The 285,786-nt window shown below is 41.2% G+C and overlaps 16 protein-coding genes across 30 annotated transcripts; 11 read left to right on the top strand and 5 right to left on the bottom strand.

Moving 5' to 3' along the window:
* Window positions 1-1,181: 1,181 nt before the first annotated feature.
* Window positions 1,182-5,096, top strand: hsd3b1 (hydroxy-delta-5-steroid dehydrogenase, 3 beta- and steroid delta-isomerase 1). Its single transcript, XM_026144632.2, has 3 exons — window positions 1,182-1,549; window positions 1,848-2,012; window positions 3,518-5,096. Exons 1-3 carry the CDS (start codon window positions 1,399-1,401, stop codon window positions 4,324-4,326), a joined length of 1,125 nt encoding a protein of 374 aa, XP_026000417.2. The 5' UTR covers window positions 1,182-1,398; the 3' UTR covers window positions 4,327-5,096.
* A 591-nt stretch (window positions 5,097-5,687) lies between these two features.
* Window positions 5,688-23,002, top strand: pla1a (phospholipase A1 member A). Of its 4 annotated transcripts, none has more exons than XM_080290446.1 (12): window positions 5,688-6,156; window positions 7,342-7,558; window positions 9,629-9,806; window positions 9,960-10,068; window positions 11,138-11,239; window positions 15,245-15,379; window positions 17,405-17,497; window positions 17,758-17,922; window positions 18,450-18,539; window positions 18,851-18,956; window positions 19,985-20,140; window positions 22,550-23,002. In XM_080290446.1, the coding sequence occupies exons 1-12, from the start codon at window positions 6,090-6,092 to the stop codon at window positions 22,635-22,637; spliced, it is 1,506 nt and encodes a 501-aa protein (XP_080146572.1). In that variant the 5' UTR covers window positions 5,688-6,089; the 3' UTR covers window positions 22,638-23,002. The 4 variants fall into 4 exon arrangements, with proteins under 4 accessions (XP_080146572.1, XP_080146571.1, XP_026000401.1 ...); XM_080290445.1 differs by having other exon boundaries at window positions 17,740-17,922; XM_026144616.2 differs by lacking the exon at window positions 15,245-15,379.
* Window positions 23,003-23,676: 674 nt separating this feature from the next.
* popdc2 (popeye domain cAMP effector 2) lies at window positions 23,677-37,730 on the bottom strand. 2 transcript variants are annotated; one of them, XM_026144627.2, is made up of 4 exons: window positions 36,794-37,730; window positions 33,373-33,481; window positions 30,775-31,360; window positions 23,677-25,267 (listed from the first exon to the last, which is right to left on the bottom strand). In XM_026144627.2, exons 1-3 carry the CDS (start codon window positions 37,285-37,287, stop codon window positions 30,824-30,826), a joined length of 1,140 nt encoding a protein of 379 aa, XP_026000412.1. In that variant the 5' UTR covers window positions 37,288-37,730; the 3' UTR covers window positions 23,677-25,267; window positions 30,775-30,823. The 2 variants fall into 2 exon arrangements, with proteins under 2 accessions (XP_026000412.1, XP_026000416.1); XM_026144631.2 differs by having other exon boundaries at window positions 25,060-25,267; window positions 30,916-31,360; window positions 36,794-37,717.
* Window positions 37,731-45,105: 7,375 nt separating this feature from the next.
* hcn5 (hyperpolarization activated cyclic nucleotide-gated potassium channel 5) lies at window positions 45,106-51,653 on the top strand. The gene is made up of 10 exons (XM_026144606.2): window positions 45,106-45,455; window positions 46,384-46,570; window positions 47,143-47,247; window positions 47,419-47,556; window positions 48,994-49,155; window positions 49,346-49,439; window positions 49,552-49,679; window positions 50,126-50,272; window positions 50,552-50,789; window positions 51,259-51,653. The coding sequence occupies exons 1-10, from the start codon at window positions 45,271-45,273 to the stop codon at window positions 51,429-51,431; spliced, it is 1,557 nt and encodes a 518-aa protein (XP_026000391.1). The 5' UTR covers window positions 45,106-45,270; the 3' UTR covers window positions 51,432-51,653.
* Window positions 51,654-53,110: 1,457 nt separating this feature from the next.
* Window positions 53,111-59,177, bottom strand: LOC113007735 (uncharacterized). 2 transcript variants are annotated; one of them, XM_026144618.2, is made up of 7 exons: window positions 59,032-59,177; window positions 58,396-58,449; window positions 58,168-58,270; window positions 57,982-58,063; window positions 57,659-57,848; window positions 56,222-56,425; window positions 53,111-53,971 (listed from the first exon to the last, which is right to left on the bottom strand). In XM_026144618.2, the coding sequence occupies exons 4-7, from the start codon at window positions 58,032-58,034 to the stop codon at window positions 53,237-53,239; spliced, it is 1,182 nt and encodes a 393-aa protein (XP_026000403.1). In that variant the 5' UTR covers window positions 58,035-58,063; window positions 58,168-58,270; window positions 58,396-58,449; window positions 59,032-59,177; the 3' UTR covers window positions 53,111-53,236. The 2 variants fall into 2 exon arrangements, with proteins under 2 accessions (XP_026000403.1, XP_080146569.1); XM_080290443.1 differs by lacking the exon at window positions 59,032-59,177 and having other exon boundaries at window positions 58,396-59,003.
* Window positions 59,110-69,204, top strand: ska3 (spindle and kinetochore associated complex subunit 3). Of its 2 annotated transcripts, XM_026144602.2 has the most exons (11): window positions 59,110-59,361; window positions 59,450-59,511; window positions 60,271-60,442; window positions 60,566-60,995; window positions 61,129-61,190; window positions 62,641-62,840; window positions 62,916-63,122; window positions 65,161-65,349; window positions 65,498-65,577; window positions 65,922-66,049; window positions 68,178-69,204. In XM_026144602.2, exons 1-11 carry the CDS (start codon window positions 59,244-59,246, stop codon window positions 68,333-68,335), a joined length of 1,806 nt encoding a protein of 601 aa, XP_026000387.2. In that variant the 5' UTR covers window positions 59,110-59,243; the 3' UTR covers window positions 68,336-69,204. The 2 variants fall into 2 exon arrangements, with proteins under 2 accessions (XP_026000387.2, XP_080146568.1); XM_080290442.1 differs by lacking the exon at window positions 62,916-63,122.
* Window positions 69,205-69,247: 43 nt separating this feature from the next.
* Window positions 69,248-74,316, top strand: LOC113007729 (uncharacterized). The gene is made up of 2 exons (XM_026144604.2): window positions 69,248-69,607; window positions 70,311-74,316. Exons 1-2 carry the CDS (start codon window positions 69,322-69,324, stop codon window positions 71,654-71,656), a joined length of 1,632 nt encoding a protein of 543 aa, XP_026000389.2. The 5' UTR covers window positions 69,248-69,321; the 3' UTR covers window positions 71,657-74,316.
* A 656-nt stretch (window positions 74,317-74,972) lies between these two features.
* lats2 (large tumor suppressor kinase 2) lies at window positions 74,973-102,759 on the top strand. The gene is made up of 9 exons (XM_026144588.2): window positions 74,973-75,114; window positions 81,199-81,950; window positions 93,627-93,759; window positions 93,867-95,464; window positions 96,188-96,415; window positions 96,622-96,976; window positions 97,367-97,549; window positions 97,675-97,781; window positions 98,565-102,759. Exons 2-9 carry the CDS (start codon window positions 81,591-81,593, stop codon window positions 99,120-99,122), a joined length of 3,522 nt encoding a protein of 1,173 aa, XP_026000373.1. The 5' UTR covers window positions 74,973-75,114; window positions 81,199-81,590; the 3' UTR covers window positions 99,123-102,759.
* A 250-nt stretch (window positions 102,760-103,009) lies between these two features.
* xpo4 (exportin 4) lies at window positions 103,010-161,664 on the top strand. Its single transcript, XM_026144589.2, has 24 exons — window positions 103,010-103,310; window positions 107,218-107,323; window positions 108,804-108,945; window positions 109,101-109,239; window positions 114,548-114,664; window positions 114,769-114,922; window positions 129,028-129,140; window positions 139,864-140,021; window positions 146,665-146,839; window positions 146,963-147,139; window positions 147,225-147,367; window positions 147,516-147,661; window positions 148,979-149,156; window positions 152,700-152,859; window positions 153,017-153,186; window positions 153,502-153,676; window positions 155,026-155,232; window positions 156,527-156,613; window positions 157,020-157,200; window positions 157,296-157,417; window positions 157,515-157,645; window positions 158,070-158,187; window positions 158,314-158,406; window positions 160,080-161,664. Exons 1-24 carry the CDS (start codon window positions 103,218-103,220, stop codon window positions 160,275-160,277), a joined length of 3,483 nt encoding a protein of 1,160 aa, XP_026000374.2. The 5' UTR covers window positions 103,010-103,217; the 3' UTR covers window positions 160,278-161,664.
* A 1,065-nt stretch (window positions 161,665-162,729) lies between these two features.
* eef1akmt1 (EEF1A lysine methyltransferase 1) lies at window positions 162,730-168,214 on the top strand. Of its 2 annotated transcripts, none has more exons than XM_026144641.2 (5): window positions 162,730-162,845; window positions 165,892-166,040; window positions 166,274-166,356; window positions 166,524-166,813; window positions 167,060-168,214. In XM_026144641.2, exons 2-5 carry the CDS (start codon window positions 165,894-165,896, stop codon window positions 167,191-167,193), a joined length of 654 nt encoding a protein of 217 aa, XP_026000426.1. In that variant the 5' UTR covers window positions 162,730-162,845; window positions 165,892-165,893; the 3' UTR covers window positions 167,194-168,214. The 2 variants fall into 2 exon arrangements, with proteins under 2 accessions (XP_026000426.1, XP_080146567.1); XM_080290441.1 differs by lacking the exon at window positions 162,730-162,845 and adding an exon at window positions 163,055-163,079.
* il17d (interleukin 17d) lies at window positions 167,750-171,218 on the bottom strand. The gene is made up of 2 exons (XM_026144642.2): window positions 170,428-171,218; window positions 167,750-168,835 (listed from the first exon to the last, which is right to left on the bottom strand). The coding sequence occupies exons 1-2, from the start codon at window positions 170,724-170,726 to the stop codon at window positions 168,520-168,522; spliced, it is 615 nt and encodes a 204-aa protein (XP_026000427.2). The 5' UTR covers window positions 170,727-171,218; the 3' UTR covers window positions 167,750-168,519.
* A 764-nt stretch (window positions 171,219-171,982) lies between these two features.
* On the bottom strand, window positions 171,983-192,448 carry ift88 (intraflagellar transport 88 homolog). 5 transcript variants are annotated; one of them, XM_026144596.2, is made up of 27 exons: window positions 192,243-192,448; window positions 191,958-192,020; window positions 191,726-191,785; window positions 191,408-191,461; window positions 191,222-191,285; window positions 190,903-190,972; window positions 190,052-190,142; window positions 189,405-189,509; window positions 188,801-188,903; window positions 187,659-188,005; window positions 187,518-187,588; window positions 187,313-187,399; window positions 186,589-186,688; window positions 185,122-185,208; window positions 184,763-184,949; window positions 183,384-183,492; window positions 182,645-182,795; window positions 182,141-182,256; window positions 181,733-181,785; window positions 181,550-181,615; window positions 181,331-181,437; window positions 178,923-178,995; window positions 176,956-177,006; window positions 176,340-176,354; window positions 176,094-176,144; window positions 173,724-173,831; window positions 171,983-172,647 (listed from the first exon to the last, which is right to left on the bottom strand). In XM_026144596.2, exons 1-27 carry the CDS (start codon window positions 192,321-192,323, stop codon window positions 172,526-172,528), a joined length of 2,592 nt encoding a protein of 863 aa, XP_026000381.1. In that variant the 5' UTR covers window positions 192,324-192,448; the 3' UTR covers window positions 171,983-172,525. The 5 variants fall into 5 exon arrangements, with proteins under 5 accessions (XP_026000381.1, XP_080146564.1, XP_080146565.1 ...); XM_080290438.1 differs by having other exon boundaries at window positions 176,956-177,003; XM_080290439.1 differs by lacking the exons at window positions 176,094-176,144; window positions 176,340-176,354.
* Window positions 192,449-192,718: 270 nt separating this feature from the next.
* Window positions 192,719-220,629, top strand: cryl1 (crystallin, lambda 1). Of its 2 annotated transcripts, none has more exons than XM_026144636.2 (9): window positions 192,719-192,865; window positions 193,626-193,733; window positions 195,152-195,278; window positions 199,298-199,459; window positions 202,999-203,094; window positions 203,576-203,674; window positions 214,041-214,149; window positions 218,281-218,387; window positions 220,121-220,629. In XM_026144636.2, the coding sequence occupies exons 1-9, from the start codon at window positions 192,840-192,842 to the stop codon at window positions 220,220-220,222; spliced, it is 936 nt and encodes a 311-aa protein (XP_026000421.2). In that variant the 5' UTR covers window positions 192,719-192,839; the 3' UTR covers window positions 220,223-220,629. The 2 variants fall into 2 exon arrangements, with proteins under 2 accessions (XP_026000421.2, XP_026000422.2); XM_026144637.2 differs by having other exon boundaries at window positions 192,727-192,793.
* Window positions 220,630-221,150: 521 nt separating this feature from the next.
* On the top strand, window positions 221,151-224,392 carry gjb8 (gap junction protein beta 8). The gene is made up of 2 exons (XM_026144639.2): window positions 221,151-221,279; window positions 221,950-224,392. Exon 2 carries the CDS (start codon window positions 221,983-221,985, stop codon window positions 222,769-222,771), a length of 789 nt encoding a protein of 262 aa, XP_026000424.1. The 5' UTR covers window positions 221,151-221,279; window positions 221,950-221,982; the 3' UTR covers window positions 222,772-224,392.
* A 592-nt stretch (window positions 224,393-224,984) lies between these two features.
* On the top strand, window positions 224,985-228,468 carry gja3 (gap junction protein, alpha 3). Of its 2 annotated transcripts, none has more exons than XM_026144612.2 (3): window positions 224,985-225,174; window positions 225,728-225,790; window positions 226,862-228,468. In XM_026144612.2, exon 3 carries the CDS (start codon window positions 226,895-226,897, stop codon window positions 228,314-228,316), a length of 1,422 nt encoding a protein of 473 aa, XP_026000397.1. In that variant the 5' UTR covers window positions 224,985-225,174; window positions 225,728-225,790; window positions 226,862-226,894; the 3' UTR covers window positions 228,317-228,468. The 2 variants fall into 2 exon arrangements, with proteins under 2 accessions (XP_026000397.1, XP_026000398.1); XM_026144613.2 differs by having other exon boundaries at window positions 225,102-225,254.
* A 21,651-nt stretch (window positions 228,469-250,119) lies between these two features.
* zmym2 (zinc finger, MYM-type 2) lies at window positions 250,120-281,873 on the bottom strand. Of its 2 annotated transcripts, none has more exons than XM_026144586.2 (25): window positions 281,756-281,873; window positions 270,523-271,212; window positions 269,919-270,087; window positions 268,426-268,580; window positions 267,949-268,097; window positions 267,544-267,706; window positions 266,290-266,502; window positions 260,481-260,631; window positions 259,918-260,033; window positions 259,194-259,319; window positions 258,618-258,768; window positions 258,247-258,419; window positions 257,987-258,152; window positions 257,754-257,782; window positions 257,153-257,294; window positions 256,022-256,143; window positions 255,707-255,857; window positions 255,398-255,529; window positions 254,349-254,527; window positions 254,075-254,267; window positions 253,764-253,906; window positions 252,731-252,845; window positions 251,676-251,918; window positions 251,141-251,282; window positions 250,120-250,791 (listed from the first exon to the last, which is right to left on the bottom strand). In XM_026144586.2, the coding sequence occupies exons 2-25, from the start codon at window positions 271,195-271,197 to the stop codon at window positions 250,557-250,559; spliced, it is 4,233 nt and encodes a 1,410-aa protein (XP_026000371.2). In that variant the 5' UTR covers window positions 271,198-271,212; window positions 281,756-281,873; the 3' UTR covers window positions 250,120-250,556. The 2 variants fall into 2 exon arrangements, with proteins under 2 accessions (XP_026000371.2, XP_026000372.2); XM_026144587.2 differs by lacking the exon at window positions 281,756-281,873 and adding an exon at window positions 280,746-280,878.
* Between the last annotated feature and the right edge of the window lie 3,913 nt (window positions 281,874-285,786).

The following is a 285,786-nucleotide window of genomic DNA, read 5'->3' as shown; positions in this document are numbered from 1 at the left end:
AGCACAATCATCACGCCACCACCGCCGTGCTTGACAGTTGGTATGAGGTGTTTGTGCTTGTCAGGGACCAAGCAGTAAGGCATAGAGGACACAAGTGTTTAATAAAAAAAAGGGGGTTTTATTGACGCAAAAATATGAAAGATAATTAACAGAACCAAAAACTTGGCCAATAAAAAGGTCAACTCAATAAACTAAACTCAAAATAGCAACTAGCACAAGACAATAAAACTCCAAACACCTCCCCAGGCAATGAAGCGTGTGGTTTAGTCCAATAAGGCTGTCAGCAGTACTTCAGACCCCCAGCCCTTTGCCACACCTTTTGCCAACCAGGAAGGAGAATCCAAACCCCCAGTTAAACTCCAACAAAGAAAGATATGTTAATATAACATAAAACAGAGGTTTAAACATTGTCATCACAGTGCTATTAAAGACTGAACAATACCAGTTCAGTGTTTTTCTGTAATTGCACTGCCATGAATTTAATATTTACCATGCTATCGGATGCCTTTGTGTGTATGTTCCTCCGTAGTACAGTGTAATGTGTAATTAAAAGGTGTATGAGTATTGTAGGCACGCCCTTAAATACAATAAAAGACACACAAAATGCATTACCAAAGAGCTGAGAAGCCAAAGTGGAATATAACAAAGTCAAAGATATTGAAGTGCTATGCGGCAGGTAAATCGGTTATTTGACAGAGGAAGTCTCACTTCATGATCTTTTATTTAACTAGTACATTTCAGTGGGAAGAACCTGCTCATGTTTTATATATGTAGGTTTATTGTTACATATTAGACTACTCAGCAGTAGTTCTTCTGTACTTTAATGGGATTTTAAACACTTTACTTGTAATAGATTTTTTATTCTGATTCAGTGTTTGTTGAGTGCTTCTTAGGCCGGGGTACGTGCCTCTCCGTGTAGAATTGTTCATTTTGTGAAAGCAGAAAGCAGCAAAGAACCCTCAGCTCCTGCTTTGTCACATGCTGAGTCTCCCTGCCTCTTCTAATGAAATACTCCTTCTAATTAAGCAAAAGATTACATTTTCCAAAAGCAAATGTCCTTGGCATACGGTGTAAGCCCTTCCAGCTGCTTTTTTGTCCAGCCCTAGAAAGCATCACATTCCATGCTGGAGTAGCTGAGCCCATCCCCTTTTTCAATACTGCCTTAGAGAAAAGAAGTTTGTTTTTGGAAACTTTCTGGGCTTACAAAAAGGGCTGAGGTGGAGAGAACAGAAGGTGTTGTCCGTCCCTCACAGACAGATCACGAAACATCCAACACCAATTCTGTATTTGGGTTTTTCTTCATTTTTAGCCGCTGTTTTTGAGAAGGCTCTGCATCAGAGAGAAAACAACTGCTTTTTGACTGTTAACGGGCCTTTATTTTATACAAAGAGACCTGCAATGTCTCTGCGAGGTGATGTGTGCGTGGTGACGGGGGCCTGTGGATTCTTGGGAAAGAGGCTGGTGAGGCTGCTGCTGGAAGAAGAGAAAATGGCTGAGATTCGACTTCTGGACAAACAGATACAGCTGCAGTATTTGCAGAGTTTGGAGGGTAAACCGTTCTTTTCTACAAAACATCCCCTTTTCCAGATTAAAATTCATGAATTGATATGAAATGGGCAGGAGTAGATTTGTCTTATATATATTCTTTTACTGACATAATCGAAGAATATACCAATATAAAGATTTGAGAATTCAGCTTTTCTGACTTCCTCAATTAAAAGCTGTAATGTAAATGTGTTTTTAATGTCTCCAATACAGTAGATTGAAAACCAAATATTTGCTTTAGATTAAACTAAATAACTTGCGTCTTGCTGCTTTGTCTCGGTGACTGGTTTGTTTTGTGTCAGACTGCAAAGGTGAGACAAAGCTGCGAGCTTTCGAAGGGGACATGAGGGACGGTGATTTCCTGATCAAATGCTGCCGTGGGGCATCGATCGTTTTCCACATCGCATCCATCATTGACATCAAAGACTCAGTGGAGTACAGTGAGATTTTCGGAGTGAATGTCAAAGGTAAGGCTGTCACAAATCCACCGAAGGCTTACCTAATTCATGTGACTTCAGATACATTTATCAAATCACATACATAAAACAAAGAAGCAGAATTATTTACAGTTGAAAGTTTTTGTTTTTTGTACCACTGACATTTAAAACTGCTTTCATTACTTGTGTTAACTGGCCGTTGATCTGCTTTCACTATTACAGCCCAGTGCTTACTTCTACTTCCTCCAGTTCACACTTACTTTACACTCCTTAAAGCACTTGCATGTCATATGAATATTCCTGCTGCTTTGTTTTAGTTAAACCTACAACTGTCCAATGCATTTTAAAAACTGTTCACCAGCAAATCAAATGACAGTTTTCCTTCCTAGTACTGGGCAACAGTGTTGAGCCCTTCCTCATTTCTTTACAGCATATGAGGCAAAAACAGCCTGTGCAATTCTAACAAGCTTGAAAGTCATTGTTTTGTATGACCACCTTTATTCTTCAACACAGCCCGAACTCTTTTATTCAAGCGTCCTTGTTTTTCTTAAGTAGCCTTCAAGATAAGTGTTCCCGGCCTCTTGAAGGACATTCAAAGCTCTTTCATACCATTTCAATAATGTTGAGGTCCAACTCTGGGAATACCACAACTGATAATATCAAATTGTGTGTTTGTCTATATAGGTGTACTTTTACAGCATCAGCAGTGTGTTTCAGATCACTGTCGTTTTTGGTCGTTTATTTCTAGTAATAATTTGGCAAAGCTAACCTTCTCTCCCTGTTGCCTTGCCTTAAAAAAAAAAAAATATATATATATATATATACACATATATGTACATATATATGTATACAAACTTGTGTACCCAGTTCTTGTTTGTTTAAGTCTTTAAAGATTTTGCTGTACAATCATTCCTCTGTGGAAAAAAGAAGAGTTTGAATAAATAACTAAAACCTCAAAATTACCATAATATTCACGTCCGTGATGAGTGGATGTAAACTCCTAACCATAACTGTAGGTGCCTTTTTTATAATTGAGTGATTCACAGGGTGTGAATAGTTGCAAACATGTTTTTATCTGTGCGTTAGCCTTGCGACAGACCTGTTTGGGGTGTACCATACCCACCCACCTGATTTGAATAAGTGGAAGAAGATCACTAGGGGGAACACATTTTCCACTGAATATTTTATTCATCAAGATCCAGTGTGTGATTCAAGTGTTCTCTTATTTTTTAACATTTTGGTTTTTACCATGTTCAGCACCACAGCACAAGCGCCAGGTTTCATTATATATAATGTATCTTAAAGCAGATACATAGCAAAACTGGCAACCTGACACGAGAATAACCTGAACAGACAAACAGCAGTTAAATAATGAAGGGAAAATGCATAATCAGAGATGACATAATATAATTGCAGATATTTGAAAAGTCACTTTATTCTCTTGTTGCTCTGATAACATAAAAGTTTTGTGCTGCTCTGAGATATGCAGTGTTTATTGTTAGTTATATTAACTCAGCAGCATCTTTGCCTCGTAGGAACCCAGCTGCTTTTGGAGGCATGTATTCGGGAGAACGTGCCGTCCTTCATATACACCAGCACCATTGAAGTGATGGGGCCAAACTCCAAGGGAGAACCCATAATCAATGGCAGTGAGGACACCGTCTATGACATCAGTTTGGACATCAACTACAGCAAGACCAAGAGTGAGGCTGAGGAGAAAACCCTGAAGGCCAACGGTGAGGTGCTCCAGAACGGAGGCCAGCTAGCCACCTGTGCACTCAGACCTGCGTATATCTATGGAGAGGGCTGCCGCTTCCTCCTAGGCCACATGGTCGATGGGATAAAAAACCGAAATGTTCTGCTTCGTATGTCGCTCCCCGAGGCCCTTGTGAAGCCTGTCTATGTGGGCAACGTGGCCGCCGCTCATCTCCAAGCATCCCGCAGCCTCAAAGATCCGCAGAAAAGAAATGCTGTTGGAGGGAAGTTTTACTTCGTTTCTGATGACACACCACCTGTGAGTTATTCAGACTTCAACCACGCCGTGATGTCTCCTCTGGGTTTCAGTATTCAAGAGAAACCCATGTTGCCACTCACCCTCTTCTACTTACTAACTTTCCTTATGGAGACAGTAGCCTGGATCCTACGGCCTTTCATACGCATCGTCCCGCCACTGAACCGTCAGCTCCTCATCATGTTGAACACGCCATTCAGTTTTTCCTATGAGAAAGCCAAGAGGGATCTAGGATATGTCCCCAAATATAGCTGGGAGGAAGCACGCAAACGCACCACTGAATGGCTCGCCTCCCAGTTGCCAGCAGAGAGAGAAAGAATCTTGTCTAAATAGATGAAAAATGACCAAAAGTCATTAGCACCCAAAATTAATACTTTTTTTTGTGAAACTGTTAAACATATAGACATAATTTGAAATTAACCATGGAATTGTGAAGTCCTGTTTTTAAGGCTTAACCTTCTAAGATAAGATAATAAACGTCATTAACCCACATGGGAAGTTTGATAAAGAGTGCTACACATACCTGCATTCACAGAAAACAGGGTTAAGTGCTAACCTTTGAACTAAGTCTAGCAAGCATATTATGGAGAGTCTAGGGGGACTGACATACATGTAGAGCCAGCCTCAAGTGAGCATTAATGAAACTACAGCTTTAATCATTTCCACATTGGCTTCAAGCTTGAATACCTACAACATGCACACCAAACACCACTAGCTACAGTAACAATGTTTCTGTTGTGTTTTGTTTCCATTCTTGCCAATTGTGATTTTTTTTACATGAATAACACAGATTTATAGTTTTCCTGTGACAGTAAGCAGAAGTGTATAGCATGTGAAAACAGAGCATGAGTGTTGACATTTCTTTCAAATGGCATGTTTGTGAAAGTTTTTCAAAGTACACCTTGATAACTTTGTCATATGTTTTTGTTCGACTGACAACACAGCCACTAAAGTCATACTGTCTTAGAGCAGGAGCTGTGAATCTGTACTGCTAGCCATTTATCCCAAAATGACACAGAGGATATGTGCTCAATTAAAAAACTACTGCATGACCTGCTGTTTCTGTCTTACGAATACTAATAAAGTGTCTGTGAGAAAAAAAATTCCCATTCTCATTGTATTTTTACTGATGTTTTTTAGTAAAGCTCATCTCAAACTTCAGTGACATTGCAAACTATACCATTTGATAAAAAATAAACTCGCCGTACTTAAGTGGAGAGTCCACGTTGCACATACGGCTTTAAATCACATTAACACAAAGAAAATGCAAAGGATTACATTTGTGCGTGCATGAATGCATGTGTGTATCAGTGTTATTAGTGTGACATACAGTCAGACTGTGGAAACCTGCCTCTCTTTTTAACAACAAAAAGCAACTCCTCACGGTGTAAGTCATGCAGTTTGTGATGAACACTTGGATTAAGTATAGGTTAGGTTTCCAGAAAATGAATGTTGTCATAGAGACTGAATAGTGTGTGATGGACTCACATGAATTGCTTGATTATGTAAAAAAAAGAATTAAGACTCAAAAATCAGTTGATTACTGATTTCCAGATTTCTCCGGTCACTGTCTTATGCCTCTCTCTCAAACGCACACAAACGCACACACAAACTAGTGGGCAGCCAGGCCAGAGTCCAGCCTTTTAAACAAACAGCCATTGAATACAAATGAGGTCATGGATTCACCACCAGGCAAAGACTTTCAACCACTTTTTCAGAGCAAACCCAGACTGGGAAAGGAATAAAAAAGAAAACTCGCCCCCTAATTGAATTCGGTGAACAAAAAGAAAATGACACCGAGAGGTTTGATGTGGATACGTTCAGTTTAAAAGTGGAATGTTACAGTGAACCCGGGTCTTTATATTCTGGACTAATTTGGCCTGTTTTATATGGATTCCAGCATTGCTTCACCCCTGATGTTTGCCAGATAAACTCTGAGTTTCTCTTTCAGTGTTACAGCACTGCACAGAGCTGGGATTTAGTCAAGCCTAAAGCTGATCACCAATCTGGGAGCTAAAGAGAGCAGCTGAGCACCATTAAGAACTAACAAACTCCTGGCAGCTACTTTCAACCTTCACTTCACTGACACCACAGAAATGCTTTGGGAGTGCAAAACCTTCCTCTTCTGTGTTTTGTCGGTCTACATCACATCACTGGTGGTGGGTAAGTATTGTGCCAATGAAGGAGATTTGCTCTGCTGCATCATTTTTCCATACAGTTATTCTAAATATGTATGCAAAGAGGGTTGAAAGACGGAACAGGGACTGTGTTATGTGAGTTTTTGTCGCAAGTCAGTGATTACGTAACACATAGCACCATATACAAACGAGGAACTTGTCCTCTACAGTAAAGTGGGATTCTTTTTCTGCTATCTGCCTTCCAAGTGTCTTTGTAAGAATCAAAGAAGAAAATGCTAATTTCACATTTTACTGGTAATACTTAATGTATTACCAGTAAAATGTCCTAAAGATGGCTGTCAAAAGTGAAGCTATTGTCCTAGCAGAAAAATGCCTGAAGTGACTAATATAGTACTATGGCTGACATTATTAGATTGTTAATCATCTGATCATTAAATATGCATAGACCTATAAAACTTGTCAAGAAGTCCCGATTAGGCACTGCTTCATAGTTGACTGAGAAATGTTGGTTAAATGTGTGTTGTAAATTACTGATGACGTTAGGGGTCAGATAAACGTAGTAGAGACAAATTTTAAATAATTACTTCCAAATATAGTAAAGCCAAAGTCTTAAAGCTGCACAGGACTGCCACACTAATTGTTATGTGATGTTTGAAGTAAAGGGGAAGACAATTGGTTATCCAGTTTTGAAAAGGTTAGGATGCTGTGCAGCATGTAAATAAAAACACAATCCAGTGATTTGTGAATCATATGAACCCACATTTCACAATAACATCAATGGTTTAAACTGAGATAAATCTACTAATCAAAAATTGAAATTCCTTTTGAAAAACATGGACTCTTCCTTCCATAAAGAGGAAAGGGACCATCCAACTTGTCATCAGTGTTTAGTTCGAAAACCTGCAAGTCTGATGGTATAGGGGTGCATTAATGTCTGTTGAACTGGCAGCTTACACGTCTGGAAAAGCGCCATTAATCCTTAAATGTGTCTATAGGTTTTAGAGCAGCACATACACTCATCCACGCTGTGCATATTTTAGCAAGCCAATGGTAAAACACATACTGCATCTATTACAACAGCATGGCTTTGTAGTAGAAGAGTAGTAATCACAATGCTGTCAAATACAAAACCCGCAAGTTTTATTTCGTGATACAGTGAGGCTAAAACAACAACTACATAGTATGTATTACGCCCTTCTACTTCTACTAGCTTCAGATGAAAGGCAGCAAGATAATCACTGTGCTGATCTCAACAACATCACATGGCGGGAATACCAGCAGCAAAGAGTCAGACTGAACGTCCAGTATCTGCTGCTGACCAGGAAAAACATGGACTGTCCACAAGCATTCAATGAGACGTCCCTCACCATGGAGAACTCCTACTTCAACCCCTCGCGTCCTACAAAGGTTATCATCCACGGGTACAGGTGAGATCCTTATTTCGTTTCAGAGTACGAGCCTCTGAATCTTTAAATGAAACAAATGTAATAGTTTTGGACCGATCAGTGCTATTGCTATTCTGTGCACCAGTTATGTTAGAGTAACAGCCACAGTCAGTGTTGGGGAGTGACGGAATACATGTACCGCCGTTACGTATTTAAAATACAAAAAAAGAGTAACTGTATTCCGTTACAGTTACCGTTTAAAAAGGTGGTATTTAGAATACAGTTACTTTGTTGAAATAAATGGATTACACGGCGGTACTTCCCTGTTTCATATTGTGGCGGGTCAGGACTGTTTGGGTTTTGTTTGACAGCTACGTTCTGTTGTTCCAGGTGGCACGGTTACGGTTGCCATGGTTACAGGGTGACGCTCTCTTTCTGTCTGTGTTTCCTGGGTGAGAGAGCGCTTTTTTGTTGTTGTTGTTGTGCTAAACTAATCCGTTGTTCAGTGATGACACGACGAATCCTACTTCCGGGCCTAAAGTAGTCTGCGTTTAATATGGCTTTTGTGTTGTTAACATGTTTAATGTTATGTATTTTCTTCTATTTGATCTCAAAAAGCTCCTAAAACAGTCAGTGATCACTGTTGACCTCCCTCGGCTTTTATTACCGCTAATCATTTATTTAAGCTCAGCTTTTAAAACCATAGGATGTAACTACAGCCCAGCCCATGCAGCAGTATATGAATGACTAACCTCGTATTGTGGATGGATTATCTCAGTTGTTCTCCTGGCTGAAGTTTGGTCCTTTTACAGCATCCTGCCATGCGATTACATTTGTTCCTGACCACCGAGAACACTCACGTTAACTTTTATCGAGTGGAAAAAAAAGTTAGCTTGTTTATGTTATGCTAACATAGCTGTGTCGCTAGCGGTCACGTAGCACGTCATTATATACCAGCTAGCCAAACTTCAGTAACCCTACAAACGTCACTGCTGTTTAGTTTTCTGTCTTCATTTATGTTGGAAGTGATAACAGAGCTGTACGTTTTCATTTGTTTCCAAAACCCTGCAGTCAGGGCATGCTATATTGTATTTAGATAGAAGCTAGCGAGCTAACTCCCTGCTAACTTCTAACTCCGTTAAATGTCATAAATTCCGTTTTTATGGATGCCTGGATGTTAAACTCAATTGTTACACCTGGTAGAGCAGAACACTGATCATTTTATTAAAGACGAAAGATTTTAGACAGTTTTTCAACTCTCAGTAATGCCATAGTGATCGTTTGATATATGGACCTGCAGCGGAGTTTAGGCCCAGACACGGCTAGTGACGTCAGACTGAACAATCGGGCAGAATGCTCTAAAGAATGAAAAAATAAATTAAAAAAAGCTCTAAAGAATGAAAAAAAAAAAAAGCTCTAAAGAATGTAGCCTCATGGGCAGTGTAGTCCGTGTTGCAGGGAGAATGGACTGCCATACATGTTATGGGTCTGTAAGCGCGAGAAGGGAGAAAAAGGCGAGTGGAAAAGTAGGAGTTGTCATCGAGCAAAAACGGGAGCTGGAAGCATGTAAATATAATAATAACCACTGCAGCCAAGAAGAGTGCCTGACGAGCCCAGTTGTAAGTAAGCTATTAAGACTCAATGCGCTGTGTTCGTGTTTTCCTCCGAAAACAATAAGTTCTGTTGGAGCAGCCTTTCAACGCCTCTCTCAAGCAAAGTTGACCCAGACAACAAAGTAAAGCTATTTTTCGGCTACGAGCCTGACACGGAACCAACGTATTAGCCAGAGGTCCCTTTACTATGGTTCGGAGCCGTGGACCTTCAGTAACAGTAATAAATCACAGCAATAATACATTCACGTAGTTGTAAAAAGCATGATAATATATTAAGTAATCCAAAGTATTCAGAATACGTTACTCTCATTGAGTAACGTATATAACGGAATACGTTACAGAATACATTTTGGGGCATGTATTCTGTAATCTGCAATGGAATACATTTTAAAAGCTCATCAGCTTAGTGTAGTTTATAAAGAGAATTTAGTAGTTATTAACTAGACTTTTAATATTAATATACTATTAATTGCCTTCTGACCTCAACCCATCCTTGCAGGGCCCGGGGGAGTAAGCCCTCCTGGGTGAAGAGGTTAGGCCAGGCGCTTTTAAGATCTCAAGATGTGAATGTGGTGGTGGTGGACTGGGTCCGCAGTGCGTCCTTTGCCTACAACCTGGTGGTAGAGATCTACAGAGAGGTGGCCATACAGATTTCTGTCCTCATCAATCAGCTGCAGGTGCGAAGCTGTTCAAATGCTCGTTAGCCACAATACGACCCTGAGCAATGTAAAGGCACAATTCATTTTACTCTTTACAGAAGTATTTTCTAGATATTATGTAGTCTATGAAAAAAATACAGAGTCTATTCTTGCGATTGTCTTCTCCAACAGAATCATGGCTGCAGACTCCAATCCTTCCACTTTATCGGGGTCAGTCTCGGGGCACATGTCGCTGGTTTTGTGGGAACTTTGTTCGAAGGGAAAATAGGAAGAATCACAGGTGAGATCAGACACCTTACATACATATTATCTCTTGCAATGTAAAACTGAATTGGAAACACAGCTGCACACTTAAAAAGTCATTGCACATGTGCTCCACCTCAGAATAATACTCCTTGTGGTGGAAATAAAGTTTAGGTTGCTGGTAGCTGGTATTGGGTTTACAGAAATAAGGAGACAACAGGATTGAAGACAGTGAAGGTTTTCACAGCACAGGCTCTCACAGATCTCAGTGAGACCCTGAAAAATTAGCAGGGCTCTTCAAAGAACAACAGTACATTGAAAAGAGACACTGTGAAGTGTTTTGACAAGGCTCAGTCCCTTTCAGCAGAGCACCACCAGCACAATACACCACTGTTCAGTTGATAATATCAGGTCTTTTTGTCTGATGACACAGACTTGTGTGGGGTTAAATCAGAGGCTTCACTGATCCCAACAAGAATAAAATTTGAAAATGACACCAAGCTGATGAATAAAGAAATTCAAAAGCTTTCACTAAATGTCCCCTTAGCTTATTGTTGATTGAATGGGTGGTCCACAGGATGGGTGGGTTGGTTAGTTGGTTGGTTGGCAGGCACAATGGTTGTTTGACTTGCTTGTTGGTTTGATGGTCAGTTAATCAGGACGGTTTTTTGGATTTTGTTATTGTTTTTTGTGACTGGTAGAGTTCATAAACTTTAAAGCTAAACTCACTGTTTACTGAACATTTAATTGAATATTTACTTTCTCTCGCTTCCTCTCTCCTACTGTTCCCATTTTTTTTTTACTCTTCAGTCCTGCCAAACCTCTGCCTTACAAACGGTCACTGAATATGTAGAGAATAAACTACAACCATAAAATCCAAACTAAAAACCTCATATAAAAAGACTAGTTATGTTCCCAGGACATGGGGACACTGTTTGACATTTTAAACACAAAGCAGGACAATGCACTAATGTGTACTACACTGACCATAGTTGAAGTTCTTTCATTATGAGACTACTGGAGAAAAATGACTCTTTTTGTTGTTTCTAGTAATATAAAATTTCATGGCATGTGCTTAATCTAAAAGATATTAAACTTTCAAACAGGCCTGGACCCTGCTGGACCCATGTTTAAAGGAGCGGACACCTATAGCCGGTTGGACCCTTCTGACGCTCAGTTTGTGGATGCCATCCACACAGACTCTGACTGTGAGAAAACGTTAACTTAACCTGCAAGTTTATTTCCATCACTAACATGGCTTAGACCACTTACTGTTGTTGTAACTACATGAAACCCCTTAGAAAGCATCATTGACAGATCAGCCAGGCTGATGACTTCTGTTTTTTTTCTCATTACTGGAAGTTATGAACAAAGAGCAACTGTGGAACTGTAACATTACGCTTTACTAAGGCACACAAAGATATGAATGTGCTTTTGTTTGAGTTTGAGGTGTGATAAAACACATTGGTTGTGCATATTATTCAAAATGCCTGATGACATCAAAGCTTTGAAAGACTCTAATGTTCTCAAGAACAATCAAATCTTCTCTTTCAAATAACACTAGCGTCCCAGTGCCACTGGCAGTCATTCAATTCAATTCAATTCAATTCTTTATTTATTTGTCACATGTAGTTATAGCTGGTACAACATACAGTGAAATGTTTTTTCTGGCTAAAAAAGTACTCCCCCCGACTGTGCAAACATGCTAAAAAGGATTTTACATAAGCTAAGAAAAAAAGGAAAAGAAACAAAAGTTAAAAGTAAAAAAATATATAAAAAAAACAATGTAAAAGTCCATATGTTTGTGCTTATAAATATATATCCATGACGTGCAAGATATTGCACTGTAATGAGTTGAATGAGAAGACTATAAAAATATACATATTTACATAGTACAGATGTATATAATAAGGTACGGATAAGGTTCAGAGAAGAAAGATAAAGTGCAAATTATGTACTGTGTGTGAGATTGTCCATCATGTTGTCCGGTTTGTGTTTTGGTTGAGGAGTCTCACAGTTTGTGGGTAAAAACTCCTCCTGAACCTTTCTGTTCTTGTTTTCAGGCTACAGAGGCGCTTCCCTGACCTCAGTGGCCTGAACAGTTTGTGGGCGGGATGGCTAGAATCCCTAATGATCCTGATGGCCCTGGATCTGCACCTTTCAGCATAGATGTCCTGCAGTGCTGGTAGAGATGTTCCCATAGTGCGTTCAGCTGTGCGCACAACCCTCTGCAGGGCTTTCTGTTGCTGTACTGTGCAGTTCCCGTACCACACCATGATGTTGTTGCACAGGATGCTCTCAATGACACCAGTGTAGAATCTCCTCTGTATATTCTTGGAGATCTTAAACCTCTTTAGACGCCTCAGGTGATAGAGGCGCTGTCTGCCTTTACTAATGAGGAAGTCCGTGTGTGTACTCCAAGTGAGGTCCTCGTTGATGTGGACACCGAGGTATTTGAAGTTGGAGACTCTCTCCACAGGGGTTCCATAGATCTGAATTGGGGTGTGAGTTTTCTCACCTCTCTGTTTTCTGAAGTCAATCACCATCTCCTTTGTTTTACTGATGTTCATGGAGAGGTGATTTGCCTCACACCACTTTGCTAGTCCATCCACCTCACTCTGGTAGGCCGTCTCGTCGTTCCCAGAGATGAGTCCCACCACCACTGTGTCGTCAGCAAACTTCACAATGGAATTAGTGGGGTGTCTGGCCGTGCAGTCCGCGGTGTAGAGGGAGTAGAGAAGGGGGCTCAGTACACATCCCTGGGGGGCCCCTATGTTCAATGAGAGTGTATGGGAGTACACATCCCCTATTCTCACTGACTGTGGTCTCGTGGTCAGGAAGCTATAAATCCACCTGCACAAAGATGTACTGAATCCCAGATCTTGGAGCTTACCCGAGAGGGTGTGGGGAACTATGGTGTTGAATGCTGAGCTGTAATCTATAAACAGCATTCTCACATAGTTCCCACATCCCTCATCTAGATGGCTCAGTGTGGTATGCAGGACCTATGCTACAGCATCTCCGGTAGATCTGTTTGTCCGGTATGCAAACTGCAGTGAGTCGAAGTCGGGAGGAAGGAGGGAACTGATGAAGGGTTTCATGAGCCTCTCAAAACACTTCATCACTACAGATGTTAGGGCTACTGGGCGATAATCATTTAGGCTGGCTGGGCGGGTGTTCTTCGGGATCGGAACAATCACTGATGTTTTAAAGCAGGTGGGGACTACCTGCTGAGCCAGAGAGGCATTGAAGAGGCTAGTGAAAACTGTGGTCAGCTGATCTGCACATACTCTTAGCACACGTCCCGGTATGCTATCTGGTCCCGCTGCCTTCCTGCAGTTTGTTGCCCTCAGAGCTCTCCTCACATCATGCTCAGAGAGTATCAATGGTGCTGGTTCAGCAGCGGGGGCAGGTGCGGAGCTCTGAATTGCTGCCACAGCAGGCACCTCGAAACGCGCAAAAAAGGCATTGAGGTCGTCAGCTAATTCTGGTTTCATACATCTCACAGTGCTGGGTTTATAATCTGTGATTTTTCGTAGCCCGTCCCATATACGTCGGGAGTTACCGTGTTGGAAATGCGACTCCACATTGTCCTTATAGCGCCTCTTAGCCGCTTTCACAGTCTTCCTTAAACCATAAGAAGCTGCTTTGTAGCTGGTCATATCACCCGATGTGAGCCCATTTTTATAGGCAGTGGTCCGTGCTTTGAGAGCTCTCCTGACAGTAGAGTCAACCCAAGGTTTTTGGTTGGGAAAAATCCGGATTGTAGCCGAGGGGATGATGGTATCCACTAGCATTCCAATTAAGCTAATCGCTGTGTCCGCGAACTCGTCAATGTTTACGGAAGTATCCTGGAATACATCCCAGTCTACGTCACCGAGTGCGTCCTGCAGCGTCGCCTCTGATTGGACAGTCCAGCGTCTGACCTTTCGTGTCACCGGGGCTTCCTGATGAAGCCTTTGTTTATATTCCGGTGCGAGTAAGATGGCGGCGTGGTCTGATTTCCCAAAAGCCGGTAGAGAGATGGCTTTGTAGCCGCCTTTAAAAGAACTGTAACAGTGGTCCAGCGTGTTGTTGCCTCTGGTGGGACAGGTGACATGCTGGTGAAAGTTAGGCATGACCTGTTTTAATTTAGCCCTATTAAAATCCCCCGCCACAATGAGGGCGGCGTCTGGATGTTTAGCCTGATGGCCGCTCAACACATCATGGAGGTCCGATAGCGCCTTGTTGTTGTCCGCTTGTGGCGGGATGTAAATCGCAGAGATGATCACAGCAGTGAACTCCCTGGGGAGATAGAATGGCCGACAGAGAATGGTGAGAAGCTCCAGGTGGGGTGAGCATGACCGGGACAGGACCGTGATATTCCAAGGGTTACACCATCTGTTATTGACCATAAAGCAAACCCCTCCACCCCGCAATTTACCGGACTCCGCGGTTCTATCCGTGCGGAAAACAGAGAATGATTCCGCCGGGGTTATCGCGTGGTCCGGCACAGAGCTGGTCAGCCAGGTTTCAGTCAGGCAGAAGATGTTGCAGTCCCTGATGTCTCGCTGGTACCTGGTTCTCGCCCTAATATCGTCCAGCTTGTTCTCAAGTGACTGGACGTTGGCTAGCAATATGCTAGGCAATGGAGGACGGTGTGCTCTGGTACGCAGCCTGTTCCGGACCCCTGCTCTTCGTCCCCTGTGTTGCCGTCTCCTTGGACTCCGGCGACCTCTGGGGTCATTGTTCTCATCACGGAGGATCTCTTTCGGCCACGACGTTGTATCAAGCACCGTAGCAGAGGTAAGTGGGAAGTATTGTCCTATGTCCAGTAGTGTGCCAAGGTCATATTGAGTCAGACCTTGTGCAGCACGAGCAAAAAGACCAATGAAAAACATAGATAGAGCAAAATAAAAGCACAGTCGTCGCGGAGCTACCAGGACGGCAGCCGAACTCAACGGCGCCATCATCACACTGCCGCCGCCGCATTTTACAGATGATGTGGGTTTTTTGGATCACGAGCTGTTCCGCGCCTTCTCCACACTTTTTTCTTGACATCATTGTAATAGAAGTTGAACTTGGTTTCATCTTTCCAAAGAATATTTTTCCAGAAATGTGCTGGCTTTTTTAAGATTTTGTTTTTTAGCAAAGTCCAATCTAGCACTTTTGTTCTTGAGGCTTATGTGTGGCCTGCACCTTGCAGTGAATCCTCTGTATTTACTTTCGTGCAGTCTTCTCTTTGGATATCGATATTTCAACCTGCTGGAGAGTGTTGTTCACTTGGTTGGCTGTTGTTGAGGGGTTTCTCTTCACCATGGAAATGATTCTGCGATCATCTACCACTGTTGTCTTCTGTGGACGTCCAGGTCTTTGTGCATTGCTGAGGTCACCAGTGCTTTCTTTGTGTTGCTGTTCACACCAAAATCTTCCAAATGCAAGCACCACACATCAAATCAACTCCAGGCCTTTTATCATTTTATCTGCTTAACTGATAATGACATAACGAAGGAACTGCCTAAACCTGCCCATGAAATAGCCTTTGACTCCATCCATCCATCCATTCGCTTCCGCTTCTTCTTTTCAGGGTCGCGGGGGGCGCTGGAGCCTATCCCAGCTGTCATAGGGCAAGAGGCGGGGTACACTCTGGACAGGTGGCCAGTCTGTCGCAGGGCCAACACACAGGGACAGACAACCATTCGCGCTCACATTCACTCGCACATTCACACCTAATGGCATTTATGTTTTTTCAAACCAAGCTTGATTTTTTTATTTATCTTTTTTTTAGCTCTAAAAAAATCAATCAGACCAATCAGAACACTGCATTTGCCAACTAGTGTGTTGTAACTCAAAGTGCACACTGGTACTGAATATCCAAATAGTAAAATAATACTATTTTACTTAAGACACGAGACACTGCTCCAGGTCTGCCAGCTCTGAGATTATTTCTCTGCCTCCTCAGATGTGGTCCCAGTTCTGCCAGCAGGAGTTCAAACTGGCCAACATGAAACATATACAAGAACTATCCAACCCTGCTGCTGCTTTGGGAACTGGATTCTGGATGAACCCAGAATGTCTCATCATGGCTTGATATTGACTTTTTTGTCACAATAGATTTTTTTAGGGTGGATTTTCTGCAAAAACAAACCCCATTCAGTGTGTGTGTGTGTGTGTGTGTGTGTGTGTGTGTGTGTGTGTGTGTGTGTGTGTGTGTGTGTGTGTGTGTGTGCATTACGCAACAAAATCTGAATTTCACATTGTTTTTTCACAATAGATTGTTGTGTAATGGTCTTAACACACAGATGCATGCATAAACATGCTTATTTATCCCCAGCATTGTTCCAACTACTTACTGCCAGACCCTCCTGTCTCTGGACAGCTAGACAAAAAGTGATTTCTGGTATTTGCCAAAAAATGATTGTAGGTTTTTAATTAGTTGTAAATTACTTGTTGGCCTATTTTCTGTGAAACATATGTCAAACATATCTCTTATGAGTGATCTCAGTTAACAGCCATTTTAAGCCAGAAAGAACATTTTGTCACCAGGTAGAAGCTACAGTCAGTTTTTGGTAAACCAACTTTAACACTCATAAATAAAATTATGTAAAATTCTCATTGATATTAAAAATGTGATTTTCAAGAGAGATCGGGCCAAGAGGGCAGCAGAAACTGCAACAAATATAACAGTTATAAAGATATTTTAAGTTGCCAAAAAAAGACTGGACTGATTATAAGGTAGAACACAGTATGTACAATAACGCAGTCATAAAGATAATTGTAAAACAGATCATTTCTTTACTTTATATATAACCCCTTTTGTAAATTCTGTTGACTGCAGACTATTTATGAATATAAGCAAAGATATTCGGTGTTAAACACGTGTGTATACATACACACACACACACACACACACACAGAGTTACTACAAATCACTTTTTGGCACAACACCAGCTAACAGCCGAGTTTAGCTAAGTATACTAGCTAAGCTCGGTTTGAGTTTCCTAAAAATCACACTTTACCTCTGATAAACAGTTTGATTACATTCTCGCATCCTGAGACTTTGTTCGCTCATGTGTCCATGTCCAAAAGTGTTACATTCACTTCAAAGAAAGTTTCACTAGTAACAGCTAACAGAGACTAACAGTAGCTAACAGTAACTAACAGCAGCAAAACCAGCAACGCTTCCACATATCTTTACCAACTCACCTCACTCACCACTCTATTTTTTCTGTCTAATAAAATGTCCTAAAAGACTGTATTATTAGTTCATTGGAAGTCTTTTGTATTTATTAACACTTGTATTACAGCTGATAAAATCACATTGTGTTTATACCTGAAATTTTGTTTGCAGTGCAATGTAGCAACAAATTGCTGACAGTTTTCTTCTGTATCAGATTTTGGCATCTCCATCCCTGTTGGCCATGTGGACTTCTTTCTGAATGGAGGGAAGGACCAGATTGGATGTGCACGCTCCAGGTTTGACTCAAGTAAGTTCAAGACCCACTAAAACAAAAACAAAAAGAGAGGGGGGAACTAGAAGGAAAGGATCTCTTTTTTTGTTGTTTTCACATTGGTGTCTTTCGCCCTTGTTTTTTTGTTATAAATGAAATTCCAGTTACAGATGAGTAGATTTTGAGCAGAACCAGTTTTTCGTCTGGACATTTTTTCCCATTACTTTAATGAGAGTCTCTGGACATCTGTCTCCCTTAGAAGTTCAATATTTTGTCAGTTTTCTTGTATTTTTTAGTGTACAGTTATGTGATATGTGACCACATGAGGGCGCTGGACGTCTACATGAGCGCGCTGAATGGCTCGTGCCCGTTAATGGGGATCCCGTGCTCCAACTATGAGGACTTCCTGAAGGGACGCTGTATGGACTGCGACATCTTCAGAGGGAAATGTCCAGTAATAGGTAATAACACGTGGGTGACCACCTGCAGCACACGGACTGCTGCTGCTCCCTTTTATCTGCTGTTAGTTTCTAACTATCCTGTGTCTTACTGTGAAAAGCTGTGAGTGCATATTTTGGGAGTGTCATTTGTCTCTACAATAAAAACGTTTCTCAGCTCGAGATTAATATGACACTGAGTTATAAGTTATATTAATAGTCCTGCAGCCTATAGTGCTGCCTCATTATTTTTACAAGACTTGCTGCTGTCAGTGGTTCTTCCATTCTATTGCAAAACACTTGTTCCAACAATACAGTCTATTAACTATAAAGTAAATCTTAAGTATTTATAAAGTTGTTATGACATTTCACTTAAAGTAAACTGGATAGGTTCTTTTTTGCTTCCACCTCCAGTGGAGCCGACACTGTCACGTCGGCTTTTGACAGCTTCTTATTGTTTCAGCTTAATATACTTCTACATACTCATACAGACATAGTTAATGCACGTGAAATTACTTTTGACTCATTCCTTTTAATTATGTGTGTTCCAGGTTTATCAGAAAACAGTGGGATATCTATATCTCCCATTCCCAAAGAGCAGACGCTATTCCTCCTCACGACTTCTTCACAGCCATATTGTGGTGAGTGTTGCAGTGTATTTGTGAGACGGCGGAATTTTTCATTTTTTCTTAAAAAGAAATGTTATCTTCTTGAATCTCCTGTTAAGAAAAATTTAAAACTCTTGAGTAGTTTGAATGACGTTCATTAGACTTAACCTCTCGTCACTACACATAGAAGGCAGCTAAATTATTTTAATCATTTATGCACTCTGACTCTTCCCTACCAACCCACCAATAGCAAGATTTCCTCTTTCTACTAAACTAGCACGGTTTAACAATTCCTGTTTTACCGTACTTTAAAATGACATTTTTCCCACTGTTTCCCTGTTCAGCTCACCACATCCTGGTGGAGTTGGAAGTTTCGAAACTGGATAAGAGCGCTGAGATTGAAGTGACCCTGACAGCTGACATCCTGGAAACAAAGCAGATCCTCAGGCTGTAAGTATCACAAATACCATACACATGTCATATTGCAAAGATCCTACTCTTTAAAGTTAATGAATAGTACAATATGTACAGTTGGATGTACTGTATTCAGTTCCATACCTAAAAAGAACAAATTAAAAAATTAGGAATGACCAAAACTCATCGCTAGCAGAAAAATCTGACTTTAAAAATGTCTGCATTCAGGATCTGAATCCCTGAACGTGCACTTTATTTGGTAAAGTATATCAACAGTTTCGGCGTTCCCAAAAAAGCATCTGTTCTTGATGTTGCGGATCCCACATGAGGTGACTGCATCATGTAGGTTTTGTACCTGTGCATCCTTGATCTCCACTTCTGTTACATCCCAAAGTGTCCTTCTGAATTCAGAGCAGGTTATGGTCTCATGAGCACGTCACTTTCATGAGACCCGTTTGAGAAAGCAGCTTTTTGCTTTGTGATGTTTAGCATTATCCTGCTGGAAGCTGCCATTAGAAGATGATAAGTTGGGGCTATATAATGATGCACATGTAGGCTGATGCTTATTTGGTATCAAGAGGCTCAAAGTGCCTAAATAGTTGATTGAAGACATACAGTAAAGTAAGGTGAGCTGAGATTTCAGTAACTGTTGAATAAGACCACATGATAAAGATAGTTGTCCCTGTGTTTACAGAGACTAAAAGACAGTGATGAATATTGGTAGTATTTTCATACCAGTTTGCAGGTAAATTAAATTCAATAGGAATGTATAACAAGTCATTCTTTGTAAGCAATTTTTGTGTGTTGTTTTTTTTTGTGTTCACTTTTTATTTTATCAGATGTATTGTATGGGTAGAATAGTTCAGATGGGAAAAGTTTTGGGAAAACGTGTTTTCAGAGCACAAGTTTAGTGAGTTTAGTCATTTTTTTATTAAATCTGAAGAATGGCACCACCTTTGTTTTAGCTGTGACTTCCCAGTATGATAAATGTTGATTGTGTGAAAGCGCCTGTCTCATCTTGTGTGGTTTATTATTTTCACATGCACTATATGTGTGTATTACAGTCAGACAGATACAACAGTGTACAGGACGGTGATGGCTCACTCTACCCCCCAGTGTGAAATCAACTCCATCAGGCTGACAAACACAGGAGCTCGCTTCTACAGACAGGCAGAGATCCACGTCAAGTCTGTCTGTGTGACTGAGTTTCCCTCTCTCAGGTAGGACGCAGACACAACATGCACATAAATACAGTTCAGTTCAGCCGCCGGTCCTATTCTCATTGAAACAAATACTGGACTGCTTTTTTTAATATGTTCTGTAGCACATAAAAAGTCAAACACAACATTTACCAATGAATTTTAACAAGGCACGATTTACAGGCAAACACCTGTATGCTCAGCATATGCTACAATTGCTTATTCCATCCATCCTTTCCATTTTCTTAACTGCTTATTAGGGTCATCGGGGGGCTGGAGTTTATCCCTGCTGTCTTTGGATGATAAATTTGCCAAAATATGTAAACACACAGCTTCAGTTTGTTGTTATTGCAGTTTCCTGTTACAGTACTTTGGACAAACAGAAGCAAACGTTGCTGCAATGAGTCAATGAAGGTATAGTTTTCAGCAATACATGTTGTTGTTTTGTCACCCAAAGCCTTACAGCAAATTGCTCTACAGAAATGCCAGCGATGGTGTTCTCTCTTTAGGTAATTAAGAAACAGGGTAAACGGACATACTAGAGAATAGTGTCAGGTCTGTCAGCTGTTTAATGTGCCAGTCCTGCAGTCTGCTGAAAGGTTATGTCATGATATGAGAGAGAGTTGAAACCAGACCGTGCCAGTAACACACAGTGTTGTCCAAAATGTAAAATCCATTCATTCTGTCCTTTTTGTCCCACCCTTAGGTTGGCATAAACCTGAAATGACCCTGAAATGAGTAGTTTACAGAGCATTACTGTTCCTCAGAGATCACCAGTGGGCGGCCTTCTCTTTGTGATCAGAAGCTGGAAGTTGAGTTACTTGAGCTTCAGATCAAATCTAACCTTTTGCAGAAAGTGTGAATTTGGCCAGTATCAAAAATGTGCTTAAAGTTGCTTAAATAGTTCTTTATTTCACTTTGGGGAGTGTAGAGAGCTGACCACATGATTCATGATTGCGCCATCTCGTCTCTCACCCCAGTGTTTCCTGTTTATCTCGCCTCTCTTTCTATGAACAAAAAAGGCTAACAGGCCAACATTAATCGTCCTAAAAATCAGTATTTGGACACTGACACCATGTTTGTAATTTTGCCTCTGTACACCACCACAAGGGACTTTAAATCAATCAAGAAATGATTGTAGTGCAGACTTACAGCCATTTTCAGAAGCTGAAAAGTAATTGGACAAACTAATATAATTTTAAATATAAGGACTGTTTTTAATACTCTATGAAAATCCTTTGTGGTCAATGACTGCCTAAAGTGTAGGACTCATGGACATTACCAAAGCCTACAGCTGCCTTCAGATGCTGCTTCTTTGTGAGTGTCTTTGCATTTAGTTTTATCTTCAGTAACTCAAAAGCATGATCTGGTCATGCTACAGAGTCTACAGAACTGTGCAGACTCTTTCAGATGTTTTTCTAATCGGTCTAATCTGGCCTTACTGTTCTTGAGAATAATCAGTGGTTTGCACCTTTTTTGTATTTCCATTCATGAAGGTCGACTTTGACAGTTATTTGCAGGGGTGCACATAAGTGGTCCGCAGGTGTGCATGCGCTGTCAAAATAAAAGCCGCGCACCAGATAAAAAATTGCAACGCGCGTTTGTGTGCATGTAAAAGGCACTGTTTTTGTCCGCTACCGTGGGATTTTCACGGCATATTCTGCACCACATCTCTATGCGTTCATCATTTGTTTGAAACCAGCTCACCTCCTGCAACCACTTTTCTGAGAATACGCGCTTCTTTTGCGGTTCGGACTCCTTCTGACATTTCTTTGGAGGTGGAGGAACACCAAAGTAACTGCTTAAAGGAGTTAATGGGGTTTAAGAGAGGAGGAAATGTCTTATGTACGCAATCGCGCATTGCAACTTCTTATCTGGTGCGCGTCTTTTATTTTGACATCGCATGCACACCTGTGGACCACTTATGTGCACCCCTGGTTATGTGTCTACCTCCCTGAGAGTGTTCTTGACTCAGATGTTTTTCTTTACCTTGATAATAATTTTCCAGTCATCTACTTCTTCTGTCTTCCATGGTCTTTTGCTGGTACTGCTGATTGGGCAGTAAAGTCCTCCTTTATTTGTTTAAGATCATTTCTAAAAAATTTTCTTTCTTCTTCAAATTTTCAAATGCTAGACTGGTGAGCTGTCCAGGGTGCACCTCGCTTCTCTCCCTGTGATAGCTGGGATTCTGGCATAGTCTCCAGGATCTGCTTAATTTGTCATGGAATTATAGGAAACGGGGCTCATTTGGCCATAAAAACTGTTTATCAATTGTCCAGTTACTTTTGAGCCTCAGAAAATGGGCACTGCATATAAAAATGTCAGTGATTCCTAAACAGTTACTGGATTCTTACAATGAATATGCTACATATATTCACTTGGACTAAAGTCTGTTTTGCACAAGTGTGTGTTTTTGTTTTATTCTTTCAGGCGCAAAGATCCTGTGTGTGTGAACAACATCAACATCAAACGGGGAGCTCGGTGGTCCCACGACCTTGTGCAGTTGTGTGACTTCTAAAGAGAATGATCTCCTCGACAACAATTGAAAAGTGCATAGTGTGCAGCAATCTGACCTATGAAGATACTAACACAGAGATGGTTTCACATTTTTATACCTTGTTTAATTTTGAGAAAATATCATTGGAGTTCAACCTCAGGGGGCTGAGCCTTATATTTTCTAACATCATGACTAAAACTGGGGGGAAAAAGGTTATTTACATTATCAGTATTTCTGGTACAATATTATTAATATTATAATTATCTTTCTTTTTTGCCTATACTCACTAAAGCGTTGAAGTGTTAATGAAACCAAACAGTCTAGTTTCACATCCTAAACCCTTGTTTTTTGTTCTTTTAGCATTAAATGCAGCAACAAACTCTTAACCATGTCTTTCTTTTCTCCTGATTTCAGGGCTAAAAGGATTTGTCCTTTTGCACTGAGGTGAATCTGTGTGTACTTTGACTTTTTGGGGGTGGAACATAAATCATTTTGAGCATCATCACAGTGCTACATAGTGCGGTTGGGACAGATATGACAGGAAGCTAACAGTCAGAAAATAAACAACTTAAATCATCTGGAGAAATCTTGGCCCCATGAAAGAATGTTTTCTAAATACTTAGACTTCATTTTAGTCTCATCACTCGTCTTTTGAATTCAATAACACACAAATACCGTGATTCACATTATGCCTGTGTATTAAACACACCAATGTTTAAAAACATTTTTAAAAAATCAGGCTTCTAATATATATCCACCAGAGAGCATGTAAAAGGATGAATTTGGTAATCTGATCACTAATCTAAACATGACACATCAAAACATTGCAGTGAAATGGTAGAAGACAACAGAACCAGTTGGCAGGTAAAATGTTCCAGACAGGTCTGAAAAGATCAAGGATACAAAGCCAAATGCTTTCCAGAGCTTGAAGGAAGATTTGATTGTAATGTACATCTGCCAATGTTAAGCTGTTTCATAACTTAAATCATGTATTGTCAAAGCTATTTAAAATCAGACCCAGAAAATGTGCAGCAACCCTCCTACATTACATCAACATTCATTAAAATAATTATTATTTATTTGTGAAGCAAATTTCCAAAGTGAAATGTAACATTAAATCACGTGAAAATCAAATCTGAATAAAAAACAGTTCCAATCTGAAATGTAAGCAAATTTAGTCACATAATATGAAATGACATTTAGTGTAAATATGATTTTATTTGGGGCCTAATTCATAGATGAGGACATGTTGATAAAATATCAGCAAGATAGCATGTCTGCTGGAGAGATCTTTCTCTGAGTCTTTTAATTTGTTAAACATGTGATTTTATAGTCTATTGTATTTAAAATGTTAAAGGCAGATTTCAGACTCGTGGTAGAGAGGCCATGAAAGATCAGATACACTGCAACTGAAGAAAACACCAGCAAATGGAAAAATGTAGCAAAAGCACAAAAGAACACAATGGAAGCGCTAATTAGCATTAGCAAAACAGAAAAAAATAAAGTGGAAAAACACTGCAAAAGCTTACCAAAACAACAACAAAAAATACCCTCACAAAATACTGTTTTTTGGAAGACATTAAAGTGACAGAATAGCTGCAAAAGTGCCAAGCTAACAGTCAACGGCTAATAGCAAACATGTCGCTACAGTATTACATGAATCATGCAATTAAAACACACATTACCTGGATCATTTTCTCCCTCACAACAGAAATAAGTTTTTGTTTGCTGAAGAGATTTACCACTGAAACATTTTTCAATGGGGTCAGTAACATCGCAAGCAAAATAATACGAGAAGGCCCAAATTGAGATTCACTAGCTTAGCTATAATTGCATTACATGCTAATTAGCATAACAATATTAATTGTGAAGCATAATTTTGGCTGTTTCACACACACAATTGACCATGTGCACCGTGTACTGTGGCCGTAGGATCACTGCAAAATTCTACAACAAAATAACCGGCGCACACTGAACCTGACTTCTGCTACTATGGCTAGTAGCAAACATGTATCTACAGTACTGTATGAAGCATGCGATTAAAACACATTACCTTCCAACTTTTCTCCCTCACAACACAAATAAATTTTCCGCTTCTTTTAAACGAGTCTCAGTGCAATCCTTCATGTTTAGGTTTCTGTCACTTTCACAAATTATTGTCTCCCAAAAAACACTTATGTTGTGAGATTTTGTTTTTTTCTACTTTAATATCTGTTGAGTTTTATTCACTTCCTTCATGTTTTATTCAACTTCTGTGTTTTGTTTTGGCTTTTTGCAGCATTTTTGTGCTTGCCAGTGTTGTCTTAGGTTGTAGGTCATTTACGCTCTCAGGGTCACTGTATTTTGGGATAGCATGGCCTAAAGGCCTAAAGACTAAATGGTAACAAGGAAAATGTTAATACTCCTAAATAATATGTCAAACTGTTAAAAGATGTCAGTAAGGTTTGTTGTATGACTTAAATTTTAATTCAAATAGTTAAATGTTAAGAATTTATATTCTTCATACTCTGGACTGAAGAACAGGAACAGAGAAAGAGGAGGAGATGGTATAGTAGTGTTTCCAGGAGAGACGTCTCACAGTTTAGGGGTTTCAGTGGGAGCCAGCGGCGCTCTGACCCTCTGGAATCGAGGTGGTAGATTCCCATCACCTCCTGCAAAGCCAACATCAAAGCTTAAATTTAGTTCCATTAAGTTAAGATGGATGCGATCTTGCAGCAAACTCGTGTCCACACCAATTTCCTAATTGCATTACAGATGACGAAAACATGTTGCGCTCCTATAAAGTGAAACAGTAATAAGTAGCAAACTAGAGATACTCTTGTAACAGGATCACACGTGGCATGATGTTCTTGGATACCAACTGGCTGCTGAGAGAAGTTTAAGGGATGTCTGCCAAAAAAGCCTTACTAGTAGACAGAGTGCATTTGGTTGTAGTGGATCCCTTGACAAGCACTAGATTTTTGCAGCAGTGTTGTTTCCTTGGTGAAACTAAATGTTGGTCTTATTTCTATTTTAGACGTGGTTGGCTTTTTTTTTTCTCAGTTAATTTGTGGTTAGATTTAGGCACCAAAACCACTAGGGCCTTTTCATGATGTTAACCAGCTGTTAGGAAGCTTTTCTGTCATAAAACTCTAAAGGCAATAACACCCACCAATTGTCACCTTTGGCCTTCGTTTTGATGTAAGCCACACAGATGTAACAGTTCTTGCACAGATGAGATGAAATCTGTCTCAGTGTGTGCCAAAATACTCAAAGCTACCTTTGTAGTTCCTTGTATAGTGTCCTCAGGAAACACTCATTTAAACTGGAGTTTTACTGATAGTCAGCAGTTTGTTACTTGTAGGATATGAGAACATATTTCTAAGTTTAACTTCGTCCAGACAAGGTGGGCACCTCTGTGCTGGGTCCTGGCCATGATTTATTTATTTTGTTAAATGCAGCCGGTGCAGTTTTTCAAGGATTATCAAGGATGACACATTCATTGAAGTAACCCCCCCCCCCCCCTTCTTTTTATAGGTTCAACAGCTTCCTTGTCACTGACTCTTACCCGCCTCCAATTTATATTTTAAATTTTCTCATTAATTGCAAGAAAAATTGTCAATATTTGATTGCCCCAAGTATTTCTTTTCTGTGATACCCAAGGATGTCCAATCTAGCGCTACAGTTTTGCAGTACAAAGAGACACTGTGGCACTAAGTCAGGGGCGGGGAACTCCAGGCCTCAAGGGCCGGTGTCCTGCAGGTTTTAGATGTGTCCTTGATCCAACACAGCTGATCTAAATGGCTAAATTACTTCGAGAAGCCTGGTAATGAACTAATCATGTGACCCAGGGTGAGATCTGAAACCTGCAGGGACATCGGCCCTTGAGGCCTGGAGTTCCCCAAAACTGCTGCAAGGAGTCACGGGTGAAAATAATACCAGAAGAACCAAACTGAGATTCCCTAGGTTGGTCATAATTTCATTAAATGCTAATTAACTTAACTATATAGAATTGACTATGTGCACCCTATGGTCACTGCACTAGCTGCCTTGATGCCCTTATCATGTAGGTTATAAAACAAAATAATGGGCATGCATTAAACCTTTCCATTTGTCTAGGTTCAAAAGCAGGGCTGGGCAACTCCAGGCCTCGAGGGCCAGTGTCCTGCAGGTTTTAGATCTCACCCTGGGTCAACAGACCTGAATCAAATGATTAGTTCATTACCAGGCCTCTGAAGAACTTCAAGACATGTTGAGGAGATAATTTAGCCTTTTGAATCAGCTGTGTTGGATCAAGGGCACATCTAAAACCTGCAGGACACCGGCCCTCGAGGTCTGGAGTTCGAGACCCCTGTTCAAAAGGTTGTTGACCCTTTTCCCTCTTGAATACTTGAGTGGATTTTAGCATTTACACTCTCAAGAAACTACTGTGCTTGCCTGTAAATAGCCAGACACTACACGGCAAATATCTGCAGTATACTTGTTCTGTGTTCATATTATTAATGTCATGAATGTGAATGTTGAATGCTGGTCACTGCCTGCTGTGATTCAGAGGAGCAAACGGCTTATGTTTTTCTTCAGTTCCATTTCAGTTTACGGTTGCTCATCCACTCACACACAGACCCACAGATGCGATGACTATGATACATTTGTGTGCAAGAAGAGGATTTCTTTCCTTGTAGTGTCCTGATTTTTGAAATTTTGTGAGCATATGATTGCTTGTCCAACCCGCTTTGAAGTCATTGACTCCAATCTGAACTGAGAGGTATGCTGCAGCTATGACAGATTTGACCTGCTGCTTCACAGCTGCTTTGCAACCCAAGCCTGACACTGACTCCACTGTCCAGCTGTGAAACGTGATCCTCCACCTGTGATTGGGCAGGGCAGCCAGAGATGGAGGGGAGGGGTGAACAGATAAGCAGACAGAAAGCCAAAGGGTGGGGACACTGGATTAATAGCATGGCACGGAATTTTCTGAACATCCCCTAAATTTACAAGCTCTAATCCTCGTCAGATAAGGACACAGCTGGTGCCTGCCCAACCTCAACAAAGCCTCATCATCATGTAATGAGACAGATGAGAACGTAAAGAAACAATTCCCCACAGACACACACACACACGGAAAATACACCCACACACAAGGCCCGATCGACTGTCTACAACCACAGTGGGCCCACTCTATGTTCATTTGTTAAAGTGTTTTCACTATTTACAGAGAACAAGTTTAACTCTGCTAACTGTGCCAGACATAACTAAGCATGTGAGCTGTGTGGCCAAAGCACACTAATGCATAGCAGCTGGCAGGGAGGGAGTTCTGATTTTAAAGCATGGGAGGAGGCCAGCAGAAAAGAATTCCAGCCACCATTTAATGGCAATCTACCATGAGCATGAACTAGTTAGAAAGTTTTTAACAAAAAAAATACAAGTGCAATGATTAGTCAGATTTATTGTATATGTTGAATACTTTTAAATGCAAAAGAATTCCTCTCAAGATAAATGAAATAAGGGGAAAAGAGTCAACTTTAGAGCAAAATGACCTTTTAAATCACCTGTTTCGCTAGTGCTGGATGATGTGATGGTGCATTGAACAAATGTTGGCTAAATTAAGCGATCCAAACTATTAACTGTGTGCTAGCTGTAATTTAATTTTTTTTTCTAATTGATAAGCCTTCAATTTGACCTAATCTTAGCACATTTGCTAATAATGCACATGTATCTATTTAATAATAGAAAAACGTGTCCAGTTGTCAAGGAATTACAGACCTTTGATTTGATTTTTTATGTTTAAGTAGAAACACCTTCACTTGAATTTCCAAGCTCCTGTTTCTGAGGTCAAAAAATGAACTTTGAACCTCATAAATGTGATTTTCTTTTTAGGATATTCTTAGGTCATATATACACACATACTTTTCACATATGTACTTTAACACAAAAGAATACATATGTAATACAAAGTCATATATGTATAACTTTACATGTAAAACTTTTATGCACTTTCAAAGTAAAAGTATTTATTATTCCCTTCCCTTCAGTGTGTTAATAATATAATTATAAATAATTAATATATAATATATAATTATTAACAATAATATTATAATTTATTGTTATTAATCCATGAACATCTAGGCAGAATATTGGATGGCTGAGACTTGTCAGATTTTATATAATTAACCTTTGAATGTGTTTTTGGGTCATTTGAGCTGTTGATCTGTCGTAATGTAAATAAGGTAAAATTAAAACCACACTAATTCTTGTTAAATGCAGTGAAAATGGAAATACTTAAAATGAATGTACAACCAAAACAAACACTCAAATGGACTCATATTTTTATTCTGAGACTCTACTAGAGTAGATTTTCCTTGTTTACACATCAAAATAATTCATATTTATAGTTGTGGTCAGAAGTTTACATACACTCAACATGGGCTTGATGTCGAGGCAGATGTGAACTGTTATTTTTCCAGGGTAGAATAGCTCTTTAATGTCTTTACAAAACAAGAATTGGATGGATTGTTTTTTGTTTTTTCTCTAATCAACACATGGTTAAAAGTATACATGCACCGTTTACTAATGTTTGGTTAAATGTTAAAAGTTTAATCTCAACCAGATGCTTTTGGTAGCCATCAATAAGCTTCTCACATATAACTATGTGGATATGTGACCACTCTTCTTGTCAGACTTGGTAGAGTTCATTGAAATTGGTTGGTGTCTTGGCACAGACCCAGTTTTTAAGTGTATTCAACAAATTTCAAAAGTTGAGGTCAAGGCTTTGGGAAAGCCATTCCAGAAACTTAATGGAGCAATTTCTAAACAACTGCAGATTCCAGGATCATCAGTTCAAAGAACAGTACCAAAGTACAAGCTGTTCCCCTTTTTCAAGTTACAGAGCACTTTGAGTGCTCAAGTGAAAGTGGAAGCAATATATAAGAACCAGACCATTTATTCAATGTGTCATCATGTTGCCAAGCTCTGGAAGTAAACTGCAAACTGTTAACCAACTTCCTCTCATCTCAGGGTCAGGGTCATGACCAAAAAGAAGCCTTGCTCCAAAATGAGCTTGACTGAAATTTGCAGCTTCTCACATAAACAAGCCAAAGTTTTTCGTTCAGACGAGACAAAGATTAAACTATTTTTCCACAATGACGAGGTATGTTTACAGGAGTCGCAAGGTTTTCAGACCTAAAGACACTTTACCAACTGTCAACCAAGATGGTTGGACCATCATGTGAAATAATAAACAAGGAAGAGTATCTCCAGATTCTTCAACTTCAACTTGGAAGGGATAAATCAGGCTAACATTAAGATTCTGGAATGGATTTCAACCTCAACCTCATGCTTAATGGTCAGATCCATGCCAGGATATTAAGCAATTTAAAATCAGCCAGAAAGGTGGTCAAATACCCAACCAGAACTGTGCCAGAAGCTTGTCAATGGGTTGTATGTATCCAAAATTCAAAGTTGTGCACCCAATTCTTGTTTTTGATTGTCATTAAAGACGTGTGCTGTATAATCATTCCACTCTGGAAAAAAAAAATCAAGCCCAAAATTACCATGCCCATGATGCCTGGATATAAACTTTAGAATTGAGTTCAGTTTTATTTTTATATGGAACCAAATCACAACAGCAGTCATCTCAAGGTGCTTTATCTTGAAAGGTAAAGACCCTACAAAAATCCAAACACATCTGTATCCTTGTATCTTTCACTGGGCCTTTGTGCAGCCCCTCAGTTCATCCACGCTCTGAAACAAGTTGTTTTAGTGCCTGACTGGCTACTCCTCACAAACAGAAGGTTTAAACAGCACATGGGTGGGACTACGATAACCATATTATGAATATGTTCTCTCTTTGACATCATAAAGATCCACGATGGGTAAAACTTCTTGCCCTCAACTTTTGACTCACAAGGATTACTTGATGACTTTCTCATTTGAGACTTGTTTAATAAGAGCATCCGCCATCTACCAACATATATATGACAAAAGTGAGGAGTAAGAGTAATAGGTCCACTAATGTTGAATAAAATAATGATTATATTAATTATCATATCAGTCATTATCATTATAATGATTAATATGATTATATTGCAACACAAAGCCGGGTTAGTAACAAATGTGTACCACAAGCCTTCCATGCACACACACCACCCCATGCAACCCTTCGCCCAGGTGCGGTACTTACATGTAGCTTAAGTGGTGCCCCCGTGTGTTAGCTCCAGCACCCTCCCTCTCTACCTCAAATATTCCCTCTCACTGCCATAATCCGTTAAGGAGCCCGCCACATCAGCAAAGTCCTCCAGGACTAGGCTGGTGGAGTCCTCACCAATGGGCAGCTCCGGGTCAGACGCCCAGGAAGGGTGATAAGGGTCATGCAAGGGTTCTTCCACGGCTGTCTTCATTGGTCCCTGAGGTTTGGGCTGGAGAGGCTGAGGTTTAGATCTGTCAGGCATCTGGTAGGTGAGCTCTGGGTCTTGGCACTGCTGTTCAGTTTGTTGCTCCCTGGCAGGGCCTCCATCACTACCGCTGCCACCCTCACTGCCCTGCGAGGCAGGAGCCAGCACGTGGTAGAGGCTTGGCAGGCGGATGTCCAACAACACGCCACTTTTGATGTAGAGCTTGTTGTTGAGGTTGTAGAGCTTTTCAGCAATGTCGTGTCCCAGCATTACAGAGAAGAGACGGGCGATGTAGCGATCCTTTGATATCACCATGTAGAGGCGGCGGCGACGCCATGAGATGTAACGGGAATCTTCCTCTGCTGTCAGGGTCACCTGGGCAGAATGAATGACACACCATACTATCAGTGTATAAAAGAGGCACTTTAGAACATTTGACCACTATTAGCAGCATGGAACAACGTCATTAGAAGCTGGCTCTGGTTTTGCTTGCAAGCACTGGAGCAATAGCCTCACCGACATATTCTCATTCCCAAAGCACCGCATACTGACAAAGCTTCCAGGTAAAATAAATGTAAAGAAAGAAAGAAAGAAAGAAAGAAAGAAAGAAAGAAAGAAAGAAAGAAAGAAAGAAAGAAAGAAAGAAAGAAAGAAAGAAAGAAAGAAAAAGTGTAAGTGCCTGAAACCTCGATTCTTTTTAGTGACCATCAGGGGGCGACACCTAGTTGCAAAGAGAGTCCAGTTGCATAGATGTCTGTAAGAAAATGGACGTGTTTCAGATTTGTTTGGTGGCCTGAGAGGTCAAACACACTGCAACCTAAGAAAACACCAGCAAACAGAAAAACGCTACCAAAGCATACAAAACACAAGAGAAGTAATACTGTGGAAACATCTTTGCTATCAGTCGTTTAGTGTTAGCCTGTTCTGTCACTTATGCTGTGATTAATTCATCTTTTTTTATTCAGCTTCCTTTGCATTTGGAGTGTTTTCTATTTGACAACGTTTTCTTCGGTTGCAGTGCGTTTGATCTTTCAGAGTCACCGTAGCTTTGTGACTTCATTTTTTTAGGAGTTAATCGTCTCAGTCAGTTGTTTATTGCAGAACATTTTCTACATTTTAATGTCACATTTAAAGTAGAATAATTAATAGGTACACTTCATTTGTGGCTAACTCATTATTGATAAGTTGGATGTGAGTATTCCTGAGTTCCTCGGTCAGCGCCACCCCGATCTTATGACTTGTGCTTTAAAAGACTAAACAAAATAACAAGCCAATATTTATCAAAGTCTAATGCATAAATCAGAAGTCACACTGACTATCTTATAATAACTACTGCCTGCACAGCAGGTCACTTTGTGAATTATATTGAGTTTATGGACTACTCTGAGCCTGCTAAATGGGTAATTGTGTTAAAATGTCACACTGAGAGTTCCTCACCAAGCTCCTGTATCCGAAGAGCTGCGAATAAGATCTCCCTTGCCACTCTACTTCATTCATTGACAGTTGGGTTTGTAATGTAGCCTTGAAGGTTAAAAAAAAGCTACTAGATGTAATTCGTAAAATATAACTATTTATTACAAGTGCAATTATAATTGTTTTAAAATGATCAGTGTATTTGCTGATACTTTTAAATATAATGATAAATTAAATATCTTTTGGTTTTAAACTGTTGATCTAATTAAATAATGTCCTCAGGGTGACATTTATTATATTTTACCGTTTTGTAACATTTTAAACACAATAAATAAATCAAAAAACTGCTAATTAAATGATAATGAAAGCAGCCCATACACCTCTGCTTGTATTAGTCCACCTCATCAGATGGCACACCCTCCCTGTCTGAAAGCCCCTTAAAACTAAAGCACCACCCAAACGTCCAACAAGATTTCGAGGCCTTGTTTCTACTTTAACTGAACCAATCAAATGCAACAGGATATGTTTCCCTGCTTTTCCCTGTTCAGCTTATCAGTGAGATGCTGAGTGTGATGGACGGCAAAAAACACAACTTGATATCCACTTCTGGTTCCTCATTCAAGCTCATTCAGTGACAGCTTTTCAAGTTGATTTTACTTCCACGCCTGAGATTTACAGAATTAAGCAGAAACTGCATCAGTGTCCTGTATTTGGTTGTTGATCAATGGTCATGACAATTTGGGCAATTAGCATCAAGAAACTGACCTCACAGCCCATTGTTGGTCAGTGATGCTAGTGTTGGTCATTATGCAAATGTACAGCTGGGGAAACCTGCAGTCAGATGAGACTGAAGAAGTCACTTGGATGAATGACGAAACGTTTCACCCGCTAAAAAATGCCAAGTCCAGGTGAACAGAATCAGATTTTTGGGATTTCCTTACCTGGATGATTGAGCATGCATAAAGACACTGTACCTGGAACTTTCCCTCCTCGTTTGGTCTAAGAGACTCCCACTCGGGAGAGTCGAGGAACTGGTGTCGGTGGATGTAATGCAGAAACTGGCCCTCCAAAGACACGTTGATCCTGAGACAGAGAGCAACAGATACAAGGTTAAAAAGGGAAACGGGATTAAGAAGTGATAATGACAGCAGAGAGAGTTGGAGGTCACAGCAGGTCTAAGACGCTGGAGGTGGATATGGGCAGAAATACCTGCCGCAGACAAGCTACCGGACTTTAGTGGACAGAGGTTAAGTATGTTATTACTAATCAAATGAAGTAAGTTTTCAAATAGGTTGAGAAACGGGACCTATTACTTAGAATTAGCAGCTCTAATAAACAATCGTGTGCAGGGATTTTTTGTCCTGAGGTTTCTTGCAAAAGATTTTAATTCAAGTCATTCCCACATGTGCTGCGGCACCACTACTACTTTGTTTGTTTGTTTGTTTTAAATTAACACATGATTCTTTCATTTCAAGGACCAATTATTTCTCTATGCACGACAACTTTATTGTGTTTTGTTCTTCATTCACTGTAGGCTGAACGTGTTCATATCAATGATGGGACTATCGTGTATATTCGGTCATCTGACTAAATCTAAAGTCAAATCTGAAGTCACTACAACCTGATGAGGGCAAGCTAAGGCAAGCCCAGATTACAAAGACATTTGTATTGGAAAAAGCTGTATCACTGTTATTATGTTAATGGATTTCTCTCTAGAGCCTATTACTGTGTGCTAAAACTGCTAGAAGCATTTATTTAGACACTTCAAAACAATAGGTGTTAATTGCAAGCTATTTTCCAGAGTGTTGTTGCATTAATTACCCTCAAGGCACAACCAAAGGTATTTCAATTGGGGAATCCCATTTTAAAAGTGTCAGTGCACTGCTGGCACTTTGGCATATGTACTATATGGTCCAGATTTTGTGGACACAGGCTTACTCCAGAGTTCTGTTTCCCCGATTTGATTAACTGTTGTTCCTGAAGGGGAGCAAATACATAAAACCAGGTTCCTACAACTTGCTAAACCTTTCCAAATCTTCCCAAAAGATGCAGATTTATGTCCACTGTTTTTAAATGAGAGGTCACATATGTATTTGGCTGTGGAATACAACCATATCAAGCATCTGGCTTTGAAAATTACTCATGAATTGCACAGAAAAGAAAGGCTTTCCAACACAACAGTAATAATACGTGTTTCTGGCAAATCAGAAGATGCAGATGAATAGAAAAATAAAACGGAAATCTTTGCCAAGAATTCACAGCGTAAGAAAGGAAACGTTTAGCTCATTTGCTCGTAGTTCCAAATTTGGCTTGTAAACTCAGAGCTGTCAGCAGCGTGGCCAACATTTAATTTAAGGTAAGAGGAGCAGTCAGTGTCACTCTCCTGTCGGGAGCACAAAGATATGATTTAACCAGCTGGCAGTGAGCAGGGGGACGACACACCAGTGAGTCACAGACAAAAATACTCTGTTTACAACATTTCTCTTGTGTAGCTTCCAGGACTGTGAGATCTAATGCAGCTCTGCTTTGAGGATGTTTGGAGGAAGAGGACAGATATGTACTGCCAACAGTCTCAGAGTCATTAATTAAGTTTACTTTTAAATATTTATGTGATGTTATGGAGGGGGGGGGGGGGGGGGGGGTTCCCAGTATTGGAAAAATGTAAGCCTGCGGTATAAATTGACATTCTTTAAGCACCTTCTGCTTCATTTATTCGGTCTGTTACAGCACTCTTATTAACTTTGCCTACTAAAGTGACTTTATTATCTCAACACTCTGTGGCAGTATGTGGACAGAATGTCTGCACAACAATGCAAAGCACTCATGCAGATTGTGTCTGCATGCATTTGAGTTTCTACATCGAAAATAAAGAATACTACAGCATCTTTGCAACTGTTAGCCTGCATGTGCATATAGGCCCAATAATAAAGGTGCAAAGTTTTTGTTTTTAACATCACTGTTGGTTAGGGTGCTCTGTGTTTTTAATTAACAGACAAAACTACTGTATTGTTTTATTATCATTGCCCTCATTTTCATCATTTTTTACTAACCAGCGAGGACATTTAAGCAGATAAATTCCAAATTAAAAAAACAGAGAAAAAGGAGAAGAAATCAGAGCTTGAAAAATAGTGAAAATTGAATTCTAATGAATGTTATTGTTGTTCCATGCCAAGTGGCTCTGTAACTGGGCAAAGGCTCGGTCACACTGGATTAAAAATAGAACAGCAACCTCAATGCAACTGGAAATTGGTAGCTGCCCTTTGATTACACTAAAGAGACTGATTGCAAGTAGTTGCACAGACCAATTGGTCAACCACTTTTGATTGCAAGGTGAATGGACAGGTCACCTGGTGGAAGGCAACCTGTCTCAACACAGCTACAGTCCAGCTCTGACTGACTGCAGTCACTCAGATTCATTAGAGAAGGTTTGCAAATCGTTGCCTTCTAATTTATAAATGCAGACAAACTGCCAACAGTTTGCAATTAGTCTGAGTCAGCTTGCACCAGTAATGTTTTAAATACTGTAGAAAGGCTGAATCAACTGGTTGCCAACTGGTTATATTGCAATTATGTTCCAATATATTGCAAAAAGACCACTGAGACCCTGTATCATTTTGGGATTTTTGCTGATTCTTCATATTTAATCGCCATATTATCACAGAACGACTGCCCAATTGCCATTTTATTGGTATATTGCTTGATTTGCAACTGGTTTCAGCTAAATGCAGGTGGCCACCATCTTTAGAGAAACCGTTTCAAAGACAATGAGACTGCAAGTTCATTGCACACAGCTATGGCAGTTTTGGTAAGACTCACAGTCTCCAACATGTTCCCTGCATCACCCTCAAAGGTGATACAGATTTGGTGTTTGCAGCTTATTTCTACTTTTAAAAAGAGCTTTACCTACAAGTATTTTTCTTTTATCATGCAGGTGTTTGGGGATTCACAGAACCCTCGATGCGATACAGTAAGATACAATCCGTGATAACAATCACTCTACAACACTACTACAGCTAGCAAAATCGAAGATATGAATACCACCAAAAAAAAGTAAAAGCAGTAGCTATGTGTGTATTCACAACATTTTGAGATAGGTTGTGTTTGTATTTTTATGTATGAATATTACTGTGTCAGTTCTTTTTATTAGCTCTCGGATTAGCTTTTTCCTGCTGATTGCCACTTCATTAGCCTGATTTTTCTGTAAAACGCCTCCACCAGGAGTCATAAAGCAGGGATCTTGGCAACTTAAAGTGGTGCATCACAAGACGATATAATAAAATGTAGTGCTACATGTGTTTTACGGCCACACTTTAGGTGCGTGCCATCTTGGAGATGTGTGTCAAAGTGTAATCGTCTGTGCACACAGACACACAAACACATTGCCCACTCACTCACCTTCCAGAAAGCAGAAAGGAGAGCCGGTCAATGGGGGTCTTTCCCTCCACAGCATAAGTCTCTCCTGCTTTCAGCTCCAGCACCTTGTTCTCAAAAGCCTTTGCAATCTCCTTGAACACCTGGACAGGCACGCCCAGGGGCAGGTAGACCGCCTGGTAGAGGGAGGCCAGCTCCTCACCTCGTATGCCCTCCTGGTGCAGCCGGTAAAGGAGGTGACAGAGCTGAAGCAAGCAGACCAGCAGTAGAAGCAGGTTCCAGGTGAAGACATCCAGGCCGCACACTGTAAGCAATCCCCACAGAAGAAGACACAGGAAACCGGGACAAAGGAAGCCGAAGATGAAGAGGCACCCGTAGGCCCCGCTTCCTCCCATGTAGCCCAGAAACAGGATGGTGTTACCCAACTGGTAGATGGCTCCCTCTGTGTTGTTGCTCCAGCCATCGCAGAGAGGGGGAAAGAGCAGGCTGTCCAGCAGGCTAGAGTTGTCTGCACTCATGTTTAAATCTTTTCGAATAAGTTCTGGAAAGGTTCTTGGTGCACAAAGCAAAGTTTGTTTGTTTTGTGGTTGTTTTTTTTTAAGAAGGGACCAATAAGACTTGTTTTCCACTCAAACTAAGTGCTGTTTCTGTCCTATTACTAGATCATCTGTTTGGATTACAGCTTGATTAAAAATAAACAGCCTGATACTGACCAAAAATGTCAGAGGTAATTGCTTGTTCCCTTGGCGTGCAGCGGCAGAAAATTCTTCACCATGAAGATATTATCACGACTCTATTTGTTGCAGAAACACAGCTGGAATGGGTTTCCTCTGTTTCTTCTCCTCTCATCATGCGTCCCTTCCTCTCTCCTCTGGCTTCTCCCGTCTTTCCCTTCCAAGTTTTCCCGTAGTCTTTCTTGCTGTGCTTTTCTGTCTCTTTTTCTCACCCTCTGGCCTGCACCGTAGAGCCACCAGCTGGAAGAGAAAGGGATAAGGGAGGCGAGGGGGGGAGTCGATAGGGCCCTAGAAGGATAACCATGTTTGGAATTGAAACCCAAGGAGGACAGAGTGGCAGACAGAAAGCAGGCCTGCTACTTAACATAACAGAAAGAGAGACAGAGAGGGGAGAGGGAGGCAGGAAACAGGAGGGAGAAGAGGGACTATAACAAGTAGTATCTCAGAGAGACTCACAAAGTGTCACCCACTTTTTTTTATCTGACAAAGAAGTTCCTCCAGGGGGGTTCAGAGTTTCACACAGGCTTCACTGAGTCCAGTTTGCTCGCAGGAAGTGTGGCTCTGCTGGTGCATATTTAGAGACACTGTAATAAGTAGGATGGCAGCTCAGGTCAGATTTCAGGTATAAACACACACCAACATCGCCTCACATATCCGGCTCTCAGTGTGTGGACAGCTCACAGGGACTAAATATCAGTCTATATGAATATTGCTCAGTGAAAATAAGAATGAATACTATTTTAAAATTAAAACTTTGCAATGGAAATTAATATTAAGAAGTGTTGGTTTTCAAGGTACAAGAATACAAAACTCCATATATTCAGCAACAGTGCTTCCAGTTTTTGACTGATTTTTCTTTCTCTCCGTTTGGCTGTTTGTGTCGCTGTTGCCCTGCCAGTTGTCTCTGGTTAACAGGAGGACAGCAATCTGAATCCTAGTGAATAAAAGCAGATGAAAGCTAGTTGGGCTTCTTATGTCTATGATTTCCTTTAGGGTACGGTGAGTGATGAACCAATATATCAGCCAAACATCAATATTGGCAATAAGGAGACACACTGTTTGCAGTACTAAATGATCAGAGATAATGTAATCAAAAAAAGGACTTTAAATTCAGTGCAATAAAAGTTACAGCCAGACGTGCTTTTTCCTCCCGTCAGGGTGGAGAGTGTGTTTTCAGTGCAATTTGTCGGAGAGGTGGATCACGTGCAAAAGAAGAAAGCAATAAATGTAGGCGAATTTCTCAATTGCTTCATTTTTAATTTGAGAAAAAGAGCTTTGGTTTTAGCATTCTCTATGAGCACCCTTCTGTGTAAGATTTCTCTAATTTGTTGCAGACATAAAATTATGAATGTTAGCTAAGTGAACAGATAATCTCTCATTTTAAGTTAGTATAAGCATGCACTGAATTAAGAATCTGACATGATTTGAGGTGACTTTTAAACTGCTGACTGGCAACATATATATATATATAACATAATAGTTTCAAACTGCAAAATTATAAAACACATTAAATTAGAAAATGTAAATTGTAACATAACTTATGTTAACTGGAAAGATTGTTTATACAGCCTGTGTACAGTATTGAATCTTTTATATTAATAATTTTACTTTACACTTGTCAGCCTACAGAGATGTGAGAAACACTTCCTACATGACTACTGAGGGACATTTACTATGTTTAAAGTGGTCCTATATATGTAATGGTATACATATAATATGTATGTATATATTCCCTTCAGTGTGGGCATAATATGAAGTGAATTAGGAGTGTTTTCCAATACACTATCGCATTCCTTTCAAGTGTTTTTTCAAAGTGTGAAAATGATGTCCACAGCCAAGCACACTTCAGTGACAGTGACACACTGTGGAAAAAGAATGCAGATATGCAAAGTATTGACTTTGCAGGGGCAAGAGTTATTTTTAACTGTAAGTGCATACCAGGAACAGCAACTGTGGCAAGCAACCGTTTCCCTTGGCAGAACTGATCTTCAATGCAAACCTTAAGATGAGTGCACGACTAATAAAAAAAACCTTCACAACAAGTTTATTGCATAGGATTTTTATTCAATGTCACATCAGAATTTCTCAGATTTTGCAGACTTGAAAAAATAGTTTTCGCACAGTTAATCCAACAAAAGGTATAAATAAGAAGTGCAGGGGGGGAGTGAAGAAACAAATACCCAGGGTCACCTTCCACACACAGCAGCACACTGCAAGAGACCAAAATGCACACAATCAGCAATTCACATGACTACTACATCACACCTGACGCTGTATGCAAGTGAAAATCTGGAAGATATTTTATTTAAATTGAGCTGCCCTAAAAAGTGCTGCCCTGGCAAAAGGGGAAAGCCGTTAAACCCAGTATAAACAAGTAACGCTGATACCACAGTAAGGTCCGGCTTTTTCATGGTTCACAGAAAGGTCAGGTGCCCACTTTCACGCCACACTGACTCTATTCAAACATATATTGAGGCTGTCAAAGCACATTCAACTAGTGGCATGGAAACTCAGTGTGCACCCATCACATGCAAGATTCATTTCAACAGTATGAATAATAATATTGATAAATGTGTGTCACTCAAAGTTCTTGCAATTCTATATTTATATTAAAGCTCACAGCAACATGTTCTAGTGTGGTATTTAATCGCTACAAATGACTCTAGTTCTCTAGAAAAATTAAAACACTGGGACTGTTTGATGTGGTTTTATTCAATACTTACCACACAAGCACGCACAGAAGAACTAGTTAGACCTTGAATCCAAGTGCCCTCATGCAGTCTTTGTGTGCCTCAATAAGGTCCCTGCAGTTTTCCTCTCCCTTTTCAATGATGCTGGTGGAAACAAACATGATGGATGAATAAACATTCTCACTTAAAACGAGAAGACCATTTCAATTTCTCTGGCCAGCTCCTCACCAAGCATCCCTGACTTTTTTTGTTTCTGGACATGCGCAGCATGGCTTCAGTGGCTTCTTCTGCTCTGTGCTCTCAGTCACAGCTGCAGTCCCGACGCTGGCTGCAGACAGGGCTGACATCTTCTGACTGAAACAAGGAAATGAGCTGATGAGGACTGGCAAACTTTAACCACTGAGTAACATGCATGTATTTTCACTCAGGCTTCATTTAGATTTACATACGTCTTTATCAGCTGACAAACACTTTTCACAGGGATGCTGGAATATGCAACAGGAATTTTTCTTCACGTGTCAAATAAAGAGGTGTGAACCGACTGTGATCCCATGAATTGCTTTAGCTTTGTTTTAATATTCAACGAAGGACAAATTGATATTTGACGACTAGAACACGGGATGAGGAAAGCAATGCCACTAAAATACTCTAAACACTCACGGTCCAACCAAAAAGCTCATAATGATACAAAATACAGTTAAATAAAAGAAAAGTGTGAGGATTCGCCAAAGTAAGCCACTATTTTATATTTTTTGGTGTCGCTTCATTATGACGTTTCATAAAACTGCTAATCAACTAATGAAACGTCCTACCATTACATTTATGCTGCTGCTGAAGGGCGCTGAACTGATGCAATGACAAGGTAGTTATGTACTTATGATTAGGTCAACCGGCAAAGTCACCACATGCAACACACAACACATGACTCTGAAGCATCCGAGCCTTCAGAGTTGCTCATAATAATTTAAAATAAATAAACAACAACAACAAAAACAAAACAAAACCCCACAAACCCTCTGTTTGCCTCAGTGTTGTGGTTTACTAGCTTTATCTAACCCTTGTTGCGTAATGTTACTGTCAGCTAACAAAGTTAGCTCACGGTGGCTAACAGTGATGACATAACTAATAACATACAAGCGTTTCGCCCAAACCTACTCAAGCCGTAACGTAGCAGTTAAGCCTCCTGCTCGTTATTAACGTAGCTAAGCTATATTGTGTAACGCTCTCTTACTTGTATGGGGAGGCCGACACTGCCGCCAGTACACCGACGATTCACCTTCAATATGGAACTAACATGCGGGAAACACGTGGTCGCCTGTCAAAGTCACGTGACAATGTCATGTGCCGTGTTAGAGACTTTTGGGAAATGTAGTACTGTATTACCACCAGGCAGACAGGTATGTGAATGTATGGTAAACTTGTTAGACGCATGCTGAAATTATTCTCAGTGCTGAATATTCAAGCATTAACTTATGTGTTGCTTATTTATTGATTGGTTTACCTTTATTAGCTAATTTGATTTTTTTTTTTTTACATTAACTTACATTTAAAATTGAAACCCTTAGCTAAAATTGCTTAAGACGATGCTAAGTTTAAGACTTCTTTTTTAGTTAGTTTGTTAGTTAGCTAGCCAGCTAGTTATCTGTCATATTCCCACACTGGGTCAGGCTATTTCAAATATTCTGTTTGAACTGAAAAGAGGGATCACAAATAGTTATGTCCAACTAATGTCCCCTTTTGATTGTTAAAGGTTTTTCATAGTTAAGGTTTAATTTGGCCAAACAACCAAAACAATTGTATTTCTTGTAATAGGTAGGGCATCTATATAGTCCTACACAATGTAGGACAATATATTTGAATAAAAGACCCAAATATCACATTACAGATGTAACACCAAGAGAAATGTTGCTAAATAAATTATGAACTATATAACTATAACTGCCTATATTTCCACTAAAAAAATACACATACACATCAAGTAAAGAAAGCGATAATATGAAAAATACATTATATATTTACATTTACTTAGACAGTATAAAGAAAACCTGCTTGGTATAGAGTACAGAATACATCTGAAAATGTTTCAAACTGTACCTAATCATTTCTTATTATTTTTATTAGTCCTTTATTTATCCAGGTAAAAAAAATCTCATTGAGATTAAAAATCTCATTTCCAAGAGAGACCTGGCATCATGGCAACAAAAGTCACATACCACATAGGTATATAACATTTAATTTCTACAGGTGCTAATGCTAAAATGTTCTCAAATTCCCATTATATTATGTTCTTCTGTTTTCTGTTTTGTAGACAGACAGAATTAGTACATTAGAAAAAATGTACAAAGGGCAGCTGACATTTATGATTCAGGATATCAGGTTCATCCACATGGTCGACATCACCAAGCATGAAGTTCTATTGCACCGTGCTATTAATGATATGTCAGTGCTGGATGATTGCAGATTATTGAGTCCAAACTCAAACATTTAACTTTCAAATGTTCACATTTGAGTAGCTGCAACCAGATTTTTAAAAAATATTTTTATCGTAAAAGTTAGAAATAATTTGTTGCAGCATCACGCTTCCTATAAAACCTACGCTTTAGTAATGATCAAGAACGTGTACACTCAGAAAATTAACATCAGCACTGCACAGATTTTATTTTTCTACACAACTCTGTAAGATATTCTGTTGTGTAAGACGCAGTTGCTGCTGGTGGGCGCAATATACACAATGTTGCCTCGGGAGTTTTGGAATATGAAAAATGTTCATTTTCGGACCTGCAGTACCGAAAGGTATGTGTGTGCTTCAACATGTCTACTGGGTCTATTGTGCGTCACCACAACAAAGCAATGCGTAAGCAGCGGCACAGAGTCACTTACTCTAGTTTGAGGGCCAGCTGTGTGCTAGATAAATAAGCAAGTAAGCATATTGTTCTGTGCTGTGATACATGCACTTCCATTTTCTGCAGTCTTTGCTATGCTTTCCACTGTATTACTGTGTATATGACACATATATAAATGCATATGTTGTCTGCAATTTATGCTCAATTTGATCCAAATACTGTTTTGGTGTTCACAAATGGAAGACAGGTGGAGAGCCACAGTTTGAGTCCTGATCGCCCGATGCCTTGTTGTCCAGTTGGCAGAAAACTTTCAGCAGCTTCTGACAAATGTAGGCCTCCTATTTTACTATTGTTTGATTAGTATTTGAAACAGAGAACTTGTGACATACACTGAAAACAAAGAAGGGCAGTTGCAACTAAACTGCAGGTTGGGTTACTCACTGAGCTGCTTTTGTCATGGCTTTCTAACAACCATGCAGTCATCCAAAGCATGCATCGGGGACAATCTGAGGTTCAGTATCTTGAAAAAGAATGAACCGAGTTTCTGATTAGCAAACAACCAAAAGTACCTCCTGAACTACAGATGTCCTGAATGTGTTGTGTATGTTTTAATGCCAGAACTGGAAGTTGAGGTAAATGGCTTACAGAGTGTGTAATGTGTTAAATCCATTGTTTGTATCCTATATTAATATTGTTTTACTTAACTTTACTAGATTAACCATAGCCAAATACACCAAGAAAAAAATATAATACATTCTTAGTCATAGAAAATCACTGGAAAAGCAATTTATGTTGTTTTTGGAATGTCGTAAAAACTAAATTCCTTCCTCGCCTTCATTAATTTATTCGTTTTTGGTTTCAGTAATCATTTCCTCTGAAGCAAACCTACACATCACCGTCACTCAACCAGATCTCTGCCAGACATTGCATTATTATTTGAAGACATGTAGCCTGAATTCAGCGCTTAACACTTACATGTCAGTGAAAGTGAAAACTACATCAGTATGACATCCAGTAATCTCGTAAAAGTCTTTTTTTACATTTGAGGTCACAAAGGACTGAAGCCTATTTTAGGACACACACTGAGGGAAAGAGACTGTGCACCTGGACAGGTTGGCACAGGTCTAACACACACACACACACACACACACACACACACACACACACACACACACACACACACACACACACACACACACACACACACACACACACACACATCAATCACGTCAACAGCATTTCCCTTGCAAATCTGCAAAGTCTGGACTCTAACAGAGAGAATTTTCTTATACACGACCATTTTTATTGTTTCCTGTACCCTTCTCCACAGGGACAGTTGTACAAAGTTATTAAAAAAGATTTCATCTCATAAAATGTAGCTCACATTATTAGACACATCCCATGGCCTAAGCTGCCAGTAATTCACCTTACCCACTGACACGGTCTCTAAGTTAATCCCACTGTGCTGGCACAACCTCTAATATCAGTTTTATTTTTCGTTTGCTAAACTAACAAGTTTGCAATGAATCCCACCCACCCAACAGAGTTCAAAAAAGATCCAGGTAAATCATCTCCAAATTTTCCATTTTGTCATCCAGGGAAATAAATATTTCAGCCTTTGTTTTGTTTACTGTTACTGATGTGATATGTGCAAACAAACAACATGGGAGCTGGCTCAAAGCTGCATGCATATGTACAGTATCAGGTAACACAGTACAGGGTTTAATTACATCCCCAGTTAGAGGTGGCCCAGGTTGAACTTGTCCCTGTACATGCTGCCAGATGTATATTTCACATGACAATAATTGCGATCCCTTCCCATCCCCTGTACAGGCACACACCCATCATTGTCTTTGGTATTAATGTGAGCTGGACCTTGCCCTCTTGACACGGCTTGATTTATGTGGGGATGAGACACAGATACTGAATAGTTGATGAGCTGGGTGAAAAAGAAAAGAAGTGTAGGGGGGGAGTGGGGCAGAAATAGAGAGAGGCAGACGGAGAGGGTGCGGAGGGAGGGAGGGATCGAGCAGAAAGGCGGGTATCCACTCGCCTCGCTCCGCGCAGCTTCAATAAGCCCTGAGGTTGGGAGGCTTGTTAGAATATTACCTTGTGACCAATAGGAGAGGTCAGAGCTGGTAGAGTCAGGCTCTACTCATCCTCAGAAGAGGCAGAAGCAGCAGTAGCAGAGGGGAGGATGGCATTCGGCTGATCACAGGGAACTAAAGTTGGCCATGGAGAAATTGAAAGGTCCCAACGTAGCATGCACCAAAGCCAACTGTGGATGGAGAGCCCTGCTTCTCCCGCAACTGAACAGACAGTCCCTGTACGTGTACGGCAGCGAGGTGGCCGTGGAGAAGGAGTGTATCCGACAGCTGGAGAGTGGAGTCTTTGTCATTCACCCTTTCAGCCTCATGAGGTATTTAATATATCTGATAGATTGAGGTCAGTCATGCATATCACTTCCACTGTTTCTTTGGTCTGTCTCTGCAAGTTTTTATAGTTAACCGATTACTTAATTTCTCCCTTACATTTAATGAATAATTATACATGTTATAGTTCAGTTTTTGGAGTATTTACCGGAAATACAAAGGTGCAATGCATTAACTTGTTCCTTTGAATATCATTAGAATAAGTGCATTAATGAAAACAAATATAGATACTGCGTATAGATTTACTGAGTACCATAAGTTTACCATATTACATAAATCACACCGTTGTTGGATGAGACAGAAGAGGAATTCCTCTTGAGTCCTCTAGGTTAAACTTTTAAAGTGTTAAATGCTAAACAGTATTTATTCATCCAGTCATTAATTGGCAATGAGAATGATTTTCTTCTGATATCACAATAGAGAAAGCCTTAGAAATAAAGCCGACAATAAGATGCATTATTTTTAGGATAAAAGGAAACAAGTAGATTTTAAAGTGACGCAAGAAACCTAAAAGAACGATCCAAGGTTTATAAGAAATAACCGAGTTAGAAGAAAAATACGGACCTATCAAATGACTTCTTTAAGGAACGCGTTTTCACAGAGAGCTGGTTTTGTATTATATATGCAGGATTGCTAATATTAGTCTGTAAGATGATCAGATGGAGGGAAATTAGAGAGGGAATGAAACAATTGAGATCAGAGAGCAGAGTTATTTGAGCCTGGCAATCGTACCCTGGCTGAGGAGATGTACACTTACATTATCAGAGTATTTAGTGTGCATGAATCGGCTTGCCTTACCGGCTATCTAATGAGTTCTTTTAGCAAATGATGTGAGACTTTCCACTACACTGTGACATGGAAAATAAGAGTTACTGGAAAGTCACACATATGTTTTTGTGGTCATTCCTCCCCTAGGAGTTACTACATCTTGATCATGATGGTCATCACATTTCTGAACCTGATTGGGATTCCCATGGAGATAGCCTTTCTGGACGGAAACAGCGGGCTGGCATGGGAAGGCTTTAACGTGTTTTCAGACACTTTGTTCCTAATAGATGTGGCACTGAATTTCCGGACGGGGATCATAACCGAGGACGCAGAGGTGAGAGTGGCTATATTCTATTTTCAGACACAATCTGGAAGTCTATAATCCGGGTGCAGACGAGCGCATACATTCCATCTCTGCACCATCTGTAATCTACTCGATACACGAAAGGCTAGATTAATGGCATCCCCCTTAGCTCCTGGACACGGGCGAAAACGGCTACTGCTGTTTGATTTTGTAACGGGGATTATGATGTTGTGGATGAATGAGAAGTATAACATTTCAAATTAAGTATTATGCGCAATATGTCCTGTTTGTTTTCGCTGGCTCGTGTTTCGTGACTTCTGTCTTCCTAATGGCCCATCTGTGATGTTTTTCCTGTGTTTATTCTCGACCGCACATCTGGTTTTGCCAGATTTACTCTTGGTCTGCTTGAAATATTGATGCATGTGCCTCTGTAACATTTTCAGAACCCTGCCAAGCTCGTCTGACATCACACTCACTTACTTTTGGATGAACTCGCCAAATATTGTTTTAGTTCGAGTGTTAAATTATACATGCGATTGTAGCACATGGTGAACGGCGCCTTCATCTATCTGCTCACTCTGCTGCTCTGTTCTGTTTTACAGGAAGCAATTCTGGATATCAAGCGGATCCGAGTCAGCTACCTGAGGACATGGTTCATTCCAGACGTTATAGCAGCTTTCCCAATTGGCTACATACTGCTGTTTGCGGTAATAATAAAGAGGAAGAGGCAGGAAAAGCCAACACTGTACTTCTTCTGTACTGTATATGTTAGCACTTAGAAAAGCAAGAAAGCGTTGCTGACACTTAAGCAAAGTTATAAATGAGCAAATGAGGTGGATTAAGATTCTAATTGCAGCATTTTTAATGTACAATGTCAGGGACTACATTACCACAACGATGACAACCCCTCCAAGACCAACAAGATGATGAGGATACTGATGTTTGTGCGGATCCTCAGTTTAATCAGGCTGGCTCGAGTCTCCAGGCTGGTCCGGTTCTTCAACGAAGTGGAGAAAGTAAGTTTAAATGCCAGAGAGTCGTCAAAGCTCACCTCTGAAATTCAATCAGCCTTTCTCCTCCCTGCTGCCGATACTTTACGACACCGGGCTCTAGTGACAAATCTGACACTTAGCAATGTCATGCTCGTGCACTGATGGGCGATATGCTTATTTTCTAAGTGAATTTGCCTGTCGGTGTTTAGTAAACAGTAAATACAGAAACACTGGGCTCAATCAACATGGGTTTATGTAACAAATGGTCAATATAATGACAGTTTCATATAGAACAACACTGTTATCTCTCTGGCAAGGTGTTTTTATTGCATTATCTATCTAGTTGCAATAATAAATGGTTTGTAGTGTGTGTTTTGTTGGGGGTTCCCATAAATCCTGGAAACTTTATGCTGTGCTTTAGCTGTCTTTCTCTTTTGATGAAAGCTGCCTGTCTCATCTCTAACAGATCGTGCAGCCAAAAGTCTGGGCTCTGTTCAGGAATCAGATCATGGTAGAGTGGCAGGCTGAGGGTTAATGTAGTGTTTTATCAACACGTCGCTCGCGTTTTGGAGGTGTTCTTGTTGCACTAAGCTTCTTGTCCGTTGTGGCAGTTTGTGGCATCTGTGGGTAGTGTGCTTTTAACTGACTGGTAAATTAGGTTTGGATCAAGAAATCTGTCCTTAGAGCATATTTTGAGTTTATTAAAAAACATTATCTTTTTTTCTGAAGTCACATTAAGCTAGAAATACAAGCAGCTGAATGATCAAACATGTACATTGGCACAAGAAAATGATTAAACCATTAGCCCACATGTTCCTCATAGTTCACACATCAACGTCCCACTCCAACTTTGAGCTTGTCTTCTTACAGCAGTCGTGTTCTCTCAGCCTTCCTTTGCAATTACCATTATTTTACTTGCAAATAAAGTCCATTACATATATTTTACTCTCCACTTGTGTAGGGTTGGAGCCAGCTGTGATAGGGTGAGAGGCAAGGTACACCTTAGTTAGGTCATCAGACCCATCACAGGGCTAACAAATGAGGTGGTTAAGATAATCTGACTAAACTGCCGGCTCACTTACAGCCTAGCTCCTCATGTTTCTCGTACCATCTGACCTCGCTGTATTGAAGTGATCGTGCAATGTTGTATATTTCAACAATGAACAAAACTATTAAAGTAAGACCTGGGTTCTAATAAACCAGAACGATAAAAAGGTCAAATTGATCCTTCAAGCTTGCCCAATAAATAACTAAATCATGGCTGTTCCACACCCCAAAACAACAACATTCATATGAGTGAATATGAATCCTTAATACAGTAGAAAGAGCTGGCTGACCCTAAAACAAGTGTACACCCTGTTTGCTGCTGCAAAGATGTCCACTCGGTCAAACACTCTATCAGTACAGTGTAATGCTGTGTATTACCCGCTGACCAAGTGTCGTGTACCCTTTTCCTGACAGGTGTCAAATGCAAACCTGGAGGTGGTTCGCCTGTTCATCCGCATCATGTCTCTCTTCACAATGATTTTCCTGCTGTGCCACTGGAACGGATGCATCCAGTATTTTGTGCCTATGCTGGAGGAGTTTCCCAACGACTGCTGGGTCCGCAAAGAAAACCTGATGGTGAAGCTCATTTTACACATCAGTGCTTACTGAGATGTTTTGTAGCTCTCGCTTTGTCTTCAATGTAGACAATTAAGGACTGTAAAAATGCAATAATGAGAAAAAGAGAAAAAAAATTAACAATGTTAACCTAGAAGCCTGTCTTACGATGATAAATAATAGACAATAATGATTGAACCTTTCCTTTCAGAATGCCACGGTCATCGTTAAGTACTCATGGGGTGTTTTCCGAGCTCTCTCCCAGATGATTGCTCTCTCTTATGGCTCTATGGACGCTCCAACAAGTTAGGAGTTTAAGTTTTCTTTCTCTGCCACTTTAAAAAGCAAATATGATCTATATTCTCCCTCAGATGTGAACACTCAACTGCACTGGCATGTCTTTGTTTTGTTCTCTAGATTATGTTGAAATGTGGATCGTCATGGTCAGCATGGTGTCCGGATGTCTGATGTACACCGTCCTCGTGGCCAATGCGACAGCCATGATCGCCAACCTTGACCCAGCGGCCAAGGAGTACAAGAGCAAGGTCTTCATGGGTGACACTTATACTCCTTAAACAGCAAGTACAGTGTAGAAATAAACAGGTTAAACCGACTAAAAACGGGGGGGAAGCACTGCACAGTATATACGTTCTGCTTGGCTAAGATGCCCTAAGCAACTAAAGCCATGATTTAGTTCCTGGCTCACCAAACCTTTGTCATTCCTCTACTTTCTGTCAATTCTACCTGAATTCTATCGGAAATAATAGAAATTAGCAGTAGTGAAAATATATTGAGTTCCTTTCAACATATGTAATTTCTAAATGAATTTTTTCCTGATTAATTTAGACTTTTTGTAGTTAGATTGAACTTTTATTGACAAGTAATCACTTATCGTTATTCTGAATTCAATTGTTCAAGTAATATATTTAAAACTTATGATATAATCTATACATGGTAATCTAATGTAATATATTCTATCCATCTTCAACAGATGAGCCGTTTGGAGCACTACATGGCCTTCATGAAGCTCCCTCCAGAGTTGCAGCTTCGCATCAACAACTACTACCAGGCTCGCTATGGAGGGAAGTGGTTTGATGAGAAGGACGTCATGGACACCGTGTCCTCAGCACTCAAAGAGGTATAGATGGGGTTATTGCTAATCTCCAAACTGGCTGAGATTGATTTGTTTTGGTTGATCTCATATTGATATCTATATGAGATGTCATCCTCATACATACAGATTCACAGTTATGCTTTTGTGTATCTTGGTCACATTCACTCAGTGTACATAAATATCTGTTTTTCATTCATTCTTTAATCTTGCCTGAACTGAGTGTGATTTGTTGTTTCTTAGCTCACGTCTATCTTCATTTGTCATACCAAGCTTTGTGTTTGTTCATTTGTGTGTATTTTTCAGCAAATTGTGACAGTGATGTGCAGCCGGCTGCTGAGAAACGTGCCGATGTTTCAGAACAGAGATCAAAGCTTTATCAACACCGTCCTCCTCAAACTGCAGTACGAGGTTTTCCAGGAAGGAGACATCATCGTCCGACAGAATGTCCCGGGCGACCGCATGTTCTTCATCGATCATGGCCAGGTCCTTGTGGAGACCGATTCCTATGAAAGGGAACTGTGTGATGGAGACTTCTTTGGAGGTGAGTTGGATTTACTCAAATATAGTTGCTGCCGGTGTCTAATAATAATTCATGAGCTCTAAGACAGGCCTTGCAAAACAATAAAAAAAATAACTGGTGATGGTTAGGGGTTCAATTTTAGGCATGTGTCATGTGTTTAATTTGAAAAGTTTCCAAATTATTTCCTCTGCAGAATATTTATTATTTGTTTGTTTTTTTGTTGCCATTTGTGTTTTAGAAGAACAGTGTTGAACCAAAGTGATTAAATCTTCTCCTTTTTTGCCAATTTGGCTGACTTCTTTAATTCTCCATCATTACATGCGCACACTTCCAAATCTTTTTGGCAGCAGATCTCTGCGACGTTTAAAGCTTAGCAGGCCTCCCTCGGACAACTCAGCTTTAATTTAGGATTAATTGTCAGATCTCATCCCCGTCATGAGATTTTATTTGCTCATTAACCACAGTCTTACGGACCCTTCTGTGTGTACAGAGACATGTGTGCTGAACAAGGGCAAACATCTGGCCACAGTGAAAGCACTGACCGACTGCCAGTGTTTCTCTCTGTCCTGGGACGACTTTCAGGATGCGCTGGAGGGCTTCCCAGATGTCAGGAAGGACTTGGAAAAAATGGCTCTGCTCAACTCTGATGGTGGACTCGTGTAAGAACAAAAACAACACTTGGAATTACAGTATTACCTAAAAGGACGACGCGTTTCTTGGGCATTTTAGGTAGTTGCGTCATGGACCATGAGACTCACCCACATGGACGCCAGTTGGACTCTTATTCAAGGACATTATGGAAAGTTTTAAAGTCTTTCAATCTAGGAATTATTATGTCTGCTGATCCAACAGTTATCAGTAATAAACAACAGTAAACATGGTGAAGGATTTGATCTCAGCCACCTTCTTCTCCGTATCCCAGTAATGAAGCTTATCCTGGTTTAGTGTTTACATGGAACACAGAGAAATCTGGTCATTCACATCCTTATGGTCATAGGAAATACTTATCATTAATTCATCTTTGCTGTAGGCTGTATGCACATGTGCCTGCTAGCCTTTCACCCTTCCACTATCTTTTTCATTTTGAAAGACAACACTTACGCTATATAAACTAGCCATTTTTGTTGCTAGGCAAATCGTTTCTGTTACGTCAGCTGTATAGGTAAGCAGCAACAAGAAACTGGGCACTCCGGCTATTCTAGGATTTCTCTAGACTGGGGTAAGTTCTTAGACAGGTTATGGAAATAAACAGGATTTTACATTCATACTAAAATACTCAGTCAGTGCATATTATTTGTGGCAAAAGAATAAAAATTTGGTCAAATGTAAGCAATAAGGAGAGCAGTAGTTTTACACTAATTTGGCTGTTGGAGGAACTTATTTATGCAAAAGGCATACAGTAAAATTATTGCCAATTGTTTCAAATAGTTATCACAGTTAGGGACTGTTGTGGAGGGCTACACCAATAATAACAAATAATTAGTGCGGCCATCTGGAACAGTCCGTATCTCATGTGGTCCCTTGGAAAAATGAAATGCCCACCACTGGTTTAGACCAGCTGTTTTATCTTTGATCTACCTGTGAGTGCTCCTGTTCATGATGGATGTTTTGCCTCAAAACAGTCGTAGTGTGGCTAATCGTGAATATGCACTTTTGACTGTCTGATTTCTTGGGTTCTTAACCTCTTTGAACTTTTTATTCCCAGATCTCAGCAATTACATTTACTGCCATGTTAACAGCTCTGCACTGTGCACAGTAAAGACACTAACTTTTGGTTGATGAAACGTTGAGTTTCTCAGGTATTTGGCTTTAAACTATTAGACAAAGAGAAATTTTGGTCTTGTGCTCCTCAGGTGACCATAGTAATAAAAATCTTCATGCAGTCCAGCTCAGATTTTCTTTAAATATTTTAAAATGATGAGCTAAAAAATTATGATCACCTCTCTAATATGCTCCGCCCTGTGGTTATCTGGCACTTTGTGGCAGATCCTCAAAGTCCTGTGAGTTGCAAGGCGGCGCCAACGTGAATCCAAAAACGTTCCCTCAAACCTATTGTCACCAGGTGACAATAGGTTTGAGGGAAGTTGTTACTAAAGTGTTCCGACCCAGTTGTCTGGCCATCGTGATAAAAATCTGGTCCTAGTCACAGACTCTCAGGTCTACACATGCAACTTTTCTCCCACATTCAACAAAATGACTGTGAGATCACTTATTGTCTAATATAGCTCAGAGAATCATTTCATCTGTGATTGGTTGTAATGTTTTAGCTCATCTGTGTGGATAAGACCCAAGTTTTAATAAACTGGACTTTAGCCATAAAGCAAGGCAAATACTCGTGCATGTTGTTTTTCTCTAAAATAATATTTATTTAGAGGCAATAGTACACAAGATATCCACCAACAAATCTAAAGCTGATAGTGTAGCAGAATTATGAAACATGTGCATGAGACCAGCAGACGATCTCTCTTTCATCCAAACACACACACGGTGCCTGAGGCCAGCCGGTGTTTGTACTCATAGAGGTAGTAGGAGGCTTGAGGGAAGTTGCATTTCATCTCCATCCTGCCCGGAACAACATGGACGGCCACACCAGATCCCAACCCCTCCTGCAGCTTCTTCAGCATGCGGGAAGCCAGGTAGCGCCTAGCCCTGCCTGGGTCTTCTTCTATGGAAGCGTACACCTCAGGTGGTGGGTTGGGGATCTTCCATTCCAAATCCACGATGAGCTGGTGGATGCGGCTTTTATCCAGTGTAGTGGGTGTGTCCCGGTAGCACGCCACCACATGGGGGATAGGAGCTTCAGATGCCACGGAGAGCAAATTGCCAGGCTGTCGTTCTGTCGCTTCACCTTCATTTTCTCCTCCTTCCTCCTCCTCCTCCTCCTCCTCCTTGGGTCCCACAGCGGGGTGGAGCATCACCGCCCAGCGCAGCCAATCGTAATTCTTCTCCAGGGTTTTCAGGATGCTCCCTGCCGCCTCGTCTGGGGGCAATCGGTTGTGGACGGCCTCCTGCAGCTGCTGCCGTATATCCTCTTCCGCCTGCTCCAGGAAGTAGCCTAAGCAGCGACCTCCCGTGTTCTTCATTTTCCTGTACAGGGCGCCCATACGGTCAGACCAGCTCTTGATAAGCAGAGCCTGGTCTCTTCCTGTTAGGGAAGCTTGAGTGAAGAGGCAGAGCAGACCAGTGCCCAGGACAAAATTTATCTGTCAGAAGAAAGAGGAGAAAAAGAACGTGAACATGTGAAAGTGTCCATGACCCATAAATCCTTTAGCCAGCATTTTAGTCTGAGAAAGTGGAACCACAGGAACAAAACAGCTCTTTAATAAACATGCTTTTTGCCTTTAAATGGTGTAAATACACCTCACCCTAACACTGTATGTTGAAAAAAATGACAATGCACATGACAAACTGACTGTTCTCCTGTGACCCAGTCACCTTTCTGAGTAACAGCTGTAATTCATAATAAAATCACTGCTCGCAAGGCTTTAACAAACCTGACCTTTATGAGTCAAAAAAGCACTATCTGGATATCCAGTGTTAGTCAGGCTCCTTTAGTGACAACACAGAGGGTTCTTATAATAATAATATTAATAATAATCAAAGCATTATTATTTCAGGTTTGGGTAATTATCTTATGTAGATGTAAGATTTTGTCTGGTTTAAGACAAAATGACATCGCCTTGGTTCTTGTTTCAGCACCAGAAGCATAATCACAGCAGATTACGTTATCACCTAAAATATGTTTATCTATGATAAGTTCTTCAAGGTTAAAGAAACTTGGCTGTAGTTTCTTTGATTAGCAAGGTCGGGCTCTTCAGGCTTGACCACATGATTTGCAGCCATGACTTTGATTACTATAGTTGGTTCAAAATGTCCTTCTCTCAAAGTAAACCCTGCAGCTATATACACTGTGTGCAAAATAAGCTCCGTTTTCTCATTTTTATTTAAACCACACCATGAAGGCACATTTTGCAACTATCATTTCACATCAGTTAGCTCGCCGTGTTTTTATATAAGTGCACTTGTGCAAATCAGTCCTTGAAAAGAGAAACGTGCAAACAAATTTACTCATTCAGAAGCAGAAGCTGCTTCAGCATTAAGGCTAATCCACACTTAAGCCCTTTAATAAGTGGACTCTGGACTGATTTGACTTTCTTGGATGGAAACTCTTCTCTTCACTGCGGTGATGACTGAAGAAAACAACTGTTCTAAACGGACAAGCAGCGCAAAGTGTGCACACTTCCTTTAACACCGTCTTACATTTTGTTTATAACAAGGAGGTCAGTGCTGACCCCACACAGCCAATTATGGTTTAAAGATAATCATCTAACTGCTTTTATATAACAAACAAGCCTGTGACTTCTGGGAGATTCATTTCCTGTAAAATTGGACAGTCGTTATGTAGCAGACTGGCTCTGTGTGTCTTGCCAAGGGGAATGACAGATGGACTAAAGGACCCACAGTGACCATCAGGTCACTTTTAAATGTAAGAAATAGAAAAAAAGAAGTCTGTTTGATTCTGTGCATAAAGGAGGAAAATGCTTTTATGGTAATAAAACCAGTAACCTTTCAGTTTCTTTACAAGAAACTAATGATTTTTAAATTTTAGCTTTAAAGCCTGAGCTCTTCATCTATCGAAGCAAGCGACAGAACACATTTGTTCCCAGCACAGGCAAAGGTGGAATTTGCCGACTCAGCTCACGAGAAAGACAAGAGAAGGTCACAGCGCCGCAGATTAAATATTCAGTTTATTTTCATAGCAAGAAGACAGATGCAGCATGCTTCATTCCCCACGGGACCTCAGTGCCTTTCTGTCACATTTATCTTTTTTGCTATGAAAACTAATAGTTAATCTGGTACAGCTGTGCTTCTCACTGCATTTTCCTCTCCTGCATTTTTTCCATAACTCGTTCTCAGTGGGATTGGATATATTTGTGCTGTTATATATGTGACTGCATCTAACATAGAGTCTTCATTTTTGGATCTTATATAATGAAGTTCCAGGATTGTTTTTTAATTATATATTTTTTTCCTTTCTCTTGGTTTGTACTTGATTGGAGATTTGTATTTACGGGATACCAAACTGCTTTAGACCTTGAAACTGAGGGCGTGTTGAAAAAGTGACCAGTTCTTTTTTTTTTTTCCAGACTGTCCTTCAATGGGCTGTTTGAAGTATTTTGGGGGTGAGGTTCGAAGCTAATTTATGTTTGATCGGGGGACCAAATAATGCATTTTGCCAGTGAAGGTTCTCACAAAGATAAATGTGCCAAAAAAAAGTGTGTGTGCATTTGTGCATAAGATTGCACAAACCTCACCTCAGGCTTGCGTGCCTGTGCATAATGAAAGTCAAATAAGAAAAAAATGAAACTTTAATGACCCCGACTCCCTGCAGCCAAATGAGTTAATCACAAATACCCCTCCACACCAAGCACCACCCTTCCACATCCACTAACCTTGACGCAGAACTCGCTCAGCTCCCAGCGTTTGGGCTTGTGGCTCAGTATGACCTCCTCCAGCAGTGGGGGCTGGTCTGTCAGCGCCGACACTCCCATTAGACGATTGTAGAGTGCTGTTAGCTGCCTCTCCAGCCGGTAATCCTGCACGTACTGCAGGAAAACCTCAGTCTCCTTCTTGGTGAAGTCTGACTGGGCCCTCACCTAAAACCAGAGGAGATGGAGTGCATCTAAAACCCAGTGGTTCGGGGCAATAATAAACTCTATACTTCAGTTTACTACAGGTCAAATTAAAAACATGGCATTTTCCTTTAATATGAAGGAATGTTAGTAAATAATCTGGACAAGGACACATAAAGCTTTTCCGGTTCTCACACTCAGCACCTTTTCTATCAATTTAGGTGTTTGCACTCACATTTGGCAGCTTTTAGCTGATGAAGAGTCTCATTATCTCTCATCCGTTCACTCCAAAAATAACCAGCCACCCAGAAAATGACAGTGGGTAAACGTTTCCATGAATTCATTTGCTGCCTGTGTTTTTGTTACCACCCCACCTTGCCACCCTATCCACCACCAGCACCAAATTCAAATACCTGTAAACTTATGACATAACCAAATGCCACACTTAGCCGCGGAAATAATTAAAGAGAAAAATAGAAGGCGTAAGCCTGTTAATACGAGTCAGTAGAAATGAGCAGATGCTTTAATCATACATCTGGTCCCATATTTTTACATAATACACTCACAGTGATGAATTCAAATGCAGTCCCAGTGTAAGCTTAGGGGTCTTTGTGCTTTACTTTTAAATATTTGTACTCTTCAGGCTTTATATATGCCAATTTATTGCCATAATACTGTTTTACATCCACCAGTGCTTCCAAGTCCTTCACCCTGTTTTCAGACAATTTGATAAAAAAGACACTTCCCAGGATTAATTTCACCTTAGAGAACTGACGGTGAAGCTAGCAATTGAAAATTTGGCCCAGGTTTTGATAAATAAACCTGCTTCCAGTCAGAATAGGGTCCAGAGGTTGGAAACTTCACATATATTAGACTATAGGCGTATGTAAGAAGTGTTTTGAGTAGAAAAGGAGAGCACAGGCAGGATTTCTTTTTAGCATTTTTTTTTATTTTCTTTGATTTTAATTGTGGATTATTCAGTCTGTGTATGGTTTTATGTTAATGTATTTATTTATTTGTCTGTCATGGGATCAGTGAATAAAGATAAAATGTTCACGTCCCAGAACTTGAGGCATGATGTTCCAGTTGCTCATTTTATCTGCATACCCATTAAATAATTATATAATAAAATTATCACCATTGCTAATGAAATACTTGCTTTTATAGTCTCTTTTCTAGACTTTGCATCATTTATTCAGCTATATTACACAACCTTGCACATAAAATTGTGTTTATGAGGTCGTAGAGTTTTCTCACCGCAGTGCCCAGCTGGTAGTACACCACAGCCAGGTCGTTCTCCAGCTGATGGACCTCCTGGTCCTTCAGCAGGCCGTAGCTCGTTGCTCCCAGCTCCTGGTCGATGTGGTCCAAGTTCTTCTTGGCCAGCTCAGTCTCCTCTTGTGTAGCACTGCCACCAAGATAGGAACAGATGCCCTGGACCAAGACCCTGTGCACAGCAAGTAAGTAAAGACACTCCTGGTTTAGCCCCCCCCCCAAAAAAAGACAAAAAAACCGTTTGTATATAACAATAAGTTTGCATAGCTACAATGTGAATTATCATGTCAAAGAGGAACACCCACCTCACAGTCTGCATGTAGCCCACTGGCTCCAAAACCTTTCCAAACATCGCCATGGCTCCTGAGCTGTCCTCTGGAAGGTTATCTAAGGAGAAAATGAACAGTTGAGATTTAGAAATGATGGAAGTTGGTGTAAATCACTGTGACATTTACCAGATCAAAAATCCTCTGGTTCTTTTTACACCTCACCTCGCTTGTTTGGTGTGCAGGTTTGTGCTGACCTTCACAGTGCGCTATTTATATACAATCAGTGTATCTGATAAGCGCCTTCCACCTACAATACCTTTTTGAACTTGAGAGGAAGAAAAAAGTGATGCGTACAGATTAATGTAAAGCTAGATTAACATTTGTGAAATGCTGAGAGGTGCATGTTCACCTGTGCACATGTATTGCAGGTGTTATATTTTCACATAATACCTGTAGAAATAGTACATGTCATTTTCCAATCGTTTAGTCCAGTGCAGATCCAGGCTGTGGAGACAAACACAAGATCCTCTATTCATCAGAGGTTTCCTGGGTTCAGTTTCTCTGGGTCTATACAGCTCCATCTCCTGGCTGCATGGTCTCAGTATTTAACCTTTTATCCGGGTTATTTCTGGGGCATGTGGAGCCAAACAATATTGACATCTCTTTAAAATGGAGGCAACTGAATGTGTTAATATAGACCTGGAGCATTATCTCACATTAAAGGAGGGGTCATCTTCTATTTATCCTGAAATATAGCATTGCAGACTATTCAAAATAACATATACTGTACAAAAAAGCGCATCTAATCTTTATACTTGCTACACATGATATCCTTCTCTGTTCCATTCTGTTTATTTGCACAGCATTTTGAATTGAATTCTCCAGAAACATCTTCTGATGTAGGTTGCATAAAAGGTCATGGAGTATTAAGACAAAAGCAACGTTGAAATGGAGTCAAGTCGATTAAACAATATAATAAATATTTCAGTGTCACAATGCCGAGCACGATATGAAGAAGTAACCATATACTCATGCCACTAAAATGCGCTGTCAAATAGAAAAATATCAAACGTTCGTCAGTTTTACCTTGTCTGTTAACACAGGGGGCGCGAATAAAACCCTTTGCACGTTAAACACTAAAACCCAAGAAGAAGAAGAAGAAGTCTCTTCCGCTTAATACCGGAAGAGGCGCCAAAATTGAAATTTAGTTCTTTCTGCCGACATAGAAACGATAAACAAACGGCCTTTGAAGGTCTGACGTCGGTTTCAGTTTGCTCGTGTCGGACTTTTGCCTGAAAATGGACTCGACTACACAATTCTTCAGGAAGCTGAAAAAGCTGGCAGTGACTCTGGAATCTGAGACTGCCAAGCTCCAGCTCGCATTTGAAAACCGCAACAGCGACGACGACGAGAGCGGTGAGAAACACGCTGACACACAGGCTGCTTAAATCGCTTACAGTGAACTCATCGCACATATCTCAATATGAATTCTTTTCTATTTCAGAAAAGACAGCCAGAGCGATGCGAGCCTATCATGAACTGAACTGTGACGTAGGGAACCTGAAGGTAAAAGTTAGCACGTCTTTTTTTTTTTTTTTAATTGCATCTAAAGGTGGCGACATATACACAGGTTAGCGCGACAATGCAATATTTTATCAGCAGCTGCAACAAAGATCGTTAAATGCCTTATGTAAAATTAACCAAATGCATTCAAAAGTCCTGCACTCAAAATCTTACTTTAGGCAAACTTTGTATTTAACATATTAAAGGTAGAACTGTGGTGATGCACGATTATCTATTACACTTTTACATCCTTTGTACTGTGGCTCCCAACTCAGAGACAGACCCTTTCAAAAGGCCAAGATAAATGTGGTTATTCTCTAATTATTGCCTTTCTTTTAAATACAGTTTGGCCTGCATCGTTATAAAAGCAAGTCTTGTCATTTGAAATGCCTGAGTGCACTTGTTCAGAAGGCATAAAAATTAAATTGCATTTCTGTGCTGTGTAACTGCGTACAAAACGCTATTGATTTTACCTACAAAATTACTACCCGTTATGTATTACTGCAGGTAAAACCATTTTGCTATTGTTGAACTCTCCACTGAAGTGAGAATAATATAAAGTCTTTAGCTGCCAAAGGTTTTCCACGTCTTTGACTTCTGTTAACTTGACGCTTATTTCAAGCATCATAAGGAATATCTGTGTGTCATTTATAAACCGATTATTCATAGCAATATCTTTATTGAAGACTAATATTGTAAATTGGTCGGGCGGTTCATTTTTGAATGGTGAGTGCTCATCACTTCTAGTCTCTTCTCGGGTAGGGACAGATCCAGGATGCCTTGGCTCAGCAGAAAGCAAAGAATAATGAGGCGAGCAGCTTCATTAAGGCGTGTAGAGTAATGGACCAGAAAGTCTTCAAGGACATTGAGAGGCTGAAGAGACACTGCGAGAACTATGGTTACCAAGCTCCCTGTGACACCCAGAGATCAACCAGTAAGTATTAACAATGGCAAAACGACTACATAACACTGGTAATCACGTGTAATGATTTCTTTTCACTTAAAAGAAAAGCGACATGCATTTATGGTTTTCTTATTGTGACTTTTTCTTGTATAGAGCCTAAAGATCAGGCGGAGGAGGCTAAAGATGAAGAAGCAGATGACGACTCAGTAGAAGAGGAAAATCAGGAGGAGGATGGAGGGAATCCTTCCTCAATGGCTCCAAAACCAGAGCTGCCCAACACTGATGTGCTGCGAACTCCACAGCTCTCTGATTTTGGTTTGTCTGAACTGCACCTAAGGAGAGTTCTGGCTGGGACTGAGTGGTGTTCAGAAGTTCCCCCAATGCCTGAGATGAACCTTCCTCAACCCTCACTCAAAGCATCTCTACCATCGCCCATGCCCATTACCCCCAAATGTAACCTGCGAATGGATGACTACGAACTCCAAACACCCCAGATGCACGACTTTGGCATCACAGAGCACACAATGTGTCTGAACAATGACTTCACCATGAATCTGTTCAAGAAGACTGAGAACCAACCAAGGTAGAGTGGTATGAACTATAATGACCCCTGTCGGCCACACTCAGGGTTTGTAGTGTTACTACTGCAGGTCCTTTAAGACTTTACTGTGTAAAACTGCTTTTTCCTGCTTTATGAGTCTCTTCTTGTTCAACAGACCATTACAGGACACAACTGAACCACCAGTGAACGGTTTAATAGACAGTTTGCAGACTAAAGGTATGAAACTGTCAACCTCATAGCTCTTCTTCACCCCACAATAGGTGACTGTCATCTACACTCATGGAAAAGAGAAAGTTTTCACAAAACTCTACGCTGTCCTGTTTAAAAACTAAGTACGCCCAATGATTCAGTACTTTGTAGACACGTCTAGACCCATAACTTGAAGTAATAACTTGAAGTAAATATACAGACAATAACTTGAAGTAATTGTCTGTATAACTTTATCAGTCTGTCAGTTTGTCCTGGAGAAATTTTGGCCCACTCTTCTTTACAACATCAAGTCTGTGGCCATTTATGCACCGCTCTCTTAAGGTCTGCACTTTGATTGTACCATTGTTACACATTGATTCTTTTCTTTGTCAGCCATTCTGTTGTTGATTTGCTGATATTCTTGGGATCGTTGTCCTCTTGCATGACCCAGTATCAGCCAAGCTTTGTCTGTCGGACAGATGGTCTCACATTTGATTCTAGAATCCTTTGGCATACAGAGAAATTCATGGTCGATGAATGACTTCAAGGTGTCCAGGACCTGTGTCTGCAAAACGATCCCAAATAACCACCCTGCCTGAATGCTATTTGATTAGCTGCTATTTAAGATCTTAGTTTCTGTGGAACGGTGTACTCACCTTTTCACAGGACTGAACAGAGTTCAGTGAAAACGTTTTTTTCACACAAATGTATAAAGTATACATCTTTAGTAAAGAAATCGGATGTCTTTACTATTCAGGAAACAAGATGTTTCTCTTCTTCAGTTGTCTTTTTCTTGCATGACTTTATCCAGCACTTAGTTTATGATCAGATGTTTCCCTTTGCATTTATTTTCATCTTACATTTTCTAAACAGTGTTTTTTCGAGTGTTATAAACTATTTAAAATATCTTACTATTTATTTATTAGTAAGTTGTAAGTAATCTTATGTCATGACATATTCTGATGCCTGTTAATTAAAAAGTGCATGTTTGAATATGGTTATGTTTTCATTGTCTTAAGTTTAATAATGATACAAAATCCCCAGCGTTTAGCCAGTGGAGACTACAAGTTTCCACATCACACTTGTGCAGATTTTTTCACTACTTGGATCTGAAAAAAAAGTGTACTGAACATTTTGTTCAGCGAAATCTGACGTCCAAAAGAGAAATAAAAAAAACACTGACCAAAACGAGCTTTTCATAGAAAATGATCAGCTTTAAGTACTCGGGAACTACATTTGTTTTTATTAAACAGCTCAAGGCTTTGTCAGTGCACCATTTTTCTATCTGAAATGTTGCTTGTTTTTCAAAGATGCCACCTGAAGGTATTAAAAATTCTATACTATGTATTTAAAATACCTAGTATTTTGAAAAATAAAAGTAGCACATGTAGAGAAACGGCACCAGGCTGTTAAGAGAAAGCACTGCAGTGAAATGGTTCTAAATATCTTCCTGTGACATTGTTTTGATTACCTTCAGCTGAAAAGCTGGAATCACCAGAGCCGCCTATGTTTTGTACCCCGGGATTCAAGATCAAAAAGACAAACGGTCACTCGTCTCCAACTGCACAAGGCACTGGTGTCCCAGAATTCCCCTGTCACCCTGGCAACCTACCTGCCACACCCGAAGTCCCAGCATTTCAAACGCCGTACGTGAACAGACTAGTCAGTACCAAAAAGGTAAGAAATAAAATGTAACTGTGTGTGTTTTTGTTTCTGACATTTTAATTTCACATCACCTTTTTAATTTTTTAGAGCACACAGCAGCCTGAGCCATCCGTTATGCAAACGGATAATGACACCCAGACCTTGGATCTTCCATCCCCACCTTGTAACAGGGCAGCTGGTTTCAAACGCACCTGGGAATATGATGTGCCCGATATATCCACCACGGGTTTAGAGGACAAGCAGTTGCCAGTGATGCCCAACCTAGAGTCTGCTTTGGGAAATTCTTTACAAAGCGTAAGACGAACAGGAAAGCATTTACTTTTAACCAGAGATCCTCACGGCTTTATGGCAAACAAAATGACAAGTCAGATGTAATACAGTGGGGCAAAAAAGTATTTAGTCAGCCACCGATTGTGCAAGTTCCCCCACTTAAAATGATGACAGAGGTCAGTAATTTGCACCAGAGGTACACTTCAACTGTGAGAGACAGAATGTGAAAAAAAAAAAAAAAAAAATCCATGAATCCACATGGTAGGATTTGTAGAGAATTTATTTGTAAATCAGGGTGGAAAATAAGTATTTGGTCAATAACAAAAATACAACTCAATACTTTGTAACATAACCTTTGTTGGCAATAACAGAGGTCAAACGTTTACTATAAGTCTTTACCAGGTTTGCACACACAGTAGCTGGTATTTTGGCCCATTCCTCCATGCAGATCTTCTCGAGAGCAGTGATGTTTTGGGGCTGTCGCCGAGCAACACGGACTTTCAACTCCCGCCACAGATTTTCTATGGGGTTGAGGTCTGGAGACTGGCTAGGCCACTCCAGGACTTTCAAATGCTTCTTACGGAGCCACTCCTTTGTTGCCCGGGCGGTGTGTTTTGGATCATTGTCGTGTTGGAAGACCCAGCCTCGTTTCATCTTCAAAGTTCTCACTGATGGAAGGAGGTTTTGGCTCAAAATCTCACGATACATGGCCCCATTCATTCTGTCCTTAACACGGATCAGTCGTCCTGTCCCCTTGGCAGAAAAACAGCCCCATAGCATGATGTTTCCACCCCCATGCTTCACAGTAGGTATGGTGTTCTTGGGATGCAACTCAGTATTCTTCTTCCTCCAAACACGACGAGTTGAGTTTATACCAAAAAGTTCTACTTTGGTTTCATCTGACCACATGACATTCTCCCAATCCTCTGCTGTATCATCCATGTGCTCTCTGGCAAACTTCAGACGGGCCTGGACATGCACTGGCTTCAGCAGCGGAACACGTCTGGCACTGCGGGATTTGATTCCCTGCCGTTGTAGTGTGTTACTGATGGTGACCTTTGTTACTTTGGTCCCAGCTCTCTGCAGGTCATTCACCAGGTCCCCCCGCGTGGTTCTGGGATCTTTGCTCACCGTTCTCATGATCATTTTGACCCCACGGGATGAGATCTTGCGTGGAGCCCTAGATCGAGGGAGATTATCAGTGGTCTTGTATGTCTTCCATTTTCTGATGATTGCTCCCACAGTTGATTTTTTTCACACCAAGCTGCTTGCCTATTGTAGATTCACTCTTCCCAGTCTGGTGCAGGTCTACAATACTTTTCCTGGTGTCCTTCGAAAGCTCTTTGGTCTTGGCCATGGCGGAGTTTGGCGTCTGACTGTTTGAGGCTGTGGACAGGTGTCTTTTATACAGATGATGAGTTCAAACAGGTGCCATTCATACAGGTAACGAGTGGGGGACAGAAAAGCTTCTTACAGAAGACGTTACAGGTCTGTGAGAGCCAGAGATTTTCCTTGTTTGAGGTGATCAAATACTTATTTTCCACCCTGATTTACCAATAAATTCTTTACAAATCCTACCATGTGGATTCATGGATTTTTTTTTCACATTCTGTCTCTCACAGTTGAAGTGTACCTCTGGTGCAAATTACTGACCTCTGTCATCATTTTAAGTGGGGGAACTTGCACAATCGGTGGCTGACTACATACTTTTTTGCCCCACTGTATGGCTAGATTTTATGAAAGGTTGGTTAAATAAAATGAACTGTAATCTCCAGAAGGGAAACTTCCTTCTTATAGTAACAGACTAATATAGCTTCTAAAAAAATGTTTTCAGTCCATCATAATATATCAAAATATTTTTTCACCACAAGAAATTTTTAAGAAAAAAGGTGTAATAAAAAAAATTAAAAGCATCTTACTAGCAAACAAATTCTGTTGTTTTACATGAAGTCAAAAATGAGCTAAAATTGCTCATTTGATTTTCATTCCTGTGCACAGATGAGATTTATCAAAATGTGAATGAAACATGTTTAAAGGTCAAAGTTTTTCCTGTCATTTACAGAGCAATGGGAAAATCCTGAAGTTCAGCGAGAATGAAAAGGTGGCTAAGGAGCCCAATGTCAACAGCCTGGAGTTGGATGGACTCACCCAGGAGTTCAGCTTGGGGACACCTCGTATAAGAGCACACTACCAAGAGCCAACCACCCCGGAGATGCCAGACCTGAGCTCTGTCACACAGGACATCTGTAAAGTTAGTCTTGTTTAGTCCCATAAAAGCACTTTTGAAATCCATAGGTTTGCTGTTTGCAGATAAATTCATGTTCCTTGTTGACGTAAATGTTACATAACATTTATAATTTGTGAACTTTCCTCTCGTGCTCTTTCCTCCTATTTTGTAGCTTGTGTCCCAGGCTCAGTTGAAGAAGACAACAATGACAAATGAACACCCACCTGTCAAGCCTGACAAAAAGAAACACAGGTAGCCCGTTATAAAATAAGAAATATAGATATAGGTGGCAATATTTAATTCATGAACTCTAAATTAGTAGCTTTTATTGTGTGTCCATTCCAAAGTTGCAGATCAGGCTGGTGCTCGGTAGCAGAGAAGAATATTAATGTAAAATATTAGATATGAGATATCATTTGTATATATTTTTAATAAATGTTGAACTTTTGTGTTGCTTATTTCAGTCTCTCCTGATGAAATATGTGTTAATTTCTTTATTTCACTCAGTTTTATCCATTCTTACATGATGCGTGCCTGCAGTCTTTCTTTCAAAACTTTGATTGTGACGTGTCACCTTCCATCCATTCCTCTCCCAGATCTGCAAGTCTGCCTGAAGTGTCAGAGAACGAGTTCCAGAGTTTACCGAGCTACCTGAGGCAGATGAGCCTGAACAGCCTCAACCAAACGGTTCACAACATCAACAATTTCATGGCAGAGTATCAAGGTCAGTGTTATATTTGTGCACAGGGTCATGGATGAATGCAGCTCTTGTTTAAACAGCTCCGGTTATGGAGGATGGCTGCGCCCTCCATGACTCTGGTTCTACCGGAGGTTTCTTCCAGTTAAAAGGGAGTTTTTCCTTCCCACTGTTGCCAAGTGCTTCCTTATAGGGGGTCCTCTGATTGTTGGGGTTTTCTCTGTAATATTGCAGACCTTTACCTTCCAATATAAAATACCTAGAGGCAGCTATTGTGATTTGGTGCTATATTAATAAAACTGAATTGAATTGAATAGCTTTGTAACTGTAGTGGAGAAGAATGTAATCATACATTAATGTACTACAGGACACACCACAGTCAAGGTGCGTGAGAAACGGAGACTCTGACGCAGCAGTTTAAACTTCTCACTGAGGCAGTGGTGTTGATGTCGTGGTCAGTAGTTTAGAAAACACCTGTGATCTCACACACAGTGGTTTTCAGATTGGCTGCAAACTTGGAAAACAAATTATCTTGCTGGTTTGACTTTTGTTCAGTTGGATTTGATTACTGCAGTTACACTGGACTTCCACAGATTTCCTTTATTAAATCAGAGGAGCGCTTCCTGTTTTAAAAATAGCGTCCAGTAGTTTTCACGGTTATGCTGAAATCCTTCCCTGAATAAAGCTGTCATCCTCTGTTAGTTTGGACTGTTAATTAGCAGCAGAGGGTGCTATTTGCATAAGTAAACAACCAAATGGGAATGAACAGGTCTGTGCTGGCGATGTTTCCCTTGGTTACTCAATGGGAGATCATCTATAATCCACCCCGTTGTAGTTACAAACATGAGAGGTTAAAAAATGGTTTAATTGTTTAAAAAAACTGAGCTTCTAAAGTAACAAGAAATCTGGATTCACAGAAGCTGCTTTCGGCTGCTTCCTTGTCACAAGCGGGTGCCACAGCAGGTAGCGCTGCCTGTTTGATTTGGCAGTTTTACACCAGATGCCCTTCCTGACACAACCCCAATGAGAAATTAGGATTCATAAACCTGTCAAATTGTTCCTGATAGCAGCAAGAACTAGCTGTACTGTGTTAAACTTTTAGATTGCTTCAGACTGATTACACAATACCATCAGGGAAGCACCTGATCAGACTGAAATCTGAGGATTTGTCCCATTTTTAAAATCAAAGCGTGGCGACATCACATATAATATCTGTATACGACCAAGCCTGTCATCATATTTCATATTTTCCTGTCATATACATACTCTTACAATAGTAGATGCTCATTTTAAACACGACCAGAGTTTCAAATGATGTCGGTGATCCTTGTAAGCCCAAACGCTCAGGTTTCAAACTGCTGTCTTTTCACTTGTGTTTTTCTCATAAGAAAATATCCATTATATGCTCTTGTAAGGCGCACAGCTCTGTTTGTGAGGAGCATCCCATGAGAAGAAAGTTGGCTTAAAAGGAAGTGGCCTTGGGAAGGATGGTGGTGAAGGAGGGAAGCTAAAACTGCTCCTTTCACTGGATGAACTGTGGGGGCTGCACAAAGGGCCACATTCAGATAAACAGTTATTTAAAGCTGTGAATCATGCAAAGTTAACTTGATGTAGTCCAAAAATAAACATGTCAAGCTGGAAATGAGCATATTAGGTCCCAGCTGAATAGATCTACATCGTTTTCTCAAAGTACACACGGTCATATAATGGCTGTATCCACTGTTGTGCTTTCAGATAATTGTTTATACTCAGTGCTCAAGATAACAGTATGATATTTGGAAAGTAAACAAGAGATGTTTGTTATTTCTCTGATTGCAGATCTCTTGATTAAAATGTCTCAGGACATTTGCTACCAGCACCAGGCTGTTCATCTTTATTGTTAGCAGAACAGTCAGTTTGTTTCTTTGCCTGGTTTCATCAGTTTTACATTGATCTGGCTTCAGTGAGGTTTCAGCTACAAAATTACCATCATCAGTTACATAATTGGAATTGTATACCAAATAGATTTCCTCCAGTTTAAGCCCCCGAAACGTTTCAAAAAGCCAGATTTTTACAGACATGGTGTGTTTGTTATTTTAGCGGTATCCCAGCAAATCATCATGTGAACAAGCTCTCATTTCTCTAATCTGTCCCTTTTCTGTGGCGCCCTCTGCAGGAGAAACAACAGAGTTTCAGATGGAGAAGCTGAAGAAGATCATCAGTGTCGGAACCAAGGCCCCCGTATACATCCTCTGTCTCACAGAGCTCAAGAGACTGAAGCATGTGAGAGGAGACCGGAACACCTCTGTGTACAGACTGATCACACACATCTAAAGCTTGTCCATCCGTTGGCGAAAATCTATGTGATGTTAAGCACTTAAGCTGCAGGCAAAGATTATCTATCAAGTCAAACAGCAAAGAAAAACATACATTATGAGAAGAGTCCCAACAAATGAACTCAATCAGAGAAAGCAGCTATCCTTTATATTGTATATGGTTTGTGTTTTGATTGTAAATAGTACATGGACCTGTGAGTCAATAATTTGCATTTCCATGGTTGTATGCAATAAAATGGAAACTGGTTGTTTAGACAAGTAGTACAGATTCGTATAATACATAAAGATATATATTGAGACATTGTTGGATTAAAAAGGCTAAACTTTTATCAATAGCAAGCTCAGTCTTCTGCAGCGGGAGTATAACACATGACTTGCAGTAACCAATGGGTGTTAATAATTCAGCCACATGAATATGCATTGTCAAACTATAGATGGTTTATCCATCTACCACAGCTCACTTTTAATTGTCCTTACCCATTTGTATAAAGTTAAATAAAATAGCAAATGAGACTGTTAATCAGAAAATCCTGAACTTTTATTGCTCATTGCTGTGATGTGTTGCATGTGACTACTACTATCTTGATCTTTAACAAATTGGTAATTGGCTTTTCAAATATAACTAGTGAGTTTTATCTTTGTGCAGTCTAAACACACTTGTATTGAAATAAGCTACTGTATCACAGTTGTGTGCTGTGGATGAAAGCCAAGTACTGTACTCCAGTTTCAGAGCTGATTAACAGAGGGATCTAATAAGCTACAGGTATATTGCATCTGTTTTATACTGTCTGTGGTTGTTTCCAGTTGCTGTGGTTTGTTTTTTCCTTCGTCATGTTCATTTTCGAAAATTAAAAAAGAGCAAATTAACCATTTGTGTGATTTCGGGACATTAGCGTTTCTGCTTCTCGGCGTGAGTGAAGATCGCATTTCAATGACGTCGTCCCGAGATGGTCCAATCAGAGTGACGAAAGCTAACGGCCGTTGATGACGGAACTACAGTTTTTTTGTCGCCCTCTGGTAGACCACCATTTTGGGAGTCAAAACACCCAGCAAACTGCAGCGCACACTTCCACGCTTCTCCGTGGCCTTACTATGGTTCATACCTGTGTGGTGGCAGGCTGCAGGAACAGAAGGACACCAGGCACCACCTTATCTTTCTACCGTTTCCCACGGGACCCCGAGAGGAAGCAGCGCTGGATAGCTGCTGTGAACCGAGAGGGCTGGGTGCCGAACGACGGCAGTCGGCTCTGTAGTACTCACTTCATTTCAGGTATGAAGGCAAAACCACTCTGAACCCTAAAAGTGTCCCCCTGTGTGGGTTTTTGTTTTGTTTTGTTTGTTTTTAAAGTAAACCAGTTCATACTGATGTTGCTAGGCTTCCACATAAACACTCGTGTCTAGAAAACCAAGGAGTTTGGGGTTTTTTTGCTGTCAGTGCAGTGTTGTGTTCAAAGGTTGCATGAAGTCAGGAGGGACAGTGGCATAGTCGGTGTAACTGCAGCGGGTAATAAACATGTTTAGGTTCACTATCACATAGTAAAAACCCTCACTGATTAAAATGACTGGAAAAAGGCGGTGTTTGTAGCTGTAAGCCTTTGAATATCTAAAAAATAGCTCTACGAAACTAAGTTCAGATGGAAATAAAATGTAGCATTACTGCAATTAATTCAGCTGGGATGGGTTATAAATTTTGTTTACTAAATATATGAAAGTAGATGCCGCTAATGGTACGTGGTATTTTAATGCTAGGTTTGTTTTGTTTTTATTGTCTGGTGTGTGCAATCTTTTTGTGTGCAAAGATTTTCATGCTTAAATTTTGTTTGTAGAGGAAAAATTAATTAGGGATGTACTGACTGAACAACAGCAACTGTTTGTTATTTTATGTATTGCACGCTACAAAATGAGAGAGCACTCTAAATCACAAGTATCATAAACAGATGAATTTGAATTAGATTCTTTTTTTTCACATGCAGGTAAACAGGTGAAGAATCCGCGCTCTCCGGATTATGTTCCTTCTGTGTTCACGGCGGCTCCCTTATGCCCAGAGATGAAGGAGCCGGGTGCCTTAGAGATCGTGGACAAACAGGAAGCACGGGTGGAGGCAGCCAATGCCTTGCTGTTCCTCCAGGGCCAGGGCATGTCTGCGGTGGATGAACAGGGCCAGGAAAAGCATCCTGAGGTGAAGGAACAGGAGACCACTGCAGAGGAGAGTGCCTCCTCCTCCCTCAGCACTGAAGATGATGATGATGATGATGACGATGACGACGAAGATGATGATGATGATAATGATGATCAGTCTGTGAGTGACAGCAAGAAAGGAAAGTTTGCCCAGACATCTGATGTCCCGGTGAACTTTGATGACATCTTGAAAGCCCTGAAGAGGGAGAATCAGGCCCTCAAGGAGTCTGTGGAGAAAATGTCTCTCTCAGAGAACTCCTTAAGGAATGATGCTGAGAAAGTGAAGTTTTACACTGGTTTACCCAACTACTTTGTCTTAGAGACAGTCATGTGGCTGCTGGCACCTCACATGGATGGAATGAAAAACGTCAAGCTCTCCAAGTTCCAGCAGCTGCTGCTGACACTAATGCGTCTCCGCCTGGACCTCCGCAATCAGGACTTGGCTTATCGCTTTGGCGTGAAAGTCGGCACAGTTACCAGAACAGTTCACCGGATGGTCAGCATCATGTCCTCTACTCTGGTGCCAACGGCTGTCTTTTGGCCCTCCAGAGCTGAGCTCCGTAAAAACCTGCCAGCTGCGCTGCGAGCCTCTCACCCTGACTGCGCCGTCATCATAGACTGTTTCACCGTGCCTTTCGAGGACCCGGTCTCTCAGGGGGCGGGGTCAAGTTATAACGTGTTTAAGTATCTGATTGGCGTGGCTCCACAAGGCGTGGTCACTTTTGTCTCTAGGGGTGTGCTGGGAAACGTCAGTGACAAGAGCCTGGCTGAGGGCTGTGGATTCTTGTGTAAGCTTCTCCCGGGCGATGTCGTACTGGCAAGCCGTGACCTGGACATCGGAGACTCCGTGGCAGCACGTGGAGCCTTGTTTAAAATTGCTGACAGCTACCAGGGAGAAGCATATGGGAGAACAGAGGGCTCATTGCTGGCTGATCCTTCCTCTGAGACAGTGAGCGTGCAGAGGCATGTGGAGAGGGTGATCTCTATGGTAAAGCAGCGGTACGCCATGCTCACGGGCCCTGTCGAGAGCGCCTTCACCGCAGCCTCTGAGCGCACGTCGAACCTCTCAACCTTTGATAAGATTGTGCAAGTTGCCTGTGCCTTAAACAACCTGTGCATCTCTGCTGCTCCACTCGAGTGATGTGTAGACAAACGCCTCGTGCTCCTTTAATGCTGATCAGGCTCTTCAGTTCCCTTTACTGCTTTGGACTGCACTTCTTGCTGTCCCTCTGTGTCTATGTGTCGACACTACATCATGACTACAGCAAATAGATCTATACTTTTCCACTATACTAACTTTCAATCTATGTCACTCCTTGTGATCTGGGTCAGTTTATACTTAGCAATAGGACCATTTCTCCAAATACAGAAACCACATTTCTGAGATGTGATGTCATTAAGTTATGCACCTCCCCTCACAAAGAATGGCTGACTTGCAAGAATTTATTTTGTTTAGGCTTTGGGTGAAAACTGAGTAAAACCCTTATGAAATATGTCTTTATTAGCTACTTGTAAATGCTGAAGTATACACACTGCAGTTTGGGTAATGCATTTCCACTGATCCCACATCTCTGACTGTTAAGTGTGTCTTCCCCATCCCTGACTGTAGTTACCAGATTACATCCATCTGCTGCAGAGAAGTGGCATGTTGCTTAAACCTTTTTTAATTTTTATTTATTTTTTTGTTGCTTCCCTGCATCTAAATCAGGAACTGTGCACATAGGAATATGCATAGAAAGAGGTTAAAATAACAGAAATGCCAGACAAAGTAGTACACCGTAGTACTCCTCGGCCACAGTGTCTCCTCTCTGTTCACAGTGCAGGGACAGAAATGTCCTGTGGTTTGTGAAGGAGTACTGGTTGTAAACTCATCGTTTTTGGCATAGTCACATTTTTGTAAGCCAGGTACTTTTTATAGCAAGAGTACAGTCAGCTGTGATGATTAGCTACAAGTTGGCAATTCGAGCACATCTTGGAATGGCAGATGTCTTCAATGTCTTCATCAGCAGTGATTTGCTGGTTTTGCAGGTTTAAAAAATAATAGTAATGATGATGTTGATGAACAGAAAATTAGACTTTAGCTTGAGCTGTATACAGTGATTAACAATGATGTCCTTTTTTACTGAGCCACGTGTTTAGGTAATTATTAATTTTCCCAAAGTAGTTAAAGCTCCTTATTTAATACAAAAATCTCAAAAGAATCATCTTTTGTGTTGGTGCAGAAGTAAACAGTATTGCTGACATGCTGTTGAGCCTGAAGAAACACATTGTTAGATGAGTACATCAGCTACATTTAACATGTGGATTCATTCTCACTGGTTTGTCCTCTCCTGTGGGAGACTGTGACAGGCTTTGGTCCATGAGCACGAGCCACAGCAGTAGTTATGATACAAGGCTGCGGGTTATTTCCAGAAAGGTTACCCAGCAACTGAAATTTTGATCTTTTTAAAGGGTTTGACCTTTCAGTAATGTAGACACACCAACTGAAAAGTTTCTACTGATATACAGTATATCTGCATTTTTTTTAATTTGAAGATAACCCCTCTGATTATTGAATTACATATTTTAGTAGTGCTGCTTTGCTGGTGCCTTAGTTTGTAAAGCTGTTCCAGATCAGCCCATATTTTCTACAGATATTTATTTTGACATCATGCACTATTCTTTGGACTTTTTCCTGGTTTGGTCCCTAAGCCAGATGTGCATGATGAGTCAGCATCTGTAGTCAACAAGGTCTAAATGTGTGTTCCCATTGTTTTGTTGTTTGTTTGTTTTTAAGGTACATCATTCTTGTGTGCTCAACCTTCTGCCAAAACTAATCTAAAGTCACTACACTTATACTTATGTTTTCTCCTAAGGTTTGAGGGGCTACAATACAATTGGCTCAGGGCCCAAAAATGAATTGGGAATGCTCCAATAACAAAGACTACACTTAAGTTCAGGTGCTGGGCTTTAACAGGTGATGCTTCATAATCGGTGTTAGGTTCAGAATGTGCCTTCTGTTCTCAGACCCCTGGATATCCCAGACAACAGATGCTTGTCTGTCTTTTCTGACTGGTCATGTTTTGGTTGACACTGTATTGCTCTGGGGCTTCCATAAGGACATCTAGCCACAGTATTTAGTCCACTTGCCTGCTTTTCTCCCCTTCAATTAGCCATGGTGTTTGGCACTGCTGATGCTCTAAACAAACTATAAAAATCAAGTTAATTAGCAGTACTATGGGTTGATATATTTCTTCAGCAGTGCATGTACTTTGGATGAACACATGCTTCATTTTTTTTTTTTTTTTTTTTTTTAAATTAAGTCTTTGACTGAGTAGACTGTATCTGCAGACCTTGCTTGCTCTTTTATGGAGGGAGTGAAAAGCCCCCTTTTTTGACTGATTAAAATAGTCTTACAGGCTGGTTTAAATGGTGTTTGCCCGTTCCTAAGGTAGTGAGTGGCGCTGGAGGACTGTTATCAAGCAAGGCCAAATACCAGTATTAATAGTAGTTAAAAGGCTTTGTGAAATGACTGTTGGTTTATTCTGTCTGTATTTAGTTCTTACATGCATAAGAACAAAGTCAATACTTCCTATTTGATGTTTTTTCTGCTCTAAAATAAAAGAGCTTCTAGGTTGACATGTATGAAAGAAGTTTATAAACTCATGTTCTCACACTACATTGCTGTTTGACATTATTGTTACGGACGCATGTGCTTCCATGATGTGTAAACTCCTGAAGGTTTCCTGTTTAGTTTCTCTTTTAATATAGCTCCTGTGACTGAAAAAATAAAGTTGTGGAATTGCATCAGCTTACCCAGTACCCAAGAGTCGCCGTTATGTTATTCTGTGTGTACGTGTAAAATATTGAAGCTCTGTGCTGTACGTGTTGTCCTGTGATAACTGACATTATTATAACGTTTTATTTGCTTTCACACTGAGTCATTGGTAAAAACTATTTCCAAGGCCGGAGAGGGGTGACTGAGTAATGTAATGTGCAGATATACTTTATTTATCAAAGGGAAAAATGCTTGGAGGAAGCTCCGCCTGTGAATATTTCAGAGGAAGGAAATCAAGACGTCTCACTCCGTTGCTTTTTGCAGTCACTGCAGCGGTGAAAACCACAGCTCGTTACTACTCGCTATTGCACTGACAGCGTAAACTAGAACCCCGCAGTTCTGTTTCTATACTTAACTCGTTATTAAAATCAAAAGTAAAACTTACTGATGCACTTCAACAAAAAAAGATTTGTACGACGCCGAATACACAAACATTTTTAATTTTAATTTGTTCGCAAACGGTAATAGCACCTAGCTAACAACGTGAACGGAGTGAACGGCAGTTGCCTAATAGACGATCTTCAGGTCCGCTGACGTGCGTTGGTCCGTCACGTGACCTGAGGAATGTTAACAATGCAGCGAGTGTCCAACTTTGTGCTGAAGTTCTGATCCTGCCTGGAGTTTGGGGAGAAAATGGAGGCTCATTTCATCATATTTACCCACTGAGCTAGGTGTACGCGTTCGACAACCGAGAACCGGACTCTTTAACGAAAAAAAAAAGTTGCCGTTTAACGGAATTTATTCTCTTCATATTGAGTTATTCTCGCCACTTCTATCACATGGTAAGTTGAGAGTTGCTTTTTTTGGGAGGGGAGTGGTGGTGGTGTGACTTATTTCCACGACTTGTTGCTGAGCAAAACGTTCCGTTATGGGTGTGTTATATAGCGAGGCTTATGGAAAACGAAATTGAAGTTTCTGTATGTTTGAGCCTCTTTGGAGCTTACAGGACTGCCTCCATTTTTTCTCTCTCCCTGCATTGGAATGTGTTGCTGCTCTCAGCCCCCAACTCAAGCCTGGGATATTGCTGAGAAGGCCCCAGCGCTTTAAAACAGGGCTCTCCGGACCTTTATGCCTATACAAATATCACTGTACGCTAGTTTTAAAGCTTTGGTGCAAATGTGGGAATTCAATTTAAGGGTTTAGTCTATGTTTAAATGTTTGTTTATTTGTGTACATTTAAAGTAACTGCATCTTATTTGGGCATCCTAACTTGTGCCTCTTCTGAGGATCACTAACAGTAACAGAAGCTATGCTTTGTAGATGCTGTTAGTCAGAAGATCCTGCATTCATTTCACTGTTTAAAGTGAGCGAACAGATTCATAGTTAATAAGAACTGAGCTTAATAAAATAATTCATAACAGGTCAGAATATTTTTTTATATTGTATCTGAAAATGAAAATGGAGTCATCTGATTTGATTCTGTCATTTTCACTTCTCTCAGGGCCTGCATAGTTTGGCCCTGATGCAACAGTGCGTTTCATTCAGGTGTACTGGTACCACACTACTATCCACAAAACACACTCACACACACTCTTTCTTTCTGCTTGACACACTTCTGTCTGTCCAGACAGTCCAGCGCTTTGATTAGTTCAGCAGTGACAGCAGACCTGGGTGATGCAAACCAAAGTCACATGTTTTAAATGGACGCTTGATGTTCATGCCTGTCTGTGTCCTGTAACAGGGGGGTCACATTTTCAAACAGTCGGACCAGTTTCACTCAGACTAGGGTGGCGCAGCAGTGTGGTGTCATGCACGTCAGAGGTATCTGTCAAAAAGGAACCACTGGGATACAAACAGATGCTTTGGTGGTGATGTTGTCAACACAGTGGATTGTAAGAAGTATGCAGGGATTATTACATGTTATTACTACTACCATATTTGTTTTAAAGGGACAAATGTACAAAAGTGGGCTACATGCACACAAAAACAATATAGATGGGTAGATGACTCGAAAGGCTACAGGGAAAACATATCGGTTTGATTTTGGGGTTGAGCTGCAGTACATCAGATACACACAGAAAGAGCCAAATTGTTTCCCTCTTATATACACACACTTGCACTCTCACAGCTGCAGCCAGTTTCCATCAACTGTTGTCCCTGCCTGCACATTTGTGATGTGTCCTGCAATGTTAACTGAGTTGGTCCCACCCACCTCTACCCCCTGTCTTACTCCACCCAAAGCTTAGTTGTTGGCCAGCTTTGCCCATTAGGAAGTTGTGTTCTTTCCTCCACCTCCGCCTCCTCTTGCTTCGTAATTTCCTAAACACAGCAGAGATATGACCGTCCACATTCTCTCAGATCCATCAGGCAGGTTAGAGGCAATCTTATTAATATTAACCTGCCAGCTGCTCGCGTTGCTCAGTATTCTGTGGGGTCCAAGATTGCAGAATGCATGCTTTCCCAATTTAGCATCACAGTGGGTAGCTTTGTTTTTGGTGAGACCAAAAAGAAAGCTGTGGTATAGTGTGCTAAAGTTTGTTATGAACAACACATGTCCACGAAGACATAACCTGAAACATGCGTTTAAAGTGTCACATGTGCCATTAAAAGGCAAAAAGTCCAAAAGCATGAAGTTTAAGTCATCTTAGGTTTAGGGTTAGGTCAAAGGAGGAGTAAGGTTCAGTGATGGGGGTGGTTATGTGTAGAGCATTGTTTTGGGCAGAGTCATGTCTTTTTTTTTTTCTTACAGATTTGTAGTTATAGACAGATACTGTCCGTGTAGTTTGTGTTTTGGGTTATTTTGGTCAGCGTACTGCCCCGTGATTGAGCTGCGGTATTTTACTTGTACTTACTTGTGGAAAGGAATGCTCATTGCTTGGACACGACGCCTGAAGCATCGCAGGAATGGAGGCAAGAGATCTCGGAGATGGGGCAACATTTATGGAGCTTGGCCCCATGTTACCCCACCACCCAGCAGTGTAAAAAGAAAAAGCATGTTTTTGTCTATGCAAAGTTTGATCTGTACAAACAGTGAAGGCTGTGTCCTCCTTAAATGGCCCAAAGGGATGGAGACTGCTAGAGAGGAGGAGCAGGAGGAGGAGGAGATTGGGGATGCAGTTCAAGAGCTTTTAATGTTTGGAAGCTTTTTCCTCTGCAGCTGCTTGGTAGTAATGCTGAGGGATGTAAGATTAAGATAATATTGTTAAGAATGTATTTTTAATTATCTAAATATAGAATATCACAGCACTGGGTGGATTGTGTTTGGCATTGCCTAAGACCAAAACTTGACTTGTAAATTTTAGTTTTGGTGTGTTTTCTTTTGAAGGTATTCTTTTGTACCTCCACACAGACACACGGGAGTCTCTGGGATAGTGTAAGAATTCAGTATGATGCATCACCATCACTTCAAAGTTTTCAGACTATATTACTTTATCAGTGAATCAAAGCTGTGGCACGTTTGAAACTGATGGAAACATCTGGATGTTTAATTTGGTATCTGCAAACACTTTCTTTAAATTGAAGTCATTTGCTGCTTTAAAAGATCTCTGTTGGCAGCTATAGTAAGTACAAAAAGAAGTTGTGGTCATGATATCTCAGAGACAAATGTTAATGGTGTTTGAGGAGGAAAAAATTAGAATCCACCCGATGCTCAACTGGCTACTTTAAGACATTCAATAAAACATTTTAGGTTGTTAAAAAAGATGTATGCCATCGAAATACTCCCTCAAGTTTTATACATAAATGTTAGTTATATAAAAATTGGAACATTTGGGGGTGGGGGGTGGGAATGAAATGCTCTGGGAATACTACCGCGATCCTGAGATAACATCAGCCGGGGAAACTTGTAGTAAATCAGCTCAACCAGAAAACTCCAAAAATCCAATACTGCACATACTTCGCTATCTGCTCTGTGCTAATTGAGAACAAACACGCGACTCAGTCATGAGTAAAAATAGGACGTAACCTTCTTGAATCTACAAAATAAAAAAAATAGGTGGCTGCCTGGTAATTGTGGATTGTTTCACATTCTGTGGCTGGTTTTAAATAAACACATGTATATAATAATAATAGTAATAACTCATTTTGATAACTTTTCATCTTACTAGATATTGACATGGAACCATATTGAAAAACTCTTGAAATGTATCATTGTTTAATATTGAGGGCAGCTGTGGCTACAACTGTAGCTGCCTCCACCAGTGTGTGAATGTGTGTGTGAATGGGTGGATGACTGGGTGTGTAAAGCGCTTTGGGGTCCCTAGGGGGGACTAGTAAAAGAGCTATACAAATACAGGCCATTTACCATTTGACATCATTTAATCTGAGCTTAAATTTGAGGGTAGAATTGTGACGTCTCTGATTTGTCCGTTAGAATAAAAAGCAATTTTGTCGCCCTTTTTTTTTTTTGTTAAATTTGAATTTGAAGTAGTTGTGCGGCTAGCATAATGATTCACATTTAGAAAGCACACAAACAGCAGCTCTTCTCGTGATGTAATGTTGTTACGAGCTCATAATAACTCACCAACAGTGACACGTTCGGCTCTGTGTCCGTGTCTGTTGACTGTAATAGTACGATGACCTGCTGATCTCCTTGGTCTGTGGCAGGAGAAATAATCACTGGTCTTGGTCAGACTGCTGCAGAAAGTCGCTTTTTCCCCCTCTCAATCCATCATGCTGTACGTTATTTAATGAAAGCCCTTAGGTCCAAGTCCAAGTCCAAGTTCAACTTTATTGTCACTTCAACCATATACAGTTTAAAAATACACAGTGAGGCGAAACAACGTTCCTCCAGGAACCAAGGTGCTACAAAACAAGTTAGTGCAAAAAAAATAATAATATATAATATATCTAGTAATAATATTGTGCAAAAGAGCATTTACAGGTTGGTGTGTGCGTGCTAGGTATTTGTTAATACGTAAGCATGTGGTGAACATAACTCATTCGTTGTTTATGCACATAGACAGGAAGGTTGTTTGCAGCTTCTCTTCAGGTCTGTGTAGATCAAGTACAGAAAATGTTCTCATTGACAAAATAACTATTTTATTTAGGCAAAGAGGAAAATTGCCCATAAGTAATTTTTCCTTTTCAGGATAATTGTCAGGTGTAATTCAATACCTGCCGAGAAGACTTTTTGAAATAGAACCCAATCAATTGAAAGATGTTTGCTTCACAAAATGGTTGGAATTGCAGACATGAGTTGAAAACCACAGCCATGTCGAAACCTGCCAGAAGAGGATTGTATCTAGCAGTTTTTCAGTGCTGGTGAGATTGGTATCTGGAGACCTGGCATTGCTTCTCTAAAACTATTTGAAGCCTGTGAGCTTCTCAGTTAGACAGGAAACCCGGCTGCCTGTCAGCTTCAGGGTCTCTCCTCTGCAGAGGTAATGCTATGCCAAGTAAGGCGAGATTTACTCACGTGGAACCAACAGAAAAGAAAGACCGAGGCAAACACATTCAAGTTCGTTAACTTTTAACGGTTTGATTTGATATATAAGCTCTTAACTCAACTGATATGGTTCATAAATTGACTAATGTGAGACATAAGTATCATATTAATCAAATCTAGTATTGCCAAATGGTCTTGACCTTTTTAATATGATTCAAGTCAGGTCTGCTGTGCTATTGTACAGTATTTGTGATTAGATGAGAATAGGGCTGTTCGATATAATGATATATATCGGATGACGATATAAAACGTCTATCATTTCATTTTACGCTATCGTTTGTTTCGTGGTGTCGCAAAATAAACTGTTTACAGCAATATTTTTTCATCATTTTGATGGTCACTGTAGTGGCTATATTAATTTCTTAAAGTTCTCTCTTTCTCTTATATTTAATATAACCACACTACGGACGGACAAGTGCCTGTTTTTATGCTTTGTCGTTAGCAACAACGACGGTAAAACCATCGCGTGTCTGCTTGTTTATGTTCCACATAAACCTTTCACAATAAAGCTCAAGATCCTGTTGAGACTTTTCAAAATAAACTGAATCACGTGAAAGAGTATGCAGAGTATTTACGGATGAGAAGTAAAAAAGCCGCCAGGTGCTAAAAAATAGACCTTAGACTCAAACGTTGGAACAGGCTTTTCCCCGCAGCACGCCGTGTGATAAATACTCACAAAGAAATCGGCGGCCGTTACAACGTATGTTTAAAAATGTATAGTTTCATGCATCGGTTAAAACACTCGACTCCAGCTACATGACGCGCAGCTGGAAACACTTCACGCAAGTCGAGCTGCCCGAGATTCACAGAATTTACAGAAAATGTTACATTTTTGTGATTTATATCGTTATCGGACGATAAAATTCTTATATCAGGATATGAGATTTTGGTCATATCGCACAGCCCTAGATGAGAAGCTTGTAAAGTTGAGGCTCTGGACAGAAAGCCCATCTGCACTGGCGGAGTAACCTTCTTGCGGAGCATGGTCTTCTAGATAAGATTGTCAGACAGTGTCATATGTAAGATCACAGAGGAGCATAAAAGGCAGAGGCGCTGATGCAGGGAGGGTCGGACATTTGTGTTGACCCCATGTTCTCAGATGGGTGTTTACCGATGACCAAGTATCAGCGTTGACAGGAGCTGAATTGTTCAATCATAGCTATGCATTGATGGGGTGGGGGGCAGGTGGTGTTTTTTAACCTCTAGCATTCCTGGATTATGCATAAAAGTATGTGAGAGTACATATGCAGTGCTGATAGTCAATTTGACCTCCAAAAGGTCTAACTGGCTCCACAAGGATTACTTCACTTTATATTGGTGCAGAACAGCTTACTTTTGTGTGGTATCTTGTGATCTCACATTTCTAAAGTTGTTAACAGTTTTTTACTGTATGTGCTTTGATTTTTAGAAAATCTAGATAAAATTGAATGGGATATGGAAGCCCAGTCTTCATGCTCTAACTTCATTTCTTCACCCACAGGCGCAGATTGGCATCATCATCGTTTGGCTCCACGATGCCCTTGTGACCAGCTGCATTTCCTGGAATAAGCTGGAACCTGAGCCTTGAAAATCACACCATGTAATGCTTATAGTATTCCTGCCTCACCTTCATCCACCGCAGCGGGAGCAGGAATCAAAAGCAGAAAGCGAGATAGAAAAAAATTAGGGACATAGAGTAGGGATCATAAAACCTGTGCCTCCAATCTGTGCTCTTGGAGGCTTTTTATCTATTTAGGTCAGCAAGCTTAAAGGGAATCTTTCGTAGGGTTGTAGGGCAGTGAGTGCCAGTTTGTGTGTGAGTGTGTTCTTGTGTGTGGTTCTGTGTGCGTGTTTCCCTTTTTAGAGTAGGTGCCTGCCCTGGGCACTGTGGCCATGAGGCCCAAGACTTTCCCCGCAGCCCCGTATGTGGGAAACACACGGCAAAGGCTTCAAGAGATCAAGGAGGGCCTGAAGCAGCCGGCCAAGCTGGTGAGCCAGGCTTTACATGGCAGTAGCTCCAGGAATGAGGGAGGCAAAGGGGCAGACTCCAAGAGCGGGAAAGACACAACCAGCCGACAGCAGCAGCTCAGACCCCCGCAGAAGTTCAACAACTACCAGAATGCGCTGCGGGAAATCCGCAAGTCCCTCAAGCCCTTTGAATCCGGCTCAACCTCCGGATCAGGACACCCAGCAGGCGCCGGGGAGGTGAACCGGCAGATGCTGCAGGAGTTGGTGAACGCTGGTTGTGACAAGGTGAGTTTTAGAGATAGGGAGTGTTTCCAGCGGCAGTATATGATCTTGTTATGGGAGCAGATGGGTGATTCTGTCGTGCAATTGTCTTACCTTAACAAACTGTTTAGTATCAGTAGTATTTTAATGCATTGCACGCAGCGTTGTAAATCAGTCTGCTTTAAGGTGACATTAAGTTACTAGAATTCAGCTGGATTTCTTTTTTAACCACCACCCCCCCAAAAAACAAACAAACAAAAAAAAAAACAAACCTCAGTCTTAGCGAAATAACTTCAGTTTTACCTGAATCTATGATCTTCTCAAGACCAGACGTATTGGTTGAATAAATGTGCTAAATTTGTGAAACAATCACGAGACTCCCTTAAACAGTTTTGAATATGTTAGTCATTGGTGTCATCAGTGTCGGTTCCCACCATTCCCACTTGACTTAGATGTTCAAACCCACTTTTTTCTGTCAGTCAGGAATTTCTAGAGGAAGCTTTCAGGGATGCTTTGTGCTCTTAGATAAAATACAATGCACAGTCTGCTTAGCTAAGTGTATAGTGCCTCGGTTATGTAACACTGGGCTGATTGTTAAAACACCAGGTGGATTTCCTAAACGGGCTCTGTCCCACTTAAGAAATGCAAGTACTCCATCAGAAGTCTGGTCAGGGTGAGGAGAGAGTGTTTCCACGGGAAGTGAGGAGTCCAGTTCAAGCTTTTTCACCCAAGTCACTCAGTAAAGCTGCTTATTTTTTAGACATATTTTTATTTTACATTTTAAAGATTTCTTTGGAAAGAGAGAGATGAGCTTTGGGGGGGATTAAGCCAGATGATTACATCACAGAACATCTTCACAAAATACAGTGAGTCCAGATTTGCTACATGTGTGGTTAAAGAGTTTGAGGATGAGCCCTGTGATTGAGCACGGTATGTGAAGAATGCGCCACTCAAGCCCATACACAACATGTGAAGGGAAAAGAGTCGGGAGAATGCCCCATGCAGCCAAATCGATTTCAGCTTATCACAGCCAAACATCCCCTGTATGTCAGGTATTCGCTAATAGCGGGACCTTTGCTCTGTATTTTGTTTCGATGTGTGATACATTAGAGTTAAACTGGGCACAGCAATTCATTTGTCTGTTCGTCTCTTACCTGTTTCACTGGTCCGCTAATGTCAGTTTTGTAACTATACTGTGATAATTGTTATGGTGTAAGGCTGCACATTTGGCTAATCCTTCTTACCTAACTTATTAGCCGCTACACTTTTTGTTGCCTGTTTTGTTTCTAGTTTTGAGAAACCAAATCCATCAAGTTTGTTTAATTGTCTTGAAATATTCATGTGACATCTTAGTTTTTAGTAACACATCAGATTCCATGTTTTGGCTGAGGACAGAAGACAGACACCTGGACTCCAGCTGAAAACTATTGAGCTTGATCATACAATATGGACCTCAAAGGTCTGAAAAAATGTTATTATAAGAGTTTCCTTTATTATTTTCGTTCCTTGACAAAAAAAAATACTTAAGATTATAAAATGTGTATATCTTGGGTCCTGACTAGAACATATCCTAAAGGTGTCCACCTCCTAATGCACTGAGTTCTGAACTGCAGGCCTCTCAGCACATTTAAACTGATGCACCTTATCTTTTGGGTTGTTTGAGGTTGCTGCTAATTCCTTACATAATTCACATGGCAGTTGTTGATGTCATGAAAGTGTGACATTGGGTGTGTGTTTGTATCTTAAACCTAAATTTAGTAGTTCCTTCTCAGGAACTACTAAAATAACTAATACCCCACAAGGCTACAGTGGTCTGTAGAGAAAATCTCACTCCACAACTGAGACCATGATGTTTACAGAAACTTCAGGTTTTAGGTTCCTTGGTTGGATGCCCAACAGGATGGCAGGAATGCCTCACATATTTTCATTGGCGAGTATGTTCTAAACTACAAGCCTGGGGGAAATGTTCATTAAGGTGATATGGCACTCGTACTGAGAACATTTATTCAAGCAGAACTTTGAGTTGAGATGCTGTTATAGTCTCCTCAACTAGATTTTAGAAGAAAAGTATGATATATTCAAGTAGTCTCCCATTAAAGATTACCCGAGTCATTCAAACCACTACTATCACTCTCTTTTGTTGGAACTACTGTCGTGGTTTGATAGGAGTTCCAACAAAACAGATATTAACCCCCTTTAATTTTCACTAAGTTATTAAAAATTATCCAAGATTCCATCAGCTCAGATTTATTTGCTTTAACTACATCTTGCGAACAGTACTTTGAAATTATTAGCTACCTATTAAAGCAGGTAATAGTTAGCCTAAACTGCTGCCTTTCTTGGATGCTTAGAAGTGTGTTGGCTGGCATGTGGCAATGGCTAATTCAAAAGGACCAAAGGGATTACCACAACATCAGGAGCACGTAAATAGGGGTAAAGCACAAATATTTAGGCATTAAGGAATGAATCCCTTTCAGACTAGATTATTTGGTTGCTGATGTTTTGAGGTACATTTTAGATTTTCTCAAGCAGACTCTGCAAGTCAAGTTGAACTCAAAACCTTTACCTGGATGTTGTTACATAAGTTCACTTTTAATTACACAGCACCAAATCACATTAACAGTCTCTTCAAGGTGATTTGAGGTGACACATTTTAAATTAAATTGTTGATTTAACAGGGAGGCAGTGAAGTGATGTTAATATGGGAGAAATCTAAACTCCCTTTCTAGTCCCTGTCAGGACTCCAGCTGCAGTATTTTGGATCAACTGAAGGCTTTTCAGAGACTTCTTATGACAGTCAGATAATCATGTATTATAATAATTAAGCCTGGAAGTAATAAATGCATAAACTAGTTTTTCAGCATCACACAGAGACAGGATCTTTTTAATTGTGAGATATTGTGCAAATGCAAGAAAGATTTTTTCATCTTTGTTTAATATACACGATTAAGTACATATCTGGGTCAAAAAACGACTCCAAAATCCCTCACAGTGTTCCTGGAGGCCAAAATAGCACCATCAGGTTACAATAACATCAGTTTTCCCTGAATCTAGAAGCAGGTCTTTATATCTTTAAGAAATTCCTGCGGTTTAACTGATTGGTGTGTGTCATCTAGCTCCATGGATAGATAAAGCTGGGTATCATCTGCATAGCAACAAAAATGGATGCTGTGGGTTTGAATAATAGTGCCTAAAGTGAGCATGTATTATATAAATAGAATTGGTCTTAGCGTGGAAGCCTGTGGAACTATAATTAACCTTAGTACTTCAGAATACTCAAAATCTGAAAGTCTTTTAGAGTCACTTATCTTTTGCTTACATTGAAAACACTGAAGTATACAGGATTCCTTGTTCTGCTAAAACAAACAATTTCAATGGGCTTAAAATATGAGCTAGCTATTAGCTGGGTATCTAAACCATCAATGTCACATGCTGTCACCAACAAAAAAAGCCTAAATTGTCTTTGGGGGTTTTTTGTGGTAGTGGTGGTGGTGGGTCTGAACATGCACATATATAGAAAAGTTATTTTGGACGCTATCACAAAAAACACTGACGGGCTACTGCAGTCCTGCCTAGATGACCATTGCTACCACCATTTTGCACTGTGGGCCCAGTCAATACAAACAGGAAGTGAACATTCAATGGCAGCAGGGTGGAACAGTTCCTTCTGCTGCAGCCAAGTCACCACCCAACGTGTCGCCTCTCCTCTCCTACTCTTCCTCTGTCTCTGGTCTGTCTGTCAGACACTGTGAATACAAAGAACAGAGAGACTCGCAGAAATGTACAGAAACAAGTCAAAGTAAAATCAAGTTGAAGTAAAATCAGTAATGATATACCTTTAAAGACAGGTAATTTGAGCTTGGAGCATAGTTTCGGCTGTCACACTGAGAACACGTGCTACTAAAAAAAAACCCACAGTGTGAGGACACGTGCATGACATTCAATATGGATAAGAGAATTTGAATGTCATATCTAAAAACAATCTGTTTAAAGGATCGTCTGGTGAATATTAAATATTATTAAATATTGTACCACCAGTTGTTAAAATTCACCATATTCCATCCTTACAAAGGGATTGTAAAGTATCTTTGAATGAATTTGCACACTTGGAAGACTGTTGCTTCTTCACATTTGGTTTGTGTCCCCTGACACTCATAACCACCCTCGAATATTAAGCAGCGACAGATTCCGATTGAGCAGCTGTTTTGCACCACCTAATCCTGAGTTGAGGCAGACATTAGCAGAGTTGTTGCCTGACTGACTGCCCACATTCACATGTTGTGTGGGTGAATGTTTGCAGCACTTTTTCACATCAGAAATTTTAGTACATTGTGTTAGGAAAAGTAGAAGCCATTAATGATGCCTCAGTAACATTAAGTGTCTTTACATGTATGCTTTTTCTGCTGTGAAAAACCTTTAACCACATATTAAGTATAAACTGCAGTGTCTCATTGCTTGTGCACACATACTACTGCTTTGTTTGTTTGCATCATTAATAAGCCATAAGTACTGCTCTATTTTGAATTGAGCTGCTAAGCTCCTCCCCTCTACTCCTATTTTCTTTTTCCATATTTTTTTCAGGTCAGCTCTTATCAACTAGTCTTGTCTTTCTTCTCCTTCTGTTCATCTCTCATGTCTTTTCCAGCGACAAATTACATAGCTATGTGGCTCGTTACATAATAATATTTTTTTTAATAGGCGGAAATGTTTTGGAGGGGGATCGAGGGTGGGGGAGGAATGCAAGGCATTGAGATGAAATGGAATGAAAGGAAATAAGGGGGCGGGGCAGGGGGGGCTACATTCTTCGATTTTTGTTTTTCTCCTCTAAACTTCTAGGCCATCCTCACAGGCCCTTTCCTGTGTCTGTGAACTGGCTAAGCATATTAACGTCTGAGAAAACATACATGATAGTGTTTATGTTGTGATGAGGCCAGCAATAGAATAGAATAGAATAGAATAGAATAATCCTTTAATTGTCCCACAAGGGGAAATTTGGTTGTAACAGCAGCCAGAAAGACACATATACAACAAACAGGACACAGAACAGAAAATACACAATTTTTCTTACATATTTACATATGGTTACTATAAACAGAGTACTGTACAGTTATTAAATTAAATAAAAATAACTACAGATAAGAGGCAAACCAGGTTGTAGTGCGAATCGGTTGATTAAATTATTGCAGTTACAGCGCAGGTGTAAACATCTGTGATTGTTGGGAGCAGTTTTGATTGTACAGTCTGACAGCTGCAGGGAGGAAGGACCTGCGGAAACGCAAGACGTGACTTGGATGCAGTGTGGCTTGTGTTTGTGATGTTAGGGTAGACAAAAAAGGCTCTCCTCAGCTAGCACTGTAATAATGACTGTAAGAAAGGCGTCTCTCGGCTTAAATGTTGTGGTGCATTTGTTGTGTCTGCTAAGCAGTTTTTTGCATGATGGAACAGGACAGAATTATTTTCTTTTACAGCCCTCAATGCAAAAATGAGGCATGGACGCCTCTCTCCCCATGTCCCATCTGCACTGCACTCCAAAATATCTCCCATGTGGCTTAGATTTGAAGGGTCTTGCACTGCAGTGTGTCTCAGAAATGGGTGAAAATGATAATTAAAATTCCCAAATCACCATAGTGCAGGGAAAAACAGTGTTTGTTTGTGCTTGTTCTGTCAATGTGTCACAGCAGGTTGTGTGTCTCCGTCTAGTTTGTAGGCTGGTGATTATGCGTTTGGATAACTCGGCGGCCTGCGGCCTGCAACCATTATGACAGGGGTGCAAATGTGGCCTGGATATTTTCAACTGAGAGAGAAAAGGAGCGAGATGGGAGAGAGCCCATCCAGATTGCAAATAGCTTGAATTCTTGCTTCCTGAGCTGAGGAATGTGAGCAACGAACATCTGTCGCCATGACAGCCAGGGTCACCAGGCCCGCCTCTGCTTAACGCACACACTCACACATACACAAACATAGAGCATTGTTAAACAGAGGAATATCCAAAAAAGCAGAGTACTGCTGTATTGAGGGTTCAGCATATCCCACTTTCTCTGTCTCACAGCTGTTTAAGTTTCAATTATTGTTGTATTCAATATTTTTGGCTTATTAAAAAAACAGTTTTACATGATTTAGAAGCTACATTTTTTGAAGAAATGGAGATGACTGTGGATAAGGAAACACCTTTAATGGGTTTCACCACTTATCATTCTGAATGTTATTCTTTTCCTTCATCTGTTCATCCATCCGGTTGTCCTTATCAGGGTTGTGGCAGGGCTGGAGGTGAGAGGCGGAGTACAACCTGGACGGGTCTCAAATCTTATACAGGACAAACATAGAGACACAGACGACCATTCACACCTAAGAGCAATTTAGAGTCACCCATTAACCTCACCCCACTTAGTGCATCTCTTTGTGGGAGGATGCCGTACCTGTAGAGAACCCACGCAAACATGGAGAGAACTTGCAAACTCCACTCAGAAAGGCCCCGCCCAGATGGTGGAGTCGAACTCTTTCTTGCTGTGAGGAAACAGCGCTAACCGCACAATAAATATTATCAAGCTTTTTAAACTTTTCATGGCCAAGATTTACAAAAAAAATTTTTTTTATTCAATTTGACCCCAAATGAGTGAGTAAAAACTCAGCAGGAAGATATTTACAGAAGTCAAACACTTCTATATAGGCTGGAAATGTTTTTACAACCGCAGCTATCACCATCTGGTGGCCTTCATATTAAATAGCTCTCTTCCCCAGCATGTCTTTTGTCCTGTCTCCCTCCCCTCACCCCCAACTGGTCGCGACAGATAGCTGACCCTCCCTGAGCCTGGCTCTGCTGGAGGTTTCTTCCTGTTAAAAGGGAGTTTTTCCTTCTTACTGTCGCTAAGTGCTTGTTCATAGGAGGTGCTCTGATTGTAGGGGTGTTGTCTGTATTACTGTTGGATCTTTATCCTACAATATAAAGCACCCAGGATACTGTTGTTGTGATTTGGCACTTTATAAAAAAAAAAAGAAAGAAATTGAAAGCAGGTTTAAGGCACTTACGCTTTAGCCTTACTTTTCCAATCCAGAAGCTTCATCCATGTTTTATCATGTGCACGGTCCTGTGTAGAAATAAGCTGAATGCATTGGAGACCTTTGAAGAGCAGCTGCCATCTCCATGTCATCTGACTGTTCACCGTATTTAAGTGCAGCTGTTTAAAACGCCTAAAAGGCATTGGGTCATTTCTTCTAGGTTGATTTGAGAATATCCCAAACTTTACTACCACTGAACTTGTCTGAGGTTTTCTAAAATGTTGGAAACCCCACACCTTCCCTGGTTGTAAGAAAGGGAACATGTTCTGCATGTTCTGTAACTGATGATAATGCATTCGCACCCACTCAAGGAAAGAGGCAAACACTCAACATTTTGATTTCTATATCTCTTTTCCACTTGTCACTCCATAATTGTGTCCATTTCTGTGCCTATAACTAAGAGAAATACTAACTTTATCTCCTTCCTGGAGAGAAAAAGAGAATGTTTAAAGAAAAAGTCCTACATGAGAAAAGTGCGCAAGGTAGAAAGACTGAAGGGAGAAGGGTAAAAAGTGACATTACTGGGCGGCTCTGGCAGCCAACACTCTCTGCTGGCTATGCAGGAATGTAACACACACACATACACAGGAAACAAAGTATAAACATTGGTGTGTGTGTGTGGTCAGTTTTAAGCTAAGGCACATAAAGTTATGTGCATGCAAAGGGAGGAGACACAGAAAAGGAGGTTTGTGCACGTTGCATCCAGTAGTGTTATTTATACACACATATACAGAGATGAATGCCGTACACAAACACACAATACCGTGGGCACAGAAAGTGTGTCGCCTTGGCATTTCCTGGCTTTCAAAGACATCCGTGCCCACAGTTGCTGCATGGTCCCATTTTTAAGCCATTTAGCATGTTTGATTTGGGTTACTCCTGACAAATAAAGGCAGCCAGTCTTTCTGAGAAACCGCAGAAAGTAGGGTCACAAAATGGCTCCTCGGGGATAAAACTTTTCTCATCTGCTCATTTCCTTCCTTCCATTCAGACAAAGCCGTATTTTGTTGCTTCTGATGTTCGATTACACGCTTTTCCTTTTGTTTTATGTTCTGAGAAAACGCCTCCAGTGTTCCCTTAATGTGTTTAGTGTCAGTGACAACCATGGCAAGTCTGAGTCTGAGTGTTACATATATATATATATAATATATATCATGTTTCAAACAAGGACAGCATTCAAAGGACTTTAGATGAGATGTACATTTTGAACAATATTTAAAACAAATTATTAATAACAAAGAAATTGAGGGTGGTCGGATTAAGCATATGTTAAAATGACAGAGTTATTTAAATATGACGATGACTCGTGATTGGCTAAAGGCTTAAATGACAAATTGTCACAACATCATATATTCAAAAACCAACTTTACATCCATGGCGCAGTCTTTTAGTTGAGTCGTTCAGCATTGTGTCATTTCAACCAAAGGAAGTATTTCATTAGCCTTTATCATCAGGTGTAAAGGGGAGAAGACGCACTTGCTGTTCCTTCATGTTGTCAGTAGGGGGCGCCTGCTCTGCTCTGAGACGTCTGACTTCACATGTCTTTGCACTGAGATCATATGTCATTTGAGGGGACTTTAGTCATCTAGGTGTGGATTGCTCTCTCGGAGAAGGAAGGAGAAATTTTTGTTTTCTCAGATTTTCTCAGATTTTTGTCCCACTTGTTTGCATATTTACGGTTATGAAGGCCATGTTAAGTTCACGACGATAAATCATCATCATCTTTTACGTTGAAAGCTGTCATCAGGAGGGATTTTAAAAAACCCTGATGTTACCCTGCAATCAACAAGTAAATAACTGAGACGTTATAAATGTAGGGATTTGCTTGTTGAAATGCTGCTACTGATGATGATCTTGTGGTATCATTGGTTTCTTTAAAATTACATATTGAGGTGCAGAGGATTTGCGTTTCCAAACCGGGCGTAGTGTGAGCGACATTGGGATGATACTATTCAAGCCCTGCTGGGGGTTAACTGAAGCCGATTAAACAAACAAGATAATAACTGTATAATGGGCAACCTCTGACTGAAAAAGCAGTGTATCAGTATCAGTGTATCAGTGTCAGTGTTTAACAAGTGGGTTGGGTGCTTGTGTGTGTGCATATTTAATCACTCTAGATTGTATCAGCTTTTCGAGTACCGTAATTGCTTTACTGGAATTTTAGGTCATTTTTTCTGCATGACAAATGAAATCATGACTGTTCAGAAATGCAAGACTTACATTAGAAACCTAAGCAAAGAAAGGCACTAATTTTTTCCCCACTACTTTCACATCTTTTCTTTATCTCCATCCTCCTTGGCATAGATAATTATGGAGAAACATTCTACCACTTCTTGAGATAATTGGTTTTTTTGTCTTTGCTGGAGAGTTATCTTGCTTCACCTATCTGTTTTTAATACTCCAGAGCTATTATAATCATTGAACATTGGGTTTAGGTCAGTTCAGTTAATCTTTTTTCCATCTTGCGAGGTGCTGCGAGTGTCCTTAGGCTCATTGTCATGTTGGATCTTTTGCCAGGCTACTGGTCAGTGTTCTTGTACATCCTCAGGTATTCACAGTGCCATTTACAGATGTAAAAAAGTGTCAGGGCCACTCCCAGTTTTCATCATTATTTTTTTCTCGTGTTCTTTAGGCAGTTTTTTCTCTCTCTTAAACGCCATCCTTAAAAGTTAATATCATGCAGCGTCAATGTCACAGAAACTCTGATATTCAATGATAAGCCCAGTGCCAAGTCTGAAACACGTGCCCATGTCTTGTAAAGACTTAGGTGTGCAAACCATGTCTGTGACATCACTTTAAAATAGAATAGAAAAGAATAGGATAGAATTCAACTTTATTGTCATTGCACATGTCACAAGTACAAGGTAACGAAATGCAGTTGGCATATTGACCAAGGCAGACGCCCTTAGTGAATCTCTGGCTTGTTCTGTACTCCAGCTACTGCTGCAACTGATTTTTAGATTGTCTGGCCAAGGGACCAGTGAGCACTCACAAAAATTGCCACTCCTCCTACAGGATTGGTCAGAATTCAATCACACCTACACACAATGATCATGGGTCTGAAATGAAACTTTGCTCAAGGTCAAGCTCGTATGTGTTGTTTTATGGGCAGTAACCTGTGAAATGTGAAGTGGATGAGCTGCGATATCACTGATATTCTGGTTAGTTGGTCCTCGTGTTTCCCTTTTCATCTTTAAAGTCTCGCACTGGGATTTTTTTCCAGTATCATAGGATCCCCATAGGTCATAAATTGAGAAAGTTCAGGTCATTCTCTAACTGCCTTTATGCATTAAAGCAAATTGTCAGCCATTCATGTGTATAGTTTTCTTTCATTTATTAAATAGTTTGTGCACAGGGTCAGTGACCACAGGTCTGTTTGATTTTACTGCATTACGTTTCTACACTGGGGCCTGGATTCTGAGTAATGTTATTTAAGGAAACACTCTGTTCCAGCTTAGACGTGATGCAGATATTGAGAGGTGATGCAGTTTGGAATCTTTAATTCAATCATTGTGGGTTTCTACCCTCTAAATCAAAGTCTGAGCAGAGAACCATTTAAGAAGTCCCGCTTGAATGTGATAGAAGAACCAAGAGAATGATTGGCATTGTTACCATAGACTGGAGCAGAATTCTCTGCTTGTTCCCTCCTCCGCATTTTTCCTGCAGTGTCTCAATTGTAAATTACACGGCAACTGATGAATAGAAAATGCCAAAGTGGTTAACCAGCATTTTTCACATTGGTGACCTACATACCGTTGGCTTTTATAGTGACCCACCTGTCTGAGCACACGTCTCCAGGCCTGGGATTAACTCTGCGCACCCCACCTGTGAGGAAGGGAGAAAAGCCAGGAAAAAAAGGTTTTAAATGAAAAAGGTGACATATGTCATAACAGCCAGTCTTATTCAAATGTAATTTTTAAACCAACAGAAATAAACCAAACCTGGGTAGGAAGACCAAACGAACTCTAAGATGTAAAATATGACGTTGTGGTATAAAATAGCGGTAAGAGATGTAAGGGTTATTCAGCTGGTTTGAAATGAAACTGAGGCATACATAAACTGTATTAGAAGACATTCTTACTGGTCATTCCCAGGGAAGCTGCTCTGTTAGTGCCTCTGAACACAGGACCACACCCTGCTGCACTGCGACTATGAATCATACACATAAAAAAATTTCCCCAAATACAAATGATCATGCAGCAGAAGGATAAATGTCCAAGTTGAAAGAGTTTTCTTTGAATATGGCAAAGTGTATATTCACTAACAGTCTTTTTATTTCTAAAATTTCAGTTTGTGTGTGTGTCTGTGTGTGTGTGAGAAACTGTGTTTGCTTTAAATCTGTCTCACTGCAAAATACAAAAACCAGTAACTAATTTGTGAGTGACTTTCAGCCCCCTACTGTTTTTGCATGTTGTCTGGCAGAGGAAATCACTGGTATGTGACCCTAAGTGGAAAGGATGCAGGTGCTTGAGCACCTACTAGGACTGTTGTGTTTTGTGTGTGTGTGTGTGTGTGTGTGTGTGTGTGTGTGTGTGTGTGTGTGTGTGTGTGTGTGTGTGTGTGTGTGTGTGTGTGTGTGTGTGTGTGTGTGTGTGTGTGTGTGTGTGCGCGTTTTTAATGTTTGCGTGTCTGCTTTCTTCACAGGAGATGGCGATACGGGCGCTGAAGCAGACGGGCAGCAGGAACATTGAAGCAGCTTTAGAGTACATCAGCAAGATGAGTTACCTCGACCCTCGGAATGAGCTCATCGTTCGTGTCATCAAGCAAACTTCCCCAGGTATGAATACAGCCTCATGTGAGCAAATTGACTTGGCTAGTAGATTTTAGTTTCTCTTCACTACATGTATTTAAACGATAACAAAAAGTTCCTCCTGCACCTTCTAGGAAAAGCTGGCATGCCAAATTCAATGGACCACCGGCCTGCATTGGAGGCTTCAGGTGAAGCAGGTGCCATGCCTCCGTATCATCAACTGGGGAATTCTATGTATGACGGAGCAAAAGGTTATGGCCCTGAGGGTGAGATGCCCAGACCATATATGAATGCTCCACCTGTAATGAACTACATGATGCCCCCATCTGGTGCAGCACAGGTCACTGGAATGGGAAACCCATTGGGTCGGCCTCCCAGTATGGGTACCTATCCATCTGTTATGGCCACCCAGAGCAACCCAGGCAACACTATGTACCCCCCAGGGGCACAGCAGAAGGGCTACCCTGGCAGTATGGAGCAACATGGGCCTATGATGAGCTACAATGTCCCTGGCCAGCCTTTACAGCTCCAGCCACAACCACCAGGTGGCCCTGTCCCAGGCCCACACTATGACTACAGCCATGCCAGGACACACATGATGGAGTCTGCAGGCTATGGAGTCAAGAGGACCCCTTCCTTCCAAAACAAGATGCCACCGCCCCCCATGTCACCCACAGATAATTATGTCAATATGCAAGGGAAAGGAGGCATGGGTCAGAATGGGCCAGCGGGAGGAGGTGGAGGATATCCTGCTAACCTGTACCTCGCCCCTCACTCTCACCCTCGACAGGCCAGCCCCACCTCACACCAAGTCCACATGATGTCCCGTTCCCCAGGTGCTGTGGCCATGGTCCCTGACTTCTCAGATCTGCCCCAGGGCTTGATGACACCTTCTAGGGCCAGCCTCAACTTGGACCTCTATGAGCACCCCTGGGCAGGGCCGCCAGGTCCTGAAGGGGCCCCTCAGTCCAGACAGCCACAGCCCCAGGGCCCATTCAGAGGTGAAGTGCGTGTCCCCAGCAGAACTAACTCCTTTAACAGTCGCTCTGCAGGCCCAAATGCTGTCCGGCCTGGGATGGCTGCACCACCTGCTAATGGGAAACAGGAGCCTTCTTTGGGCCCCCCTAATACCATCACAGCTGTAACATCCCCACCCATCCAACAGCCTGTCAAGAGTATCCGTGTAATGAGGCCAGAACCTAAGACAGCTGTGGGACCATGTCACCCTGGCTGGATGACTGCTCAGGCCCAGGATGCATCAGAGCCTCTGCCCTACATGCCAGAAGAAACATACCCGCTCGAGCCTGCTCAGGAGCCACGCTGTCCACCACCACCCTACCCCAAAAACCTCCTAATGTCTGGGACGGCGGGTGAGACAGGGGCCCTGGAAGGAGCTGCAGGTGTGTGTGGAGCTCAGGACCTCAACAACCCTGCTGCAAGAAGTACTCACAGTGGCAGCGGAGGGAGTGGAAAGGCTGAGGAGAGCCAGCCAGTGAAAGAGAAGACAAAGATGGGGAAGGGAGAAAAAACAGTGAAAGACAAGAAGCAGATCCAGACATCCCCTGTTCCCGTGAGGAAAAATGGACAAGATGAGGAAAAGAGGGAGTCACGTATCAAAAGCTACTCACCTTTTGCCTTCAAGTTCTACATGGAGCAGCACATAGAGAATGTGATGAAGACCTACCACCAGAAACTCAACCGCAGGCTTCAGCTGGAACAGGAGATGTCCAAGGTAAGACAAGATGAACATTTTTCATCCTGCACTGCATTAGATAAGTAAAATGCAGAATGTATATAATAGAAGCAAATGATTTACTGTGAAGATTAGGCTGTCTTGAACAATCTCTGAGTATTTACAAATTCATTTCAAAGTATATTTAAAGAAACCTAAGCTGATGATAAAAAAAATCATAAAAAATCCCATCAGTGTGGTTTGGGAAATGCTCAGGATTCAAGATTGAAGAACATTTTTAATGCCTAAAAAATGACCTGTAAAGCCTTCAGGTTTTTAGGTGAGAACTATGATGGGCACAGAGAAGTGACGTACAAGAGCTTGTCATGCCAACAATTCTCCCTCAAGACTTTGCTGTAGACAGTAAGATCTTTGTCTCGAAATGACTTCACATTTGTGTTTGATGTGTTTGTCCTGAATCAGAACTTTGGCCTCTGCATTTAAAATGTATTTATTTTTTTTGCTGTGACCTAAAGACATGCTTAGAATAGAAAAAAACACCACAGTCAGACCCAGACAGTTAAGTCATGTAATGAGTTAAACAAGCAGTAAAGGTCAAGTCACTGAATTCAGCTCAAGCCTCATTCCTTGGTCATTATTAGTCAGTGTTGAAAAATGATCTCATCCTTAAACTATTTCTAAGGCTGCTTTTGAAGAGGTTGCATAGCCGTTATGTCCTCCCTTTACTGATCCTCTTCAACCTCTCTTCTTCTTCCTGTCCAGGCCGGCCTTTCCGAAGCAGAGCAAGAACAAATGAGGAAGATGCTGTACCAGAAAGAGTCCAACTATAACAGGCTACGCCGTGCCAAAATGGACAAGTCCATGTTTGTCAAAATCAAGACGCTGGGCATAGGTGCTTTTGGCGAAGTATGTCTTACACGTAAAGTCGACACTGGTGCACTTTATGCCATGAAAACACTGCGCAAGAAAGATGTCCTTAATCGTAACCAGGTGAGTTTATGCATTTTTATTGCTTTACTACACTCCTTTTGCCTTTTGAGTTCTGGCCTGTGCATTTTCACCAGGTGTATAAAAGTATTCACACATTTTTTTCTATGTTTGTAGAACAGCGCTTCAACACATTTGTGTCTTTGTGGACACTACTGATTGTGATAAGATGTTATGCAACAGGCTAAATCAGGATTATCGTTACGCAGGTGGCTCACGTGAAGGCAGAGCGCGATATCCTGGCGGAAGCGGACAACGAGTGGGTGGTGCGTCTCTACTACTCCTTCCAAGACCGTGACAGCCTCTACTTCGTCATGGACTACATCCCCGGCGGAGACATGATGAGCTTGCTCATCCGAATGGGGGTCTTCCCCGAACTTCTGGCACGCTTCTATGTGGCAGAGCTGACACTAGCCATCGAGAGCGTACACAAGATGGGCTTTATTCACCGCGACATCAAGCCAGACAACATCCTCATTGACCTGGATGGACATATCAAGCTGACAGATTTTGGTTTGTGCACAGGCTTCCGCTGGACACACAACTCCAAGTACTACCAGAAGGGTGAGACACTTTTATCTGAATATACAGACATACAAATACATGCTCCCTCAACTATGAAGACACCGTGTGTGGATTTAGTGTGTTGATGTTTGTGACATGCGCAAATACAGACATGCACACAATTTCCGTTGGACTCTTGTACAACTCATGCTTGGTGATTTCTAATAGAGAGAGTTCAGGTTTTGATTGTGTTTTCTCAAACATTGTGTTCAGGGGAAAATTAAATGAACATGTAGGTGCATTCAGACTTTACAGGTAGCAAATTTGAGCAGTTGCCAAGAGTACTGTCAGTTGTCCAGGTTGTTAAATTTGAATTTCACCAGGCAATGTGGTATTATATCCTTCTCTTTGTGGGGTTTTAAAACATCTGCTCTCACCTTCTGTCTTCAGGAAGCCACATTAGACAAGACAGCATGGAGCCCAGTGATTTCTGGGACGATGTATCCAACTGCCGGTGTGGCGACCGGCTGATGACCCTGGAGCAACGCGCCAACCGACAGCACCAACGCTGCTTGGCACACTCCCTGGTGGGGACGCCCAACTACATCGCCCCCGAGGTGCTCCTGCGCAAAGGTGTGTGAGAATAAAAAGCATAATTACTGCACAGTATCTGATGACTGACACACCTTTGATTGTACTGGATGTTGTGTTCTAAGAAAGCATTTAGACAGTTGACCTGATGTGCGTGTTGTGTGCAGGTTACACACAGCTGTGTGACTGGTGGAGTGTGGGAGTGATCCTGTTTGAGATGCTGGTGGGACAGCCGCCTTTCCTTGCCCCCACGCCCACTGAGACTCAGATTAAGGTCAGTGAAGAGGGAGGATGTCCCTGCTTTTATTTTGAATTTTAATTGGTGACCTAATGAGTCAGTGACTGGATCAGATCAGCTGCAGCAGACCAGGACAGTTAAACAGTGGCAGATTGCATTTGCTGTCCGTTAGACGTCAAATTAGGAGCTCTTCATTTCCTCCTTCTGTTCACTTTGCTTGACTCGGTAAGAGCAATTAAATTCAATGGCACAAAAAAATGACACAAAGACAAGTGAATGAAAATGCAGCCTAAACCATGAGTAGGAAATTCTGTGAACAATAGAGAAGAAGAATGAGATAGCATGGAATTACAGTCAACTTAGGTGACAGCAGCTGGAATCCAATTAAAAGTACATCCAGTAAATGAGCAGTCATTGAGTCTATTGCAGTACGGCCCACTGTATATTTACAGCTGCACAGATGTTTTTGGAAACACAATAATCTGGCTGTAAACAATTTCACTATGAGGTTTATGCTATAGCTTTTCGTGAGGTTCATCTGTTTTTCCACAATCTTATATACCTTTGATTGTATTGTGGAAAAACACAATACAACGCGTTGTGTTTTTCTCAGCTACTGTTCTCAGCTCCAGAACAGTAGCTGAGTGGACCTTGTAGAGACGTTGTCTTACTCAGATCCTGTTGTCAGTGTAGATATTGACTTTAAAGCTGAAGTCAAAACTGTTGCATTGAATTTCTCCAATTATTAAGTATGTATACAAGAGCTGGGTCATATTTTACTGTTGATTTAACTTCATGCATTGTCTCGCGGCTCTGCAGGTCATTAACTGGGAGAGCACTCTGCAGGTGCCCGCCCAGGTCAAACTGAGCCCAGAGGCTGTCGATATCATCGGTCGCCTGTGTTGCTCTGCAGAGGATCGCCTGGGTGCCAATGGCGCTGGTGAGATCAAGGCTCACCCCTTCTTCTCCCAGGTGGATTTCTCTAGCAATCTGCGGCAGCAGCCGGCCCCTTACCGGCCCAAGATCGCCCACCCAATGGACACATCCAACTTTGACCCAGTGGAGGAGGAGGGTGGTCCCGGTGCATGGAGTGACAGCGGGGACAGCACCCGGGCTTTGGATGCTCTCTGCTCCCCTCATGGGAAGCACCCAGAGCACGCCTTCTATGAGTTTACCTTCCGCAGGTTCTTTGACGATAACGGCTGCCCCTTCCGCTACCCTAAACCGCTCGAGACAAGCGAGGTGTCGCTAAGCATACCTGGAGCCATCGGAATGGGCCCAGACGAGGAGGAGGAACAAGAAGAGGAGGACGAGGATGAGGAAGATGAAGAGGAAGAAGGAGAGCAGGAGGAGGGGTGTGAGCCCGTGTATGTGTAGAGCTGCATGCTGACAGTCTTCCTGAGTGGCTCGTGTCTCTTACCTGCCCTTGTCATTCAGCTCATGACCCTCCCACCTATCACTTCTCTTCTCATGTATATGTAGAGGTGTGCATGTGTCTCTGTGATTGTTGAACTGCAAGAACAGGGTAGATGAACACTGCCCCCTTGTGGAATGCATATATACAAAACATCCCCCTCATCTGGGACCAAGAAACGGCAGGTGTGAGCACCCACATCGAGGGTGAAGCGTAGGTGGTCAGGAGAGCAGGACTCAGACACTGTACTGGTCGAAAGGAGATTCTGGTTCTTCCAGGAGCCTCTTGTCCCATTCCTTCCACCTTTGGTCTTACGGACAATTAAAACACCTCCACAGTGACCTTCAGACACAGGATCTACTTCCTGTTCTAACTGAGCTGCTTTACACTCAAATATTTGACACAGCAATGTGAAGAGTGGAACCAGTTTACTTGTTGATTGCGCCTGTTTTCACAGCTGCTGCAAAATAAGCTACAAAGACACGCACACACAGCTCAGTAGTGTAGGGATGTTGGATTTCAGGTTGATTTCAGTGTCTATATTGAGGTTTCAAGAGGTTGGCTCACACTAGGTGGACAAAGAAATTCTTCCAGAGTCCTTTGACACACACTCAGCCACAAAAAAAAGAGTTTCATTCTTGTGGTGTGAGAGAAAAATGTGTCCTTTTTTTTTTTTTGCAGCAGCAGTTTTCAGAATCTTATATATCCACACCTGCCTCATTTTGTGCCAACTTCAGCTCAGTGTAATGTTTTGGAGCCTGATGCTTTTTAACTCAGTTTTCTGTTAGAAATATTCTTGTGTTGTTAAAATGCTTCCAATCACAGAGTTTCTGTCCTAACTTGGCTCTAAATTGGGCTCTAAAAGTCAAGCCAGGTTTAGTTTGCAGATGAAAGAAGCTCTTGTATTGAAATTATACTATCTGTTTACTGTGGGGCAGGTTGCTAGCACTTCATATATTTTCTCAGTCTTCAAGAGAATTAAGAGAACCCCCCAATCTATACAGGATCCGTTGGGTCAGATTAGGCTTAGTTAGTTGGGTTGGACTGAGAATCAAAGCGCCAAATACACACACATATTCACCAAGATGCACACTTGTACAGCTATTTAGCAAAGATCAGTCTGACAGTTGTAACTTTGTAAATTGTAACTTAACCAATCTCCTGTGATCTGGAGGATATCATGAAAGAAAAACAACAAAACAAAGCAACATGTCCTTACAACAGCCAAACATGTGATAGTATGACTATGTGCAATACAAAAAAACATTATATATAGTTTTCTAAACACTTACTATCCTTTTAAAAATTTAGTTCTGAAATGTACAAATATATTGGTTTATATAAATATATATATATATATATATATATTCTCTTTTCAGTTACATCATGCTGCTTATTATTGTGTTTAATATTATTTACATTATTATTATAATTGTTATTACATGGTTTTTTTTTTTGTGGTTGTGGTGAAAGAAGTGTCGACTTAAGTGTGTCTGGGGTTTGAAAGTAACGAGCTGAGTGCCTTTCTAACTGAATATCAGAGTGCGTGACGCCACTCGACGACGAGCGTGGGGGTGTGGATGATTCGAAGGTAGGCTCTTCTCCTGCTGCAGCCAGGCTGGCCCTGAGTGTAGAGGAGAGGAGTCAGAAGTGTTTCTGTTTCAGAGAGAGAGATGGAATCGAGTTAGGAGATGAAGAGCAGGGAGGAAAGTTGGCTTCGGGAAATTCAGAGGAAAAAAAGAATATGAATATGAATAGCTTTCTCTATTTACAACTTCAACAAAGAGTTAGTGTTTTGGTACACGTTCTTTTATTTATCCAAAATGACCACAAGTTCAAGTGTTTGTGTGTATAACTCTGTACTTTTTACTACAGACCAGTGCCATGTTGTGTGTTGGACTGCTGCTCATCAGATGACGCTAACATCCAGTACATTCTTGCTTACAGACAATCAGCCAGCAATTCTGCCGAATTGAACTGTTTGGTAAATTAATCCCAAACTTTCCAGGAGTATTCTAAATTTCTCTCGATGACTGGGGACGCTGAAGAGGTCACAGCTTTCGAGCGATTCTGTGTGGATAAGATTTGTTACAGTTGATTTTTGTTGTTTTGCATTTTTTCCCTGTAAACGTGCCTTAACTAACACGAGCAACACAATGTTAAACGACTGCCTTCTTACTTTGGTCATAATTTTCAGAGACTTCTTATACCTGTTGTTATTCTTGATTGGGGGAAGGCAACAGAGCGTGCTCTATTTCACATTAGCGCTTGCTGTGCTTACACACGACAGTCACTCTTTAATTTAGAATGAGCAGATCAGATTTTCAACTAAAAGTCAACAATCAACAGTGCAATATTACTGCAATATTATTAAAAAAAATTTAAAAATAGCAGTAATGCTGTTTTGCTAATCTAGAGCTTTGTTTATTGTAGATTTTATTTATTAATTTTTTTTAATGAATCAAATTTTAAATTGGAGTGCACGGATGGGTCAAGACCGTCTTTAACCATGATTTAAAAAAAACATACAAAGATGACAATTACAAAGTTATTTACAACATGATCATACGCACAGTTTTGACATGTTAAGAATATTACAGTAATGGTCAATACACAGCATTCAGATAGCTTTTTTTCAGTTATTATTTTTTTGCAACTTTTTTAGTTGCTATGCATTGTTTTAGGAAAGGGAAACAGGGTTTTCACCACTGTACAGTGTTACATCTCAGGTGTTGTTTAAACTTCGGAAGCTGCTCCTTGGTTGTTGTTTTTTTTTGTTTTTCTTTCTCCAGACCGAAGTGGATAGTTCAAAGTTCAAATTTCACATCAGATTTCAAAACATAGTTTAGCTATTTGTTATGACTGTGTCCAGTGGTGGTTTAAGGTAGAGTAGCAGCATTGTGTGTGTAAACACAGCCAAAGTTTTGTCTGCGAGCTGATAAAATGGGATCCATCACAGATGATGTGGTGATGCATCGCCTCACTGCTCTGTTGCTGTTTCCCCATTCATTTTGTTCTCTCTCAGCTGGTCCAGACATCTAACACTTCTCTAAATATCATTGACTGGATTGCCAATCCACACTGACCAGGATGAACTGCTCCTTTAACAAAAAAGATAAAACAAAACAAAAAAAGCTTTATAATTACAGCCATGGCTCTCTGCTGAGTGTGTGAGTGCCACAAAGTGTGTGAGGTGTTTCTTGGATATGTTTTGTTTTTAAGGTTTGAGAGTAGTGACTGACAATCTTTGACTGACTTTATGTCCTCTGTTCTGATTTCTTCTCAAGACTTACTCATGTATCCTTTACATTTTGTGTTTTTACTCTACAAAGTCTTTGCTTGTCTTTAATGTGTGATAAAATTCTGTTACTCTTGAATTTATATTTATACAGATATACATATTTTTTTGTATCTTTTCTCCTTTTTTCCCCTCCCCCGAGTTCCCCTGTGCTAATGTTAAAACATGTCTACACAGTATTATAGATGATGTAATTTGGACAGCTCTCTTTTTTTACATTTATGTATGAACTGAGAATTTGTAAATTCTTTCACTGTCCTTGTGTGTAAAATATATGTATAAATTAAATTAACCAGCTTGGATTCTCGTGAATTACTTTATAAAAGGAACATGACACAGAAGTTCCATACTGAATACAGTTTGTTGTTACAAAGAACAGGAGTATTTAGCTTCATGGCCACATATGGGCGAATTTGATCTCAAGAAATATGACAGAAATGCAACCGTTATTGCAATAGTAAAGAACAAAAAACTTATTAGTAACTTATAAGTATACGTGTGTACGTTTAAACAAATGTTGATTTAAATTAAAAAAAAAAAAATCCAAGAATAACATTCATTTTCAGGTCGATTGTGGATGTATCTACTTCTAATCCATTCCCAACAACACCAATAATAATGATGATGATGATAATAATAACTGAATATGTTGCTGGCTGCACGAGCCGTCACACTGGCAACCACAAACTTGTTGTGGTTACACAACCCGCCGTGTGCACGCGACGGGTAACCAGCGCAGTAATCCCACAATGCAGAGCGCATGGCGCGTCATTGGAGAGGGACGACGATGATGGCGGCGGTCGGTGCACCAGAAGTGATCACACAGCTGGAAAGCGCTGCCAAAGTTTTAATGGTGAGACATTCACTGCCGGTCTGCGGCCCTGGGAAGGACGGTGAACGTATCTTAACTCAGTCTTGGGTGGAGTTAGGCGGTTGGGGGCTCCGGCGGGGGTCATTTTGGTCCCGGTTGTTGTTTATTAATGTGTTCAGTTTTTACCGGAGAATGTGAGCGATGCGTGGCGCAGCGCCTGGGTTGTCTCCATCCGGCAGAGAAAAAAAAATAATCCGCTCTTTCTCCAAACATTTCTCCCGCTGTTCCCTGTCGTTCCTATCACACGGCACCATCACCTTAAAATATTTCTCCGTGTTTGGACGCTTTCCAATGTGGCTCAGTTTTCCACAAACTTCAGCGGTTCGTGTCGGTGCTCTTTCAGCCGTTACATCAAGTTTTTTTTGTACTCTGAGCATCTCGGTGCGGTGTACTCGATATCACTGTTGCTAGCTTATCCCGTGCTTCTTCCAACACTCGCTCGCATCAAGTGTTTGACCCTCTGCCCTCCTCTCGTAACAGCTCCCGTTGCTACAAATTAGGCTGAATACTTCAGCTAAGAGCAAGTGGCTAACCATGTGCATGTCATGAGTCTGAGTGCTAGCTGCAGTCTGCTCGTACTTTCTGCCATCTTGTTAGGGTTTAAAACTAAAATCACCCTTTCTGATGTCATGCACAGTTAGGAGAACAATATGTTCTAGCAAACGCACAAGTCCTAAATGTTCATATTTCAGTCAGCAGCAGGTGTCTTCGTGATGTCTGCTTATCAAGCTCCTCTTGTTTTATGGATTCATGTACACACACACAAAAACACACACACACACACGGGTCACTTGGCTAAGTACACGTTGCTAGTACCGAGTTGGACTCTCGTTATGCCTTAAGAACTTTTAATTATTCATGGAAAACATTCAGCAAGGTGCTGGAATAATTTCCTTTGGTAAATGTTGATACAAGGAACAGATCCATGCTTTCAAATTCTGACCGTACCATCCGAATGTCACAGCAGACTTTTGTTTTCCAATTCTGCTGCTGCTGCTGCTGTAGTCCATCTCCTTCAGGGTTTGGTGTGATGTGCATTCAGAGACCTCATTATGAGTTATTGTGACTCTGCTCGACTTCCCTACTCTGACCTCTGACAACAACAAGGCATTTTCATCCAGAGAACTGGGGCTCACTGGATGTTTTGTCTTTTCCGGATCATTCTCTGTGAAACCTAGAGATGGCTGTGTGGGGAAAATGGCAGTAAATCAGCAGTTTCTGAAATACTCAGACCGGCCTGTCTGGTGCCAACAACCATATAACATTCAAAGTAATTTAAATCACCTTTTTTCCCGTCTGATGCATTGTTTCAACTTTAGCAGGTCCTGTTGACCATGGCCTAAGTGCAGTGAGTTGCTGCCAAGTTGTTGGCTGATTAGATATTCAGTTTTCCCTAATAAAGTGACTGTCTATATCAACACAGTGTGTGACCGTATGTTAACATTATGCTTATAGGTAAATTTTTTTGGGACTAGTGCACTCTAGAATAGGAGTGTTATACATGCAGCCAGGGGAACCAGCCCACCGAGTGATCCATGTAGGTCCAAGGATGGCTTTTCTAAATGTGTGCAATGATGCAGCAGTATCTTTGGTTTTTCATTTAAATACAATACTACACCTTGTGAGGTGATGGTAACATTACTACGCAGTGAAACTCAAAAGTAAAATGTTTTGACCCAAAGAATAAAATTCTATTAAGATCCTAGAAAATAATTTTTTTTGTTTTTAGTTACAAAAGCTGAATATGAAGGTTTTGCCCTTTATAAAAGACATAGCATTTTTTTAAATGAATGGCAATTCTAACACTCTTATCCTAGAAAGCAGAGCCCAGCTGATACTGGGTTTTGTTTTTTTTGTCTAAATGTCAGGAGTGCGACCACACCTCATACTTTTCCGGTTCTATGACTAAATGCCTACATAATGTTTCTTGTCATTTTTGTGCCTCTCATTGATTCAGGCCTAAAATCAAAGCTTATTTCTCTTCTCTTATAAAGATGTGTTGTTAGACTAATTGTGGATGTTGTCCCTGCACAAATTTGTTAGCAACTTCCGAGTTGGTTTGAATCCCCCAGTTGGCCGGGGTTTTCTGTGTGGAGACTGGGTATTCCGGCTTCATCACACAGGTCAAAGACATTCATGCGTGCATGATAGCATAACTGGTGATTCTAAATTGTCTATAGGTGGAAATGTGGGCGTGAATGATCGCCTGTCTCTCTGCGGTAGACTGGCGACCTGTTTAGGGTGTACCGTGCCTTTCACCCTATAGCAGTTGAGATATGCTTAACATGAAGACACAGCTTGACCCCACAACAGTGGTTGTCTGTGATACTACTCTGCTACATATGCTGCTGAGAATATAAACAGTACATTTCTAACATAGTATGATCTTGATTCTTATTGCTCTGCGTTTTATTTACTGCGTGTCATTGTGGCAGCTTTATCTGTTTTACATTTATGTTTTACTATCAAGGGAGATGATAGATTGTATTATATTTTAGTGCATTGTCTGCCATCTGACCATGGTAGTTTATGTGGCTTAAAAAATGAAGTCTGTGTATGTGTACGCGTGTCTGCGCTCTCAGATAAAAAGGCCTTTCTTTCCTCTGCTGCCTTTCGCTGCAGAGCTGCTTTTACTGCAATTAGGTCTGGAATGTGACTTTCCTGCTGAGCTGTATCATGGCGAGCGTGCTCAATAGAAATTTCTGTGTTGCACTATCTCACTTTTATTTCTGTGTATTTGGAGTTAGTTAGATTTTTCATTCTTATGAAGCTTTCTGTCGTTATTTTGTGTGCTTCTGTAAGGTACAAAAACAGTATTTGCTGCCAAGTTTTATGATAGTATTGATTTTTATAACGAGACATTTCCTCTGTACACTGTACATACTGTACTGTGTACTGTCTCCAATCTTAGTGATGCTTTCTGTCCTCGGGGCATTGCCATTGAGCTGAGTGAGTGGCTGCCAGTCAGGGCTCATCTTTCAGTTCTAATAGCACAGAAGCTGTTAGATGGTGGAATGGATTGACTGATTGATTACATTTAATAACAAAGAGAGAAACAAAAAAACACGACTCAATCCATTTGTGTAGTGTCCTGTCAAATATCTCAAATGTTTGCTATTAGCCATGTAAGTTCATACAGACTAGGATTTATTGATTTTAATATGAAAGTAAAATGAAAATTGGATAAAACAACACTTCACAAATACAAACAATAACATCAGGTAGAATACAGATAATCATTCTACCATATTCCCTTTAAAATGTTTATTTCTATTGCATATCTTAGTAGTTTAAAACAATTTGTTTGCCTTTTATTTTCCTGGGCAACAAAACTGTACTTAAGACTTACTTATGCAAGTCTGTCTCTGAAATATTACTACTACTACACCCTATTCTGTTGTTTTCTAAGTGATGCAGCTGTCGCCTGTTTACAGCAGGTACTAAACAGCAACCAGGCAACTCACGGGGAACTCGTAAAACAATCCCAGACAAATTACACTGGCTCCCCATTCATTACATAATAAGATTTTATTGATTGCTTTTAAATAACTACATGGGGCGTCTCTCATTTGTATCGCAGAGCTCTTAACCCTTTAATCCTCAGTTTAAAAAAGGTTTTAGAAACCTCCCATACAGACCAGCTTTATTAGAACTAGTGTTGCAAATTTGCAAACCTGGTTTGAAAGCTGATGTAGAAGTAAATATACTTTTTATCAGCACTGTGCTAACAAGTTAAGCCATTCGAAAATTGCCATCTTCTGTTAAAGCTTTGAAAGTGGTATTTAATTCAAAGTCATTCAGTGGAGAAGAGTTGATGTCCTGTTTAAAAGCTGTGTGTAAGTGGTTCGACCTCACTTGCAGAAAACTGACTTTGTTTTGTGTTTTACAGGCACCGCCGTCTATGGTCAGCACAGAGCAGAGACAGCATGCTGAACATGTATTCCTCTCCTTCAGGAAGTCCAAGTCCCCCTTTGCCATTTGCAAGCACATCTTGGGTAAGCATTGTATTTAATATTTTAACTTGCATATTGTTTTATAAATATGAGTTTATCTTATAAAGGCTACTCAGTGTCTTCTCCCCTTCATGTTTTTTTCCTGTCATAAACCTTCACCTGTGGTGTTTGTGGGTATGATCTAGACATTTTAGTGATGTGGTCTGTATGTGGAGTCTCATGTGTACAGAATATTATTATTGTTTGATCCGTGACTTATGTACTGTATGAAAACATGTGAGCTGTGCAGCTTTGAAAACAAAATATGAGTATTCATTGGCTTTTTGTTGCAAACCCCATCAACAGAGATATGTGGACATTGTGTTAACTGTACAGTTTTACTGATTTGAACCTTATGTTTGATTGCTAATGGTACAGAGTCCACTGTAAATTTCGTGGCAATAACAGGTTGAAAAAATTGTCTGTGTTGTCTCATGTTAAAAGAAATCCATACGTGTAACTGACTACCAGGTAGGGTTAAATGGTTACATAATTGCCTATAGAAAGTGTCTCTCACAAATATGAATGGAGAAAGTTCCCCATTGTGTGAGCAGCTGCATAGTTCGACAATTAAAATGTACACGTTAAAAAAAATCTCGTCCTGAATAGACGCTGGGATGGCATTGCGTTGAAAGCAAACCTGATTTTGTGGTTAAAGATGACTGTGTGGGCTCAGGATGATGTCGGACAGCACTGTTCACCGATGCATCAGTAGCGCAAGTTACATTTTTCATGATATTGGTGGACCTTTATCTATTAACATCCTCCTGAGCTCAGTACAAGGGAGACTGGGCTAAAGATAAATTAAAAACTGAAATTTGAAACTTTCTGAAAATATTTGAGGCTAAAGAGGAGAAACTTGCATCTTAGTCACAGTCAGTCACATGGAAGCAACTTAGGCTACGTTCACACTGCAGGTCTTAATGCTCAATTCTGATTTTTTTTAATCAAATCTGATTTTTTTTGGCTGCTTGTTCACACTACAAATAAAATGTGACAGCAAACGCGCTCTAGTGTGAGCGCTCAAAGCGGCCGCAAAGAAGACGTCACACACAACGCGCTCTGTTCAGACCCAGACCAAACAGTATTGTTTGACTGATGGCCTTAATATAAAGACTTGTTTCGGACTTTATGTTTCTCAGTTTTGCTTTAAGTTATAAAGTTATTTTGTTATTTACATATGACCTAATAATTATCCTTATGGCTGTTTTAGAGGAGCGGTGCTTCAAAGGATAGTTGCAGATTTCTGTCAGAATCTGCAGATTATAGAGTACAAAGAAAATGTTCACGTTTCTCCATCGTTGTCTTCCGAACAGTTTCACTGACATCTACACTGGATGGCCAGGAAGCATTCACAATGTCTTCAATGTCATTATGTTAAATATTATTATTTAACCCATTATTTTCAACCTTTTTTTTTTCCCCCACTATCTTTTTCACTTCTAATATTTCTCTTTTGTCCCGTTATTTTTTCCCTCTCCAGAGACCAGTAAGGTGGACTATGTGCTTTTCCAGGCAGCCACAGCCATCATGGAGGCTGTCGTGCGGGAGTGGATCCTGCTGGAAAAGACCAGCATTGAGTCACTCCGGGCATTCCTTCTCACCTACGTTTTGCAGAGACCCAAGTAAGAAACAATAATAAATGCATTACAAAACCTTTGTGGTTTACTATATTATTAAATATGTAGAGCTTTTACAGACCTCACTACAAAAATGCCAGTAGAACTTAATGTTTTGGATGCGGGAAAAATAAATCAGAATGCCTTCCTGTTCCTTCTAGTCTGCAGAAATATGTGCGTGAGCAGATCCTGCTAGCTGTGGCGGTCATCGTGAAGAGAGGCTCGCTGGACAAAAGCATCAACTGCAAAAGCATCTTACTCGAGGTCGGACAGCTCATCAGCAGCGGGAACCCTGCAGTGGTGAGAGAGACGCAGCTGAATAATACATGAGTAGCTCTCAGTGGCCTAAAGAGTACGTGTTGTTAGTTACAATGTACACAAAATCAATCATCAAATTCAAATCAAATTCAAATTTTATTTGTCACGTACACAGTCATACACAGTACGATATGTAGTGAAATGCTTGGACAACTGCTCGTGACCTAAAGAGAACAAAAAAGGAAAAGGCTATGAATAAGATAGGAAATAAATATGAAAAATTAAAAAGGGTAAATTTAACTAGGAAGGAATAAAATATAAATTAAGGTTAAAAATGAAATAACTGTACAACACAAATTAGAATGAAGGGTAAATTTAACTGGGAAGAATAAGATAAAATATATAAATTAAAGTTGAAAATAAAATAACTGTACAACAAAATACACAGTATAGAACTATATAAGAATGTATGAAGAAATCTAAATATAAATAAATATATACACAATAACAGCAGCTGTACAAGTATTAACTGGAAATGAAGAATATAGTGACCAGTGTTGTGCAAAAACAAAGTCCAGAAAGTCCAGTGTGTGTGTAAGAACCATATGTGTGGGTCAGTACTGTGTGGTGGTGTGATTGAGAGACCGTATCGCCTGCGGGAAGAAGCTCCTCCTCAGTCTCTCTGTGTTGGTATTCAGGGAGCGGAATCGCTTTCCTGACCTCAACAGAGAGAACAGTCTGTTGTTGGGATGGCTGAGGTCCTTCACGATCTTCCTGGCCTTGGTCCGGCACCGCCTGCTGTAGATTGAGTGCAGGTCAGGGAGCTCGGAGCGGATGGTGCGCTCAGCTGACCGCACAACCCTCTGTAGAGCTCGTCTGTCCTGCATGGTGCTGTTCCCGAACCAGGTTAAGATGTTTCCCGCCAGGATGCTCTCTATGGTGCACGAGTAAAAGTTCCTGAGCACCTTGGAGGGCAGTTGGAAGTCTCTCAAGCGTCTGAGGTGGTAGAGACGCTGTCGGGCCTTTTTCACCACGGTGTTGATGTGACAGGACCATGACAGGTCCTGCGTGATGTGAACTCCGAGGTATTTGAAGCTGTCCACTCTCTCCACTGGGCACTCGTTGATGACGGGGGTCTGGTAGTTCCTCTCCTGCTTAGTGCTGAAGTCCACTATCAGCTCCTTTGTCTTACTGACGTTTAGAAGGAGGTTGTTCCTCTGGCACCAGTTCTCCAGATTCCTAATCTCCTTCAGGTAGGCCGTCTCGTTGTTATCAGAGATCAGGCCCACCACGACGGTGTCGTCAGCAAACTTGATGATGGTGGTGGAGCTGGTAGTGGCCACACAGTCATATGTGTACAAAGAGTACAGCAGGGGGCTCAGAACACACCCCTGGGGGGCTCCAGTGCTGAGAGTGGTGGAGGCTGAGACATGTCCGCCCATCCTTACTGCCTGTGGTCTGCCAGTTAGGAAGTTGGAGATCCACTGACACATAGATGAGCTGAGTCCCAGATGCTCCAGCTTGGTGGTGAGTGCGGAGGGAATTATGGTATTAAATGCAGAGCTGTAGTCTATGAAGAGCATTTTAACATAATTCCCCCTTCTAGTGTCCAAGTGAGTGAGTGATGTGTGGAGGAGATGAGAGATGGCATCGTCTGTGGAACGATTTGGACGGTAAGCGAACTGTAGTGGGTCCAGTGTGTCTGGTAGTGAAGAAATGATGAAGTCTCTGACCAGGCGTTCAAAGCACTTCATCACTACTGAGGTGAGGGCTACAGGGCGATAGTCATTGAGAGAAGCAGGGTGGGGTTTCTTCGGGACAGGAACAATGATGGACTCTTTGAAACATGTGGGGACCGACTGAGATAAAGAGATGTTGAATATCTCAGTGAACACAGGAGCTAGCTGGTATGCGCAGTCTCTTAGGATACGACCTGGGATGCCGTCTGGTCCTGCTGCTTTCCTGGTGTTCACTCTCTGGAAGGCTCTCCTTACTTCATGCTCGGAGATGACGAGCACGTTTCCGGTGCTGGCAGTATCTTCCTGTCTGCAGCCGTTAGCGCCGCTAACACTAGCATTGTTGGAGACCTTAGCTGCAGCCTCGAAGCGAGCATAGAAAGTGTTCAGCTCGTCTGCCAGAGTCACGGCCGCGTTCGTCATACCGGTTGTTGGTGCTTTATAGTCCGTTATTGTCCTTAGTCCCCGCCACAGGCTCCTAGAGTCACTCTGTTGGAGTTGTGACTCTAGTTTCCTCCCGTAGCGCTGCTTCGCCTCTTTCACCGCCCTCCGCACGTTATATGACGCGGCTTTGTACGGGTCCATGTCCCCCGTTGTGAGTCCCGTGTTGTAGGCAGCGGTGCGGGATCTCAGAGCGTTGCGGATGGTTTTATCCACCCACGGCTTCTGGTTGGGAAACGTTGTGATAGTCTTTGTCTCCACGGTATCATCCGCTAGTTTCCCGATGAATCCCACAACCGCTTCCGTAAACACGTTGACGTCATCGTCGGAGCTGTTTCTGAACATGCCCCAGTCTGCGTCATCGAGTGCGTCCTGTAACGCGGCCACCGATTGATCCGTCCAGCGCGCGACCTTCCTCTGAACCGGAACTTCCTGTTTCAGCCTTTGTTTGTATTTTGGCATGAGGAAGATGGCGGCGTGATCAGATTTGCCAAACGGGGGGCGGGATTGATCATCATCAGGTTAAGCAAGAGAGGGGAAAAAGGTTTTTGTCTTTGTTCGTTTATTTTTAAATATGAGGATTTTTAGGTTTCATTCATCATACATTTGCACAGATAAATTGAAAAGAAACAACAGTTGAGACATTATGGCTCCAAGACTTCACATTTATACACTGTCAGAATAACTGAGTAATTGCCCAAAAAGATGGAAGAAGTTATCCAGACTTTGCAAATGTGCACAATTAATGGAAAGTATTGAGTAACTTCTTGTTAGTAAAACTGGATTAAAGCTTTGATTCGTATCTGTTATATTTGGGGCTTGGTGAGCCTCACTGGCTCCCTGGTTCAGATCTGGCTCAGATTACAGCGCAGTTGGAAAACAAAAAAAGAGAGAAAGAAATGGCACAAAGGCTATGTTGAGAAAGCAGCTTCAGGCATGTTCTTGCGGTTAAAAGAAAGGACATCGAGGACCTGTGCTTCGATTATTATGAGAGAAAAAAGGGAAAAAAAACATACCAGGGTATAAAATTAATGCCAGAGTACTTGTGCGCCTTACCACATTTGCTCATTAAATGCAAAATAATTGTCTCCCATATATAGAAAATATAATCATATGACTTCAGCATGCTGCTCTGAAAAGAAATCCTAATCCAGTAGGTGGCACTACTTCATTTGTTTCTCATACGAGAAGGCAACTATGTTGTGTAAAGGGCTAAAAGTGCTTTTTTTCCGCCCCCTACAAATCAGACTGAATTTTATTGATCATGCACAAACTTATTTGTTGTTGTTTGCACTGAAATCCCCCAAATGGTCACCTTCTAATGACACCATGTTCCCCCAGTCTTTTGAATCTGGCCCTAAAGCCCTTTTTTGGTTATGACGTCTTCGTCAGACGTTGAAGTTGAACACTGTAAAATGTCAATAAAAACTGAATCTAATAAACCAATATTTTATTCACAAGGGAGCACAGAATAAGGATGGGACAGGACCATGTTTCTCACTGTGTAGCAACAACATTGTGTAGCAGCAACATTGTGTAAACATCTGGGAACTGACCCACTGCTGGACCTCTGGGAGAAGAATGCTGTCCCATTCTTGTCAGATAAAGGATTGTAGCTGTTCACAGTCCTGGGTCTTTGATGTATTTTTCATTGAATTATGTGCCAAAATGTTTTTATAATTGGTAAAAGGTCTGCACAGGCCACTTCAGCGGCTGAACTCTTCCACTGTGAAGCCATGCTCTTGTTATAGATGCAGTATGTGGTTTAGGAAATATTCAAGGCCTTCCCTGAAAAAGGCCTCATCTCAATGGGAGCATATGCTCCAAAGATCACAGGCATCGAGTGTCAATATTTGGCCTTGTCCTTTGCACGCAGAGATTTCTCCAGATTTTCGGAATCTTTTAATATTATCTTCACAAGTTTACCTCAAGGACTTTCTTTCATAAACTATTCCACTGTTTGTAGTGGGGGTTTTTTGCAGACTGGTAAACCTTTACCTCTGAGACACTCCTTAAGATTCTCTTTTTATACCTAATCATGTTATTGACCTGTTGCCAGTTTACCTAATTAGCTGCCAAATAATCCCCCAGCTGTTTCTCTTTGGTACCACTTTTGCTGCCCGATTCCAACTTTTTTGAGAGCTTTTGTTACCATCAAATTTGAAATGAGCTAATATTTTTCTTAATGATAGATTTTCTCTGTTTAATAATTTTCTGTGCTCTATTGTGAATAAAAGGTGAGCTTATGAGAATTGCAAATCATTGCTGTTTTTATTTACATTTTTACAGCATCCTAATTTTTTTTAATTGAAATTTGTACAGTGTTTTAAATATTGAATTTCAAAATCAATAATTAGTTGTTGAGACATATTAATCAAGCAACTCTTGTTCAGATTCTTTTTTCTTTTTTTCTTTATTTTTAATCATTGTTTATCTTTTGGATGAACAAGAAATTTAAGGATATAATGGGTTGATTCGTCCTTTTTATATCCAGTGATGACTGGATATCTTCTTGCTGGTCCATAGACAAGCTCATACAAAAGGCAACACAAAGTGTTTTCTAATTTTTTGTTTTCTCTGCTGTCCAGTTAGTGCTCCTGTTACCAACCACAACTTGTTTTTGTTTCGCTTCTTCTCCAATTTGTGTATCGCGGGACATTCATCAATAGCACGCTCTAAAACATGTACACTTACGGATGTTTTTCACTGTTAAAGTTGCAGTTGCTCATAATAAACATGTCCTCAGTTTTAAACAATGAGATCAGTGTGTATACATGTAATTCCTGTAAACCAAAGCTCAGGCTTCAGATAGGATGCTGCGTTTTGGCTGTCGGCAAAGCTTCTCCAACCACTTCTGAAATCTTTTGTGCAGCCAATCAGAAGACAGGTGCTTTATTTGGAGCGGTGAGCTGCATTAAGAATAAGGAAACTGTAAATCATGTAAAGTTACTCTACTTGACTCCAAGAATAAAAAAAGTGCAGATGGGGATAACTGTAACATGCGCCCTTTAATCATCTGTGTTTGCAGTTAGCAGACGGTCTTTTCACGTGAGGCCTCAAGAGGTTTCCTTCTTTCCGGCTCGTGACAAATAATCTTCGAAAAAGATGGATGTTAGTGTAACTTTTTATGTAACCATTGACCTGCACAATCATACAATCATTCTCTTCTGCAGCAAACGCTGGCCTGCTCCATCCTGACCGCTCTGCTCAGTGAGTTCTCCAGCTCCAGTAAGACCAGCAGCATTGGCCTCAGCATGGAGTTCCACGGTAACTGCAAGCGACTGTTCCAGGTTTGTCCCCCGCTGTCCCACCTGTCCTCTACGCTCTCCTGACGTATTCACTTTATTGCTCTTTAACTCATGCATCCATCTGTTCTTCCATCCACTTCTTCTAGGAGGACGGCCTCCGCCAGATCTTCATGATGACCATGGAGGTGCTGCAGGAGTTCAGCCGCCGAGAAAACCTCAATGCCCAGATGTCTTCTGTCTTCCAGCGCTACTTGGCTTTGGCCAATCACGTCCTCAGCTGGAACTTCCTGCCTCCCAATTATATCCTTTCTTTCTAAGAGACCAAGAGGTTTGATGCGAGGCTGGAAAGTCCACAATTAAAAAATTAAATTTTTAAGTCTTGACACATGAAGGTCAGGGGGGAAAAACAGGCCCATCCAGCTACACTATTGAGCTCAATCAAACTACACTCTTTGTTTTGTCTTTGGTAACCTCGTTACATGTTTGATAGGATGGAGTAATAAGGTCTAGGAAGTCATATTTGTTGTGTTGATCATCACTTCAGCTGGTTATGATAATATTTAACATTTTATGTCAGTTTATGAGCTGAAATCTGAAAACATTGTTAGACACAACTTGAGTGCAAGAGGTTTGGCAATAACTGCGAAAATTAAACAGTATTACGATGTTTTATATATATATATATATATATATATATATATATATATATAAAAAGTGTGTGTGTGCGTTTACGTGGTTGTCTGCTTTGTTTTTTGCAGACCTTCCCTCTTTTATTTTATTTACCCAAATATTTTTAGTCGACTTTGTTTGTAAGCATCCTTTTTCTGAAGGTTATGGGTTTCAGGAGGAGACTGAGGGGAATGTCCTCATAAGTGTAGGTTTTTATTTGTGTGTACTTTTATGTGTTTTTTTTTTAGTGTAAATAGAGCCTCACTATGGCCACCCTAATTGGTATTAGTATGTGACTATGCTGGTATGCATTGGCCAGGAATTCATATCGGTCTATCAGTTTTGCTTTGTTGTTCATCTCTTTTGCACACATCCGTGTAATCTTTGCAGTTGGCTGCATTGTTGAGTCGACATAGCCACTTAGAGTGTGTGTGTGTGTGTGTGTGTGCATGTGTGTGTGTCTTAGTGTGTGCGCAGCCATGCTCATTACAGTCTAAATCCCAACTGCTTGGCATCCTCTCTGCCTGTCTGAGGGGATCTGGAGTGGCGCTTGCTGCCAGCCAGGGCAGTGTATCATTTTCAAAGAGGTGTCTGTATGTCCATCCCCCGTATCATTCCAATACACCACCACCCCCGGCTCAGCTTGTCGAGGCTCCCCTTGGTATGCCCAGCTCGCTCGAAGCAATACGTGTGCGCTCTCAAAGATACACTTTTAAGTCTTCTGTTTGTGCGAGCACAGTCAATTTTTAGACAACAGTTGAATTTGAATTTAGTGTCGGGTGTCTATACGAAGCCTCCAGAGCAGTTGCTGTACGTGTGAGGGACCTATTAGGTTGAGATAATGTGACTGGGAGCTTGCAACTAATAGAAAATAACTGATGATTAAATATAAATTCCATTGTGTAATTAGAAGTCTAGATTGCTTGCAGTGCACATACCAGGCTTCTGCATCTGTTACGTGTAATAGCAGGATAAACTGACAATTGCTGGACCACAGCGTAGCATGACCACATTCAGTACAGGCATGTTAACAATAAGGCTGCTTATGCTAGCACTCATATTGTTAGCTACACTGATCATTTTCTTCCTTAGTTTGGGAAGCTCATAACTTCTTCCACAGCTTATTGCAGGCCCTGATGACTCTTGTCACGGGAGCAGACCATCAGCACGTCAGCGGGCTAAATGTAGATCCAGAAGTGTTGCTGTGTTTGCTCTTCTATCAACAAATAGTCTATATTTGTTGTTTGTGCTGGCTGGCTCTCTTCTGTCAACAGGACTAAACCCAAAATACTTAAAGTTTACTATTTACGTTTCATTTGCGACTTGCAGCCCCATGTTTCACAGCTCACTGAGCTCAGCTGGATGTTCCTTCATCAGAAGCTGCGCTTAGGTTTTTGTGCAGTGCACTACAATATATCATCTCACGATGGCACATCAGTGTCATCTTATCGGAACAAGGAGCATTCTATCTATATACCTACATACCATTTTATAGCTTGATACCACCCAAGCCTTCTAACCAGACTCTATTTATAAATGCAAATGTATTTTTTTTTTTTTAACCAGATTTCCAGATGATATTATAACATTGCATGTAGTAGTATTGAGGAATTTTTCATCTTCGCACACCCTGACTTTAATAGAATTTTAATCTTTTGTTTATTCAGAAGAGGTGAATCTTGAAAATTGTACAGTCAATCCTATGAGCCTGTACATTGCACATGACAAATGTAATCACTTTTATAGTTGATATTTTAATGTGTAATGTTATTTTAAATTGAACTGCAACCATAAGAGCAGGTAGTGCTTCAGTTAGCTTGAATGACTGAGAAGCAAAGATAACTGCATCATTTATATTTAAATCGCTGTATAAGCTGGATGCAAATAGAGCTGTAGTTCTCTGGTTTCTCGATGTTGAGTTGTCATAAATGTTCAGTGGACTGTCTTCGGCCATAAAAATAACATTTAAATTCTTAATTCAAGTGGTATTCTCCTTGATGTCCATGTGAGCGTACAGTGGGGCAAAAAAGTATTTAGTCAGCCACCGATTGTGCAAGTTCCCCCACCTAAAATGATGACAGAGGTCAGTAATTTGCACCAGAGGTACACTTCAACTGTGAGAGACAGAATGTGAAAAAAAAATCCATGAATCCACATGGTAGGATTTGTAAAGAATTTATTCGTAAATCAGGGTGGAAAATAAGTATTTGGTCAATAACAAAAATACAACTCAATACTTTGTAACATAACCTTTGTTGGCAATAACAGAGGTCAAACGTTTACTATAGGTCTTTACCAGGTTTGCACACACAGTAGCTGGTATTTTGGCCCATTCCTCCATGCAGATCTTCTCAAGAGCAGTGATGTTTTGGGGCTGTCGCCGAGCAACACGGACTTTCAACTCCCGCCACAGATTTTCTATGGGGTTGAGGTCTGGAGACTGGCTAGGCCACTCCAGGACTTTCAAATGCTTCTTACGGAGCCACTCCTTTGTTGCCCGGGCGGTGTGTTTTGGATCATTGTCATGTTGGAAGACCCAGCCTCGTTTCATCTTCAAAGTTCTCACTGATGGAAGGAGGTTTTGGCTCAAAATCTCACGATACATGGCCCCATTCATTCTGTCCTTAACACGGATCAGTCGTCCTGTCCCCTTGGCAGAAAAACAGCCCCATAGCATGATGTTTCCACCCCCATGCTTCACAGTAGGTATGGTGTTCTTGGGATGCAACTCAGTATTCTTCTTCCTCCAAACACGACAAGTTGAGTTTATACCAAAAAGTTCTACTTTGGTTTCATCTGACCACATGACATTCTCCCAATCCTCTGCTGTATCATCCATGTGCTCTCTGGCAAACTTCAGACGGGCCTGGACATGCACTGGCTTCAGCAGCGGAACACGTCTGGCACTGCGGGATTTGATTCCCTGCCGTTGTAGTGTGTTACTGATGGTGACCTTTGTTACTTTGGTCCCAGCTCTCTGCAGGTCATTCACCAGGTCCCCCCGTGTGGTTCTGGGATCTTTGCTCACCGTTCTCATGATCATTTTGACCCCACGGGATGAGATCTTGCGTGGAGCCCCAGATCGAGGGAGATTATCAGTGGTCTTGTATGTCTTCCATTTTCTGATGATTGCTCCCACAGTTGATTTTTTCACACCAAGCTGCTTGCCTATTGTAGATTCACTCTTCCCAGTCTGGTGCAGGTCTACAATACTTTTCCTGGTGTCCTTCGAAAGCTCTTTGGTCTTGGCCATGGCGGAGTTTGGAGTCTGGCTGTGGACAGGTGTCTTTTATACAGATGAGTTCAAACAGGTGCCATTCATACAGGTAACGAGTGGGGGACAGAAAAGCTTCTTACAGAGGACGTTACAGGTCTGTGAGAGCCAGAGATTTTCCTTGTTTGAGGTGACCAAATACTTATTTTCCACCCTAATTTACGAATAAATTCTTTACAAATCCTACCATGGGAATTCATGGATTTTTTTTTCACATTCTGTCTCTCACAGTTGAAGTGTACCTCTGGTGCAAATTACTGACCTCTGTCATCATTTTAAGTGGGGGAACTTGCACAATCGGTGGCTGACTAAATACTTTTTTGCCCCACTGTATGTGACGTCTTCAAGTGTCTGTTGTTGAAAAGGGGAACAGATTGATGAAGACCACTGGGAGGCCCGGATAAGTGCGGCCGCCTGTCTGCAAGTGTCACAACACGCCTGTGCTGCTGCGTGGCGACGAACGTATGCCAGTGTGGTTATCAGGGGGCCTCTCGTTAATTGCATGGCTGACAGCAACTACCTTTCACACGAACACACACACGCACAAGCGCGCACGCATTTCTCTCCTAGTTCAAAAGAGCCTTTTTAAAAAGCCTCCCTCCCTCAGATGAACCGAGCGGCATGCATGTCATCTGTCCTCGCCGCCGTCTGAAGCTCGGCCCTTTGGCTCTGGTGTCATCTGGTGGAGACACGCTCCCCAGGCATTGGTAGGACACTGTCACTCCACACTGAGCTTGACTCTTGCCAGGGCCGCATTCGAGCCTTGAGGCTGTGGCGGCAGTCAGGTGCTGTAAATGGCTGTCTGAGCTAACAGATGGATAAGCCTCCATCCCTGCGTGTTTGTTTTATGTAGATTTTTTTCCTTATGATTTGGTTGTCTCTGCAATCAGTCTAAGTTCGTCTTTTCTCTGTAGCGGTTCATACTTTTATTTTTTTACCCATCTGTTTTTTTCCTCAGTCAAGAGGAATGTGTAGATTTCACGGCGTATCAGCTCCCTGAATGTCAAGTTGTTTCAAGTTAAAGCACGGCTTTCTGTGCCTCTGCCACTGAGACGGTGTCTAAATTGCGATGTCACGTGGCCTGTTTACTAGGGGTGCAACGATACACAAAATTCTCGGTTCGGTTCGATACTTTGGTGTCACGGTTCGATATTTTTTCGATACAAAAAAATGTTCATGCCTTTTTAATTTGTCATTTATTAAAATTATAAATATATATTCTAACTCAAAAGTACAGTTTTTAAATTTAATGTTGCTGAAACAACAAAGTAATAAAAATAATAAATCTATCTGATCGAGAAATCACTCATCTTTGGAAAAGAGTTTATTTCAGAGAAATGGCTCTTTCCAAAATAAAAGCTATACTATACACTTCTTCTGGGCTATATTCTCAGCAGCATATTAAACATATCAGGTCCCCATAAGGAGAATCACGTGCTAACGGCTGTCTAAATGACTCTGGTAAAGTTTGTAGTATGCGTGCTTGTTGTTTTTGTCTGCTTCCACTTGTCTTTGCACGAGGATGATGTCGGCGTAAATGTGCAGTCATATTCGTTGTGTTCCCACTAGTGGCGTTAACGTCATTTCAACGAGATTAACGCTGACAGCACAACGCGGCAAATCTCCGTTAACGAGCTACCGCGGATCGCCCCGTGCGTGGGGCTGGACGGCGTCAACACGTTAACGAGCTAACTGCGCTAACACACTAGTTCCCACCCATGTAATTGAGCATTGCGTGGCACATCCAACATACTGTTTTACTTTAGTCCATGACTCGCTTACCTTCAGGGTCATACGTCACATAAAAACCAAAATAATTCCAAACGCCAGATCTGAATGAGGGTGGGGGAGGTTCAATTTGCCATGTTGCAACCAGAGCTTAACTTCTGTCTCGCTAGCTTGCCCTGCACTCAGTGAATCTGCGTTCGACTACTCCGCCTAGGCTGCACTGTCGAGTGCAGATCCACTGAGCGCTCAACACAGACAGCATCGTCAGAAGGAAAGTTGATAAAATAAATTAAAAATTTTGTATTGTTCAATACATATGCGTACCGAACCGAAAGCACTGTATCGAACGGTTCAATATCGATACGAGCATCGTTGCACCCCTACTGTTTACACGTTTGTGAAGCTTAATAAAACTGGCATTACCTTCTCTGAGAAATAATTGCCCCCAGCTGCCTGAATAGGAGTTATTCTTGTACTGAAGAGACAGTCGTCTCTGCGTGGCTCGCTATTTTCTCGTCTTTAAGGATCAGTCTGTAGGCATTTTGACCCTCAGGTTAAGGTTAGGATTAGGAGCGTGTAAGCTGATGCTGGATGTTTGCCTTGGCCCTGACCTGTATGGCGAATCTTTAGCAACTACTGTCTAAACACAGGTGGGAGGGAGAATACAGATGCAGCATATGCCGATGGACATTTAGTCAGCCAGTGCATTTTTCAAGGCTGTGAGAGATTTCAAGTATATTCTGTTTCTAATTCTAATCATTTCACTTCTTGCTGTGCGTCATCGATGACATTAATTAATTAAATTAATATACAACCAACTTTCATAGCCTTGTCCACACAGTATTACTTCCTGATCTTGAAAAAGCAAGCTGACGTTGAGCACAGTGGTGTAATTACTGTGTTACTGCTTTAATCCAGTAGAGGGAGAATTAATGACAACTGCTGTGTAAACCGATGGGGGGGCCAAACAGTAGAGGAATATTGGGGTAAAGAAAGGGAGGGGGTGGCATCGCTGAGGAAGTATTCCTGGACTGTTATTTCACATGGCGAGGCTGCAGTTGAGTCTTAAGACAGGATATATCACTTAAACCCTACCACGTGCCTTAGCATAGCGCTGCGGTCTTCACACAGCCACTGGCAGACTCTCATCCAGTCTTCCTGTGCAGCGGGCCCATCCTTAGTCTGGATCAACAATAATGAATAGAGGATATAGGAGAAGCTTGCTAATCCAGGATCCTCCAGCATCAAGGTTGTCTAGGCTTGCAAAACGTTGATTGCTGAGATGGACTGATTGTTGGCCATTTAAAACAGTTACAAAAATACTGTCATGCTGATTTGCAACATGCTTTGTCTGCAAGTAGCTACTGTTGTGAAGGAGCTGGAAATGTGAAGCTGAAATAGATGTTGCAAAGGGGCAAAATCAATTTAGTCACAGAGTTGCAGAAACTTGGCATTGGTTAGCCATTTGAAAACCAATCTTTAGTCTGCAGTCAGCAAACTAAAGTGAATCCTCAATACTGGCATTGATTGTTTTATGTTAAAAATTGGAGTCTGAGAACATGATCTCAGTGCAAGAAGAGAATAAAGGAAGCAAGAAGAAATTAACACAGAACCCCGTTTACCTTCAGCAGTGCTGTAATTCTTCATTGCAGAGTTTCAATAAGGTGCTGTATAGATTCCTCAGATTCTGGTCCACAATGACATGATAGCATTTTACACTTGCTGCAGATTTCTTGGCTGCACATCCTTATCTCCTGTTCCACCACAGTTAAAGGTTGCTCTATTACACTGGGATCTGGTGAATTTAGAGGCCGTTTGAGTACAATCAGCTCCATTGTCATGTTTAGGAAAATAGTTTAAGATGCTTTGAGCTTTGTGACATGGCACATTATTCTATCAGAAGCAGCCACCAGAAGATGTGTACACTATGGTTATAAAGGGAGGGTCATGGTCAGCAACAGTACTCTGGTGTGCTGTGGTTTTTAAGCAATGCTCAGTTGGTGCTAAGGGATCCAAAGTGCTCCAAGAAAAATCCCCCACACAATTACACCACCACAAGCACCTTGACCCATTAATACAAGGCAGGATAGATCCATGCTTTCATGTTGTTTACACCAGATTCTGACCCTACCATTTGAATGTTACAACAGAAATCGAGACTCATCAGAGCAGGCAGCGTTTTTCCAGTCTTCTGTTGTCTGATTTTGGTGAGCCAGTGTGGTCTGTAGCCTTACTTTCCTGTTCTTAGCTGACAGGAGTGGCACCTGCTGTGGTTTTCTGTAGTTCTCAAGTCTTTCTATCGGCTTGAGAACTGCTGCTGACTGAATATTTTTCCCTTTTCATACAATTCTCTGTAAACACTCGGATGGTTGTGTGGGAAAATCCCAGCAGATCAACAATTTCAGAAAAACTCAGACCAACCCGACTGGCACAAACAACCGTGCCACATTCAAAGTCACTTAAAATACCTTTCTTCACCGTTCTGCTGCTCACTTTGAACTCCAGTTGGTTGTCTTGACCATGTCTGTGTACTTACGCAATGAATTGCTGCCATGTTATTGACTGGTTTAGCTATTTGCATTTAAAAAAAAAAAGAAGACAAAACAAAACTCACTGGCATCGTCCTTTTTTGCGTCCCCCTACAAGAGTTCACTATTGTGTTACAACCTGAAACATCTTAAAGATTGTTCATAAAATTCAGGATCCCACCAATTTCATATAAGAAGAGTTTAGTTTTAGCATTAGTTGCCAACAGTGTTATTTAAAAACATTGTTTAGGCTTTCATGGAGGCACAGCAAGAAATGACACAAAACAAAATGTAATAACTTTTCTGATACTTTAACTTCTTATCTAGAATGATGAAGTCAGATTTGTCCTTGGCTACTGTTGAAATATTGGTAAATGTAAATAGACCCTCGGTCTGTTAACGCTTGTTTTTTTTATTCTAGAAATCTGTAAAGGAGCTGACAACGTACCATTAGTGTTCATATTATTAAATTTATAGTTTGTTCACTTTGAGTAGCATGTGGTAACAAAATCATCAAACCAGATTTGGCGTTGAAATATTGTGTTGTTTGGACTTGTGGTGCACATAATTCAGCTGCTCAGTACGCCATGAAAGGAATCTGCCCACATTTGCTCCGTTTGAGTCGTGCGGTTGCTTTTTTGCTCAGCAGTGTGCATTGAATTATAGCTCACGAAGCGAAAGAGGATGGTTTTTAACTGCAGCTGTGTTCCCTCACGTTTCGAAGAGGGGAGCGCTGCTTTGATGCACAATACCTGGGCTGAGGTAGTGTGCATCCATGAGTGCTGAACAGCCAGCTGTTTCTGATTTATTAGTGTTTCTTTGTTGGCTGGAGTTAATGAAGGTGTTACAAAGTTGGTTTGAATGTCTGTATGATGGCAGTTTTGGAAGCTACATGTGAGAGCTCTGGGTTTTCAAATCTCTTCATTTGTATTTGATTTAAACTCTTGTGGTCAGTGGTTTACTGTGTGTGTGCGTGCGTCTGTCAGTACATCTTATCTCTGCAGTGGGAAAACTGACGTGTCACTCTGGTTATTCCTGAACCTGCTGGAACAGTTCATATAGTAGCAGGTGATGTCTTTTAAAAACCCACCAAACCACAGCCACATGTCCTAGTCACTCCATGTATATTACTCATCCTGGAGGCACGTACGCTACACACACGCACACAAACGCACACTCAACCACACCATCTTTTTTTTTTTTTCCCTCTTGTTTTTAAAAGAGCTGTTGAAATTGTAAATTCACTCGTCAGCTCAGCAAGCTCCTCTGTTTATAAGCAGTGAACGTGAAGTGCGTGAACAGTTAGTGAGAAGTGGGTATTCAAACTGTAACTTTTAAGTCATGTAACTGCTTTAGAAAAGTACATAAATGTTTTAATCGTATTTAAGTGAGGAAATAAAAAATTGTCCGTAGTTTCTTTTACACAAAGGACATATTGGGTGTACCACATCTATAAGTAAACCCAGAGAACATGCACGAGCCATGCCATACTAATAGCCAGTGCTTAACGGTCATAAATTACATTAGTTATTACAAATATATAAAAAATGTAATGTCATTATAATTCAATTCAATTCAATTAAATTTTATTTATATAGCGCCAAATCACAACATAAGTCGCCTCAAGGCGCTTCATAGATGCAGAGAAAAACCCAACAATCATATGACCCCCTATGAGCAAGCACTTTGGCGACAGTGGGAAGGAAAAACTCCCTTTTAACAGGAAGAAACCTCCGGCAGAACCAGGCTCAGGGAGGGGCGGGGCCATCTGCTGTGATTGGTTGGGGTGAGAGAAGGAAGACAGGATAAAGACATGCTGTGGAAGAGAGACAGAGGTTAATAACAGATATGATTCAATGCAGAGAGGTCTGTTAATACATAGTGAGTGAGAAAGGTGACTGGAAAGGAAAAACTCAGTGCATCATGGGAATCCCCTGGCAGCCTACGTCTATTGCAGCATAACTAAGGGAGGATTCAGGGTCACCTGGTCCAGCCCTAACTATATGCTTTAGCAAAAAGGAAAGTTTTAAGCCTAATCTTGAAAGTAGAGATAGTGTCTGTCTCCTGAATCCAAACTGGAAGCTGGTTCCACAGAAGAGGGGCCTGAAAATTCAAGGCTCTGCCTCCCATTCTACTTTTAAATACTCTAGGAACAACAAGTAGGCCTGCAGAGCGAGAGCGAAGTGTTCTAATAGGGTGATATGGTACTACAAGGTCATTAAGATAAGATGGGGCCTGATTATTTAAGACCTTGTATGTGAGGAGCAGGATTTTGAATTCAATTCTGGATTTAACAGGAAGCCAATGAAGGGATTATATTATATTCACCTACAAATACTTAAAGGTAGGTAAAGTGCAATAAGGGGTTAACAAGTAATGTTTTTACAGGAAACAAAGAAAGAATTATGCTGTAATTTAGGTAACGTGTTAGTAATTTTAGGTAACGCGAGTCATTTTAGTGCTACTTAATTTCAGGTGTTTTACAGGAAGGGTGACAAATTATTCTGCAAGTAATTTTAAGTACTGCGCAATTTCTTGGTAATTTTGTGGTTAAACAAGCAATATTTCCCCGTCTTACATTGCAAGTAGTCGAGTAGTGGAGTCTTTTAACTTTACCTAACTTCCAGGTATTTTACAAGAGAGGAGAGACTCCGTTTGAACAATGATTGTAAAAGGAAAAAAAATTAAGTCAGACTCAGTGATTGTAAGGTCGTGATTGCCTATAATAGTGATGGCATGTATTTTTTTTCTTGTAAGTTAAAGGAAAACAGTCCTTATCGCATTAATATTGGTAAAATAAAAGAAGAGTTGAATAAAAGAACATGGTGCACAGCAACATGGCGACTGTTAAATAAAGATGTAGGAGGAGAAAATGTTTCCACTCCATAATATGGTCTTGTAAGAACCTGACTTATTTTAGCAGGCCTGCCCTTAAATATTTACTTTCAAATAAAATAATTAAAATTCCATTTCGTTACAAGGACATTGCACAGGTATAAAAAGTGTTAATAAGCATGCTGCACTTGGCTATATTATGTTATCTTTTTCCTAGAAAGTTGCTTCCAAGTTATTTTCAGTCATCTGCTTGGAAGTTGTAAAGATAACATGTATTCCTGAGCACTAGTGTTTATAATCTGCTCTTAATCCAATACAGTGGAGGGTTCAAACCAGTTACATTTCTTCCAGTTTTCCTCTAATTCTGCCTGTCAGACTGCATCACTGCTCTGTCCATCTGCATGAAATGTCTGAAGTAGCTGTGTAGTTATCATTCCTGAGGTTTTGTGAGTTTAGTCTCAGTCATTTGATCTTTAGGAGTGTTTGTACGACCTTTATCACAGAGGTGGTCCCTCCCTGTGGAGACTGCGTCTAGTTGCGTGTCGCAAGTTAGCCGCACTTGCATTAGGACCACGCGTTAACCTGCTTCTCTCTTTTGTCTCTGGCCTCATAAATATATATTTTTTTCTCCTGGGCTTTTTCACTGATGATTGACAAACAGGAATTTGATTTAGAACATGACAGGAACGTTAAAAGGCAACAACCTTGGTTAGTTTTATAAAGCCAACATGACAACTGACATTTAAGCTAGACAAAAAAAAGAGTGTTTAAAATCAAGTTAAGAGGGGCTTTCAGAGGAACTAATCGTGAAAGGAAAGTGTTTAATCAGAATGAAATGGTTAACTCCAGTTGTTTGTTAGTCATTGAGGAACACTCACTACTTATCTGACCTCTTTCTCATTCCCCCTAAGGTTCAGTTAGAGGTCCTGTGCCTCGCCACGACTATTTTTAAAGTAGCCTGAAAGGCAATCATTGGATGGACGGACACACACACAATCCCACAGGCCCTTAAACAGGTGCCAACTTCTGTGCCGAGAAGTGTGGTGTGGTGTGTTGTGGTGGGGTGTGTGCACGGGGAGTGACTGTCGACTGGTGTGGCAGGAATGCGTGACCTTGCCAGCCTCTGTCGCCGTTTGGCTTTGATCAAACATTCCTATGGAAGTTTCCTTGTGCTGTCACTGAGCCGCAGGGTAGTGATATGGATCGGTGTGCTTTTTTTTTTCTTTTCTTTTTTAATCTTGTTTTGTTTTGTTTGTTTGTTTTTAAGTTATTTTTTCGTTGTGTTTTTTTTTTCTCTCCACCCTGTGTGTCCCTGAGTTTCATGTGAGGGGAGGGTGCAGCTTTGGGTGTGCAGTTAGCGCGTCCTGCCTGTGCCTGCGCAGGTTCTCCTGTATAACCCAACAGTCCAAATACTTGCATGTTGGGTTAACTGATGATTCAAAGTTGGCTGTGCACTTGAATGTAAGTGTGATTGCTTGTCTGACTCTCTGTGTTAGGTCTAGTGACCTGTGCAGGGTGTGTCCACCCCCCTACCCCGTAAAAGCTGACATAGGCTCCTGCCCTCAATGACCCTGAATTTGATAAGCAGTTAGGAAAATGGATGGATAGGCCAGTTTAGCCTTTGGGTTTAACTTGGGATTTAGCAGTTGGTAGCAACTATGGAAATAAATTTTTCACACATGAAAGCCGATGGTTCTCCTCAGTTGTAGCTGATTCTGGTCGGGCCTTAAACCGTTCCTCTGGCAAACAAAATATTTGATGTCATCCTTTGGTTTGGGATAGTGTCTTTTGTTTTCTGTCAGAAAAATCCATCTGTCCATGCGCTTTAAGCAGGTTATGAGAGAATGTGTTAGAAAAATATTCAGTAAATTAATTCATAATGAAAAGCGTCAACTGAAGCTGTGAAGCTGTTGATATATACAGATAATCTCAGGTTTATTGAGTCTCCTGTGGGAGTTTGTTTTGACGAGGCCGGCGTTGGAGGGAGGATTGCAGAGAGGCCATGAAGAGAGAGGTTTGATGGATTGTTCTCTAGTGAGGTAAGAGATTGTTTGCACTTCCAAAAGCCAGGAGGACAGAAAACAGAAGGAACCTACTTGTTGTTTGATTTGTGGTGAAAATGTATTTTACAGTAGGAGACAAATTTATTATTTTTGGGGGGATAAGGAAAAAAGAAGTGGTTCTTGATGGTGGTTAATAAAGCAAGACAAATTGTCTGATGAGTGCAAAGTGTTGTGGGTTTTTGTGAGGTGCTTGGTTAAGGAGAGAGAAAAGCCCCGGTTGGCCTAGGGAAGGGAAGTAGTAAAAAGGATTGTTCTTGATGAGCTAAGGAGAAAATAAAAAGCTTGTTGTGGATGTGTCTTTAGAGTTTTAGAATAAGGACAGGGAGAGTGTGTGTGTGTTGTGGGTTTGTGAAAAGCTTGTGGGTGCAGAGAAAGTCTTAAATAAGGAGACTGTGTGTTGTGAGAGCGTGGAAAACAGATTTGTTTGGGAGAAAGGAGACGAGGGACATTAAGATGAAAATGTTTTTATAGCCTTCAGAACAGAGAGTGATTGTGGGTTTAAGATGATGGTTTCAAATGAGAAGGTCGGGTTGTGCGGACAAGGAGAGAGAAAGTGTCATGTTAGGACCAAGGAGTACAATTTAAAAATGTTCATGAGGGAAAAGAGTGTTGATTGACATGAGAGGACAGAGTGTGATAGAAGTATGAGGGGGGCCTTGGTTTCAGGACTGGGAAGCAGTCCGAAGGAGGGACAAAGTGATTGGCTGAGGAGGGAGGGGGAGTGTTTCAGGGCAGTAAGGAGTCTCGAGGACGTCTTGCAGAGGAGTGGACAAAGAGGCCAAGTGTGGATTGGCTGCGGCGAGAGTGTGTCTGGAGCTTTTCAGATCTTGAGGAAGCAGAAGAGAGAAAACAGCGAAAGAAGGGAGGGCTGGTAGGAAGAGGGGTGAATAAGAGGACAAGAAGGGAAGAAGGTGTCAGGCAAAGTCAGAGGGTAAAGACCGGGGAAAGTCTGAGAAAGCAGATGGAGGGAGAGGGACAGTGGGCAAAAGTGTGAGAAAGAAGTTGAGATTTACTGTGTGGGTAAAAGCTGTGGCAAATGAAGAGCTGACAAAGGAGAAAGAAGGAAGAGCGAAGAAAACAAAGCCACCAAGGAGGGCAGGGTGAGAAAATTAGAAAAAACAAAAACTCGTGGAATAAAGATTGACAGGGTCAATGAGAGGAAGAGCTGGTTAACAATTGACAAGTTTCTGCTGCCAGTCAAACGAAACCAGAATATCAACTGAGAGTGTGCTCTTTGTGTGGTACTCCTCCCTCTCCTCCTCCTCCTCCTCTTCATGCTGTTACTGGCCTTAACTGGCGGCGATTCACTGGGGCGCCACTACATCGCCATGTTCGAGGCCACGCAGAACGTCACGCTTAAGCCCACAGAGACCTGGAGGGAAGCGCTATTGGACACACGTGTCATGGACCTCTTCTTCACTGTGAGTATCCCGTCCATGCTGGATCTCTGTTTTTCTTCTCAGAGCTCTACCAGCTTCTCAAAGTTGTATTTTATTTTAATTTATTTTGAAGTGTTTGATGCTGAATTTGAACCTTAAACCCTGATGTGAAGTATCATGAGTTCCTCTGCACACTTTCGCATGCATGAAGTTGTTACAGTAGCTTCTGATGAAACTTGTATAGCAATGGTTGCCTCCACCAGAATCACCACTACACCAGAAGACTTCTTTTCCCCAAAGTTTTCATCCAAAACAAAGTCATTTTGTCTCTTTATTGTGTTGTTCTTGTCTCCTCCTTTCCTCTCCTGACAGGCGGTTTATTTATTATAAGCAAAGAGAGAGAACTCGTCTTTTCATGTGGGGCAGAAGGATTTCATTTGACCGCCTCGTTTGGCACATCTTAAGTTTGCACTAGCTTTGTGGGTTTATTGAATGCACCATTAAGTAGATTTATGAGTGCTTTGCCGTGGGGTCGTGTTATTGTGTTACTGTCCAGAGGACCGCCCGGTGAAGTAAATGTGTATTTTTGTTCCGTGTGTTTTAAGAGACCACTGGCTGTGTGCTGGCTGAGCACACAGTGCGGATGAGAGGATTGGAACAAACTGGTCAGCTCTTCTTCCTTCCAGCATCCATCTATGCTCACTGGCAGCCAGTTACCAGATACTGCTTCACTGTACAGCCTTTCAGTTGCCTGCTGCCATATGTGGCTCCTTCCTTTTATCTTCCACCTGTCTTCTACATCTCTACTAAACGCTACTGAAGCTGTGGGCTCTTTTGCAGACATACTGCCGAGAGCTGACAGGCTTCGATTGTTTAGTTTTTACAATTGTGGTCACACATCAAGCCTCGAGGTGGCTAACTGGGAAACCCTGGATGGGTGACTGTTGATTTCTGCTTAGGTTACAGACGGTAGAATTAACATCTGCATCAGTGATCTGGACTCCGGCTGATCCCTCTCTCTATATTTTAGGGCATATAATACAGATCAGTGTTGTTGTGGTGCCACAGCTTATCTTGGGTGTTATTCTTTACAGTGTGCGGCTACTTCCAACATTTTACAGCATCGTGTCTCTCACTGGTTTCAAAAGCTTAACTATATCAGGAGAATTCCCCATATTCTAGATTTGAATCCAGTTTACGAGTTTTGAGGAAGAAACTGAAAAATCTGCAGAAATTATTTGATTCAATCCAGTGAACATGAAAAAATCTTAAGGGAACGTGACCACCAAAGGGACCCTCCCTCCTAATAATGGTATGCTTTTTTCTTTTTTTTTGTATTCATGTCAAGTCATCTGCACTTTATGCTTCCATCAGTTGAAAATTTGGGGCTTTTTTAAAAAAAAAAAAAAAAATCAGGATTTAGCATTTGTCCACAATGCCAGAACTACTACCATATAGTTGAGTTTGAGTTGTTGTTGTTCAATGATTCACGTTAAGATGTGAAAAATGAAATGTCATAATTTATTTATTTGTGAATTATTCTGAATGCGATATTTCATTGGTTATATGTCTGCATATCCTGTTGGCCAGAGGTCTGAGTTATTCTTTCTCAGCTGCGACTACAATCCTGTCATTTTCCTCTGCTGTGTCTGGAGAGCTTTGTTGCTGTTGAACTGGTGAAACACTCATGTTTTGTTCATAAGCCCTCATTTGCATTGCCTGATAATTACCACTCTTTGACAGTCTGTTTTTTTTTTCCTTCTTCTTTTCTCTCTACACAGCAGAAAGTTTTCCCTCTGATTGTCACAACTTTGATCACAAAGAAATCACCATTAACTGTAATTGGCGCTAAGCAGTGGATGTAATCACAGTTTGTTGTACAAATTACAGCAGCCTAATCAAGGACTTGATTGGCTGATCGCGGCCGTTTGGCTCGAATAAAAATATTTGTCGTTTTTCCGTAGCTTCTCTTTGCTGCTGGAATCTGCGGGAGGCTTTTTGCGGCGGTTTCAGTTGTCAGACCTCCCGTTTCATCTCTCGCTGCGGTATTTCTAGTAGCTCAACTGTTTGTTATTGTAAGGCTGCTGTGGAGATGTCAGCTGCCGGTGTGTGCGTGTCTGTGTGCGTATGTTGCACCATCATCCTTCTTGTGTTGTCTCCATTTTCATGTGTGTTGCTAACACACGTCCGTCTCTACGGGATTATGTCAGTTTGACAGTTTGAGCTTGTGCACTAGATGTTTGTGCATACCCTCTGTTTGGATCTGAGGTGTGTTTGGGTGTGTTTATTCACTTTAATGGGATACTCTGCTGTCTCAGCTGCCGTGTGTCCCTGAGTGGCAACAGGCTAAAGAGTGTGTCTGTGTGTGTCGAGGGGGGGTCTTATAGACACGCGCCATCAGGGTCACAGTCCAGTGGCAGGATTAGAACCCAGCCCAGGATTAGGGGCCCCTGTTAACAACCACAGTAACCCAACCATAACACACACACACACACACACACACACACACACACACACACACACACACACACACACACACACACACACACACACACACTTACTTCATCCTATTGAGGGCCTCTTGGGAGTCTCCCTCTGTCTGTGGGTGGGTGCCTATCAGTCTCCCTTCCTTTGCCCTCTTTATCAGTGCTGTGAGTTTAAAAAAAGAAGCTGTTGTGAATGCAGACAAAAAAAGTTTAGTTGTTGATCAGAGACATCGCACATATTGTTGATTTATTTATTTTTGTTTACCCCCTAAGCTGTAAAAGGCTGATGGGGTATTGTCACCACACCTCCGGTGGGCAGGCAGGCAAGCTTGTGAATCCCAGAACTCAAGAAGGAGGCGATGTACGATTTTCAAATTAATACCATAGGTCTTCGAATCTCGCTAGCCTCAACCTCAAGGTCAGAGGTCAAGTTTTCTTAAAATCTTGTGAACACAATACATCAGGAAAGATGTCCCCTAGGATTTTCAAATTGATGCCATATGTCCATCTACTAGGAAGCTGAGGGGAGTAGCACCGGCAGCTGCCAGTATTTTAAAATTTTATTTATTTCTTTTTAAATGGTCTTTTAAAAAAATGTTTTAATTCTCAGCAATCCAGAATATTTTTATAATTAAAAGCTCTGGACTTTTTCCTGTCAACGGTTTCTTTTTTCTTGTTTTTTCCCCCCGTGTTTATATAGAAGGAGGAAGCAAGAAACACAAGCTGCCAGGTGATCACAAAGAACTTCCGCAGTCCTTCACAGTAGCTGAAACTTACCTTGAAAGAAAGGGTAAAACTAAAAATTAGTGTTTATACTGTGTGTTATAAACATCAGTTAAACTTTACAGAATGACTTCCTGGTTAAACTTTGACTTGCCTGGAATGTGGACTATAACAAATCTGACCTTAATGGGGACAGAGCTTATGAGAGTACGGATGGTTCTTTAGGTCAGTAATTACAAAAGTAATGTAATGTAAAGTAATGTTAATAGTTATAAAGCTATGCAAATAAGGTCTAAATTGAACAGCAATAAATTGGAAGTAGCAGGTTAACTAAATAAAAGTCAAAGGCAGGCATTAAAGCAAGTGGCTTGAGTCAGTCTGTAAGTTCACTGACAATTACTAGAATGAATCTACAAACCAATGAGATAATACTGGAGGCAGATGATTAGTGACCACCCAGAGCAGAGGTTGAGATCTCCATTCTGGCTGAGAGGACGAGCACATATCTCAGAAGTCATCTTGATAATTATGCAGCGCGTCGAAGCCATTCGGCTGCTGAAAAGACGCTCAGTCCACCCAAGTGTCATTCTGGCCCCTTGGGTTTTTTGGAGAAAAGCACTTATCTGTTTTCTCGCTTTAGCTCGGGACAATTATGGCTGTGAGATTCAGGGAAGGGGGATGATGGATGAAGAGAAGAGGGTAAGAAACAAGAGATGGGAAGAAAATACAAACAGTAGGAGGAATGAGGGAAATGGGAAAGAGAGCGAGGAGAAAATTAGAGGAGGTGCAGGAATGGAAGGAGGTAATCTTGGTGGATAGAAAAAGATGGAGCAGACAAATACAATTTAGAGGGAGGGAATTGTGGATGCAATTTTCAGCAGTGAGAGAGGTTTGGGGATAAATGGGCTGCTGGAGATTGAAAGGAAGAAACCGCCACTGATTGCTCCTTCAAAATAAACGCACTCCACTTTTGTCGATTTTTAGCACCTCGTGATCACGGCGCACCCTGCCACTCCAACCGAAAAAGAAAGAGCAGAAAAGAAGGCAGCACAAAGGGTCGCGCACACAAGCGGAGGCACGTATGTTTTTGGCCCCCCAACTATGGATTTGTTGTTTGCTGTTTGTGTTTTTAGTTTCAGTTTGCCTCCAAGTGTTTAGAGAGCAGCATCAAATTGTGATTATGTACCCTCGCACTAACATAACTCATGCAATGAAAGCAGATGCATCTGGTTTATTTCATCACGAGTAGACACGCACGCAGGAATAAAAATGAAAGCACAGGCACACAGCCTCACAAACTCACATATAATCTAATATTCCTTTTGCTCTTTCAAAACTTGAGACATGTATCCAACACAAATCTCTAGTTACATAATATCGAATTATTTCCTAGTTGATAAGAACAGTCGGTAAAGTTGCAGTAGTTAGTCGCGGTTGTCGTGACACGCTGGAGTTGGAATAGAAGAAGTCACGAGAGAAACAAAGCGATTACTCAGGTTTTTCCAACGTTGCATGGTAACATCTCATCTTTTCCAGCCTCTGTGGAATCTGGGAATCTCTAGGCACCGATGCATCACTAACCCACCAGCAGACCACTAGCCCAGCTCCCTATTGTGTTTTTTCAGGTTCACAACAAGCTGAAATGATATCAGGTTACATTGTTTGGCAGCAGTGATGAAGCCGATTTTAGCGTGTGAATTGTGTGCTCCAATCACATTAGGGAAAACGGTGACTGGGGACGGCAGCACAACCAAAATTACTGCAGCAGTGTGCAGTCGACTTGTGATCTTGTTTTCTTTGAAATGGATGCTTTAAAGACTGAGACCAGTTTGTTGTTGTGACTTTGATGCGTTAGGATGAAACCAGTCAGGTTTTGGGTTGTTTGCAATGGAATTGGATCAAGTTGGCAATTCTGATTAACTACTTCTACTGCCTCATAGATCTGAAACAGAAATTCTGAAGTTCCTCCACAAATAACGATGTTGTTGCTGCAGATCGGGGATTTAACTGCATAATGACATAGACGCTCAGGAAAGCAAGACCCCATGTATAGCCTCCACCTATATACATGCAATAGGTGGAGGCTGCTGGGGGATTCTCATGATGCACTGAGTATTTCTTCTTCAGGCACCTTTCTCACTCACTATGTGTTAATAGACCTCTCCGTGCTGAATCATACTTGTTATCTCTTCCACAGCATGTCTTCTATCCTGTCTTCCTTCTCTCACCCCAACCGGTTGCAGCAGATGGCCCCGCCCCTCCCTGAGCCTGGTTCTGCCGGAGGTTACTTCCTGTTAAAAGGGAGTTTTTCCTTCCCACTGTTGCCAAAGTGCTTCCTCATAGGGACTCACATGATTGTTGGGTCTTTCTCTGTATGTATTATTGTAGGGTCTACCTTACAATATAAAGTGCCTTGAGGCGACTGTTGTTGTGATTTGAGTTTGAATATAACCAGAATACAACAAGTTGGTACCTAGTTGAATTAAGTCTCATGTTGCAAAAGAGACGCATCATATAAGAGTTACATTCATTGGTGCAGATTGACACAGATTGCCGAAGTTTGTCAAACTGTCTGCATTTGTAAATAAGAAGGAACTTATTTGCAAACCTTCACCAAGCTGTCTCAGTCTGACTGTGGTTGGTTGGAGAATGGTTGCCTCCTACCATGTGAGCTGTGCAGTTCCTGTGCAATTGAATGTCGTTACCCAGCAGTTGAGGGTTTGCACACTCAACCTCTGGGTAACTAGTTAGTCACTGTAACTATTTGCAATCTTGCAATTTTTTTCCTATTGACAGAGCCATTAGGCATTTAAATTTACACATTTCTTTGAGAACCAGCTGGTTGTTAAGGTCAAAAGTTTAGTAACTAGGATTGTGAAATGCCTTAGTCTCTCATTTGCCAGTTGTACCTAGATATTTAGGTTACGGGATGACTCTCTACTAAACCTCTGCATCAGCTATTCCGAACTGAGAATGAGATAGAGGATGATAGAGTATATGCTGTGGGACATTTATCAAATTTGAGAGGTTTTCTAGGCCAGTTTTATTATGCAAATTTAAGTGCACGTTTTTTCTTTTTAATTCAGTATTTACAACAGTAGCGAAAACGAGCACCGAATTATAATTACTGTCTATTGTTTCTTAAGTTATATAAAATGTACTATATTACGATGTAGATTACTGGGATATGAAATTGCGTTTACATGCCAACTAGAAAAAAGCCTGCATGCGCTAAAGCATTACATGTTTACCAGTAAACACAATCAGTGTGGAGTGCAGGGACTAATGAGGCTGCAGCAGAGGCCTGCGGGCAGACAGTAACCCAATCTGAGACATGGAGGAAGAGAGAGTGATGGTGGAAAAGAGCGAGCGAAGACAATAAGTTGGGAGCACTGTGTTGATTTGAAAAAACAGAAAGATGAGCCTCTGAGCCCCCTGAGGTAACAGACACCAGGCTTTGTCTCCTTCTATAAATATCATTCCTCATTTCTCCCTGCCTTTCCCTTTCTCCCACTCCTTTTCTTTGTCTGTTCTTTTGCTCTTCGTCTGCATCCTCTCCCCGTCTTGTCTACCTGTCCTTTTCTTTCATTTTTTTTCTCTTTGCTGGTTCTCGTCTTCCTCACCCCACTCTACCACTCTTTCTTCTCTGCCTGGCTACATAATTTATCTACGATAGTGTCAGGTGTTGAAGCTTGGTACTTTGATATACACTGAAAAGCGTGTGTTTTGGAGTTTGAATCCTGTTTAATCTAATGAGAGCTGCTCTAATGAAAGTCGAGGTTTGGTGCCTTGTCAAAATATGTAGTAGTAAATACATTTGAACTTCAGGGTATCAATGATAATCTCCACAACAGGGAGTATTGCAGTCAGGATTTCATATTTGATAAATCTAGAAACCAGTCGTGCTAGTGATCAGCAACAGGCTTTATATAACAACATATTTTAACAGTGAATTTGCAATCATCTCCTATAGTTGTCTTCTATGGTCTTTTTTTAAGGCCTTTTTATTTTGGCGAGTTGATCAGTGAACATCAAATTTTTAAGATATCTGCCAGATTGATTTGCCCCTCCAAAGTTTTTGCTAAGATAGGTTTATTTTGTTTTTCAGTGTAGTGATGGCCTCTTTCACATGCAGCAGCATCTCTTTGGGCGTCAGAGTGTTGGAAAAACAACCAAACAAAGTTCAAGATGTTTTATGTGCTTAATTTGTGATGGAATAATCAAGGATTACTAGTGTTTGTCAGCGCGCCGATATTACACCCTCCCATTTCGTAACATAAAGTAGTTTTCTAAAGCTGAGTATAAAAATGATACCTGATTTAAATTTGTCTAATAGTCCCTTGAGGGTCGTCTCCTTGTCTACCTCTGGACTGTATTAGTGCTCCTTAAAAGTCAATTTCTTTTTGTACTTCCAGTCTGCAAATTTAAAATAGACCTGAAAATGCATCAGGCACAAAGTTCTTTGTCAAAATGACCCCGCTTTCATGTCGAGGACCATTATTAGCAATGAGAGCTGGGTCCCCAGCTACAGACAAATGGCAAAAGAGCAGTTTTCAGAGGAGGAATCTGCATATTTCAAGGCCAAAGGTGTCAGGAGCGCATTTCTTTCTTTCTTTTTTCTGGTTTGATTTGTGAGTCGTGAACCATAAATCTGTTACCCTGAATTGGATTGTTAACACAATCCAAATCATGGCCAATTCCAATTCAGTTTATTGAAGTATGGGGGTGCCGGGGGATTTTGGCCACAACAAATCAAATCTTTGCTTATCTCTGCTTCGTTTGCCCGGTTTACCTCCCTGGAATGTTTTCATTTTCTTTTAAACACGATTTGAAGTTAAAGGACAAAGACGGAGCAAGGAGGGATGCGATGCTTCAATAACAGATTCTCGTAGCCTTGGAGCTTATTAAATTGGAATGAGAACTCACTAACAGAAGATGCCAAATGCTGGATCCACAGAAATTCAGGAGGATGGAGGTTGATTATCAGTTTATTATATAGCCTGTTCCCATTTAAAATGATGTGAACAAACTGAACTTTACAACCTTTTGAAAGAAGATCTTTTGTTTTGGAATAGAGTTTTTATTAAACTGGCTAAGATTCGTTTAAATAGCGAGCTATCCCTAATATACTGATAAGGGGTGTTTTTTATATTCCTCAAAATAAAGAAAATCACCTGTGCCAGAAAGCTCTCCTTGCTTTCATCCACTCCCCCCGGACACACTCACTCGCACGTGCTCGCTGAGTATCTCTACTTATAGTCAGAGTCGAGGCGACTGACATTACTGACATCGCATGGTTCACTCGCTGGTGCAGCTGCTTTTTCAGAGCTCGCGCTGTTCAGTCCTTGGGTCTCGCTTGGGTCTGCCTCTTACACCCCTCCCTCTTTCTCTCTCGCTCACTCACCAGTTGCCCCTCTCGCCTCCTCCCCTGTCCTCTCGCTGAGCTCTTCCAGAGGATGACTTCATGCTCTGGAAGAGGGCAGCGACGGAGAGGACTAACGTTATGCTACGTTAGCATCTGAGATCTCTTCCCAGCAGCGCGGCTTACGACAAAGCGGACACCACAGCTGTAGGGAAGAGAAGAGAGGAGGAGCGGGGAGAAGGGGCGATAAAGAATTTAGGGGGGAAGCAAGAAGGGGAGAACATTTGAGGGGAGGAGGAGGAAGCACCAGCAAAAGGAGAGAGGGAGGTTGAAAGTTTGATTGCCTCAGCGATGGGGCCATGTGTTGGTTTAAGAGTGTGGAGTTGATGAAGGAGCACTCTCTCTGGATTTAAGAGGATGACAGTTGAGGAGACCGGAGAAGAAAAAGGAAAAGAGCCCGGACCGGCTGAGAAGAGAGCCACAGCGCACAGGAAGAAGGAATTTGAGCTCCAGACGTGCACATAGTGGAAACACATGTTGCTGAGAGGCTGTGATGACTTTCAGAGCTTTTACTGCTGCTGCTTTGCCATACACTTGCCTGTCTGCATGCACAGTCAAATCCAATAATGCTTTTTCTCTTGCTGAAGTGTGACCTTAAACAACAAACCAACCCTCGAATCCCACAACTGAATGGAAGCTCGCAACTGAGACGGAATCATCCAGTTTAGTTTTCGTTGTTTTTCTCCCCCATCAGGAGTCTGTTTCTTCCTCTTCTATTTTGATTGAGGCTGCTCAGCCATTGTTTGTTTGAGACCTGGGTCACAGTGACAGATCACAATCAATTCGCCATTTCACGACGCTTCAGTGTGCTGTGTAGTGGGATTACACCAGTGAGTATAAATCCTGCAGGTTATCAGCTGGTATGGTTTTTTTTTTTTTTTTTTTTCGCTTTTGGGGACAGGAGGATGAGGCAGGTTCACCTTTTTATTCTTAACCTGAGACATTTCTATTTCAAAGTGGTGTTTGTTACATTGCAGTTTAATTTTAAGAATAAAAACTTATTAAAATGCAGAATGCCACGGGCAGTGTTTAATTATGACATAACAGTCACACATTGATTAGATATTATTTCAGAAATCATTATCATTAAACTTCTGATGGGTAAGACATATTGTCAATAGCGCTGTCATTAAAAAATATCTAAGAAAATGGTCCATAGAGGATGTGAACGGTCGGTCTAAGTATTCATGAATGCTGCGTGCTGCTTGTCTTTTATGAAAATATTACAGGTCAGTATATTTACAGGTCACTTGGTTGTGCCACAACAATCTCGCCTGGGATGGTTGGTCATGTTTGTTATTAGGAACAGACTACATTTTACTGGTCAGACACTTATCGTGGGCTTTTGTTCTTGAACCTGCCAGAAAGGTCTGACGATGAACATAATAATAATAATTTTAATAAATAATATTTTTGAAATTTAGGTGACAAATAATTTCACAGTAATTTGCAATGACTTTTGAATAACTGGAATACCATTCCTAAGTTAAAAGAAAGAGAAAATAAGACTAATAGGTTTTGCCGAGCCCACCCATTTTTGAAAAGATTTATATAAATCTTATGAAGTTTGTATCTGTCTTGTGTGAAACTTGTATGAAAAGCATACAAGAGTGAAAACAGATATAAGATCCCTAGAAAATTATATAAATGAAACTTGTATGTTTTGGACACTTCCTAAAACAATATATGAAAGTGGCCACTTTCATGAGTAAATCATATAAGCCTTCTATGAGTCACTATATGAAGTAGTCCACATCTGATGCAAGGCTTTTATAAGTTTTTTCTATTTCTTTTCCATATGGGCAGGTCAAGTGTGTTCAAGCGCTGCTCAAGATTGTTGTTCTCTAGGTTATATTAATATTTGATCATGTGTAGTCCAAAAGAAACTTTTGTTTCCTTTTGGCTGATGAAGACTGATGAAAAAGATCATCTTTTCTTCTTCACTAAATTGTTAAAGCTGACAGATGGTGTTCAGCAGTTTTCCGTACGTTTGCTGTACAGGAGTACTTCATTATCCAGAGCACTCACTGCTTCATTGTGGACTGATTATTGTAGAGGTTCTGTCCTTTTTATGCGAAGGCTCTGCTTTTCTACTTTAAAAACAATGATAAAAAGAAATTCTCCTCTTGTTCAGGTACACAGGAAGATTCGAGAGGACTCTGACATGGCCCAGGATTCCCTTCAGTGCCTGGCCCAGCTGGCCTCCATGCACGGGCCTGTATTCCCAGATGAGAACGCCCAGATCTCTTACCTGGCCCACCTGATGGAGGGGCTGCTCAGTATGATCAATGGGTGAGTGACTATAATAGTTACTGCAGTAGTCTTCGTTTATGTGCTTGTGTTGAGGTATTGAAGTCGAATTTTGGCACAGGTATGGAGAAATGTATCAAAAGTAGATACCAAATTGAATTCTTGTTATTGAGAAACATTGATGTTTTAGCCATGTTAGCAGAATCGTAATGTCCGACGGTCAGTTGAATGTCATTGATTTGTGAAGGATTTAAGTTATAAACCACAATATGATAGCAAGCCAAGTAAAGGTCAGAATTTCCTGCCAGTGCCATCAGCCTTATCTGTGCTTTGCATTTTGTTTTGGTTATTCAGAAAGGGTTAGCTTGCATGCTTGCTAATCTGCTCCACATGGTGATTATTGTACCTACTAAGATGAGCATGTTAGCTTTGCCATTTAAAACACATTAGATTTTGCAAAGTATGCACTCTTTTCAATTATGCACTCTAACTTGCTAATCAGGTGCTGCAGGCTGCTGAATGTAAACCACATTAAGTTGGGCCAGTCTCTATGGTGACCACTCTTTCCGCATTAAATTTTAAGCACAGAGCGTTGTTATCAATAACAAGTAAGTTTTGTGCTGTAGGCTCCATGTTAAAGTAGCTTCCCCATAGATCGCAAGGTTAATACACACTGACCACGAGCTGCACTAAATAAATGTTTCCTTTTATTAAATAATTCCTATTGTGCACGTGCATTTCCAAAAATATGTAAACTTAAAAAAAACGCATTAACATTAACACACATTAAAAGCATTCAAATCATCTAAGGGTGAATTACTGAGTTTACAATTGATCTTTGTCTTGCTCCATTAATAAAGTGTGTCTACAGTGTAAAAGCTATTTACCTTTATCTACATCAGTCACACAGATGGTTAAGCAGATAAACCAGGAGAGAACTGGGAAGAGCATTGTGTTACAAAGGCTGAAACTCTGCAGATTTAATTTTAATACTCCATCTAAAATGCGTTCATTTCGGCTGAATACAGCACATTATGCACAAAACAGTAGCAGCAAGCACTGTTGTGGTTACATTATCCTTGGTGACAGCCTCAAAAGCTGTTTATCTCCCCCCAGTATCTCAAGGTTGTCATGTTTCTTAAATTTAGAGACTCAACAAGTGATGGAGGCCAACGTCAGCAGAAGCGTGACTCATACTGTACCATTTGTGCTTTATTTACAGGAAGTAATTGCTTGTTGAGTCTCTGTTTTAACAGCCTCTGATTGTAGCATCTGCGCGCTCTGCAGGAAACTGGCTTCCAGTTCAGTGACAAATGCAGCAAACTAGTAACTTATGTTTCTCAGATTCCTCTTAAACTAAATTTACGTCGAAGTGGATTAAATTATCCCTTTATTCTTCTCACGGAGACACGTTTTTAACCAAAGAAGACAAAAACTGACATTAGCGAGCTCTCGAACACTGGAAAATACCGGGTATGGGTGTGTTTTTTGTATCAGTTTTATAGTCTTCCTCTAATCTAATACAGAACTGCCTGACCCTGTAATAAAACTGATGTGGTTTGCTTGCCTATTCCAGCTGGGCAGCTCGTGTTGAAACCCTTTTAGCATCTCTCTCCCTACAGTTTAAAACCTTTTGTTTTTATTTGAAAAACCTGATTCTTACTAAGTACAAGCAAACAAAAGGGTTTATGTAAATCACAACAGACCATATGAACTGTAAGAAGATACGTCTGCTGTCGTGGATGTTTTATATGTAGTAAATGCAACTATTTTGAGTGATTTTGCACATCGTTTCAATCAGATTGCCTGCTTTATCTGTATTTTTAAATTAAATTAACCGATCCAACCCATCAACATGAGAGCGTGAAGTCAAAATATGAACAGAGGACTAAAACGAAAAGGATACATCATGTAAAAAGGAAAATAAGCCTGATTTTATTTTTTAATAGCACATTTTTCAATCAAATTTTATGATATAATTGTTAGTATTAACTTTCCATAGTGTAGAGGTGAGATAACGCAGCTTTTGTTTTAAGGTTTATGGTCAGCCACAGTCGAGCATCTTATTCTATAATCGAAATGTCTTTACTATTGCTTGCTAATGTGAAAGCTGGAGGTAGCATTTGCTCTGTTGTCAGAAGTACTGTGTCTTCATTAGTTGTAAAGAAAGAGATGCACCAGAATATTGCGCAGCTTCCACTAGACTAAACTGAGTGTTCCAGCGTTCAGCTTATTATCAGTGCAGTCTATACATGTTTTTCATTCCTGGAGCTCAGCTCGAAGCCAGTGCTTGCCTCAGTGCTTCACATTTTTTCAGCCTTTTTACTACAGATGTTTCCAGCCACATCCTATAGGGTTGTAATTTTGGTTGAGTCACGACTCCGTAACCAGAGCTTCCAGTCAGAGGTAATGCAGCGCTTGCCTTGTGACATTCTCTAACAAAATAATCTGGGAGTCTGGTTTCAAGGATTTATTACCAGAGTAACCTGCGAGTGTGTATGTCTACCTTTGGATAAGACCACATCTAACAAAAAAAGCCCTCTTTAATCTCCAAGCGGAGACCAATGTATATGCAAGCATATTCTAATTTATGCTGTATTCCTTGGCTGACTCTATTCAGCTGTCACAATGAATTGTGCTGGCAGGTGTGTGGAAACCAAAGCACTTCCTCTGTCTGGGGTTCCTGTTTTGGAACCTGCTTGTTAGCAGTGCTCCTGTGAAGGTGTAGAGCTTGTGATCTTGTGGTGAATATTGCGAGGCTATTGATTGTCTCTGCATCTGGGTTCAGCCAATCAGTGTGTTTGGGGATTGGGAAGGATGCACTGAAAGAGGTTACTTCTCCATCTTTTAGCAGCAGGGTGGGACAAGAGTTACTGGTTAAGAAGCTGAAGCTGGGTTTCAGGCTGAAACCAGTGGCGGTCTGAGCCTTGTCCCAGTATAAATAGTTGTTTTGTTGTTTTTACTTCTTCAGTTTATATTAATGTAATCAGTCTATAAAATGACAGAGAACCAAAACATTAAGTCCAAGGTGTTCTCTTCAAATTCCTTGTTTGCCTAATTGATTATGATTCAAAATGCAAACGAGAAAATCCGCACACTGGAACAACCTTGAAGTCATTTTCTTTTTTCTAGAAAAAATACATTTTTAGTCGATGGACAAATATTTTCAGTGGATCTGTAGTGTAGGAGAGCCGGTGTTACACACTGCTGAGTGCGTAACACAGGTGCTGGATCTTACCAAACTCCTGATTACTTCTTATGTTTTGGATCAGTTCGTATACTTTCATTAGAGATTATATGAACAAAAATGATCAAATATGTATCCTTCACCTACAACAGTGGCCTTCACACGTAGTTCTTATCTTCATCTTCTCTGCAACAAACTGATAAACCCAACGATCGCTGCAGATAATTCAACTACTGATTCATCTTTTTCTCGCTTAGTTAGCATCCTGGCTGGATTAACCTTGGATTTCAACCTTCCACTTTAATCAGACTGTTTTTAATGAAAACTATCTATAAACTGCAGCATTTAGAAAAAATGTTTCCAGTCAAACCTTTTTCTAAAACAGTGTTTTGATGATTTCTAATTGGATTTTCTTAACAGATTCACTTTGTAAAACTGATGGCACTTAAAAAAAATTATATTATAATGTTATAATGAAAAGAAAAACTGTCAAGTGGAAGAATGAATTTCCACAACTATTAAAGGACACATGTGATTAAGCTGTGAGAGTCCTATAAATTCAAATATTCTTGACTTATGTTTGTTCTTAAATGTGAATAGGATATTTCTCTAGTAAATTTCAAGTACTCTAGCTGTTCTCTAGGAAAATTCAAAATATTAGATATCAAGAGGTTTTTATAATTAGCATAGTTTAGTTTTTATGGGTAATATGCCTCATCAGAATTTTAGCATTGGATCTTTCACCTTTAGGTCAGCGATGCCTAACCTATTCTCTCTGAAAACCCTAAAAATGCCTGCAGCCTGATTGCCCAATTTAAATCACTTTGAGAAGGTTAAATGCTTGAATGTTTCAATGAAGATGGGACCTGTTTTCGTGTTGTAGCGAGCATTGATGAGAAATTTAAGTTATTTCAAACTATTACTGAGCCCTTTGTGAGAAATAATTTTGACCCAGATTTGGACTTTTTTTTTTTTAAACGAAATGAGTGAAGGTTTTATATTTTATTATCAGTTGATGAAATTTCCAGAATAAAAATTTCTGAGTTGTAGCGGCCTTCAGAATGTCGATGAGCTTCAGGAAGGGTTTCAGGTTTGTCGTTGTGCCAGCCGGGACTGTTTTAATTCTCTTCTTTCCAATGAAGTGCAGTCTGGTTCAGAGTGCAGCTGCTTTTAACAATAAGAGGATAAATAAGGCAATAGATGAGATCCAGTTACTCCTATTTTTAGGTTTCCGCCTCTCTTCCAGGTCTTTTTAGAATATAATTAAAGATTTTATGTCTTGGCAAAAAATCTGATATGTTTGGACCTCGACCTCGATTTGACTTGTTTTGGCTACAAAACAGTGGAATCACTCCAAGCCCTGTACTCCTTTTAAAAACGACACTCTTGCTTTAGTTTATTTGATTTTTTTTTTACTGTAATTGCTGGTTTGAGTTTCTGTGCAAATTGCATCACAAGTGTTTCGCTTTAATAAGACTTTAATACCAAAGTCTGTCAATCAGATACTTTGTTTTTTTTAAGGCACTGATTAATATTTGAATACGTGAAATCTAAGATCAATGTGAATAGGTTTACTCACCTTAGTCAGCATTTGTTTCACTGAGTTTCAGCTTATCACTTTTTAGTTTTTAGCCCAAACAAGCTTAAAATCAATTCATACAAAAAACCCACATTTACTTAGTTACATTTATTCTATATTTATACTGAATAATACTTTAGTTTGGTGGTAATTTTAGTAACCAGGCTTGCACTCTTTATGTTAGCATTAACCATTAATAGAAGTCGCCATATATAAAAAAAAATAATTTTAACACAGTAATGTTTTTAATTAGGGTTTTTGCATCAAAGTGATACATGGGTCTGAAACAGTATACTAGAAAAGTTTTCTATTTAATTGTGGGTGTATGTGAGGTCACTGTGGTTCTGATGTGAATTAAATTGGTGCACTTGTATGTGCAGATCAGACACATAATGCACACACATGCTCGCTGTTGAACCATGTGACCAAGTGAGGAGGGGTCTCTATCTTTTTTCTTTTTTTCCTCCTCTCAGCAACTCTCACTCACTGTAATGACCTATTCTTGGAGCTTTTTTCCAGTTGCCTCATCGGAAAACCATGTGGAGAGGGACGGCCGAGCTACATCGATTGAACGGTTCTGCTCGCAATTTAAGTCCATCGGAGAGGCCTTGGCTAGGCTCTCTAACAATGTTACTCTCTGACTTGGTCTGAGTGTGGAGAGGTGTGTCAGCTCAAATGCAAAGGCAACACAAGGAAGGTGCAAATACATTAAAAGAAATCTTCAGGGTGGTTTGGAGTGGCGCTGCGGCTTTTCATTATACTTTAATTGGACATTTATTACATCGGGTAAGCAAAAGCTTATAGCATGGTATAAAGGGCCCAACACACTCGTTGGTAGCAAGCCAAGCATGTCTGTACACTGTAAAGTTTACGAGGGTCTAATGTCCTGCTCACTACATGATTTGGTTGAGATATAATTATTAAATATTATCAGAATATTTCAAAAACTCTTTAACATCAGTACAGCTAGTTTTAAAAAAGCCTTCATGCTCACAATTGACACGAGGATGTTGTTTTAAAAAGATACTGTATATAAAATTCCCTTTGCAACACCTTTATTTATATTATTGTTATTAAGTAGAGAAGTATTGCTTTTAAGTAGGAAGTTGTTGTTTTTTTTTTTGGAGAAACCGTTCCAGCCTGGTTTCATCAGTTATGTTGTTCATGTGGAGCTTCTTTTTCCCCCATAAAACTCACATATAAAAGATGGGACATATTTCAGAGTTGGATAAATGGCCAGCCATAAGTTTCAAAATTCTTAACACACAATAAGATTTTAAAGGCCTTTGTTTCTGTTTTGTTTTTGCCTTTTTGACAACCTTTTGAAATAAGACATTATCACGTGTCCTTTTTTCTTCCCACTTTAAACTGATTTAAAACCATTCAAATCTCATTTTCAGAATTCAGCATGTGAGGAAAGTATGATTTCCAGTGTGTCCCGTCACGGCATGCTTCACAGTGCAATCTGATGACAAAATGCTCTTTGAAATTGAATTCTTGCAGCGTGCGTGCGTGGTGGTGTTTGATGCTGAAACACTATAAAAATAACCTCCGATGCAGCTGTGGAAAACAGCTCAGGGGTCAAGTTGCCCACGAGTTTTGGTTAAGGATCAACTTTCATGTGTGTTTCCAAACCTCCGTCACCAGCAGGGAAACTCGGAAAGTGACCCCCAGTTCGGCCTCAGCCTCACCCTGTGGAGTGGAAACTGGCCTTCCTTGGGCCAAAGCACTGATTTTAACTGAAAATTAAACAGATGCTTTTTGAAAGTGTTTGAAATGTGCATCACGTTTACTTTCATTTATTTTCTGCTGGTATTCCCACAGCAGATACAGTAAACCTTGATTTATGGCTTTAAAGATGAATCTGCTCCATATTTGTAGCTCTGTTAGCTCATAAAGTTTATTATCCTCATTCTCAGGATTGAGATCGAGGACTCGGAGGCAGTCGGCATTTCTAATATCATCTCCAATCTGATCACCATGTTCCCACGGAGTATTTTAACGGCACTGCCCAGCGACCTCTTTACCTCCTTCATCAACTGCCTCACGCTGCTCACCTGCTCGTTTGGACGCAGCGCCGCCCTGGAGGAAGTGGTGAGTTTCGACCCCTCTTCATCGAATCCAGTTCTCAGAGAAAGGTTTTAGAGTTCACTTTGCGGTAATAAGTGTTCACAGGCCTTCCAATTTTGCTTAAAATGAATTTATAATAAATTTCAGCTGGATAAGGATGACATGGTTTACATGGAGGCCTATGACAAGCTGCTGGAGTCGTGGCTAACGCTCGTGCAGGACGAGGAGCATTTCCCTCGCGGGTGCTTCGTGCAGCCAGCCATCCAAGTTTTCAACTCATACATCCAGTGTCACTTGGCAGCTCCCGACGGCACGCGCAACCTGGTGAGCCTTTTTCTTTACTGTACACGAAGAACACTGGACTCGGCAACATGTTATTTATCTCACACTTTTCCTGAACCACGCTCAGTCGGTGAACGGGATTTCCTCTCACGATGAGGAAGAGATCAACGAGCTGCAGGAAGACGACAGAGAGCTGTTCTCAGACCAGCTGTCCAGCATTGGCATGTTGGGACGTGTGGCAGCTGACCACTGTATCCCTCTGCTCACAAGGTAAACACACAGCAGCTTACCAGCTCGACCTGGTGTGACCTGGTGATTGTTTCTTTATCTGGTTAGTTTTTTGTATTCTTTTAGTTTTTTTTAAGTGCTGCACTGCTTGTGTTTCTATTTTTATATTTCCATTTTGACCTGTTTGCAGCCTGCTGGAGGACCGAGTAACACGACTGCACGGCCAGCTGCAGAGGACCCAGCAGCACCTTATGGCCTCGTCTGACCTTGGATCAGTGGACCGTAAAGTCCTGGATGACTTATATGAGGACATTCACTGGCTCATACTGGTCTCAGGTCAGCAGCAGGACAGAAATATTACGAAAAACAGATTGACTCGTACTGCGTTTGTGTGTGGTTATACAGTTTCCCCCCTCCTCTCTGAACCTGCAGTTACTGTAAATCCAGCACTGTTGCATTACCTCACGGTGGTTGTTTCTGAGAGTAGAGAGTAGTTTCCCAGTGTTTGGGGTTCAGTGCAAACTTCCCAAGATCAAAAATAATACATGCACACATAGTATTGAATACACTTTGAGAAAGTAAATGAGAAGCCATCTGATGTTCTCGTAGAAAAGAATATGGCTGTTTAATAAGTTCTCATAAATGTTTTTTCCAGTGCAGCTTTTTTCCATTTAATGGCTTTATGTGTTAGTAGGACAGAAGAACAGAACCCCACCCAGTCTGTGGGTTTAATTAATGAAATATTGCAGCCATTATTGTGAATTTCTCTGTATTACCATTCAGGCAGGGTTGACAAGTGTCCCAAAAGGAGACTCCTTTTTTTTCTTCTTCTCTCAAATCTAATTTTAAAACGAGTTCAGAGTAAGTGTATTTCATGCATGCAACACTTTTTTTGCACTAAATTTGTCTCTTTTCAGTTATTACAAACAATTAGCACCCTAGCCCTGAGAAAGTAGAGCTGTGCCTGTTTTTGACATGACCAATGCCGTTTTCATATTTTATTTTTGATAAATAGTTGCTAATTAGCAGTTAATTATAATATTAATTTGAATTAAATGAATTAATTGTTTAGCTTGCATTTTGACAGCTTTAGTTTAGCTTTAGGGTCGTAACCAACACCATAAGCACATTTTAAGACCCCAGTCATTTGATTAATGAAGGTGACTGCCTTATAAGGCGACCTATTTCAGTGCACCTATTAGCTAAAGCAGCTACAGCGTAAGTCGGGTATATAAAAATGTATTCCCTGTACTGTTAGCATCAAGGAAGAATGAGTTGGAGAGACCAAAATGGTATTCTTGTGTCAGGTTGTAAACATGTTTTTTTTTTCTGTGGTAAAGTTAGAACATTTAACATGGGAGTCTATGGGGCTGACACAATAAATAATCATTTATTTTTTTGTTATAATTTCATCAGAAGGTTCATTAAACACTCCATCTTTAAAAAAATTGAATGTTCTGGCAAATATATCACAGTCCAACCTTTAACAGTCTAAGAGCAAAAAATGTTCCAGTTACAAACATAGAAGACTGGAAATGAAACAAAAGCCAAAGTTAGAGCTTAAACTGTTAATTTTTCTTCACTTCACTTTTACCCTCATAGTAAAATGAGCAGGCTTCAACGTGGCTACCTGTACCTGTCTGTGCTCTTTAGGTTATCTACTAGCAGACGATCCTCAGGGTGAAACCCCGCTGATCCCCTCAGAGGTGATGGAGTTCTCCATCAAACACTCAACAGAGGTGGATATCAATACAACGCTGCAGATCCTCGGCTCACCGGGAGAAAAGGCCTCGTCCATACCGGGCTGCAACCGCACAGACTCTGTGATCAGGTATTGCGCTCTGTTTATTTCATGTTTGTTTGCTTTTTGTTTTGTTTTTTTGTCATAGCCTTCACATTTTTTTTCAGATGTTTTTAAAAATTTAAGTATCTTAAGTTGAGCTGTGGTACGCTGTTACTTGCTCTTCTGGCTTAGCTGTTCAGACAACAATCTGTTTAAGGTTCCAGCAGCTGTCTGAGAGTTTTGTCATTGTGTCTTCAGATGTCAGCAGAAGTAGTTGCCCAGTAGTCGGGGACCCACACATGTTAAAACCATTTTTTCTGAGTAGCTGAGATGCTTAAATCTCACATTCATTGCTGTTTTCAAAAGTTAGAATTTGCAGCTCCAGACTGTAGAAACGTTGAATCTTTGTTTGCTTTGTGCTTTTTGTTGCATTTTGACTGCTGGTTTATAATTCTGATATCACATCTTTGGACTCATACAGATTAAACTGTGTGTTGAGTCTAAGCCTCCCTCTCTACGTGCAGTTTCCTCACTGCCGGGAGTTAGTTGGACGCAAAGTTTGTCACCGTTATTGTCCCATAAATCTAAAGGTGGGCTCGTTTCTTTGCATTCACTCAGGTCTGAATGTGGAGCTGTAAAAACACAGGAACACGTACTGTGGTAATACGATAGTTTAATGTTGGGCGGTCCAGACAAACTCTTTTAAATATATCTGTGAAGGTTCTCAGTCATCCAGGTCATCGTAGTCAAAGGAGCTTGCACCTCACCATTTGACCTTAGAACTGAAGAAGCTTCTCGGATGAGAGGTGAAACGTCTTCAAGTAACTTAAAGAAGTCCAGACGCTTTTCTTTGCAAGCTCCTTTGACTCTTTTAAATATAAATGCACACGTATGACAAAACATGCATCAGTGTAATTCACAAATATTTGAGTTTTTACTGAGGGTGGCTGATATTTCCAGCTTTTTTTCTTTTACGACGGCAGCACCTCATTCATTTTTTCTAGTTTCTGTGTCGCACTGTTGTTACTCTGGGATTGTTGTACATTAGTGCAAAATGTTGGTGCTAAAAATACACCAGCAGATAATTAAATACGCTCAAGCATGCAAAGTATAGCTCTAGGAGCTGTTACCGGATAGGATTTATTTTTTAGCATCTATTAGCTGTGCAGCTTGCAGTGTTGGGAGCCTTGGGCTGCTCAGAGGCTTTATCATTGCACTGGATGCTCGTCTGTTTAAAGGCATTCGTGTGTGTGTGTGTGTGTGTGTGTGTGTGTGTGTGTGTGTGTGTGTGTGTGTGTGTGAGAGAGATCACAGTGACGACAATAGACATTCACAGCAGCCACTGATGTTGTCTGTTGAAGGTCATGGTGCTGTTGTCTTTTCTAGATTGTTCATTGTGTATAGGTGTGTGTGTGTGTGTGGTGGATTGCAGATATGAGTGGCTGATGGCATCAGGTTTCCCAATAGCGAGCGGGCGACCCCAGCCCCATAAATGTCAGCGTGGTTTTGTTTTCTGCAAACAATGTGAAACTGTGCACTGTCCTCCTGTAAGCTGCTATAAGCCCTCTGTCTCTCTGTCCTTTTGTATTGTGTGTGTGTGTGTGTGTGTGTGTGTGGACTGGGAAGCTTACTCTTTAACACACGGGCAGCAAGAGGATCATCAGCTGATATGTGATCATTTTGCTGTAGCGGTGGGGTATAATTTCGTTGCTAACAATAAAATCAATGGCCAGGCATTAAATATGCCTGTGCACAGGGTATAAGTATAAAGTGTCTACACAGTCTCTCCATAGTCTCCTTGTTGCGTTTTAATTCCTCCAGAGCTGTATATTCAACATTGGTATATTTATTGGCCATCTCAAAATGGATAGAAATAAAGACACTGAACATGCTGAACCATGTTAAACGGTTACAAGCGTGACGTTCTCCGTGGTTTCTCGAGACCTTTTCACATCTGTCACTTCTGCTCAGTGTGTGAAAACCACAGCGTGCCAGTGGTGGACCTGCCAATTCTGGTAATCAATGACAAATGCCAGTCTGCTTATATGGACTCATTAGAGCAGTGGTTCCAAAACTTTTTTCGCTGGGCCCCCCTTTGTTTTACAGAAAAATGTTCGCGCCCCCCCCTGCGCACGCACACGCACGCACGCACAAACACATCCTCCAACCACACACACACATATTTTGCTCCATTGCAGTTTATTTCACACCTCAAACATTTAGTAAACAATTAAGCAAATACAAGTAAACTGCAATAAATAAACCACTAACTCTTTTATGCTACGTCCGCACCTACACGGGTATTTTTGTAAACGCAGCTGTGTCGTCCACACGGAAACGGCGTTTCAAATCACCGAAAACTGAGATTTTTAAAACTCCTTTTTTGCGTTTCCGTGTGGACGAGGAATACAGGGTTCGTCACGCAGCGTCAAAGGGATGTGCCTTTTTTCACGTCACGCTGTGCGCCACGTTATTGTTTACATGAGAGGAATTGCAGAAACAAAATACTGTTAATCTGACTATCTGCAGGTTTTACACGCTTACACACACGCAGTTACTGTCCCTCCGTTTACAAAGGCAGAGGCGTCACGGTGTGATTATTTTACGTGTAGTTTTTTTTTTCCTGTGTAATAATATTCAACATTGCTATCAATACATTTTTCAAAAAGTGCCTCTCTGTGCAAAATGGGTTTAAAAACATCAACAGCTGTGGGATCCTGTTTGTCTGTGATTTGAACCGGGGGAACAAATCGTGACAGGATCAGCCTGATATTATTTGTATCCTGCTGTAACTTTACTGTATAAAGAGCTAACATCTCCAAAATGTCAGGAGTAGTTAGTCATTACAAGTGTTTGTGAACTAAAAATCAAGAATGTGGGATCCTGTTTGTCTGTGATTTGAAGAGCCCAGCGCTGCTCCCTACAAAGGAAAGACCAATTCTGCAGGGAGACCTACCTCGGCACTTGTGCAGGTGAAACCAAAGGGCAGACATGCTTCACCATATTTTCTAGTCTTTGGCTTAGAATGAAGTTGGTTTGGAAACATATTCAGCGATGCTTCCTCTCCTGCTTTGCGTTTGTGTGGGCGCCCGTGCTAGCAGTGTCCAAGCATTGTTGTGTTTTGTTTTTTCCCTTTTCATGCCGCACCCCCCTGCAATTGCCCCACACTTTAGGAAGGTCTGCATTAGAGGGTTTCAGGCCCTCAGGCAACCCTCATGAAGTCTTTTTCTGATTGTTTGATCAGAGACATTTGCAACAGTGTCATGCAGAAGGTCAATTTTTTGGCTCTGGCAGTGCTCATTCTGTTCCTTCTTGGGACTTCTACGGCCCTGTCCAGCTCTCCTGAGTAACTTCCTGTCTCCTGGAATGTCCCCCATGCTTTTGATACTGTGCTGGGAAAAACAGCAAACCTCCTGGCAATGGCGGATGTTGATATGCCATCCTGGTGGAGCTGGACTACCTGTGAAACCTGTGTAGGGTGCTTTTGTGTGACAAATATACCTCTAGGTGCTGTTAACGGATAGGATTTGTAAAAACAAAACAAAAAAAAGATGGCGGTGAAGCTCTAAATCCAACTTCCTTTGCCTTCAGGTTGCTGTCAGCGGTGTTGAGGACGTCAGAAGTGGAGTCCAGGGCAACCAGAGCGAATCTGACGGAGCTTTTGAGCCCGCAAATGGGGAAGGACATCGTGTGGTTCCTCAGACGATGGGCTAAGACGTATCTGCTCGTGGACGAGAAGCTCTATGGGCAGGTATAAGGCTGAGCTAACCGATCGCTTCATCAATCAGATCTTTTCTACACTGTCGCTGTAATACACATTTTTGCACCAGTTGGTATTTTTCTCCAATAATGGCCATAAAGCAGGCAGTCGTCTTCTATCCAGCTCATCCTTTTCTACCCTTCCTCAGATCAGCATCCCCCTCAGCACAGCGTTTGGTGCCGACACAGAGGGGGCCCAGTGGATTGTGGGATATCTCCTGGAAAAGGTGATCAACAACCTGACCGTGTGGAGCTCAGAGGCTGAGCTAGCCAACGACACCGTGGAGCTGCTGGTGACGCTGGTAGAGAAGCGGGAGAGGTAAGAACATGTTACTCTTTGATAGACAAATAATGTTTTCAGGTAATCGGAAATAAATGTTCAGTATTTAAACTGAATGTTTAGATGACCTTCCCATTCCCCAATGACACATTTGTTACACATAATATAACCACATATAATTTAACCATGAGCATGTTTGCTTGCTTTTCAAAAATATTACATCTCCCTTCACATCTTGTGTTGATAAATGCAGATTTTTATAAGAAAATCTATTCTTTTCTCTGGTTAGCACTGGGCAGGAGTCACAGTGGATCGTCAGACTCTAACAGACCCGTTGCCTCCCTCTCCATTCAGGGCAAACATCGTGGTGCAGTGTGAGAGCTGGTGGAACCTGGCGAAGCAATTTGCCAGCCGCAGCCCACCTCTCCACTTGCTGTCCAGCTCCGTGCAGAGGACTCTGATGAAGGCTCTGGTCCTGGGAGGCTTTGCACAAATGGACTCTGATGCCAAGCAGCAGTACTGGGCTGAGGTGTGCTGATACGTGTAGAAGTACTTAAGTGATTTACTGATTAATGATTGTTTAGTAGTAGTGGTTGCACTGGGGGGGGGGAGCAAAGTAAATGAAGTCTTAGTACAGTGAAACAGGAGAATTAGCAGAAGAGTAAAATGTAAAAGGCCGTGACATTTTGGTAATGAGCGGCGTTGCTAAGAAGCAGTCAGTGTGTGTCTCTGTGCATCGGATAATTGTTTCAAGTGCTTGTGACGCATTAAGTTGTTTTCCCGTATAAAGTGGGTTTGATCTGTTTGTTTGCAGCCTGCTTCTCTAACTACTTCTCTCGTCTTGCACAGTTTTATCTTTTTGTAGCATCGTCTGTCAAATCTAGCAAGCCAAAGCTTTTTGCAATTCTTTTTAACATTACAGCTCTAAAAATCACAAAAAATCCTTTCAAAAAAAAAAATCAAATTATTTAGTCCTGTTTAGAGATGAGGAGCTGCACAGAGTTCAGTGAGCTATGAGGATTAGGACAGATGGATGAAGTCGATAATATTCCTGCGTTTAGTCTTTCTCCCGTGTGTATAACATGATCCTCGCCGTGATCCTGGAGGTCCTTTTCTTAATAAGCTGACAGTAGTAAACGGGGGTGCAAAGCCACAATGACTCCAAAGTAATTATGGTGAGTGTAGGAGTGAGGTCGCAGCTGTCGGTCCGTACAGCTGTTCTGTCTGAAGTCAGATCGCTCTGTGTTTGGAAGTAGAGCGAAGCACCTGATCAAACACGGCTTTGGTTGATCTCTACTGTAGTGATGTTTGTTTACATGGACAGAAAATTCTCTTTTATCCTACTTGTTCAAGTCACTTTGTTTGATTGAGTTCAGGCAAACCCTTTAAAGGGTTACAAGGAGGGTCTTGAATATCCTCCACGCAGTTACACCATCACCAGTCTGAAACATCACAGCAGAAATTGAGACTCATCACCAAATTTGGTGAGCCTGACATTACATCAACAAGGCATATGTGCCCAGAGAATTTCCTCTTTTTTTGTGGATCATCTTCTGTAAATCCAGAGATGGTTTTGTTGGGAAAATCCTGCTAGGTCAGCAGTTTCTCAAATGCTCCAACAAGCACGTCGGACTCCAACAGCCATGCCATGTTCAAAGTCACATAAACCACCTTTCATCCCCATTCTCGGTTGAACTTAAGAAGGTTATTTTGCCAGTATCTGCAAGTGCAATGGGTTGCTGCGCTTTTTGCTAACAAGCAACAGTTGAACAGTTGTGCCTAATTAAGTGGCCAGTGACTCTATATTATACCGGTAGTCAAATACTGTGTAGCTCTAATGCACTGTCTCGCCATCTGACCTTCTGCCTGTCGTTGCAGGTGCTTCACCCGCTCCAGCAGCGTTTTCTTAACCTCATCAACCAAGAGAACTTTGCTCAGATCAGCCAAGAAGAAGCTGTCAAACAGGAAATCGTCGCTACGTTGGAGGCGTTGTGTGGCATCGCAGAGGCGACGCAGATCGACAACGTGGCCTCGCTCTTCTCTTTCCTCATGGACTTCCTGTCCAGCTGCATTGGCCTCATGGAGGTAACAGAATCTAACCCTGTAGATATAGAGATTGAAAATGTGACGTCACTCAGGGGTAAAACCGCAAAGAATTCTGGGAACTCGTGGCAAGAGGTACTAGCGCACGCAGGCTTTCAATTGAAATCAGTTACACAGCGATAAAAAGAAACGCAAAAAATGTCAAGAAGCTGTTGTATTATTAACTGCAATAGCCGGTCGCATGACAGCCACGGGAAGCCGACGGGTAAAGAGATCGGTTGTTATCGGATTACGTCGTTGAAGAGCCGACGGATGGCCTGGATATACCAAATATAACGTCCCAGAACACTCCAGCTCACATGTTAGTCTGCTCCAAGCAAAACACTGGCAAAGGTCAGTGTTTTGTAGTAGTTAAAACATCATTTTTCTTAACATGCTTGTAACCTATATCACCAATTAAGTCTGGCGCTGAACAGAAATTGTCGCGCTATGCTCCTTTGTTTATTGTGCATAAATAGTGAATTGTCCTGACACAATATTGCGTTTCGCTTCTGTTATTATGGTACATTGACAAAAACACATACTTTTATTCACAGGATAAAACAGTTGTTTTGTATCACTAATTGCCCAGTACGATTACAGCATACAATATTATTGTCACTGCTACATTTCTGTGATGCTACCAGAAATTATTTCCACTGCTAATTAATTACCGTTGAGCTCAAAGGTCCTATTAATAAACGGTTAACGAATGTGTATTTATGACGACAATTTGTGAGACTGGTAAACTTATGATATGTACGATGGTCTTTCGTTCTACACGGTGCATTTCAAGGTCCTGCACCCATCCGTCGGTAAACTGTACCTGGGCTTGTTGCAGTGACCTGAAGTTACTAAACTTCATGAGTGTATGCACTCACTCCAAGAACCGTATAATTATAAATATGAGCGTGGTGAAAGTTGGGCAGCACGCTAACGTCTTTTGTCCACTCTGTGTGCTCGTGAGGGTCTGACCCTTTCACTCCTTTGATTTTTTCCTCGTATCTTTTCTTTGACTTTTCGTTGAGTCTGTCTTTGTACGGACCGGCATTGTTCTCCTTCGTTTTGTACATAATTTTTTTGGGGGGCAAAGAAAAAGCAAGAATTTATTGGAACCGGAGAATGAATGTTTGCGGTGCTGCAAATGCTTGCATTTGATGCGGTACTTGGATTGTTTTGCCACGAGTTCCCAGCATGCAATGTGCAAAAGTCACGTGGTCTGTCAATCTCTATTGAGCTGAATTAAAACCTGAATCTGATCTGACAACACCTTTTTTTTTTTTCTTTTGTCACCCAGGTTTACAGTAACACACCGGAAACAATCAACCTCATCATTGAGGTTTTTGTGGAAGTGGCTCACAAACAGATCTGTTACCTGGGAGAGGTGAGAGACGTTTCCACTGTGTTACCTGCAGACAAGGTTTTAAAGTATAAAATGCTGGTGGTTTTCCATCTGGCATAGAAACAAACTCCAACTGTATGTCCAAGACTCACTTAATATATTTCTGAAGAAGGAAAAAACTGCACTGGCAACCAAACATAGGATTTTCAATTTGACACCATCTAACGCAAATCTTGGATCACTTTGAAACTTGGTGACTCTGACCTCAAGACTAAGGTCAGAGGTCTGTTTTCCTGAGGATTTTTTAAACACAATCACTTGAGAAAGATGTCACCTAGGGTTTTCAAATTGATACCATAGAGGCATCGACTGGGAGGCTGTAGGTTAGCATTTTTATCGTCATGGAAGCACAGTTGTAATAGTGGTCACTTGTGTACTCCTGATTCAGACCAAGTCCATGAAGCTGTACGAGGCGTGCCTAACGCTGCTGCAGGTCTACTCCAAAAACAACCAGAGCAGGAAGCAAAGCGATGCCACGGCCGAGGAGGACCAGTACCAGGACCTGCTGCTCATCATGGAGCTGCTCACAAACCTGCTCTCCAAAGAGTTCATCGACTTCAGCGACACAGGTGAGGTTTTTAAAAAAATAGATTTTGCGTATTTTTCCTCTTAAAAAGAAGACGTTGCTAAAGTTTAAACTTGACCAAGTGGCTGTGCGTTCTAGATGATGTGTTTCGAAATCAAGACCAGGGAACACCAGCATCCAATCGAACAGTATCCGCTGCAGATGTCGTTCTCTATGGTGTCAATATAGTTCTTCCGCTCATGTCTCAGGACCTGCTCAAGGTAAAACATAATCACGGATGTCTCTTTATATATTGATATAATATCATGTCTGTGACATATGTGAGCTCACGCTGATCCTGTTCTCGTTATTTTCCAGTTCCCCTCTTTGTGTAACCAGTACTACAAACTCATCACCTTCATCTGTGAGATCTTTCCAGAAAAGATCCCACAGCTGCCAGAAGACCTCTTCAAGAGCCTCATGTTCTCCCTGGAGCTGGGAATGACCTCGTATCCTCTTGCTGTGCCAGCAGTATTGATTGTTATGGTGGGATTTATGAGAGAATATCCAGTATCTGTAGAATATCCACATATTGGCTGTAGAGGTGGGCGGATTGATCCAAATATCGATAGCATTGATCTCAACGCTGGTATTGATATTGGTTTGATACTAGTGGAATAGGATCCTTTTTCTATCCTTTAAGTTCAGTATGTAGCCTGCATAATTACATAATTACATAGAACTGTTGACATAGATGTTGTCTGGAATACGGCAACAATCTTTCTAAATACTCAGAAGGCCACACCACGGGAGATTTGTTCTTTTCTTGCACTTAGTCGTTTTCCTGTTTGCCTGCTGCAGCTGTGGACGAGCCTGTCAACAGGCAAAAATGATTTTGTCAAAATAGTTTGTGCTCCTTAACATCTGTTTCAGGATGAGTTCTGAAATCAGCCAGCTGTGTTTGGAGGCTCTGTCTCCTCTGGCTGAACAGTGCGCTAAAAACCAGGAGAAGGACTCTCCTCTCTTTATCGCCACCCGTCATTTCCTCAAGGTACGATACGCACTTCATGTTGTCATGACAGCATTACAATAAAACTTTTATAAAGGAAGAAAGGGGGGGGGAGTACTAATAAGTAAACAAATGCACACCAGCTCACGCCGTCCTCTGTGCACTCAGTTGGTGTTTGACATGCTGGTCCTGCAAAAACACAACACAGAGATGACCGTGGCGGCAGGAGAAGCCCTCTACACACTCGTGTGCCTGCACCAGGTGAGTAACACACAGTGCATGCAGCTCAGTGAAAATCTTTTTTCCCTCCCTCTCTTGTTCTGTGCAACAAATGAAGGCTTTTAAGATGCTGAAGGTCTTTCTTTTTGAAGGTTCCCAGGCTCTGCTTTTGTTCAGCTTCTAAATTGGAATTTCTTTTCTAAGCAGCATTTTAAAATGTGGGCTTCATCAAATACAGAAGTGCTTCAGGCTGAAACCCACAACTGTGCCGTTATTAACAGACTTTTACTCAGTGGCAAAAATGTGTTGATTACTGGACATAAAGCTTTTTGGTTTTTTTCCTCCTTTTTTGTGCGCTTTTAGCAAATGATTGAAACAAGCTGGCTTTCTGTTTCTGCCTTACAGTTAAATGTGACGGCACATTTTTAAAAGTAACAACTGTATATGTAAGAAAATCCCTTTACTGGGACCTGAGTTGCTCCTGGCGTGCAGGCACAGTTTCATAAATGACGCAAGAAGCCCTCTAGTGGCTAGTTTGCAAAAACACAGCTGCACAAAAACTTGACCAGTTTTGTGATGTGCGAGTAGTTATTCTTTCAACCAGAGCTATTACATCGGGCATAAAGTGGTTGAAAGATATGCAGATTCCAACTATGTATTTATTTATATACTTATAATACTGACTTTTAGCGTATAGTGACAACTAAACAAACATACACAAATGCAGTTAAAAGGCCACATGACATTAATACCCAAAGATAAAACATTTTGGATGTTATTTTCATGACAGTAAACAACTAATATTCATTAAATCTATTTTCTGAATATCCATCCATTGCGTTTATCCGGGGCCGTGTCGCGGGGGCAGCAGCCTAAGCAGAAAAGCCCAGACCTCCCTCTCCCCGGCCACCACCTCCAGCTTGTCCAGTGAAACACCAAGCGGTTCCCAGGCCAGCCGAGAGATATAACCTCTCCAGCGTGTCCTGGGTCTGCCCCGGGGCCTCCTCCCGGTGGGACATGCCCTGAAAGCATACTCGTCAGATGCCCAAACCACCTCATCTGGCTACTTTCAATATGGAGGAGCAGCGGCTCTACTCTGAGCCCCTCCCAGATGGCTGAACTTCTCACCCTATCTCTAAGGGAGAGGCCAGCCACCCTTTGGAGGAAGCTCATTTCTGCCCCTTGTATCTGCAATCTTGTTCTTTCGGTCACTACCCACAGCTCATGACCATAGGTGAGGGTAGGGACATAGATCGACCGGTAAATTGAGAGCTTCGCTTTTACACTCCGTTCTCTCTTCAGCACGAAGGACCGGTGCAGCGTCCGTCGTCTGTCGATCTCCTACTCCCCTCTCCCGTCACTCGTGAGCAAGACCCCGAGATACTTGAACTCCTCCACTTCTTTTCTCATTAAATCCTCTGCAAACTACTAGTGTTCATTTTTATAAAATAATGAATACTTTATTTAAAAGTTGGGAAATTTTACAGAATTGCAAGCAGAGATACCGACATGTGACTATGACGTGTACGCTGCAGTGGATTACACTGTAAACTGGAACATTGAATCTTGTGTATGTTTTCTTCTTTTTAACAATATAAATTATAAAATTAAAACAATTTTTCAATGTATTATAATGAAAGAGGGATAATACTATCTGCTTTAACCCTTGCCTTCGTTTGACACTAATCTGATGCTACATTGGTTTTCCATGTCAGGCGGAGTACTCGGAGCTGGTTGAGACCCTGCTGTCCTCTCAGAGAGACGCCATAATCTACCAGCGGTTAGCCGACGCCTTCAACAAGCTGACAGCCAGCAGCACGCCACCCACCATGGACCGCAAGCAGAAGGTTGCCTTCCTCAAAAGCCTGGAGGAGTTTGTAGCCAACGTCGGCGGCCTGCTCTGCGTGAAATAACCACTGGAAAACCAAACCGGCCTCTAATCATCGTCGTTCTGAAAAGCAACCAATCAAAGACGCCCCCTGCTTCATCCCTGAGAACTATGGGTAGAAGGGACGGCTGAAAGCCTCGGAGGACCTCTCTGGCAGCTGGGGCCGGTTGATCTCATGCCTGAATGTTTACCCTGTTTTCACCTCCTTGGATGTCTCCTCCCCCCCCCCCCTTTCCTACTGTTTCACCCGCCTGCCCAGCATGATCAGCAGACGCGATGAAGAGGAGGAGGAGCTAATTGTGGAGACTAAACTGCTGAGCAGATGGACTCAGAGGTTCATGTTAGACTGAAGCAACTGAGCACGGACTGTCAAGCAGCAGCCGATGATTGCTGGTGTCCTCCCTTTCCACCTCCTCCTGCTCCTCCTCCCCCTCCTCATGTGCCTGGATCTTTCTGGAGCGCGCGCGCACACACACACACACACACACACACACACACACAGGAACATAGAGAGCGACACTAAGGGCAAAACAAGTTGCTGTTCAGGTTTTGTATGCAGTTAGAGGCATTAGAGGGGCCAACCCACCCTAGTTCAAATACACACACACACGTCACCCCAGTCCTTCCCAGAGTGCCTTTGTTCTGCCGATTGTTCTCTATGTGCGTCTGTGTGTTATAAGGAGAGAGAATCATGCCATATGACAAATGACAACCAGTAAGGACTGTGCCTGCCAAAAACCTAAGAAGACATACAAAGCATGAGGTGTGGCCGGCTGTCTTTGAGGCTGCTGATGCACTCGGAACAGGAGGACATTTGTTTGTTGGGAACGTCAGAAAACCAAATTGAGATTGTGTTTGACTAAAGGGTGTAAATATCTATAAATATATAATGTTTTCAAGGCTGATACCCTTCAGAAATGTACGTTACGGGAATTAAAGATGACGGAAATGTTTTTATACACCAGTAAAAGGCAGGCAGAGATGTACGAGTTCAACAATGTATGAATTCAGCTAAAGAGGGAGCAATTTTCTCGCTGTTGACCTTTGCTGTTTGATATAGTTGGTTTTTTTTCCCTTCCTATTTGGATTTTAGTTTATATTGTGGCCCCCTTGCCTCTGGACACGTGAAGGCCAGAGACAGATGGCGCCTTGAAAGTTTAGCAGGATGATTTTATTAGTATTTTTCTACAGCAGCACCTCCACCCGATCACTCTTCAACACACACACTGGATATTACAGAGACTGTTGGAGTTGAAGGACAGCAATAACAAACCAAATAAAAAGGATCAGAGCCACTTGCTGAAGCATTATGTTGGAGACAGAACCCTCCTCGTTCACAGTCCTATCCCTGTTATTGTAGATGGCTGTTTTGTTAATGAAGTGTAAAGTGTACATAAACGTATTGTATAAAACGTCCTGGCTTCTGTACTTTCTTTGACATGTGCGCTGGCTGTAGTAAACTGTTGATTTGTCGATTGTTCTACAGCAGACCTTTGAGTCTGCAGACTGTGAAGGCTTTTGTGAACCTTTAAAAGATTATGGAAAGATTTTCATTAAAGGAAATGATCAGAAGTGGAGGATCGCCCAATCCAGAAGTGATCTGGATCCAGGAATCTTTGGAAGGATTCTTTACAAATGTAAGAAAAGACTAAATTGGTCTTTACAAATACGTATCCGACTGAGTTAGTATTAATGTTGTTTCATGTTCTGGGGCTGCATTTTAGCCAGTAGTGACAATAGTGAAGTCGTGTGGGATCATCTTAACATAGAACAAAAGACAGCCAACATGCAAAGAAGAGCTTCCAATGTCCTCAAAGAAGCCTGGAGAACGATTCCTGAAGACTACTTAAAGAAATTACAAGAGAGCTTGGCTAAGAGTTCAGGCTGTGATGAAGACTGCAAATGTATTTCTTTCTATGTGTCCAGATATTTCAATAAATCACTGCACCTATTTCCCATTTTCCCAGAGAAACATAAAGAAGTGGAGAGTTGCTCAGGGCTTTTGCACAGTTATGTATTTTAAATAAATAAATAGAGCCAATTTAGCTGGGACTGAGGAGGAAGGTTCTTTGTTGTTTATCAGTATAGTCTTTGTAGTACCTTAAACACACACACACACACAGTCATGTACATTCACATATTTACCCACACACATCCTTCTCACCGCATCCACTAAACCATTAACAGCTGCCGATTGCTACAAAACATACAAATGCGTTTTTCTACAGTTTAAGTCAGCTGGTTTCTCAGATCATTAAACCAACATTTGATCTGTCACAGCACCGAGCTGTGGCTTTCAGTCAGGTGGGACTCGGTGGAGCTTCAATTAATGAATTCATAAAATGTAAGAGAAGAGAAACAATAAACCAAGTGGATTCTTTAAAAAAATAAATAAATAGTTAAATTAAAAAATAATTGTTTTTATGATAAAATACACAATTTCTCGTAAATCTGTGGACTGATTAATCGACTCGATTTGGATTTCTTTCCAGCTGCACTGAAGCTGTAGCTACGTTAGTGATTGCGTCATTATTCTGCGACTACTCACGTGTTGACAACAGAGAAGTGCAGACTGGAAGCAGCTACTGATCAGGTATGTTTCTTTTGGGTCAGTATATGAACAGGGTCGACAGACTCGTCTCGTGGACCTTTAACCGGCGATGTTAATTTTGACCCACGGGTCCGTTTCTGTCACGTGATCTTTTAATTCGGCCTTGAAATGCCGCTTTTCCCTCGTTGTGAGGACACTAACCCTAAAGAAAAAGAAATGTTCTCCAAAGTTTTGCATCAAGGGACAGGAAAGGAGGGGCATCACCTTACACATAAGGTGAAAAAAAATAAGGATGAACCAAAATGTGTCTATCGAGTCAAAACAAGCTTACAATGTAAGGGTAAATGTAAAATCACAATGTAACAGGTGGAAAGCAGTCAGACTGAGACAGAATGTGAAATTGTTACGGATGTCTGGTGGGAAGGAGTTGCTGAGGCTCTAGACCCAATGGTAGGAGATCTATAAGTGCAGATGTGTGTGTGGGCATGCAAAAGTTCATGCTGCCTACAGCCTTAAAGATATTACTACAGTATTTAAGTCAGTGGAGCTGCTGAAGGAGTGTGACGTAAATAATGGAGGGAGTTCTGGACCAGTTGAAGTTTAATGGGCTTCAATTTAATTAAATTAAGTTTTATTTATAAAGAGCCAACAACCACAGCAACAGTCACCTTAACTGACTTTATATTATATGGTAAAGATCCCACAACAATACAGAGAAAACCACAACAATCAGATGACCTCCTTTGAGTAAGCATTTGGCGACTGTGGGAAGGAAAAACTCCCTTTTAACAGGAAGAAGCCTCCAGCAGAACTAGGCTGGGGGGGCGGCATCTGCCATGACAGGTTGGGAGTGGGGCTTGAGAGGAAGACCAAAAAGAATAGAGTTACAGTAATCAGTATGGCAGTACTGTTAGGTGTGAGAGATGAACGGAGGCGATGAATGTTACAAAGTGTGACGTCACTGATGTGTGCTTGAAACGAAAGTGTGCTGTTAAGAACAACACCCAGTTTGGGGAGTGCGACTGTCTGTGCAGTGTCTATTTGTGTCTGTCTACACGTTGGGTGAGTGCCGAGTATTTGGTTGTGTATATGGGGTGGGAATGCACGTTTGTGTCCGCGTGTGCCTGTTCGTCTGTGTCTATATGTCAGGTTGGGTCTTAGACTCCACCTCTCTGGGTACATCTCAGGCCCTCTAAAGTACGGAGGCCTATCTCCCCTCACCCACACTCCCTGCCGGTGGCTGATGCCCTCAGACGTTGGTGTGTTGGTGGTCCTTGTCGACTCGGGCTGGGCGCTCATGTATGTACCGGCTCACTCCTGGTGGCCGATTGATGGGGCCAGGCGCCTGTGGCCCGGCTGGGCTCCTTCTGGGGGGTGGGATGCCCTCAGGCCTCTGGCCTCTGGGCCTGAAGCTCGGTCCTCTCTGGCACAGCTGGCTGCCGGCAGAGCCCGTGGGCACGCCACTGCAACCCCCTCTGCTCCATAGCTGCGGGGTGACCTCTCCTTTGGGGCTCTACTCAGCTCTTCCCAGGAGGGTGGCACGGTTCCCCCCCCTTTGGTGGTCCTCCTCGGGTCCTTGTACTCTGGGGCCTCTGTGATATCTGGGGCCTGGATCTCCTCCATACCTGCTTCATGCCCTGGTGGACGGGGCTGTGGCTCCCCACACTCCCTAGCAGATCGTTACATGGAGAAACCTTTGGAATACAAGCGCGCTGATCCACACAGGTGTGCACACAGGTGTACACAGACGCGGACTACACCTTTCTTGGCTGCTGCCTCAAAGCACATTGTGCGCTGTCTATCTTGCGTGCTGCACAATATCGTTTATTATTTAGTATCTACTGATATCTACTGCAAGCTAGTTTATTGTGATGGTGCTGGTTTTTTTTATTATGTTGCTCTTTGTTGTTTGCTTTCTCTTCTGTTTTTTTTCTCCATACAGGTGACCCAGGTGTTTTGTTTCTTTTTGTTTTTCTTTCTCCCCCCCCCCCCCCCTTCTCACCCTCTCTTCTCCCCTTTGGTTTTCTTTCTCTCCCTCTCTTTCTTTCATTCTCTCTCCCTGTCCTATCCCCCAGTCATGTCTGTCCCGTTTGTAGTATGTAAAATAAATACATAATTATAATAAAGGTCAATCAAGTGGACCAATATGGCAAGGCCATGATGATCCACTTGGTAAAATAAATTCGCTTGGCATCTTTCTTGGCCTTAAGACAACAATTCTGATGGCTAAAGATCCAAACGGGACACAAAAAAGAAAAAAGAACAACACCCAGACTCTTGACCTGTAGTGAGGCAGAAACTGAGGAAAAATTGTTACATTTTTAGACAAAGTGCAGTTTTAACACTGGTTAGTTTGATAAAATTGCAGAGTGCTGTTGGAGAATGAGGATTTGACTTCCTAGAGGCAAACACAGATGGCCCTGGGCACATGAGTGCTGCTAGGTTTGGTAGACAGGTGTCAGCATAACAATGGAAACTAATGTTAACTTTATGGAAGATATGACCAAGAGGAAGTAGAGGAGGATAAATAGCAGAGGGCCCAGGAGAGATCCATGAGGAACATTGTTAATAACTGAAAATGGACGGGACATTTTTGAGTGTGGCCAGAGAGATAGGATTCAAACCAGTTTAAAGGTTTGTCAGTGATTCCAGTAGAAGCTAGTCTGTCCAGAAGGGTGTTATGGGATATAATATCAAATGCTGCACTCAGATCAAGAAGGTTAGTAGTCCGGAGTCAGCTCCTATGAGGTGGTCATTAGAGATTGTAGACACAGTGAGATGCTGAAATAGCCTTTCTCTGGAGTGAATGTTATTTAGATTAAAGCCACATTTGTCTTTGTTTGATTACAACCCTATGAGCAAACAGCTAATACCCCTTTTAAACAGAGGGTCTGAATAGTGGGTGGGTGAGATTTCCTTGCTTACAGAACCAGTAGATAGCTGAGATATCCCCCCTCTATGACCTTTCAAATATTCAATAGAAAAAGTGTTTGAAACTGAGTGTTTACAGCGGTCTGCTCAGCTTTGGCTGCTCAGAGATTCCTGAAACATACGCTGACAAATAATCTGCATTGTCCTGCTCCTTCAGCCATGAGCGACAGCGATGACGATGTTCCCACTCTGTCAGCTCACACTCTGGCCGCCCTGCAGGAGTTTTACAAGGAAACGAAGGTTGTTACGGATCACAGCGCTGCACCCACAGACCAGTTTGCTGTGGGAGCCGTGGAGGAGGACTGGGTGAGTTTACGGTGTTTTGTGTTTATTTTTAAGAAGTTCAACTATTAAAACAAGACAAACCATTAATAATCACAAGGATGACCAATTCTAAACCAGATTTGCACGAAAGAGTGAAACAGACCTTTTTATTTGGAGGGTTTAATTCAGCTCATTGTCAGTAAATCGCAGTAATGTGACGGAGTTAATGAAACGTGAATGTCGGTAACAGATGTCTGTCTGTGCATGTCCACCAGCGGATGAGTCAGTTCTGGTACAGCGACGAGACAGCAACACAGTTAGCCGAGGAGGCGGTACGAGAGGCTGGAGAGGGAGGAAGGTAAAACCTCGCACACCCACATGAACACGCTGCCCGGATGTCATTAGCTGTTTTTGATTTAGTGAAACAGGAAAAAAAATACGCTTGAGTTCTGTGACCATGTAGAATCGACGTTTGGTTTTGCTGATTGGCAAGCACTTTGTGCTTTGTGCCTCCTTTCCTCTCAGGATAGCATGCCTGAGCGCGCCCAGCGTGTACCAGAAGCTGAAGCAGGGTGTGGTGGACGGTTCAGATCGGGTGTCTGCCGTGGTGTTGGAGTACGACCGCCGCTTCGCCTCCTACGGAGAGGACTTTGTGTTCTACGACTACAACAAGCCGCTGTCTCTTCCGGACAGCGTGTCTCCTCACAGCTTCGACATTGTCCTCGCTGACCCGCCTTACCTGTCCGAGGAGTGTCTGAGCAAAGTGACCCAAACCATCAAATACCTGAGCAAAGGCAAAGTGCTGCTGTGCACAGGTGAGACCCAAACAAGCTCTGATGATGGCACATAAGTAGTTTCCTCACAGAGAGAAGCCTCTGATCATCGTCTAACAACACAGTCTGTCTGTATGAGTCAAGAATAAATGCTAGCTTCTTTGATGTCACAATGAACGAGCGGCACAAGCTGCTAAAAAAAACTAGATTAGATGTGAAATTTAGTATTAAACAGTTTTTTTTGGTGTGTTTTTAACATGTGGTGTTTGGGGTGTTTCTCAACAACAGGAGCCATCATGGAGAATCTGGCAAAAGATCTCCTGGATGTAAAAATGTGCAGCTTTTTGCCCAAACACAACAGGAACCTGTCCAATGAGTTCCGCTGTTTTGTCAACTACCCGTCCCGCCTGCTGTCCTGCTGAGGAGCCGGGCGTCCATCAGATCGACGCTTCGTTCCGAGCTCATGGGGGAGGGGCGACATGTGAACCATCTCACATGAAGATCAGCGTTCTCTTCACGAATACACCGAGAATGGAAAAAAATAATCCCAGTGTCTCGCCGTCCTGATGTCTGGGCTTTGGTTTGATGACTGTAAGTTTGTGATTCAGACTGGTTGCGGGAACTTTTGAAGACATGGACTTTATTTCAAGACCAAAGGTTGAACAAAAAGATGATAAGAGGCATTATGGTTCATGTAAGCTTCAGTGTTTTTCATGGTTTATTCATACAAGAGACTGAAAGTTGGGTTAATCACTGTTTTTAAATGCTACACTGCTCGAGTAGCTTTTAAGTAATAAATCTGAAAGTCTAGTCCATCTCAGGTTTTGATACCAATTCAGAGCAGATTACTGTTAGTTATTTAATCTAAATCATGAAAGACTTTTGGTCAGGTCAGCTCTGTGGTGGCAAAATGAGCGAGTAGAAGAAAAGAGTTCACGGGAATACATCACCCCGTTCAGCAAACACCCAGAAGGGTGACGAGTACATCAGCTGTTTAGTATTAAAGAGGCAGCAGGAACAACTTTTAATTTTTCTAAAGAACGTTTATTTTCTAACCGCTCAGAAAGCTCAGCTGTTAAACAATTGGGCTCTACTGGGAAACATACAAGTGTTGTATGTTTGTACAGTTACCCAGATACGTGAGGTAACAGTCGCAAATATTTGATGTTTGCTGTTATTAAAGTGTCTGAGTAACATGAAGCGTGGGCTTGTTGCTCTGATCACCTGAGAAAGTTGCAGATGTTGTACAGCAGCAGGTGGCAGCATTGATCAGCTCATTCAGAAGTGAGGCCCTCTGTTGTTGTTTGCTTTTGTTTTGAAAGGTCTGGATCACCTAAATAACAACTACCTCCCATTTTTTTTTTACTACAGCTTGTCATGCAGAGGCAAAACTATCTGCGTTACTTGGTATGAGAGTTGCTAAATAAAACATGTGCCTCTGTACTTTTGCCAGAAGCAGACCTTCAGTTTTTATGGTGTAGTATTTGTCAAAGTTTCATTCAGTTTGTTGGAAATCTGAGTGCGTTTGTCCGATACACAGATGGTTGCGTTTTAATTCTGAACTCCAGTTCGAACTCAAAGGTTTGTCTTGTGTCGGTCGATCTGTCTGCTGAAGCTCTGTACTAAACTTATCTTTTTAAGTGACATTTCCAGGGGCTTCCGTTTCAGACATAATGTTCTAGCACGAGCGAATCAGCTGTAAAAAACAAACAAAAGAAAACTTCTCTGCAGCAGCAGTGCTGCTTCCGTCAAGCTTCCTTTCTTGGAGTAAAGAGCTTCCTGGCTTTAGGCTCTCTCCTCTGCAGGCTCTGGTTGCTCTTCTTCGGCCTCTTCTCCAGCAGCGGCACACAGGTGCATCCCACGGCTATGGAGACGTAGATCTCCGTGTAAGAGTGGCGGCCGCCGACGCAAGAGCCTGTTCTCCTCAGGATGACGGAGGGAGCGTAGACCAGGGTACTGCGATACTGACTGCTCTCCTCGCCGTATGGTCTGATCAGGCAGCCCTTGCACAGGCAGTAGGCCTCGGGGATGTAGCGGGGATATCTCTTTGGGTCGTATGAGATCCTGAAAATGTATTTAATGATGTTCAATGCACTGGCAGAAACAGCTTGGTACATGAACTGTATATATAAACAAGATATTTTTGTTTTGTACATTTCCCTGGAAAAAAAAGAACCATGCAAAATTTCTTGTGACAAAATCTGAGCTCTCAGAGAACTTCTACTGATGCCATCCCTCCCTTTTCCTAATATATTGGATATTGGATGGAGCCCCAGCTGTTAAAGGGCAGGAGGCCTTACTAGAAAAGCAAATAGACTACAATAGTGTACTTCCAGAAAATTTGGGTGGCTATACCTGCACAAATATAACCTTCAGGGAACACTTAGTTCTTAAGTTCAACACAAGTTTGTAAATAAATCCTGAACAATCAGCAGCATGTTTTGTAGGCTGAAGAACTAACAGAACTTTGGACACAATAACTAAAAAAGGAATCTTGGAGGAAAATCTGGAGACAAAGGGACAAACGGAACTAAATGCACTAAATGCCTGTAAGACGTTTACAGAATGACTGCTGTAACAGGATAACAACACAGTTTACGCTTCCCGAGGGTCTAGAAGCAGAAGGTTTGGCCAGCATTCGTCCCAGAGCAGAGCGTGGAAGATGGCCCAAGAATTTCCCAGAGCTAGAAGCCTTCTGCGGGAACAAATAAATGCTCCAAACAAGAACTGAAAGGCTCAACTGCTACGCAAAGTGTTTCATAGAGCAGCTGTCATTTTGCCAAAGGTGGTGTTAATGCTTTGGCAGAAGAGATCATTGTCTCTCTTCTTTGCAGATGGTATTAATAAAGCAGTCTGGCTCAGATATTTAAGAAAATGTTACCGTTGACTTGATCCATTTACTATCACAGCTGTCATGGTGAAAGAGACTGGATTGGTCACTATTCACACCTCACCAATTAACCTAACCCATTTTTAGGCTGTGGGAGGAAGTCGGAGTACCCGGAGAGAGCCCATGCACACCAGAAAATACACTCAACAATCATCAGCTGTTACATGTTTTTCTTTAATAAACCTAGTTTTTCTAAAAGGACAAAATCTGATATATCCAGAAATGTGGGTAGAACTTAAAAGGTTGAATTAAACCTAGGAAACCGTGTGCATTGTTTAGCTGAGCTGCTGCGTTTCTGTCGCTTACATGAGATTAACATAGTACTTCAGCCTGTTTTGATGTTTTCTGCTTTATGTCAAAGTCTGTTCAAAAAGTGTATTTCGTGTATTTGTTTAGCATTAAAGGCAATCAGAAAGTTGCCGGTAGCCGTCATGATGTAGGTACTGTGAAAGCGCAACGCCTTTCAGGACACGTTTCGGGAAACATTTCATTTCACTGCGTGTTGTACTCGTGTAAAAATGAAGAATCTTAAAATATCTAATTTAATTATACCGTGAATCCACGGCTGACAAAGTCTGTTCTGTTATTTAAATATAAAATATGTGAGCACGCACGGGTTTCTTTCTTCCAGTTGTTTCTAAATCATAATACATCCCAATAAATGTTTTTATCGCCGCCTTGTCGCTATTTTAAGCATAGCGGTGTCCAGCAGATATGAAACGTAAATGCGTTACTGGCACCGGATAAGTGTCCCTCTTGCTCTCACCTGTAGGCCCAGGGGGAGATGCTGAGCAGGTTGACCGGGAGGCGGGTCTTGCCGTCGGTCGAGACCCGTGCAGTGGTGGGGCAGGTGAGGTTAAGTTTGTCCTGCGGCTCCAGCTGCAGAGCGTGATGGAAAGCGCTCATTACTCCCACCGAGAGCCGTCCAAAAATCTCCTCCAACTTCTCCTCCGGCATGTCCAGGCAGGACCGCGTCCTGACGGTCTTGTTTCTGACCCGGGTCGCTGCTGCCGGCCGACACAGCGACAGCAGCAGTAGTAGCAGAACGTGGACTCTGTGGGGCATCTCCGCGTTTCTTCTCAGGATGTTGCTGTGCCCAAGTGCGCATCCACCGAAAAACGAACGTTTCCTTTGCGTTCTTAAGTAATGTGTCTGAGAACAAGTGACGTTTGTTCGTAAAAACAGATTTGATCGTTCACGGGTTACTTTCCTCTGTTAAAATCCAGCAAATAGTTGGAAGTGCTGGAAAGCCAGCGGCACGCACACGTTCCACGATCCTGGCGCTGAAGGCGAGGAACAGGCGCGCCACCAGGAAAACTGCAGACATTTTTTGTTTTTTGGCACTACACATCCACGGCGTCGCCAGGAGGAATAATTGCCAAATAATTTGAAATTTTCTAACAGTTTGTGAGTGTCACACCTGCTGCTTTGTGTCCATGACGAGAAGACACCACAGAGGAGTCTCTGGTTCTCATTTCTCCTGCGACGTGTGCGTAAAACCCCGACTGAGCGCTGAGGCGGTCTGATGCAGCAGCCAGAGAGAGGCTCAGTTACACTGAAGCACTGGCAGAAAAAAAAGTCCTGCCTGGACCCCAATAAAAAAAAAAAGAGCCCAGCGTTTATTAGAGGAGATCCTGATGCGAGTGGGAAGTCCAGCCTGTTGGATGTGGATCCTGGCTTTGCACCATCTCCATCCCTTAGACCAGAGGTGTCAAACATAAGGCCCGGGGGAGGCAGCAAAGACTCCAGTCCGGCCCACTGCTTTAGTAAATGTGACGGAGAGCTTACATTTCTGGACTTTTATATGTGTTTTCATAAGTTTTTTCATTATTGACTGTAAACTGAGATTTCTGTTTTTGTCACAATAAAAGAACATTTCCCGCGAGTTTAGTTTATAATTACAGGAAAGCCTGTCCAAGGAGCTGATTTTTTTCTTCTGTAATTTTACACATTTCTTACAGTTTAAGCCCAAACAGTCTGTCAGCATGACTGTTCTTTTATTTACTACAGCAGCTTTTGTTTACCATGTGGAAAGACTGAGACAGACTGCTGGAACTGAACTTCTTTTTCTTGTAATCGGGGATTAAAAGTGTCGTTAAACTTCTTTACACTGACAAAAAGGGGAGTTCCACTGGTCCGGCCCACTTAAGATCAATGTGGGCTGCATGTGGTCCACAGTATAAAATAAGTTTGACATTCCTGCTTTAGATAACATGCAAATAGCTACGTAACAACGCTGCTAATGTCAGCTCTAGTTTTACCCATGCACTTTGTTTTAAAGTTTTAACAAACTGTCACATTGATACTCAGACTCAACATTATTTCCTTAATGAAATAGTTTCTCTTTTAATGATACAATAAAAGACATAAAGATGAAGAAATAAAAAAATAATAAATACAATAGAATAATTACAAAATGCAGAACATGAAACAGAATCTGGAACAGATGAATCACAAACCTTTGCCTTTAAAAGCATCAGAACGGTGAAATGTTTTCCAATTTTTAGCAATGAGCTCAAAGATACAGGGTAATAGTATGGTATGGAATAGTATGTCCTTTTCTTTGAAACCCCGTGTGCTGGACTTAAGAGCCAGAACAAAGCTGTCTGAGGTGTCTCACACTGTCATGTAACCAGCATTCCTATCACGTACAGAGGCATTCATTTCCCACACGGACATTTAGAAATGGATACATTTTCATTTGACGAAGGACTGAGATGTCAGGTAAAGATGTTCAGTGTGAAAGAGCATCTGGACCATCATGGATTACCAACAGATGTAAATAAACATCTGCTGAACGTGAGTTTAAAACGTCCTGTGGTGAAGCTTGACTTACAAACAGAGATAGCCTTGTGCTAATGCAGCTACTCTGGCAGCAGGTCGTCTCCTAGCTCTTCATCTGCAAAGTCGTCATCCTCCACACGCTTCTTGACTCCCGTCTTTGGTCTGTCCATCTGAGGCCCCAGTGGGTCCACGTAAGACGCATCTACACACAGGAGGAACAGCTTGTGATGAAATAGTTTGGGACGCTGTATCCCGATAGAGACATAATGTCAACATTGTACATCCTTTCTACCAATGCCGTTCTTTTTCTGTGTGTGTTTTTCTCAAGGAGCGCTGCAGAGTGAGATCGTGTGCACAGACAATTTCACTGCATTTTTTGGCATTCTAAATAGATGAGTTAAGATAACTTTCAACATTTAAGTCTGCACAGGTTCATATTTTAAAAACACTGATATAAATATTACTCTGTTCCATTTTTAAACAGCTGCAATGAATTGCATTTAAGGATACATTATTCAAGTTGTTCTTTTCCCTTATACTCAGTGACCCTGCTCTGTTCGTGGTGTGTCACTGCTTGGCTGAGTTGCTGCGGTTGCTAAACTGACTTGTTGCAATGGTTACAGTGAGCGCTTTAGAACGTCTCATTCATGCACAAATGTTTGAACAGGCAGGCTGCACGGCCAGGTGCTAGATTTTATACATCTGAGGCAAAGGGACTTACAACACCTGAATTCAAAGATTAGAGGTGCGGCCCAATACTTAATGACAACCCATGCAGTTTATCTGCAGAGGACTATCCGCTGTGTGCTGCAGACAAAGAAAAACCTTTGATAATATCTTTATGATCATCTAAACCTCAGAATGTGTTTCAACATGGGCTTGAACTCTAAATAGATACACGAATACAGCTCTTTTCTACTTTACTGGACCATTCAAAGACCTTTATAGAATTCAGTCACCCATTCACACAAGCACTTTTTTCTATGCCTGAGTGCTTTTCGATCTTTTCCAATCTAACATTCACACTACAGCTCACTGCGACTCATAATGTGGATGGCTAAATTATCAGAATTTCAGCCATCCATGTAGATGATGTTCCAGCACTAAATGAAATGAAACTGAACTAAGATGTCCATAAACCATCTGTGTGGTTATATATTTACTCATATTTTTCTAAAACAGGCACGTATGTCTTGCACAACACATGAAGTTCAAAGACATAAGATAGTTAGGTAGGTGTTATATCATTAACTGCAGAGAAAAATATGGTTTCCTCACCCAGTTCTTTTGGACTGCTGGCTTCATAAGGTTCATTTGAACCAGGAAGTGACCTCATTTTGGCGCTCAGACGCTCTCCTTTGGTGCTGCTGCTGCTGCGACCACTGTCTGTACAAAAACAAGCACACACCTGCTGACTCATGATCTTTTTTAAAAGCAATACTCACATTCAAAATCCTATTAAAAGCTGTTTAAATGTTTAAGCTGTTTAAAACAGCAGTGCCTCTGTCTGTGGCCTGCATGCGACTGAATATAGACGTGCAAAGTTTTCTTGCACACTTTCACGTACAAAATGTCTTTTTCATGGCCCAAGTATCTCGCTGACATTGGCTGAATGTGTGCAGAAAAAGCATTCCTCCAATGTGAAATCACAGTCACTAAATATCACTGACATGTACGACTTGCTGTACAATAATGGACGATTTTTGTGAAAACATGGCGCGGTCGAACATGCCTACTGAGCAGCTGCTAAAATGCAACACTAATATGCAACACACTCAGGTACTTTTGACAGGATGTAATGAATATGCTGGATAATGTGCACATGTGTGTTCCAGGCTTATATGACAGGCTGACAGGGGCGTGTAGTGATATGAATTAGAGACATGACTGCAGACAGCAGCAGCCAACATCTGGCTGCCAGGTAGCCTTGGAAACCTTAGGGGATCGGCAGCAGAAAGCTGAAAAACAGGAAGGAGGCCTGATATTCCACCTTCCCCTCATAGTCCCAAAAAAATCTCAAACTGCTGGCAAACTGAGACCTCGGTTGGAAAAATCAACGTTTCCCCCCTGCCTTCCTTTCTTGGACAGTTTCGTTTGCATTTCTCTTTTAGTTTACACAACACATGCTAGAAGCTAGGAGCTGCAACAGAAGTTTCCACAATTAAAGACGTTATAGGCTTGTTTTATACACCTCTGAAACACAAATAACCCTTTATTTTTGCAAGGAGATGGAGATCAATAGAGATGACGCAACTTTCTGGCTTTTAACTATTTTTTCTTATTAAAGATATGTTGAAAAAAAGTTCAGGTACATTAACCCAACCATATCATTTACGTTTGAAAAGGCACATCACACATGATAGAAAACACAGGTTAGAAAATCCCCACGTTTCGACACACTTCTCTCCTGTTCTGCCACTGCGTTTCACCAGATTCAGACTGCAGAACGACAGCTGTGGAAACGTGAGAAAACAAACCACCAGACTCACACGTCAGTCACGAGAGAGCTGAAGACCTGCAGACACACGAGACCACACAATACGCAGACTTTACAGAAAAGATGGAAAACTCTCAGGTGAACGAGAGGGTTTTCCCCGAATATCTCGGAGCCGTCTGAGTGCTCGCTCCCCTCCTCCTCCTCCTTTCAGTGCAAAAAATGAGCACAGTCCAACATCACGGCTGCCTGTCAAACGATTTCTGGATCAGGTCCATTTTTTCTTCTTCACTTGGGAAACTCACTTCTGCTATGCGTGCCTTGCAGTGCTTCACTCAGATGGTTTTAATCACTTAAAAGATTTCTAATGACAGGAGCTCTTATAAAATTAAAAATAAAATAGGTCTGATGCTAATGCTCCGTAGAAGAGAATCACCTGTATGTGCAGACACCTTTGCCTGACTGAAGAACTTTATCAGAGGTCATCTTAAGATTTCACAGCAGAGACTCACAGTACAAACCTAAACATGCTGTTGCTGCTACACAGCTTCCCTTAGTCTAATTTATGTGAATTTTGCTGTTTTGGCTCTTAAAGCTCATTGGCAGGTGAGCTGACTGTGCATTTGAGGGCAAACTACAGATGTAACAACTTCTGAAACATCTCTACTCTATCTCTACTTTTAAGATTAGGCTTAAAATGTTCATTTTTGCTAAAGCATATAGTTAGGGCTGGATCAGGTGACCCTGAATCCTCCCTTAGTTACGCTGCAATAGGTGTAGGCTGCTAGGGGATTCCCATGATGCATTGGGTATTTCTTCTTCAGTCACCTTTCTCACTCATTATGTGTTACTGGACCTCTCTGCACTGAATCATACTTGTTATTAATCTCTGGCTCACAGATGGCCCCGCCCCTCCCTGAGCCTGGTTCTACTGGAGGTTTCTTCCTGTTAAAAGGGAGTTTTTCCTTCCCACTGTTGCCAAAGTGCTTGCTCATAGGGGGTCATATGATTGTTGGGTTTTTCTCTGTTTGTATTATTGTACGATCTACCGTACAATATAAAGCGCCTTGAGGTGACTGTTGTTGTGATTTGGCACTAGATAAATAAAATTGAATTGAATTGAATGAACTGAGCAAAGAAACAAGCCCCAGTTTATTCAACTACAAATGGCCAGAATTACAGGCACATAGCCTGAAAGTCACAGTCTTACATACCTCTCCCCGAGTCCAGTAGTGGACTGAAGTGTTTAGACTCAGACTGAGATACTGGGAAGCAAAGAGGAAGCAGAGAGGGAATACAGATGAAGACAGAAGATCCAGAGAAGAAGATGAGAAGGAAGGAGAGATTACAGAGCTAGACTGAAGGTCTTACAGCACAGAGAGTAGCAAAAAAGTCTGCCACTTGCAATGAAAGATGATGACAATAAATGTGTCTGCGGTTTACAACCTCGCTTCTCTCACCTGCTTTGACCTCATCTTGTGCACCATGAGAAAATGAGAAAAGGATCTGGGTTTTAGTTCAACAATTTAAACGTTCAAACCAATATTTAAGCATCTGAAAGACTGAAGTAGCAAGGCTGTGATGGACAGTCTCCAGCAACCGTGTGTGTTCATTTTAACAGATGCATTTGGAGGCTCTGGCACCTCTAAGCTATGGGAAGATGAAAAGTCCTAATCTAATTTATCACGACACAGAGGACTAATGGAAGCCTTGGCGGGAGAGAGCAGCAAGCGCATTAACAGGTGTCCGTTACACAAACTCATATATGAATACAACTCGACTACAGGAGCCTGCTAGAGACGTTCAGCTGCACAGCATGGAAAAGCTGGGCCTTGTTACACTTTCTGGAGGCTCTCTGGTTTGTATGGATTACATTTGAAATTTGCTCATGGTCCAGCTTTCCAGTGCCACAGCCAGCCTATTTGTCTGTATTTGATGGGGATCTGTACTGAATGTTCAGCCTCTTCAGAGTCCACTAATCCCACAGAGTGCTCAGACCTCCTCATCCTGCAGGATCCAGCAGGATGAGGAGGTCTGAGCAGATCAGGCCTCAGTGTGGTGTTTGAAAACATATACCCATAACGCTGGACTTCTTAGGAGAGATGAGGACAGGTGTGGAGATGCCTGCTGCAGCATGTGTGAACAACAGGTAGAGAGACAGAAAGAAGCAGTGAGACATAAAAATAAAAGAGTGGATCTGATGATCAAAATCATGACGACGATCGTCGTTATAGAAGAGGCATCAGAACCATTACAATGTTTTATGAAAATTATATTTATGTGAGCAAACTTCTCAAACTAAAATCTTGGTTTAGCTCAAGCTGCCATGAAAAAAACCTACGCCTAATAAAGTTCACAGATGTTCCTGTACTGTATGGTCATTTAACTTGAAATTACACCAAAACCCACACATGGAGATGGTTTTCAATGTGACTCTAATAAGATTTTTATAGATGTGCCTCATTCTGGGAGCTCAGTGTGCCTTTTGTGTTGCAGTACAACACAAAACAAGTGTAAGTTTAAATCCTTAATGATGTAAGGTCTGAGCAGAGAGAACGTGGATAGAGGACATGGAGAGCACAGTCTGTGGACAGATGCCACAGACAGATGTGTGGCTCTCTGTCTCTCTGCTGGCTGATTTGGGGGATCCACAGTTGTTTGATGCCACATCACCAGCACAGTTACATACTTATTGACATCTGCATTATTAACACCGCAACACAGATACAATGGGGGAAAGTAACTATCTGATCACCTGCTGAATCTGTATGTTTGCTTGTTTCCATGGAGACACAGAATGTCAACAAAATCCAAAAATCCACAAAAAACCCCAACATTATATAAAAGTTATAAATTGATTTGCATGTCACTGACTTAAACAAGTATTTGATCCTCAAGCATAACACCTACTAAGTACTTGATGGTGAAACCCTTGCCTTGGCGATACGTTGTGGGTCATTGTCATGCTGGAAGATCCATCCATGACTCATCTTCAGTGCTCTGGCTGAGGGGAGGAGGTTCTCATCCAAGATTTTACGGTACACTGGCCCCTCAGTGCAGTGAAGTTGTCCTGTGCTCTTAGCAGAAAAACAGCCCAAAGCACAATGTGTGCTTGACTGTGGGGATGATGTTCTTTGAGTCATACCCAGCATTACATTTCCTCCAAACACAGAGGGTTGAGTTGATGCTAAAGAGCTTGATTTTGGTTTCATCTAACGACAGCACTTTTCCCCAACATGATTTAGATGTTCACTGGCAAACTCAAGACTGGCCTGCACAGCCTTCTTGAGCAAAACGACCTTCTTGAGCGCTGCAAGATTTCAGTTCATTACAACACAGCGTGTTACTAATGGTGTTCTTGGAGACTGCGGTCTCGACTGCCTTCAGATCGTTAACAAGCTCCTCCCATGTAATATTGGGGTAATCCACCGCCTCATCACCATCCTCACTCCATGAGGCAACATCTTGCATGGAGCTGCAGACTGAGGATGACTGATGGTTATTTTATGTTTTTTCCATTTCCAAATAATCACACCAGCAGCTTTATAAGCTACGGTCATGTAGCTCATTCCAGTCTTGTGCAGGTCTGCAATTTTGTCCCTGACAACCTCTGACAGCTCTCTGGCCTCAGCCATGGTGGTGGTGGTGAGGCTGGAATGGAAGAAGCTGATTCTGTGGACAGGTGTGCTTTATACACAAACTGAGCTCAGGAGTATTTGTAATTGACTGATCCCAATCTGTGAGAGACAGAATTCTGTTGCAGTTGTAGGGATCAAATATTTCTACTCAGTAACATGCAAATTAATTTATAACTTTTATACAAGTTTTTTTTTCTTGAACTCTGGTTGATATTCTCTCTCTTTCCATTAACCTACCATAAAAATTAGAGACCGTTAATATCCTTCTAAAGTAAGCAATGGAGATCGAATAATTATTTACACCACTATAGGTTGATGATGTGTGGACGCACAACTCTGGACTCAGTTGCAAATAACAGCGGCGGTAATCTGTTGACCTAATTTGAAAAACAACAACCGACTCACCAGCGCTGCCTGCACTGCTCTCTCTGCCTTCTCTTCGACTTCTCGCGCTGCCTTCCCGTCCCGATTTTATCCTCTGCAAAGGGAAATAAGAGAAAAGGGTGGCGTATGAGAGAAATTGCGGGCAGGGACACAAATAACACTAAATGTGTTCTAAATGTCTTTGACTTCAAAACGCAGTTTTGCCAATCAGATTACAGCGCTTCAATAAACACTGTGCTTCATAAACATAAACAAATTTTTTTGCTATGAAAACAATCTGGCAAAAAGATAAGCCCCAATATTCAACGGAATGTGACATTAATGCGCAAAAAATATTACATACCATAAAAATGTTACATGTAAACAAGCCTTACATAAAGTCAGGGGAGTACTCTGCAGAATCACTAAAACCATAAGCAGTTAGTTTTAAAGATGATGACAAAAAAGGAAAAGAAATGAAAACAAGGATATATGATGCCACGAAAAACAACCACACAAAGCCAACGTCGAGCTCATATATTAGATTTCGGTTATTGCTATCCTCTCAGTCCTCGTGTCATGCACCGTGCAGTTTGTTTTATCAGTGGGATCGGTTGTTTTCCACTGTTTTTCAGTTTGAAGAATTTGGGGATTAACGAGTCAACCCTCCATCATTCTCTGCAGGCCTGTTTCTCTGCTCCAACAGCAGCTGGTTGTTATTTGACGAACTCATCGGTCTAATCTGTTCCTGGCTTTGATATATCACTCCACACGACCAAGGCACACGGCTCTGTTACTCTGGCTTTCTTCAAATCTTCACTGATCCCAAACCACCTCTAGTTTATGTATCACAAGTGTGTTGTTTAGAAGCCATTAAATAATAATTACATATAAGGAACAATGCATTGCAGAAGTTATTCAAAAGATGCAGTGTTAGCTGATTATTTTCTTACTCAGCTATTATTCATAATAAACAGGATATGAGAACATTCCCGTGATCAGAGTCTTGGAGTACTGCATTGGTAAAACACCTAAAAATATTTTTCTTCACAGACAAATGTGCGAAAGGTCCCATTCTGTGTTATTTGTAATCTTCATCATCAGCAGTGCGCTTAAACCCAGAAATTAAGAACAATATTAATACAGCATAAGTAAACCAGGATATTCTATTGATCATATGCAAGCAGTGGGATAAGATCCAATTAGAAACAAGCAACATTGTTGGCCTATGTAATGTGGTTCCATGACTTGGGTCTTGAGTTAATCTAGGTTTAGATTGGGAAAGAAAACACAGGCTTTATGCTAACCATCACAGAAAATGAGATTGATCCCTTTGGCTGCTTATATTCAAACCACTGACCACTTTTCTAATTCATTCTGACGTTTCATGTGACACTGAACAACTCAAACTGCTCTGGCATCAGACCTGAGAACAGCTCTCCAAACACTAAAGCTGTTTTGAAAAAGACCCGAGATTACTATCAGCCAGGTGTTAAACAGCTGTACAGCATCTGTTTGATTCATGGAAAATAAATAGAGACGAAAAACAGCTGTTTTTCATGCAGCTGCAGAGTTGCAGTGACCACGGTCCAACGTTGCATCTAAAGGAAACGCGCGTGTTTTAAATCAGCGAGCACTCATCCAGGAACAGACGTCAGGGTTCTGTTAAAAAAAGTGATGAAAAGATGACTGATGAAAGTGCCCGAAAGGTCTCTAATGTACAACTGCAAAATACGCAAGTAATTCATCAGGCAGCATGTTAACATGCATCAGATGGACCCACTTATACAAAACAAAGTGGAGTGTGTGGAGTTTAATTCATGCAAATAGATCTCGGATGTTGTTCCTGGGATCTGCTGGAGCCTACCTTGGGGGTCACTACACCGAGCGCTCCGATTACCACTCGGACCACTTATTATGAGCCCTTGGTACTTCTCCAGCTTCTCATGTTCCTTCTTCCTGATGTTGTTGTCAATCTGTATAGCTACATCTATCACTACGGCTGTCTTCTTCTTCTTGTCTACCACCACTATGTCCCACAGGATCTTAGCTCAGTCATTCTCCACCACCCTGAGGGGGCATACTTGGCACATATGTTTCTGTATACTATGCCGGCCACTTGGTTATGGCGTTCCATGTATGCCCTGCCTGCTAGCATCTTCCACCCTGCTGTTATGTGCTGGATTGTCTCAGGGGCATCTTTACACAGCCTGCACCTGGGGTCTTGCCTGGTGTGATAGACCCCAGCCTCGATGGATCTATATGTTATAAATATGTGTGTGTGTCACCATTATTAAAAATCAATTCCATTTTATTTCTATCTTTGTTAGTGAACTTTTTGTGGGGGGGTTTCTGCAAATTATTTTCAAGTCTTTTTTTTATTAAATGTAGAATTGAGATCTGCCAAACAGATCATTAGTTTATTTACTCAGAAATGTCTGACAGAATACCTGCTCTCTGATTTCCTTCATCTTCTCTACCTTCTTCAGTTTGGTGGCGTAGTCTTGGGCTTCCTTCAATTGCATATCTGTGCACAGCCGCACCAGGAAACGCAAGCCTGCACCAAACAACACACACACACACTCTTTAATTTTACACTCTGATCAGGGCACCATCTGTTGCTGGTCAAGAGTTCCGTTGAAAACTGCGTAACAAGCTGGATCAATTACATTCCACATTTTCTGGAAACTTTCGGTGGATTTCTTTATAAGTTTCCAGTGCTTTCTGGGAGTTTCCTGTGAAAGAGGAAAAGAAGAAGAACAAAAAATGAAATGAACTCTGCTAGCTCACATTGCAACTTTGCTTTGTTGTTTTATTGCCATGCAAGCTGAGGCGAAACGTGTTTTTCTCACCACTTCGTCTGTAGCAGCTTGCCACCATTAGCTGCCACTTCACCTGAGTTGGTCTGAGGAGCAGAAACACATCTGATCAATATAAACACACAAACCAACACCTGACTTAAATCATTTTGCTGACCTCATATCAGTATGCCAGTACCACACTGAAATGGTTAATATATTTTAATAATTGATACCACGTAACAAAAAAGGTGGAACTATGTGCCTCAAGATTAGAGAATGTGAAACAACTTCACTAATTTTTTCTGCAACAGTTCCATATAAAACGAGAGGCTTTCACATTCATTTAAGTTTGAAACTCATTTAAAGGGCTTCCATAAAAACCTTAGAGTGTGAACTTACAATTTTTTACCAACCCATCCGTGCTATCTGTTTAAAATAATCTAAATAGTAGTTACTTACTGTATTAGCGTGGCTCTTTCAAAGTACTGAATGGCTTTCTCACAGAACTGTGTCTCAATGTAGTAAGCTCCGAGCCACTCAATCACATGGATGTTGGAGGGAAAGTACCTAAAGGACTGGACAGCAACAATGTAACAACATTAGTTAGCTTAAAGTAGTGGTGTCAAAAGTAGGGGCTGGGGGCCAGGATCAGGACAGCAGAGGGTCCAATCCGGCCTGTGTTTAGATAATGTGAAGAAGGGCATAAATCTTTTACTTTTATCTGCACTTTGAGAAGTTTTACAGCCTTTTGTACTGCTAAATATCTCCATCATGGTCATGCATACTACTCTAACATAATTAACTAACAGATGAGCAAAAAAGTGACAAAAAAAACAAACAATTTTTTCATTGTACAAATTGCTGTTTTTTACAATGGGTCCACAGACAAAAAATATACTGTTAACTTCTGTACAGTGTAATTTAGAGAGAAAACCCCCCGCCATGAAATTAAGCTTCTGGTACCTCATAATAGTACTGGAAAGCCTGGGATTTGTCCCCCTCGCCATCATGCAGTTCTCCCAGCTTAGCCAGTGCCTGGGCGTCTGTGGGAGTTACACTGATGACCTGCATTAGCCACTCGATTGCTTGTTCGGGATTTTCTAGAAGCTCATAGCTGGGATCAAAGTGTTAAGAACTAATAGATGCTCATGTGATGATATATGGACAAACAGGCTCGAATCCCTGAATGAACACATTCCAACAAACCCTAAAGTACATACGAGTAAAAACAGATCATCTGTGTGACATACAAACGATCACTAGAGCCTGTCTGACACAGTATTTTTAAGACTATATCAGACTATATACTGATATTTGGCGATTTAGAACTCAGATATTCCAATATATCGTCTAAAAATGTTTTCTTTCACACACAGCAAAGAAACCAAACAGATTTATGTTTAGGAGTAAAGGCTGCCTTACTCTGCTCAGATCAGCTGGTTTTTGTGTTTGTGTCTTTCTAAATATGTTGTTGGCAACAGGGGCATCGTATGGTGCCCCCTGGTGAACAAACTATGCAACATCAATGGACTTTGACACTTTGTAATGGCATTTCTCTCACGTCTTCTTTACTTCTCTAATTTTCATTGATTGTCTCTTACAAATGCCGATAACAATAGAAGAACAAATAGCTAATATTGGGCGATTGTACTGGCCCGCTGATAAAACCATCTCCACATAGCACTTGTTAGCAGTGGGATACAGGCTGGCCAGCTGGTACATGACTTGGGAACTGTTCCTCAGAATGGCATGGAGCTTCAGGAAGCAGTCCAGAGCCTCCTCTAGGCGATTCAGTCTTTGATAAGTCAGACCTGGAACAAGGTTTAGGGGAAAATTCAGTCACGTAACTGTGCCTCTATGTTAATAATAATCACACATATATACCACATGTTGGTGTAGTTTTATTCCAGCGATACCTTTTACTTAAGATGACTTTAAAATTTGGATGCTGTTGTTTAAAGAGCTACCGTGTCTGTGAATACGATAGCTCCAAAGGTTTTAAATGAATTCTGAGAAAACTTTGTATAGGTGTAGAGTCGGGTCATATTAACAAACCATTTAAATTTCATTAACATCAACCAAGGTCTTCAAGGTGAACTTAAAGATTTATTGGCTGAAAACAGACCAAAACGCCTGATAAGTTATGTTAACTAATGTTAGCCTGATAACTGAAACTAAGATTCTGACAACTGTGGTGTGTACTGTCAACAGAAAGTACCCATGAAGCTTTCAAATATCATGTCTCATTTGACCTCTGACCTCTCCTTTAAGGTCAATAGCTTGATCTGAAGGTTAAAGTAATAACAGTAGATAGAGGTAATTAAAACTATTTTTCTTACTGCAATTGTTTGTATTAAAAACATTTATAAAATGGTATATGGGAATTTTAAATCTCACATTATAGTTTGCATCCAAATATGTCACATTTGACCTCTGACCTCAATTTTGCATCTGTCTTTCTTTCAAATTGACCCAAAAATGCATGCTATCTTTAAAGAAAGTATTGTCAAGAGAAAGAAAATGAGCTGCCTACTTGGTTAGAAACATGCTGTAGTATATTATTATATAATAAAATAAGGTTATTTGTGTCCACGTATTGATAAATCAATGCCAATTATCCATTACCTACTCCTACATAATCTTTAAACACAAAATACAATACAATTAAAAGTAAATACTTCGCAGAGAGTGAGCTGCCCTGGGGGAGGTTTGTGCTCTAAGTGCTTCTTGTTATTTATGTATTTGTGCACATTCCAATAGAGTCGGTCATGCTGTGTCCACACTTATTCTCAATGTAGCCTCAGCCAATATTCTGATACTCATAGCAGAATGCTGGATGAAGATACACAGAGATTTAGACAGGGCACTTATGGCCTCACTATATTTTCCTAACAGTCAAGAGTCTGAATTTAAAGTTCAACCAGTGCTTGCAGCAAATATTAACAGACCACAGTTCAGAGTGCAGCAAGCTCTTGTTGTTCATTCCCAAATGATTCTTGCACGTCCAATTGTTGTTGCGCAATACATCAAACCTCCTGCTTATCTACTACCGCATTACAGCTGCAGTTAAGGAGCACTTACCCAGGTTGTAAAGGCCTTCGGTGCACGAGGAATCATTCCTCAGTGCTTCTTTGTAGAACTCTGCAGCCTTTTCATAGTCCTGTTTGACAAACACCGTGTTGCCCTTGTTGATAAGTGCTGCTGGGTTGTAACGATCAGCATTCATAGCAAGGTCGGCATATCGATCAGCCTGGTCGTAGTCTTTCTCCTGTTAGGGAAATTACAAGAGAAGAGAATATGGTTGTTCAATCATCTCCCAACAGTAACATTTAGTATTACATTTTTTAACAGCAAACCTCCAAATATTTTGCTGATTTTAAGTGTTTTAAATTTTCAGAACTTTTCAGTCTAATGTTATTTTATAATCAAGAGATTCTTACCAGAAAATAGAGGAAAGAGAGGTTAGTGGCTGCAGCGCTCTTCACTCTGCTGTCCTTCTTCTCAAATGCCTTCAATGTTTCCACTGCCTGAAAACACACAACTCATTACAATCAGGGTAACACTCTGTACTAAAGCTCCTCCAGTACAGCATTCTCAGTAATAAATGATATTTTAAGTACAAGCGTATTTCCCCAGCATGTAACACACAAAGAAACATAGAAAAGACACATAAATTTACTGAATTGTTAGTCAAAGAATCAACGACAATATTATTAACCATTAATAGCCAATCACTGATAAATTACATATGCATCTTCACATTTATGGTGAAGATACTTGGACATTTTGGCATTTTTTTCTAAGAACATTTGAAGGTAAGCTGTAATTCTGCTTCATTCCTTACATCTGTTTATGCATCACCTTCACTGTGTGCTGTGCTCTGGTGAAGTAAATATAATGCTTTGCAAGTTTAAAGTCAGTCCCTTTCCCCTTTTTGTCTAACTGACTGTCTCTGTGAGTATGTTACATTCTGGGGAAAATTTCCCAACTGTATTAGTGAGTAAGGATTAGCATTTTCACAAATCACCAGCTTGGCTACAGCTGCACAGATGACCACCAGTTACATCACCAACACTCCTGTGTGTAAATACTGTAAAAGCACCACAGCATGCATCAGATGTAAAACCAGCGGTTACAAGATAGTTAGTTACTACAGTGAGTCCTTTAATCTTAGCCACAAAGCAGCTCCACACATGGCTGCATGTCCTCCACTGTTCAGTTGGATATTATTATTAACAAAGAATACGTTCAGCACAAAGATTTTCCTGAGCAGTCTGTGGGGCCTAAACCAATAACTGCCTCACAAACGTCTCCTTGCAGTGGCATTATTTGGGTAAAAGACGTCCTTATGAAGCAACAAGTTAAGGGGGACAAACCCAGTACAATCTAAATGTGGACATGGGAATGAAAGGCAGACATACCTCAACCTTAGGCATGCAGATGGGGAGGAAACAAAAGCAAAAAGACAATGAGAAGATGAAATACTCAGTCGGACACTGAGCTCTGTTCAAACAGCCTCAACAAGAGAAAACGCACAAGTATGAATAGTGCTGAGCAACAGTATTACAACATTGTTATAAAAAGAAAAGAAAAAGATGGAAACACAAATTAATGTAAACGGATAACGAAGAACAGGTTTCACATGTTTTAAGGGAATTACACTTCCATAAATTGAATGCGTGTGATCCTTACTTAATCGCATCGACTTTTTCGGTTTGGCAAATATTACCAAAGGTATCAATTTACATGACAGCCGCATATGATGGAAGCTACTAAAGCCTCATTTTGATGTCTTATTATGGTCTAAAATTTAGTTTAGCAGCAAATTATTAAGAGTGGAAGGTGTGGTTGTAAAATACACAGACCAGAAAAGAAGGAAGTACCCTTAATGCTGCTGATACTCTCACCTGTTTGAAGTCCTTCTGTCTGAGGTAGGTGATGGCTTTGTTGATCTCTAAATCATTGGCAAGCTCGACATACTGAGAACTCTTCACCATGTCGACACACCTTAAAAAAAAAAAAGAAAACATACATTCACTATCTTCACGTGTCAAATGCCAGCATTCGATTGATCACTGTAAACAGCAGGTGCATAAATGGAGAATAATTAAGCAATTGTTTGATTTTGACTTATGTTTCTCAATATTGAAATGGTCCTCTCCAACATACTAATGTGCATTAGTGCACATCAATGCACATGTCGAGTACTTTTACGAGTATTCAACATGTATTATGTTCATTTAAAAACCTAAATAAGAAAGCATTAGGGAGAGAAATTGTCGAAATAATAGTAGAGCTTGAGGTTTATTGTCAGTCTGCTCCAGAAAAATGTTCAGAAAATGTGATCAAACTAGTGTGCAGAGAAGTTTAGGCAAGTAAAGGAACTTTGGAAAGTCCCTCACACCACCACTAAAGAAACGAGAGCCACTGGAAGACTCAAACAATTAAAACTAGAGCTTTTTTTTTTAAACGTTCAAGCAATGAAGTTTAGCACATTTATGTAATTGTAAATGAACTGTAAATATACCACAGTTAGGCACTGTCACAATTTTCAGTTATTCAATGACAAACAAACATACCATGCTCACATTAAAGTCTTTAGATGCAAAGAAAAAGACAGCAGTAACAAACCAGTCAAATCCAGTAGCAAACAAAGTCTCAATCGCTGGGGCAATGAGCTTGGCTGCTGTCATGATGTATTTCTCAGCCAGGGTTTTTCTATGAACAGCATACAGGAAGTCAGAGGAACAGGTGAATTAAGGGGGGGGGGGAAGTAACACAGAGGACTGATGGAGCAAGACAGAGTTGGGTTTGTGTTGTGTGAATATCTTCTTACAGATCTCTCTCCATCTGGTGAAGTTTGTCATTTTTAATGGCTTCAATGACCATATTGGAGCTGGTGTCTTCCTGAAAGAGTTGGCAGAACTAGACTTAATTAATGAAATAATAATAAATGCTGTAATAAAATATCACTCACATTGGAAGGGATGTATTTGTCTTCATCATCAATGCCCAGAGGAACAGAAATGAGCTTCTGAAAGGCCTTCTTCATCCTCTCTCTGTCACCGATAGCATAGTAGCACAGGATAAGGTTGAAGCCTGTCTTGATATTTGGACTCTCGCTCATGATGTGCTCGAAAGACGTAATGGCATCTGTGTACTGGCCCATGCAGATAAACACTACACCGATATTCTGCATGATCTTGATCCTCATTTCTTTGTGGGCATTTGTTATCTGATCCAGCGCCATTCGGTAGAACTTGATGGCTTTAGGATAGTTCTTCTGTTTAAAGTAGATGTTGGCCATGTTGACTTTCAGGCGGCCTGGAACAGCAGCATGCATAGTTTGACGGAAAAACCACAAGACAAGCGATACAACAAAGAATTTACAATGTATGAAACATGACTTTTTTCTTATGTGTCAGTGATCTGGGACTATTTAACACAATGCCACAATTTTCCCAGCAGTAAAAATCCAAGATACTGCAAAAAATACACCAAGAGCTACACCTCAGAGTCTACAGGCCTCAGTTATCATGTTAAAGCTCATGAGAGTACAATTAGAAAATGATTGATCTAGTATGGCTTCGATATACGTTTCTACAAGAAGAGCATAGCTTAGATTTGCACTCATTGAGACATCCATGTACGCGTCTTTATACCAAAGTATTGTCGAGTCAAACGTGAGGCCACCTGCAAAGCGTGGGTGTTACTGGGTCATGGGGAGGACAATGATCCCATGAAAACAAGCAGATCTATAACAGAATGACTAAAAAAAGAAAAGAATCAACACGCTGCAATAAACGAGTCAGAGTGCAGACCTCAACATGATTTAAATCCTGTGGTAGGTCCTTAAGAAAGCTGTGGATAAATGAATGCCTGAAACCCTGAAGGAACTGAAGCAATGTTGTAAAGAACAGTGAGCCAATATTCCTCAACAACAACAGGAAACACTGATAAAGTCATTGGGATAAATATTACTTGAAGTTGCTGCTGCTGAAGGTATTCCACAAGCTTTCATGCAGTGTATAAAACTTCATTTTCACATGATTGTATTTACAAGGGCTGCCACATTCTAAGTACACCAGCAGTGAGTGTGAAGCTGAGCGGCCTGCTCACCTGCGTTACTGAACATTTTATTCTTCACAATGATCTGGTAGCTGTTCAGGGCCTCTGGGTACATTTCATTGTTTGTGTATTGGTTGGCAAGGTTGAGCAAAACCTGTAATGGGAGAAACATTTAATATTTCTAAATAAAATAATTAAAAACTGATGTTAGAAATTGATTCTCAAAAACAAACTTTAAATTGTATCTGTCTTCCGCGAGCTGTTCCTTCCTAAATAGCTGAGCCATGAACACAAACATCTGAGATGATTTACTTTAATATTTTAATATGAAACAATAATAATAATTTACTCTGAATGAGATAAATAAGAACAGATTTTGCATACACTACTGAGTAAACACTTGTGGTTTATTTCTACAGTTATTGTAGACCAGGAGGATATGGAGCATTTTAAATGAAAAGTACAACTTTGATTTATTTTTGACTGAAAAAAAACCCTCTCTTGCTTATTTTTACTTATCACTTATCAGTTTGGTTTTTCAGGCATTAAAAAGTAGTTTTTTCAAAAGAAAATCAACACCAGACTGTTCTTTTAGAAAGCAAATCATTACTCATGAGTGCAGAGTGTAGAACAAGCATACAGCAGCCTGACTTACAGAGTACGTGAGGTCTAGATTTATATGGTCTGCACTGCCAGACTGTTCCCTCTGTCTGACCAGGGCTCTCTCCTTCCGCCCTGCCTCTTTGGCTTTTTCAAGGGCCTGTAGACACAGACACAGACCCACACAAACACACACAGCAAGTAAGCCACTTCTGGGTAATAATCAGAAGTAATTATGAATAAACACTCTGCTGCAATGATGTAACAAGTTTTTCCTGCCCATTAGACATTCTGGTGCCGACCAAAAAGGCCTTGGCCTTCCACAAGATGAAAATTACCTGTAATAACAATATTTTTAAAAACAGCTCTTTTAATTTTTCAGAAATCACAGCAAACCACACACTGCTGTTATGTGACATAACACATTGCCTGTAAAATATTAGACCAATTTTCCTCATGTATGAAAAACCACTGGAAATGGGAAGGTTGATAAACTTCAAGTACTTTGTCCTAACAGCCGTTTTAGGTATTACTCTGGTAGAAATGTAAGCAGTTTTTATACTGCTTACATTTTTATACTACTGTGAGAGAGCTGACACAGTTAAAAATGAATTATGACAAACTGCCCCACTTGGAGAGCCTTCTCTTTAAATCCAGACAGTCAACATTAGTAAAAAGTTTGTTAAAGAGTGAAAGGCTGACCACTTGTAAGGCTCCCATGCTCTGTGCCATGCAGCTCTCCTCTATCAGGTCATTCACTTTCTTCTCCAAGATTTTGATCTTCTCCTCAGGCCTGCAAGAACATGATGAGAGTGAAACATTTGTCAGTTTATAATAGCTGGTAATAAGAGGCCCAAGGTGTGCCAAGAAAATATCCCCCACACCATTACACCACCACTCCCAGCCTGAACCACTGGTGCGAAGAAGGATGGCGAAATGTTTTTGTGTTCCTTATGCCAAATTGTGACCCTACAATCAGAATTTCACAAGCGATGCTTTCTTTCTGTTCTTCTAATCTATTCTATTAGTTTCAGTGACCCTCTAAACTGTAGCCTCAGCTTCCTGTACTACCTAACAGGAGGGTCACATGGCGTGGTCTTCTGCTGATGTAGCCCATCTGCTTTAAGTTTTGATGTGCTGTGCATTCAGCGATGCTCTTCTGCATACCTTGCTTGTAAAGAGTGGTTGTCTGTTACCTTCCTATCATCTCAAAGCAGCATCAGCACGACAATTTCAACTAGAAAATTGCCACTCCCAACAGATCTGCAGTTTTTTAAACACTCAAACTCAAACCAGGCTGTTTCAAGCAAACAGTCATGCCCCGTTCAAAGTCATTTAAATCACATTTCTTTCCCGGATGCAAGGTTTCAACTTCAGCAGGTCATCTTGACCATGTTTATGTGCCTAAATTTACTGAGTTGCTGACATAAGACTGGCAGATTAGATATTTGCATCAAAGAGCAGTTGAACAGGCATACCTAATGAAGTTGCAGAGTGAGTGTACTGCATAGCATTTTCACACTGAAACAAAGCAGTCTAAAGTGATAACTTACGTATCCTCATTCTTTGCTTCGAGTGCAGGTGCAGGACCCCTGGACTGGCCCAGAGGGTCAAAGGCTGAGCCTGAAAATATAAATCATACCAATTCATCACTATATAACTGCAAGGGGAAAGACACAGAACTTGCATCTATAAATATGTCCTTACAAGAATGCACAGAGGTTTATATTAACAAAAAAATGCAATTTTTTTTTTTATTGTTTTATGTTAGAAACACTCAACTGTACCTATTCCTGAAGTATACAATAATAACTTTTAAATCATTATCGACACGCAAAAGACAATAGATGAAACAGACAACTTTAAACTCACCACGACTCAGGGAGGAGGTGTAACCTGCTGCTTTGACGGCAGTCATTGGACGGGCTGACCCATCCTGGTACATTTGCAAAATAACAAAAAATACATATATAGTAAACACTAATTATAAAAAAAATAATCTAACAAAACTATGCAAGACCTTATTTGCACATTTGATTGTTCAATAATACTTCTCACCTGTACAGCTCCAGTCATGGGTCGTCCCATTGAAGAGGCCATATGAAGCCGAGCCTTTGTGAAACAATAAGTATTAATATTGTAATCAATAACAATAATTTAGGTCTTTTTAACATGTAGATATGAAAAAAACGTTCCACATAAATGCTTCACAGTAATGAAACAATCACCATTGGCTGCACATCTTGTCACTGATCATTGATTTAATCTGAGCAACTTTCAACAAAGAACTGCACTTTGAAGGAGGTATCTGTATTTGTTGTGCTCATTCAAAAATGTTTCACTTTTAAAGGATCATTTTTATTTCATTGTACTTACGCCAAAAGAAGAAGCTAAAGATCGAGGTCCAATGGGAGTGCCAGGAAACTTGGCAGTCATCTAGAAAATTAAAGACATGATATATTAGTAGTTAAACGATTTATACACCTCCAGAAAACCCCTCTCTCTCTCCCACTTACTTACTCATTCACTCACACAAGCGCGCACAAACAAACAAACAAACAAACAAACAAACACACACACACACACACACAGAGTATTTGGCACTTACCGGGGGTCTTCTTCCATGACTTGTCCTCACTGCTTGCTGGAAGCCCACATCATTCTCCAGCTCCTTAAAATTAGTCAACAATTAGTCTTCATTTTTTACATAGTGGGCCGACGGAAGAGCAGACATTTTTTACACAAACAATTTTGAAATAAAACTTTGAAGTAATTAGTCTTTCGCCATGCCACTATCTCGACCTCATATAACCAACATTAATTTTTCAAAGTTGATTTTCTATACGCTTAGAAACAATGTGCTAATATAGTGTTAGGTTAGCGGTTAACTTACCTCCGAGTCAAATGTCGGATTATAATCATTGTAACCCGAATAAAGGTCGTCCTCCTCCACAGCCAGATGCACATGTTCCATTTCTGTTTCTCCGGAAAGGTAGTGTATGAAAATAATCCTCAATGTGTGGCAAACAAACAGTTTTCTATGCGCGATAACTGATAATATTTTGTTGTCCTTTTAGGATTTCGTCCCACAATTCAACGCGGCACGGGCGGGACAGTTTCCTTTTCAAACCTCTGATTGGTTTTTCACGCGTCCATCATCGTCTGGCCTCAACCTAATTGGTTGAAGTTGCGCTCGTTCGTTGCTAGGATACACTACAACGCTACAACTTATTTCTTCTTCATATTCTCAAAATTATTTTTAAATAATTACATACATAGTATTTATTATTTATAAAAAGTTACAATTAATAGTTTGTGGGTTTCTTTATTGCTCATTTCAAGCAAAACAAGCTTTGTGCGCTCGTTTGCCTTCTTTGGTCCTTCTAGGTCACCGTACACCACGGTCAGCGTGACTGTCAAGGTGGGCGGCGCAACAGAAAGCTTGTAAGTTAAGTTTTAGCTGGTGTCAAAACATTATAACGTTTCTGACATGAAGATTATAACTGTGATTGGCAGGTGAGCGAGATAACAATGTATTTTGCGTTGTAAAATGATGCAACAGTGCTAGCCCTGACCTATATTCATGAAGGTGAAACGAAAGTTGCTTTGTTGAATGAAAAACTGGTTGAAAGCTGTAGTTTGCAGTATCAGTGCATGTAATTTTATTTTGGTGACTGCATTGTGTGCATCATACTGTTGCTCACGACATAAACAGGACTGTTCTGAATGAACGCTTGTCTTGTGTTTTCAGTCAGAATGAATTTGTGAATAATCCTGTTTATTACAGACACGTTATAAACCTTCACGACAGCGTGAAGGTTTATAGCTGTGTGATTTTAGAGGCTTTAAATTGAACCTGTCTTCTGAACCCTGTTCATTAAACATGGCAGTGCCTCTGAAGTGACCTCTCTTAAACTTGCAAAGCAAGCACTGAACCTCACAGTTCTTCACTTATGTTGCCATACGTTTTAGGGGGTAATCTTTGTGTGTTAACATTGCAATAATATTCAGATGGATGGCGAAGGGATTGAGAAAACATTCACAGTGGATTTACACTTCACTTCTGGTTACATGTCAAAACATGACAGGAAGACAGGAAAATGAAGCTGGTGTCAGCAAGCAGACAGGCACACTGTCAGCACTTTACTGCTGTGTGATTTTACTGGACTTTACTGAAAAACAACATTCAGCCCGTGCTTTGATTTTGTTTTTTAAGTCTGCTTATTGGGGTTTATGTTTTATGTCTGTTACCATGTGATTTTCTTCCCTGTTCTAGTGGGCTGATAGGCCGCTCCTGGGCTATGCTGTTTGTCAGTGGAGGCTACAATGTGAAGATCTATGACAACCAACCAGGACAGTCTACCAAGGCCATCACAGAGATCAAGTGAGTTCTACTGCTCAACTTAAAGACCCATCTGGGTTACACAGACAAACTTCTTCAGTCTTAACTGCATTATTATACCTCTATCGTCAACAGAAATTTGTTTTTAACCCAGATGTAATTCTAAGTAAAAACAAAAAAACACATATATATATATATCATCAAAAATATAAAAATATACATTACAGAAGCTAAACTATTGTCTGGTGCCTGCAAAACCTAAAGGAAACATTGACACTAAGGGCTTCTCTGCCCTGATGAGTTAGAGACAGTCTGTCTAAAATGTAACCTGTTCTTCCTTTCAGTGCTTACAGAGAAGACATATATGAATACCCCATGATCAGCAGTTGGCTCCTACTGTGAGCACATACGAATAAACACATGTTCACAGCCTGGCTATTAGTGGTTAAACATTACTGTGGAATGACGCTGAGTTTTTAATGAAAGTGCTGTAGAAAGTCACAGTGCCTTAAGCTATAAAAACCTTAATACCTTAATCTCTATACCAGTATTTCATGAATGTAACTCTCCCTCTAAGTACATGCCACTACCTATCACTCAGCCCGTTGGAGACGTATTTGTTTATATGAACAGTAGAGGGTGTCATTGAATTAAATTTCAGGGGCCCTTTGTGAGTGATTTCCTGCTGAACAAGCTAGACTGCTCTCTGTTGTGTGCCCTGTTTTCATAAACCGTCACTTAGTCTAAATTACTTTAATTTTTTTTCAAAGGAAGATATCTTCCTGACTCATGTGATACAGTGTTATGTAACTGCCACATTCTGTAACATATTAAGAGAAGAGTTGAGTAAGAGCAAAAAGGTGGTGGTATGTACTCCACACCTTAAAAGTGTCATCACTGTTACTGTTAAGACAGCGTAACAGGATTTGCAGCAGACTACACGCTCTCCTTTGAAACCTGCACCTCATTTTAGGTTGTCAGACCGATCTATAAACCAGAATATTTATTGTTTTATTATTCTTTTCTGCACTAAAGGCCAAAGTAAAAAACATATGCCTCGTTAGAGAAATTTGCACAATACTCCAATACAATGCATACTTTCATATAGTCGGTGAAGTTGGTGACATACTCTACCCCCACTGAAACTGTGCTGAGTGTCTGAATCTTCTTTGCTGAGATGGAAATGTGTACAGAGCAGACACTTTAGAATCTCTAGCTTCTTTGTAGCAGCATCCATATTTGAAGCATTGTCTGCTTTGTGTTATATTAGAACCACTTCTTTTGGCTGATAATAACACACCTAACACATCTGTTCATTTCTTCCAAAGTCTTCATTCTACTACTACTTATATAATAAGCCTGTGGTAATGATTCTTTTCAAATTGAAAATGTCATGATAGAGGGCAGTTTGTTCATGCATTATGTGTGTGTGTGTGTTAACTGCAGTTTCTGTCCCTCAGGAAACAGCTGGTGGAGCTGGAGGAAGCCCACATGCTGCGAGGGGAGCTGTCTGCTGCGCAGCAACTTGCCCTTCTCAGCAGTTATGATGACCTGTCTCAGGCACTGGATGGAGCCTTCTTTGTGCAGGTAACACAGACCGCTGACAGAACAAATACATGCTGTTATATCTCGTTGGCCTAAATCGTAAAACCAGTGGAAACAACATTGCTCTCTGGTGATTTGTTTATTTTTTCATTAACCACTTGCTCCGTCAAACACGTACGGACATTTGTTTTGTGGATGTTGGCAGACTTTGATGAAACACGGGGCTTCTCTTCACTGTGGTGTGGGTCTTTTCAAAAGTATGTGGTGTGCGACTCAGTGGAAACACTGTAGTTTTTGTTCATTTATTGGTTCACATAGTTTAAACAAAGCAGCATTAAAGGAATGGTTACTTCACTCTCAGGTCAATACGTTCTGGCTTTGTTATTACACATTTACCCCCCCAAGGAGGGGCAGCATAATTTCATTTGACATATTCCGTGACATTCTCACGTCACATTTTGAACTTAGACTAATATCCCTAATCCCTGTCGTACATAGGGTTGTGATATCATACAGTAATATGGAGATGTTTTGCATAATAACACTTCAGTTCCTTCAGTTGCTTAACACGTGAATTCCAAACTTTTTTGTTTCTCTTCATTTACTAGGATAGCTTCATAGTATATCAGTGGTCAGTACATTACTGGGCAAAAAAACTAATGCATTTACTTGTCCTTATGGGTAAATGTGATTGCATTGTGATTTCAGAGTCACCTGAGATTTGTATACACCACATAAAAATAACTGCATCAACATAAGACACAAAGCACACACTGTATACAGACACCTTTACTCTTCTTCTTGGATCTTAAGGATGACTGTGGCCAGAACAGTTAGGCAACCTGTGTGTTGCTTGTGTTCAGAAGTTTGATGGCTTGGGAAGTAAAAGACAGTTTGGACCTGTTTTATGGGGGAACATTAGCACCATGCAGGTTTTAGTAGTTCAGTGGAGGAGTCAAATCCTCATATCACTCACAGTATTTGCCTTGCTCCATAAATAGTCCCGATAAATGCTTGCTGAGCTTGGTAATGCAGTTCCCGACATCTTACTAGAAATTGTTACTGTCCTTCTAATTGCTTGTTTTTCTGCACCTCAGAAGCATTTTAGAATCCACCTTAAAGGATAAAATGTCCTCAAAAATATGTTCTGTGCTGTCTCTCACTACACAAGCAGTCAGTCCAAGAGTTGCATTTCAGTCTGCCAGCAAACATAACTCCAAGGTACTTGTATTCAGTCGACTTTCCACTAATAAAGGTGGGCAAGGATGATGGTAGATTTTGAAAGTGAGACTGGCTGGCCCTCTCTCAGCATGAAGAACATGGAGCCTCTATATAGAGGCACAGCTAGGAGGAGGAGAAGATGATGATTATGATGGTTGTTATGAGGTCAAGCCCTCTGAGCAGCTACTGTCAGTCCATCAGTGTGTGAACTGATTCTAATGGCAGCATGCACATATAGAGTACATGTCTGTCATAAAGGAGGTAAAACCGAGGTATAAATTTTTAACTCTAGGGATGATGAATATAATGAACCTGTCAAAAAATGAGTACTGAGAGTTCACACTAGTTTCTCTCTTTATTCGCGGTTCAGTAGCAAGGAATGTTTTAACGTTTGTTAAGCAACTCGTTTAACCTGATGGCTAAGTGGTTAGAGGACATATCACACACTCTTTCATGCTTTTAGCTACAAATTCATGGTTGGACACCAAGCTGGCTGGTTCTTTGCTGCGTGTCATTTCCCTGCGCTGCTAACTCACACTTTCTGTCTGTCACCAAAGGCAAAGTCATAGAAATATAATGGCTTAAGGAATATGAACTGAGTAATATTGATTACTCATTTAAAAATAGCCCAGAATTAATCTGTTATTTATTACAGATTTAGTTGTTTACCTTGAATCAGAGCAGCTTTCTCAATGTGACCATAAGAATTTAGTCATTTGGCCAAAGTAAAATGCTTTCTAAAAACCTTGAACATTTCAGAACTCATACGTTTTATAATCTGTTGAGTTTTCCTCTTTCCTCCTGCATTGTTTGTCTTCGTTGCGTCACGATGCTCACCTCAGCCAGTCGAGTCTGATGGCTATGCTCCCTGAGCCTTGCTGTCAAAAAGAGACTTTTGATTTGTTTTTTTTCTTTTGTTCATTTCTGTAAAAATGTTCTTGAAGGAAATTGTTGAGACATCTACCATACAATGCAAAATGCTTCTAGATTCTTGCTGTTATTGCTATTATAAATTGTAAAGTGGAGCTTTCCTTTGACAAGAAAGTCAGATGGAGTTTGTTATAAGAAGTGTTGTCGTACTAATGAAAGACGTTTCATTAAAAATCACTCATCTATGTCAAATTATAAATGAGCACAAACACACAATCAACTGTGCTTATCTAAACACAGTCACAGTCACTTAAAATACAGTATGAAGTCAACCTTTTATGCCAGAAAAATGCTCGCCAGCTAGAAACTGCTAAAGTAGACAATGGAGCTCTTCTTCACAGTAGATGTGATCAGAGTGCACAGAGGCAGGTAGAGTCAAATAAAATCAATACTCACTGCGCTGAGTTCCTTCCAACAAGGAACAATTGTGGACTCAGGAACAGGGAAATGCTGCATAGAAATATGCAGTTTCCCGAGAGCACCGTTAGGTACATACGTCCTGATAGCATGACATCATCTGACCACCTGTAAGTTTCACTCTACTATTGATCTGGGAGAATATTTACGGGAGGCTTTATTAGTCACTTGGCTACAGATCAGTAACTTGCCTAACTGTTTTCTGACGATTAGTGTAAGGCTTGGTGGAGCAGTGGGAGCAGACGTGAAGGGCGCTTAAGCACTTAAGCTGTCCAGATTTCTTTATATGTTCCTTTCATGCACAGAAATAGGTTAGTGTGGCTTGTTTACAATGAAGTTTGGCCAGAACTGAAGAAAACTTGAGCTTTGAGAAAGATGCAGAACTGGAGACAAATGATAATGGGAATAGTCCAACTTACAGATGACTAGAAAGAGCTACTTTTGGCTGCTCCCTTATTCCCAAAGGTTTCGTCAGAGGAGGTAGTTCTTCATGTTTGATTTAGCAGATTTTTACAACCAGATGCTATCCTGACACAACGCCACAGGGATTTGTGTCTCTGTCAGGGGTCATACTGGAGGTCTTTTCCACATCAGGAAATGCCAAGTATTCACTTATTGGTGTTTCTTATTAGTATAAGTTAACATTTACACACATGAGCCTGACCTGTCATGAGCGTCCATTCTATTTAAGGAAACTGAGGTTTGAGGCCTGTGCTGTTCCTAGGACTCAACTCTGTTAAAAGACTCTGATGTTGTGCCTGGAATCACTCTTTCAGTTTGGGGGTTACAGCTCCCAACTCCTGTTGCCACTGGGACCACTTTGGACTTTAACAACTAAACTAAACTAAAAAAACAAACTAAAAAAAATAATATTGTCATTAGAATTAGTGTAGATTAGGTTATTGCTTGTGTTTTAGCACAAATCCTTTTAGCAGAGCCTTTCATTATAATGCGTATATGTGAGGTATACTGAGGTTGTTCAGCCAGTTTTTGCAGTTTTGCGTCCAGGATGAGAAAGATTGCAAATGAAGAGTACTGATTTTGAGAGTCACACCTTTTCATCACTGTGAAGTGACGTTAAGCAGGTAGTTTAAGAGCCAAACTGGTTTAATTTCCGTGTTTAAGGTGTTAACTGCATGACTTTTAACACATTTCCCTGAGTACATTCCCCAAAGCTGTGGACAGTGGTAGATTCAAGTTTAACACTAAGAAACAAATATTAAATGTTTCTTTATTGTTATGATGGTTTTGTCTTTGCTATTGTCAAAGAAAGGTTGACATCAGAAATTACAGAGTCAAAGCAGCAGTTCATCCAAATTATAGAAATTAATAGCTGTAATAAATAATTTGATTGTTGCTATGACTACATGTTCCATATTCAGTGGGATGCTTCACTGACTTTGGGTTGAGATAATGTTTACTTATAGCATTATAGAAAATAATATTTGGCTTTCACACCTTACCTGCGTTTATGTATTTTTTTGTTTTCCCAGGAATGTGTATTTGAGCAGCTGGAGGTAAAGCAAAGCATCTTCCATGACATGGAGCGTTTTGTGGGAAAAGACGTCATCCTGAGCAGCTCCACGTCCTGCCTAGTGCCCAGCAAAGTCTTTTCTAAAGTCCAGAATAGGAGTCGCTGCCTCGTCTCTCATCCGGTTAGTACTTCATATGCTGAGGCATTTCCAGGTACTGTGGTGTAAACTGTACACAGTGTTTTAACCTGCACGCCAGCCCATAATTCATCATCAGTCATCTACAGCCAGGTCTGTAAGTTTCCTCACAGTGATATGGTGCACAAACTCAGTGAGCTTGAAATGAAGCAATTAAAATGCGGTTAAGGTGTTGATATTGACCAAAAAAATTGCATTAATCATTAAGAATTACATACTTATTTTGTAATCCCTCCATTTTTACAGGCTCAAAAGTAATTGAGTGTGTAAATCATGAGCCCATTCATTGGCACGTGACTTGTTTTATGATTATGTTATGACAAATTAAGGAGATAAAAGGAATAGAGTTGAGTCCAAGTGTTGAATGAGTATGTGGTTGATGCTCAGTGGTGCTCTCAGTAAGGAGTCCAAAGACATGTCGATGCAAGTGAAGGAGGCCAACATTAAGCTAATAATCCCACTTCTCAGAGAAAAAGAAAAAGCTTTAGGAGTGGTAAAAAAAAACAATCTTAAACATTTTTAAAAAGAAGAAATCCTCTGACCAGCTCTGTAAAACAAAAGGCCCGAAAGAACATGTAGAAAACTTCAAGGGGATGATGACAGAATTTTTTCCATGATTAAGACAAAAACTTTCACACAACTAGCTAAGGCAAGAAAAAATCTCAAGTATCTTTGTCAAAAGCAAGAGAGGCCTTAATGAATGTAAATACAGTGGATTTACAGCAAGAGATAATGAAAAACCACTGTTTACGCTCAAGAAGACCACTTTAAACTTTGCCTAATTGTCTCTAATAAAGCCAGACTAGTTCTAGAAAAAGATTCTTTGAACCGATAAAACCAAGATTAACTAGTAGAAGAACAAAGGGAAGTGCATGAGGAAGGGAAGGCACAAATCATGATCCACACCATACCACATGATCTGGCAGGCATGGTGAAGGCCTGTGAATGCAAGCTACTGATTATTTCACAGTGGAACAAGTTAAATTTCAGTAAAGCTAAACAAAGAGATCTAGTTCGGTTGAATATGAGATTGGCAAAATCCAATTCACAAGGGATCACTCTGCATTTCTGATGAAACAGAGAAACTGAACAAACTTAATTACAAGTGGAGATGTAGCACAATGCAGGATTTTTCAGCAATAATCAACATTTTGAATGATCAATGCCAAATATGTATATAAGGACAGTTTTATAATTCAGATTTAAAATGGCACAAAATCACAACAACAGTCACATCAATACACTTTGAAAACCCCAACAATAAGGCAACCCTATGAGCAAGCACCTGGCAACAGTGGGAAGGAAAAACACCCTTTTAACAGAAAACAACCCCATGCAGAACCAGGCTCAGGGAGGAAGACACACTATAGAAGAAAGCCAAGTGAGCTGACAGCCATGAACTACATGAACCACACAGGGTCAATTGTGTGTTGACTGTCTGATAAATAGATTACCTTAACAGGGGTCAGGGTCATGACAGAAAAGAGGGAGAAGTTTGCGAACGAGGTTCGATTACTGAAGAGAAGCAGGGAAATGATGAGAGATTGAGACAGAGAAAAAACACTTTTGAACTGGGAAACGAAGGGATTTCATTGTGAAAAATGTGTGTAATTGCTAAATGGTTATGAAAGTATTTTTATTAGCCTTCTGACGTCTGACTTGTGATTGGTGACGAGGCTAACTCTGATTCTGTGTTTGGGAGAAAAACAAGAAGAACTTTCTTGTGGGAAAAAAGAAAATAGTTTTTTTTATGTGTGTCAGTTAAAATTATTTAGTTTGTTTCCTGATTGCCAAGAGAATAAGTTGGAGAACAATAAAAAAAACCCATACTTTCACAACAAAGGCTTGGGATCAGGATAATTACCAGTGACGAGTTAGACCTCACAGTTTTGAAATCCCTTCACCTAAAGCTGAAAGTCTAGACTTCAGTCACACCTTCTTTTGCTCCCATACTGAGGCAGATTTGTGAGTTTCCATTGAAGTACTAATGGATCTGGTTATATTTACAGGCTATCCCAACCACAATCAATCAATCAATCAAAGTAAATGCATCACAACAAATTTCGCTTACAGTATACTATGAATAGCCAAACACATTAATGGGTCAGAACAGCTGAGCACTTTTGTTTATACAAAACATTGCACAAGGATTACATTAGACTTACATTTAGTTTATCCATGCAGAGTGTTTCTGTTTAGACCTGACCGTACTCCTCAACATACTAGTGACATCTGTTTACAAAAACATTGAATGCTTTTGTTATGACTGGTTTATGATATGAGCACGCTACCAACAACATGACCTAACTGATGGAGGTAAACATGGTTCACCTGAACTCATGAGCCAGATGGACTTGTTTATAATTTTTATCTTCTAGCTGTTTCTCTCCCTGCGTTTCTTCTGCTTGCTCATGTGCTGTGGCAATGATATTTTGAGGATATCAGTAAATCAAGCATGTATATCATGAGCTTTTCTAAATCATCAGTGGTGGAACTGTATCACTGTAGATGATTGCCTTCAGTGTATAAAAAGCCTTTTATGATCATTTTTGTCTCTCTAGATTGGAAAATATGAAAGCTGATTGTTTTGTCGTTGCTTTGAGCCAAAAAAATTAAAGGATTTCTAAAATTTCTGTAAAGACGAGTGGTCCAAAATCCCTCCTGAGATGTGTGCAAACCTGGTAACCAACCACACGAAACCTCTTACCACTGTACTCGCTAAGAAGGGCTGGCTAGTTCTAAGTCATGCTTTGCTTGGGGATCAAATTGTTATTTCACTCAATGACATTCAAATAAATTTACAATTTTTGTGTAAATTGAGCATTAAAAACAAACATAAAAATTAGAGATTGTTCAGTTTGCTATACGTGAGTAAACATGATATGCCCATCTTTAGACTAACCTTTGAATGCTACAGGTTTTGCTGTTGGAAAGCGGTGAGGTGGCTGCTTTTTAAATAACTTGTTATCATTGCCTAAAACAAGCTGGTGGTAAATGGAAGCAGCCAAACACATAGACTTTCTAGATATTTAAACTATGCAAACAGGTGGTTTGATGAAGCACTTTTGTTTCTGTAAATGCTGACTTTAAGAAAAAAGTGAGGGTCAATTAAAGGTCAATTTGCTTCACAGGTGGTGGAAGCTGGTGGAAACACCACCACTGGTGTAAACGGGCCAGATGGGGAGCTGTATAACCTATAGTTTACCACCGTGCTTAATTTCTGTCTCAATAAACATTTTTGCTGTCCTTAATGTGTCTAATCATTATCATCATTTTAGATTGTCAGTCTTAAAGCTGTAATGAGGATAGCGTACACTGTAGTAAGCTAACACCGTATCGAAGTGCTCTGTCATGCACTGAGATGATACTTTCACTGTTGGAGGATGATGATGAGGCAAAATCAACAGTTGAGTGTCCAGCTTTGTTTGTTAGTACTGCTTTCCTGAAAATTGTTACTTAAGAACAGATCCTACATATCAGTGAAGTAAACACAACATAATATGTGTTTGTTTTGCTCTCCCCAGGTAAACCCACCCTACTATGTAAAACTGGTGGAGCTGGTACCTCACCCAGAGACAGCAGCAGCCGTTATGGACACCACCCATGCTCTGATGACCAAGGTACAAATCTTACACAAAAGATTACACATTTCTGGGCCCTGTTATGCCCGAACTTGTTGGACAGATTTCAAAAGAAATCAGAATAACCAGTGGATTAAGAGCACGAGGAAGCCAAACCCCATGCTATGATTAGGAGACCAATACTGCTGTCATACTATGTATTAAGTGCTGGTGATAAGCCTAGCTCCTAGCTTTCTTTTCACATTAGTTTGACGTTGTTCTGGCCATTTTCAGTATTTGACAGTGTGTCACAGTCTCGAGTACAGCTGCTACACCACAAATCTTAACAAACAGTTTGTGATCATGTGAATGATTACATACTTTATTCCAAGCAAGTCTCAACAAGCTTGTTTTCTTAACATGAACAACCAGTGGCTTCCTGCAACTACTAAGCTTCATCAATGAAGCTGTATTATTCATAATTGTCTTGTAGAATCTTTTGCTGCGCTTGGCTTGACTTAACTGATTTCTCCTGACGCAGGTTGGCCAGGCACCTGTCCTTCTGAAAAAAGAGATCGATGGCTTTGCCCTAAACAGAGTTCAAGCCGCCATTATTGCAGAGTCATGGAGACTAGTTCAGGTTAGTGTTTTCTGGGCATGTGGGTGGGGAGTTGTGTTGAGGAGCCAGTTTTTCAAAGCACTACCAACTTCAAGCAAGGTTAGTCATGAATATGCTTTCATAACCTTTGTGTTCAAATGCAAGAAAATGCTCATAAATATATGACACTAACTGAATCTCCAACAAAAAAACCCTCATTGCTTTACTGCTGCATTGCTAAAGCTGACTTCTAGGTCATAATGACGAGTGTTTTTACTTGTTTTTACCTCTGGACAGGAGCGCCTCAGTCTCAGTCAGGTTTCATGTGGCTGCTGATGGTTTTGTAATAGAGGCAGGAAAGAGGAAGCCCTTGTCAGCTCACCTCTTCTATTATGTCCACAGTCTCCCTCTAAAAAGGAGCACAATGAGACTAAATGAGCTTTAGCCTCTGATGACAGGCACTATTACGTGGTCACTCACTGAGGAAAAAGCTTGAATGATAATGAGAGCGATGGGAATGGTGACAATCACGGCTGATGGAATGTTAACTTGAGACGTATACTGTGTTACCCGAACTGAATTCCCATGAAGAGTTTGATGTTGGCTTCAAATATAGAACCACAGACATCAGAAGCACCTTAAATGACCCCCTCCATTAAATAATGCAACATCAGATGCTTCCACATAGTTCTGAACTTTCACACGTCTTCCACGATTGTCTGTTCCAAGTTTCTCGCTTTTGTTTTTTATGTCAGTGACTGTTGTTGTAGTAAAGGTGTCCTTCAACTACTTTTATCTTCCTCGCTTTCAAGGCCAAGTTAGAATCACCAGTCAACCTAACATGTATGTCGTTAGACTGTTGGAGGAAATCAGAGTACCTGACAGAAGCCCACGCAGCCACAGCAATGATGACAGGGGGGTGCTAACCACTACACCACCATGCCACCCATGGCTGAAGTGACAAAATAAAACTACATTTCCCAGGGTAGATGATTTAGGTTTAAAGGTCAGTTAGATATTTACATAAAAACTGTTTTCTAGTAAAGTAAAAGCAGCTGAAGCAGGCCCGCATTAGCTAGAAAACGATGATGTCAGACAGTGTTTGAGCTGAGGAACTTAAAAAGATGCACATCAGTCATCTTGTGTTAGATCCATTAATGCAACTAAATGCAATTCAGGCTTTCACTCAAAGTGATACATGAATGACATTAGAACCGACTTCCTAAGATAGCTGTTGGGACATGTTAAGCTGTCATCAATGGAAATCAGCAGAAATTAACAGCCGCTCTGCATTGTTGCTCACAGACCTGTTCCTGACAGGTGAGTAGGCAGCATTAGCATAGATTTAAAGCTACAAACCCATTAGGAGATAATACCAGGAGACATGGCAGTAGTTACTCAACTGGTTGCAACTAAAATAAAAATGAGTTGCCATACAGCTGAAATGGGTAAAAGGAAACTGGATAATCACATTTTGCTTTGTAATAGCAGGGGATTGGATGGATTATTAAAAAGCTGGCTCAGAAAGAGCAGAAATCTATTTTAAGTTACTTGCGTGACTTTGCACATGATTCAGATTTGTACACTTGAGAAAGACGTCTCTATGACATTAATGAAGGATAAATGCATTAGGAAAAATGTCTTCTTTAGTAAATTCGTAGGACTGATCTGTCTTGTGCATTTGTATGCTCGAAAAACATCAGTTGATTGCAGTTTACTGGTAACGTAGATGAAAAAGTGTGTGCTTGTTTATTTTGAGTCTGCACGAAATTGGTTTCATTTTATGTTGTTGCCAGATATTACCAGTTATATCTGGTAATATCTGGGTGGCTGTAGCTCAGGTGGCAGAGCAGGTCAGCCACTAATCAGAAGGTCGGTGGTTCGATCCCAGGCTGCCTCCTCGCTGCATGCCAAATATCCTTGGGCAAGATACTAACCCCGTGTTTGCCTACTGGTGGTGGTCAGAGGGCCCGGTGGCGCCAGTGTCCAGCAGCCTCGCCTCTGTCAGTGCGCCCCAGGGCAGCTGTGGCTACAATGTAGCTGCCATCATCAGTGTGTGAATGTGTGTGTGAATGGGTGAATGACTGAATGTAGTGTAAAGCGCTTTGGGGTCCTTAGGGACTAGAAAAGCGCTATACAAATGCAGGCCATTTACCATTTACCATTTAAATGGGTACACTAATAGTCTGTGCAAGACTGGACTGATTGATTGATTGCCTTTATTTGTCGCTTGCAGTTGACCTGCAGCGAAATTGGACCTTTCCGACCATACATACAATACACAAACATCACATTGGGGAGACAGGTCAGAACAGGCAGCATAAAGAAAACAATGAAATGCATAACACAAAAGGGCAGTCGAGAAGGAAAAAGAAACTGTGTCCGGGACGCCGCAACTCTGCGCATCCAAAGCTGATCCGCCGTCTGCATCGGATGGCAGGTGTTGGATTCGTGGAGGGGGTGTGAGTGTGTATCTGTGTCAGTGTACATGTGTGCATGCGTGTGAGGATGTGTGTCCTGTGTTCAGCCTTAAGAAAGTGTCGTTTTGCCCAATTAAGCAAATATAAACAGTCCACAGCCTACGCAGATGGCCTTGAGGAATCTGGGCGAGAGAGTCAGGGTAGAATTTTTTGTTGTTCTTGTCAACATCGTCCAGCTGGCACCGCTGAGAGGGGGGGAGCAGGTCTTAATGTCCATTACTGGTCCGGAGGTGTATCAATTTCCCGTTGAAGAGCCGTGAGCTTCTCCAAGACCTTTCACATATTGCTTCCATAGGAACAGTCTGAGTACTCACAGCCCCCCCAACGCTTCAATCATGGTGGCTAGCCTTGTGTGGTTTTGAAAAGCTGTAACTGCTTTCTTCAATTTCCGTGCCATTACTATGTTTATTTGTCATTTTTGAGGTTTTACATATCAGGAAGAGAAGCAGGCTTCATGATTTGCCTCACAACAGAGCTCGTTGTTTGTCACAGCTTTAGACTTTGAGAAGCTCTTAAGTGTTTGGATTGTTTTTCTTGCTTTGACGGTAGCTTTTTGGTTCAGCAATGATCCAAGAGGGCCTGCAGGCAGGTAAAAACCCTTGATTGTTCAGTCATTTTTAAGCCCAAGACCATGACACTCCCTGCTGAGAATAACGTATTCTCAGAATTAAAACCTCCAAGTCATACTTCCACGAAATGCAGCAGAAGCCACTCTTGTGCCTCTGTGCCAGCTGTATTGCAACATCTGTAACGAAGCATGTGAAGTTCATAATTTTACACAGAACTGTGGCAGCTCAGACTTGTACCTAAATGATATTCTTTATTGTGTGCACATCACCACCGTGTGAGAGGCGAATTCCCCACCTCCCCACCCCAAGGGCACCCTTAGACCTTAGCTGACAAAAATGCCACACTTCTGTTAAAGGTGTTGCTCTATGGAGGCCTATCTCCCCCCCACCACTCCCCCTGTCAGTGGCTGACGCCCTCAGACATTGGTGCATTTTTGGTTCTTGGTGTCCAGGGCTGCGCGCTCAGGTATGCACCGGGACACTCCCGGTGGCTGCTTGTCAGGACCTGGCACCTGTGGGTCGGTCGGGCCCCTTCGGGGGGTGGGGTGCCCTCGGCCTCTGGGCCTGGGGCTCGGTCACTCTGGCACAGCTGGATGCCGGCGGAGCTCACGGGCACGTTACTGCAACCCCCTCTGGCTTCTGCTCCGCGGCTGCTGGGTGACCCCTCATTTGGGGCTCTCCTCAGCTCTTTCCGGGAGAGTGGCATGGTTGCCCCTCTGTTGGTTTTCCTTGGACTCTTGCACTCTGAGGGTTTCTGGATGTCTGGAGCCTGGATCTCCTCCATACCTGCTTCATGCCCTGGAGGACGGGGCTGTGGCTCCCCACACCCTCTAGCAGATCGTTACATGAAGGAACTGTTTGAATACAAGCGCGTTCATGCTCACAGGTTTACACACGGGTGCTCACAGACACAAACTACACCCTTTTTGGCTCCTACCTCAAAGCACACTGTGCGCTGTCGATCTTACATGCTGCACAATAACAATATTTAGTATTTACTGTTATATACACATGGATTATCGCGATGATGTTGTTTATTATATTGCTCTCTTTCTTGCTTCTTTTCTTTTCTTTTTTCTCTCTCAACAGGTGATCCAGGTGATTGATATATATATATATATATATATATATATATATATATATATATATATATATATATATATATATATATATATATATATATGTACTTTTTGTCCCCCCACCTCTTTTTTGTTTTGTGTCCTTTATCACCGTTGATTTTTATCCCGGCTGTTTTTCCTTCCCTCCCTCTCTTTCTTTCTCCCTTTCCCTTCCCCCAGTCATGTCTGTCCCGTATGTAACAACTGAAAATAAAATGAAATGAACAATAAAAACAAAGGTCAATCAAATGGACCGATACGGTAAGGCCGGGATGGTCCACTTGGTAAAGTAAATCTGTTGGGCATCTTTCTTGGCCTTTAGACAATAATTCTGATGGCAAAGGAACCAAACGGGACAGGCGGGGAAAAAAAAGGTGTTGCTCTTGCTTTCGAAAGAGCGCCCAAAGTTTATCGCAAAGCAGCCTGTTCACAGTAACATTGTAATGAAAAACGATGCTTTCACACATCCAAAATGATTCTTGAATATCTAAATAACAACAAAGAACATCCATTCTCTTCTATTTATTCAATTCAGAGCCGCAGAGGGACTAAAGCCTATGTCACAGAAATGAAAAATAAAGCAAAATGGAATGTCCGATGTACTGAAATATATAGAAAAGGAATAATTTTTTTTTTTTAATGAGTGTACGTGATGTGTTGGTTGTATGTTTGTTGTTTGGTTTGACATACTGCGAATCAATTTCCCATCAGGGACAATAAAGTTACCATTGACCATACCATTGACCATTGACCATTAATTTTGAATGTCTAGAAACTGAGCCTCTCAACAGCCAGCGTTTCTGTTCACATGTCGCTTTACTTTTAGACTTAACTAATTTACAGAAATGCAAAAAATAGAGAAGATAGATGCTATTTTTAGCTGTATTTATTTTGATTTTTTTCACAGCAGACTTACATACATTTTCAGTTTACACACACACACACATACATACATATATATATTAGGGGTGCAACGATACACAAAATTCACGGTTCGGTTCGATACTTTGGTGTCACGGTTCGATATTTTTTCGATACAAAAAATGTTCATGCTTTTTTAATTTGTCATTTATTAAAATTATAAATATATATTTTAACTCAAACGTACAGTTTTTAAATTTAATGTTGCTGAAACAACAAAGGGATAAAATAATAAATCTATCTGATCGAGAAATCACTCATCTTTGGAAAAGAGAGTTTATTACAGAGGAATGGCTCTTTCCAAAATAAAAGCTATACTATACACTTCTTCTGGAGTATATTCCCATAAGGAAAATCACGTGCTAACGGCTGTCTAAATGACTCGGGTAAAGTTTGTAGCATGCGTGCTTGTTGTTTTTGTCTGCTTCCACTTGTCTTTGCACTAGGATGATGTCGGAGTAAATGTGCAGTCATATTCATTGTGTTCCCACTAGTGCTGTCAGCGTTAATCTGAAATGACGTTAACGCCACAACACGGCAAATCTCCGTTAACGAGCTACCATGGATCGCCCTGTGCGTGGGGCTGGACGGCGTCAACACGTTAACGAGCTAACTGCGCTAACGCAGTAGTTCCCACCCATGTAATTGAGCATTGCGTGGCACATGCGACATACTGTTTTACTTTGGTCCATGACGCGCTTACCTTCAGGGTCATATTTCGCTGAAGACCAAAATAGTTCCAAATGCCAGATATGAATGAGGGTGGGGGAGGTTCAATTTGCCATGTTTTAACGAGCTTAGCTTCTGTCTTGCTAGCTTGCACTGCGCTCAGTGGATCTGCGCTAGACAGTGCAGCCTAGGCGGAGTAGTCGAACGCAGATCCACTGAGCTCTCAACACAGACAGCATCGTCAGAAGAAAAGTTGATGAAATAAATTTAAAATTTTGTATTGTTCGATACATATGCGTACCGAACCGAAAGCACTGTATCGAACGGTTCAATATCGATACGAGTATCGTTGCACCCCTAATATATATATATATATATATATAAAAAACACCCAGCACGCCCCTGCGTGCGGTTTATCCTTCAAGCTCGGGTCCTCTACCAGAGGCCTGGGAGCTTGAGGGTCCTGCGCAGTATCTTAGCTGTTCCCAGGACTGCGCTCTTCTGGACAGAGATCTCCGATGTTATTCCCGGGATCTGCTGGAGCCACTCGCCTAGCTTGGGAGTCACCGCACCTAGTGCTCCGATTACCACGGGGACCACCGTTACCTTCACCCTCCACATCCTCTCGAGCTCTTCTCTGAGCCCTTGGTATTTATCCAGCTTCTCGTGTTCCTTCTTCCTGATATTGCTGTCATTCGGAACCGCTACATCGATCACTACGGCCGTCTGCTTCTGTTTGTCTACCACCACTATGTCCGGTTGGTTAGCCACCACCATTTTGTCCGTCTGTATCTGGAAGTCCCACAGGATCTTAGCTCGGTCATTCTCCACCACCCTTGGGGGCATCTCCCATTTTGACCTCGGGACTTCCAGGTTATACTCGGCACAGATGTTCCTGTACACTATGCCGGCCACTTGGTTATGGCGTTCCATGTATGCCTTGCCTGCTAGCATCTTGCACCCTGCTGTTATGTGCTGGATTGTCTCTGGGGCATCTTTACACAGCCTGCACCTGGGGTCTTGCCTGGTGTGATAGACCCCAGCCTCTATGGATCTTGTGCTCAGAGCTTGTTCTTGTGCTGCCATGATTAGTGCCTCTGTGCTGTCTTTCAGTCCAGCTTTGTCCAGCCACTGGTAGGATTTCTGGATATCAGCCACCTCCTCTATCTGCCGGTGGTACATACCGTGCAGGGCCTGTCCTTCCATGATGGTTCCTCGTCTCCCTCCTCTTTCTTGGGTTTCTGCTGCCTGAGGTATTCACTGAGCACTCGGTCAGTTGGGGCCATCTTCCCAATGTATTCTTGGATGTTCCTTGTCTCATCCTGGACTGTGGTGCTGACACTCACCAGTCCCCGGCCCCCTTCCTTCCGCTTAGCGTACAGCCTCAGGGTGCTGGACTTGGGGTGAAACCCTCCATGCATGGTAAGGAGCTTTCTTGTCTTTATGTCAGTGGCTTCTATCGCCTCCTTTGGCCAGCCTATTACCCCAGCAGGGTACCTGATCACGGGCAGGGCGTAGGTGTTGATGGCCCGGATCCTGTTCTTACCATTCAGCTGACTCCTCAGGACTTGCCTGACCCTCTGCAGGTACTTGGTGGTTGCAGCCTTTCTAGCGGCCTCTTCATGGTTCCCATTTGCCTGCGGGATCCCCAGGTACTTGTAACTGTCCTCTATGTCTGCAATGTTGCCTTCTGGTAGTTCAATCCCCTCAGTTCTGACTACCTTCCCTCTCTTTGATACCATCCGACTACACTTCTCCAGTCTGAACGACATTCCAATGTCATTGCTGTATAGCCTGGTAGTGTGGATCAGTGAATCGATGTCTCGTTCACTCTTGGCATACAGCTTGATGTCATCCATGTACAGGAGGTGGCTGACAACTGCTCCGTTCCGTAGTCGGTATCCGTAGCCAGTCTTGTTAATGATCTCACTGAGGGGGTTCAGGCCTATGCAGAACAGCAGTGGGGACAGAGCATCTCCTTGGTAGATCCCGCACTTGATGGTGACTTGTGCTATGGGCTTGGAGTTGGCCTCTAGTGTTGTACGCCACATCCCCATTGAGTTCCTGATGAAGGCTCTTAGGGTCCCATTGATCTTGTACAATTCTAGGCATTCCAGTATCCAGCTGTGGGGCATTGAGTCATAGGCCTTCTTGTAATCAATCCAGGCAGTGCACAGGTTTGTCAGTCTGGTCTTGCGGTCTCGGCTGACTGTTCTGTCTACCAGTAGCTGGTGTTTTGCGCCTCTGGTATTCTTGCCAATTCCTTTCTGTGTCCCGCTCATGTATTGACCCATGTGCCTGTTCATCTTAGCCGATATGATGCCTGACAGGAGCTTCCATGTAGTACTGAGGCAGGTTATTGGTCGGTAGTTGGAGGGGGCCGGTCCCTTCTTGGGATCCTTGGGGATCAGGACCGTCCGACCTTCGGTTAGCCATTCTGGGTGTCTCTCGTTAACTAGCAGCTGGTTCATTTGTGCTGCCAGACGCTCGTGGAGTGCAGTCAGCTTCTTCAGCCAGTAGGCGTGAACCATGTCGGGCCCTGGTGCTGTCCAACTCTTCATACTGGAGACCCTTTCTTGGATATCTGCCACTGTGATGGTTACTTGACAGCAGCTGTCAAGCACGGTGATGGAGGGCTTATTTTGCAGTCACAGTCAATGCTCAGGGTTTTGTCTTCACCCTGCTGATGGGTGAGCATCATGGACACCCAGCTTATTTTAGTAGGCGTGGTCTATCTCGTCCAACCTAGGTTAAGATCTTGAACGAGGTAGTTTGAATATCAGTGACCTAGATGTCAGAGGTCAAGTTTTCTGAAAATCTTGTGAACATGATAATTTGAGAAAGACATCACCTAGGATTTTCATATAGGTACCATACATTTTTCAACAGCCTGAAACTCAACTGCAAAAACGTATAATTCTTTTAATACAATTTAAGTGCCTTTAAAATGTCATTACTACATGAGAAACCTTTGCTTACCTGAAATAGTGAATCCACCTCTGTAATTGCTGCTGGCTGCACCAAAACGTTCCTTTACGCCATGCATCAGAGGCACGCCATCCACAATACTGCTCGACAAAAATAATGAGTTGTGACGTCTACAGTCGTTTGGGAGTGTTTATCACTCACCTAAGGCACTGTTATACTTAACTAAACGATGTGACATACAAATCACCAAACATGAATGGTATTTGATGAGACAATTACTCAAAGTTCCTGCAGTACACGTACATGTACATAGCAGGACAGAGCAGGTAATCACTTACAACAAATTGATGTATTCTAATAGTTTATTTCATTACAAAATACATTGGAGCAGGTGCCAGTTTGGGGAAGCTGTTTCGTGCACCAATGTCTTGAATAATGTGGCCGAGATGGACGTCACCGTTTCGCCTAATTGCATTTTAATGTATGTGGCTAGAGACCAATTGTATATGTTGTACGCCTTATAAGTTATCATTAATTTAAGGATCAGATGTAGTTCTTTGAAACAATATATGATCATTTAACATTTGTATGGCCCTGTAGCATCATCTGTTTATTGAAAATAAAATTCGAGCATGTAATGGATATTTTCCCACAAATGTCAGCAACACAACTAATCTCCTCCACTTATAGTACTGTTTTTCTTTTATAACCATTCACTAAAATAAACACAGTTTCTACCAAGTTACATGCACACGCACACAAAACAGCTCAGTTTGATGTTTCAAAGCAGGGACTTCATCAGGTGTTCTACTTAATGTGTAAAAAATATCTATTTACTGTATTCTTCCTCAATAAATCAAAGCTGTACAGAAGTTCAGCATTAAGCATCAAAGCCTTTGGCCTGACAGTGGTCTTGTGATCTTTCTTACATAACAGGGACCTGCCCTCAACCTTTGCAAACACACACACAAACACACACACAACGAGAGAGAGAGAAAAAGAAAAGAAGTCCTTGAGTTGAGGCCAGAGCTGGAAAGCAGAGTGGCTGAGAAAGCAGCTCGTAGCCCCCAGTGATTACAGTGGAGAGAAGACCCCACCCACCATCCCACTTTGCTCAGATAACAGGCTCGTTGTTGGACGCAGGACCCAAACAAAGACGACCCTGTCGCCTCTCCTCTTGCTCACCATAGTCTCTGTATCTGGGCTTTGATTTCCTCCATGGTTGGCCAACAGGTATCTGTAAACCAAAGTTACCTGACCCATTCTCAGCCAGCTTCCCCTCTGTGCACAATCCTGAGGACACAGGATTGGCTGAATAAGGAAACTTTATATAGCTGGAGTGGCCTGATGGGATCAAAGGGAATTTGGGTTTTCCAGAATAATAGGGAGTTAAAAAGTCATGACTTTGTTGAATTGCTAGGGAAAAGTGTGTGTCCTTCGTATATACTTAACTGTCCCGCAGTCTGTTAGGTAACCATGACCATGATGAACTCAGTAAGAGAAAATACTTAACATGTGGCTCAAAGTTGACCTGCTAGATGTGTGAACTCTCATTACAGATAAACAGATACAGACAAAGAAACAGTTTGACTCCAGAGCTGCTGTTCTGGGATCAGTTCATCAGCAAATATATCCAGAAAACAAAGGGTACAAAACGAATGAATATTATCAGTCGATTCAGTGAAATTAATGTAACTGTTGTTTTTCTAACTTGCGTCATTAGGATGGTGTTATCTCGGTAAAGGACATCGACCTGGTGATGTCAGAGGGACTAGGAATGCGTTACGCCTTCATAGGTCCCATGGAAACAATGCACCTCAATGCACCTAAAGGTAAAATTTCCTGGTTTGTATTCTTTGCTCACATATAAAAACACTAATTCTGGTTATTTTTTTAACTGAGTTTAAGATACTTTGAGCATGAATTTTATATAGTTGAACCAAAGAGTTGATGATGTGTTTGTTCTGTTCAATTCTCACAGCAAAATCATTCATTTTTACCAAAAAGCCTTTCTTCATAAGGGAAAAGGAGTTCATAAAATGTCTGTTTATGAAGAGGAAAGTATCATTTATCCAGCACAGTTTCAACTGTGCGGTGTCCAGTTTCAATTAAGATAAGATAAGATAAGATAAGATAAGATAAGATAAGATAAGATAAGATAAGATAACTCTTTATTGTCATTGCACAGTCATACATAGTACAGTAGTACAAGGAAATTGGAAAACTGTCCTACGTCGGCACTACATATAACACAACACGACACGATATGACACATCACAACGCAACAAACAACACAACACAGTATATTAACTTAGTATAAAAAAGAAGAATAAGTGTATGTGTATTGCACACTGTTATTATTGCACATTAATTATTATTGCACCTTGTTATAAATATAAATATTATTATTGTTATTATTTTAAACATTGTTACCTCCCCCCTAAAAAAGCCCAGGGAGGTAGCCAGTCAGGTCAGCCAATCTGCCAATCAGAGTGAATGTACAAGCCATGTATGCTGTGGAAAATTACTGGAACTAACCAAAGCACAGGCTTTTGAGCATCAGCGACTGCAGTAAATGAGCACAGAATGCCTTTGACTGAGAGTAATGAAGGTAATTCACCGCTTACATGAAATTTTCAAAGTGGCACAGCGTTTCATACGTGTCGCTGCACAAAATACATGTAGTGTACCACACAGTGACATCTCTTTGTGTGTCAGAGAGAGAATGAAACCTCAGCTAGATGGAGAATATCAGAGGTGAGTGTGAAACCCAGAGTAACCCTGACTGTGTACACACACACACACACACACACACACACACACACACACACACACACACACACAGTGTGCACTTTGGCTGAACAAAGCAGTCTTTTGATGGGTAGCGATGAATGCGCTCCCTCACACCAGTCATCCAAAACTCACAGAGCTCACCTCGCAGCCTTCAGACCAGGTGCCAGCTCTACCTGTAGTTACAGTACTGAACTTCTTACTGACTTTTTTTTCTGTTCAGGAAGCATCAGATTCTCAAAAGAATGCTCAGACCTACCCCTGTTGTGTCTTCAAGTCTTTAGATCAGTCCCATCAGATACTGGAGCACTCAGGCTCCCTGTCTCTGTCTGCGCTACCTAAATTTCCTTGCTTTTGTAAACTGTGTGCGTGCACACAGGAGATGCCGTTGTTCTTTGAAGGAATCATCCACTACAACTAAAACCACTGCCTGCAGAAGAATGGCTCATCGATGCATATGATGTATTCAAATATTAATGCAATTTCACAGAAAAGAGCATTAGAATGATGTCTTTTTAAAACACTATCTAGTAAGGGCAGCTTGTCCAACATTCAGCTGACCATGCACAAATTGTTTCATTAGTGTAAAAGTACAGCTAGCAGTGGTAGGTACCGCAAATGGGTGGAAGACAAGTTGCAAACTGGGTGATGTTATGTCCCATATGGAAAAGGAATAGTAAAAACATATATGATTTACTCATGAAAGTGGCCACTTTCTCATTACTTTCATATATTTTTTTTAGTAAGTATCCAAAACATACAAGTTTGATTATATAATTTTTCAAGGGATCTTATATCTGTTTTCACTCTTGTATGCTTTTCATACAAGTTTCATACAAGACAGTTACAAACTTTATAAGATTTATATATATATCTTTTCCATATGGGGTAGTTTGCTTCATTTTCAAGGACTGCTGCTGTTATCTGATTGGAGTTACAGTGGTAACATTAGTGTCCCGTCTTTTCTTCTACTGTACAATTAGCCGTTGTGTAGGGGCACAGGGAATAGGGCTCCCTGTTTAGTGAGGCTTTACATAAAAAGATATATAAGAAAAAATTCAACAATAACAGCTAAAGCTTATTTGGGAAAAGAAATAAAGCAAAGGGACTGAAATAACACTAAGATTTTCCTCCCACAGAGGGTGTTTGGTTGAAGGTAGATGATAGTTATCACACTGTCGTGCCACATTAACGTGTCCCACTAGGCTTTATGTAGACAGTAAGCGTTTTCTAGCTACCCCGTTGTCACATGTTGGATATAAACCTTATTTCCCAAAGAAGTATTGCAAATATAAACATTCACCATATGTTTTCTGGTCGTTGAATAAGGCTCCACTCTTTGAAAATGTGTTGAAAGAACTATTTAAAACTGAGCCCCCTGATCCACCTTAATAACAACCTCATGTGAAGTAATGTAGGGACATCTCTTCTCCCCCCCCCCCCCCCCCCCACCTTGCACCACACTTGCATCTCTCTGCTCAAATAAGGTTTTAAAACTCTAGTCTTCACCTATTCACCTACTACGCTTATCACAGGAATGTCAACAAACCATACTGCTGGCCCTCTTTATGATATGTTAAGCCCGGTTGTTGTCATTGTTATGGGACCTGTGTTTCCTCTTTGATTGATCATTAGCTGTGAGAGGTGCTCCTTTTTCTGCGTCCAATCTAGGACACACTACTATATATTTTATCCACAAACATTTGGTTGCAAGCTAGATAACCCAGCAAGCTCATGACATGAACTCTTATTAGAAATAATGCCTGCTGGTATTTTAGGAGAGAGTAGCAGTGAAATTGTACAAACTGTCAGTTTATAGAAAAATAAATCCAAGATCTCTTTAAACTATTATAGGTAGTAGCATTATATACATTAATGACATGTTATTTAGAGGGCAGTGAATACTGCTTCCCATTTCATATACATGGTATGATTTTCATACTGCATAACCTCTTGGTCTCAGGCATTAGTCACATCCCACTTTTTTTTATTGTAATGACAATATTTTATTAATTATTCTAACCCTAGTTAGATATAGGGATCTTAATTATATAGCTCCCCCATTTTATTACTTCTGTGAGTAGTAATGTATAGTTGAAGTACGAAACGTCCCTTACAAAACCTGCAAACTTTTCTGTTTCTCTGTCCAGAACTTTCATCATCACACTTAGTAGCTACTAAACGTTCGCTATTGCCCTGAGTGCTTTGTTTCGTAGATTTTTACAGGCTTTAAGCACAGAAACCTCACTCAGTAAATCTTCTGATCTTCAATCAGAAGAAAGCTTAAAGGGAGGTGGAAATGAGGTTAAATAGATTATTTCTCACATTGGCTGAACCTCAAGTGCACCAAGGCCTAGTAAAATAGCATTATTTAGAACTGTGAATCATGCAAAGCTGTTCTAATAGAGTCCAAGAATAAGATTATGGAGCTGCAAATGAGCATAGCAATCCACTTTAAACAACAACGTGTAATAACGCTCAACAAGGGGCTGGTGTTAGACATTTCCACTGGCATATACATACATGTAGCATACTGGATACTACCCAGTCCTTATAAATACACTATTAAACTGAAGCTTGTAGTAGCAGGCTTCACAAACCCATTTATTTTAAACTTTCACGACAAGTCAGTCAGTGATTAGCCAAAATGCAGTCTGCCTACATCACAAATGAGTCACTATAGGTTAATAAATGAGAGAACAGCTTCAATGAACAGCGCTAAAAGTTAAATTAACACAGAAAGTGTCAAAGCAGGATCTAACTGTTATTTATGAGATATTTAACATTGAGAAAGAGGAAACTCATTACTTAATATTACTGGTTCTGAAGCACTGAGATAGCAGCCCTGCAAATGAACACAGAAATATAGAGGAGCTAGCATGTGCCATTTCTCAAAATATCAAGCATGTGTCAAACGTTCAAACCAGCAGAAGGAAAGCATTTAGACAAAAACAAATTGCCAGTTGGCACCGCAGCCGCACCTATGCCCATCCCCTCACAATCTAGAAATACATGTTTCTTTTTCTGTTTGCAATTACATCACTTTCACTTTGTGTGACATTACTGTCTTTGAATCTTTGTGGTATTTTAAATAAAGATGATCTACATTCATTGTTTGGAATGATGATCGACATGGACTTCCCCATCACTGAACAGCTGTGTCCTCCCCACAGGTTTGGAAGACTACATGAGCCGATATAGTGAAAATATAACAAGGATTCTGTCTTCCTTTGGGCCTGTGCCGGACTTCTGTGGTGAAGCAGCCAAGAGCGTCATTAATGTAAGTGTGATGGTTACAGAGTTGTGTTTACAGTGAAACTTTCTCTCAATAAATACACTCACTTATGATGTAGTGTACATATATATATATATATATATATATATATATATATATATATATATATATATATATATATATATATATATATATATATATATATGATAAATACGCAAAGCAAGACATTTGATGCAAACGACATGTGAATGGCAGGAAATGTTTCTCCATTATCTGTATGTATCATTAAGCATTAATGGTGCCTTCACAGATGTTATGCACACCAACAGGTTTTGATTATGTGTGTGTTCTTAAATTGTTATTTTTCTCTTTAGCTACACAGAATTTAGTGTCTGTGATTTCCAAAAAGTATTTCAGTTTTTGGTTCAAGGAGCACTTTTCCACCTTGGACCAGAGAAGCTGTCTAAATTTCTGGATTTTGCGTGCTGCAGCATCAGAATTTGGTTTTCCAGCATATCACAAAGCTCAGATCATCTCAAGCTGGTTTCTTGAACATGACATTGAGTTCACTGTGCTTAAATGACCTCCACAGTCACCAGATCTCAATCCAAGAGAAGACCTGTGGGATGTGGTAAAAGGGGACATAGATAGATGTGCTGCTGACAATCTGCAGTAATTGTGTGATGCTGTCATGTCAGTATGGACCATAATATCTGGTTAGTGTTTCGATACAGTGAAAAAGAGGGTCCTTGTTTTTCAGGGGTGTTCTTGAGACCTTGCAGTGTTTTAATAAAGTGCCACCTGAGCCCCCAAAGAGCAATTCAGTATTCAATAGGCTCCCAAGATTTTTTTAAATAAATAAAAAAATGTGTGTTAATTCAGATCAAAGACACGGAATGTCTATATTAATATACATATCTTAATTTATTATTTTCTTCATTATTTATTGTGTGTTTAGTTCTGGATGACTGAAATTCAGCAGTTTCTACTCACCTCTGAGCCATAAAGCTTTCTCCTAAGTAGAAATTAATTGGTCACATGCTGTCACAGGCGGTTAATATGTTAGCCACAGAAGGTCATCTTGTAAGGACACCCTGAGCTGGAGCATTAAATAGTTTAAGGTGGACTCGTTTGCCTTCTGTGATCACGAGAACAAGGGCAGCACTGCATGCACATTGATCTGTGCAAGTGTCGGCCCTGGATGTCACTGTTTCAAAGCTAAGACGTTATTAAAAGATTATGATAAATGGCCCGTATTTGTATAGCGCTTTACTAGTCCCTAAGGACCCCAAAGCACTTTACACATTCAGTCATCCACCCGTTCACACACACATTCACACACTGGTGATGGCAGCTACATTGTAGCCACAGCCATCCCGGGGCGCACTGACAGAGGCGAGGCTGCCGGACACTAGCGCCACCGGGCCCTCTGACTACCACCAGTGGGCAACGGGTGAAGTGTCTTGCCCAAGGACACAACGACCGAGACTGTCGGAGCCGGGGCTCGAACCGGCAACCTTCCGATTACAAGACGAACTGCCAGCTATTGAGCCAGGATCGCCCCAAAAGGATATTTAGTTTAGCTTTACGGCTGAGAAGCTTTATTTTAAAATGAACCTACTGTTAAAAATTAGAGACTGTTCATTTTTTCTCAGTGAGCAAACGTACAAATTCAGCAACTGAGAAAATAGTTATTTCCCCCACTAGACATGTCCGAAGTCCTAGATAGCAACCATTCCACTTTGCTCACCTAGCTTTTCCTTCTGTGCCGTCCACAGGAGATGTACGAGCTCATTCCCTGTGACCAGCAGCATCTGGCAGCCAGGCAGGAGAGGAGGGACCAGTTCCTCATGCGTCTGGCCAAGCTGAAGAAGGACTAATAAGCTCAGGGTCCAAACTCAAGAAAAACAACTTAATTAGGTAGAAATGTGATTGTTGAGTTCAACATGTAATGAAGACCTTTTTTTCTTTAAACAGGCATACCTTGACTGAAAAGCAGCACTTTTTTAAAATGAGTAATGATCAATCTTCCTTATATGATGAGTACTAGCAGTATTAGAACATAACTCTGGATTGCTACTCCTTATGAATACAATTTTAACCGGTCTTTTGTTTTTTCTAAATCTACAGCACGTTTTAACTTTTACTCTACATCTTGGTTACAAAACCGACTGTGGTAAAATGTGAAAAACAATGATCTCATTCAGCCACATTAATGGTCTCTTGTGTAAACAAATTTCTTGAAAATGTGAATCAGTGTTTTGATTAATAAAAAAGAACACAATAACGCATTTATGTAATTGTTTTGATAGCCACACAACAGAAAGAGATGAGTGTTTTTGTGATCCTGATAATGAGGAGAAATTAAATAATGACATTTCACTACATATTTCTGGGCTGAGTGCTCTCTGCTGACTGCCACCATGTGCTCGCATAATTGTGACGGGTAAGTTCCCAAATCATAAGGAAACACATCAGGAGGGCTGTGAAAGATTTAAATTTCACACTGATATAGGTCCAATAGTGACAACCATACATCACACTCTGGGTGTTCTAGTGCAGGTTTGTGGCTCTATAAACTGAAATATTGTATTTATATTGTAAATATTTTATATGTATGTGTGTGTGGGCGGCGGAGGGCTCCCTTTTGTTATTATTAGGTGAAGTCACATTAACATTAAATGCCTGCGTAAAATTTAATTAGAGACTAATAACCCTGCTGGTTGGCCCCACCTCGAGCTTGGCCCCTCCCTCCCAGTTTGCAGGAGGGATGATGGATAATCGGTGTGCGCCTCACTCACTACTTATAGACAAGACAAGTCGAGTCTGTCCCAAACCGATTCTACTGAGACGCACAGAAGAGAACAGGACTGATTGTTTCCCCAGCTTGGTGGAAGCTTAAAAAAAATCTGTTTAGGATAAACTCCACAAAAACAGGTGAGTTTAATTTCAATTCGATCTGCTAATGCCACCACAAAAAAGTGAAAATATATTTTAGAAATAATGTGTCGAATTTAGATATTTTAAAGTGTTAGCTCCTTGAATGCAGCTGCTTATTTAACCTGTGGGCCCCTTCAGTCTGAGTGCAGTTGGTTTAAGCTGGCAGACGTTGGTCTGAGGTAGACGCTGGTCTTCCCAATACTTTTCTGTATACTGTCAGAATGAGTTTGAGGCTCTTATTTTCAGGGAAACGAGTGGTTGTGTATTTTTAGATTTTTGTGGAAAAAATATTATTTTTTTAAAACTACAAATACATATTTTTTCATTTTGCTTGCAACATTATTTGGCTGCTAAAATGCCCTTTATTTGCATTAAAACCATAGATCCATACAGTTTGCTTTCCCGTCCGCTTTTTGACTCTGTAATGCCAACTCTGTTATACACCTTGTCATGTGTAGCCAGAAATGTAACCTTTCAGCCCTTTAAAAATTATTTAAAATCCCACAAGTCATCCACAATATATGCATCTGAAAAATAATGATAATTTTCTAATTACACACACACTCGCACCTTTTTAACAACATAAATATGCCATAAAACAAGGCCTCCAGCAGGTGTATTTCTCCAGCACTTTTCTAGCCTTTTAACTTTCTGCTGAATTCCACAGGTTGTCTCAGCTTCCGGACTCCTTTTGGCCGCAATGAGTTGGGGGGCTCTCTACGCCCAGCTAGGTGGCGTCAACAAGCACTCCACCAGCCTGGGGAAGATCTGGCTTTCTGTCCTTTTCATCTTCCGCATCACGATTCTGGTCCTGGCTGCGGAGAGCGTCTGGGGGGACGAGCAGTCAGACTTTACGTGCAACACGCAGCAGCCCGGCTGCAAAAACGTCTGCTACGACCACTTCTTCCCCGTGTCGCACATCCGCCTGTGGTGCCTGCAGCTGATCTTTGTATCCACGCCGGCCCTGCTGGTGGCCATGCACGTCGCCTACAGAAAACGGGGTGATAAGAGGAACATGCTGGCCTCCAATGGCACTGAAAAGATGACAGATACTGAGCTGCAGACGCTAAAGAGGAGGCGTCTGCCCATTACAGGCACTCTGTGGTGGACCTACACCTGCAGCTTGTTTTTCCGGCTCATCTTTGAGGGGGGGTTTATGTATGCGCTCTACTTTGTCTACGACGGCTTCCAGATGCCCCGGCTGGTGAAGTGCGAGCAGTGGCCTTGCCCCAACAAGGTGGACTGTTTCATCTCCAGGCCAACTGAAAAGACCGTCTTCACCATCTTCATGGTGGCTTCATCTGCCATCTGCATGGTGCTGAATGTGGCCGAGCTCTTCTACCTCATTGTAAAGGCGGTCATGAGATGCATGACAAGGTCCAGCAGGAGGAAACACACTTACCCAGACAGCGTGACACGGGATAACAAGAAGAATGAAATGCTGCTGTCTTCTTCCACAGATTCATCCAGCAACAAGACCATGTGTTAGAGACAAGAGAAAGGTGTATACTGTAAATCCAACCTCACGAGTTGTGTCTACGTCTTGGTTACTGGGATTTGTCTCACGAGATAGTGAAACAGCTTTGGATCTGTATAGTTGGGGTTGACTGTAAAGACCTGACTGAGTTCTCCGAACAAACACATTGCCAGATAGTAACGTAAAGAGTAAAACAAGTGTCAAACACTGAGTGGTTGCAACCATTTTACTGTCCACAGTTGAAATTTGCTTGAACGTGGCGAAATCTGCCTGAAAAATGAGCCTACACTGACATCTAGTGGTGACAGTGGACCCTTAACGAGCACAAACGCCTTCACAACAGCCTGAGTGATCGATTTATCCGAGGAGAACAAATGAAGTTTTGAGAAGAGAAGCAGAGTATGTTTAGCTTTTAGCTGATGAGATTGATTTTAAGTTCACAGTACCTGATGTGATTACGCTTAATGAACAAGTCTGATTTTTCTGTTTTAGAATGAAATCACTGATCTTCGCTGTTTGATCAACTTCATAGGTTCTTTTTGGGGGGGGGGGTTGTAAATGTTTCTTTACATGTGTTAGACGACAAAAAATTTCACACGTGCATACCATTTCATTCAAAAATATGAAGAACGTATATGTTTGTACTGTATCAGATGGTTTTTCATCTACTGCCAGCAAGTTCAAGAATCCCCCTGAACAGATCATGCTGCACACATGTGAATTATTTTCTGTGAAACTGAATTCCAGACTGGATCTAATGTAAAAGAAGGCTGAAACCAGTGACGTGACACAGGAGTCATGATACTGTGTACTCTTTTAGGTGTTAGGATTTCATGTTTTTCAAGTTTATAGGGTGTAGGTTTAATTTACTTTGACCATTTCACATTCAGATAGGGTTCCTCCTCATTCACCTTGTGACTTCCAATCCTGCTTTTTTGGAAACACCAGAAGTCGCTCAGCCCCAGATCTGCTCCTGTGTTATTTGAACTTGCATTGTTTTTCTTGCAGTGTGTACTGACCCCAGCTGGCTGTATCAGCTTTCAGCATGTGCCTTATTTTAGCCACCAGACTAATCACTGCTAGGCACCGTGGCCGTGAAAATGTCTTTGTCCTTCTTCCATCCAGGAATAGCCAAGCGGGATCAGTCAGACTGTTCCAAAGTGTTGGTTAGACGTGTCGATTCCACCATAATTAAAAAGAAACCACAGTGAGCTGTATACTGATGTTACATAAGTGATGCAGCTGGGACCAAAACTAGTCTGTGTGCCTGCTCTGCACTGACCTTTGACTTCTAGCTTTCTGTAACAAGCCTAATGACATTTTCTGATGCTACATTTTTTTTTTTTTTAACAGCGATGTACTTCCTCTTGTTTTTATGGGATAATCCTGATTATTCCTATTTCAACATGTTGTTATTGTTATTATTATTATTATTATTATTAATAATACAGTTTCTATTAGTCTGCCTTTAAAAGCAAACTGCACACTAATGAGCAAACAGCTTTCTAAGAAGAAATGATTAAATCTGACATTTTTTTATTATTATTATTTCACTTGCACTTTGATCCTTCAACTTGTTTTGCTCTATGAGACTTTTTTTTTTAAAATTTTTAAATAAATCGGTAAAAACAGACCTGTGTGCATTATCATTTATGTGCAGTTTTATTTACTTTACTGAAATATGGGATAAGTGGGGAATTTTTTTCCCACACTGGGAGAGAATCGTCTTGCCTTACACTCTCTGTCTTCTCCTCCACATTTTGCTCTTTATAACCACATATCAGTAACGTTTGACTTGGACAGATTGTAGTGTGTCCACAGGATCGGCCTTTTAAAGACCTCGCGGCTATTTAATGTTGCCTGCCTCCTAAAATGAGTAACTATTACTATTTTTAGCACCCGGGGGTCATAATTTGGGAATGTTTCTAAACTTTTGGCAACTTTTTGCGCACGGTTTTGGGGAGGTTGGCAGGGGCGTGGTGTGGCCGGAGAGGCTGATGACTCTGTGGATTCACTCATGGATGGTCACGCAATGTGACAGCCCAGTCATGGCTGGAAATGAGCGGTAGCTCCGTTTAACCGAGCCTCATCTCTCCGACTCCGAGCCTCCTCCAGAAACTAACAACAAGAAAGAAAAAAGTTTCCCTTGCGCAAAGTAACAGGCACGGAGAGAAGTTTGTGCATGAACGAGGTTGCGAGGCCCGCATTAAAAAAAACGTGAGGAAAAAAATAGTTTGTCGAGCTGTCAGAGAAGTGACAAGTTGAGTGTGGGTGGGGGGTGGATCAGGGACACAGAGGGAGGGTCGCTTCAGCCGCGGGAGGTCCACACCGCTTTTCAACGCACTCCAGTGATGGCACCGATGATGGCAGATGGATTTGCGTTTCGTGTTTAAGTATGACATCTCCGCTTTAAAGGTATGACGGATAAACACCACCGTGGCTATTTTCTTGCACAAAAAAGGGAGTACAGTAAATGAAGAACGGCATGTTATCAGGTAATTAAGAGTTGCTTCAGTTTTACCGAACAAGGGGGGAACAAAAAGGCTGTCAAAGCTTAAAAGGAGTCTGGGGACTCTGGCACACTCTGCATTGTCACTCTGGCAGGTAGGGCTTTGTATTTGAACCCGTCTGTTACATTCTTCACCATCTGACACAAATGCCACAAGTAGCTGTGGAGCTGAGGGGAGTGAGGTTTTATTATTCTTTTAAGTTTTTGTGGGTTGGTCACTAATAAGTCATCACAAGGTCACAAATGGAAAGCACGACTTTCTGATTCTCTGGGTGTAACTGCTGCAGTTTCCCCCAATAAGTTTATATTGATGTCAGATAAATGGAAACAGTGTTTAAAGAGCCTGACCGTTTTCTGAAACAGCCAGCAGTGTTTTAATTTTCCACCAGAAGATTTATTTTAATGTATTTCTTACAAAGTCTTGTGAAAGTTAACATGTTGTTTTTTCCTCTCTTCTAGGTGTCATACATATTGTGAACCCTAGTCGATGGATTTATTACCTTTTAATACAAGAATATTTTAGTAAGTTTGCCCTCAAATGAGTGTGTGTGTGTGTGTGTGTGTGTGTGTGTGTGTGTGTGTGTGTGTGTGTGTGTGTGTGTGTGTGCGCGTTTACGCTGAATATGTTGCATGATTAGGGTTCAGTGTACACAACACTGTCTAAAAGGCCACGTGTTTGTCTTTAATAAGCTAGTCTCTGCATCTGAATTCGCTATACTTCAATATTAAAATGTAGTTTGAAACTTAAGCAGCTTAACTCTTTATCAAGCAAAAGAGCCAAACCCAAAAGCTTTAACGATGTGAGGATGTGGTGCTGCTTGGTAAAGGTGTCGGGTTAGGACTGGGGAAATATACCAGCTATTTTCTAATACATAAGCAAATAATTGTGATTAACCAGAGAATAAATAATATAAATCACTGCTTTCTTCCCTTTTTAAAGTTTTTGAGTTAAAAATAATCTGTAATTTACCATAATATATCACACAGATATTATACTAGACTTAATAATTTTATTTTTTTTAATCTCTTTTCATTCTGGTGGTTTTATTATTACAGTTGCATTAGAGAGAGTGAGGGACGATGGTGTGTAGGATGTGTGTAGACGATGTCAGTTTTTGAGTGTGTGTGTGTGCGCACCCTACTAGACCCCATCTCTGTTTTCGAACCTCATAATGTTGATCTCAGCACATGCCTGCTGTGCAGTGGAGCGAGCAGGTGAGAGAGAAAGAGAGAGAGAAAGGGAGTGAACCAGGGTTCAGTGACAGAGGTGGCCTATATGGTATATGAGCTGCTAAGAAGCAGCTGCTATTGATCTGTTATCTATTTGTGATGTCTGAACTGGCAGATTTCTTTAAGGACCACTTTCTGCTAAGTGCTTACAAAACAAAATGTCAAGCTTTGCTCCACGTCCTTGCATCCTCTTCTCTGATTGCATGTGCAGTGTTTTAAATGTGAGGGTAAGCCCTTGACACCTGTTGCACTGACAAATGTTAAGCTGTTCTAAAAATCCTAAGCACCTCTTTAACTTCCACTCTCTCTGCTTATTTCTCCTCTTTTTGCTATTTGGCGCCCCTTTCCTTTTCCCCACTCCAGCCTGTACTTTCTCCATAGGCTAATTCTTGAAGCATGGGCGACTGGAGCTTTCTGGGGCGGCTGTTGGAGAATGCTCAGGAGCACTCAACGGTCATCGGCAAAGTCTGGCTGACTGTCCTCTTCATCTTCAGGATCCTGGTGCTGGGGGCTGCGGCCGAAGAGGTCTGGGGTGACGAGCAGTCCGACTTCACGTGTAACACCCAGCAGCCCGGATGTGAGAACGTCTGCTATGACGAGGCCTTCCCCATCTCGCACATCCGCTTCTGGGTGCTGCAGATCATCTTCGTGTCCACGCCAACCCTCATATACCTGGGCCACGTGCTGCACATCGTCCGCATGGAGGAAAAGCGGAAAGAAAAGGAGGAGGAGATGCGCAAGGCAAACAGGCTCCAAGAGGAGAAAGAACTCCTGTATAGAAATGGTGGCGATGTTGGAGGAGGAGGAGGCGGCAAAAAGGAGAAGCCGCCAATCAGGGACGAACATGGCAAAATCCGTATCAGAGGCGCGTTGCTGCGTACCTATGTGTTCAACATTATTTTCAAGACCCTGTTTGAAGTGGGATTCATTTTGGGCCAGTATTTTCTCTATGGCTTCCAGCTGAGGCCCCTGTACAAGTGTGCACGTTGGCCCTGCCCCAACACCGTTGACTGCTTCATATCGAGGCCCACTGAAAAGACTATTTTTATTATATTTATGCTTGTGGTGGCTTGCGTGTCTCTTTTGCTGAATTTGTTAGAGATCTATCACCTTGGATGGAAGAAAGTTAAACAGGGCATGACCAATGAGTATGCCCCCGAACGTGAGTCGCTGCGCCGCGTCGACATTGCAGAGCCTGAGTGTTTGGCCTCGGCCTCCAGAACTGCCCCATCCAGCCCCAGCTACCCTCCCAACTACACAGATGTGACGGCGGGCAGCGGGGCGTTCCTGCCGCCCATGGGTCCAGCCGCCGTGCCCTCGGCCGCAGAGTTCAAGATGGACGACCTTCAGCAGGAGGAGTCCCTCCAATCCTCCCCCTCTTCCCACTACTATATCAGCAACAACAACAACCACAGGCTGGCCACACAGCAGAACTGGGCCAACCTGGCAACCGAGCAGCAGACTCGGGAGATGAAGGCCACCTCCCCTCCACCTTCCTCTTCTTGTTCTGCCACCAGCAGCGACAATGAGCAGCACCAAAGCGTCAATGGTGCTCTGCTCCTACCCACCAGCAACACCACCAGTAACACCAACATCACCAACGCGACTGCCAACGCTGCCTCCAGCGGCAGCAGCCCTGGCGACGCCTCCAACGCAGGCAGCTGGGATGGAGGAAAGAGTGAGCACGACGAAGGCCACGTCACCACCACAGTGGAGATGCACGAGCCTCCGGTAATGGTCAGCACAGACCCTCGGCGGCTCAGTCGGGCCAGCAAGAGCAGCAGCATCAGGGCCAGGCCGAGTGATCTGGCTGTCTAAATGCATTCAGCCCTTTCATGTCCCTTAAAGCCCTCTTGAATAACATGCCACTATCCTCACCCCAAACCCAGACACAATCATGAACATGTAATAAGCAACAAAACAAACAAACAAACAAAACAAACCATGAGACAGGAAAGCAAGAAAGTCAAGAGAATGTTTAGGGCAAATGTGAAATGACTGAACCACTAGCTGTCGTTGATTTAGTGCAATCGGTGAGTTGCAGAGTAGTTGAGGCAAGGTTTGGTTTTTCTTGATTAATAGTCTATATTTATGCACACAATATGTGACCATGCACTTCTACAAAGTCAGGAGCCTCCGGTAACAGCAATGGATGGAGTGAAAGACATTGTGATCTATTAATTTTACATGAAAATGGACACATCTCACCAACATGTTTGATTTGGGGAAAGGGGATCTTCTGGTGTTTCTCTATTTTTTTCCTTTTTGTTGAGCCGCGAGGACTAATTATTCCAAATGGAAATGGTCATTGAAGACCGGTGACTGGAAATTTTGAATATTTTTATCTGGAGGAAACAGAGATAGCTGATGTTAATGCACAGGGCACCGGATGTGGGCAACTTGATCATAAATCTCAGTCCACATTTTTATCTGTTTTCATTGTCAAACTTGCAGCACAAACGTGCACGGTGTGCTGCACGGCATGTCGGGAGACCCGGAAGCCATTCTGCGCTTCCTGAATTTTACTGACTTGACTTATTTGTCGTGTTGAGAGTAATTCATCCTCAATGCATTTGTACATGACGTTACATGTATTGTGTTCTGTGTAGTTGTGCATGCCAGCATGTGTAGCCCTACAACTCACCGATTCACTGACATATTTGCGTGGCAAAGTAGGCTAGCTAGGTTCTACCCATGATCCTATTAAAAAAGAAAAACAAAAGTTATAATGACATGGAACAGATAGGACGTTACTTTGGAAACTTTCAAAGGGTCCTGGGATTAAAGAAAAATAAGTGAAGCGTGGACAGGATATGGGTTAAAAATGCTGGTAAGTCTTTCTTGCTATGTCCAGAGTACATCTGGGTCTCTCTGAACACCGCATTGCCAGTAAACCGGGCACAAAAACAAGGAAAGTAGGAGTCCCTTACGCCTCCCTCTGTCAGTGTTACCTTTAGTCAACATATCTGAAAAGAAAAATGCTCTCAGCGAACTGCACAAATATAAGATAATGCCTTCAAAGGCTATAAAAAAATGCATGCATGCCACTAAGTGGTACAAAAAAAACTTTATTAAGATTTACCTTGTAAATTCAAACGCTCAGCCTCCCAGAGCTCCAGAGTTACGTTTGTAACCATTTTTGTAAGATTGTCGGCAAACATTTCGGCCCTCAAACCCACTCCCACCTTTTTAAAAAACAGAAATCCCCCACACCTAAAGATTGAGAGCAACTTTGGTCATTTTCTTTTACACTGAATTGAATTTTACTCATAAATTGCATACTTGTAGTAGTCAGTTTGTGATTGCAAAACAGCTATGACTTAAAAAAAAAAAGAAAAAAGAAAAAAAGACAAGGTGACTGGCGTTGGGCGTCTCAGAACGCCGCAGGGTGCAGTCAGCCTCGACTGCTTCTATTTTGTTGTGTTCATCTTGATTCTTAGAGACCTTTAGAAACCCAAACTTTTAAACTGAACTCATCATTAGCCGCAGTCCTCTGTTCCTGTTATGTCTTTGTGCTGTTTGGTTTTGTCCACAACCCAGGCACTCACTTTCAAAAAGCTTTTTTAACTTTACATCAACAATAATCTGCTGTATTTCCTGTGAGTCCAACACCGGGGCAGAGTTCACACAGCAGCACTGTGTGAAAAGTTAACCATCTGCATTGGAGATATTGCACTGGTAGAGCATAACATCATAGCTGATTACTAATATGTCTGTAGGAACAGTACTTTTCAATGAGTTATTGTGTATTGGTTAATACACTGGAGTAGGAGCAGTGCAAAAAATGTTGTCTTTCCATTTGTCAGGGTGGTGGTGGTGGTGGGGTTACAGAATGATGGCACAGTATGGTTTGAGATTCTCAGCGCCCACAGGAGTATCATGTGTGATACTGTATCTTACTTATTTAGCTTCTTTCAGCGCAAATAGAGACTCGAAGAAGAGAATATATAAAATGCGTAGATTAAAGCTGCCCTTCCAAATCCATGGTTCCCATTCAAATGACAAAGACTTCTTTGATATCTGCATTTACAACTTGGTAGTTGGTAAAGATTTGCACATTTAGAAAACAAAACTACTTTTCTGCAGGGCTCATGTTGGTAGCAGTCGAGTGACAGGGAGAGAGCAAGACGCCAATCTTTATGATCCTCAAAGGGAAAAACATGTCTTAAACCAAAGCGCAGTCACTCTTCACAGAAAATGTATTATTAAAGATTTTATCTCAAGCTCAGATGATGATGAGAAAAAACAATACAGTGGCGGGAGAGAGAATAACAGCTGGGGTAATTTTCTGTTTGTTTACTCAGTATGTTCTCACAGAACTGTCGGGACTCTGGTTAGACGTCACATCAGATGGCTCCAATGTTGAGAGAATGTTAGCTGGGTAGCTGGCCCTTCCCTAACCCTGCATACAAAGCCCTGACAGGATGTTTTGTTCGAAGCCTGTGATCCCTGTGACTCCTCCAAACTCTCTCCTCTTATGTTTCATGCAGAGCATGATTTCTCTGGCTCGTCAGGGAGTCGGAACCATCTCACAATGCTCACAACAGCAACCTGTTTTCAGTGCTGTCTTAAATAAGAGAAGTGCCTTGTGTATGAATTATTTGTTTGTAAGAACAAGATGATGTAAATGTTCATTTACCTCAAATGTTTACAAAACTGTTACTAAATAAATTTTTTGTACCATATTTATTGCTCTTGTTTGCTTTACATGATGAATGAAATCAGAGCTGCAGGCTTCAGTCTTCGACTGGGGTCATGGAGTGACAGAGGCCGTGATTTGTTCTATTTTTAAGATGACAAAATACAAATAATTAATAAAATACTTCATAGAGTCGCTTTGTGCTTTTTAGGTTTCAATTTAAACACATTTATTCCAGTCTGTCAGAACAAATGAATCTGAAGATCACAATCAGAGAGCTAATTATTAGCTGTTTGTCCAAATGTAAAATCACTTCCAGAGGCCCATTTCCAAATTACCTTATGTAACATGAGGTTTTGATAATTCTTGGTTAACTTAGAGAAACTTGGAGAAACACTTTTTTCCAAACTTGGACAGAAATGTCTTGTCATAATGGGACAGACAGCAAAACTGGAACTTCGAGGTTTGAATTTTGGGGGGAAAGATTTCACGAGATGTTTACTTGCTAGGTAAACTTCCAGGATTTTTGCCCTTCCATCCACCCCCTTTTTTTAAATTTAAACCTGAACAACACAAAAGTCATAAGATGACAAAAAGTAGGATAAATACACCCCCTCCCCCCAGCCCTCCCTTAATTGAACTGGTTTTATGGTGTAAACACAATAAAAAGTAAGACACTTTGTTTTTTTAATAAATGCAAATTCTACAAACTTTAAACTCAGTTTAATCAGAATTTTATCAGAAGCACAGTCTGGGTTTGATCTGCCACTTAACCTCAACAGCACTACATTCAGTTGTCACACATTACTCATCAAATAGACTCATTAGGCTGACATTTTTAAAAGTCATGGTCAGATGGAATTCATATATCTTCTAATAAAAGTAGAATGACAAAAACAAAATATGCATGAAGTCCAGAACTTGCTTTTTTTCAGATATTTTAATCCGCCGTCGTGAGTGCTTGTAGTTGGCTCAGTTATAAAGATCATAAGGATCATTCTCAAGTGTTTTCCTTTTTAGGCTATCCTCAGTTTTATGTATGTATGTTTTTTTTCCTCCTCCTTTGTCATTTCCCATACTGCCGGCTTCCTGTTTGTTGCTCTTTGACATTCAACCCTCCGCAGTTCACTCCCTCACGCTGCCTTCCGACAGCAAATATTAAAAAGTGGCGCTGACTCAGAGTTACTTCATAACCACATCAAGAAATAATTAAAATGACACGGCTGTGTTAGTCTTGCACCTGGGAGTCAAACATCTACCGCAAACACTTTCTGCACAATTACAAGAACTGAGGATTTACAACACTGTGCGATGCATGATATTGATGGGTGGAATTTACAGCTCAGTGTGAACTTCCTTTGAGCACAGTGAGCAAACAAAGAGAAAAATGCGGACTTAACGAAATGTGTACTTCAAATACTTTTAAGTAAATGTGAAGGGATGCACATTTGGGTAAATGGAGGTTGTAATTAATGGCCTTATATAGACCTTTACATAATATTACTCAAATGATAATTATTTTACAAAGAAACTCCTTTAACCTCAGTGCTAAATTTTAGTGGTCCTGAATAATTTCTGAAGGATTAATAGTGATGTCTAGTACCCAATGAGAGCCATAGTACACACAGTGTTGGGGAGTAACGGAATACATGTACCGCCATTACGTATTTAAAATACAAAATATGAGTAACTGTATTCCGTTACAGTTACCGTTTAAAAAGGTGGTATTTAGAATACAGTTACTTTGTTGAAATAAATGGATTACACTGTTTCCCTGTTTCATATTGTGGCGGGTCAGGACTGTTTGGGTTTGGTTTGACAGCTACGTTCTGTTGTTCCAGGCGGCAGCGTTGCGGTTGCCATGGTTACAGGGTGACGCTCTCTCTCTGCGTGTTTCCTGGGTGAGAGAGCACCTTTTTGTTGTTGTTGTTGTTGTTGTTGTGCTAAGCTAATAGGCAGAATGCAGAATGTAGCCTCATGGGCAGTGTAGTCCGTGCTGCAGGGAGAATGGACTGCCATACTCGTTATGTGTCTGTGAGCGCGAAAAGGGAGAAAAAGGGAAAGCACGAGCTGTCATCGAGCAAAAACGGGAGCTGGAAGCATGTAAATATAATAATAACCACTGCAGTCAAGAAGAGTGCCTGACGAGCCCAGTTGTAAATAAGCTATTAAGACTCGACTGTACGCTGTGTTCGTGTTTTCATCCGAAACAATAAGTTCCGTTGGAGCAGCCTTTCAATGCCTCTCTCTGTCTCTCGCAAGCAAACTTGACCCAGACAACAAAGTAAAGCTATTTTTCGGCTACGAGCCGACAGGGACCCCGCCGTATTAGTCAGAGGTCCTTTACTACAGTTCGGAGCCGCGGACCTTCAGTAATAGTAATAAATCACACAGCAATAGTACATTCACGTAGTTGTAAACAGCATGATAATATGTTAAGTAATCCAAAGTATTCAGAATACGTTACTCTCATTGAGTAACGTAACGGAATACATTACAAAATACATTTTGGGGCATGTAATCTGTAATCTGTAGTGGAATACATTTTAAAAGTAACCTTCCCAACACTGAGTACACATGTCAGTTTCTAAAAGCTTAGCCTAAGGCATAATTATATTAAATAATGATATATTGATGATATTTAAAAGCTTTAGTCATAGAATAAAAGCTGAATTGTTTATTTGGGACTCGTGTCAACTAAAAAAACAACAAGAGACATCCTCAAATCTGCCTGTGACATTAGCAAAAATCTGCCTAATGGGGTGGTTTTGCCACACAGCAGTTGTCCAGTGAGAATTTTGGATAAAAATCTTTATATTTGATCAATCTATTGTAATAAAATAAGCAAATTCACGTCTTTTAAAATTTTTAAAAACATTTGAACATTTAAGGTTATAAAAAGGTCTGACACCCACACAAATTTCTTTAACGTACAGCTTTACCTACATATAAACATGTCTTTTAATATTAATATGAATCTATCTACATTATATGGAAATGTAAATGATATTCCTGTTTCATTGTGTGTACTTATCTGTAAACCATGTAATCAGTAAAATCCTTTGGTGGAGACCGTATTAGATTGTTGGATGGTGCTTTGTGTGTCTCTTACGCTTAACCTTTTTCTTATTGTCTTCTAACTGGCAAACAGAGGATGCAGTCTAGTAGAGTTGTTGTAATAAAACTTCCTTGACGTTAAAGGTCTGTTTGTTCAGTGTCAACATCTTTGACCGGGTCTGTGAAACTCAGAACCATCAACCAAACTAAAACTGTGACAATGGTGAAACGTTTTCTTCTATAGGAGGTCATTCTGATTGCAACCACCCCACCTTAAACAGCTGATGGATAATTTGCAGTGACTGCTGAGTAGGAAACCTTTCTAAAGGGGCCCCACTCCAGCTTTGTGCAGCAGCTCATTGTCTTACTCGGGCTCACTATGAATTCAAACTGTAAATGTAAAGTTTTACAGCTCGATTTGAAGTTATTTTCGATACTGATGTTAGTATTTTCAGCTATTTCGCTATTTCATCACCGTGGCTGGCTCAGTTAGCATTACCTCTGCTCGCTGGGCTCAGACTGGACCTTTGGTAGTTATTATATACACACATGATTCATATTCTTAATGCTACAGTGTTTTATGTATTATTTAATAAATATTAGTCAATGTCTGTAATAATATCAAACTGGATTGAAACTAGTGTTGCTGAAGCATTGCAGCTAAATGTTGCCAAATCAGCTGTATATTTTGCTTACATGTCCTCTTCCTCCTTCCACAAGTGCAGTCGTGTTGCAGGCTACAATCAGTCTGTTCTGATGCCAAACCAAGCAGCAACCTCAGGCTGACAAATTAAAGTGCCAAAGAGCTTTATAGTTCATGTTTCCTTTTGCATAACAACTCTGCGGGGGGTGAAGTTTGCTACCTGAACGCTCGAGTTAACTGACAGGTGTCCAGATGCAGGCATCTATAGACTGAACTGGATCTCTCCATCATGTTTGTGCCTTTTGAAGCATTTTATTGATACAACCTGCTGAGAGCAGGAGTGCCCCCAGAATCTTTTCACAGGGGTGGAACACCAAAAACAGAATTGCTGTTTTCAAATTTAGGTTACATGAAAAATATGACAAAAAAGACAGAAAGAGAATAATGATATAAATAGTTTATTTCCTGCTATTAACGTTGATATCACTGAAAATAGGTACATATAAAAACCAAATAAGATTTGGAAATCTAGAATAATCTGCTTTAATTGGCTGAATGATTGATTGACTGGAGGTCCCAACCACTGCTTTAATGATTCTCAGCAGAGGTGAGCAGAAGCATCTTGAGAGTCACTCTCCCAGAATGGAGTCAACTTTAAGAGCAAAACTTGGCCAGGAAAGACAAATAAATATTAGAACATGCAAGAGTGTGAGCGGTCATCCCGGTCAGGGATTTGAACCAGGTTTTCTGCAATTTTATTAAATTACTACCAACATAGGACTGTCTTGCCGGTTAGGGTGGCCAGGAAATTTTGAATGGTGGCCAGTGCCCCACCTGACTGTGTGTGGTGTGTATTTCAGTTTGGGTGAGTGAAATTGTAGTAATTTCTTAGACTTTTACTTAAGCATTCATCTTAATAACATTAATAATTAGGATTAATCAGCAGATATGTAAGAGTGCAATGCACCCCTACTGTACAGTGATGCAGCTTTCTAACAAATCTTGCTAGTGTTAGCTGATAACATTCTTTCTAATCTGTTGTCTAAATATGGTCACTTCTAGCTCCACAAACACAGAAGCCAAAAAAGCTACGTTTCATCATGATGGAGAGGCCAAAACCAACAGGTGATATCACCTTGGTAACAATCTCCTAGGTGGTTGCATGTCAAACAAGCGTTTTGCCCACAGACTGCTGTAACACAGATGTCTGTAAAGTAGTTGATGCGACACTTCTATCTGCAATCAAAACAGTGCTTTTTATTTTGTTATGAACTTTTAAGTAATGGAGGTTTCAAATATGCAAAAGCACACTAGCATAGAGAAAAGTTAGTTTTTTCATGATGAGCGAGGTCAACACTAATGAGACTATAAGAGATTAGACTACATTTTCTAAGCCCCAATGTTTTCTTGGCGCAGCATATTTCTTCATATGCATATCTGTAAGATGCAAATCCAAAGCATCTTTTTTTTTCATTGTAAACACAAGCTCTGCAAGGTCAGTTATGTTGCAGACATAGTTTACTAGTCTCTTTTCTTTAGCTGTGAAAGGACTCCAAAAACCTCAATAAGTAAGAAAATGAGCACTGGGTTACTTAGTGCAGAAATCTGGCAGTGTGTCTAACAGGGGAGTGCAGTACATGAGTGCTGCGCTCTTGGGTCCAGTGGCTGAAGAGTGATGGGAGATAGATGATCTTTTGGCACGACTAACAGGAGGCCTCAACCCATCACTCACCAGTGGCTTTGTTTCCACTTCAGGGCCAAACATTCGTAGCAGGATTCATTTGATTCACGTTGTTCCTGTTTTTGTGTCTGTTCTTCTGTAGATCAAGTTAATAATGCACAAATGGAAGGAAGATACTTAATTACAGTTTTAGTTCTCTCGACCATGTCTTTGCCATTTTGTGTTTCTGATCCCCAACAGTTTAAAGAAATGTTTTTAGAAATTTTGTTAGAAATAAATGTTTTTTTATGCTTAATAAAAATGGAATAGAATGACTTTATTGTCACTATACATACAGATGTATCTCATTGTACAACTGTACAGTGACAATAAAGGGATTCTATTCTATTCTATTTTTATTACACCTTTTTTAAAAAGCTGATTGAATTTGTTACTTTTGTCTTACAAATCATATTAAGCTCACCAGCAGAAAACACAAGATTTTTTGACTTATTGCAAACTACATTGGTTCTTTGTTAACTGGTAACTAGGCAACAATAACAGTCCTGTGCTTTTCAGCTGAAATCTTTTTCAGGGCGACCAAAGGCTAGCCTGTAAATTTAAATTATATGTTCTTGTTTGTTTTTTTGTTATGATTTTCCTATTTTTTTTATTTTGAAAAGGCTACATAAATTATTTTGAGAAATATCTTTATTTGCTTAGACAGCAGCTTTGAGCTTTTGCACAGACTTTGACTCAAACCTAAAACGCCTCACACTGATTTATTACAAATCGCCTGTTAATGTAAAACATTTGTAGAATTTAACAAAATAATAAATAATAACGATACATCCAGAAAGTAAATACGTTCAGACCTGTGGTCACGATAATGGTTTTAATCCACTCTGAAGCCCCACTTTGCCCCTGTGATGGAAAAGTGACTTCTTGAGAACAAGAACGTCTGTCACTGAGTCACCAGTCTGCAGTTCAGGGCAGACAGGAGGCTATATTTAGCCTTTAATCACCTAACAAATTCACACTCAGTCCACAGCACAAATACCTCAGGCCCTCTTTATGTATTTCAGGAGTGTGATGAATTTGTTTCTAGGAGGCCTGACCGCTGGCTCATGGAAAGATGTTGGTTTGTTTGACAGAAGCTTTTCTAGTTTGGTACCAGACTTATTGGTCTGACTGCATTCTTTAAAGTCTAGATCACGAATCCTCGGTTATTTTTAACAAAGAATTACAAAATAAAAGGAATAAGTGATCTTGTGGTTAAAATTTCATCAGTGCAACCCCCACATACTTAAAGTTATGCCGCTTTCTATGATGCCGCTTCAGTCACACACATTATCTACACTACGTAATTATAGTTATATATATATATATATATATATATATATATATATATATATATATATATATATATATATATATATATAGGCTGGGGTCTATCACACCAGGCAAGACCCCAGGTGCAGGCTGTGTAAAGATGCCCCAGAGACTATCCAGCACATAACAGCAGGGTGTAAGATGCTAGCAGGCAAGGCATACATGGAACGCCATAACCAAGTGGCCGGCATAGTGTACAGGAACATCTGTGCCGAGTATAACCTGGAAGTCCCGAGGTCAAAATGGGAGATGCCCCCAAGGGTGGTGGAGAATGACCGAGCTAAGATCCTGTGGGACTTCCAGATACAGACGGACAAAATGGTGGTGGCTAACCAACCGGACATAGTGGTGGTAGACAAACAGAAGAAGACGGCCGTAGTGATCGATGTAGCGGTTCCGAATGACAGCAATATCAGGAAGAAGGAACACGAGAAGCTGGAGAAATACCAAGGGCTCAGAGAAGAGCTCGAGAGGATGTGGAGGGTGAAGGTAACGGTGGTCCCCGTGGTAATCGGAGCACTAGGTGCGGTGACTCCCAAGCTAGGCGAGTGGCTCCAGCAGATCCCGGGAACAACATCGGAGATCTCTGTCCAGAAGAGCGCAGTCCTGGGAACAGCTAAGATACTGCGCAGGACCCTCAAGCTCCCAGGCCTCTGGTAGAGGACCCGAGCTTGAAGGATAAACCGCCCGCAGGGGTGTGCTGCGTGTTTTTATATATATATATATATATATATATATATATATATATATATATATATATATATATATATATATTTATTTATTTATTTATTTATTTATTTATTGATATTTGTATATACTATCAAATTCAGTCCGCCACAGTCTCTCATTTTAATGTTTCATTACTAAAGACACATCAGTGATTTCAGAGTTAAGAATCCAAATGTCCTCTGTGTATCCTGGTTGCTCTAGTTTTAATACTTTTTTTTCTTTTGTCTGCTCTAAAACATCAATCTAAAAGTGATGAACAAATAATAGTGTCTGAATCAGCACATTAGGTGGATTTTGTGTCAATAAAAATGTACACATGATCTCGGGTCATTTAGAAACCAAGTAGAGATGTGATGACCTTTGTGTTCGGTCCTGTCTTGGACTCAGTGTGTATCAGACTTCTGTTAAAACTAAAGTGGTCAGATAACAACATTGAAACTTGAAAGCCATAATTGGTTAAATGAATTCAATAACTTTTCAAAACTCCTTTTGATAACCAACTGTTTAACTATGACTTGACAAAACAAAGAATTTAGTAAAATCTGATGCAAACATTGCTGACACATTTTAAACATACAGTTCACCTAAACACAGCGCTTTTCCATAAACTCAGTGCCTCCTGATACCATATATGATGTAATGTTGCAGCACTTACTCTTTGTAGTCATGTCGGGTGGCTTGTTTTGACTGTCCATACAATGAAGGGAGGGGCTCCACAGGGAGAAAAACTATTATGACAGTTATGTGAAGGGAAAGCAGCGGGAGGGGGGGTTCAGCTCTGCGGGGACACCTACAGGCCAGGCAAGGGCATGGACATGATACCCACAATGCAACTCGGTGACTCCACCTGGCTCCTGAATGCAGCAGGTTGCTCTAATCACCCAGTGACTGATACTAAAAACATTTGTCTGTCCCTCTTCTTTAAATAATCAACATTAAAGTTTCCCTCAAATGGCTGCATAGACTCCCATTTTTGACAAAAAGTCAAATGTTTAACCTTCAGTGACTGAGTGGCGTCATTTGAGACCACAGCAGATTATTTATATGGCGTGTCCTGAGGATTTTCAACTATAAAAATATTTTCTGTCATGAATTTATCATTTGTTTTGTGGAAGATTTGCCCCGTTGGTGTGTCAAGAATAATAAAAAGTTGTGCAGATATTTAAACCCAGTATTAAAATTGGAAAGAAAGGTGATTCCACAGCATGTCTTCTATCCAGTCTTCCTTCTCTCACCCCAACCGGTCGCAGCAGATGGCCCCGCCCCTCCCTGAGCCTGGTTCTGCCGGAGGTTTCTTCCTGTTAAAAGGGAGTTTTTCCTTCCCACTGTCGCCAAAGTGCTTGCTCATAGGGGGTCATATGATTGTTGGGTTTTTCTCTGTATCTATGAAGCGCCTTGAGGCAACTTTTGTTGTGATTTGGCGCTATATAAATAAAATTGAATTGAATTGAATTGAATATTGTCCAGGATACTTATGCATTTAGACTTTCAGCTAGCATCAAACTACACTAAAGTCACAAGAACAATTTACATGATCAACAGACCTGTTTCATATCAACTTTTACTGTGAGGAAAAGGAGAGTTGCTCCTGGTGACGATATGGGAGAGGTGAAAGTGATCTTGGCTTCAAAGGACAGTGGCGTACTGCATTACTCATGTTATGAGAACTTAAATCTGTTTACACAGTGACATAGTGGAGACTGGGCTACCTTTTGTGGACAAAAAGCAAGTCCCCATAAAATAAATCTTCTTCTTCTTCTTTTTGTTGTTCCACAAATGACTTTAGAGATGAGAGGGTTGAGAGAGAAAGTGTCCAATAAATGTAGCAGACGAGGTGTTTTCAAAGAATACATGTGTCTGATACCTGAACTAATGTACAAAATCAAATCTGAAGTTCACCACCGATGAGCTGCTGGTATATTTAGCAACCCAGGAATTTTCCAAAGGTCTTTTTAAGTTTTAAGTTGGGCATTTGCTGCTTTTTCACTCATTTTCAGTCCAGTCTTCTATATTAACATTTTCAGAGGAATGTTTTTTGGTTGTTAAACCAACAACAATGGCCAGTAAATCAATCAAGGGTGAAAAGATAGCTAACTCAAAGGATGAGCAAGTGTTGTTTCAACACATAACAGACAACTTAGCAAAGAGCTAATTTTACTTTGTATCTTTAAACACTTTGTCACTAACAGCCTGTCGTAAAAACATGTCATTTGTTTCTATTTCTTTAGGTGATTCAACAAAAAATGCTAGAGCTAACATAGTTTCATGAACATAAAATAGAAACAAATCAGGTCAACAGGTCTTGTGGAGTAATGAATCTAAATGTGAAATCACTATGTATGAGGGAGGTCAAAAGAGAGGTACAACAGTGAGTGTCTGAAACCATCCATAAATATGGTGGAGGCTCTGTCATAGTTTGGGGCTGCATTTCACCCACGTGGTGTTGGTGATCATGAAATGTAAAGTTGATTACATTACGAATCCAGATGATTTTTGATCCACCGTACAAAACCATCTGGAAAGCATCTGATTGGCCGCGGCTTCATTTTTCAGCATGATAATGATTCCAAAAACACCTGGATAGAAAAACACACAAGTGACAAATCAGTCCTTAACTGGCCTCCCCAGAGACCTCAACAATATTGACGAAGTAAATGAGACAAAAGGCAGCCAACATCCATGTATCTTTCAGAAAATCTGAATATTTCTGAAGATTACTTAAATAAATTACAGGAAAGCTCCCTAAGTTGAGACAGTGCTGAAAAATAAAGGAGCTCAAACCAGAGTTAGAGTTTTCATACTCCATTTTTGCCTTACATCCTGTATTTCCATGAATATTTGCACCTGTTTCAATGAATGGCTACACCTATCCTCACATTTTCCTAGTTAAATACGAAGAAATAAGTGGTGCCTAAAGACTTTTACACAGTAATATATATTATCTGTGGGCTGAATTGTGGAGAAGCCTTGTGGACAGCTGCCTACGCTGCATTATTAGAAGCAGACTAGGCAGTCAAAGTAGTCATGATTCTAATAATGATAACTTTAAGCTTGAATACCTAAAGAGAAGAGAGAACTTCACCATAAAAGCAAAAACCATTTCTTGTACAGGGCTGTAAACATGTTTATTTCTTCTCTAAAGTTGGACATTTTAACACAGGGACAGGGAATGATTTCGTTTTGAAGTCAGCCTCAAGCCGCCATTCAAAGAACTGCAGTTATTGGCACTTCCAAGGTGGGTTCTAGAAGGTGGACACAAATAAGTTTAGTAATTTTTGAAGAAAAAGACGCAAAACTGTTCATATGTACAGTCAGGACATTCTGGGGCTGTTGGGAGGCGGTTTTAAGGCTAAACCCTACACTGACTGTGTCATCCAGTGGGCATTTGGAAAAAGAGGAGTTTGGTGACTGCACTGAGGGGATTGTGCAGTCAATGCCCACCATGACTTACCAAATAGGATTGAGCCATCTGAATTTTAACCTCATCCGAGCCTCCGACTCACCCACAGCAGCAGTCGGAGCCATAATTACACTAACCTGTGTCTGTGTGTATGTCTGAAGCTGTTGTCTATCAAATGTACTCCAAACATTCCCAGCCATAGTTTGGAAATTTGTATAACATTTAAGTAAAAAAAGAATCAGTAGACGTCTTTTGTAGGTGTGTGAGTAAAATATTTGTGCTGCCCTTTAACCCACATCCAAGCGTTCGCAGCTAAACTCTTGCCCATCCCTCAGCCAGTCCTGTGCCATGTGTTGAGGCACACAACCTGAGAAATGCAGTTGTCATCCATTCCTTCTCTCTTGTCCTCTTTGCAGCTGTATACTACACACACATACACACACGCACACACACAGAGCAGCAGCTCTTGCCTCCCAGGCGCTGTTGTTTTATCAATAAATGGCGACATTAGTTCATATCATGTGATTCGAAGAGGATTCGTTGCACATTAGAGGCCCTAATCGCCGCCTATAGTCTACCCCCCGGGCCTCGCCTACATGACCCTGCTGAGCACAGCGTTTTCTTTATGCCCCCTGACAGAGCTGGGGATTGAGCCCAAACAAAAAAAAAACACGAGGGTGAAAAAATGTTTTTACACCCACCACGCTCCCTCGCAGGCCTGGCTGTGTGGGCTCACCGAACCCTTTTAGCTTTCGATCAATGGGGCAAGTTACTGGAGTCTGGCCAACTCTGACAGATAGCACAGAAAGAAAAAAGCATGCCTCTTCAAAAATTTTGGTTTTTTGTCACTGTGTTTTGTACCTCCACCCATCCTCACTTCAAAAAAAAAAAAAAAAAGAAGAAGAAAAATGCAAGGTGAAATGAGGGAATGCTTCTTTTATTTTCCCTTAAAGATTAGAGTTTTCTGTGCGGAGGGTGAGAAGGCGAGGCTGTGGGTGGAGGAACAAGAGGAAGAGGTGGGCAGAGGGAAGGCTGCTTTGCGTCATCCACAGCAGATGAACCTCTTGTCGGACGTGGGTTCCTGACATGGAAGCTGGACAAAGCAGCAGCTCGTCCCACAGCTAATGATGGGTGTTATAATTTAACAAAAGTCTGGTGATTATGGGTCTGCTGATGAACCAGGAGCCATGGGATACGCAGCAGTCTCTGGGGACGGGTTCACAACGAGAGCGCAGTGCCCCCCATTGGAGTAGAAAACGCATTGCTCTTTTCTACTCAGACTTCAGAGTGCTGCTGATAATTTAGTACACTATGTGGGTGATATTGGAAATTACTGAACTGCACAAAATTAAACTAGTAGTACATTTGGCACTTTTATTATATTCATATGCAATCATTTCCATAAGTATTTGGACAGTTACACAACCACAGTGCATTTTGAACCAATTTATTGATTTAAAATCAAGAATGAAGTGCAGAATTTGAACTTTAATGAAAAAGGGTTCAACCTGATGTTTTTGTACACAGTCCTCCATTTTCAGAGGCTTAAAAGGGATTGGACAGATGACCAATAAACAGTTTAATGGCTGGTTCCCTGATTGTTCCCTGACAAAATAAGTAGATAAAAGATCTGAAGTTGATTCATGTGTTAAACTTGTATTTGATAGCTGTGTTTTGAAATTCTCAATATGACATCCAAAGTGATGTCAGTGCAAGCGAACAAGGCCAAGGTTAGGCTGCAAAAACCTTTAACAGTGGCCAAATTAATAATCGGGTTCATTCTTAAAAAGAAGGAATGCATTGGTCAGCTTAGCGACACCACAGATGACAACTAAAGTTTTCATGGTTAAGAAAATCAGCTTCAAAATATCTAAACTAGTCAAGAAAATTCTCGAGGAGGTCGGCGTGTCGTTGTCACCGTCTAATAACAAGAGACGCCTTCATGAATGGAAATATAGAGCCTTTAGAACAAAGTGCAAACCACTGGTTACACTCCAGAAGTTTTGATCCCTCATATCGTATTAAAACACATTTAACAGTCCAAAAATGTAAACCCTCCTTTACATTTTATAAACTAATCCAGTGAGCACACTGGAATCTTTGGCCGATTCTGGCCCCACAAACCTTATGTTTCACACCTCTGGATTAGACTTTGGAGAAAAGAGCTAAAAAAAAATCTGGATGGGTCTGAAAAAATAGCATGATAAGAAGAGAACAGTATGTAGAAGAAGAGAAACAGGTCATGATCTGAAGCACATGTTATCTATCAAACATGGTGGAGACTATGTTGTGGCATGGATATGTATAGCTACAGCGACCGGAGCTGGGTCACCTCTGTTTATTTGTGATATCACTGCTGATAGAAGTCGCAGGATGTAATCTGAAGTGTACACGACTATATTCTGTGCTCAGCGAGTCACAGTACGCATGGTTAATGATCCAAAGGAAACTGGAAAAGCAACCCAAGAGTTTCTCAAGGTGTATGTTCCTGCATTTTTCTATTAAAATTATTTTATTTTAGATTAATGCATGATCTGTTGGCATATGACTGTTCTATTACATTTTAGTATAGTTTTATATCATATGGACAGTCGCAGTTATATTCTACACTAGTAAAAATAGGCTCAAACATACACCCTGAGTCATAAAATCCTGTCTTATTTTTAATGGGTGGTCTTATTCAAAACAAAGTAAGTAAACAAGGAATAACAAGTTCCCACAGAGACAGACTTTAACATCAAAGTCAGACCTGAGACAGGAGACACTGGGACAGCCTAAATCTCCAGGCAGGTTATCCAGCATGCTTGGTACATCCGACCTTTCAAGTACCCTAAAAAGCTGCGCACAGAGTGCTGGCCAGTTTGTCTTATGACCCTGAGGCTCATCTCCCCGGCCCCTACGCTGACCCCGGGTGCTGACAAGCCACACCTCCTCCTCCTCTGCTGTCTGTCATCTTGCAGATAACTCTCCCTGCCTCAGTGTCATGTCCACCTGGCACCTTGTAAAAATGGGACATGATAGCGAAAAAGGTCAGAACACGGTGAAGAGGCCCCCGTGTAGAGCTGTCTGTTGAGCACAAACTACGGCTCTAGATAATAGCATTTCTAGGGAGTGTGTGGAGGCAGCGTTACACTTGTTTATGGAGGAAGAGGGTCTCTCGGTCGACATGCAGTGTGTTACATTTTTGTGTGGCTCCTCCACAAAAATGTCCAAGTGCTTACATTTCTTAGGCCTTAATAGCTCATTAGGATTTGTAATGCAGGTCAGTAATTGTTTGGCTGACATTTCCAGAGCACAACTCTCTAAACTGTGGGTAAAAATCAAACTAACTATGGTTTGTAGGTGACTGATGATTATACAAAGATATCAAACCTGAGAATGTTCGAAGCAACATACAGGCAGGCTAAAGTTATTTGGAAACAAATGCTGTGGATATATTCTGCTCTTTAACCACAAACCAAAGGTATGTTGGTAATATTTGGTTTGAGTGCCGGCTAGCGGCACAGGAGAAAGTGAGAATGAATTAATAATAATAATAATGGATTGGATTTATATAGCGCTTTTCAAGGCACCCAAAGCGCTTTACAATGCCACTATTCATTCACTCTCGCATTCACACACTGGTTGTAGCCACAGCTGCCCTGGGGCAGACTGACAGAAGCGAGGCTGCCATATCGCGCCATCGGCCCCTCTGGCCAACACCAGTAGGCGGTAGGGTAAAGTGTCTTGCCCAAGGACACAACGACCAGGACAGAAAGCCCGGGGATCGAACCGGCGACCTTGCGGTTACAGATACGCTTCCCAACCCCCTGAATATCAAGATTTTCTGGATGGAAAAGTCATCCAGCTGCGGAAGAAACTGAAAAGAGACGGATTTTTAGGAGAACGAACCAAATCAGAAGACCTCTCAACAACTGTTGGAGTAGCTCTCAGATTAGCTCTGTCGAAACTGTTAAAGAAGTCTTAAAAGTAAAAATGTCTAACTTTTTCAAACTGGAAACAGTAGTTCCTTTCAACAGACTTCAGGTTTAGGTGACCATGATAGATATTTAAAGGATTATGTTACGAAAGAGTAACATCCTGCATACAAGATTCAAGATACCCACATATTTGTGACCCTGTAGTGTGTATAGTCAAAAGGTTTGTCTGATTTTCACTCCCCTTTGCTCACTACTTGCTTCTATTTTGCAGATTTCACAGGTAACCCTGATTCTTTAATAGGTCAGTTCATCAAGTTAAAATATAATATGATATACACTTCTCAAAGACATTAAAGGATAACTTTAATCACACATCAGATCTATTTTCTCCTGCTTATCTAGATTTGGACTGTGGGGACAGCAGCAGATACATCCTGGCTCTGCCGGAGGTTTCTTCCTGTTAAAAGGGAGTTTTTCCTTCCCACTGTCGCCAAAGTGCTTGCTCATAGGGGGTCATATGATTGTTGGGTTTTTCTCTGTATGTATTATTGTACGAGCTACTGTACAATATAAAGCGCCTTGAGGCGACTGCTGTTGTGATTTGGCGCTATATAAATAAAATTGAATTGAAAAACCTTATCTAGGATGTTTCCACGAGGCATCGTTGGTCAGATCCCTGAACCATCTCAACTGGCTCCTTTCAATGTGGAAGAGCAGTGGCTCTGCTCTGAGCCCCTCCTGAATGACTGAACTCATCTTATCTCTAAGGGAGAGGCCAGCCCAGCCCAGGAAACTTCCTTCAGAGGAAAGTCATTTCCGCTGCTTGCATACTCAGTCTCATTCTTTTTCAGTGACTACCCAAACCTTGTGGAGATAAGTAAAGGTAGATTGACTGGTAAAAGTCCACAGCTTTTCTTTTACACTCAGTTCTTTCTTTACCACAACAGGGTAACTGCAGATGCTGCACTAATCTGTAAATCTCCTGCCCTCTTTTCTCAGTAGTGAACAAGACCCCGAGATACTTAAAATACTTCACTTTGGGCAACAACTTACCCTAAATGAGCACTCCACCCTTTTCCGGCTGAGGACCATGGCTTCAGACTGGTACGGATTTTTATCTCAGCTGCAAACTGCCCTAAAGCCTGTTGGAAGTCAACTGCCTGAGGAGGCCAGAAGAACCACATCGTCTGTGAAGAGCAGAGATGGGATTCTGAGGTCAGCAAACTGGAAATCCTCTGCCACTTGGCTTCGTCTAGACATTTTACCCATTAAAGTTATCAACAGAATCAGTGTTGACCAAAGCACTTTTTCCTTGACCTTACCTGTCAGCTGCCTCTAGAGTCCCACAAGCTAACTATGCCTAATAGGACTCCATGAGCTTCACAGCCCCCTCCCCCTCTGGTGTCCATGATCTGGTTTGGGGTTAGCACCGCGACAGGCACCAAGCGCCTTGAAGCCACAGCTCCAGACTTTGTGGTATACTGCAAAGTGTATTAAATTAAACACTTGACCTTTCTAGTTTAGAATAAAGATGCTAGTTATTTATACTTAGAAAAGAACAAATGTTTTACTCACCTCTAGTAAAAGGACTTTGCATAACAATTTTAAATACAGTTTATAAAAACAGTATAATAAGCTTTCTACATTTAGCATCTGTGTGTATAAATCCAAACACAATCAAGAAGCTGGTTAGAAAATGACTTCTTTATTTAACATGACCGTATCAGCATATCAGCCCACACACATAGCATCAGACTCAAGTCACAGTCACTCACTTTCAGTATATACAGATAGGCACATTCACATTAGGCATTAAAGCCAGCCACAGCATCTTCTGTAGGTCCAAACCTGTGGCATATTTGGCTGCTGCCTATGAGTCAGCCATCTTAATTGGGGTCCTCTGATCCAAGGTCTGTTTCAAACTTTCACAGACGAAATTAATGTTCTAAGCACACTGATCTGGAGTCAGAAATTGTGACCAGTGTTCTCCATCCAAATACAAACGGTTCTTCCTGAAATGTCATGCTGCAGTTTCAGCCCAATAAATGCAAACAGTTGTACAAATGAACAGGAGCACCTACTCTTTTGGGAAAATAAAACTCTGGAAGTGTATTCCCTGACTTTGTTCACCAGTTAAATCCTCTTCAGTCAGGTGGGTGTGATGTGGATTGTGCACGAGGACAAGTTTTAGGTTAGCGATATATTTGAGATGTTGATTGCATTCATGGAAACGTCAAACTCAGCATTAAAAGGACATTCCTTATATTTTGAGGAATGGCTGTGGAAGATTTTACACGATCTCATTTTCAACTCCAAATCTTATATTACCTGGAATTTTAAATGTAATTTTTACTTGATGAAATTTAATCAAACTTTAAATCGTAAAAAGGGAGAACAAGTTTAAAAAAAAAAGAAAAAAAAAAGAAAAAAAAGTGTAACTTAAAAAACAAGTTCAGTTCACCAAAGAAAAAAATTAACCAATTACATGTCATGAAGCAAGCTTTTGCATTGCAGTGTTACCGCTCTACAAAAGCAAAGAACAGGACACTTAACACATGCTCAGTACTTAAACTAAGTTAAATTGAAAGTAAACTACAAATACAAACACAGGGGCAAACAGTGGGTTGCTAAACTTTGTATAATCCACGGCCTTCATCATTCACCAGAATTCTTTTAATGGGCGAGGAGCAGGGAGGGTGCAGGTCTGCAGCAAATTTTCAATGAACGGCAAGAGGAGGAAATGATCCCCACTTAAAAACAAGAAAATCAAACCCATGTGTAAAGAGGATACAGTCAAACTAATAAAATGAGAAATAAATAATCAGCTGTATTTAAAAAAAACAAAAAACAGAACAAGGCTTCTCAGGAGGCGGGTTTTCAAATTCGTTTTCTTTATCCCAAACTACAGTGTTCCTCTGTGTCGTCTCCATCTCAAACAAGCGCCTCGCCTTTGAGATATTTACACGTCAAAGCAACCCAATTTGGGCTTAGTAAGCATGTAATGCTACATTGCATGAATGGAGGTTTCCCTAATGTCCAATAAAGAAACGCAGCATGTTGGCAGGGAGCCTTTCCACCGCACCGCAGTGAGTCAGACCCTTTCCTGTCCTGGGATCAGTCCTGACTCCTTTCCCTTGTGAGCTGAAGTCCCCCTGTGGTGCAGCGGTTTTAGCCTGAGAGCAGTACTGACAAAGGAAGAGCAGCGTGTGGGTTCATGGGAGAATGAAAGCGGCCCATAATGAACATGTGGGATACAACAGGTCGCAGTTAATGGGACAAAAAGGGTGCTGATCTTGTGCTGCATTCTCACATGTACTGGAAATTCTAAAATTCCACTTTAATGCAGGGAAAATTTCTCACACCTAAAGTTTGACTTTGACATCATTGGTGGCACACATTTACAATACCGACAAAAACAAATAAAATAAAAAAACACACTCAAACACATCTGCCCTGTCAAAGGTTAAGTCTGACCAGAGGTGGAAAGCAGGAAAGTGATTCTTGTGTGATGCCAACTTAAACACAAGAAAGGAAACTGACACAGAAGTGCAGTCAGACACTAATTAGTCAATGTTCATTTTCAGAATGAATCGAGAGACATTTGATCCAACTTCCAATTTTTAATGGAAGTTGGAGCAAAGTGTTTTGCACAAAATCTCAAGGTTGTTGGCGATTCTGTGTCTTCTTGTTTTACAACTTGTGTGTGTAAACAGCTCGAGCAGCAGTGGGGATAAACGTCAGCGCTCTCCACCCAACTGCTGCCATTAGCGATGTGACTGAATGAGTGAAAATGTCACAAGGCTAAAAGCAGTCTGACTGCACTTTAACACCAAATTTCTACTTAAGCATGAATCTCAGGTCTAAACCAAATGTTACTTGAACACAAAAATGACACCCTTACGTTCACTGAAAAGATGTCTGCGGCCAAAGCTGCGATCTTTCTGTCAGACATGGACATGCTAAACTGGAACCAGGAGTGTTTATTGTTTGTTTGTTTTAAAGCTGAACTGCCAATTGCTTCAACGATGGGATTCTGAACAGCACAGCTGGGGAGCACTTCTTCCTGCTGTCTTCCCATTCTGGGTGGTAATTTTGGTTTCAACTGTGTCCCTTTGCCTCTGTGATGCTTGGTACTGCCCTGTGGTCTCCCAGTGGCTGCTATAACTTCTTAAAAAGTGGGATTCTGTCGAATCTTTAATGTTTTTACGCTGCTTGAGCATAATGGACACACTCAGACTCCATGGAAATGCACAACAGAAAATTCTGTCATGAAAATATAACTGTCAATACACGTTTTCTACCTGATTTAATTGTGACAGTAAGCTCTTCATCCCCTCTCATCCTCATATTTATCGGAGTTCATCTCTATGCCTGTCCTCCTCAAGCTTCTTCTCTGAGGCAGAAGTAAAAGTTTGGGCTGCTTGTTGACCACTACTTTTAATCAGCCTCTGCTTTTTCTGTTGTAAATGTTCCTCACCTGGAGGAAACAGCAAGTCAGTGAAGAGGGAAACGAGGACTACAAGATAAGACAGGTGAAGAGGACATTCTACTATATACCCTACGTGTCCCCCTCCTCTCCTGTCTTTGCAGACTCTACGAACAGAAGTCCAAGCAACTGCTACTCCCCTCCAACTGTTTCACCCCCACCCTCTTCCTCCGTGTTTTCTTCCGTGTTTTCCTCCAGAAGTTGTTTGTCTGAGTAAATGTCCCTGACGAGGAGGATTCTGATGAGGAGGCTCTCCAGGATTCGTCGGTCCAGCGGTGTGGAGCTGAACCACAGCGGGTCATCTGGGCTGCAGTCCGGATCCGGCTGAACATAAAACACATCTAGGCTTTTCTGCAACGGGAGAGGACTGCAGGGAGGTAGGTAAGGAGGAGGGGAAAAAAAAAAAAAGGCAAGCGGAAGGAACAAAAAAAGAAAAGTATTAGAAACAAGCAAAAAGGAGGTATTGTAGAAAAAGGGAGAAAAGTGCAGGGAAAAGAGCACAGGGGAGGGAGAAAATGAATGCATGTATTGGTTTCAGTTTCCTCTTGAACAGTTAGGAGAAAATTTTGATGACATTAATTTATAGCAAGTCCTCATCTTTAAAGAGTCAGCACTGAAGTTCAGGATGTGAACAGCAATGAGTTCTAATCACAGGACTCAAGCCTTTACTTTACAGCCACTCTTAAGATTTATTCCAGTAAAAACACTGAACCCACCACTTGGATCTGTAGAGTTCATAGAGGTGACACTCGTGCTTCTTAGCCGGGCAGCGTTGGGCGGAGCCGCCAGAGTTGCTGTCGCGTTCCTCCTGCTCGTCGTCCTCAACCTTTCGTTTTCTCTTCCTCGACTCTGTTTGCACTGATCGTCCAACAGACAGAAAGGAAATTTTTGTAAAATTTTCCTCAAGGTTCTGCGTCTAAAACTAACATATGCAGAAACCACTAACACTTGTTTTGAACTGTAGATGATGGAAAATCAAGTTGAAAGACACAAACAGAGGTCCACGGGCATTTATGGTTTTGAATTGTTTGGCTCTGAATGTTAACAAACTGGATATGAAATCAGAAATGTTTCAGCATCTAATGTGGACATAAAAACTATGAATCACTGAATGCTAAATTATACATCTTGTGATAATGTGCATGTGTGAATTTCACAAACAGGAAGTTCAATCGTCCATCACAGCTAGATGAGAATTTCTATGGCCAATATATACGAAGCATATCAACATGATGCATTTTCCAGCCTCACCATGGTGATCCTGAGAGACGGAAGGCACGCGGATGCAGATTGTGGTCTCCTTGGTAACAGGATGGAGTGTGTCTGGGCCGTAGACGTTAGAGAAGGAGAGGCGCAGGTGCTGCTCCACGGTGCGCAGGCCAAAGTATTTGGTGTTCAGGTAAACGAGCGAGCGCAGCAGAGCGGCGGGACTCTGCTCCCCGAGATGACGACTGCTCCACAAGCTCTGCTCCTCCACTCGACCCCACAGCGAGCCTAAAGAGAGACGATCCAATTCCACAGTCAACATCTACAACACTCATCAGTTCTTTCTTGTCTTTATCCACCATTTACATCTGCCAAATATAATTTTCTACCTGGGTACTACTTGTGCAGACATGGAACCTGTTCGTGTTGGAGCGGTGTCCTCATATTATATCATAGTGCAATCACAACGTGTCAGGATGTGAACAGCAGAAGAGTTATAATCACTGGACACGGCTCAGAATATCGAGAAACACAACAGGTTGTTTAACAGCACCGTGCCACTAGCTGGTGATAACAAGAATATATTCAAACACACTTTCCAGTGTCATCGTTATCAGTGTGGGATGAGTTTCTTAGCAAGTATCATAGCTTCCACATTCCACACTGCAATGAGATACTGTCTCACATCTGAGACGATCTGTTTTTGCCTTTTTCATCCACATTGTTGCTGCTGAAAAATGAGGAATTTAGGACATGAGTTTATGTCAAAATACAGTATGTAAAGTCACCTGAAAAACTAAGACCATCTTGCTGTGAAAGTGGCAAAATTAATGAGCTTTCTGACCATGGTCATGTCCATGAAAGAGTTATAGAAACTTCATGAATACATAAAGAATGAGAAAGACTGCATGATGAGGATAAAGTTGGGATTTGCAGTCTTTATTCAGTACTCAAATCTGTACAGTTTCATGATAAAGCAATATCGTGTTAATCAAATTGTTTCCAGAAAGAAATATTAAAATCTGACAAAGTACTCAAAACTGTGCTAATTCCAAGTGGAGCAGGCACACAAGGAGGGTCTTACTAAGGATTACACTCACCATCAGGAAGTACACTGGGCTGCCAGTCCTTCAGGACCTTGTTAAGCTCCTCTCCAAACTGCTGGTAGCATGGATCACTGAACAGGTCATCCTTCCGGCCTTTGGAGTGAAGATGCTTTAAACAAAAAACAAAACAAAACTATCAGTTAAAAAAAAAAAAATGAAGAAAATGAAAGGATCACAGAGCTTCAGTCTGTGGTTGCTCACATAGTTTAAAACCGTGTCCTCATATTCAAAAGCTCATCACTGCTTTTCAGGATGTGAACAGCAAATGGTTATAATCAATGGACACACTAATCTATAAAGTCAGACTGAGGGAAAGGAAAAGGAATAATATAATAAATATAAAAAAAACGAAAGAAAATGACCGCAAAGATGTAGTGAGCACAGAAAATCCTTAAATTCCCTTTTTGAACAGTGACGATTTTAAAGGAGGGAGGAACATCGACAAAGAAGAGGCCTGGAAAGAGGGGCAGACATTTTCAACCATTTGAAGCCAAATATCCCAACACAACGATAAGTAACCCGATTAATCCGTTTCCACAAACAGATAAAGTCAGCCTTACACTTCTGTGGCAGAAAAATCACACTCCAGAGCTCTCTGAATGACCCCGCTCTCCACGCAGCAGCCATGCTCGATGACTACTCGCATGTGAGAGGAGGGGGGGAAAGAATGTGCACCAGTACTAAGGGTCCTACTGGAAACCCTCACTCGAAAATTAGTTCCTACTAAAAAAATTACTACAGATGGAATGACACTAGAATTTAAAAAGGTTAATAAGCCGATTCTTATTTTGTGTATATAATTTAAGTATTTAGATTTTTTTTTTTACCTGCTTTTGAATTCTGTTTGGCCACATTTTTTTAATGAAATGTGGTAATGACAGACAAGTTAAAACTATTACTGTGACAAACCTACTGCTAACATCTACAAGACATGAACATTAAAAAAAAATTAAAATAAAATGCTCAGTTGAATTTTACAGTTGATGATTTGCTGCCTTCTCGAGAGGGGCAGCCGTTTCATACTAACCTGCTGGATCCCCAAACAGAGGTAGAGGATGCTGTCTGGAGAGTAGCGCTCCCCACTGGGCCTGCAGACCTCCCTGACAAAACGGGACAGAGCCACGTTCAGCTCCTCTGAACTCACTGACAAGAGGTTCCTTTTTGGCCGGGCTGCAGGAGACAGGAACAATCACCAACTGATGTTAGCAAACATGCAGTGTTTTTTTTATGTTTCCCAACAGGACAATCAATTTTTCTTTTCCAGCAAAGGAATGCACCTGGACTCTCTTAGTGTAACTACTGAACAGGGCAGGTGGGAAATGAAGGGGTTCAGTGTACCTGCTTTGAAGCTTTCCTGTGCTTTGGTGTCATCCGACTGATCAGGAGGAGACAGTGCCCAGCGTTTCCAGGCATTGATACCGTAGCGAGCTTTGAGAGGCAGTGATCGTCCTTCTGAGGTTCTGTTTGTTACATTTGAAGAAGAGGACGACGCTACATCTGGCTTCTCCTCCACTGCCAGCTTCTTGTTCCCCTTCAAGGCAAACAAACCCATTACTAACACAATCAAACTAAGTTTGCCATTGAAAATATTCTGGCACACACGTGTTATTACTTTTCTCCTGGATTGCGGTCGAGGTGCTGACTCCTTCGGTTCCTCCTTTGGTTCTTCCTTCAGTTCCTCCTTCAGTTCCTCCTTTGGTTCTTCCTTCAGTTCCTCCTTCTCTTCTGCCAGAACTGGAGGTAAAGCAAAGCCCATATCCTCATCATTTCCCTCTGGAACACGAGCGGGGTCTGAGGTTGAGAGAGGAAATAACACGCCTTCATGTAATATGGTTTAAAAAAAAAAAAAAGTACATCCAGGAAATCAAAGCAAATCAACCAATCAAGCAAACTAAAGCTGGAAAACGTGGAATTCACCCAATACGCAGGTTTACATAAATCGGACAGATTCATCGATCCAAACTGTGTCCAGAAAATGGTGTAACGACTTATTAACACTCTTTAAAAACCTTACATTAAAACCATCGATGTCAATGAGGCACAGAAAAAGGAAGAAAGAAGGAAAATAAAACTTGGATTGCAGGGCCAGTTGATGACTTCATACTCCTTTGAACAGTAAGCCAAAGCTTAAAACCTCTACACCGATAGGCGTGATGACAGCAGCTCCAGAAATAACCAGAGGGAAGAATTTTAATCTCAATTACTCTACTGATCCATTAAAAACCCCATGCAGTCAGATGTTGTTACATAAGACAAGAAATCAAATGGGAAGATGAACACAGAGGACGAGTGAGCAGGTCAGAGTGGGCAACAAAGGCACAGTATTAAATATACGAAGTCTTAAAATCGGTAATCTGAACACCTGAAATAAGGTTCATTAGAGGACTAGAGGTGGCTCTTAACAATTGATCTAATAAAAATAGTTTGCTCAAGCTATGAACAGCCATTATTAGAAATTATCCTTAGGAATTGTATGATTTTATTTTTTTTGGGGATCAGTAATTCTTAGCAAGCGATGAAAACTACAGTTAAGAAAAAAAACTGCAGTTATTGTTAATGCACAAAATACTATAAAACTGCTTTTAAAACAGCTTGCTCCTGACTCTGTGCCTCTTATCCAGTATTCTCAGGTTTACAGCTACATGCTCAGAAGACGTTTACCTTGAGGAAAGTCTGCCTCCAAGTCCAGGTCGGGCTCATACTTCTCCTCCTCTTCTTCCTCAGAGCTGCTGCTGGTGCTGCTGGAAGACTCCTGGCCTTCAGGCTCCCTCTTCACCTTCACAGGTTTTACATCTGAATCATAAAGAAGGGTAGATCCTCACTGTCATGGTTTGCTGCAGCTTTCTTCCACTTCTCTCTTTTTATCAGCATATATAAAGAAACCGTCAGAAGCTAGTATAAGGGCTGTGTTCGGCACCTCTCTGATAAGCAATCTTTTAACCCGTATATTCAATCCTGGCGTGGGCTCACCTGGCTTCCGATCCTCTATTATCACCTCAGCCATGGTGATCAGGTCGTCCTCCAGAGGATCAGAGGGCACCTTGGTTTTCAGTTCGTTGATGGTCTGGACGATCTCTTCTGCCCCCTGCAGGGTAGTGGGCAAGAACACAGGCACAGGAACCTGGAGGGGACAGGGTATCAAATTAATTAGTAATCAGATCACCGACTTGCAAGTTTATCTTTATAGCTTGCGCAAATTTGTGTTTAATTATTTTTTTCCTTCTAAAATTTTATAAGTTTAATTTTAAGCAAGGATAAATCATATGCAGTATGCTCAAGTCTTACCGGTACAGGCAGAGAGAGAGGAGTGGGAGTGACCTGTGAATACATATTCATAGGCATGGGAATGAACACGGGCACAGGTATAGGTACAGGCACGTACTCCCTCTTCACACCATCATCTACATCTGTGGGAACACACACGTCAAATCATTATGTAAGCCGGGTGTTTCAAACATATGGCTTGTGGACCAGAGCTGGGCACCCAGAGGGTCTAATCTTCAACCAGTGATTCCTCTCAGCCTCCAAGCAGACACACCAATTTCCAAAATCCTAAATCACTTTGTTCTCAAGTTATTGCATTCACAAGATTTAAAAACAAAACAAAACCACAAAACAACTTTCTCTGTCTGACCTTAAGGTCAAGGACACCGGCATTCACACTAATCGGATTTTTTTAGTAGATGCAGCAGTGTTATCAACCTGAACATCCTACGTCACCACGTTTTTCAATTATCACATTTACAAACTTGGGTGTCTGCGCCACCCACCATCCTGGTGGCGTGACTACAAAATCCCATCAGCCTTTTATGACGGAGGGGTAAAAATTATTGGAAGACAAAATTCAATTGAATCCAATGTTTTTATTATCAGCCTGAGATCAAACTGGACTGTATAAGATCTTAGAACTAAAATGAGCTCTACATTATCTGCCATAAGCAAACTCGTACAGCGTACCTCTGAAGTTGCGTTTCACAGTTCACGTCCTCGGTCGTTCACGTATTTTCCTTAAAATCTAACAAATATTTGTTCCACCACAATTTTGCATAAAGCACAAATATCCTCCAATTGTTTCAAAGAGGAAACCACGGCTTGGGATGGCAAAATATCCCTGTACCGAGAGGTAGGAGGTTTGAAAGTAGCCAATCCAAGAACATTATTCGTCTCTCCTTTCTGCATTCCCGGCATGCTTTGCTGAGTGTTCTTGTCTCTCCTGTTTTGTTCTTCTTAAAGCCCTAAGGGTGCCACCCAAATGCATATTTATTATGTTATAACAACAGGCATTTATATTCATTTTTTGAATGCTCTAGAATCGTAAACCCTGCAAATTTCATGGGGTCGACTGTATTAATGGGACACAAAGAAATGATTTTAAAATTATGAGTGCCAGGAATTTGTTAACGATTGTGTTTTTACCTGTCTGTAAGAGTTTGCTCTGCATGTGTGGCTTGCAGTAGGTAGCCTTGGTCAGTGTGAGTGGTTTGCAGAGCACCGCCTTGTTCTTTACATCTCTCACCAAACCTCCGCCAGTGTATGCCGCAGTGCTCTGGTTTACCAGCTGCAACATAGAAGACAAAATAAATCAACAGAAGAATAATTGATTTTAGATGAACTAATAAGATCTGTGTTTTTCCAGGAAGTAAATCAGTTCCACAGGCTACATTTCAAAACTATTAGGTAGTAAATACATGAGCCAGAACATTAATAACGTAGCTGCTCATCAAGCTTACAATTCATCCCATTTCGCAGGTTATTGCCCATAAAGCAGCAAACATGAGCTTGACCACAGTTTGGGTTAAGACCTAATAGGTGGTCAGTGAGTATAGGTTTGATTAAACTTTGACCAATACCCTAGGAGGAGTATCAGTTGTCGTGGACAGATGGATATCTCGCCATGACAAAAACTCACAGGTCCTTTTTGCTACATGAGCTAAAAACGCTTTCAAAAGGCAACTAGTGCTACATGATTTAAAAACAAGTGCTTTGATCAAGTCACCTTTTAAATATTCTTACTTACCCCAAGTTTGGCCCCTGGCACATCAATCCCTGTAAGACAGAAATGGAATATATGTCAACTAACATTCACATATAAGCATGACTTTATTTCCATTTTTTGGCACTGGATAACATTTCCTGATACTTGACAAAACCAACTTCTGTTACAAGGATGTAGATATGTCCAAGAGCGACACTTTGAAGCAAAAACCTGGTTCTTTCAGGGACACAAAGAGACACACACACAGTTTTTACCTAGGGTCGTATTCTCAGGGCCCTTCTGTGTGACCATGATGGGCTCATTCTGCTGGCAGTAGAACCTTAACAGGCACTCTTGATCACAGAACTGCTTCACCTCTGACCTCCACATCACAGACTCTGTCAGGTTACCCTGCACCTTACAACAGTCACACCTCGCCGCCTAGTGGACATGACGACATAGCTCTCGTTAATGTTCTCGCACTGTTTTTCCACATAGAAAAAACATGTATTTCATGGAGTGCGTGTCAGCAGACCTTATAGTACCAGTCGTTGAACTTCTTGGCACACGCCTCGCTGCAGAAGTCCCGGGTCATACCTCCGAGCGGTCGGGTTACACCTCTCTTACAGAGTTGGTTGCAGTGGTTACAGCTCACACATTTCAGACCCAAACGCTTAATAAAATCCTGCTTGAATAACAACTTGCAACCTAAGGAGGGAAGAAAACAAACAAACAAAACAAACAGAAAATGAATTAAAGCTTACAAACAGGATATATATGACTTCAGATAAATGAGACAGGGTTCAAATGACAACTATGAATGTCTAAATGGGCCAACAGCCAGCATGGGATGACATCAAATTGCCAATTCTACTTCAAGCAGAGAAGAGGACAGGCGATGAGTACCTTCGCTGCAGAATGGTCTCTTGACCCCCGAGAACTTGACCATCTCATGTAGTGTCTTCTCCTCTTGGCAGTACTCGCAAAATGTCACAATACAGTGAAGCTTCTTGTAGTCTTCACAACACGTTTTGCTACAGAACTGGTAGACCTTATCCTGAAGGCACACACATTCAGAGAAACGTACTGCAGCCATTCTGTTTTAAGATACATCAAAATTACATCTTCACACAGTAGAAATGCTCCCATGGCTTCTGCACCTCTCCATCTTTTTTCACTGCACATGACATCACTCACTGTATCACAGGAGGCAGTATTAGGAACTTATCTTTCTACATCATGCTTTCTAATGCAAAATATAGACGTGAATTTGCACAAAATTTAACGTAAACCGTACATTCCTCTTGTGCAGACCTTTAAAAGGAATTGTGCAGCACAACAGGCAAAGAAAAGTTCAGTTCTCAGACAAGCTTAGCAGATTTTAAAATAGTTTACACTGCTTTAGAGTGATATTTGTAGAAAACAAGAGGCACTCCGTGTTCCATCTTTATGAACGTTGGTTCACTTCAAGGATGGTCTCACCTCCCACTCCAGTATTTCAGGCTTTAAGCTGAACACTCCTCGACAGTAGTTACATTTCAGCTTGACTGTGCTGTTTGTGGTGGACAAAGGTGCCTGTCCATTGGTGGCTGTCTGAAGAGTAGCATTCTGTTTAAAAACAAAAAGTTTTAAACATGCATGCTTTCACAAACATCCTGATGGTATATCCAAACACATCACCAGCTTCAGCTAGATCCACAAGCTCATCTCTACACGTGTTTGGTATTACAGAAAATTTTATATTATAAAAATACATGAAGTCACAGTAGTTTGTACAAAATCTGTTTCCTCGTTGATATGTAAATGAATGCAACATGAGTCTTAAAAACTAATCAGGCCATAGACGCCACAGAGGAAACCTGCAGTATTTGAGCTGCTGAGCTCAATGAAAAAATAATCTTGGTTTTATTTTCTGCAACTTTGATGATTCTCATCTCCACTGTTATGATTAAGATCCCACATGTATTCAATCTTCCTATAGATAAGTATGAACACAGGCATAAGTATCACAGGCATCAGAGCAGAATTTAATCAGGTTATTGAAATATTTACAGAATGGTATTAATATACCCGTTTACCTAATTTCAGCAGCATCCTGCTTCATCATCAAACACATAACAATAAGGGGTTTCATTCAGATACATCAAACAGCTACTGTGCCAACATGTCTTCTAAAGAGCCCAGATTTGTTTGAAATGAGTCTCACCTGGAACTTGGTTACACACTGTGAGCTGCAGAAGTTAAGGACATTTCCCTCTGGTAGCGTGGCCTGATACTGTGGTAAAGAATTCCTCTTACAGAAATGACAGGTGGGCTCTGTGCCTGCACACACAGGTGTTAGGCATTAAAACACAGAAATAAAAGCATATCTGAAACGCAGGTCTTTCTAAGTAACTCTCATACTCAATTCATTTTGTTGGTAAAGTGATTCGGTTTTCTAAAAACTAATGAGCAGGTGTGGATATACTAGTTCAAAGGAGCCATTTTCTGCTTCCGGCAAACCAGTCAACCTAAATGCACTCACACAGGGAGATCATTTGATTGTGAACACAAACAATAAGCAACCCAGCACTTTTCAAACTAAATGCCTATTATGTTGCTCCCCACTTGCAGTGTTAATTATCCTAATGCCAGCTCAACATCTTATGGTACCTGTGCAGAAATATGGATCTCTAGGTTAAGTCTCTGGACTAAGAAAAGGCTGAAAGTGAAAGCTAAATTATGAGAGAGCTGTTTCAAAGTTGCTGCTTGTGTATTGTGGTTACTCACTGATGATGGATGTTGTTGTCAGCTTGCCCTTGTTCATACAATTAACAGAGCAGTAGGAGACCATGGTGCCACCTGCCCCGACGCTATGGAGTACCTCTCCCGTCTTAATCAGTGTTTTGCAAGACAGGCAGCTCTCAAGTTTACTGTGAGCCTGAGAGAGACAGGGAAAGCACCACAACTTAACAAGACATCGCTAACTGATCATGCTAACAGATACAAAATGTGGCAACAACAAAATGTTTTGAATGTTTGTAAACCTTCTGGGAAGCTAGCATCTTAGACTTCTGATGAACGCTTTCAACAGTCCACATGTTTGTTTTGAGATCCATTTCCCACCGTTTGGCCCAGAGATTAGAACTATTACTGAAACTTGCAGTGATGACCTCAGGCTGTAAAACTACTCACTGGTTTTCTTAATAAAATGAATGTTTAACCTTTGAAAGACAAAAAGAACAATATGTTCACAAATGTTGTGAAAATGGAACTGAATACTTGAGACTATGCCATTTGCCTTGTTATTCATTTGTAAGAAAAGTTTGACATTTTTTGAAAAAACAAACAAAAACAAACATTAACACAATGGCAGAATAGTAAGGTTTGGCAGATCTCAGGGTCATTCTCATTCACTCATTTGTTGTGGATTTATCCTTCAGTGGGACACCAACACTGAACCCCTACAATGTAATCTATAGTGTAATCTGACTTGCACCTCCCTAGAACAATAACTACGCACGGCGTTGACGCAGCCTGCAACGATTGTGACTGGTTGGTTCAGTACTGTTGAGTCCTTGGGTGCTTTTCCAGCTACTTTTTTGCCACAGTTTTTGATTTTATCAATAAGAGAATATCACAATCATCTCATGCTAATCATAGCATTAATATACACTCACAAATGTCAACAAAATCAGAAACTCAGAATGAACATGAGGGAAAAAAGAAGTGAAAAAAAAAAAACCAAAAAACTTTAGGACCCAAAAAAATGATGGAAAACAAGGAGCAAGGATCCAGGGGGGAAAGAAGACCGGGCATTTTATTTGTTTCTATTGTGTGGCACCGCATGTAAAAACACTGGGACACAATCATATGGTAATTAACACATAATGCACCAGCACAAGCATAAATAAACGTCCACCACTTACGTGGGTTAAATCATAGACTCACAAAGATTCCCCAAAGGAGTCTAAATCAGGCCTCAGGCGGGGATGCTGCCTGAGTAAAGGCATGTAGGAGGCAGGACGCACAAATCTTCTGCAAGATTAACTGGACATCACACACTTTGTATTAAGGAGTTGGAAAATTAAAATCTGTTTAAATATTTGCTATATACACAGCTCAGCTGGTTCAGGAATCCCCTGCATGTAGGGATGGGTTCCCACTGTTTCAATTCCTTGGAATTGTTTGCCATTTTTGCAAACTATTCCCTTATCGATTCCAGTCGCCCCAAATGACGTCACCACGTTGCGGAGCGTCATTTACCTGGCAGGAAACATGGTACCTAAGCGGCTCAAACACTCAAAAGTTTGGTTATACTTTACGAGAACGGATAACAACAGGACAACTTGCAATACTTGCAAAGTAGATATTTCATTTAAGGGAGGAAACACTACGAATATGCAAAAGCATTTGCTCACAAAACACACGATGACCTTAAATGAATGTCGTGTTTTTAATTCCGCTCCGGGTTCGTGAATCTCAACCCAGCAGCAGCGGTAACGTTTGTACGTCCTCTCCCGTTAACTCGGCAGGTAAATAATCAACTAACAGTGCATATTATGTTAGCGCGATCTGCCTTATTACAAAACCTGCCATTACTGTGCATTTAGGCGACCATGATGAGAGAGACAGAGTCTGGCTCACATGCTGGCAGTTCTTGCTGCAGTCTACTGGTAGCGTCTCCTTTCAGGCCAGGATAGACGAAAGTCACCGATCAGTGACTAATCACCTCAAGAATATTTCAAGGATAAAAGATCTGATGTCTCAACAGGACCTGGAAAAAACTAGTCCATGCATTCATCTTTAGTGATTACTGTAACAGCATCTTTACAGGTCTACCTAAAAAATTAGTCAGACAACTACAGCTCATTCAGAACTCTGCTGCTCGAGTCCTCACTAAGACCAAAAAAGTGGACCACATCAGTCCAGCTCTGAGGTCTTTACACTGGCTGCCTGTCCGTCAGAGGATAGACTTTAAAGTTCTGATGCTGGCCTATAAAGCTCTGAATGGTTTAGGACCAAAATACATCAGTGACCTCCTGACCCAGTATGAACCTTCCAGATCCCTCAGGTCATCTGGATCCGGTCTTTTATCAGTTCCCAGAGTCAGAACCAGACACGGAGAAGCTGCATTCAGCTTTTATGCTCCTTATATCTGGAACAAACTCCCAGAAAGCCTCAGATCAGCTGAAACACTCAGTTTATTTAAATCCAGGTTGAAGACTCACCTATTCTCAGCTGCATTTGAATAAAGCACCAAACCACTGTTCATCTACAATCACGATGAACACCGGTGTACCACAAGGCTGTGTGATGAGCCCTTTCCTCTACTCCCTCTTCACCCACGACTGCAGACCTGCTGATGGTTCCAACACCATCATTAAGTTTGCAGATGACACCACGGTGATTGGCCTCATCAGTGACAACGATGAGGCCGCCTACAGGGAGGAGGTGGATCGTCTGGCTGAGTGGTGCGACACAAGCAACCTGCTGCTTAACACCGAGAAGACCAAGGAGCTCATCGTGGACTACAGGAGGAATGCTGACCCACATCCACTCATCCACATTAAGGGGACGGCTGTGGAGCGTGTGAGCAGCTTCAAGTTCTTGGGAGTCCACATCTCCGAGGATCTCACCTGGACGACCAACTGCTCCAAGCTGGTCAAGAAGGCTCATCAGCGCCTCTTCTTCTTGAGGACTCTGAGGAAGAACCACCTGTCCTCAGACATCCTGGAGAACTTCTATCGCTGCACCATCGAGAGCATCCTGACCAACTGTATAACAGTCTGGTACGGGAACTGCTCTGCCTCGGACCGGAAGGCGTTGCAGAGGGCCGTGAAAACTGCCACCACTTCCTGCCATAAATGACATCTACGGGAAGCGGTGTCTGAAAAGGGCTGGGAAAATCATCAAAGACCCCAGTCACCCATCACATGGACTTTTCACCCTCCTGCCCTCTGGGAGGCGCTACAGGAGCCTCCGGACTAAGACCACCAGGTACCGGAACAGCTTCTTCCCCACAGCTGTCAGACTCCTGAACTCTGCCTCCTGACATCTGACCCACGTTAAACTCATGGACAGAACATACACACACCCACAATGGACAACTGTACCCTCAAACACACAATAATAACATGGACTGAACCACCACTCACAACCACTAGCACTTTATATAGCCTCTGTAGAAATTATCCACACATCTCACTTATCTTAACTGCACTACTGTATAGCTCTGTATAAATAATCATTCTGTACAATACGATAATTTTAATTCTACAACTGTTTATAACTTGCATAGTTCCCATTTCTGTATAGCTGTATATCTCAGATTCCTGTAAAGTTATTTATTTCATATTCTGTATAGTTTTTCATATTTATATCCTGTTCATAGCCTGTACATAGCTTGTACTCACTACAGCCTGTACATACTTATAGTTATAGAATATTCACAACATACTTCATACCGTGTACATTATAACATACCATAATAGACCCATTTCTGTAATATACTCACATATCTATATTATTGCTAATATATATTGTAATATATCTATATCACTAAAGCACTTCTGGATGGATGCAAACTGCATTTCGTTGCCCTGTACCTGTGCATGTGCAATGACAATAAAGTTGAATTCTATTCTATTCAAATCCACACTTAAGCTTAAATTTCAAAACTTGCATTTAACTACTGATTTTATCTACTATTCTGATTTTATATACTGTTTTGTTTGTTTGTTTATTAGTTAGTTAGTTTGTTTGTTTGCTTTAATCAATTTTAAATCATGCTTTTTATTTGTTTTTGTTTCTAATGTCTCTGTAAAGCACTTTGAATCACCTTGTTGTTGAATTGTGCTATACAAATAAACTTGCCTTGCCTAAGTTTGTGGTAAAAGCCTTGCACCCATTTGCCACAGCAGATGATTTTCAGTAAGTGAATGTGTTTAATTGTAGGCAGGGACATTACTGGATATTCTTGTGTCATTGCTATAGAATATTTTATATTACACTTTGTTATTGCTACAGAAGAATATTGATTTTATTATTTTACATTTACAATTTTTTTCCCTGGGGACCCTGTGACACCCCATTGAAGAGCCGTAGGCTGGATCTCTTAAGATCTCACTGTTGGGTTTGTAAGGCCATGTTACTCCTAAATTTCTATCTTGTTCAAAGAGAAGATAAAACAAAGTTCTAAGCTATTCGACCTTAGTGTTCTCCTTTTTTTAAAAAGAATCGATAAAGAATCGAATCGTTAAACAGAATCGAAAATGGAATCGGAATCGTGAAAATCTTATCAATACCCATCCCTACCTGCATGTGTAAACAAAGCTTTAGTGGATTATATTCCACAGTTTCAAAGAACTGAAAATATGGACTTCAATTCTTACTCTAAAACAGACTTCTTAGTTGCATAAGAAAATTCACAATCTGTCTGATAAAGAAACAGTACAGCCCAGAATTGGACACACAGGCCTGTTATCTGCATGCTTTCTAACACTGACAGTGTCCAAGTGGTTTCCTGCAATTACTAGAGGAACATCCAATAGGTTGCCGTTGCCAAGCAACAAATTAAATTTCAACCTGAAATTTTTCACAAACATTTCTCTCCAACATAATTCAGCTGTACAATGTTCAGGAAAAATGTATTAATAATTTTGAAAGCTTGAGGAGAAAAAAAACAGGTGGGCCGAGCACTGGCATGCTCTGCTTGGATACTAACATACAACACAACTGCAAGAAGGACAGACCTACATCTCTGACCTGCCATTTGGTTAACGGGTGACAGGCAAACAATGACAGCAGTTCCTGAATTTTCTAACTCTACAAAACAACACAAAGACAGAAACTCAAAAAATATCCTCCTAAGTATGTAAAATAAATATAGTAGAACTTTTGAAATGTACTCTAGAAATAATTGTGACATGACTTCATAAAATTCAGAAATCTCTAAAAGGGCTGGTGGTGTAAGACAAACTAAAAGCACCAGTGTTGCTTCTGTCTGCACTCCTCCTTCAAGCCATATGTGAAACATTTGATCATTCAAGCAGCCATTTTGCTTTCTGTACAAAATTTGTAGGACTGACTCACTCCAGCTTTCATTCATTTTGTGCCTCACTTGAATATGTATTGCTGACAGCACAGCAGTGTTACTTAAATACCAACTTCTTCTTTAAAAAAGGTGGATGAGTAATGCAGGATTTATACTTTTACATGGAATCTGCGACAGATGTACGTCATGACTGAAAACGCTTCTGAAACCCAACACCGTGACTTTACGTGCACCATCCTAGAAATGTAGCACACATACAGCACACTGAATCAGCCTGCAATGACTCAAAGTATTCTCTGCCATTTTTACATTTACAGTTATACTTCTCTTGGTGCCATTTTTTAAAATCTCCAAGAAGAGAATGGATCAACTCAAAAAGAGAACAGCTTCCTGTTTATCTGTGTGCATGTGTGTGTTGTACAAGTAAGAGTTTCACCACAGATAAATTAAAATTCCTCAAAGTTCTGGCCATCAAAGCAGCACCATGATGTCCTAAAATCCACTGAATAAAATAAAAGGATCACAGCTTTCCCACTGGCTCACCTGCTTGTACTCCCTGATGCAGTTCTGGCAGCAGAAGCGTTTCTGCTGACCGTCGACCAGAAGCGAGTGATTGGCTGATGCCCGGCTGGGAAGGTAGTCACCACATTGCTCACAGCAGTTCATGATCAGACCATTGGCCCTGCGGTAAACGTTGAAACATGCGTCGCTGCAGATCTTATGGGTCACAGTCTTAAAGCTAACCTCATGCCGGATCTGCAGACAGCAAAACATCAGAAGGATCAAGAAGAGATGTTCACATTTTAAATGACATTTCTCCTGGTTGGTGTGGGTCATACTTTGTTTCAACTAATTCTAATGGAGTTCTAGCTTTGCTGAAAACATCCAACAGTAAAAAAATAAATAAAATAAAATTAAAATAAAATAAATAAAATTTAAAAAAAAATACACAACTAAGATCTCCAACTTGTGTTGTTGAAATAATCAACAAAAAGATATGATAAATCCTGAATGCAGACTATAAAATCTAGTGGACTACTGTTAAACTAAGAACAGACAATGATGGTAGAGCGTTCAAAAACAATCCAGAAAGACATTTTTAAAAATATTTTTAACCGAAAAGTTTGTTTTTTGGATGTGATCGTTACGAGACTAAGAGAGGGGTGCAGAAAAGAAAGCAAGATGTGAAAGGCTAAGCTCACAAACAGCGAAGCCAGGCAAGAGAAAAATACTTAATGAAAGTGTGGTTAGGAGAAACATAATAAATCAGATAACGAGGGAGAGCGAAATTGTCATACCACCATTTCTGACTATGTTTATTAAGAGTCAAGGAAGAGGGGGGGCTGATAAAGTGCAACAGGATTCAAGCATGAAATATTTATTTATTCAAAACAAACACCCAAGCCAAGGATGTAAATAATGAAGGGATGTTGAAGCCCAGCACAACAAGAGCCGAGCCCTGAGGCTCCGTGTGTGTGTTAGCACCACATTACGGTCAAAGGCGTTTGGTTTTCTGATGCTTTTTTTCCCTTTTGCATGCTGCAGGAGCTTGCTTGTGGAGTTGAGAGTCCATCATCTATTTAGGTAAATGATGATGAAATTTACAGACCATGGATACTACAAAACACACACACAGACCTGAACCTTTCCACTGTGCAGGTGTACCTAACACTGCTGAGTCAGTGTAAAATTCATGTGTTTAACCCCAGTGTTACTTTGGTTTTACTCATTGCCACTGAATTATTTATTCCATTGTTGTCATCAGAACCCAGTGCTAAGAAAGTTAGACAGACTGACCTCCGTGTGCTTGCCGCAGACGGTGCATTTGGTTTTGAGGTTTGATTTGGGAGGATTTTGCTTGTTCTCATATGCGCCTAAGCAGCCAGTGCTGCAGAACTCCTGGAAAGACTCGCTGGAGTCGACCTGGGCCACAATGGTACCCTTCATGTTTGTGATGTCCCTGGAAAACAAACACAGAGGCTTTGTGAGGAAAACATCTCCAGAGAATGTGGATTAGATAGCATAATAAAAGCTGTGCTCATTCATGTTTATGACAACTGGAAATAAGATTTTTTTTTTTTTTTAAACCTTCGCTTTCAATAAACTCTGTTGTTGCAACTTTACTCTTTTTTAATGAACTCCAAATGCACTGTATAATCGTAAATCCTAAATATAAAATATCTCCTTCAACGTCAGACTTACTTTTTGCACATGGTGCAGCTCTTCTTGGGGGCAGGTTTGTGTGAGAAGGCAGACAGACAGGTGGTGGAGCAGAAAAGGTGTGTGGAGCCTTTACGCTGGTAGGCTGTTTGGCCTTTTTTCAGAGGCTTTTTACAGTTTGCACAGGTCACCTGGAACGAGCAAACATAGTAATGATTGAGCTGCAGGAAGTAACGAATACAGGGAAAGGGTCTTAAAAATTTCTAAAGAAAGTTTCAGTGCACTGTTTGCATAAATTATGTACAGCATGTAGTAGGAAGTGGGTAGCAGATTAGATTAACATACTTAAATATGTTTATACTTAAATCATACTTTTACTAAAAATATAAAAAGGGTAGACACAAAAAGTAAACACTCTGCTTCAATCCTGGATTTAAATTCTGAAATGTAAAATTTTCCAGATCGTTTGCACTATAACTAACGCAATTACACAGGACTTGAATGACCACAGTGGATCACCTTGACTGTCCTGGGCTGTGGCTGGGAGCCTGAGGAGGAAGTAGTTGAGGAAGACTGGCCTGGAGGTTTGGGCAGCGAAGTGGCTGGTGATGGAGAGTCCACCCCTGTCTGTTTTTGGTTGCGGGGGACTGAAGCTGACTGAGAAATCCAAGAATCTGCAGGGAAAGATGGAAAGAAAGTTACCTGGAATGTTTTTTAAAATTGTATATAAATATATATAATGCTATGTCTGCACTAAACATTGATCTGCTATACAGACATGAAACAATGACAACAATAATTTTAAGTAAATAAAGAAATAAACCTCCAGAAGTCATATTTAGAGGACTAGCTCCTGACAACAGCACCATCTAGAGTCTACATGGAGGTTGACAGGAACTGCCAAAAGGCTGGCATATAAACTCAAGTCCAGAAAGTGTATGATGAGCAAACACCAAACTTCCTGTAGATCTGCAATATCGCACATTTTGTTTAAGCACCAAATTTTTCAAAAAGTAAAAGAGTGGAGGGGGAGCTGTTAGTCAAGGATTTTAAAACTAATTTAATCAATTCTTACAATCACAGCCTAAACAAAGATTCCATCAAAAGCATGCTTTTGATTGGTCAAATCAATGCTTTGCTGAATGACACACTGTGCTGTTACAGAAGTCGAGCTGTGTTAAACTTTCAGTCAGACGGATCTGAGTTTGAGGAAATCATATTAGACAATACATAAAGAAATGCAGGCTGACCAACAATCTAACTGTCTTTCTGGTAATTCCAACTGAGAAAGGTTTGATGCTAATTTACATAAGGTTTACATATGAAAACACAGTAAGTGTGTTCACATGGACACTGTTATCCAGGTTATCAAGCTGTTGTATGGGTATGACTACTGTCTGCCGCATGTGCTGGTGTCTGCAAAACTTAAACACAAAATCCACACCATGACATTCATGGAACCATTTAATTAGAAAGATTCGTTGTGGCTGTTGACCTGACATTATCCTGTGACCCGTCTAAACAGATAAGGACATTTTTCTCCCACCTATGTATTATTTAATTCCATCATTAGTTAAGAGATCGACGATCTCTTAAGTTAGGAGTTAAAATGACTACAGAAACAGAAAACAGCATCACCAATCTGAATAAAATCCATCTGAACACAAAAGTTGTCTAAAGTTTCTGGCCAAAGATATTAATCTGCACCTGACTGACTCTAGGATTGTGATTATATTAATTGTCAACGAGACATCCAGCACCCATTTTCTTTTTTTATTTGAATTAGTATGAGCAACCCTCCATTCAAAATGAGTTGGTCATTAAGAACAGAGCTAAAGAGCGATTTCAAGGCAAAGTATTGAAACGCAACAACTTCTCCAAACCCCACACACACACACACACACACACACACACACACACACACACACCCCATGTCGTAACCAAATCCAAACATCACATTCCTTTTATGCCAATTTCAGCATTTTAACATGAGAAAAATGTTATGTTCCTACCTGCTCTATTGTGTGTGCCCATGTCCCCATTCTGTACCAGTTGGCCCATGGGACCTGAGCCCCGCCCAGGGTTAAAGGAGGCAGTTGGTCGACCAGATGGGGTGTCAGGATTCAGGCTGAACGTATTGTGGATCTGTAGACCATTTTCTTCCACCTGGCCCTCACCTGCCTAAAAACACAAGTTAGTTATGTTAGTGTCAAAATATTAGAAACAAGGTGATGAGGAGGGAAAACTTAACACACGCGGGTGTCATATTCACTGCGATACACAAAACCAAAACTGAATCCAACTACATCAACTAGAGTAACTGCTGATGCATCTGATAAGTAGATACTGGCATAGCAGCTCGCTCAGGTGTCATTACAAAGAAATCATTATTTTCTTTGCCAAGAATAAAACCGCTGTGCCAAAAAGGAAAAAAAACAAACACCTGCCTTCACCAACATTTACTAGTAGACATCATAAAAAGTCGGCACTAAAAATTAGGTGGAAGCAAAAAAATAAAAACTGAATTATACTAAATATTTAAAAAACAAAACATGAAAACATAATGAAAACTTCGACAGCAACAACAAAAAAAAAAAAAGTTGTGGGTGTTCTTACTGCTGCGACAGCTGCTGCTCCTCCTTGCAGTGATGTCACAGAGGTTATCATCAGGTTCATGTCTGGCTGAGCATCCTCTGGATGTGGAGGGGAATTTACTGTGGAGCCTCCTTTCTGGCTAGCAGACCCTAATGTAGTGACACTGGCTATCCTGATCTCAGAATCTGGCTCAGTGCTACTGAGTGCACCTGGGGAGTGGGATGCAGATGTGCCTTCAGGAGGCACCGGAGTGGACGAGGATGTGTCTCTCTGTTCAGAGTCCTCCTCGTCGTCAATGACAATAGGCTCGGTTGTTGTGGTTGGAGGCTTCAGCGGTGCTGCTGCTGTAGATGCGTTGGAAGACGCAGGAGAGCCGGGGGTCTTTGCTGCTGTGGACGTGTCTACAGTTGCCACAGCAGCTGCCAGCTCTGGGCAGTCTGTGCTGGGCGTGTCTTGGGAGAGGGTTGTGGCAGAAGGCTGGGGAGCTTCCTCCCCTACAAGAACCACATCATCATCATTGTCCTCTGTGCCACCCTCCTTTGTGGCTCCATCTTCCGTTACCATGGAAACTGCCTCACTAGACTCTTCGGAAGGAGGCGTGGGGTTTTGCTGGGGAGAGGGAGTGGCATCCATGGGCTCCACCCGCTCCCCTACATCTTCTGCCACGACAGGGTTTGGTTCCGACTCCCCGTCCATCACAAAGGCAACCACCTGACAACGCACACAAAAAGCCAGTTAGGAAACAGCTATGCAAAGTTGGCGTTACTAATTAGTTTAATGACGTCTGACAGCATTACAGGTAGTTCAGGTGTCCCTAGACGCAAGCTTCCCCCACACAGCCAACTGATGCCCTACAGCTGTAATAGTCATTGTTACAATCACCACCCTGCCTGTCTTTACTGGCTTGCTTTTGGCAGTTATATTTAATGGCTACTTCACCATTCACATCATCTAATAAAAAGAAAAAAGTCCGACCAGATTTTCCCTTCTGTGGGGCATTTTAGGTGAGCTCACTCTTTGAAATGCCCGCCTAAATGTCAACCACTTCCAGATGTGAGGCCTTCATTTCACAAATACAGCCATAACTTTGATGCTCTGCTTACATCCACAGCAAAATTGGATGCCTTGCTGATGCTGGGGCAGTGATGTGAATGTTTCCGCTGTGTTACTTCATTTAGGTCAAGAATGTCTGTGAGCACATTTGCCATCAAGATGGAAAAACTGCTACTCCAAGAAAACATAAAATAGAATAAAATAACTGCAAGAACACAAAAATTAATGACAAAAACATTTCAATCAATAATGGACCTGGTTAAGACTTTCCGTTAACTGGGTTTTCCTCAACAATGACTCACATTGCTCCTGAAAGAACAGGTCAAGGAGTTCATTTCAGAGCTCTTCAGCTGTACTAAACACAGAGGTTCAAATTTATCGATCAGTCTAACAATATGATAACTCCCATGACTTTTCTCTCCACTCAGATTCATTAAAAATCTGTTCATAGTTTAACAAAGCATGTAAACAGAGCAGTCTTTCTTGGTCTTAATCTACTACATTTTTTCCTAATGATTCTAATACTGTCAGAAGAGTATTTAAATGATAGGGATGTAGGCCGGTGAAGGGCTTTGTTCTCTACAGATAAACCTCTCTGGTTGCATTTACCACAAGAAAGCGGGAATCTAATGTTCAACACATGCAACGGCAGAGGTGACGTCTCCATGGGTGAGCATATGTGCCTGCCCAGCAACGGGGGCCCCTCCTCCTCACCATCACGCCTCTTCCTTTCATCCTCTTCTTCTCTCTTCCCGTTCCCTTAAGCTCCTTACCCAACTACAGGCAACTCTACTCCTCGTTTTCACCTGCTGCCTTTCACGTCTCTTCCGCCCTCCCTGCTTCTTACGCCTGTGTATCACTCAACACAGCTACTCTCTTGTTGTCCTTGGCAACCAGCGAAGCTACACCTTGGTTGCCGTGGTGATGGTAAAGCCCACCACCACCACAGGGACTTGTTTTGTGCACTACATCTGGGTGCTCTTGAGTTGACCAACACAACGTTTAAATGGTTGTGCGGTTCATGTGTGTGTCTCGTAAACTAAACGGCAGTGATGTACGTGCACGTAGTGTAAAAACATACAAACAAGTTAATTTGTTAACCATCTTACCCGATCCAAAAGAGAAGAAATAGGACAGAAAATGGAGTGATCTGAATGAGTGCCACATTCTGAATCAAATAATATTCAAGGCACTTTTGGGGAAGTCAGCAGTCTGTTGATCCCTCTCTGTCAAAATCTCCTTTTCATGTAACACAGCAGTGAGGGTGGCTGTAAGCCACATATCACATCACTGCTGACAGCTGCAGCACACACACACACACACGACACTAACAGATGCTCGCTCATAGACACACTTCTATGGTGACAATGATCTTTGTAGCTCTGCTAATTACGCCAACAGTTGCCCAGAAGAGGAAGCGCCTGAAAGCGCCTGAAAGCACCTGAACACACGATCTGAGTTGTAAAAGAGCTACAGAGGAAGCCAGACATCACTGTGGTGGCCATTTTGGTCTCAGCACTGTGGGGCGCATCAAATAAAACTCACAGCAGTACACAAGCATCTTTAAGGATGCAGGTAAATGACTGGGTTATTACAGTACATATGAAGAGAACTTTAGCTGTTGCCTCGTTAGCTTAATGAACAAACTGGTTTAGCAAGACTTCAGCATGAGCAGATTCGGCCCATATATATTTACCCTGGTTTTCCAGATTTTAAGCCCAGTATCAGAAATAGCAAAGGTGCTTAGCTGTGTGTCAAGGTCACCCTGACCTCCAAACATGCACCTAAAAACCAGTGACATCTCACAGCTTTGTATAGAAAACGTGCTCATAATTACCGCTTTAACTGTTTGAATGGATCCAGATCAATATAGGCCTTTTAACACCAACACCAATACAGATTTTAAAATCTGATATATCAGTCAAGAGTTTTCTTTCAGACACATGAAACATAAATATTTGTTATTAGAGTTAAACTTGCTTCATTGTATACCTCTCTGATGGACAAACTATGCAACATGAACACTCATGACATGGTTAAAGAGTGGTTTTATCCACAGTTATAAATACCAGTACAGATGTATTGATAAATCACCAATATCCAATTTTTAAATATTGGCACTGAAAACTCTTTCACTGCAATGTGTGGCTTTTTTCCTTGTTATTTGATGTCAGCTTAAGGTGACAAAAGGTCATAAATATACCGCAAATGTTGAATTAGTTTTTAACAACGATTCACGGGTGCTCTCAACTTGGAGAGCAACAGGTGTAGATTCAACAAAAGGCATGGTTCATTCTTACAAACAGTAAGACACTTAAGCGAAGACCTGAGACCTAAGAGGCTACCGCAGAAAACATGTGTGTATGTTCGGAAGTGGACAGAACATTAGGAAGAAAAAATATAATTAGATAAATAAAACAACAAAACTCAAACTCTGTGGCCTTGTTAAGAAAAAACACCTTTTAAATAAGTGTTTGGCACAGCGGTGGAGTCATTAACACTTTAACATGTTATGTTTTCAGGTTGTGTCACTTTTCACACAGTTTTTCAGTCAACATACCAGCTCCTTGGCTTTAATGTTCCCACAGGACAGCTGTGAAGTAAAGCACTCCATTTGGACATATCTTCCAAAGTTTGTGGCTGCAGTTATGTCCTGCCCAAGAGACAGACAAAAGCAAAACTAAACAACTTCCAAACTGCAGACTTCTGGTTGGCAAAAGTGCTTCTGGTGCTTTATTTGTTCATATATCTATTGCAGTGATGAGCTTATCCCAGCCATTAAAAGGCTGTTGTTGGCTGCAACTAAAGATTATTTTGGTAGGTAACTACTCTGCCAATTTTTCCTCCATTAGTCAATAACTACTTCAATAACTCCTCTCTGCTTCCTGTGGGCAAACCTCCTATTCTAGGCTCCAGTGCCACATCTGCTCAAGTCTGCCCACCTGTGACTATCACCATGTAGTCTCATCCCATAGGAAATTAAAATAATGACCCAGGAAACATGAATTTGAAAATAATCAAATGTCTGTTTAATAATACTCAAACCATCAGAATAAAAATTAAATAAATAAGAAATATTAAGTCACACAAGTGTTAGTAGTACTTAAAATAAAGAAAATTTCAAATAGGAAACTAAAAAAGGCTTCTGTCCATAAGTTGAAGTAAAGCTTCAAATGAAATCAAAAATATTTTATTTTCCATTCCAAAATAACAAGTTTCCAAAGTTTACAGATGATTCAGTTCATGAATTCATGATTGCAGTGAACATCCTCTGGAGTAAGGCTTTCTCTTATCCTTGAGATGATGTTCCCAGCTGCTGATAACCATGCTAAAGATGACTCTGTCATGACTTTAGCCATTTGAAAGGTGCATTTGCCTCTTTACAGGACAAACTCATCTATACACCTGTGCTTAATACTAGTAAAACAGAACAAAACAGAATGAGAAAAGACAGTTACTAATCACAAATTTGGTTTTATATTTTATATAGAAATATATAAAAACTAGGAGGCAGTGTAGCTACTCCTGATTAATGGTTTGATATTGCATTTGACTCATTAGTTAACAAAACTAAAAAGGTGTTTGCTTAGCAAGTATCATCCTGAGAGGTTTTCAACAGGCAAGCTAACATAAAAATTACTTTACAAACATAAATATTACTATTCAGACATTATCATAAACATGGTATCAATGCGCGCCCTGACTTAACTCTCTAAAACTGACCCATCCAGAGCTGACGTCACAGCTCTAGGGTGCCGGCGTTTTAAATGCTTTTGCGTTGCATTAATGCTGTCGTGGAAGGAATGCTCTGCTTTCCACAGTCTGCATTCAACTTTGTTTTCTTTGAAATGCTTTCACATTTTTTAATAAAATCAGTTTCCATTTTCTTCCATCCTCCCGTTTTGTGGGTTGCACTACGTTCTTCTTCTCCATTAGTTCTGACTCCAGTCTCGACAGACAATAGAGGCGTTACTGCCCCCATATGTTCCTGTAATTGACTGCAGTTACAAAAACGCATTTACGTGGTATTAGTATACGACGGGTTGACAATAAAAGTCAGCAATTATGCCGACAAATCACTGCAGGCCTACTTGCTATCTGGTTAGCTGGCGTTGCACAAGAGGCTGTTCAGCAGTGTAAATTTGTAGAATTCCAATTATAGCGTTTGGGCATGCATGTCACGAATGGAACCGGGTCACCAGTTCTTACTGATGATGTGACTACTGATAGAAGTAACAGTGTACAATGCTATAAGCCTGCTCCGTTTCAACCAAATGCTAATCTCTGTAATAAGATTTGCATTTGGTTGAATTCATGTGCAGAAAAAGTAGGAAAAGGGAAGAGGACTACTGGGTGTTTGAAGCTTTCTGATATCCATTTGTAGTGAACGTAGGAACCCCTGGTACTGGGTATTAGCTGGCTACACCAGAAGCCCCCCTCCCCCAAAAATTGGCTGCTGCTTCAAGAGGCCCAATTAGCAGACGTGTCATTGAGTTAAACAATTGATCAAATGCTCCAAAACTGATTGGACAAAGAATCACGATAAAGAAGTACGATGACACAAAATATACAAGAAGGATCCAAAAGCTGCATAAGACAAAGATGTAAAATTTTCTCAAATGAGTTAGTCCTCTGACCTTTACCCATCTCAGCCGGCTGTTAACATACTGAAGATGAAAATTATTTGAGGAAGGCCAAAATAACAGAAGCTACTGAAGGTGGTTGTAGTTTAGGCCCAGAAAAGCTTCTTATCAATAAGAAGCCCACTAATAGATGCACAAATGCAAGGGTAGCATTGGCTGGAAGACACAATGTGATTTCTGATCAGGGACATATCACAAGGGTCACCAAACCAGTGACCAGACTCAAGAACACATCGATGAAATTAAGATCAACCTGTACTAGAATGATGGCAGATAAAAGTAGTGAGAAGCCACGGAACAGATGACAATCTGAAGTGAAAAATGGTGGAGGCAGTGTAATGTAAGAGCATGCACGGCTTTCAGTAGCAATGTGTGACCAGTCTTCCCTGAAGATGTGACAGAACACAGAAGCAGCCAGATGACGTTTACTGGGATACAGTGCTGCTCAGATTCAGCCAAATTCAGTAAAGTTGATGGATAGTGCTTCACAGTAACACTCTCCAATGACCCAAGACATACTAAGAAAGCTGGAGTTATGGATGTGGAATATTCTGTAATAACCAATTCATTCACCTGATGTCAACCCAAGCAAGCTGTACTTCAACTTGCTGTAGACAAAACTAAAGGTGGAAAGCTCTACGAACAAACAGGAACTGAAGACAGCTGCAGCAAAGGCCACGATAGAGGAGGAGGAAACTTCTTGTTTGGTGATGGCTCCAGAATTCAGGTGGTTTCTCTCTGCAAAGGATACTCAAAGTATCAAACATGAAACCCATCTGTGGGGTTATGTTTAAAGGGAACCCCGACTATTATGACAAGTTACTCTAAATATGTTACAAATTATTTTTGTTATTCATTAAATCTTTGGTGTTTAAAACTATTTTGGAGCCATGGGAGTAGCCATGTTTTTTCGCACACAATGCATTCTGGGACGATGACGTGTATTGGTTGTCGGTAGTATAGGTGCTTTCGTTCAGCTAACCTGTTTTGGTTTTTAAAGTGTAGCAACCGTATTAATTAACTTGCCTATTAGTGACCTGGTTACGACTTGGTAGACCAGCACTATCCGGTCTTTTGGTCTGGCGTTATTAGCCATATCTGAGCCCAAACTCCGCTGCAAAAGTCAAAGGATCACTGCAGCATTACTAAGAGTTGAAAAACTGTCTAAATTTGTTCATCTGTAATAAAATGATCAGTGTGGCTGCTCTGCCAGGTGTAACAATTACGTGGCATCCATGAAAATGGGATTTATGACATTTAACTGAGTTAGAAGCTAGCAGGGAGTTAGCTTGCTAGCTTCCATCTAAATATAATTTACCATGTTCTGACTGAGAGATTTTTTATCAAATTAAAACGTACAGCTCTGCTATCACTTCCAACATAAATAATGACAGGAAAGTAAACAGCAGTGACGTTTGTAGAGTTACTGAAGTTGGGCTAGCTTGTATATAATGATGTGCTACGTGATCGCTAGCACGACAAGCTATGTTAGCATAACATAAACAGTAAAGCTGGAGGACGAACGCTAACGAATGGAAGACTTTTTTCCACTCGATAAAAGTTAATATGAGGGTTCCCAATGGTTAGGGGTAAATGGCAAGATCCTGTAAATGGACCAAACGTCAGTCAGGAGAACCACTGAGATAATCCATCCACAATATAAGGGCTGGGCTAGTTACATCGTAAGGGTTTAAAAACTGAGCTTTAAAATGATTAGCAGTAATAAAAACCGTGAGAAGCCGGCAGTGATCACTGACTGTTTTTAGGAGATTGTATCTTGTTCGATTTAATCTCAACAAGGCATTAAAACATGTTAAAAACACAGTCTTATTAAATGCAGACTACTTTGGGCCCGCAAGCAGGATTCACAATGTTATCACTTAAAGACCGGATACCGGTCATGGAGGCTGACAAGTGCTGCCCAAAGAACATCTGGATTAAGACATACGGCTTCAAAAGGTTTTGGTACTTTACAACAAACGCTCTCAGTCGCCGTTGCCATTGGCAAGCAGTAGCCACATAGACACCAGTAGTTTTCCCTCACTCTCTCGTCCTCGTCTGACGGATTGTTTTCATCTTCACCTAAACTAAGTGGTGGTTGACTATTTTCATGCTCTCTCTCGGTTTGCTCTGGTTCAAACTGGAAATGCTGAACAGAAGCCATTTCCAGTGCGCTGCTAACTGTGAACTGGATGCGGTGCAACCGTATGACCTCACTACCCAGAGTGCATTGAGAAATAAATAACAATGGCAACCTACTGGTAAATCGGTTTTATATAAAATGTGCTTAAAAGGAAAACATTTGGTGTATTTTAATACCACATATGTTTTATTGAAAGCACAGTACATATTTTAGTGCAAACATGTCTTAATAGCCGGGGTTTCCTTTAATTTTCCACTTACATTTGAGCCAGAGAAAATGTGTTGGGCTTCTGTCACATTGTAAGGAAAGACTAGTCATCCATTGCTACTGGGAGCCATGCATGCTCATAGAATATCCTGCCTCTACCACATTTTACATTGACAATACATCTCTATGAAAGTTGAATTATTAAATTTGGTCAAATATTAAGGGCCTCAACAGTATATTGGTGCTGAAATTAAAAAAAATGCTTGACCTGATTTTCAAATAAAGTTAATTTAACTATCGTTTTCAATTCTCTTAGCACCATATCCAGCACGTGAGACACATGGTCGTGATGTGGAGTCAAGCAGTGCGCTCACGTCAAGTTTCCAACTAAGTCAGGAAATTGGCTGCAGGATAATTAACAAAGACTGACCCCATCCCATGTCTTCCCAAGATTTTTAAGCAGATTACTAGCAAAAAAACAAAAAATCATTTTCTTTTGCCAAATTTCTTCATAACTAAAAAGTGACAAAATGAATAATAAAAAAAGTTAAAACATTCCCGCTACAAATTCTCAGTCTGCTCTGATGCTTTCAAATACCCGTTTTTTTCCAGCCAGACTGCTATTTTGCGTTACAAATGACTAAAGCGATTTCATGCTTATTTAAACTGTACTTCTTCATTGCAGGTATTTTCCAAGCAGAGAGAAGACGAAGAAAAATTTCAATATGCAAAAATGGGCTGCATATCTGTCCTATACTTTCTATCAAAGTACAAAGACTCTCTGATAACTGTATGCTTGGTAGAGAAATATAGGAGTTCACATTGTTAAATGCCACGGCTGCAAACTCAGCAGTCATTATATCAGAGGTGTATATGTTTGCTGCTAATAAAGAGCTGCTCCACTGTAGAGCACTAGTGCCGAATAAGGAACACTTACTTGCTGTGACCATGTGACAGGAAGTACAAGGCAAAACAGAATGACATTCAAGATCAATACAATATGCTTGACTGTTCAAAAGAAGGATTGAATTCCAAGTCACTGACTTACTATAATTAGGTTCTTCCTTTAGAAGCGACAACCCAAGCTAATGTATATAAACACAACCTGCGCTAAGGCAATAACATGTCCGTAACCATGGTGTTAACTGGAGTCCAAATACTAGCCAGGAGACCCAAAGGAACCCACTCCCCCATTTGCAAGACCTCCCAAAAGCAAAGCAAAGCTGAGCTGCAGATAGATGCTTCATGCTTTTCTGGCCTGATATTCCACCAACAGAGAAATCTATGTGCAAAGCAACTCAATAGTGCTCTGAGGGGGGGGGGGATAGCCTGGTCTAGACTCAGTTCAGACTGCAATGCAGAGCTACGAGACAGCCTGCATTCACGTGGATGAGATGAAAACGAGGACCCAGCATTAATGAGCTCTGACATGCAACCTTGACTCCCAACGTCAACACCAGGTGAACGGAGAGGTGGGATGGCGCTGTGGCCGAGCCTGCCTCCATGCAACACACACACACACACACCTCAACAAGACTAGCAGTTTAAAGCAACGCCTGCGCCACATCACCACCCCACAGAGGTGCTCGTCTACCTTTCCAACTGCATCAGTTTGCGCATGAAGCCACAGAAGTTGACATTTTCCCCCGTCTCTCCCCCCAAGCAGGTCACAAGGTGGAGATGTGATAGCTGTTTGCGCCAGTATTTGCGCAGACAACAGCCGATTAATAAAATATTCAAATTAAACGCCTGGGATTATTATATAAGACTTATGTCACTGAGAAGTGATGCGTAATGCGCAGCCATCAGAGCATCCCCAAGCCAGCTGATGGGCTAAAAAAAATACACAACACAAAATCAAATGGTCCATTCCGTTTACCTGAATGCAAAACTAAACCCTGCTATACACAGCTGTAGAGACCTCCTGTGAATTATTAGAAAACACCCAATGAAGGACAGGCTGTACGAAGCCTTCGGGGGCCGCCGGAGTCCCACTGGTCGTGCCCTTGATTATCAACACCGCTTGGAAGGACCACCACAGCACAAAATCCGGCCCGTGCCCCCGGCTACAGCGGCGACTATCACTCGACCCCGAAATAGCTTCCATTTCTCTTCCCCGGCATTTATATTTAACAAACTTGGCAATAAAAAGCAGATCCAAAACTTTGATCAGTGAGAATAAACGGAACCAGCACTACCTGAGCTGCGCAGCTCTTCCATAAATAACCTGGGAAAAAGGAGAGGCTAGACTGGCTTCCAAGTTGGGGTCCAGGAGAAACGTGGTTCAGGGTGTTCCGTTCCGCTCCCTCCCCTGCCCCTTCCTGCCGCAAACAGCCATTGGATTAGCGGCAGATCGAGGGGAGGAGAGCAGACACAGACTGCGCCATTGTTAAAATACCAACAAAAATCATTGCAACTTGCTCGCATATAACAGATTAAAATAGAAGCAAATGTTTATCAAGATGGGCTAATGCAGTGTGCCACTGACAAGCACAGTCCCCAACACCTAAAAAAAGGAAAAAGAAAACGTGTTTCCCCCCTTCCACAACCCCTGTTCTTGTCCAGATTATCTGCTCTATAGGCGCACACATGCCGGTGCCAGCGAAACAGACCCGGGTTTCGAATAAAAAGCCCGATTTCTGCGATACCTGTGACGATGGGGGTTTTAATTGGAAAGTTACCCTACGCGGAGTCCACCCTGGCGCAATCACTGGCAAAATATACTCGGCAACCGCAAGGGGCGCCCTACTCTCATATATCACATGAACTGGCTTCATTTGTGTCATGCGGTGGTAAACAAGACCCGGAGAAATTCTCTTATCGTGTTTTACGTGAGCATCCTGTGAGTTACCTAAACTGTAACTAGGTATGAACCCATTACTATAACAACCAGAGTAATTTTGTCCCCACCCCCCCACCACACACCTTCCTCCTCCCCCAGCGGAAAACAGCACTGCCTGCCGTCCGCCATTAGCCAACTGAACAATACTGAAGACTAGAGGCGGCAGTAGCTACAGCACGCAGAGACGGAGAGGACCAAATCTGTTAAAATTAACTGTTTATTCATCCCTTAATGAGTCTTCACGCCCCAGTGTGAGTACTGTGAAACTCTCCGGGCATCCGGCTAACCCCCCCGCACAAGTTCCCCAAACTTTGGCCAATTAGGCGTAAAAGTAGAATACGAAAAACGTCTGTGAAATTCGCTTACCGGAGTAGAGCTCAAAACGGTGTAGCGCCACTTTTGTGCCTTGACATTAATCCGCGGAAGCGCGTGCGCACAAGTTTATATCCAAGATCATCTACTGAGCAGAGCACTCACTACGCGTCAACAGCACGTTCACTCGCGTACAAAAACAGATATGAATTTCTGAGAACTCATTTATGGTTTGTGTTTACCTGCAACATATCTATTCACAGTTCTCAGTGAGACGGGATTCGGAGGAGTGATTTTATTAAGTCAGTAATTGTTACTCTGTGGACTCATGATAAATGTGAGGGAGGCCGAATGTTGTCTATTATAATGCTGTTGATTTTTGTTTTTTGTACTTTATTACACAATGTCCTTCCATCATAGTCCATTGTGATGTAGCAAGTAGGTTGTTGGGGCATCCTTCAATTTTGGACAGAATATGTAAGCTGCTCTGAAATGTAATGTTAACATACATTTTAAAAAGGCCAAACGATTTTTTTGTTTGGCACATTTTCAACACTGAAAATGGACATAAACTGAAACTACAGGTAAACAGTTGCTGATAAAACCTCAAATAAGAGTACAAATTGCATAATTTGTCCCGCGCAAATCACCCCTTAGTTTTTGCCCCGCTGCTAACCTTCACAGCTAGCCGTTTATGTAATTATAAATTTTATATTCAATCGGTCTGAATCTGTAATTTTCATTATTAACAGTTATTACGTTTTATATTGAGGTTACTCTCCGATATCTAAAACACAGCTGATAGAAATTAACGACTGAAATAAAAATGATACACCGCGAGGAGCTCAAATTTCCTAAAAAACAAAACAAAACAACTACTTCCTCTTATTTTTATTGTAACCGGAAGTAACTACGGAGTGAGAGCTCCTCTACGATTCACCCTCTTTTCTTTTCCTCTTGCGCCTGCGCAGGAGGTCCAATCAGTGGCTGCATTGCAAGCAATTAAAAATCCATTAAGATGCTCGCACCTTATCCTCGATATATAGCATGTATCCCAGGTCAAGTGTGGCCAGTCCTGCTAGAAATGCACCTTAGTTATTCTTGATTTTTTATTTTGGGTCCCCTTTCTCGAAGCTTAACAAGCTGCATTGAAGTACACAGCTCGGATCCAATCAGGAACAAGGATCCGGGTTGAGAGAGTTCATGTTCTCAGCTGTGTCGGCTCAACATGGGTTTCCTCTCATAATTTCACCCAGAGACTCACCAGAAACCAAACGGCGGCGGGAAATTAATGACGCCCACCAGAAAGTGTTAGAAAAATGCCGCACACACCTTTACAAAGCAAAATTAAGCCCATATCAAATTGCACTGCTTTAAGTAACTACTGATTTCAGTAGGCAGATGTGCAAATTATTACATGTAGAGGTGGGTAATCTATAGTTTAGTAGTAATTTTGTTATTACTTAAAAAAAAAATCGGGGTGGCTCAAAGGTGGAATGAGCCCGTGATCACGTTTGTTAAATATGGCGGATCAGGTGCGTTCAAATGTCACACTGAAACGTGCGGATCAGATTCACTTAAAGGGTCGGCTGCCCAAAGAGATCAAAGAGAACAATTACAAAAGGACCGCCACCTCCTTACCCTCCTTACGCGCAGGCTATCTCTGAACTCAGGAGATGAGGGGTAGCAATGGATGGAAGATACACGGATTTATTTCTAAGTCAGTCTGATGAGGCTGAGTGTCTGGTTGCCAGATCCTCTGGCTGTGCGCCGCTGCACAAAATGTCGGAGATTTCAGTTTCTCACAGGCGCAAATCACACTGAAATCTCTTTTTAAATACGATCCTGGATAAAGATCGAAGATGATGTGCCACACTGGCTATTATGAACGCACAGTGTTTATGTAATCAGCCTCTCTGTAATTCACGCGGTTTTAATAAACAATTGTGCGTTTTTTTGTTGTTGTTTTTTGCCCTGAGTTACACTGACCAAGCAGCAGTTTATTACCACTAACACAGAGGAAATGACGCTGATAACATTGTTAGGATACAGTGGCGACTGGAAACCATCAGTTTGGAAGTTAAACTTTATTGTGCAGTGTGAATACATGCTGCATTTTAGCTGTAGGATTTTATGTCCCTACTGCTCCACTACTTATGAACACATTTTGTAAAAACTGCATTAATTAACAACAACTGTTAGCAAACTCCCTCCTTAAAACATCTACTTTATTTAAAAAGGACAAATTAAAAGAAAGGCTCCATGTCTTTTCCGGGGCTCTTGGCTTGAGATCTCTTTCATACGCGTGCAGTGTTGTTGGTCCTTCCTTCTTATATGGATTCGCTCAAATAGCTTCCCAGAGAAGTAAAATCCATCATGCTGCTGTGATTCATGCTGCTGGTGGTTTGGCATGGTCTTGCTTAAAGATGCAAGACACTGTTTGAAACAGATGTTTGATGTTTTGCTTTAAAGCATGTTCATATGATAGTAATGATCATGGGTGTACAAGTTATATGTGCAGCAATAAAACTCCTTGCCTATAGTGATCTTGGGTCCAGCCTGTGGTATTTCTGGATTTTTGTTTGTTACGTTCTGTGAGGCTGTGGGAGTGTGTGGGTGGGGTGTTTGCCCACTCTCCCCGCCTCCACCCCTCTTGCCACTCCTACCCCTCTCTGTCTCTCTCACTCTCCTCTCTCCCCAGGACACAGCTGCTGCTGATTAGCCTCGTTTGCCACCTGACTCAAGTCAGCAATCATCCTCTGAGGCTATTTAAACTGGGGATGAGCTGTGAGCAGGGTGGCTTTTTCCTCGGTGGCGCTACGCGTTTCTGTGCTAGATTTTGGACAGACAGCCTCTTTCTGACCAGTGAGCAGACGGGCTTGTGGGCCCTGAGAGTGTCTCCCCGTGGTGGGGAGTAGGGTAGGAAGTGTGGGAAGTGCCTCCTTTTTTATTGTGTTTGTTTGGTAGTCTTCCTGCCTTTCGTGGCTGCGAGCGTTTTCTTTGTTTCTTTGGCGTTGTTGGTAAGACGGCGTTGCCGGCCCTTTAAGTTAATGTTAATGTCGTTTGTAATCCACCTGTACCATTTCGTAATAAAGTTCTATTAATACAGAACAACTCTGTCTGTTTTCCTTTTCATTCTGATTCCGGACTCATTTGTTACTGGTCCCCTCACTCACATGCCTAGACCCCTTCGGGGGGAACGTAACAATGTGGGGGCTCGTCCGGGATATGAATGGAAGGAAAATAGAGTTTTTGTGAGTTGTTTGCCGGTGGCCTGGTTAGTTGTATTGTATCGGCTGCGCTCCCTCTCCAGTTAGCAAAAGGGGAGTGTCTAGCTGAGCGTAAGCTCCTCTTTCAGGCACTCATTTTTTATTTTTCCTTTATTATTTTCGGAGTAATCCCGGGTGGGGATTAGTTCCCTGTCGGGGGTAGGCTTGTCGGTGCTTTGTGCACTTGATGCTTAGCCTTTAAAGTTGCCTCGAGCCTGGTACACTCCAGAAGCTAACTAGGCTAAGATTTTAGTAGGCAGGTCTGGGGAGAGGGTCGGCGGTACTTTTATTTATTGGTTAACCTCTGGCCACACTTTTCCCGCCTGTTTTCTCATTTGTGTATTGGAGGTGGTGCTTCTTTGTTGTTATTGTTAGCCTCAGGTAGTTTTTTGTTTTTAGAGTTGATGGCTACCTTTGATATTGCCGTGTTTAAGAAAAACCCCTCGCTTGTCCAACTGGACGCCTGTAGGAAGAGGGATTTGCATGAGGTGGCATCAGGTTATAGCATTTCTGTTTCCACAGCTCTGCGTAAGGCTGAGCTGAAAGCTGCTCTTGTGTCTGGCTTGGTGGAGAAAGGGATAGTGGCCTTGCCAGTATCTGCCAGTCCACTTGAGCATGGGGCAGCGTCTCAGCCTGTTCCGCAGGCGTCAGCTCAAGCTGTAGGTCCATTTGTGTCGACACCTGTTGATCAGGGGCTGCCTGAGGACAAACCCATGACATTGCCTCGCTTCGAACCCCTCTCCATTGAATCAAGTGAAGGCTCGAAGCAGGATGCTAAGCTCCGTGTACGCCTGGCTCGTCTCCAGTTAGAAAAGG

Source organism: Astatotilapia calliptera, chromosome 16, assembly GCF_964374335.1.
Source record: "Astatotilapia calliptera chromosome 16, fAstCal68.1, whole genome shotgun sequence".
NCBI classification, from domain to species: Eukaryota; Metazoa; Chordata; class Actinopteri; order Cichliformes; family Cichlidae; genus Astatotilapia; species Astatotilapia calliptera.
Note: the sequence above shows the minus strand (reverse complement) of the source record. Positions and strands in the feature narration are given on the sequence as shown.

Bases quoted from the DNA above. Each gene is read 5' to 3' on its own strand.
- hsd3b1 (XM_026144632.2), top strand. From the start codon at position 1,399: ATGTCTCTGCGAGGTGATGTGTGCGTGGTGACGGGGGCCTGTGGATTC. The intron at 1,550-1,847 runs GTAAACCGTTCT...GTTTTGTGTCAG, and splicing joins GTATTTGCAGAGTTTGGAGG to ACTGCAAAGGTGAGACAAAG. The intron at 2,013-3,517 runs GTAAGGCTGTCA...TTTGCCTCGTAG, and splicing joins TTTCGGAGTGAATGTCAAAG to GAACCCAGCTGCTTTTGGAG.
- pla1a (XM_080290445.1), top strand. From the start codon at position 6,090: ATGCTTTGGGAGTGCAAAACCTTCCTCTTCTGTGTTTTGTCGGTCTAC. The intron at 6,157-7,341 runs GTAAGTATTGTG...TACTTCTACTAG, and splicing joins CATCACATCACTGGTGGTGG to CTTCAGATGAAAGGCAGCAA. The intron at 11,240-15,244 runs GTGAGAAAACGT...ACTTTCGTGCAG, and splicing joins CATCCACACAGACTCTGACT to TCTTCTCTTTGGATATCGAT.
- popdc2 (XM_026144627.2), bottom strand. From the start codon at position 37,287: ATGAGTGCAGACAACTCTAGCCTGCTGGACAGCCTGCTCTTTCCCCCT. The intron at 33,482-36,793 runs GTGAGTGAGTGG...TCTCTGTCTCAG, and splicing joins TCCTTTCTGCTTTCTGGAAG to GATCAACGTGTCTTTGGAGG. The intron at 31,361-33,372 runs GTACAGTGTCTT...CATTCTGCCCAG, and splicing joins ACGAGGAGGGAAAGTTCCAG to GTGACCCTGACAGCAGAGGA.
- hcn5 (XM_026144606.2), top strand. From the start codon at position 45,271: ATGGAGAAATTGAAAGGTCCCAACGTAGCATGCACCAAAGCCAACTGT. The intron at 45,456-46,383 runs GTATTTAATATA...TTCCTCCCCTAG, and splicing joins CACCCTTTCAGCCTCATGAG to GAGTTACTACATCTTGATCA. The intron at 46,571-47,142 runs GTGAGAGTGGCT...TCTGTTTTACAG, and splicing joins TCATAACCGAGGACGCAGAG to GAAGCAATTCTGGATATCAA.
- LOC113007735 (XM_026144618.2), bottom strand. From the start codon at position 58,034: ATGGCGATGTTTGGAAAGGTTTTGGAGCCAGTGGGCTACATGCAGACT. The intron at 57,849-57,981 runs GTGGGTGTTCCT...TGCTGTGCACAG, and splicing joins GGCTACATGCAGACTGTGAG to GGTCTTGGTCCAGGGCATCT. The intron at 53,972-56,221 runs GTTAGTGGATGT...TTCTTCTGACAG, and splicing joins TGAGCGAGTTCTGCGTCAAG to ATAAATTTTGTCCTGGGCAC.
- ska3 (XM_026144602.2), top strand. From the start codon at position 59,244: ATGGACTCGACTACACAATTCTTCAGGAAGCTGAAAAAGCTGGCAGTG. The intron at 59,512-60,270 runs GTAAAAGTTAGC...CTTCTCGGGTAG, and splicing joins GTGACGTAGGGAACCTGAAG to GGACAGATCCAGGATGCCTT. The intron at 66,050-68,177 runs GTCAGTGTTATA...CGCCCTCTGCAG, and splicing joins TTTCATGGCAGAGTATCAAG to GAGAAACAACAGAGTTTCAG.
- LOC113007729 (XM_026144604.2), top strand. From the start codon at position 69,322: ATGACGGAACTACAGTTTTTTTGTCGCCCTCTGGTAGACCACCATTTT. The intron at 69,608-70,310 runs GTATGAAGGCAA...TTTCACATGCAG, and splicing joins TAGTACTCACTTCATTTCAG to GTAAACAGGTGAAGAATCCG.
- lats2 (XM_026144588.2), top strand. From the start codon at position 81,591: ATGAGGCCCAAGACTTTCCCCGCAGCCCCGTATGTGGGAAACACACGG. The intron at 93,760-93,866 runs GTATGAATACAG...TGCACCTTCTAG, and splicing joins CATCAAGCAAACTTCCCCAG to GAAAAGCTGGCATGCCAAAT. The intron at 96,416-96,621 runs GTGAGTTTATGC...ATCGTTACGCAG, and splicing joins ATGTCCTTAATCGTAACCAG to GTGGCTCACGTGAAGGCAGA.
- xpo4 (XM_026144589.2), top strand. From the start codon at position 103,218: ATGGCGCGTCATTGGAGAGGGACGACGATGATGGCGGCGGTCGGTGCA. The intron at 153,677-155,025 runs GTGTGCTGATAC...CTGTCGTTGCAG, and splicing joins AGCAGCAGTACTGGGCTGAG to GTGCTTCACCCGCTCCAGCA. The intron at 157,201-157,295 runs GTGAGGTTTTTA...TGTGCGTTCTAG, and splicing joins CATCGACTTCAGCGACACAG to ATGATGTGTTTCGAAATCAA.
- eef1akmt1 (XM_026144641.2), top strand. From the start codon at position 165,894: ATGAGCGACAGCGATGACGATGTTCCCACTCTGTCAGCTCACACTCTG. The intron at 166,357-166,523 runs GTAAAACCTCGC...CTTTCCTCTCAG, and splicing joins GAGGCTGGAGAGGGAGGAAG to GATAGCATGCCTGAGCGCGC. The intron at 166,814-167,059 runs GTGAGACCCAAA...TCTCAACAACAG, and splicing joins CAAAGTGCTGCTGTGCACAG to GAGCCATCATGGAGAATCTG.
- il17d (XM_026144642.2), bottom strand. From the start codon at position 170,726: ATGCCCCACAGAGTCCACGTTCTGCTACTACTGCTGCTGTCGCTGTGT. The intron at 168,836-170,427 runs GTGAGAGCAAGA...ATACATTTTCAG, and splicing joins ATCTCCCCCTGGGCCTACAG to GATCTCATACGACCCAAAGA.
- ift88 (XM_026144596.2), bottom strand. From the start codon at position 192,323: ATGGAACATGTGCATCTGGCTGTGGAGGAGGACGACCTTTATTCGGGT. The intron at 185,209-186,588 runs GTGAGAGTATCA...GTGTGTTTTCAG, and splicing joins GACAGAAGGACTTCAAACAG to GCAGTGGAAACATTGAAGGC. The intron at 178,996-181,330 runs GTATTCTGTCAG...TTCCCTTTGCAG, and splicing joins TGAAGGAAATCAGAGAGCAG to AGGATAAAATCGGGACGGGA.
- cryl1 (XM_026144636.2), top strand. From the start codon at position 192,840: ATGAAGATTATAACTGTGATTGGCAG. The intron at 193,734-195,151 runs GTGAGTTCTACT...TCTGTCCCTCAG, and splicing joins AAGGCCATCACAGAGATCAA to GAAACAGCTGGTGGAGCTGG. The intron at 214,150-218,280 runs GTAAAATTTCCT...TCCTCCCCACAG, and splicing joins GCACCTCAATGCACCTAAAG to GTTTGGAAGACTACATGAGC.
- gjb8 (XM_026144639.2), top strand. From the start codon at position 221,983: ATGAGTTGGGGGGCTCTCTACGCCCAGCTAGGTGGCGTCAACAAGCAC.
- gja3 (XM_026144612.2), top strand. From the start codon at position 226,895: ATGGGCGACTGGAGCTTTCTGGGGCGGCTGTTGGAGAATGCTCAGGAG.
- zmym2 (XM_026144586.2), bottom strand. From the start codon at position 271,197: ATGGACGGGGAGTCGGAACCAAACCCTGTCGTGGCAGAAGATGTAGGG. The intron at 256,144-257,152 runs GTAAAAACACAA...GTGTTCCCACAG, and splicing joins GAGCAAACTCTTACAGACAG to ATGTAGATGATGGTGTGAAG. The intron at 251,283-251,675 runs GTGAGGCTGGAA...TTGGACGATCAG, and splicing joins CGTCTCTCAGGATCACCATG to TGCAAACAGAGTCGAGGAAG.